Source organism: Lytechinus variegatus, chromosome 5 (assembly GCF_018143015.1).
Source record: "Lytechinus variegatus isolate NC3 chromosome 5, Lvar_3.0, whole genome shotgun sequence".
NCBI classification, from domain to species: domain Eukaryota; kingdom Metazoa; phylum Echinodermata; class Echinoidea; order Temnopleuroida; family Toxopneustidae; genus Lytechinus; species Lytechinus variegatus.
In genome coordinates this window covers 1,132,309-1,410,121 of record NC_054744.1, presented here as the reverse complement: position 1 = coordinate 1,410,121, position 277,813 = coordinate 1,132,309, and the positions used below count along the sequence as shown (strand labels likewise).

The 277,813-nt window shown below is 35.6% G+C and overlaps 4 protein-coding genes and 1 long non-coding RNA gene across 11 annotated transcripts; 3 read left to right on the top strand and 2 right to left on the bottom strand.

Annotated features, from left to right (window-relative positions):
* Positions 1-26,599: 26,599 nt before the first annotated feature.
* On the bottom strand, positions 26,600-42,338 carry LOC121415030 (myogenesis-regulating glycosidase-like). Its single transcript, XM_041608087.1, has 2 exons — positions 42,164-42,338; positions 26,600-29,690 (listed from the first exon to the last, which is right to left on the bottom strand). Exons 1-2 carry the CDS (start codon positions 42,201-42,203, stop codon positions 27,541-27,543), a joined length of 2,190 nt encoding a protein of 729 aa, XP_041464021.1. The 5' UTR covers positions 42,204-42,338; the 3' UTR covers positions 26,600-27,540.
* Positions 42,339-49,342: 7,004 nt separating this feature from the next.
* On the top strand, positions 49,343-50,695 carry LOC121414717. Its single transcript, XR_005969895.1, has 3 exons — positions 49,343-49,377; positions 50,327-50,329; positions 50,492-50,695. It is a non-coding gene; the product is annotated as an uncharacterized LOC121414717 (long non-coding RNA).
* Positions 50,696-54,684: 3,989 nt separating this feature from the next.
* Positions 54,685-80,974, top strand: LOC121415028 (zinc finger RNA-binding protein-like). Of its 2 annotated transcripts, XM_041608085.1 has the most exons (20): positions 54,685-54,802; positions 57,007-57,210; positions 57,448-57,632; positions 58,100-58,291; positions 59,179-59,459; positions 61,108-61,293; positions 62,259-62,448; positions 63,748-63,861; positions 64,214-64,395; positions 65,943-66,088; positions 66,967-67,216; positions 68,434-68,615; positions 70,189-70,369; positions 71,197-71,335; positions 73,369-73,454; positions 74,857-74,952; positions 76,354-76,465; positions 77,694-77,791; positions 79,863-80,010; positions 80,464-80,974. In XM_041608085.1, exons 1-20 carry the CDS (start codon positions 54,753-54,755, stop codon positions 80,544-80,546), a joined length of 3,105 nt encoding a protein of 1,034 aa, XP_041464019.1. In that variant the 5' UTR covers positions 54,685-54,752; the 3' UTR covers positions 80,547-80,974. The 2 variants fall into 2 exon arrangements, with proteins under 2 accessions (XP_041464019.1, XP_041464020.1); XM_041608086.1 differs by lacking the exons at positions 73,369-73,454; positions 76,354-76,465; positions 77,694-77,791; positions 79,863-80,010; positions 80,464-80,974 and having other exon boundaries at positions 74,857-74,934.
* Positions 80,975-105,185: 24,211 nt separating this feature from the next.
* Positions 105,186-169,023, top strand: LOC121415027 (tropomyosin-like). Of its 5 annotated transcripts, XM_041608083.1 has the most exons (10): positions 105,186-105,498; positions 111,405-111,530; positions 137,134-137,267; positions 147,499-147,544; positions 150,335-150,406; positions 151,474-151,544; positions 152,511-152,649; positions 154,100-154,169; positions 161,476-161,598; positions 165,113-165,216. In XM_041608083.1, the coding sequence occupies exons 1-9, from the start codon at positions 105,385-105,387 to the stop codon at positions 161,556-161,558; spliced, it is 855 nt and encodes a 284-aa protein (XP_041464017.1). In that variant the 5' UTR covers positions 105,186-105,384; the 3' UTR covers positions 161,559-161,598; positions 165,113-165,216. The 5 variants fall into 5 exon arrangements, with proteins under 5 accessions (XP_041464017.1, XP_041464015.1, XP_041464016.1 ...); XM_041608081.1 differs by lacking the exons at positions 150,335-150,406; positions 161,476-161,598; positions 165,113-165,216 and adding exons at positions 149,747-149,818; positions 166,430-169,023 and having other exon boundaries at positions 105,191-105,498; XM_041608082.1 differs by lacking the exon at positions 161,476-161,598 and having other exon boundaries at positions 105,192-105,498; positions 165,113-169,023.
* A 10,875-nt stretch (positions 169,024-179,898) lies between these two features.
* LOC121415026 (aryl hydrocarbon receptor nuclear translocator 2-like) lies at positions 179,899-229,661 on the bottom strand. 2 transcript variants are annotated; one of them, XM_041608077.1, is made up of 16 exons: positions 229,265-229,661; positions 226,051-226,110; positions 215,687-215,734; positions 209,900-209,938; positions 208,034-208,191; positions 206,317-206,396; positions 202,611-202,703; positions 201,480-201,597; positions 200,623-200,652; positions 199,349-199,546; positions 197,722-197,914; positions 196,457-196,563; positions 195,847-195,997; positions 185,463-185,991; positions 184,104-184,260; positions 179,899-181,496 (listed from the first exon to the last, which is right to left on the bottom strand). In XM_041608077.1, the coding sequence occupies exons 2-16, from the start codon at positions 226,095-226,097 to the stop codon at positions 181,171-181,173; spliced, it is 2,274 nt and encodes a 757-aa protein (XP_041464011.1). In that variant the 5' UTR covers positions 226,098-226,110; positions 229,265-229,661; the 3' UTR covers positions 179,899-181,170. The 2 variants fall into 2 exon arrangements, with proteins under 2 accessions (XP_041464011.1, XP_041464012.1); XM_041608078.1 differs by lacking the exon at positions 209,900-209,938 and having other exon boundaries at positions 229,265-229,660.
* Between the last annotated feature and the right edge of the window lie 48,152 nt (positions 229,662-277,813).

Here is a 277,813-nt window from a genome sequence, read left to right as displayed (position 1 = left end):
AATTACACACCATCTTACACAGAGATAGATTGTATAACAATGTTAACATCCTTACAGCTTGGTCATGACTCTAAACCAATTCCACACCATCTTACTCAGAGATAGTTTGTATAACAATTTTCATCCAGGTAGTGACTAAGAAATTAACAAGAGTAATTCATTGACCTTGGTCCCATAACATAAAGGATTGTGTGTTTGATTTTCACAAGTGATTGCACATTGTAGTCAATGGAACCAATTGTAGAAAAATGTTCTACGATCATTGCTAAGCTTTGTGTTACGGGCCCCAGAAGAGGTTTCATTATTTTGATAATAGTCTCACAATTTGACAGTTTGTTTTTTCTTGAGTATCACCCAATTATCAATACAGAATGCTATCTCACACATAGTTGTTATATATCACAGTAAAGCCATAAAGATTATATTACAGCACATTGGAATGGCTGTATTTGACGGTCAAATGAACGTTGCTAAAGGCTACAGTAATACATGCTACTCTAAAATCAGCATCTCTCAACCATTCAGTACAATGATATTACTAGCTGTGGTTATTGATATTATACAGGTATTGCCTACCTGGAGTTTGAATATAACATTTTATTTCCCTGATGGAGTTATAGTTCTCCCAAGGGATTATGTGTTACCTGAAACATGCAGTGCTGAGGGAAATTATACTAGCTTGAGAGGGAAGTTAAAATGCATTTTAACAGACCAGTCAATATATGTTATATAGTCTATGTAGATTCACCATCAGAGTCAGAGATGGATTTATGATCAACTTGCCATGCTTGCTTGCAGCTCTGATCTATCTATGTCATAATAGAAAAAAAATTAGGAAAAATACAGAAAGCGCATGGCTTGTGCAGTCGATGCAGTACATAATCGATTATGCAAGTTATAAGCAGTGAGTAAATATACCACTGCTGTTTACAATGCAACACAGTTATTTTCACCAAGGCGACATCAAAACCTAGAATATAACAAATGTGATCCTCGCAGCTATGATCCTGTGATGGCGTATTGACCTATCACTGATTTGAATCTACATAAACTATGTGATGTAATATTTTATCATACAGATGTTAATAATCAGTAACCATCCAGCATGCTACAGTATACAAATATTCAATGTTTACGATTGCTATTGTTCCAAATATTACATGAGCGTGCAAGTTGAAATGAAAAAGTCTATTCAACTCTGCTTCTCGTTGAATAGACTTCAAATTGCACTGAATGTAATATTCAAACGTTTGCATTAATGACATAACATTGAATATTTGTTTTATACAACACATGATATGTAGACATAGTCTAGACTAAATAACGAAAATAAATGGAAAATTAGGCCTAAGAAAGAATACAGCTGATTCCTTTGAATGTCACATGACATGCATTCATCCAATCAGATGTCAAGGTTCTTTGTATGTGTTGTATAATTTGAAGTAATGATTATCAAATAAGGTAGCTGATACAGGTATTTTTAAGTGCACAATTTTCTGATGATGAGTTGTTTACTGGGATTTTAAGAATAAAAGTGCTGTCAATTAATGAATAAATCACCAAAACTTTGAAGAAAGTAATGCAAAGATGTGCACGTGCATCTTGACCAAGCCACAACTGATATGAAAGTGGGGGAGTATAAACAGCAAAGGTCAAGTTCACCCCAGAAAATAGATGATTTAAATAAATAGAGAAAAATCAAACATGAATAACGCTGAAAACTTCATCAAAATTGGATGTAAAATAAGAAAGTTCTGACATTTTAAAGTTTCGCTTATTTTTCACAAAACGGTTCTATGCTTAATTCAGTGATATGCAAATGAGAGAGTCAGTGATGTCACTCCCACACAATTTCTTTTGTTTTTTTATTGTTTGAATTACACAATATTTCAATTTTATGAATTTGACCATTAGGACCCCCTTGCTTGAAGCACAAAATGGAATTCCACGAGTTCAGGGAGGAATGAAACTTTGTTTCAAATGACAATGACAGGAAAATCAAAATATTTCATATTTCACATAATATAATACAAAAGAAATAGTGAGTGGGTAATGTCATCGGTCCCCTCATTTGCGTACCGATCAGGATGTGCATAGAACTGTTTTGACAAATTAAATGAAACTTTAAGATGTTATAACTTTCTTATTTTACATCCGATTTTGATGAAATTTTCAATGTTATGCTTGTTTGATTTACCTCTTTCTATTCAAATCAGCTTTTTGTTGGGTTGGACTTGTCCTTTAAATAGATGGGATATAAAATTGGTTTGGGAAATTCCACCCTCTCATGGTAGATGCAAACTCATTGAAATAAAAATCTTTATTGATGAAGGTAGTATTGTATTTGAGTAATGTCTTAAAATTAATGTTAATGACATTTGTTGAGCGTTCATGTTATATTTCTTTCCTTTACTTTGGTTGCTGAAACATCAGCTTTTGTTTAGTCTGATATCCATTACATATTAAAAGGTAACCTAGATTTGTTGTTACCCTTCAGTTCTTTATAATGGTAAGATCAGAAATAAATCATGGTGTTGAAAATATATTGATGAAAACCTATGAGGAGCCTTGATGATATTTTCAGTTTAAACTGTTGTTTTGATTTTTTTCATTACAAGGTTAATTTGGAAAGATTTATTGTGCTGTAACAATGATGTAGGAGAGTTAATATGAAGGACCATTATCTATGATGTGAATAGTAAGGTGAAATTGATCCCTCACAGTCATGTAGGTAAGAATCCTTTCAGGAACTATGATATCTACCAGAGGTATACAGATATGCCAACTCTTTCCGTTTTGAAGTATTTTTCTTTAAAAACAAAAATCAAAATACCACAAGTTTTATGAAAATACAATTTTTCTTCAAAATTGTGTTATACATATGTCTATTTTAGAAAGTTGGAAATACTCCTTTTTACTCCCCATTTCCTTTCTGTCAAAATACTAGTACCTTAATTCTTTTCATGAGGTTGGCATCCCTGAGTATTACTAGTCCTGTATATATAAGCAAAGAATTCCAAGGTATCAAGTCTTGAATTGGTTGTGATTGTTTATTGGAAGATTCAATGATGAGCAATTTATAATGTGTTATCCCTTACTGCCAAGATTGTTTAGATATTGATGACAGAACTGGGACCCATTGCATAAAACTTTTGCCATTAAAAACTCTGGCAAGAAAATTTATGCTTTTGAAACTGTTACATTTAAAAACTATGGCAAAAAAAACCCCATTCCAGATTCTGTTTTATGGCAAAAGTTTTATGCAACAGGTACTAGAAGTGGCTACCCTGGGTAAATATGACATTATTATTGTTATTTTAGCCTCTCTGTGATGAATATGAATGATACAAAACATTCTTTATGGCTGGATTATTGGTCCAATTGGTAAGATTTTCTTGTACGTTGGTAATATGTCACATGTGGAATAATTCCCTTCAGCTAGAAATTACTCCACATTGTTCTGCTCTCAACCCAGGTGAGGTATATGGGTAACAGGCAGGAATTTATTCCTGGAATACCTCTTTACTGTAAAAGCTTGCCGGTCTAAAGCCAGGGTAATGATATCCTAGTCCCTTTGGGTGTGCAGAACTGGATATTCCTATGGAATTAATATTTCTACAGAAATAATTAATTTACTATGCTGGATATCAATGGCTTTCATGGTCCCTATTTTGTTATATCTAGAGATACATGAGAAGTGAATGGATTCAAGCTGTAGCTTATTGTGATGCTTGTACACCCATTGCCTACTTGAATTGAGTATTCCCTGTACAAAGTCAATGGAAGGTAAGAGAATTCTGCATTGAATGGGTTAAACTTAAATCCCCTGAATTCTTTTTGAAGCTAACTTGGAATCTATCTTTTTATTGATAATTAGCGAGAATAAATGTGTTAAGAAAAAATTTGGTGAGTACACTAGAAGGAAAATTTAGTGGACCATCTAAAGGAAGAATAGCTTAGATATTTAGCAGGTCCTCCTTAAAATACTCTCATTGATTTATGTGTTTTAAAAGTACAGAAACGTATCGTGTCTCCAGGTTTTATAACACACTATCATTTCTAGTATCAAAGCTCTATTCTAATTCATTGCAACCCTCCATTGTTTTTTGTTCTAGATGTTGAGGATGATAATGCCGATGTGTTTCTTAAAAGTTGTTCAAAATTTCAAGTTACTTTATGAAGTCATATGTTTAGATTTGTTAATCTCCTACATTTTAAGATTGGAGAGATCTTACCAACATTGTTTATGAGATAATCTGAGGGTTATTACTAGATCCACACGGTAATTCTTAATAGAGGATTTATTCCCTTCTTTGTTCAATATTTGCCGCATTTACTGTTGAGGTTTACATGTTATTTTATACAGAATTTCGAGTCATTGTCTTCAATACCAATCTCAATGCCTTTTACCTGGGCTTCGTTAGACTTGGATCACCAGCACTCATTAAATGTTTAGCTACAGGTTTCAATGTGTTATGTGAGCCACTAACAGTACTATGAATACCAGAATTGCTCACAATAAGACTGGTGATGAAGCCTAGTTTACTCTTAATGATTTATACCTCACATCAAAGTACTGCTATGTGATTTAAAGTGTGTGGATTACAGATGTACATTTCTCACATGGGGTGGAAACATGGGGCAAACAATGTGTGCATGAAACACACTTAATTCAATGTTATAATCTCCCTTGTTCCTCAATTTCTTATTTGTTCTCACATTTTATGATTTCCTCTAATTTTGGTTATGATTGATAGGATGATAAATAAAGGTGGATGATGAAATGAAGTATATAGCTATTATTGTGGTTGTAGAAAGTATTTTTGGAAGGTCCACCAATGGGATGATCATGATGGTATTACCCCTTTCATGCACAACATTTTTAAATTTATTTATTTTTTAAAGTATTCTTCCTAAATGTATTTTTAAAGTTTTAATACATTTTCTTGAATAAAAAAGCAAACATATTTACTTTTGTAGAGTAATGGTGATATAACACAAGTTTCTGTGTAGAGAAGTTATGAACACTTCTGAGGCAAGTTGTTTATCACTCAAATATTTGACATAATTTTGCCATTGCATGGAAGGGGTTAATTTAGACTGCTTGTATATTGACATTGCACTGTTATCTTTTCTATTGGGTCCATGTTTGTTTGACATGCGACACTCTTTTATTTTTCTTCATAACTGTGGAGTTATTAAGATGTATTAATACCAGATGTATGCAAGACCAATTAAAACCTTAAAAACAAAAACATATTGAAATTTATAATCTCCATGTGTAAATTGTCTCTTATTTCATTGGACAGTTGTCATAAAGGTAATCTCTACTTTTATTTTAGTCTATATTGAATAAGTGGTTTAATGGTAGAGGATGATATATTTTGTTGCACATGATGGAAGAAAAACATTTTTTGTCCCTTCATGAAAAGTAACTACCATTGCTATCTCCCAACAATCTTTTGTATACGGTATGCAAACTAGTATGTTTGTAAATTTCTGTTAATGGCTGGTCAAAGAGCACAGGTGCAGTTTTACTATGAGGAGCTCTAGACCAAAAGATAATATATAGACCTGGGCCTATACTACTTAATCCAGAATTTGAAATATTATGTTAAGTATTCTGCTTACCAGTAAAAAAAATATTTTTTGGGGGGCTCTGTATCCTGCTTAATCTAAGTTGCCCCTACTTGGCTACAGTCTGGCTTGCATGCAGTTTACAAACGTACATACAGTCCTACACAGGTGGATATATATATTGCATATTATTCTGCGTTATTTGGTTTGACTTTATGACATCACAATGGCTATGAAAAATTAATTTGTTTAAATATGGCTTACTGAAGTGCAATACTTAGAAGTGATCTGAATACAGGCAAGCATTTTGATTAGCCAACAAAAAATGATTTGAAGTAATATTAATATAATCAGTAGTCTGGATTGAATACTGGCTCTTTTCTCTAGTGTTTATGATTCATACCAATTTTATATCTATATTTTTCATTCTCTGGAGGGTAATATCACCCAAAAGTAAAGTTGTTTGATATTAGAATATGATAGACATAAAGAAAGTAATTTGTAGAAGTTGTGGATATCTGTAATGTAAAATAAGGCAGGGACAATGACTTCATCAATTCCAAAATACAAAATGACTGTATAATCTTTTCAAAACTTTTACTCAGAAATATGCTATCATTGAGGACATGATTTACATGTACGTGATATATGATGTACCATCTAAATTATATTTGAATCATTTACCTGAAGGAAAATGTTTTAAGGAGGAAAAAACAAAATATTTTAGATTGTTGCTGTCTTCATAATTCACAGTTTTTTTTCAAACAGTAGTCTATTTCTTATTTCTCCAATTCCTTTCAATTTTCACTATTCTGTCTTCCTAATTTCTATCTTTTGATACAAATCATTTAGTTAACAAAGGTGGATTCCCACAAAAAAAAACATTGCTTCTATAGCTTGTAAAGGAAGGAAATTAAAGATTGGTCATCTGACAGAAATGTTTTTCTGAAGTTTGGAATTTGAACCCAAGTAAGGAAGTTATGTGTTGCAATATCGTCCAGTTGGTATTTAATAATATTGTTCTTGTTCGCCAGAAAGATGTGTGGCATTGCAAAGACTTGATGCTTACTGATTTGCTCTACACATAAAGAATGGTACATGTACTTATGACGGTACTTTTGTCTTGTTAGTTTATGCATTCATATCTAGTGTGCAGACTTCTGCAATTCTATTCCTTTTTTAAGATAAAGATAGTGAGGCTTTCCCTGTAAAATCTGTCAGATATATCGCTTTAGATAGGAAATGCCAATGCTTGGAAATCACTATTTGTTGCTTTCCTGAAATGAAATATTAACTATACAGTAGGAATCCCACTCGGCACCTATCCCATCTAATTCTCACATTGTAGCACCGACAGCTCAATTGGGACATTAGAAGGGAAAAACCCTCGGCAGGATTCCTGATGAAAAATGCAGCTCAATTTTAGGAAATTGACTCTTTTCAGACGAGAAGATATTAAAATGGAAGTGAGTACGGAAGAAAATGGCAAGCAAGAAATAGAACAAGAATATATTTGGAGTATATATAGAGAGTGAAACAGAGACAGGGAGTAAGAGGGGGATGAAGAGGAATGGTGGCATGGCTGAAATTGTGTGGGGGTTTTCTTTTCATTAATGGAGGGTGTTATATTCTGTGTTATATAGAGTGATATTTAAGAAAGGAAAATATTAATTTTCATGTATTTTCTCTTTCTTTATATATTTTCCTATCTTTATCTTGCTATTCCCCTGCTAATAAAATCATCCTTTCTAACCCTCTTTATCTGTGTTACTTTCATCTTTCTCTTCCCTCTCATCCTCCCTGTGTGTCTCTCTCTTCCTCCTCTGGCTCTTTGCTTCCTCTCTATTTCTCTCTTTAACTATCCCTCTAGATTTCCTTTTTTATCTGTCTCCTCCCCTCACCTTCTTCTCTCATCATCTATCTCTCCCCTCTCTTAATTCTCCTTTTCTAAACCACTTTTTTTCAGCACTTCCCCCAGTCCCCAACAAAATGTCATTCAAATCTATACATTACATAATACAATACCATCTAGTAAGTAAATTTACTGCTACCAACTGATCAAGGGTAACAATGGTAACTATATCTGACCATGTCAAGCTGGTAATCATTCGCCTTGCCATGACTGCAAACTAAACGCCATTATTCAAACAAACAAATTCTTACAAAAAAAAAACACAATCTGGTTTATTCCACATACATGTTCTGTTTCCACATACAATCTGTATTTAGAATATTTGTACACTTTTATTTTACAAGAAAGGAAATATACAAATTCTATATTCATTTATTACACTTGAGGTAATATGATGCACCATGTCAAAACAGTTTTAATATTAATACAAATCTTATAGATAGAATTTTGTATTTTTTATAATATCTGATTATAATCTATTACACTTTTAACTAATTTCTCAACCAAGTGCATCATGTACAGTGTGTAAATCTTCTATTCATTTGTAATACTTTCTAGTTTATACAAACTGTGTGTATATATTTTCAATTGACTTACAATATAACCTAGAACAAAAGTATTATCTTGTGTAAATCTTCATCTCGCTAATAAAAAAACTACTGCAAAATTTATCTGCATTTCTAGAGGAGTCTAGATTAATACAGACCTTCACAAATATCTTAATGAAATAAAGATTGATTGCAATGGCCATGTCACAAATGAAATGAATATAAGCTTTTGTATATGGCTTACCACATTATATTACAGAACTTGTTACAATGGCAATGTATGATGCGTGTATAGTATTGTCTAACCGGGAGTTTCAATGCCCATGACATGAATATATGAACTGCATCATCAGGATTCAAGATTATATCATTTACAATCCTATTATAAAATTGCAAAAATTGCTAATAATTTCTAATAGAATTTAATTAATCACGGATTCATAATCGGCAGTATCCTGATTTTAACGAGCATGACAGTTTTTGATTTGCCCACATGAACTTACAGACAAAAGTAAACATTGATTGAATATTGTTGGAAATTAAATGATGATTTGCACACAATTCATCTTTGAAGATAAATGTACAAATGCATTGAAGTCTCAAAAATCTGTTAAGCAAATGTATCACAAAAAACAAAATTTCATGAATTTAATATTCTAATGTTTGTTAAGCTGAGTATGTGATTCTAATATCTCTAAGTCTCCCAGAATTGTAAACATAACACTCTATAGGTCATTCTAATAATAATGATAATAATCTGCTTTTATATAGCGCTTAATACATCTGAACATGTCTAAGCGCTTTACAGATATATCATTACCCCGGTCATCGGATTCAATCAGTCATTCCCGCACACAATGTGTGCACATCCTCCACTCCCTGGGGAGTATTCCAGTCAGTCACCAGTAAGGCGCACACATTACTGGACAACAGGCGCGTACGCAAGGGGGGGGTTTCGGGGGTTCAAACCCCCCCCTTTTCGTTTCCTTTTTTTTTTTTTTTTTTTTTTTTTTTTTTGCTTGTCTCCCCAGAGGTCGGTCTGGTCAAGGAGTTATCGGGCAAGCGCCTGATAACTCCTTGGTCTGGTTACGGACAGTTCCCCTACCCAATAATGTATATGACAGCAATAATGAACAGAATCTCATGTTTCCGACGAAAAACACAGAAAAAATTTCCGCTCGCTTCGCTCGCTCCATTTTATTATATCTTTTATTTCCGCATGTCGCCGACATGATCACGGTATCGCCATTAACAAGGCCATACATGATTATCATGATGTATACTTATGAATACAAGTGAACCAAGACAAAGACATACGTTTTCTTACAAAATATGTTTTACCAATATGAAAACCAAAATGACGGAAAACGCTAAAATGTCGGTTAGCTCGCTCCGCTCGCTCGTAATAATTTATGAAATTCCATAAGTATCTAGTCTCCTGTTCAAGGCCGTATTATGAGTGTTACGAATAGGACATGTAGCATCGACTAATACTTGATTTACCAACAAGCTATTGAGAAGAATTGTATGTTTTGACGGAAAAACGCAAACATTTCGGCTCGCTTGCTCCGCTCGCTCGTAATTATTCATGACATTTCTCAAGTTTCTAGTGTTCTGATCAAGGCCATATCCAGGCGCGTAGCCAGGGGGGGGGGCGGTTGCCCCCCCAAAAAACGTCCCCAAAAAGAAAAAAAAAGAAGGGAAAAAAGGGAGGAGAAAAGGAAAAGGGAAGGAAGGAAAGGGAAGAAAGGTAGCTTTGTGTTTTTTCTATTTATTCTTTATTTTTTTCTCAAAAGAGAAACTCCTTCACTCTTCTTGCTTTAAATTCATATATGAATTTTGCTTCCGCGCTGGGCGCGGTTAAATGACAATATTGAAGTTCTCCATTGTTCCCCCACCTTTTCTCTAACCCTGTTTTTCCACCTCAGCTATGTGCTTCTTGCCAGTTAAAGTTAAAATTGTATACATTAGGGCATGAATTTGAGTAAGATTAGGCCGAAGTAAATGTATGAAGTTATCTTTTTTTTCAATTGATCGCGCAACTTCTGGTCTGGTCGGCTCCGAGCGGGTAAAATCTTTATATCAGTTTCTGCCGTCACCTCCATAAAGTCAGCTTCTCCCGCTTTTCAGCTCATTTCTATAAACAACCATAATTTGGGGGCAAACAGGTTCCTACACTGTTAGAAAAAATAAAAGAAGTTCCTGCAGCAGAGTCTCAAGAACACCTGTAATCTTACCGAATTGTGTAATCTTACAGGAAATTGGTATTTGATGTATGGAATCTTACAAATTTCCTCGAATAAAACACCCTTTTCCCCTTTTTAAACAGACCTGTTCTGTTAAGATGCAGAAAAATTCTTGTTTTATGAATTTACAGAATGATTATTACGCAATTCGGTAAGATTACAGGTGTTCTCGAGACTCTGCTGCAGGAACTTCTTTTATTTTTTCTAACAGTGTAATTTAAAAAGAGGAAGGTATGGAATTCGTGTCGTATTAAATAAAAAAGTACAATATTTTTTTATCAAATTGTATTAAACTTCATGTCATTTCCCTGTATACATTCATCTCCTGTCCTGTTTTGCGCCCTCAGTTTGAAATTTTGAATGACACTTAAGTTTCTTTATATTCAAAATGAAGCGCTTCAGGATAAGTCAAAAAAATTAATCATCCTTTATTATATAGATAGATAATTTCAATAAATCACAGAAGTTTCAACTTTATGCGCACTATTTTTCCTTGTAATGAAGTTCAATAATCTTAGAAAATCAATTGAATTAGAGACGATTGGGTATTAGAGATATCTACATTTGATGAAACGTCCGCCCTTTGAAATTTCAGAGTTTCATTGCTCATCGCGGGGAGGAATATCTTCCTCTACCAATCTTCTCCTCCGTTTTGCGAGTTAAAAATATGCACTGATGCTAAATTGTTTGTAATCAAATCTGATCTTTCCAAAGAAAGTTTCAATATATCTTTGAGAATACCCTTTTCACGGGACCCTTTTTATGGCAAGAAAAATTGATAAATCACTATAGCTTCGCGCTTCGCGCGGAGTTATTATCATTTTAATTTCCTCCATTGTATACCTCTTTTGTGCGTTTACAATCACTTTTGAAAACAAGGTTCAAAATCGCAATATAGTCAACCGAATTGGAGGTACTAGAGACAAGAGAAACGGCTCCTTTTCATTTCAATTTATGAAACACTAAAAGCTTCGCGCGGGAGGGGGAAACTCCCCCTCCCTGCACCCACCCCCTAGGGAGCGCGCTTCGCGCGCTCTGTAAGTGTTGGCACGCTTCGCGTGCATTTACCGCCCCCTCCAAAATGAAATCCTGGCTACGCGGTTGGCCATATCATGAGTGCTACGATCCGAAGGACATGTAGCATCGACTATGATTCCAACAAACTATTGACAAAAAGGTTATGTTTTCAACGCAAAAACGAAAACATTTCTGCTCGCTCGCGGGTCTTGGTCGCACTGTTACATACCCCATCCCCACTTAAATGTTATTGTCTTATTTGCAGCGCTGAAAAAAAATCATCACCTCCCCCCCCCCCCTGCTCATCACTTTTTAGAGACTAGGCGGGAGATTTTAAAAAAAATTCAGCTCGAAACCCCCCCCTTTCAAAAATCCTGCGTACGCTCCTGCTGGACAAGCTACAAAAAGGTAATCATAATAACATAATACTAAATAGGTTCATTATTGCGGATTGAAATAATCGCTAGAGGGTATTCATTTGTCTCTCAATCTACTATGGTCAACAAGGAAATTCGTGATCACTCTCGCAAAAAGTGTTCACTAGCTTACAAGTTCACGAACTTTCGAGTGCCACTGCAACTCTAAAAATATATAATATATATATATATATATAATAACATATTTAAAACATCAATTTATGCTCTAAATGTCTATCAATTGAAATCAGCTTAAACATTTTTGTGAAAACTAGAAAATGAGAACATTGCACTACTCACAACCTATCAGAAATTCCTCAAATACATTCTGAGCTTCAAGATGAAACTAACATTAATGAAGATACATCCATGGATGTAGAAAAAAAAACTTTCATTCATTATGTGCTAATACATAGTGAAAAGGGGATGAAGCAAGTGTATTACATTGATCTGACTTTCATACAACTCTTGTTGCATGCTCAAATTAAATTTATGCACAATTAACAAGTAAAAATTATTCCTAGCATGAAAATTTGTGTTCTAAAATAAATGGGTTATTTGATGCTTTTTATATTTGTATGTAATGTCTTGATTATGTTTATATTTGTGGAAATGCATACATCCAATTCAATTCAATGTTCTAAGATGTGTCATTATTCTAAAAAAAAGGGGGACTTTTTAAAAATTATCATTCAGGAGTTTTCCCTTGACTTTTTTTTCTACTGCTGGGAGTGACAAAGTCACAGATTCACATACACAAGCTCTATCCACAGTAGTAATTAATTCAAGGAAGACAAAAACAACAACACTAGGATCAAAATATAGGTGAATATGTAGCATAACATACATATATGAAAACAACAATGCTATAAATATAACAGAACATGTCACCACATTTCACATTTTATATATTGAAATATTTTGTGATGAAACACTCGATTGACAAGTGTAAACATATGTTTTATCTGCTTTATCACATACATTTTTCTCTAGAGCTCAATACATAGAATAATCTAACTTGTATGCCTATTATACACATACTATACATCAGTGATTTAATTTTCTTCAAAGCCTGGAATTTTGAGCAAATATACACGAGTGATTTTATTTTCATAAAAGCCTGGCGAGTTTGGGCAAAAAATGGATCCTTCAAAGTATTTAAGTTTTTTTTATACCCTCGCAAATTTGACCGTCGGATAAACCCAGTTTTCCTAGCGAAATATATACCCTTTTTTTCTTAGTATTTTAGTGTTTTTGACACCCTTATTACATTACATACGTAACATGCCCAATCTTGAAATCTTGAAAACAAGATCTTTTTACGCGTTTCTTTGGCCGCGCCTGGTATCCACTTGTCAATGCTAGTGGTCCCCCCCCCCTTTGAAAACGTGGTGGCATAAAACTTTTTAAAATGAGTAACTATATGAATTGGGTAACTACCAGTATATGAAATTTTGTTTCTACTGTAGGTACATGTAGATATCATAGAGACAGAGAAAATTAAATTGAATGGAATTGAATTGAACTGCACAAAATGACCTCCCCATAAAAACTGGGTTCAGGCCAAACCATCAATTCAGCCAATTCAAATTATGAATGGGAATATTGTCAAAAGATTGAAACAATATCACAATACCATTTCAATTACAAGCATTTATCTTTCCTTATTCCCTTATTATCTCCTCTTTTATAATTAATGTTGCAAATTTCAATTTCATACAAATATTTAAAGACTTGTGAAGTGACAGAAATAAACGGGACCTCATCCTTATCAATTCAACTATAAATATCTAATAACCAAGGAAGGAAATAATTAATATATCAACATCACTCAAGAATCATCAATTATTAATCTGAATTTAATTGGCATTGTTTAATTTACTGAGATAGGTAATATTCTATACATCTGTCTCATTTTTACAAATCTTATTTAAGAATGCTGCTTGACAGGAAATGAAGAAACGTAAATGCTGAATATTTAACAAGAAGCTTGCCAGAAACTCCAACTCATGCATTATGTTTTGATACATGTTTAATGGCAAGAGGGTTACTATATTTATGTACATGTAGCATGTTCAGACTGAAAGCATTCTTATTCAGTTCAGGTAGATGTTACTGTCAACGATCTCGTGACTTAGGTTAATGAATAATGCAGAGTAGGTATTGGTTGTACAAGATGCAGTAAGCATGATAGACTGTAGCGCTATACCCTGATACACATTGTACAAACAACCTTAATTTAAAGGGATGGTTTCATCATATAAGCACAAAATAATTTCAACATCCCCCCTTCCTCGTTACATGAAAGGCAATGTTTAATAATAATCAGAAGAATTTACTAAAACCAGTGTTCTGTCATGTTGTAGTAACACTCAGACTCCAAACAGAAAATGATGTCATAAGATTCACTGTTGTTGGTGTGTCTAAGACATTAGGGCATGGATCATTGTCTTTTCTGCCACTTAAGTCAGTTTACAATTCTTTAATTTTGGATCTAAATATAAGGGTCAAGTCCACCCTTGACATATGTTGATTTGAATCAATAGAGAAAAATCAAACAAGCAAAATGCTGAAAATTTCATCAAAATCGGATGTAAAATAAGAAAGCTACGACATTTTAAAATTTTGCTTATTTTTCACAAACCCTGTATATGCACAACTGTGTGACATGCAAATCTTACAACTATAATGTAACCATATAATAAGTGGAAGTACTATATGTGTGTACCTCCAAATTTTTATTCCTCAGTGAAGTTCTTTTGATACGTACATTTGAATTTCATTCAGGCATATATAGTATTTGGCAGATAGGCAAGACAAACGATCTAGAAATCATCATTTTCCAAGAACATAATCTGTTCATCCTTTAGGATCGTTTACGGTGGGGTAATCAAATAAATCACTATAATAAAGCAGGTTTTGAAAACCATCCTCAAACCTTGTACTTCTCATTTGTCAAAATAATACCCTTTTTATTCATTTCCACATGCTTTTGCTGTAGTATACCCCAACAAAATAATGTAGACCCTATAACACTTACATGTAGTACTTTAAATAAGAAATGTTATAACATACAAATTATCAGACAAATATTTGAAAATAACACACCCTAAACATTAGTGAATAAGCTATATTCATTTTTTTTTGCTAACCTTTATTTTTTCAAAACATTTAATATAGTTTTTGACACCCTGAATGTGCTTGGCATGCTTGGCAGCATTCTCGGAAAAAAAAATTGTATCAAATAAGTGCCCCTCCATGAATGTATCCAAAGTTAAATGAAAATCTCATGTCTTGTGTTGGCTGTATAAGATTATTGTTCTGAAACTTATCAAATATAGTGTCAAAAATAAAATATCTGCCTTGAATATAAAGATATACAGATGGTGTAAGATTATTTTATTCATGATTCATTTAGGAATTTTGCAGGCTGAAACTTTGACCAATGCTATGGCAGTCCAGGGCCAGTTAATTCCCCCAGGGGACAGACAAATATATTGCTGTACACATGCTGACCAAGGAATTTCCAAACACCCCCTAAACAAGTTTTTCTCTGTGTGCAAAATAACCCCCTTAACAAGTTTTTTGCGGGCTTTATTTACACATTTGGCCCCTAAACAAGTTGTCGCTAAAATATGACCTGGGTAAAAGCTTGGGGAAAAAAAACATACCCTAAACAAGTTTGGCTAGTCTTAAAAAAAAGCTTTGGGGAAAAAATATACCCTAAATACCTTTGACCCTGCGATTGACCATTGACCAGTCTTTCAAAACCACCCTTTTTCTTGAAAATCAGCATTTTTGATACCCTTAACGAGTCCACATGCGAACTGTATCCAAAACTGAAAAAACACCCCTTTTAACTCATTTTTTTGGTCACGCGTGTGTATACTGCAATATATTTGACTCCCCCCCTCCCCCGGTTAATTCCCTATTCGTTATATAATATTTGCTAGGCAATGGAAGGGTTGAGGTGAGTATGTGTTTGACAAGGATTCAAATGCCCAAGAACCAGTATATCGTTGACTATATCTTGCCTTTCATTTGATCATTTGAAGTTATCATTCTACATTGGGCTTTAAACTTCATATCTCGGGTTTGCGCATGTCCGACTACATTGAGCATAGGAGCATAGCAATGACTAGGAATCTGTCTCAAATTTAGGTCAAACCTGAGCATTCATTCTCTTTCCCTTTCCCCATTATCGTACCCATACTCTCAACAACACACTATAAGTGCTGGCTGGCTGATAGCTATTAGTGTTGACATGTTGACATGTAGCAGTAATGTGACTTGATAAAAGTCAAGGAGCTCAGTCTGCAAAGGACACTTCCCTACAAGTCAACATATTGATTTCACACCCATCCTGAGATAAAATGCAACACATTCAAACATGAAGAAATTGAAAGAAGAGTCACAATCACTAGATCATCGTGCCCTCACATTATCAACATGTGTAAATGAACAATGATGAAGAATCTGATCATGCACTGGGATATTGATATTTAGCATAGGATAGACTCAGAGAGGAATCTATTTAAGCATCAACAGAACTTAGTATATACATTACTATTAATCTATAACCCATCATTTATCTGGATATTTGTGTGACCTATACTTCCTTAAATATCAGCAGTCCTTCAGATATGGTTATGTTTTCTTGGGGTTACACTTGTTCAGGGGGTACTTTATTTTTTTTAACAAAAGAAGAAAGATTACATATGAAATGTGAATACATTTGATCAATGACAATTTTTCAAGGAGAATTGGTTTTGAAATCTGTGTGCTATGAATGCTTCAGACACAGACTCTGATTCAACCAATACGGTAGTCTTCACACAAGACTAGCACAGACAAAACTTTTTTTTGTCAGGCTTTTAATAAGAACAAGTCATTGACAGGGACCCTGGGGTGCATATATTCAGATCACTTTCCTCAAGTAAATGGTTTCAATTGATATCTCTGAACAGAGACTCAGATTAAAAAAACATCTCAAGAGACTCCAAATAGGCAATAAGTAGACAACATGCATTCAAGACAAATGATCAAGATTGTGTGTTATCACTAGAATTGGAGACAATGTGTCTGTGAAACCCAAGATGCTAATGGTTTATGGATTTTTCAAACATATACAATGAATGTGCGGGGGAAGGGGGGGGGAAGGGCAGTCAAATGTATTGCTGCACACATGCATGACCACCTTATTTCCAAACACCCCCTAAACGAGTTTTTCTCTTTGTGCAAAATAACCCCCTAAACAAGTTTTTTTGCGGGCTTTATTTACACATTTTGGCCCCTAAACAAGTTGTCATCAGAATATGACCCCGGGCTAAAAGCTTGGGGGGGGAACATACCCTATACATGTTTGGCTAGTCTTAAAAAGAAGAGCTTTGGAAAAAAATCATACCCTAAATACGTTTGACCCCACGTTTGGCCATTGACCAGTCTTTCAAAACAACCCTTATTTTTGAAAATCAGTGTTTCTGATATCCTTAACGAGTCCATGTGCGGACCGCGTCCAAAACTGAAAAATACACCCCTTTAAACATTGTTTTTTGGTCACGCATGTGTACAGCAATACATTTGATGCCCCCCCCCCGGCTAATGTGATCACTTTCAATGCTCCATATGATGGGAATACAGTAAATGATCAGTGATATACGGACAGACTGAGGTACTATATATAATGAAAAAATTACATGTAAATCAATTCCAATAAAGCCTTATAAACATTCAAATAAATTAGCTTGCAAGGTTTATTATGAGAAAAGAAGAGTACAACTTATAAATAAAACTCATGTGTATCTCAAATTAATAACAATTTGTTCATTAGGTACTTTTGTTTCTGGTCATCTAGGGGGTATGAGTAATTTCCTAGGTTTCTTATAAATACCATTCTGTTTTCATTAGCATTTTATTAAAGATGCACAAAATCATGAAAGAAAAAGATTGATAAAGAAAAAAAATTGTCAGTATATACACAGGGAAAAGCAATATAAAATAATATAAAATTGAAAGTCATTACCTTGAAAATTACAATCCAATTCACACTAAAGTATTATATCTCTCTGATACAAACTCATATTCAACTTGAAGCATCCAGCTTTCATACAAGCGAACACTTAAGTTCAAACATTTAAGTTTGTGTATATGAACTCTGTTTGAAGTTCTATCTCTCAAGAATTTGGTTAACTTTACAAAGACATTTAATTTAAAATGTAGCTTTCAAGTGATTGTTCATCAGTCATAATAAGAATAACAAATTTTTAAATGCAACAATTAGCACATTGTAGTATGATTATGCAGAACTCATTAGTTCACATCCTTGCTTGAATGCTCCTAAGAGACAGTGTTATAGAGTATCAATGCCTTTTAAACTGGCAAGCGTTCATACCTATCCTTGCTTGAATGCACCCTAATTAAGAGACAGTGTTATAGCGTATCAATGCCTTTTAAACTGGCAAGCGTTCATACCTATCCTTGCTTGAATGCACCCTAATTAAGAGACAGTGTAATAGGGTATCAGTGCCTTTAAAACTGCTGTTTGTTTATACCAATCCTTGCATGAACGTACCCCATGAGACAGCAACATAATGCCTTTAATGGCAAGCTTTCACACCACATTGTGGAGTATTAGGTATCAGTATAGCAGTCGCCATCAACCTACGCACTTCAGCATACAGTGTCTTCTGATGACACGCTTATCATATAACCTCTTTTGCAAAAAATAATTTCACACCATGATGTAGCTCAGTGACATTTTGTTTAGATACAGAGTAGCAGAGTGCATTCCAGAATTAATACAATCAGGGAGCTTTAAGAGCTGTAACTCTTGTAATATGTGCAAAATGCGTTGATGGGTTGTGTAACAATGAGATTCTTTACATTCTGCTTGGCTTTGAGCCTCTATGCAGCACACCATTCTTCTGCTGAGGTGATTTTCAGAACCCCAGTTCCAGTTTTGAATTCATGAAAATATTGGTTATATCAAAATATAAATTGTGAGGCTCATGTATGGTTTGTCTTAGAAATAGTACATCAAACAAATTATAAAATTTAGCACTATATGCTCATCTCCTAATTGTATACCAGAGTCGACAAAAGGAAAATGAGATTCTTTCAAAAATTAAATGCTTGAGTATGTTCGGGTCATTTGCTGACATTTATGTAATAAAATGATTATGTAATAATATACTGTAATGTGCTTTGAGCCATTCTGGGAAAAGTGCTTGATAAAAATTGGCTATTATCATTATCATTATTATCATTATTGCAATGTCCTGTCATTTCATCAATAATTTACAATCTTCGATATTAGGTTCTTTCTCTCTTTTGCAGATGAAAATAATATGAAATTGCAAAACTTAGCATTTGCTTACGACACCTACAGCACATTTTACAATGATTTAAGGGACAGCAAAGAGGTGCCAGGATATGATGTTCTGATGTGGGAGTTTTCAATACTTATTTTGTGTTCTATTACCTACATGTAATCAGCTGGTCAACAGATGGAGATTGGCGCATAACGAATCAGAAATGTAAGCATGGGTAAAGGGAAAGCAACAAGACTCCTATCCTTCCTAACAACTCCCTGATATAATTTTATTCATTTCATTTCTTAAAGGACAAGTCCACCCCGACACAAAGCTGATTCAAATAAAAAGGGAGAGTCAAAAGGGCCTAAGCTTTCGATCCTAGCAGAATCTTCTTCGGAGGCAAAATAAAAAGAGAACATTCCAACAAGAACGATGAAAATTTCATTAAAATCGAATGTGAAATAAGAAAGTTATGACATATTGAAATTTCGCTTAATTTCACAAAACAGTTACATGCACATCCTGTTTGGTATGCAAATGAGGAGACTGATGACATCATCCACTCACTATTTCTTTTGTATTTTATTATAGGAAACATGAAATATTCTAATTTTCTCCTCATTGCTAAGGGAAACATCAATTGATTTATCCCTGAACATGTGGAATTAGCTTTGTTTACCATACTACATGTATACGGTTCAGTCAAGTTGGTGCTAATTGTCAAATGTGTAAAAAATGAAATATTGTATAATTAAAATAATAAAAAAAAACAAAAGAAATAGTGAGTGATGGACATCATCAACTGACTCATTTGAGTTGTGCATATCACTGTTTTGTGAAAATAAGTGAAACTTCATAACACCATAACTTTTTTATTTTACATCAGAATTTGATGAAATTTTCAGCGTTGTTTGTTTGAATTTTTATTATTTATTCTAATCAACATTTTTGTGGGGTGGACTTGACCTTTAAGAGCACATGTACATTACAGTCCCTCAATTGGCAGTGCTTTGAGGGTTTTTTTTTTGGTTTTGTTTTTCTATCATTGCAACTTGTACTAACTCTAATATTTCAAATCCTAATCTTGATGGCATCATACATGTAGCACTTCAGAGAGAAATATAAGTTTAGACCTATAACACACAATACATATAAATCTTGCTGCATTGGATTAGACAGCAGAAGGAAAAAAAAAGGATTGGAACGTGATTGTAAAATATGAAACTAGATTGAGATGATTACTTGATAAACTAGAGATCTAGACTGGATTTCATATCTAATCCTTACCTATAATATCCAAAGAGAATGTGTGAATACAGGGAAGATTTGAGGTGTGATGATGGTGGAATGGAAGAATATTGATTTGTTTAATTTCAAAAGAAATATTTGGTAATGTACATTTTTCTTTGCACATGAAGGGTTGATAAAACAAACAAAAGGAAGGAATGTAGTCATGTGACTTCATACATGACTCAAAACGCAACATCAAAAGAGAGTTTAATACCCACATGTTTTGAGATATTATATTGGACTCTTTGTTCTGACTCACAATGATACTATCCCTTCCTTTTAAGTAACGCAGCATTAAACAGAACACAGTAATGTACAATTGGTATATTTTCTTGATAGGCACATGGTACACATTAAATGAGAAAGAGTGGAATAGTTTCCTAGAAAGAGGCAAACAATTGAGGAAAAGGGTATGAATATAGAGTATTTGTGTTCAGGAAATCTTAGTCTGTATTACTAAGTGCATGTTAAAGTGTATGTCACATCATCAATGCACAAGTGCCATGTTATCCTACATCCAACATGCTGTTACATTCTAATACCCCTTTCATAAACCCAATTATGCGGCTAATAGCATAATTTGGTCATAAAATTGGAGGAGGACCAGAGTTATCCGCATTATTTTGATGCTGCTATTATCCGCATAATAGCAGCATCGGGACAAGATTTTGAGTTTATGAACGCATTTCCAAATAATGCGGATAATTGCCATGGTGCGGTCACAAGGTCACCCTTTTCCAACACAACTGCATCGGAGGGGGCGTGTCCAGTTGTCATGACGATTATCCGCCTTTTTCAGGACTGGCGCTCGTAAAAATAATGCGGCTTATTTTCAGAGTTTGTGAACGCAATTTTTATTGAATTATCCGCAGTACTCTTAGGCGGCTAATTGGAGGATAGGTTTATGAAAGGGGTATAAGTATTCACATTAGTCAATTCACTCTAGACAGATCCCCATATTTCATCTTAAGTACCAATTAACAGTGAAGACTGAAGACAGTACTTTCATGAATAACATATTTTACTGAGAAACAAAGTCCAAAAAATGCAGATAAATTGTAGCTGATTGCATCATAGTCTTAAAAATAAGAATGATATTAACTGAATAATGAAAAGGAGGCAGTATGGGTATATTTTTACCATAAAGAGACTCTGTATGAACACAACGAAATTCATTTTGGTTACACTGGTAAAAATTCACAATTTTGTGAAGAGACACAAAATGTTGCACCTTGATTGAATTTCCATACACTTTACTTAGCCTACATGTTGATCTTCATAGTACATGTAGGTCAGAAAGTGATTTTTCCCCTAATAATTTAATTGCAAAACTGCAAAAAATTCAACACATACATTGTACAGACTATACAATATCTGAATGATTGCAGTATTTCATGTAAGCAATATAAGAGTTGAGAAAAATATCATTTGATGGAAATGAGGGCATAAAAATACATGTGAAATTTCAAAGTTCAGAATTTTTCTCTTTTTTCTTAAAGTACATTTTCTTAAAGTACAACGAAACAAGCATGAGAGTGAAATTCCAAAGAATCATTATTTTTATTAGAGATTTAATTTCCCTGATAGCTTCCTAAAAAGGATATATGCTGCCTATAGTGAAATATATCCAGATCTGCACTCTGTGTTTAAACCTTTTAGTTTATTTCCAGATAGTTGACTTGAATTTAAGTCAAATAATCACAATAAAAGTCAAAGTACATGTAATAGGCAAAAGATGTATTACTTTCCTATAAAAAGAGGCTATTCTGTCATATTGTGAAATATATCTGGATCTGCACTTTGTGTAAACCTTAAGTTACTACAGTAGACCCCACATAAGTCAACCTTGTAACTCGAATATTTTCCTAAGTCAAATCATGTTTTAGTCCACAATAGACAAAAAAATAAAGTAAAATTTCAAAGTCAAACAGATGTTTGTGGTCCTAAATAGACAAACCATGGACATTGGAAGATAGTACATGTACACCCATACATAAATATTAAATTTCAATTCCACACCAGAAAATTGTTGATTTGAATCGATAAAGAAAAATCAAACAAGCATAACACTGAAAATTTCATCAAAATAGGATGAAAAATAATGTTATGACATTTTTAAAGTTTCAATTATTTTTCACAAAACAGTTATATGCACAACTCAGTGATATGCAAATGAGAGAGTCGATGATGTCTCTAACTCACTATTTCTTTTGAATTTTATTGTTTGAATTATACAATATTTTAATTTTTACAGATTTGACAATAAGGACCTACTTGAATTAACCACAAACTGTTAAAATACTGGTAATTCCAATTTTCAAGGAGGAATGAAATTTTGTTTCACATGACAATGATAAAATTATAATTTTTCATACTTCATATAATAATATACAAAAGAACTAGTGAGTGAGTGATGTCAACAGTCTCCTCATTTACATATTGCCCAGGATGTACATATTAATGTTGTGTGAAATTAAGCAAAACTTTAAAATGCAATTTACATCCATTTTGATGAGATTTTCAGTGTTATGCTTGTTGGATTTTTCTCCTTTTTTCAAATCCACTTTTCTGGGATGGACTTGTCCTTTAATTATGCATAAACGTATCTGTTCAGCAATCTTCAATAATATCATAAAATATCGTTAGTACCAGTAAGCTACATTACATGTAGCATGGGTGACAAAAATATTCTGTATTAGGAGGATAAATATTTTTCTTTAATATATCTGCTAAGCTGAGAATGTACATAGTGTGAGGCCAGGTAGTACTGACATTATTAGTCATTTTAATACAGTAATAGAATGCTACAATGTATAAAACTACAATTGGTAACACACATACCTCTTTATGATTTTTTTTGCATGGGACAAAATTTGAAGGATACATGTACACCTACCAGTTCATAGATCTGTGGAACTGATAAATTTACACTTGCTACAGGAGACAGACATCCATTGCATGTCATGCCATGCATATACCTCACACAGTATCAATAATATAAATCACATAATTCCTGACTCACTTTTTGCTGACTTAGACTTATTCATCTGACACTAAAGAGCTTTCAACAATCTTGGGGCCTACTTGGAGTATATTAAGCTGTCAGGCTTTGCACACATTCCTCCTTCATTCTATGTACTCACAGAGCTAATATCAGAGCTGACAAACTCAAAGTTCTACAACATTTCAGTATGTTTAAAATCAGTATTTTCAAAGAAATAACACATGAACCCGAAAGAAGTAGTTTGTATCAAACCATCAGTATTCTCATTTTCAATACTACATACTGAAAATCAGTACTAGTTTTTCAGCTCTAATATAAATTCTTTTATTTATGAGGAAATCATTTTACAATCGCTTACATTATTTGCTTTAAAAAAAGGACATGAAGCTTTTTAATTATTTGAATGTCGGCCTGAATTCATCTCATGATGGATTTGTGATTTGAAAAATATTAGAAACATTTAGTATTCTTTATAGGGTTGCATTTGAATCTTTTTATCACCATGACGCAAGAAAACCCGAGTTTATAATCTATCATATTATGTATCTTGCATAGCAGGATATAGAGAGTAACATAAAGAGTCCTTGCCCAACACCTATCTCACCACTTCTACCACAGGGTTTTATGTTGCATAATATGTAACAAGTAAAGCATGTAGAAATGTGTTATCCTTCTTAACAAGGTTAACTGAAACTGTCATACAAATGTTATACAACCACTGTCATTTCACTCTCCCTGTAAATACAAAGCAATAATCTCTAACATGTTCAATTAATTTCAATACACACACGAACACTCTACATTTACAATCAATTGTATGTCACAGGATCCAAATGTCAGTGAAACTTGTACTGGTGCCATATCTCTCCAACTGAGTAAGACTTTCAACTAAATTAGATATCAAACTTTTTTAAAATAAAAATGTCATCTCCAAGCATAAAAGATCATGACATGTAGTACTGAAACAAAGAATTGTATTACACAGTTATTCAGTATCCAACAAGTGACCCTAAATGACATTTGTGCTTGATCATGTGACCTAAGACTTGTCAGTGGTACTTGATTACTCCTATGCCCACATTTCATAAACTATATCCATAAACATTCAAAGTTGTGATGACGAATCAACAATTACCCCCAACATGGTCAAAGTTCTGTGACCTCGGTCATGTGACCTGAAACTCGCACAGGATGTTCAGTGACACTTGATTAATACTCTTATAAATGTCAAAGTTTTATGAACTACACTACTCAAAAAAAGTTAAGGACCACTTTTTAAAACGTATATAATTTTTTTATACAAGGTGTTTTATTTCTGGAAATACCTCAGTACAACTGTCCTGAATGTCCTTAAACACGCTGTAATCAATTTCACGCATGGGTGGTTTCAGTTGTTGCACACTGTCGCTCTCATCACTGCACATCCTGAAAAGTGGGTTCACAGTGGTATCAACTATCGACATGAAGAGGAAAAAACGAATGTCTGAGTGTCTTTCAGGCAGCCTAGTATCGCGTATGACCTCCTCCTGCAGCAATAACGGCTTCACAGCGCTGTCTCATGGAGCTAATGAGGTGATTAATGTCTCTGACGACCAGTGCATCCCATGCAGCCTCCAGAGCCACACCCAGCTGCTGCAGTCCAAGTGGATGGGCTTCGAGCTGCTGGATACTTCTCCCCATCATATCCCAGACGTGCTCTATCGGGTTCAAGTCCGGGGACCTCGCTGGCCACTCCATACGCTCAATTCCATGGCCCTCAAGGAACTCGGTCACCACCCTAGCTCGGTGGGGACGGGCATTGTCATCCATCAAAATGAAGTTTTCACCCACATTTTCAGCAAATGGCACCACAATAGGTTCGAGGACTTCATCCCTGTACCTCACTCCTGTCATTGCTCTCCCTGGGACCACGTAGACACGAGTACGGTTGTCATAGGTGATGCCTCCCCACACCATGATGCTGCCTCCCCCATAACAGTCATGTTCTGCAATACAGAGGTCAGCAAATCTCTCTCCTGGTCGCCTCCAGACTCTCAAACGTCCATCATTGTGGTCAAGGGAAAATCCGCTCTCATCTGTGAACAGAACTCTACACCATTGCTGTCTGGTCCATCTGACATGCTGCCGAGCCCAGTTGAGACGAATTCTTCTGTGAGCAGGGGTGAGTGGGACACACTGAGCTGGCCGTCTAGCATTCAAATTTGCTCTGTGAAGTCGGTTATGGATTGTTTGAGTGGAAACAATCACTCCAGTTGCTGCAGTGAAGTCATTATTGAGGCGGCGTGCACTGTGAAAGCGGTTGCGGAGACTGAGATTCGTCAAGTAGCGATCATCTCTAGGGGTTGTTGAAACTGGTCGGCCACTACGGGGTCTCTCAGAGTATAGCCCTGTCTCTCGGTGTCTTTCACTTGCTCTACTAATGACACAGTGTGACACGCCCATCACTCTGGCTACTCTTCGCTGACTGAGGCCAGCTTCGAGCATCCCTAGGGCTCTGGCTACATCTGTTTCACTTAGGTGGTGTCTTGGCATTGCTGTTGTAGGCAAGTTGTTGATTTTAAAGACAGTAATTGCTTTGGAAGCCACTTTTATACGGGCCCACTGCAATGATGTGAGAAACATCGTAAAAGAACTGCATGTTTGAAATTGATTTCATTGTGTTTGAGGATATTCAGGACACCTGTATCCTGGCATTACTGTTGTCAGCAATTTGTTGATTGTAAAGACTAAAGACAGAAAATGCTTTTGAATCCACTTTTGTACGACTTCACAATGGGCCCGCTTTTCAGGATATGCAATGATGTGAGAGACATCATGCAACAACTGAAACCAAATTTATTACAGTGTGTTTGATGGCATTCAGGACAGCTGTATCTTGGCATTGCTGTTGTCAGGAAGTTGTTGATTGTAGAAACACTTTGTACAGATGTATATAAAAAAAAATTACATACGTTTTAAAAGTGGTCCTTAACTTTTTTTGAGTACTGTATATGTAGATCCACAAACTTTCAGATCAAGTATGGTAAATTCAATAATACCCCAAAATGGCCAAAGTTCATTGACCTTAAATGACCTTTGACCTTGGTCAGGTGACATGAAACTTGCATGAGATGTTCAGTGATACTTGATTACTCTTATATCCAAGTTTTATGTACTAGATCCATAAATTTTAAGTTATGATGGTAATTTAACAAATACCTCTGACTTGGCCAAAGTTCATTGACCCAAAACGACCTTTGACCTTGGTCAGGTGACCTGAAACTCTGGCAGGATGTTCAGTAATACTGGATTAACCTTATGTCCAAGTTTCATATACTTTCTAAGTTATGATGTCATTTCAAAAACTTGACCTTCAGTTATGAATTGATGTTGATGCCATCGCTGTCAGTAAAGCAGCGCCTACAATCTCGCTCTGCTATGCAAGTGAGACCGTTCTGCTATGCAAGCGAGACAATAAAATGAGGAATCCTGTCATGTCTCATTGATTCTTTAACTTTTGTTTGAATTTGAGAAAATCTTTTGATGAAGAGCTGCAATGAAAAAAAGTTGGTTTTGTGAGGGGTATACTCACTACTGTTGGATACTGTAGATCAACATTCAAGGAATTTTTCAAAAGGAATGTACTGAAATACAATACAGACTACTTGTACATCTTATTCAGCCTACATCTAATCTATCAAAGTTCTAACAATATTTCTTTTCCATAAAGTCTTTGTTAAAATCTTTCATATAAATAAAATTCAATCTTAGGATTGATAAATATAATTTTTAGAGTTGGAAAGTAGATTTGCTTTGTAACAACGATTGCATGATACAGACCTCTTGAATAAAAGATAAATTTCACTAACATGGAGAGACAAATAGCACAGACAAGTAGGATATATTATATGGATGGATAGTACTCAAGTTGGATGACTAACTTCGGTACCAGATATTAACATCCTGCTTTCATTGAACACCTGTATAGAATATCAGACATACAGTATCTGTAGTAAATTGTTTCAGTAAAACCTGTTGAATAACAATAGATACATAAACAATTGATGAACAATGTCAATGCTTTATATTTTCTCAAACCCATGGTTTTCCTGTGATTGCACCAACAAAAACAAGAGAGGAGCTACGTTTTAATTTTCCCCTCTCATTTCTTTCAGTAAATTTACTGACCTTATTTATCTTGATGAACTAAAGAGAACTGTTTGAAGAGTTGTTGTGTATCACAACACTCTCCTGAAATAGGCAACATCCTCTAATAAAACACTGACATCACTCAACCACCGTTCCCCTAATAATTGTTGATTGGACTCGTCTAGCCAAGTTCCAGCAGGAAGATAAACATGTCTCTTGGTAGTGCCTTCATCTAAGATGGGTGCAACAAGAAGATCATCACCAACCAAGAACTCTGAGTTGATTCTTAAAGCGACCGGATCGGCAGGAGCTGACCACCATAGGGGTCTTATAACAGGATCCCCTTTCTGGGAGAATTCTTGAGCAAGGTCCAAGACCCGTTGAGCGATGTTATCCTGATGAAAATCTACCCATTTTTTAATGATTCTCCTGGTGTCTTCATCATATTCTGCTACGATGGTAGGTATTTGCATAGCAGGGAGAAAAGCAGAGAGCTCTATGTACCTTATGAAGAGTTCTTTTGATGGGAGACAGTCTTTAGGGTGGCTACAACCATCCTTCAAATATTTTAATTCTGGCATGAAATATGGGTAGCCTAGGAGACCCATTGTAAGAGCTGTTGGAATGATGGTTTTTAAGCCATTTTCTTCATCCCAAGTAGGGTCTTTTCTAATCAATTCTGCAACTAATGGAATGTTTTGACACTGATACATACACCTAACAAATGGTGATGACACCTCATTGGCAATATTGACATACCTGGTGGCATACTCATCTGCAATCTCAAGGGCATTCTCTACTTGGAAGCCAATGGGTAAATAACTTGCTTGACCATAATCAAAGGTGAAACCATCAACACCGCTTGCTTGAAGGGACTGAAGTTTGTTCTTAAACCATTGGACGGCACTATTGCTGGACACATCAAGGGCAGCTCCTACATTGTCGCCCCATCTAGTAAGCCCGGGAACTAGATCCCTAGGATCGTTTACCCAATACCCATTACTTACACCATCCATGAAGTTTTTTGACTGCGTGCTGATGTATGGCGTAACCTGGACAGCTGTTGTGAATCCAAATCCAGGTTTTGTAATATTTGCCATGATTGCAGAGACATCTGTAAAGCGAGTAGTATCAAATGCAAGATCTCCTTCAATTGCTTGATATGATGTTGGGATTTCAAATACGCCCGAGGTATATCCAAGGTGGTGAAGAGTATTTGCAGTGGTTACCAACAGTGATTCATTCCATGAAGCTTTATCTGCTGGTGTAGCTACGGACCATGTTGGGTATGTAATGACATTACTATCTGGAGCATTCTCTGTTCTTACAGTAAACCTATTGCTCATGTTCCTGTGAATGGCCTTCAGATCTGACGCAAGACACATGGTGTATTGCAGGAGAGCATACTTGCTAGAATTGGAATGGATGGAGATGTCATACTGACCAGACTCCAGACACATCTCTTGCCTCTCACTATCCATGCTCACAGAGATAAATGATGAATCATTGACCCTTAAACCTAATCCGTTGGATGAAAGCCAGTAGCGCTCGACGACTGGCCCAAAAGGTGACGAACCGTCTCCGGATAAGAAAGGCTGAGAAGGCAAATCATCAACCTCGATTGGCCATCGTTGGTTGGCCACGACTGCACCACCATACCAATGTGCATTCTGGAGGGATAAGCAATCTTTATGCATAACTTCATGATGAATAGCTGTCCATGTAAATTCATAGCAGTCCATGTTGTCTAATTCTAACCAATCAATCTCCAGCTGGCCGTACTCTCTCCATTCTAAACAAAGTCTCCTGTCTGTGGTCGTAGCACAGGTTGAAGGAGTAACAAGAGGTAAGTTTAACCCAACAGAGCTGTGAGTGTAGTTACTTCCTCTGTAGCTCACACGTACAGTTTTACTTTCCACATAGAACAATAATCTCCCAACTTTATAATGCAGTGGTGGTTCCGAATAGAAAAGGAGAATACAGGTAGTACCAATGACAATCAATATAAAAAGTATTACAACAAACACCTTGAGCCGGAATTCTCTTGGTATCTTCAAAACTTTAACAGGTTGGCTAACATCCACTATAGCTGGGTCTACACCAGAGTCTGTTGTGTTATGAAGATCTATAGGTGTCATACCATCATCCATTGAAGTCTTGACCTCATCAAAATTCACCAATGAATGGCCATTGCCTTTCTTACTCTCTTGGACTTCATCTACTTGAAATCTGGTCATTCCTGCCATTAGATAAAATAGAAGAAAAATAATGTAGTAAATAACTAAAAATATATTTTGTTTGTAAGTGTGAATGACCTTTAAGTTTTGGTAAATCCTCTTAAACTGTTTGAGTTCACAATTAGGGGAGATTGGGGTTAGTTGGAATGCGGGGTAAGTTGAAACATTGTAATTTTCTTCAACGTCTTTAAATAACTTTATGCCATACTGTCCTCAATCTATTGCCATTATCAACAGCCATCCACCATATTACAGACAACACATGCGCAACAAGCCTGGTGAAGTTACATGTAGAAAAGATTTTTTTTTTACCTTTTGAGTAATTTTTTCTCTTTCAGAATTTTTTTAGTATCTCAGAGAGGTTTCTAGTTCAAGTTGGCCAGTTTGGGGATATAATAGACACTTGTACCAAGCTAAAAAAATAAGGTAATAATTATGCCATGGTGAAGTCCCTTTTGTGTTGTAAGCTTATAAATGTCAAATGGGCCTTTGGGCTTAATTGGAACAAAATTGAAGGGGCTAGTTGGAACATGTTCCAACTTACCCTAAACATAATTATGAATAAAACATTGGATATGAGAAAAAAAATGCATTCAGTATTTCACACTCTTCTGAACATGTATTGTATACCATGATTGTTTTGTTTCTCAGTTAGGTCTGAGTGTGCATTTAAGGCCTATTGTACGCCCCTAATGCAATATTAATCCTTATCAACAAATTTCGTCACTACGCCGTTGCGCAAAATTTTGTTTTGACCGCACCACTTGCTGACTTTTTATTCTCAAGTCTTGCGTATCATTGAGAACAAATTTGCGATGCCTGGGTGCGCGATTTTGAAATTACATGTACGCAACATTTTGTCCATGCCTGTCGGACCCCAAATTGCTCAAAAACGTGATTCACTGTACAAGGTCAATGCAAATTGTTTTCAACCAAAAATGATAAATGTATGATTATTTTTACTTTTGTTGGTTCAAATGAATTTATTTTATGCTATTTATGATCGCAAAAGAGTTCCTGACAAAATTCATCGGAAAAAAAAAACAACTTAGGTTAAAAAAACCCAAAGAAACACAAATTCAAAAAAATAAAAAATACATAAGAAATTATATTTTTTGCAATTTTTTTGTGGATATTTGTTATAAATGTAAAAATTGATACTCTCGCCAAAAATTAGCATTCTACTAGCTCAACAAATTGAGTAAAAGGCAAAAACATACAATAAAAACAATTTTAGGGCAAATGTCATACACTTATTTGCATAATTAATTAAAAAATATAAACCATTGATTTTTGTCATGTAAATTTGATGCAGAAGTATACGAAATTGCTCAATAGTACTTGCATGTAAAATCAAACGCACACAAATACGCGGAATTCTACTACAGTCGGCTTGTGTGGGTGGCTATATAAAAGAAACACAAAGTTCAACAAAAAAAAATAAAGCAAATAGGCTAAGACCATGTAATACATGTACTGCAGTTGTAAGTAGTTTTAGTATAATTCTTATTAATTGACCATGCAGTGTCCCAACTTACCCATACCATGTTCCAAATTACTGTGTATGGGATAAATTGGAACGCTTGCAATGGTCTTGTTCAAGGTGGATTTTTTTCAGTAACCATCATAGAGTTAAAAATTTTATGGGGTACATTTGAAGCCCTTGCTTAAAGCTGATATTGTTTCTCAAATAAAATCTATTTGTATTTTACAGCTATTCCAACTAACCCCCATCTCCCCTACTATGAATCAGTGGCAGCATACGTTCTCTCTACCACGCGTCACTGTTGGCGGGTGCCGACTACCCTGAAAATTTCCAGGGCAATTCCGCCAACCGTGAACTTCCCCAACAACCGTGGACGACAACTTAAACCCTAAATAGACTGGGCTATTTTGATGCCTAAGAAGACGGGGGGGGGGGGCTGATTCAGCCCCCCCTTATGATCTCGGCCGTCGATCGCGACAAAAATTGGCACACACGTTACCCATGGCATTATCTACAAAACTATAACATCAAATTCTGCTAAACCTCATGTCTCATTAATTATGCTAATTTATGCGTAAAATCATAAGTTTGCTCTAATTAATAAAATGCACCTGAAACGCTAATTTTTGTTTCACATACTCTAGATAGGCATCTGATCAAATTTATTTTAAAAAGATTTCAACATCACTTTTATTTTCTTATGTATTCTATTGTTTTCTAAATTTCTTATGTATTTCTTTGTTTTTTATTGTTTTTTCAATGGAAATTGTCGGGGACTTGATTCTGACCATAAAAAAGATATAATTAATTGATTTTAAGCAGTAACAGGAAAAATAATGATACATTTATGAATTTTGGCTAAAAACACTATTTGCATTGGATTTGTACACAAATTCATGTTTTTGAGTAATTTTGGGTCTGCATGCACTTAAGAAATGTTGCGTAATTTCGAAACCGCGTACCCGGGGGTCACAATTTTGGTCTCAAAAGTTGCGCGAGACTTGAAAGTAAAAAGTCAGCAAGCGACGCGGTCAAAAAATTTTGCATGGCGGATTTATCACAAAAAATGTCGAGGGGGGGGGGGCTGAATCAGCCCCCCCAGTCTTTTTAGGGTTTAAACAGGCCTACATGTAGATCTACACAAAAAACTGAATATTTTAAAAATTGCTTTTCGCATCCTAAAATAAACTTGTCGATTATTTTGTCCACGATTTCTTCCTGGGATTTCTTTGACTCACTCAGAGCATGGACCTACATGTAATACGCTACATACGATACGACCTTGACTAGAGGCCCAATCTCTTATGTAAGAAGCGCGAAGATGTTTACCTTGCGTGTACGTATCGCATTGCTCATATTATTTACGTCTTTAAAATGGTAGTAAGTACGCTCAAAAATAAAGTGAAGAGAGAGTGGTACGGTGGGTAACTGGGTTGGGCAATGAAATTTACATGGTACGAATTTCAGTTGATATTGTCACTAATCTTATCATAATTGTGTCAAAAATAATATCAAAATTCGATCGAAATCTAATTTCTTCTAGTCCCAACCTTAGCTACATCTACGGTACATGAATTCTTTAGATCACGTTAATATAAACTTAATAATGACATTTGAAGCCAAAGGAATGGATTGACATAATGTCCAACTCATTAATTACAGTAAAATGATTTATTCACATTTACATTCCGATAAATACTCTATAATTTCTAAAGTCTTGATCTCTACATCGACCTTTTGAAAGTGTTGATTAATTTCGTGACGGTGTGTCTACCCAGTTCTGTGTCACTGCACTCGTGCTAGCCACGGCCACATACAGAATACAAATAGCACATGGCATCAAAATCCTTGATCCGGGGATCAGAGTCTTCCAAAATTAGATGGGATCCAAAACCAATTTAATTTGAATGTGTTTTTTTTAACTTTTAGATTGAGATATTTATTGAATCTGTTATAATTTTCATAAGTAATAATTTTTTAAATATTATTAACACTTTTGATCATATTACAACTCATTTTTAATGTGAGTTATACATGTACGTACAGTGTATTTTCCTTTGTATTGCTCTTTGCCTCCCATGTTCCTGAGGAATGTCATTACAGTGAATACTTAACAAATACGATTTAAAATAAAATATTATTTTTAATTAATTTGTGTAAAGGAAAAAGAGAGAATAATGGGGGGGGGGGTGGACGTATGTGGGCAATGTAAATGTTTGTGACTTTGTGGGGGAGGGGATTGGCAAAAAGAAGTCAATGTTCGGAGCAAATGAAATTAAAATTCATTTATGAAAGTGTCTACTGTGATTGTGGCTGCATAATCATTATGGCAAAATTTTGGAAAATCCACCTTGGATTGAGAGGGGTACGTGATTCAAAAGATTTCGATAGAAGTACACATTCAACAAAGTGCCAATTCATTCACAGAAATTCATTTCAAGTACAAATTTTTTAAGTTGATATGTGTAAATGCTTTAGAGGATATGTACCAGGGTATTTCGTTTGTTCACGCCCACATGAGTTGCTAGTATAATTTAAATATTGTTGGATGAATTTTTCAATTTCACTTATGTCTTTTATATGTTTTATATCGGAATTAGATCTGTTGCTTTGACCTGGTTTAAGTCATATCGAAGTGGTTGGTCCCCTCAAGTTGAAATATCGGGTGAATTATCCGAACCCCAAATGTCTAACTTTGGACTACCACAAGGCTCGGTTATTAGTCCTGTAGGTTATTCAGTATATACCGGTACACTTCCGGTGGGAGACATAGCAAGACATCATGCTATTAATTATCATCTCTACGCAGATGATACTCAGTTATACATATCTTTTGACCCTAAACCTTCAGGAGATCTCCAAAATGCCCTTGATAAACTGCAGAGATGCATACTTGACATCAAACAGTGGATGACTGTACAAACAAATTAAAGCTGAATGACACAAAATCTGAATTTTTCATAGCTACCTGCCTACCTCCCCACACAATTTGAAGAAATTGCCTGATATTCAACTTGAAATTGGTGATCTTCGCATTACTCCTTCAGAAAAAAAATCAAGAACCTAGGAGTATATTTTGATAAACATATGACTTACATGTACATGTAGAGCTGCCAACCTGAAAAGAAACATTTCAGTATTTTTGAAGCTGAAAATCAGTATTTCGGAGAGGAAATCAGTATTTCAAAAAAATACCATAGGACCAAACATACAAATGAAACTTTAGAAATCAGTATTTTACATGAAACTATCCATATTCTTCTCACTTTTCAGTACTAAATACTGAAAATCAGTACTACTTGGCAGCTCTGATGACTATGAATGACAATATTTCCACTGTTTGTTGTATATCATTGTACAACGCCTACTTAGCTTGTTGCACACAAGCAAATGGGAGGCTGGATGTCAAACATTCGTACCGTTGCACAAAAGACGTACCATCCAAAATGTACCATTGCACGGCTTTAGGAGATGACGTCACAATACAATTTAATTAATTGCGCTCAGTAAAAATGAAGGTGCAATACGCGTACATGTATAAGCCTGCTGGCTAAATGCGCAATGCTACCCAAGGTCACGTGCGGGATTTTCCTTTTTGCATTCAATATTTCTGCTCCCTTTTCATAGATTACTGCAGGGAAAACTCTTGTTTTTTTATATTTTGAAATTCCGAGGCATTGTACAACACAAACAGCGAATATTCTTATTCGTGTAATGGTGTGAGATTTCGCATTCGGTGAAAGAAAGAAATACTCTATTCAACTCATAGAGCATCTTCTTTCACCTCACGCGAAATCTCGCACCATTGACTGATGCCTATTCGCTATTTGTATACTGTCACATATCATTTGAGCCCTGAACATGACTAGAATTTGTAGGTTTATTGATCAGTCAACTGCTAACCATGCTATACGCTCCCTTATCCTTTCTCGTCTTGATTTCTGTAATGGTCTTCTTTCTTCAATACCATTGGCTCACATCAATCGTCTCCAGCAGATCCAGAATTGGGCTGCCCGTCTTATTTTTGAAGTACGCCCTGACACACCTCCTGAACCCCTGTTATATAATTTACACTGGCTCCCGATTAGACAACGGATTATTTTTAAGTTACTTCTACTTGTATACAAATCACTCTATAACCTAGCCCCAAAATTGATTGTTTAGAAATTTATGTCTCAGGTAGAAGCACTAGATCCTCTGAAGACCCACTTAAATTAACATATCCAACAAAAAGAAAACAGACTGGAGATAGAACATTCACCGTTGCATCCTCAATGGAATGGAACAAACTCCCTCTCACAATAAGACAATCCCCAACAATCAAGTCCTTTAAGAAGTCCCTTAAAACTCTTTTGTTCTAGGCAACCGCCTTCATGTCATTCTGATTTTTTGTTTGTATAAATATGTTAACTGAAATTGTGAGCGCTTTGGGCCATTTGGGAAAAGCGTATTATTAATATCGAGTATTATTATTAATTGTGCTTTTTCAAGAGTTATCTTTACAACGTCGTTAGCCTAATTACTGTGAGTGGATGATATTTATGAAATGAGTTGGAATGTGAACGCGACGCCCCAATGCCGATGGCACTTGATCGAAATAGTATTCACTTTCTGGGTTGAGCCAATCATTGTGCTTGTAAACGGGTTTCCATGAATTCCCGCCCTTGGAATGTGTGCCACATGCGTGACCAGTTAACCTGTTGATATTTGAGTGCGCATCAGCTGAATCATGTACCTCGATCTTCCCACTCATGGTGCAAGAAACCATTAAAAAAAATTTAAATCGCCAAAATATACATGTAAAGAAGATTATTCAGCCAGTAGTAGTAGTATAGACACGTCTATAAATATGCATTCGCTTCGAATATTGACTTCACCAATCCAACACACACGATCTCAACATCCCCTTGTCATTGTCCATGCCACGACCACTCCCCTATCACTCTCTCCCTTTGACCATCCTACAACCCCCTCCTTTCTCTTTCACACACGTGTAAATTGTAGGCCTACCATAGTCATGTGAAAATAGAAATCTGCTTTCCTGTCAATTACATGTAAGCTATAATTTCAAAACATTTTAAATCGCGTTTAATTATAATAAGAACAACAAAATCGTAATATTAAAGTATTATGAATGACTAAAGATATTCCTCACGCTTGTGATGAGCACATTCATTATTTTATAGATGAGTAAAGAACAATGCAAATGAACATAGCAATAATTGATAAGGATAAAGTAATCTTGATTGGATATTATTAGTATAAACATCATCAACAGAAAATTGTGTCACCATGTTTTATATTTGTTTGTTTACAAAGGGCTCCAACGAAAGCCAGCTTGTTGCTGATTGGGCTACCCTTCTTTTAAATATCTGAAATAAATAAATAAATTATGAGAGTTATAGTTTCAGTGAGTATCTGAAAAAAAAAACACGCAAATACTATAAGTTGGGGACCCCATCTCATGAATACCAATGCCCTTTAATTATTTTGGAAGCTTCAGAAAAAACTTCTGAGGACTTCCAAATCAAGTCGGAACAATCTTTGGATTTAGTAGGGCATGGCGCAGCGCATAAGCTCAAAGGGCAACGCATGCGGTCCGTAGATGTAGTCGGTCAAAGCATCATGCATTCACAAAACTAATCGCACTTTCTAAGGATGTAGCGATCTAGACATTGAAAAGTATGGAGCAAATTTATTGATGTCATCAATAAGAATAAATATACATAAACTGTAAGTATAAAATAAGATTTTCCTTTCCTTTGACCTTTTTGAAATTGAAGTTATCAGTAATAGCCTTTCTGCTTCAATCCCAATTCGCACAACAGTTGCGGCTGTGTGGCCTGGAGAAGCATTAAATACACATAAAATGTGGTGCATTTAGCAGCAATCTAAGCTCTTCGATATTGAAATTTTTGATAGCTACCGCGCTTCACAAACACTGAGGCTGCTGCGCGGCTTGCGTCGCTTCACGCCGCCAAGCGTCAGAATAAACCTGGCAAGAACATTTTGTACATTTATGTACAGTGATTTCATTCTAGAATCTGAATTTATTTATTTTTCTTAAAAAAAGATCTCAAACAGGGCCTTTGCGATACAATGTATGTACAGCTGTATACAAATCTAAGAAATGCATTGAAAACTGATAAAATATATAAAAGGTTAATTTTTATCCTTCTTGGTAGATACTTGTAATAAATTGCATACAGATTTTACACTCAGCTGCTCATTCACCAGGGCTAAAAAAATTTTAATCAAATGCCCATTGTCTCTAAAATCGAAAGCTACATAAGTACATGTATGTATAACAGATTGTTGTAACAATAGAATACATAACTTCATAAGGAATTGGTGAAACAATTAAATACATCAGAAAATAGCACATTTGTATTTTTATTTGGTCATACAAAGTACAAAAGGAATGATAATTTTCATATGTAAAAAATACCAACTTTATTGATATTCCATGATTTTCATTTGTTTTGTCACATACCAGTACCTGCTATGTTTTGGAGTGGCTTTCTTTGTTCTTCTGCTCAATAAGATAAAAATGCTATGCCTTGGAATGGAAATTTGAGTGTAAAAATAGGGGTCCCTTCCACAGCACATACCCACCATGCATTATACACGTTTTTTTATTGCCCCCCCCCCCCCGAGATTGACCTTATGTAGTATAGTTAGACCAGTCAGACCACCACATATCGACCACCTCTTTTGAAACCGTCCACCTTGCGCGCATGAAATTATTGCGTATCACAAACGATGCGCACAGGAGACTAGGTGCAGAGTCCATAGGAACGGTAAAAATCTATTTTACAAGAGAAGGGGAAAAGGGTAAAAATTTAGTAGAATTTATCAAAATTGTTTTGACTAGACCCGAACCCTGCCCCATTTCTGATAGGAAACGGCTTTAGAACAAATATCCATCGTCCCCAAAACCTGAAACAAGATGGCGGCGTAAACATCGGGCAAGTCTCTTCCATCTTATCACAATACTTTTCTAATTTTTTTAATGAATTTTTGTTTAAAAATAACGAGATAGAAATGAGAGGTCAGGAATGAAGTTTTATCCCATGTAGAGTTAGATCAATCTCTGCCTACATGATTTAGGGCTAGAAAGTAGAAATCTTGGGCCTGGGGGCGAAAGTTTCAGGTTTTGGCGGCCTACACGCACGTGAATATATAAGAATACCTGGCTTCATTGAGAGTAACCTTACGTCAGTAAATAATTTTTACTCTATAGTAGCGATGCCACATCATTTTTAAATATCTACTGTATACATATGTTGTGACCATTCATTTTGAAGCTTGTGACCTGCTCTTCACAATAAGACTACGGTTTTTTCTTAATATATGCAAATATCTAATTAAATATGCACGCATATCATTAAAAATGTCTGCCGCTCATGCGGAATGTGTATTTGCCTTTGTAGTTTCACCCATGCTAATGATTTTGAGATAATTAACCACCAAAATATGTCAATTGGCCCATTCTTTGATTAAACCAATATATAATATTAAAAAAAGAGTGTTTCATATAATTAAATATGCAAATTTAAAATACCATATATCTTTATGTAAATGAGGTTATGATGCAAAGCCAATGATACGCATATTGTAAACATGTATGTTAAAAATATTTTTTTTCAAACTACATGTATGAGGAAATTAACCACCAACAATATGTCAAGTGGCCTATTCCTTGATTAAACTATTATAATATATTAAAATTCAAACAGAATACATGTATTTAAATATGCATATGCAAATGAGATTATGATGCAATATAGTACAATATATGTTACAATGATGTTTGTTCTTGTGTATGGCCTTTCATTACAAATAAATTGGATAATAGTATCATCATCAGTGATATGATGTTCAATTGCAAAAGAACAAATTCATAGAATATTATCTTCTACATGTACAAAAAGTGGTAAATATGCAAATGAGACGATTATGTAATGAACAATTCAAGTGCAGAAGTACTTGTCCAGCTGCATTCATTACCAAATTTATGCTTCTTCATGCTTTGTATACTGTATATTTGTATAATACAACTTGATATTATTTTTTTTAAGTACTAAAATGCAGTTTACATTTTCTTTTGTTTACATGTAAAAGCTCTGTACAATTCAGTTTATGCTTCTAACATTCTTGAAATGAAATACCATTATATTGATTATTATCATTATGCAAGAAACTTGCCTGATCCCTGATCAATGAATTGGTCAGTGGTAAAGTATTCCACACACGTATCATCTGCATTTCAAAGATGATCGAATGTTCACTTGTGAAAAGATGCATTCTGTTATACTATTTTTCCCCAAAACAAGTATATTCAACATCGAGAATATTACAAGATCGCCTTTCTGGCCTTCCAAAGTGATTTGGTAAGGTTGGACAAGTAGAGAAGGCTAAAAAAAAAAAAAAATTGGGTCGGGGGCCACGGGCCGGAATGGGGGGAGGGGGGCCAGGGGCCGGTAAGGTTGGACAAGTTAAAGAAAGCTCTCCAAAAAAAAATTGGGTCAGGGGCCATGGACCGGTATGGGGGCCAGGGACCAGTAAGGTTGGACAAGTTAAAGAAAGCTAAAAAAAAAAATTAGGTCGGGCCACTGGCCGGGATGGGGGAGGGGGGCCAGGGACCAGTAAGGTTGGACAAGTTAAAGAAAAATAAATAAAAAAAAATAAAAAAATTGGGTCAGGGGCCACGGGCCGTGATGGGGGGAGGGGGACCAGGGGCCAGTAAGATTGGACAAGTTAAAGAAAGCTAAAAAAAAAAAAAAAAAAAAAAATGGGTCAGGGGCCATGGGCCGGGATGGGGCCAGGGACCAGTAAGGTTGGACAAGTTCAAGAAAACTAAAAAAAAAAAAAAAAAAAAATATTTGGTCAGGGGCCACGGGCCGTGATGGGGGAGGGGGGCCAGGGGCCGGACATATTAAAGAAAGCTAAAAATAAAAAATTGGGTCGGGGCCAAGGGGCCGGGATGGGGTGCCAGGGGCCGGTAAGGTTGGACAAGTTAAAGAAAGCTAAAAAAAAATTGGGCTGGTGGGGGGGGGCAGGGGCCGGGATGGGGGGAGGGGCGGGGCCGGGGCGGGGGCCAGTAACATTTGACGGCTTAAAGGTAGCTAAAAAAATGGGTCGGGATAGGTAGGGGCCGCCGGGCCGGTGACGTTGGACAAGTACCGATAATGGGTAGCCCTCCCCCCCAAAAAAATGGGGTCAGGGGGCAAGGGCCAATAAAGTTTGGGGTCCGTGTTACAGGCCCCCCCCCAAAAAAAAAAAGAAATAGGGTTGGGACGAGTAATAATGGCAATTATGGGTGAGGGGCGGGTTGCATACATATAGGCCACGCAGGGGCCTGGGGCAAATTATGGAAGGGGTAAACATAGATCTAGACATAATAAATCAGGCAAAAAAAAAAAAATGGGGCCTTGGACCATAATCAGGGTTTAAAAGGGCAAGAAAGGTACATCACCATCTGTTACATAATCACCAAAAACCAAACAACCCTACTCAACAGACTATACAGTCTCTGTATTGACCCTGAATTTTCCAGATTGGGGACAGTGCAAGCCCTTATCTTTCCCGCTGGCGGTAATTCGCGGTTTGCTAATTGGTAACAAGTTTGGTATCATTACAAAGCTTAGAATTCAAAGAATCTCATGATGCTGGGAGTTTTTTGGTTTTTTTATGTGTAGGGGTACGATAAAGGGGTCAAATCATTCATGTCATCATCAAATCACCATATCAACAAAATCTCAACAAATCATGATATCAAAATGCAAAAAAAATCGGATTTTTTAGACATAATTTCAGAGCAAAAGTACTAAACTAACGATTCAAATTGCCACAAACACTGGTGGAAGTCAAAATCTTGTGTGTCACATGATTATGACATGAGCAGTACTTTCCACTTTTGGCTTCTGAGATTCAAAATGGCCGCGCGCATCGTACGATCAGGCAGGTTTCAAGACACATTTCAAGTGCAAAATATCTGGCGATTCTAACCTCAAATCAGAATGTAAAGTGAAAATTTCCTATTTTAATTTAATAATCTTCGGATTTTTGTGGGTCAGAGTGTTACTGAATTAATATTTAAAGACTGGAAAAGAGTTTTCTGAGACCATGTTTTACACAGGGGCAGAGCATACCGATGCGAACGCGCGGCTGGTTTGGCATCGCTATCTATAGAAGTCGCCTTACTAGATGAGACGGCGATCGACCGGATGCCGGCCAGACGCTCGCTTGATCGACAGGCCAGTAGTACCGTAGCAGCATAACGGTACGGTACTGTAGTTTCCGCCGGCGTAGCCATAACCCAGGGAACTCCCGCCCGCTATGCGGGCACCCAGGAGCTTTCTGTGTAATTGACCATACTCACGGGACTAGTGTGAAGTAGGCCTATGGTCAAAATAATTCTCTGAATATTTAATAGTTAAAACAGAAATTAAGCACTTACCACGATTATCTGGATGAAGCCTTTTTTGAAGGTCTAAGACTCTAACGAGTGGTTGTTTCCCAACATCGAGGCACAGACTGGAACCTCAAAAAAATGAAAAGTTCTCTCCTTCTACCCTAGTCTCGTTCGGCCATTTTGTTACGATTCATAACAAAAATGGCCGATCGAGACGTGGCCTGGGTAGATCATAGGAGAGAACTTTTCGGGTTTTTTAGGTTCCAGTTTGTGCCCAGATGTCAGGAAACTGCCACTCGTTAGACCTTCATCCATATAATTGTGGTAAGTGCATAATTTCTATTTTCACAATTCATTTGGAGAATTATTTTGACCATACTTCACGCTAGTCCCGTGCCCGTGAGTATGGTCAATTACATGGTAAGCTCCAGTGCAGTCCTGGGCTCCCGCCAGCTACGCGGGCGAGAGTTCCCTGGGTTAGCGTAGCCGTTGGCGTTAGCGCCGCGGCTTCTTTTCACACAGTCTCTTTCCGTATTTATCCTAATTCTAATTACCAAAAATTACAATCTTACCACGTCTTTTAGCACTTGGAATTCCTGATTGTGAATCCATGATCTCGGAAGTAGCGGTGACGTTCTAACGTATGAAAAAAGAAAATATCACTTTAGCTGTCACGTCGCTAAAGTTAAGCCTGTAAAGAATCCTCCCCCATATAACCCGATCATCAATCGCCCATATTGATACTGGCCATTTAACTAAATCAACGAACGTAGAGGGCAGCAACACAATTACGCGGAGACTTTCTTTCACCGAATCAAAGAAAAACTAAGACTGGCGTATACCCGGCCAAATATGTATATATATATATATATATATATATCTATTCATGGAGAGGGGGGGGGGGGGCTTAGAAAATTAGGTGGTCGATAAGGGGTAGTTTCAACCATAAATGAATTAATTTTTCAATTTTTGCTTGTCATTTTTATTTTCTGGTACGAACTCCTTTATTTGTGGTCGAAGACTTTTTTTTTGCTTGGCAAATTTTTAGCGGACGATTTACTCCCCCCCCCCCCGTGGAAAATCTATAGGTACGCCACTGGGGCGGGGTGTATCCACTGATCTCTCCCCTACCTGGATATGCGGTGAGGGTCCTTTGTTTGAAGCCCGCGAGTTCTATTGTCCGCCATACCAGTTCCCCCAAAAGGAACGCGATCGCCCCATTAGCATGTGCATTGTGAGCGATATGCTAGCTGTCTGCACACTGAAGCACTCATTGCTTTTTATACAAAATTCATATATTTAAGGTGCCAGAATTCGCAATTTTCTTGAAACCATGGTACTTTCCCAGTATACAATTCGGAAACATAATTTTGAAGGGGTTGGTGTTTTTCTCACCTACGGAAGAATGGATGAAATCCTTGACTTAATTGTCTAGGGGTATTTTGGAGGTTTTCCAAATAACCATCTTAGGATCGATATGGCGAGGACTTTCTAGGTTATGAAGGCTTATAACACTGGGCTTGAACCCCCCTTTAATTTAAGTCTACCCCACCCCCAAAAAAAATCAAACAAGTGTAACACCGAAAAATTCATCGCTTAAGTGAAACTTTAAAAATATAACTTTCATATTTTATTTCTGATTTTGATTAAATTTTGAGCATTATTGTGTGTTTTTCTCTCTATTCAAATAATCATTTCATGAGGTGGACTCGCCCTTTAAAGAACAAGTCCACCCAACAAAATCTTGATTTGAATAAAAAGAAAAAAAATTCAACAAGCATAACCCTGAAAATTTCATCAAAATCGGATGTAATATGAAAGTTATGGCATTTTAAAGTTTCGCTTCATTTCACAAAACAGTTATATGCACATCTCGGTTGGTATTCCATTATTTTATGCTTTTTGTCCGGCAAGGAGGTCCAAAACGTCAAATTCGTAAAAATTGAAATATTGTATAATTCAAACTATAAAACACAAAAGAAATAGTGAGTAAAATCATTGACTCTCTCATTTGGCTCGTTCATATCACTATTTTTTTTTAATAAGCGAAACTTTGAAATGTCATAACTTTTTATTTTACATCCGATTTTGATGAAATTTTCAGCATTGTGCTTGTCTGATTTTTCTCTATTGATTCAAATCAACATTTTTCTGAGGTGGACTTGACCTTCTCTCTCTCTCTTTCCTTCTGTCACATCGATCGACCCTCTTCAATTATCCTCTACCCAGTTTGTTCATATACACTGTAGGCAGCGGAAGCGAGGGGGGGGTCCTGGTCCCCTAAAATTTTAGGTGGGGGACAGACCCCCAAAATTTATGTTGACAACTTTTTTTGGTTCTTTTTGCTTGTCAATTTTTTTCCTGCATCCCCCCTAAATTCAGGTGGACCCCCATAAAATCGTTGTGGTCCGCCCTGAAATTCTGGTTGATAATCCTTTTTTGATACTTGTCAGATTATTTCTTTTGTTTTGCATCCCTTCCTAAATTTTGGGTTGATAACCTTTTTTTGCTTGTCAGATTATTTTCATTGCGTCACCCCCTAAATTTCTGGTTGATAACCCCCCCCCCCTCATCCACCGAGACATTTTTTCTTTGAAGACATTCGGCATCTCACAATAAGTTCTGTGAAATTTCTGAAGTCTGTAAATCGTCTCTGTAGCTTAATGTCTTTTTTACGTACTTAAAAAAAAGAGTTCTTGGAAAAAATTATTTGATCTATTAATTGTTGACAGAGAAATATCACAAATTCACATGCCACAAGTTACATAAGCCCCCTAAAGTCCTAGTCCTATACCGTACATGTACCTATAGCTTCATTGTCCTTTCACAAATAAAAGATAAATAATTTTCAGAATACCTTGTAGATCCAGTCCTTGTCCCCAAAATCAGTCTATTTCGGTCAGGATCTATGCTTTGCAAAAAATATTTTTGTTTAACTCCTCCGAAATGGCAGATTTTCAGTCTTAACTTAAGTTTCACAATACATGCTATACACGGTCAGTAGTTTTCGTGTCTCAGTCGTGATATTCTTCTGTCCAAACATGATTGATAAACTCATAAAACTTGGTGACATTTGTGAATATTAATAAACTGAATATTTATTTGAATCATGGTTTGAATTCATCACGCTTCCAGAGAAATCACAACAATCGATAACCCCCCCCCCGGAGTTTTAGAGTTTTGGAAACTTGCTCTGGTAATTTAGAATTACCACACATGTATTTGAGCACATGGGACTACATAAAGTCTACAACTATGCAGTTCACCAGCTTGTCTTATCTGTGAAAAGTAATCCCATTTTCTCTGTTTCCACGGTCGTCACAATAAGTGCAATTATACGTGGCACAGGACGACATCTTAAACTTTGTATCAGGTATAGATTCACATTGAAAAGTGCTGTTATAAGAGTTGATTTGGTAAGTATAATTAAGAATTGACACTATTGCCGCGTACCAGACTCTACTCCGATTTTGGGGGAACTCGGCGTGCGGAGGTACCCACTTCCGGTGCTTCAACACGGAATAGGCCAATCAGCGTTATTGTTCCCATCCAGGTAGGGGAGAGATCAGTGGGTGTATCAAGTTGAAAAAAAACACATGCCAAAGATTCATATTATTATACTACGATCTAGCTTAGGGATTTCTGAAAATTCTCGAAGGCAATATAGGCCTACCGGTAAGGGCGAATGGCAAATCCAAGCAAAAGCGGACATAACTCTTTTTCAAATCTGGATCAAAATTTTCATGGAAGATCATAAATACAAAGGGTGATCATAATAAGCCTAAATAAAAACAATCTTATGCATCTCCTTATGGGAGAATCCGAACCATACAAAAATCATATACATGGGACCAGGGGCGGCGGGGCGAAGTGGAAAGTAGGGGCACAATGAAATGTCATCTTTTCTTTCGAAAAGGGTTACAATGCATGCAAGGGACGTACCACTGCCCCCTGAGTCACAACTGATCCCTGACGAGCCACAAGTGGTCCCCTCTTTGGAACTTGAAGACCCTTTTTTTGGTGCGAAACAGTGGCGTACTTTGGATTTTCTAAAGGGGGGGGGGGACAAATTCGTCCACCAAAAAAAATTGACAAGCAAAAAAAAAAAGACGAAGAAAAAAAAAGTTATTCAAGTTTAAAGGAGGGGGCACTTGTGGCTCGTCAGGGGGGGGCAGTCTGTCCCCTGTCCCCCCCTTATGTACGCTAGTGGTGCAAAATGTCCAGCTTGCGATTGAAGAACTTTTTTTTTGCTTGTCAAATTTTGTGGCGGACAAATTTGCCCACCCCCCTTTGGAAAATCCTGGGTACGCCACTGCTTAAAACAAAGGAAAATTACTCATCTACAGTGGCGTAATGGGCCAAAATTTTGAGGAGGCTACATTATATTGTATCATATAAATTTATAAGAAGTTGCGAGCAAACAAAAATTTTGTCATTTTTGTAATGAAAATCCAATTTTGTGACCATTAATATTCAGAAAATAATATTTCACCCTTCTCTCTTTCATTTTTTCTTTTTTTTTTTCTTGGTCGTGAAATTTTTTTTGCGCCTCTGCTTATCGACCCCACTCACATGACTCATGAAGCATCCTTACGGGTTTTGTATTAACATATAAAAATGAGAATATTGTTTTCTTGTGTCAAAGTAGCACTCGCTAGTTAACACGACTGGGTCCTTCTCACGTGAAAGGGTTCGTGAGGGTCACTTTTCTTGGGTAAAAAGGGGGACTGATACGAGATAGGGCACTTACAAGAAGGCAAGGGGGCACTTGCTCACACATTAAACGGGTCCTTCTAAGGGGCACAGAACACGTTCGTGAGGGGGCATTTTCGGTAAAAATTGGCAATGATACAAGAAATGACACTTGCTAACACATAAATCGGGTACGTCCTTCTTAGGTGAAAGGGGCACCGTATACGTTCGAGGCTGAGGGGACATTTTTGCTTTCAAAAATTGGCACTTATTATACGAGAAAGGACACTTGGTAACACATAAAACAGGTCCTCCTCGGGTGAAAGGGGCACAGTACACGTTCGTGCTAGTTGACACGTACCTGAAAAGGGATATTTAAAAAAAAATGGAGTACATGAAGAGGATAAGTACTTGACAAATGAAATAATTCGAGCGCGCAGCACGAGCTGAAAATGTTGATATTCAGACCATAAAACAAATATTTACAAAGCACTTTTTCAAATTTGTAATCAAACAAGATGAAAGATCGATTTGAAATTTGTTTTGTATTTTGACTTCAAAACTTGATATTTTAAGCTCTATATTAGCCTATTGAGCAAGATCATCGAAAAGGCAATGCTAGCGCAAAGCGCAAGCGAAAATGTTACATTGTCACATAATTTTTTTTCCAAGTGTTCCTCTCATCTTATTTCATTCAAATTCAAATATATTTATTTCACATCCATCAAACAAAAACAAATTGTATACTATAATTAAACATAAATATTTGTATCCATTGCAAAGAAAAAAATAATACATATGTTGTGGAAAAAAGAACACCTTGGAGGTTTTAAATAAATATACTATTTTTTAATAGAAATTAACTTAAGATGGAAATGGAGGGACCCACTAAAAAGCAATGCTTGTACAAATGTGGGCCCCTCAAAAAAATAGATCCCGAATTCTTCACACTATTCTGGCCCAAGCCTCTTTTTTAATCCCAGACAAAAACATTCCGTGTTCGCTCAAGCATGAACGAAACTAATTTTTTTTAATGGCATTTGAAGGATAAGACCTCAGAGCACCTATTGGCACCAAAATATAGAGATCATAATTTGAAACAAACATTTTATAGACTTTTCATATCTGTCCGGTTTTTTATACACACTTTATAAGATACAATTAAGATATGAAAATTGAAATTTAAAAGTGGTTGTGAGCAGGAAAAAAACATGAAAATGACAAGAGTCCTAAAAATGACTCATTTTTAGGTCAGCATTTGAAATTTTCAACTTGCGCTTTGTGCTCTCCAACCGCGTAGCCAGGATTTCATTTTTGAGGGGGCGGTAAATGTGCCAACCAAAGGTGCCAACACCATAGAGATGTATATATATCTCATAGAGATATATACTTAATACATCTCTATGATATATCTCTATGGCCAACACTTACAGAGCGCACAAAGCGCGCTCCCTAGGGTCACGTGCAAGGAGGGGAGTCACCCTCCCGCGCGAAGCTTTCGGTGTTTCATAAATTAAAATGAAAAGGAGCCGTCTCTCCTGTCTCTATAGACTATAGTACATATATCAGCTCCAATTCAGTTGACTATATCATTGTATATTGTGATTGTGAACCTTGTTTTCAAAAGTGATCGTGAACGCACAAAAAGGGATTAAATGGAGGAAATTAAAATAATAATTACCCCGCGGAAGCTAAAGCGCTCTATCAAGTTTTTTTCCAAAGAAAAGGGTCCCGAGATAAGTGTTCTCTAAGTTAAAATGAATGCGTCCCTTGGTAAGATCAGATATTGATTACAAACATTACATCTTTAACTCGCAAAACAAAGGAGAAGTAGGGAATATGCCGGGAGGAAGATATTCCTCCCTGCCCTGAGCAATGAAACTCTGAAATTTCAAAGGGCGGACGTTTCATCAAATGCAGATCTCTCTAATACCCCATCGGCTCTTATTCAGTTGATTTTCTAAGATTATTGTACTTCATTACAAGGAAAATAGTGCGCAAAAAGTTGAAACTTATAAAAAAGGATGATTTCTTTGACTATTATCCTGAAGTGCTTGATGATAAAGAAATTTAAGTGTCATTCAAAATTTCCAACTAAGGGTGCAAAACAGGACTAGACAGGAGATGAATCTGCAGGGAAATGAAGTTTAACAGTTTAATAGAATTAAAAAAATGTCAAGCCAAATTCTTGTTTTGCTGGCCTTTGACTATGTAGAGAGATTCCATAAGTATTATGGGCATTTAAGCCACCATTTCTCAGCAAAAATTCGTGAAATCAGCATTAATCTAACCAAAAGAGATTGATCTGACCAACCACAACTATGGAAAGCCAGCAACGCCAACATCTATAATGCAAGGTTGTTCCAACATTTTTTTTCTTCCAATATGATATCTAGCATACTCATACATTTATTCTTGTGACAATTTAGTGTACTTCATTTTTTTTTCTTACAAAGGACATTGTGCAAATGTCAAGTACGAAAAATTAGGACGATGATGGATTTCCATTTAATTGAGGTTGATTGGATCAATCCTAACTCTTTGTAAGACGGACCCTGATATCCGCTCATTCTCTATCCCCATTTCACTATAGATGGCGATTCCGCTGCGATCGTCAAAAATCGACAAAGCGTGTATATCGTTCGTAGCTTGAACGTGGCTTGATCTTTTCAATCTTCTCCGTCGTACCTTCATCTTTTCTGAAGCGGCAAGGATCGCCACCATCTTCCTGGTCGCCACAAAATTTTGAACATGTTCAAAACTTACGTAGCGAGATCAAGGAGGTGCTATAAAAAAGCGCATCATAATCGAGTCAAGAGCGTATTACAAACGACATAATCATAGCTGTAACGGAGCTCCAACGCATAAAGCGTAGTAGAAGCGCATTAAAAGCGTTCCAAAGACAATAATTCTGCTATACGCTGCTTCCGTTTACAAGGAGACTAGCTGCCTTGCGCTCGACACGCTTCACACCGTTTCCACCGCGACGCTTTCCCTTTGGATGGCATGTGGCACACGTTCTCAGCCCGCGGCAGGCATTCGCGTTGCGCTTTTGCTGCGCCGCTAAAGACTGGGCAGCGATTGAGCAGCGACCGTCCGCGCTGCTATTATAAAACGCCGTCCCGATGGTGGCGGATAATCACATTTTCAACAGATTACGAGGTGACACCACGACGTTTTCAAATATACCTCCCAGAAAAGGACCCAAAAGGGGAAGCTGCCCAAGCTGTTATGCCGGCGGTCCAAGAGGAAGAACAAGAGGTTATGGTGGTGGTAGATGAGGAGGAGGAAAAGGAGGGGGAACAGGAGGAGGATGAAAATCTAACTACCGAGCCAGCTTGAAAGAGAGAGAAAAAAAAAGACACTCACATGTCTTGATGACGAAAAAATATATAAATTGACTTTTTTTTAAAAATAGAATGAATTCTAACTACAGTGACAGTATATAGACAATATTAGAATTTTGTTAATGATTCGATCACTGATGTATTGATTGGGAAAGCACACTTTATGGGGATTCTGGCATTGTGCACCCCCCTTAGGCTATGAGTGCTCTCATCAGTAGACTACTTCTTGCAAGCAAATTTGAAAGGAATTTACTTAACAATTTTTTGTGACAAACTTTTGTGGAAAAAAAATCATCTTTTATTTTTTATTTTTATGCTCTTTATGAAATTCTGGATGCATCCCTCATAGCTATTAGGCCCATCGACATCTTTTGAATGAAATTTTAATAGATATTGTATATTATGACTTAAGTGACAGCCAGGGTCGGACCCAGTATCTTTTTGGCCTCCTCCTTCTCCTGTCCTCGTATATTCAACTTCTAACTGATGTTGTTGTAGAATGCTAAGATGTATCCAACAAAAATTCTGGACATCCATCTTGGTCGAAGGTTGGCAATCGACTGAAAAATGTCTCATGTGCCGCGATTAATATACCGATTGCTTGAAATCTTTTCAAGAGCCCATCATGAACGTAACGCAATCGCTCCATTCGTAGCACCACCGTACCTCATTGGCGGTGGAAGTCAATAAATTTAGGGGGTGTCCACCTGAAAATTTGGGATGGACACATGTAAAAAATAGGACAAGCGCCCCAAAAATTTTGTGTCAAGCAAAAAAAAAAAAAAAAAAAAAGGTCATCAACCTAAATTTTAGGGGGGGCCGTCCCCGTCCCCCCGCTTCCGCCGCCTATGCCATACCTAGGTCCTAATTAGCGTATGAGCCTCGTTGTACGGTCGCTTTGATCGCAGAAGCAGCGCATCACATCTGTCTCAAATCGTGGCAAGGGAGTGGCAGCGTCGTACTATCAGCGTATTACCATCGCCTTCAGCGCAGGTCCGTCGCAGTGAAGTTGCAGTGCAATCGCCTCGGAGGCTAAAAATAGAATTCGAGGACGATTCTGCTACGCTTTGACAGATCGCCATGGTCGCCATGATCGCCATCCTAGTGAGATGGGGGCTTTACATAGTTGCCCCGCTTCCCCATTTCTGTTAAAATGACGATGTCATGAACTGTACATGTGTATGTTCGTATTGCGTTGAAATGTTTCTTAATTCATAATATCTTGCTGTGAGAATTAGGTGAATAATTAAGCAAGCAAGCAAGCAGAGGACATTATTGAAGGGGAGATCCAGGCTGAAAATATTTATATCTAATAAAAATAAATAATAAATGCACTTAATCAGTTGTCAATTCAACTTTTATAGCTGATATTAATAGAATTTTTTGAATAAACCTAATTTCATAAAATAAAATACAAAAGAACAAATGGGGATATGACAGCATCATCCCATCTAATGAATAATCATGGAGACATGCCCAGAACTGTTTCACCGGAATAATGCAAATCTTTAAAATTAAATTACTCCGTTATTTGTTTTCCGATTTTGATCAAATTTTCAGCATTTTGCTTTGTGAATTTTACTCTATTTATTGCGATATAAAATATCGGACCATCCCTTTAATGAATGTCATTGATGTGGCAATATGACAATGTGCCAAACTATTTGACAGAACTCAGAGTGAAACAACTTGTGAGTGAATATTATGTGAAAAAAGGAGAAGTATATATAACAATTTGATGTATTTGCCTAATATAACGATTTATGGTGCACAAATTTTTGAATTTCTTTCAAGAAAGAACACCTTGCATACGTTGATGAATCACTTATATGTGTCAAATGAATGATTTGCAAATCGAATTTGGTTAATGGAAAATAAAATGCTTATGTATTTAAAAGCTTAAAAAAAATTAAAAAAAATATTGTCTTTTTTATTTAATACGACAGGAATTGTATACCTTCCTCTTTTAAATTAGGAACCTTTTTGCCCCCAAATTATGGTTGTTTAGTAATGAGCAGAAAAGCGGGAGAAGTTGCCTATATGGAGGTGATGGCAGAAATTGATATCAAGATTTTACCCGCCCGGATTCGACCCGACCAGAAGTTGCGCGATCAATTTGAAAAAAAAAATAACTTCATATACTTCGGACTAACCTTACTCGAATTCTATGGAGCTATAAAACATGTCTAATTCAAGCCCTAATTAATGTATACATTTGAACTTTAACTGTATGGCAAGAAACAAATATAGCTGAGGTGGAAAAACAGGGTTAGAGAAAGAGTGAGGGATACAAAGGAGAACTGCAAATGACAGTCATTTAAACGCGCGCAGCGCGGAAGCAAAATTCATATACATATAAATTTAGAGCAAAATAAAGAATAAAAAGAAAAACCCACAAAGCTACCTTTCTTCCCTTTTCTCCTCTCTTTTTTCCTTTTTTTCCTTTGGGGGACTTTTTTTTGGGGGGGTGGGGGCGGTCGCCCCAACCCCCCCCTGGCTACGCACCTGCCTGTCCAAGGGCATGCCAGGATTAGATGTCCGTGATAATAATAATTCTTGCAATCACCTAGAACATTGTAGAAAAAATGTATTAAATGTACAAAGGTAACTTTGATATAGTAATGTCTAAATCTATAACGAAATTATTTTTGTTTTAGATGTACAATAATATTAAGGGTCAAAATTTTCAGTTTCATACATTTTGCCCAGATTTGTCATGTCTGCCGCCAAAAAAGGCATCATTGTTGGCTCGTTGTTCCAAAAATGCCTTGGCCTTGGCGTTTTCAGGCCTTTATTGCCATGCTTGGCCTTGGGTTTCTATATGCCTCGGCCTTGGCCTTGGGTATTGAAACCTTGGCCTTGGGTTAAAGCTTGGCCTTGGATGTTTGAGCCTTGACTAGAATATACTGTTAAAGGGGAATCCAACCCAAATAAAAACTTGTTCTTAGGGGGAATAAGAAAAATCAGACAAGTTTATAGGTGAAAGTTTGAACACTATCTGACAAATAATAAGAAAGTTATGATTTTTTAAAGTTGTGAATATTGGTAATCCCTAGATCCATGGAGACTGCAAATTGGCCACATATGTGATGTCATAGTGATGTAAGGCAAGGACTACACTTCCATGTACTCCAATAAATGGCTAATATGTAATTTTTTCAAATGTTTTACTTCAAATTTTGTTTTTCTTTCATGAGGACATAAAACAATATACTATATACTAGGGTTATATTTAGATTACTGCCCCAGGGGAATGGGCAGTTAGGAGAAAACCACAAATCCCTGATAATTAAGTACATGGCCTATGGGAAAGTTGTCCTTGCCTCTTGTCATAATATTACTTACCCAGTTGTCAATTTGAAATCTTCATAATCATAGGGATTTCAATTTTAAAGCGTCCATAACTTTCTTATTGCTGGTCCGATTTCTTTCAAACTTTCACCATTCTGTTTTATCTATTTTTCCCCTTTCCAACACTACATTTTATGACCAAGGCTGGATTCCCCTTTAACAACCTTTCCTTCACTTATCCTATCCAAATCTACTATATATAGGGATACTAGCCCGTCGACTCCGTATATACGCAATTTACGGGGCAAATTGTCTCTATCCTTATCTAGCTTCTGTCTGGCACTGTGATACCGGGCACCACAGTGAGTCGTGGGTGATGATACTCTGAATAACTCAAATGAATAAAACAAATAAAATAATCTTTTACTTGAAACTGTTTCATCTTTCGAAGGAAAAACAATCTTTGGTTGTGAGTGTGGTATATAGGTTCCCAGGGGCCACTTCCATTCACGAGCGGATACCATATGCGCGACCATGGGGTCTCGAAAAGCACCCTAAACACGTATTTTCCATATGTAAAACCCCACCCTTAACAAGTATTGGAAACAAAACGATACTCTTGGCAAGTATATTCCCTGAAATGAACCCGTAAAAAAGTACAGCTATATTTTATTGTTATGTCACGGGTCCTTCGGTCGTCGGTTTTACCTTTACACATCATTTTGATTTCATTATAATTTCTTCTTTTCCAAGGGGGATCCACAATTTTACAAGCTTTGCTTTTTAGTGGATCCCCCTCATTTCCATATCCATTTATGCTCTATATTATACTGTTTTTTTTACGAAGTAAGAATGCCCTTCTGTAAAATTGTATTTGATTTTTATTGTTTTATATTACTTTGTATTATGTTTTGAATGGAAATGAAATAAAAGAATTGAATTGAATTGAATTTAGTACGAACCCAACTTCCACACCTCGCGCAAATCGGACTCTAAACACGTAATGTTGGGGCAAAAAGGACACCCTTATTTTTTCATTATTTTTGTGTTTTTGACACCCTTATCATGTTATGTACGTAATGTGCCCTATCTTGAAAAAGACATCCTTTTTACGTGTTTTTTTTTGGTCGCGCATGGTACCAACTCGTCAATGTAAGTCCCCCCCCGGCTATGAGTTTTTAATCTGCTCATGCAGACCAATCAAGTTTTTCGCCGCCGGTTTGTCGTCAACAATAATTATTTGACAATCCATTTCACCTCGATTCCCCTCTTTCGAGTGTTATTATTCATTTATTCATTGCTGGGGGTGGGGGAGGCCCCTTCGCCTATCTATCCGCCCCTGCTTTGACTCGCAAAAAAATCACCGCCTTTGGCTTTGGAAATTTCCTTTACACGCGTAGTCTATAGATACAGACACGAAATAGTACTTTGGTATTGCGAGGAATCGTACTCGATGATTATTACGATTGAAAACAAAAACAAAACAAACATACTCTTTTCAAGGTATTCTGCAGTTGGAAGGCATCAACTTTGGTACGAAAGTCTCACACTAAAACCCCCTAATCAGATCCTTATGTCTAAAAATATCGACAGGTAAAACATTTGCGACCGTAAAGTAGCCTTTCCTTGTAAAAGACCTTTAATAAAAGATCACGTGATCAATGACCACATGGCGAGGCGCTATAGCGTGCATATCATGTCATGAGGCGACACCGTGCCACTGAACTAGCTTTAACGTTACGTTACCCCGCGTGCATTTGGGTGTGTATGCGTGTGTACGTGTACGTGTGTACTGCATGAATATACATTAGTGTAATCTTTCACTGGAAAAATGGCGTCCGGAAATTATTTTGGTTTTACCCATGGTGGAACGCAGTATAGGTGAGATTTGGAATTCATCTTGATATTGTAGAATAAGTAATCATAAATGCTGATTAATTAAGTGTATAATAAATGAAAAATAAAGCAAACTGGGAATGGCAAAGATGTCTGAATCAATCATGTAGGGCCTACGCTCTGTAGACTGTAGTGACTTTTCTTTAGTGTGGTACCGGTACTGTCATGTAGATTTCTACATGACATAGCCTAGGCCTACTCATAGTCATAGTCATAGGCATAGTCATAACTGACTCTGTCTGAGACTGACTTACAGAGATGCCAAGTTCAAAGACCAGCTATGCGTGAGATTTTCTGTGAATCTGAGTGAGATCATAGACATTGTGTACAATGTATATGGGAATAGACTGTGATAGTTGCGTGAGACAGAGATTTGAGGGGATGAACAAGAGTCCAAAATGCTCGAGTCTCTCGCATAATGCGTGAGACTTGGTACTAGTGGTAGCTCTGCGGGTCAGTATTTTTTTTAAGAAAGTCTGCCCAGTTCAGTTGTGTATACATTGTAGTCCTACGGACACATTTTAGAAAGTCATTTGGAAAAGACTAAAACAAGCAAAGTTTCATAAATTCTTAGTATAAAATGTTAGGAAGTATTATAGGCTTAGAGAACAAAATAGAAGACGATCATTATAACTAGGCCTAGATCCTATTGATAGGGTGTCTGGAGAAAAAATTATTTTTCTTATTTCAAGAAAATATCACATTTTCTTAGTGATTTTGAAGAAAAATGACCTTCAGACTGACAGAAATGTAAATTTTATGAAAAAAATCCAATTATTGGCTGCAAAAAAGAAGAATGAAATGAGGTCAGTTTTCAGCATTTCTCTACCAAGGCTGTAGATCTAGGCCCTAGTTAAGAAATGGACACACACAAATCCAAATTTTTAGCTTCCGAGAGCTGTTATAAATTTATTATTAATGCCAAAAACTTGTCCATAAAGAGTCAAATAGGATTTTTTATGCTCTTTCTGATGGTATGATTTTTATAAAGATTTGGAAACCAGATCACAATGAAAAATTGCAACAAAGTGAAAATATTGTGCAAAACAGAAATTTCATTTTCCCATAGAAAACGCATGGGGGAATGGCAATCTCAACACACACAAAAATAAGGGTTTGCAATTTATCTCTAAATCCTTATTTAAAATGATCATATAAACTTGTCCTTACTGTCAAAAGAAGCCCCTGAATTTTCTCTTTCCATACATGCCAAACACAAGTTAATAATCAATTCAGATCACATTTTTCTAGTAGCCTGAACTTCCTGAAAAAATGGGCCATATTTTCCCCTAAATCAGCCTGTTTTATGCTGACACTTTTTAGTGTGGCTTCAGACACCCTACTATTGAATTTTTTTTTTAGTGTAGAGTCTAATCCAAAGACAAAAAAGAAGGCTTCAAAAAAATATAAAGTGTCCGGATCATAGATGCCTGACCTAGCCATGTGGCTTCTTGAGAGTAAAAATCATTTACTCACGTAGGCTTACTCTCAAGGAAGCCAGGTATTCCTATCCATATATGTGCATGTAGATGTACCTGCCGCCAAAACCTGAAACTTTCGCCCCCGAGATTAGCCAGGAGGCTTCTAGAGAGTAAAAATCATTTACTAACGTAAGGTTACTCTCATACGAAGCCAGGGCTTCTTTTCTATACATGTGTGTGTACCACCAAAAAACCTGAAACTTTCGCCCCTAGATTTCTACTTTGTCTCTAAAAGATCTTGCCCTAAATCATGTATACAACTTCATTTCCGACATTTCTATGCTATAGATTTTATTTTTAGACAAGAATTCATTAAAAAAATGAGAAAAATATCATGAAAACAAGGAAGAGACTTGCCCGATGTTTACGCCGCCATCTTGTTTTCTATTATTCTTCACCCACGATGCTTGCGTCGCGTAACGATTTAAACGCGCTCTAGACCCCAAAACAATTGCTTAATTGTTGATAGAATAATTTATTTTAGCTGCGCAAATGCTGATTTTAATTAGGAACTATTACTATTATCAATAATTATATCACAAAGTCAACAGTCTTGATCTACCATGCAGGCAAGACTGGCAAAAGCATTCTACTTGTTTGATTTTATGCTATTTCATTTTATAATAGGATATAGACGACAGTGTATGGAATTCTTCTTAGTTGTGCATTTGTGGTCTTTATTTCTTGCCTATTTTTTTTATTCTACAGCCAACCCCAGGCTACAACGTATACTGCTCAGCATGCTACAGCTGCAGCTGCGGCCCAGGGAACTGCACAGCTGTTTCCTGCCCAGGCTACCCACCCAACGGCTGCTGCTGTCTATGCATCTACAGCAACACCTCGACAGACGCAAACAGCCTCTTATGACACCACTTATGCTACAACTCAACAAGCTGGTGGTTATGGATACAGGTACATAGCTATTTCAGAAGTTTTTGATGCTAACAATTATATTTCATAATTTTCTGTCAGGGGTGGCGGTGCTCGCTTTTTTCAATATCATGTGTCATGTGAAACCATACATAATGGAGTGACAAGACTAGATAATCTTTAAGTGATGCCCTTTATTTTGATTAATCTTGACCTGTTTAATTTTTATAAGAAGCAACAAAGTTTTTCATAATTGATCATCTTCCTTACCTCATTTAGCACTCCCCAGCGTCAGGACCCAACCCCTGCTCGTCAAACCACGCAGACGTATCAGGATAGCACTGGATATGCAGGTTTTGAACAAACGCAAAGTACAGGAGCATTCCAAAAGCAGACCTACTACCAAGCCCAAACTCAGCAACACACCAACGAATCCTACTTTTCTCAAAGAGGAAAAATGGCTGGTAAAATATACCCTAGACTTACATATACGTGGCATGGAAATAAAGCTAACAGGACAACTTTTTGGAGGAGTACCCTGGATGTATGATAACTTACCATGGACACTGCTCATTCAGAAAGGTCTTATTCTTGGGGACGCCTTTTATGAAAGACAACTGCCATCCTAGAGCTGTTTATGGTTATGCATCTCAAGTATATTCTGCTCCACCTGTTCCTTTAGTTTAAAAGTTGAAGAAGTTTACATTGGTCTGAAAATGGCAGCTGTAACATAGGATGTTGTTTGGGGAGGTGGTCATCAAATGGCCTAAGAATCACAGCTAAAACATATGATGGGGGAAGGTCATCAATAAAAAAAGAAAAAAAATTAAATTGAAGTGAAAAGTAGTAGGGTATTACACACAAAAAGACGAAATATACAATCATGAAAATTAAGAATGGTACTTAATGATTTGTCTTTATTTTTCTTAAGGAGGGAAGACAGGTTCTGTGTACACATCTGGAGGTGGGTCAGGGTATGGTGGAGGACATCAATCAATGACTCAGAAACAAACCCAACCAAAGGTTGCACCTGTTGTAACTTATGCCTATGCCGCTCAGACTACAGCCCCAACCTATGCTACAACCTCTTCATCATCCTACTCTGGCCAATCCAAGTATAGCGGTGAGTCTAGCAATATGAAAGGGGGACAGTGAAAGAGTAGATCAATATTGATTGAAGGTCTATTGCACGGTTGACTCTTGCATGCACTGTGGTGCCCACATTGCCCTGCATTTATTCGTGCCGGTGCGGGACACTTTATAGCACGACTTGGCTATTTCAGTTCACACATTGTCCCGACACGTTTATGACATGTTTGCGCATAGTTCACGCAGTGTTCGGGCACCGTCCTGACGTGCTTTCAGCAACACCCTATTCTGTGACGCATCTAGTGCCAATTTAAATATTCCAACGCTCTAGTGTTGACACCCTCTATGTCGTTTATTAGGACGACTTACACTGAACATGTGGTCTTCACTCACGATTTTGCGCATATCTTTCACGAACTATGCGCTAAGTATGCGCAACCCTGCCATGAACTGCACGCCACTACCCGGGGGTGTGCCTTCTATCTTTTGCCCCATGAAATTTCCATTTCGATGCCACGTAGTGGCACGACTACGTTGTACATAGTTCACGAATATGTAATGTGTGCCACGCACCTATCCGCAAGCTGGCATGTATATTTCGGGCATTGGCCCGCAATAGTGCGTGCCCATGCGCAAACTATGAGTGAACCACAATGCGTGCAAGTCAATCGAGCTTCAGGAACACATAGACTTTCTTCCATGAGAACACTGTCTTCATTCGTAGTATGACTTGCTATTGTAGAGTTTCATCTTTTTAAGAATGCTGTAACGTCCAAACATTTAAACATAATGTTACACAGATTCTTGCTTCATAATAGGAAAGAAGTTGGGAAGAATCAGTTTGAATGATGTCACCATTTTTACTGTATTTGATAGAAAAGATAAAGAATAATGTACAACAATTGTTTTTTCTTCTTACAGGAGGTGGTGGTGGCAACAGCAGTGGAGGCGGCGGCGGTGGTGGTGGTAACAACCAATATTCTAGCTATGATGCTGCTATTTACTCTGCAGCTACCAACTACTACCAGCAGCAACAGTCTGTCAAGATGGGTAACCAGTGGGGTGGTGGTGGATATAAGGGTATGAAGAAAGGATTTCAACATGGTAACAAAGGACCTGGTATGAAGGAGACCAAAGCACCACCTCAGCCTACCCAGATTCATTATTGTGATGTCTGCAAGATCAGTTGTGCTGGCCCTCGGGTAAGTCATGCATATTACAATCATGTTACTTTAAAGCTCATACACAGTATCTCTCAAAAAAATGTTAACGACAATCTAGAAAGGTGTAAAATTAAAATTCTATCAAATTGTTTATCTTTACACCTTTAGACTACAATAGATTCTCTTCTACTGGATGAAATTTGGTTCAGAAATTGCGCAACATTATGTAAGTGCATGTCAGACCAAAAATCGCTCAAAAACGTGATTTCATGTACAAAGTCAATGCAAATTGTGCTTTTCAACCAAAATTCATAAATACATGATTATTTTTAGTTTTGCTGGTCTAAATGTATTTATTTTATGCTTTTTATGATGAGTCCCCAACAAATTCCATTGAAAAAACAAAAGTAAAAAAACAAAGAAATACATAAGAAATTGCAAAAAACAATATAATACATAGGAAAATGATTTGATATCGCAATTTTTTTCATGTACACTTGCTGAGAACACCACAAAGAGTTTCTAAACAAAAAATTAGTACATTTGGAGCTTTATTTTAGGAATTAGGGAAAAAGTATGATTTCTCATACTAATTACGCATAAATTAGCATAATCACTTAATAGAAATTTGCATGAAATAAATTACTATACAATCTTGTAGATTATGTCCCAGGCAACCCGCGTGCCAATTTTCGGCGCGATCGCACGGTCAACGGCCGAGATCTTAAGGGGGGGCCTGGGAGGCCCCCCCCCGGCCATATGAACTCCCAAAATACCCCGGCCTAGATAGGGTTAAGGCTGTTCAGCTGATTTAGTATAGAAAAAGAATCTTTCAATACAAAATGTGTAATTTCCCCAGTCATGGAAAAAAATTGCCAACAATGATCACAAAAATTAAACAAAGATTGCATAGATAAAGCATTTTGGTTTGTTTTTTACATCTTCCTTTTTTACACATTATTTTTGCTTATAAAAAATATAAATGTAAATAATGTGAAAACAGATTATAGAATAAAAATTACATTTCCTTTGAAGATAGATCATGGATTAAAAAAACCTTTACTACATTTCCTTATACTTAGTATAATTTTCATTTTGATTTAAGATATGTGTTTGAATAAAGTATCATGCCTATTTTCTTAAAACCTATATTTGAAAAAAAAATATCAAAGTTTGGGCCTGCAGGTATTGGGCCTAAGATTCAAATTAAAAAGGGGAAAAAATAAAGAGTGAATGAAGACATTAGACTATGTACTTTATTTAATGTAATAACATAAGTTGGATTGAAAGGTTTTCTGGTGAGTGCTGATAGAAGGCTCATATCTCTGTGTTCAATAGACCATATCACATAAAATTTAAGCCAGTTGTATAGACTACTAAATACTAGTAGTATTTTATACAATATGATTTGGTTATTTTCACATTGTACTCATTTAAAGTGCTTTTAAAGGACAAGTCCACCCCAACAAAAATGTGATTTGAATAAAAAAAGAAAAATCCAACAAGCATAACATCGAAAATTTCATCAAAACCGGATGTAAAATTCCAAAAAATTCCCAAAAAATTGTACTTGAAAATAATTACAGCACCGAAATTGATTTCACTTGGTGTGAATCATCCAATCACACCCTATATCATGACACATCGGTGGGTAGTATTTAACACAATTCACATGTTTCTCCTCCAGACCTACAAGGAGCATTTAGAAGGTCAGAAGCACAAGAAGAAAGAATTGGCAAGCAAGACTGGGACCATTGTCAACCTGCCTAGCAGCAGGTCTGGGGTTCAAGCCTACCGTTGTGAACTCTGTGATGTCTCCTGCACTGGGTTAGATGCATACAATGCACATATCAGAGGATCTAAGCATCAGAAGGTATATATTCTCTGTATTTTTATGGTGATCGTAGAGGTGTTCTTTGAGTTGTCTGTCCCTCAAACCTCGCTCTCTCACTCTCTAATAGCACAATGAATTCTTAATGTTCATTCAAACTATCAATGTCTTTCAACTTGTACGTGGAAAGGGTTTCATGCAAGATATGAAATTTAGTGGTGGGATTCATTGCAAACTTGCTCCAAGACTGATGCATCTATCATCAAACCTTGGCTTCCCGTTTGCAGATATTAAGATATCCCCAATGCCTCTAGAGCCATTCTTACATGTATGTCAGTTACGTGATGAGAAGGTACTGGAGGTACACATGTACATCAAAATCAATAACTGTGACTTTTATTATAATTGTGATGGCAGTATAACCCATGATAACTTATTGATAATTACAAGCATCAAGATTTGCTGAAACAATTTATTTGTTAGTTGTAATCTTTTTTGCTGAGAGCCAATACTCAGTGATATCAAGGGAGCAATACATTTTCAATGCATACTGTTGGGAATCCATCTTTCACAAAAAATTCCTTCCAAGTACTGGTACTCGGGCCTTGTTAAGGGTACTTGTGGTGTGAACAGCTGATCATTGTTTCATAGTGTAATGAACACAAACTTTTCGATACCCTATTTCAATTGCTGGAATTGATCCATGATTGTGCAAACAATAAAAAAAAATCATTAGAGCGAGAGAATTCATTTTTCAGCAGAGCTATCCCACTGTCAATGATAGTGTTTGATAATCTGATATATAAAGTTCTACTGGAAGTGCATGTCCTAGTAAAGTTACCTGGGATATTGGTATCGATACTTGATATCGCAGAGTATCGGCTATATTCGATAAGGAGAGATGTACAGAGATTCTGTACATGTAGCTCCATTGATCATGGTTTCAGTATAACACAGATTTCCCATAGACTGGCTCTCTATTATTAACTCTCCATCTCTTCTACCAGGTACACAAGCTACACACCAAACTAGGAAAACCTATCCCATCATCAGAACCAGTCAAGATAGGAAACCAGGCCACTGCTGGTACCAATAGCACCGCTGGAACCGGAAAGACCCAGACCACTCCTTCTAAGGCTGCTGCTAAACCAGCTCAACCTGTCAAGAAGATGGTCACACCAAAGATCACCTTTGTTGGTAAGAAGATATCGCTGCTTCTGTCGGTAGATGTATATATATACATTTGTTCAGGGAAAATATGGTGGCTCGAGTGATTCTTTAGGTTAGGTTGTAAGTTCTGCACAGCTGCTGACTCTTTCTTTGGTATTGAACTAGATTCTCAATTATTTTGATCCCCATCAGCTGCATTTTAACACTAACATTGTGGGGGGGTTGAATCAACCCCCTCCCCCCAGACATCTTCCATGACCGTTCCGCTGAGCGAAACTTTTCTTTGACCGCGCCACTCGTTGACTTTTTACTTTGAAGTCTTACGCATCTTTTGAGACCAAATTTATGATGCCCGGGTATGTATGCGGTTAAAAAATTACACAACATTGCTGAAGAGCATGTCGGACCCAATATTGCTCCAAAAGGTGATTTGTGTACAAAGTAAATGTAGATTGAGTTTTCTCATCTTATTCATAAAAATATTATTTTTACTTTCATGCAATAAAATTAATTGATTTAGCATAATTATGCTTCAAAAAGTTTCTGCTTTAAATTTGGCGAAAAAACAAAAGGTCGAAAAACATGAATACTAAAATTCATAGAACAATATTAAATAGATAAGAAATTTATTATCAAGCCATAATTTTTGTCTCACCTTTATAGGCGCCGCTTTTCCGACGGCGACGTCAAAATTAAAATCTTAACCAAGGATAAGTTTTTGAAATGTCATCATAACTTAGAAAATATATGGACCTAGTTCATGAAACTTGGACATAAGGTTAATCAAGTATTACTGAACATCTTGCTTGAGTTTCACGTCACATGACCAAGGTCAAAGGTCATTTTGGGTGAATGGACTTATTTTATTATCATATTAGTGTTTTCTTCTGTGCATAATTATTCATTAGCTGTTTTCAAAGGCAGCACTGCTGCTATATCAAATTGCGTAATGCAGCCGAGACTGCCAGAGGCGTTCCACTTGTTTTCATTTGTGATTGTTAGCAATGGTATAAAGAATATTAACACAAAAAATAGCATTCTAGGAGCTTTTTTTTAGTGAATTAGAGCAATAATTATGATTTACTTATAAATTATTATACTTAATTCATATAAAAAAAATCTTACAGCCCTTTAGATCACATCCCACACTATTATCATGCCAATTTTCACAGCATTTGCACGATCGGCGAGCGAGATGGGTCGATTCAACCCCCCCCCCTGGCATCTCGTATATCACAGCAAAGGGTTTCAAAAAGTGTGTTAATTGCTTATGAAAAGAACCCAGTCTAAACTGATCTAATCTATTGAGCCTTTTTTTATGTTCAGGTGGCTCTAAGTTGGCTACTACTGGTGATGGTGAAAAGAAGAATGAACAGAAACCTGCTGCTGCTACTCCAGCTTCTAAGGCCACTACACCTACTACTGGATCTAATACTGAGGGTGAGCATTAATGTCGTAGATTTAAAAAGAAAGATGCCCTTTTCTATCAGGTGTAGCTGAGTTGAATAGAGTATTTTTCCCACTGTATACAATATCCCATACCATTCAATAATGTGGTAGACAACACCTCATGATATTGTAATGAAATATGAAGAACAGTCCTCCCAAAGAAATAAAAGAATTAATAAAGTAGAAAGCAAACCCCTGAACACAGATTTGGAGCGCATGCAGTTTAGAATCCATATAGTTTAAGTCTGATTTTTATGAAATTTTCTATGATTTATCTGATATTTTCTCTTTCAATTCAACTATTGAGTGTGTCATGTCTGACATTGATTGTGTGTTGCTACAGAGAAGGAAGATGTTGACATGGAGAAGGATATCTTACCAGTCGGTGAGGACTACATTGAGGAATTAAAGAATGAGGAAGGCAAACTGGTGAGCTTCAACTGTAAGCTATGTGAATGTCAGTTTAACGATCCTAATGCCAAAGAGATGCACATGAAAGGACGTAGACATCGTCTTCAGTACAAGGTTAGTATGAGTTTATCTTTCAGAACTACCAACTATTAAGAAAAAGTTATTACGATTTTCATATCAAATTGTGCCATTGCGCTTTTGACTTTAATTATTACCATTCTGAGGGCAAATTAGTATGTTAACATTTAATATTATATATTGATACATTGGGCAGTGGCGAATCCATCTGAAGGTGGCCAATTATGCTCATTATTTACATGGTTGTGTATCTTTGTTTATATCACTCTGAATGTTATCATCACATACTTCAAATCTGCTGATACAGAAAGATGTCTTTGCTTTAATTATACTTATGTATCTTAATTTTTTCCTCTTGGATTTATCATGGATTAAAAGAGAGAGTACCAGAGGCGATTCTGAATCAGAGCATTAAAAAAAGAGGATTCATTTCTTTTTAATTAAGGAATCTTTTTTCATATGTGTCCTCTTCAAAGAAATTTTATAATAGCGTGTGAATCATATGAAATTATGACTTTTATATAAAAAATATTACTACTTTTTAGATCTTAAGATTGGTTTTCTCATGTGAAGGTCATCATTATCATGTACATGGAATTTTTTTTTTCACATGTGGAGGTTATGTACATGGAATTGATTTTCTTATGTGAAGGTTATCATGTACGTGGGATTGATTTTCACATGTGAATGTTATCGTGTAATAGGATTGGTTTCAAATGTGAATGTTATTGTGTAATGGGATTGGTTTCATATGCCAGAGATTTTTCAGAATGAGATTGAATTTTGTGCAAACTTGCTCCAAGACTGGTAACCCTAATACCTCACCTTGGCTTCCCGTTTGCAAACATCAAGATATCCCCAATGCCTTTGAAGTCTTTCTACCATACATTTCAATTGTTTGGAAGAAACTGATGAAGGTACACACTAAACATGAATTTATTGCTGAAGTTGATGAATGTAACACCAGCTTAAGACATTTGTTATGCTGATATAGAAAGATGCATTGGCTTCAATTATACATGTGTATCTGATTATCTATGGATGTAAAAAAAGGGGGACACATACCTATCTTGGAGTCATATTAAACTGTAGGGAGTCAAATTTGCTAGGGAGGCCAATTATCAACTGCCATCCAGTGTAGTCTAATTATTCACAGATAGTGTAAGATAGTGTAGTAGGTTTCATGGTACACCATGTATCTTTTTGGGCAATTATTAGTCCTTAATAGGACCACCCAAACTCAATGTTAAATGTGTTCTTGTCGTCTTCAGGAGAGGGACAAGTCTGCAATCATCGATCATGCTCATATGCACGATCACGGGATCCTCTGAGATGAGAGTAGACTGTTCACCCGTATCTTGTCGAAACGTCGAGTTTGGATGGTCCTTTTCAGGACCAACAATTGCCCAAGAAAGATGCATGGTATACCTTGAAATCTACTACACTAATTTTTTCACCATGGAAACCTTCAGAAGTTATGTCATTCATAGATATCTAAAGGAAAATGATTTTCATCTATAGTGAGACTATACTCTAGTCTTTATTTAAACTGAATTTCTCTTTCCACTTTCTGGACTGTGCAGAAGAAAGTTGATCCCAGTTATCCAGTCGATATCAAGCCTTCTGCGCGATCCCGCAAACTCCAGGAAGAGAAATTGAGACGCCAGATGGCTAAGGAGGAGTTCATGAGACAAAGACAAGAGGAATTCCAATGGAGGGAGGAGATGAGGTAATGTTAGCTTTATACATACTCCAATATCTCTATAGCTGAACACAGACCTGCCAACCAGTACGTTTTTGGCGTACTTAGTACGTTTTTGCAACCAAAATAGGCAGTACGGTTTTTCTTTGAAAAATATGTTTTTGTAAAAAAAAATAAATAAATAATTTTTTTTTAAATTATAATTTATGGAGGAAAATCATCTCTGTATGTCTCTATTTCATAAAACTTTCACAAATATGGTTATTAGATCAATGTGATTTCAGGTAACTTTTTTTTCAATCACTTTGTTAAAACCAGGGTGAGATATATACATGTTAAAATTTTTTTTTTCATCTGCAAGAGCAGTGTGTATTTTAGCTTGCATGCAGCTTGAGCGCCGCGATGAGCTGCATTAGCATTTTATTATGAAACATACTTTTTTGGAGAAAAATACACTTTTTATCACAGAATACACTTTTTCATTCCCAGATGTTGGCAGGTCTGTGAACATAGTAGAATTGTACATTTGTGAATTTTGAATTCATGTTTTTCACTGTAAAAAAAAAACAACACCCAAGTGTAATTTGTGATTGTGTCAATCAGTGTGATGCAAGCCCAAGTATCATGTACTTACAAACCATTTTCAACTTGTTTAAATTTTTGAATTTTGCTTCATTCATCTATATTTTTGTAAGTGACTGTGAGTATAGGGATGCTAAATCAAACCCACCACCCCCCCAAAAAAGGTAAGATACACCCTTGACCTTTTTTGTTTTTGTTGATGTTTTGACAAAATGCGATGTGAGAATCCAAAATAACAAATTTACCTCATGGATTAAATCTTTTGAATGATGGAGATTGATTTACATTTCTGGATTTTGTTTCTGATTTTGGTTTACTGACAGGCGTTATGAAGAGGATATGTATTGGAGACGTATGGAAGAGGAGCGTTACTGGGAGGAACGCAGACGCTTTGAACAGGAGATGGAGTACTTTGAATGGCAGCGTCGTCGTGGTGTCCATCTGCCCCGCCCCCTGCCACCCAAACCACCTGTGCCAGCAGATGGTCCGGTCATGCAGGTCAAGCGTTCTGAGACTGAGATTGACCGTCATGTCATGTCCAAGCATGGCTCTATCTATCCCACTGAACAGGAGGTAAACACACTGGCAGTTCCAATACATTTCTTCTCAGTTTTCATCAAGTGTTATTTATGTACATGTTTTTTCCTTTTGCAATAAGTATTAACACAGTATGGTCAGGTGTTGTAGAATTTGCATCACATACTTTCGACGTTTTTTGGGTATCATTACAAAGATTATATACTGATTACTATACTTGTAAATGTCTAAGTATCGCCCCAATTGCATACACATTCATTTTTAAATTTACTGATGTAAACATTGAAAACAAGAAATAGTTCTGTCAGTATGAAAACTATCATGCAAGTAATATAGATGCTAGATACCACCATCTACTAAGAGAGAATAGTCAAAATGTGTCCATGTCTTGTGAAATTTGCATTTTAAATTCTATCCGGATTTAAATAAATGAATTCATGGGATGCCTTTTTCTATCCTTCCAACAATTTTCAGAAACAGGTGCAAACTTGCTCCAAGACTGATGCATCTATCATCAAAGCTTGGCTTCCCGTTTGCAGATATTAAGATATCCCCAATGCCTCTAGAGCCATTCTTACACATATATCAGTTATGTGATGAGAAGGCGCTAGAAGTACATCATCATTTACTTCTGTTATATTTTAATGACAATAACTTCTCGAAATTTACAAGCATCAAAATTTGCTGAAAATTATTTGTTGGCATTTACAAATTCTTTACATTCTCAACCACTCATACATAAGAACTTGATCTAAAGTCCACATTTTTCATGTACTTTTGATGAGAACACCTCAAGAGTTTCTACACCAAAAAATAGAAAATTTTTAGCTGTATTTTGGAGTTAGAGGAAAAGTTCAATTTTGTATGTTAATTGTGAAGGAATTAGCATAATGAATTAATAGGTATTTGTATGAAATAGAATTCTTTACAATTTTGTAGATTAAATCCTAGACAACATGTGTGCCAATTTTTGGCGCTGTTGAGATTTCAAAGGGGGCTGCAAAGCACCTCCATGATCTCCCAAAATACCCTGGCTTAGATATTGTTGATAGTGGTCACATGTCTATAGTGATAACTGTCTTTAGTGACAACCAGAATTGTCATCCATTTGTAAGGAATATCTTTGGTAGAACCTGTTGATAAAGGAGATCTGTCTAGGGTACCACTTTTCATGTTTTTCTTTGGGAGCCTTGATACATAGACTGAGGTTTGTTTGGTAGTCTTCAATCTCAACTTGTTTGTTTTCTATATAGCTTCAGCTTGTACAAAACATGGTATCCCAGATGGAGAAGGCATTGAAAGGAGTATCTGATCACATTGCTGAAGAGGATAATCCTACACCACCTACTGCAGCAGAAGAAACCAAAGTAACTGTCAAGACTGAACCAGCAATTAAAGATGGTACAGCTCCTACTACTCCTGACAAGAAAGAAGAGTAAGTATACTTTAAGAATCCTTTACCACTCTACATCTAGGGACAGTTATTTTCTGCGATTGCTAAAAACGGACGGAATTCATGGAATCAGCCTTTTGAAATGGAAAGTGGCTTTTCAAATGGAAAATCACGGAAAACATATTTTCTTGAAATGCACAGAATAGCAACAGAAATTACTCACAAATTTTCAACGAAATATGAATATCAGCTGGCCAATCTCACTTCGCTACAACAATCCACACATCGTGACTGCACTCCATCACAGATCGTATTGAATTACATTCATATCCACATAGCGACCGAATGTAGAATAAAGGCAGAAACACCACCGTGTGTTGCTGCCCTCTGCTTTCGGTCATAATATCATGATTGCGGTACTTCTGAAATCCAACATGTCGGATAGGGGATAGTCGTTGACTGCTTAAAATGATGTAACAAAAAAGTACCAAATTATGGATAAAATGTTCAACCCTAAAATAATGCTAAAAATGTGAAAGGTGAGGACGTATTCATGTTAATGTTTCTTTGTATAGTTTTTGTACTCGTATCTCTTCGATTACGATAGATTTTAAAGCGTTGTTAGTACAGTGGCAGATACATGACCAGCGGAGCATTTTGACATCGCTCATGCATTGCGTATTGATTTTCTATGTCAACGGAATTGTCACTTTTTCATGTACACAAAGTCTATGGGAAACAGAATTTCTGTTTTCAGACATGCTGAAACGGAATTTTAGATTTTCTTAAACAGAAAAGGCAATTTTTGGAAACAGAAAATCACTGTCCCTAAACATCAGAACCAAGGCAATAGTTGAATCCTTTCAAAAGGCATTTAAATGTCATCTTTTCACCCTGATATAAACATTTAGTGAACAGTTCATATTGAATACTTATTTTGTTTGTATTATGTAGCAACATTGAAATTTCAAAGCAAAATTAAGTTCTATGAAATGTGATGAATTAAAAAAATATAGATCTATTTCATGAAAGCTGGACATAAAGGTAATCAAGTAGCAACGATCATCAGGCATGAGTTTTGGGTCACATGATGACTGCGATCAATGGTCATTTAGGGTCAATAAACTTTTTACTCTTAATAATAATAATAATAATAATAGGCATTTATATAGCGCCATCTATCTAGAAATATATTCCGAGGCGCGTTGTTATTATTATTACCCCGGCTTTAGCTCGAGCTGCCTCTCAGCGCTCATGCATTCAAGGAATCAATCCTGCCGGGTACCCATTCACCTCACCTGGGTCGTGTGCAGCACAATGTGGATAAATTTCTTGCTGAAGGAAATTACACCATGGCTGGGATTCGAACCCACGACCCTCTGTTTCAAAGTCAGAAGACTTATCCACTGGGCCACAACGCTCTTCTGTGGTATCAACATTGAAATCCTAACTAAGGTGACGTTTTTGAAATGTAACTTGGAAAGCAAGTGGATCTTTTGCACGAAACCTGGTTTAACCCTAAATAGACTGGGCTATTTCGATGCAGGAAGGACTGCTAGGGGCATTTTGCTTGTTTTGTTTTTGATAATTTAGATAATTTGTATTTGCCCTTCAGATCAGACAAGGATCCAGTGATGCCACCCCGTGTATTGAAGGGAGTGATGCGTGTTGGAGTTCTAGCTAAAGGCTTGTTGCTCAGAGGTGCTCTTAACATGGGACTAGTTGTACTGTGTTCTGAGAAACCAACTCGTACTCTACTTGAACGCATCGCCAACCTCATTCCAAAGCATCTACAGGTTAGAAATTCTTGTATTGCCATCTTGGGTATCCTGTGTTATAACACAGTACAATTTTCCAATTAATTCAAGTTCAGGTGGTCTTTTTTCTCATATTATCAAAACACAAGAATATTAATTGTAGAAAAAAAAAGACTAAAGAAAAGGAATGGATAGGAGGTATATGATTGGGTAGAGAGTGTTATTCCATGTATCAAGAGTGAATAGCAATTTTAAGAAAGTAAGACTGTAACTCTTCAATGTTTTGTCTATAAACATACTATTCATATTAGATGGAGTCATGTAACATAAAACAAAGTACAGATACAGATTTAGACATGGCAATAGAGGAGTGTGAATAAATCAAAAGGTTGGATATAACTTCTTAAGAGTAGCACATTTACAATAGAAGATTGTTGCAAACTTGCTCCAAGACTGATGTATCTATCATCAAAGCTTGGCTTCCCGTTTGCAGATATTAAGATATCCCCAATGCCTCTAGAGCTATTCTTACATGTATGTAAATTACATGAAAAGAAGGTTTTGGAAGTACATAAGTGTACATATCTATGTATTTGTATTTTTTCAATTTAACTTCAGTGAATACTTGTATGTTTAGACAAGGCCTGATGGCTAAAAGTCAGGAACTTTACCCAAACTCTTCATCAGCACATGAAATGAGGATTACAGGACCATATCCAGTGTTATCTTTCTATGGATGTCAGTTTAGTTATTCCTAAATCTGATATGTCGATTGATAAAAATCATCAGTCAAAGAAATTTTGATTAGTGAGGAAGAACAGGTTTTTCAGTGCATCCAGAAATGTTTGATTTATACTTCTCTGTAGGATATCACTGAAGAGAAATATGAGATCAGATTGTGTGTGGAGGAAGCAGGGTTGATTGTGACCAAGGAACCAGCTATGACCATGAAGATATCACTGACCTCTCCAGCCTTCAGAGATCAACCATCACCGGATGCAGCAGGTACGTTAACCCTCCTCCTCTCCATATCTTTACATCATCAACCAACCACCACCACCACCTCCTCCTCCTTCATGAGAGGCCTGTATCCTGTAGCGATCACTCAACCAGCAGTGATCCATTACCTTGCGTTCACTCTAGAGGATGATTCAAATCTTTAGATGAGCTCTAGGTCTTGGGTGTTCATGCTGGCTAGGTGTCGTCCAGGGTATGGGCCTCTTATCATAAAGACTGCACCTCTCACAGCCCCTATCACATTAACCAGTTAAGGACCTAAGCTTTGTCATTTCCATTGGATTTGTGCAAGGACCAACTGGATCCAAAAATCAGTTCATAGAAAAGGATCAATGTATATTTATGAAGATGATTTGAAATACATGGAAGAAGTTATTTGACCATGATCAAGAAGAGAAAAGGTTTTGAAATTTTAAAATATGACAGTACAGATTGAATTATGAGTCATATAGATTGAATTATTTCACTGTTAAAGTTTGCATAACTATTCATCCTTATTTCTTCAGTAGCACACTATTTAGTGCTCTATTCACTTCCATGTATATTGTACATTTTACTGTGGAGCAAAAATTTCATTTCTTTTAGGATTTTAAACAATTGGAACATTGGAAGTTGTATGAAATGTAATCTTAATGACTTTTCACTGTCTAATATTCTTTTCTTACAGGTGAGTATCTTTTTATAATACCTCTATCAAATGATATCATTAAGGTGATAGTGGCTATATTTGGTGCAGTGAATGATAGTAAACAAAGTCCACCTATCCAATTTTTGCTTGATGCTATCAAATTTTAAGGTTTTATTCTATTTTCAATGATGTATGATTCATTCTGATTTATAATTTATGACAAAATAAAGGGACTTGGTTATAAGGTTCAGTCTTAAAAAGCATCACTTAAAATCAATTTTATGTGGACTTTGTATCCTTAGTTTTAAGATAACATCATTTACATATTTGAAGGCTCAAAGCTAATGTTTGCACGGAGAAATTGTGAAATGAAACAGATATAGGCTTCTGCCAAAAATGAAGAAAAAACTGGTTGATAACCTAATCTGCTCAATCAGACCGTGGTTATTTATCAAATAGAATGGGTATAATTCAAATCCTTTTATTCTTTGCCTGAATTTGTTTTGTGTTCCAAGTTGTTTTCTCTGTGCAAAGCCTTCTATTCCACAGAGCATATTGAAAGCATTATCTACAGGGCATCCTTGTGGAGGATTTTTGATCATCCCTGGGTCTAACGATAAGTACAGGGTTTGAGTCGGACGATAGGATGGCCCCAAAAAGCTAGACAATATGTGCTTTCTTTCAAAACTTTCACACATTTAAACTTTTAATAGTAGCTGACTGGAAACATTTAGCCAAATGCTATAGGTCCTCTTGCATTATTCTTCAAGCTTAATTAATAAGAAGATATATGTGTAGCAATTGACACAAATATTTTGTGTTTATTTTCTGTAAATGGTCTTTTTAAAGTTTTTATTTGTTTATTTTCAATATTTTAAGTTTTTGAATAATGTTAAATGCATAAATTAGTTATGAACTTGCAGAAAAATCTTCTCATACAGCAAATATTTATCAAGAGGAACTATAGATATTGTTTTAATGACAGATTATGACTTGCTGTCATATCATCCGATGTCTAGAAGAAATAAGTGTTTTATTTGTTTTCATTTTTCAGAGTTGATGAAAAATTATTAGACAAAATATTGAATGAAATATCAAATAAGATTTTAAAGTCTTACCTCATTTCTTTTCTTTTTATTATTTTTTTTCTAATTGAGAACAAATATCTAATTGTAACTGAATTATTATAATGGTCAAAATATTAAAATTGAAATGAGTGTTGCACTTAGTTCTTGCTGGGGAGCCTTGTCCGCCAGACCGACTTCCCTCCGACCCCTGATAGCCCTAGATCTGCGTTGGAGGTCGCAAGGTCAAAGGGTGAAGGGGTCAGCTTATTATGACCTAGGGTCACTGTAAATGATCAAACACCCATCCTTGCCATGTTATGACTTAGATTCATCTCGAGACCCTCCGGACGTCCTGTGCAGGCAAAAATGCCTAGAGGCTCTGGCCGCTTTACGACATGCTAAATGGTTCCAGGTTCGATATCATTCTCAAATTGATTTTGGTCTGTCTTTCCATTCATTGTGTGTGTGTGAATGATGATGTGATCCTATTAAGATCAGCATTTTTTCAAATGACATGTAATGTTCGAACAGGTGCTGATGATATTAAAATGTTTATATAAATCCCCTAGTCTTTGGTTTATATCAAGATCTATTTAGTGTCCAACTTTCCAGTTGTGTTTGCTGTATGTGATAGATGAGTAAAACACCCACCCTCAATATTTCTTTAAATTCTTGTGTGGAAGATGAATTGTGAGGCAGTTGATGTATGTCAAATTGAATTTCTCAAATGTAATGTAGGTAGTCCATCATATGCTTTGTTTTGCCATGATGTCCAATTTTCTCATTTTTGTTAACGTGTTATAGAAAAAATGTCTCATACAGTCACTGTTTTTAACTGTAACCCCCCCCCCTCCAAAAAAAAAGAAAACCTGTGTACATGTATATTCCAGAAAAAAAAGAGAAAAGTTTCTATCAAATATGTATTGGATTTCCCTCATCTTCATAAAATTGTATTCCCAATTGGCAATAATATTCTAGTATTCCTTACCTGCAAAATATATTGATATGTTTGTATCAGTTTGAATTACGATGACAACATTGTAAGTGCACTGTGTTTATTTCATTATAGAATTTTAGATGTCAACAAAACACTAATAATTGTCATTTAAAGTTAAGAACTGAAATGTTAAAGTTAAGAACTGAAATTTTAAAGTTAAGAACTGAAATTCTATTCAGTGGAGTTTGCTTTTGTAATAAATGAAATTACTCCACCCCTAATCAGAGGACTAACACTTCTGCCCTAATATGAATCATTACATTATTCAATACTTTTCAGCAAAACTTGAATGTGATTTTGATAGTGGGAAACTACTCACCAATAGTATGTTATGTATTTTTCCTCATCCATTTAAAATGAATAGCTGCAATTCATTGAGCAGGCGTGGATGAAAGCTACTTCTGTCATGTTATATCATTTATCAGTAAAACATTGCAAAGAAAGAATTGAAAACTAGCAAACTATTCATTGGAACTTTCTATTATATGAATACATTCCATCTGCCAAATAAATTCACCTACCCCCCTTAATATAAAACGAAAACAAATGTAAAATTTTCTATTTTTTTTAAATTTATGTATGTAATTATTTATTATTTTTTGGTTTGGAGGGAAACTTCTTTGCACAGTGTTTCTTTTTTTTAGACTCAAAAGAATAATGCATGTGCATAGATATCACAATGTTTCTGATCAACTTGAAAGTTCCAGTCATTGTTTATAAAAGCTGGACAGGAATTCATGATGTACCATGGTAGACTGTTTCTGATTGGTCAGTTTGTTTCTTTGTCCTCCCCCTCCTCCTCCTCTAATGGTCTTAGGCTAGAGCTGGTGGTCTTCAGTCCTGTGTTGTTATCATCCGAGTTCTACGGGATCTCTGTGAGCGTGTACCTACCTGGGCACCCCTACGAGGATGGGTAAATTATATTCATCATAGACTTTTGATTATGTCTGTATGAAAATATACCACTCATCAGCTGATTTGTGCTTTTTATTGTCTCACCTGCATAGCAGAGTGAGACTATAGGCGCCACTTTTCCGACGGCGGCGGCATCAACATCAAATCTTAACCTTTTTGACATGACATCATAACTTAGAAATATGGACCTAGTTCATGAAACTTGGCCATAAGGTTAATCAAGTATTACTGAACATCCTATTAGAGTTTCATGTCACATGACCAAGTTCAAAGGTCATTTAGGGTCAATGAACTTAGACCATGTTGGGGGAATCAACATCAAAATCTTAACCTGAGGTTAAGTTTTTTGAAATGTCATCATAACTTAGAAAATATATGGACCTAGTTCATTAAACTTGGACATAAGGTTAATCAAGTATCACCAAACATCCTGCATGAGATTCACGTCAGGTCAAAGGTCATTTAGGGTCAATGAACTTTGGCCGAATTGGGGGTATTTGTTGAATTACAATCATAACTTTGAAAGTATGTTGGTCTAGTTCGTAAAACTTGGACATATGAGTAATCAAGTATCACTGAACATTCTGTGCGCATTTTAGGTCACATGACCAGGGTCAAAGGTCAATGAACTTTGGCCATAATGGGGGTATCTGTTGAATTACCATCATAACTTTGCAAGTTTATTGATCTGACTTTTGAAACTTGGACATAAGAGTAATCAAGTATCACTGAATATCCTGTGCAAGTTTCAGGTCACATGATCAAGGTCAAAGGTCATGTGAGGTCAATGAACTTTGGCCACATTGGGGGCATTTGTTGAATTACCATCCTATTTCTGTAAGTGTATTGGTCTAGTTCATAAAACGTGGAAATAAGAGTAACCAAGTATCACTGAACATCTTGTGCGAGTTATAGTAGTTTTCAAAGTCAGCACTGCTGCTATGTTGAATCGCGTGATGCAGGTGAGACGGCCAGAGGCATTTCACTTGTTGATGAAAGGCAGGAAGTACCATAACATTTTTTTTAAAGTATAAAAGTGATTATCATCATTGTCATTGTCATAATCATCATCATTATCATTATTGGGAGGGGGGGGTGAGATCATCCATGTCATTCACTTTAATTCTGATCCTATTCATATTCAAGGGCTTTGCATCTGAAGTGTAGTACTCTTATGACTGTGCCCTGTCATTTAGTTTTATTTTCATTATAATTTTTACATAGTCCAGTAATAAAGTATGAATTGTATATTAATAATTATTCTACAGTCAACACTGCTGCTATATTAGATCGAGTAGTGTAGGCGAGACTGCCAATGGCCCTCCACTTGTTGTTTATATGCAACTAAAAGGTAATAAAAAGACAATGGCTAAACCTGTTGAATGTATTTTTCCTTTAGCCCCTAGAGTTGTTGTGTGAGAGGGTGATTGCTAGTGCTGGTCAGCCCCTCAGTCCTGGGGATGCTCTTAGACGAGTCTTTGAAGCTGTTGCTGGAGGATTGCTCCTACCAGGTATGTTCTAGTTACCCTCATTATGATTTCTTGTATTCTTCTCTTTATATTTTCCCTCTTATTTAGTTAAGTGTTCAAGAAAATGAAAACTTGCTCTAAATTGAAGTGAAGTTTGGCTTCCCATAACTGAGAAACGGGTGCAAACTTGCTCCAAGACTGATGCATCTATCATCAAAGCTTGGCTTCCCGTTTGCAGATATTAAGATATCCCCAATGCCTCTAGAGCCATTCTTACATGTATATCAGTTATGTGATGAGAAGGCACTGGAAGTACATCAAATAAACTTCTTTTATATGCAATCATGAGTGATGAAATAGATCTACAAGGTTGTATAGTTAATTTTTCCAAAATAATTATGTTTTTTGTTAAACGAGTTAATCTGAATTAATCTAATTAATTTATGCATAAATCATACTTTTTGCTCTAATTCGCTAAAAAATAGCTCCTTGAGTACTAATCTTTTGTGTAAATATTCTTCTTACCATTGCTAACAATTACAAATGAAAAAAAAATGTTTTATGAATTGCAGATGTATTTCTTGTTTTTCAACCTTTAGTTTTTCTTTGTTTTTTCGCCAAATTTATAGCAGAACCTTTTTAAGCATAATTATGCTAAAATCAATTGATTTTAGCTTATGAATGTAAAAATAATCATATCTTAATGAATAAGATGGGAAAACTCAGTTAACATTAACTTTGCACACAATCATGTTTTGGACAATTTTGGGTCTGACATGCACTTACATAATGTTGCATAATTTTTCGACTGTAACCCGGGTATGGTAAAAGATACTCAAGACTAAAAAGTAAAAAGTCAGAGTGCGGCTTGGTCACAAAATTTCGTGCAGCATAATGGTCGCAGAAAATGTTTGGGGGGAGGTTGAAGGGTAAACTTGGGTGAACCTGTGGGGGGGTCCATAGGCAGCACCCCCAGGTATTCTGGAGATGTGTAAAAATGTAGCCAATGATCTCCATTGTAGTGATAACTTTTTTTTTTGCTTTTCAAATTTCTTGGGACCAATTTGACTTCCATTTTTTTTAATTTGCATCAGCACCCCCGCTTGAAAACCTGTTCTCAGGGCCCTGTAAAAACCTGGTCTGAAACAACCCATTTAAGATATTGTTGAAGGTTTTAATTCAATTAATTCAAAATGAATATATGAATGAAAAAAAAGATAATGAAAGTTATGGACACTGTATTTTTATTTGGTATTGATTTGATTAATAGGAGGACCAGGATTGTTTGATCCATGTGAGAAGGATGAAGCTGATGCATTAGCTCACCTAGCTCCTCAAGAATGTGAAGATATTACAGCTAGTGCACAGGTGAGTAAACAAAGTCAATGCTGGGCTTAAAGTAAACTTTAGTTCTCATGAATATGGAAGATATCTTCATTCTTATTTGCAAATGATGCTTCTTATTATTTAGGTAAGAGAAGAGAAATTTGTATTATTAATTGTATCACCTTTTCACTTTAAAGGGATGGTCCGGGCTGAAAGTATTTATAGCTTAATAAATATAGTACAATTCACTGAGCAAAATGCCAAAAATTTCATCAAAATCGGATAACAAATAACGAAGTTATTGAATTTTAAAGTTTAGCAATATTTTGTTGAAATAGTTGTCATGAATATTCATTAGGTGGACTGATGATGTCACATCCCCACATGTTCTTTTGTATTTAATTATATGAAATGAGGTTTATTCAATTTTTTTCCTCCAAGAACTAGAAAAATTGGATTGACAACTGATTTAGTGTATTAGATATTTATTGTTGCAACTTATTTCATTATAAGGGAGACATATTCACACAAGTATGAAATAATGAAAAAAATATGATTTTATGTAATAACATAAGAAAACGGAAAGTGGGGGTGTGACATCATCAGCCCAGCTATTGAATATTTATGAGGAATGTTTTCAGAAAATATTGCTAAACTTTAAACTTCAATAACTTTATTATTTGTTATCCGATTTTGATGAAATTTTCGGCATTTTACTCAGTGAATTCTGCTCTATGTATTAACCCTAAATCTCCGGGGTATTTTGATTCTTGTCATTCCGGGGGGGGGGGCCATTATGCCCCCCCCCCCTTAAGATCTCGGCCGCCGATCGCACGAGCGACTCAAAAATTTGCACGCTGGTAGTGTGCGATGTAATCTACAAGGCTGTATGGTAAAATTTTTCAAAATAATGAGATTTTATGTTATATGGATTATGCTAATTTATGCATAAATCATACGTTTTGCTCTAATTCACTAAATAAAGCTCCTAGAATGCTAATTTTTGGTAAAAATTTTCTTTGTAGCATTCTTAACAATCGTAATTCAAAAAAAATTTGGTTTGGAAATAAATTTCTTATGTATTTTATTGTTTTATGAATTTCTTATGTATTTCTTTGTTTTTTTACTTTTTGTTTTTTATTGTTTTTTCAATGGAAATTGTTCCAGACAATTCTGATCATAAACAAGGCAAAATTAATTAAGTTTAATCAGTAAAAGTAGAAATAATGATACATTTATGAATTTTGGCTAAATACGCAATTTGCATTGGATTTGTACATGAAATCACGTTTATGAGCAAGTTTGGGTCTGACATGCACTTGCATAATGTTGCGTAATGTCGTAACCGCGTACCCGGGCGTCACAACTTTGGTCTCAAAATTTGCGCGAGACTTGAATGTAAAAAGTCAGTGAGCTGCAAGGTGAAAAAATTTCGCGCAGCAGATATATCGCGAAAATTGTTGAGGGGGGGGCCATTATGCCCCCCCCCCCCCCCCGGAGAATTAGGGTTAAGATATAGATGTTTTCAGCCTGAACCATCCCTTTAGTCTTTGATGCATTTATTCTTTTCATGTATTTTTAGGTTCAGTGCCCTTGACTCTTGATAGACTGAGTCAACTTCGTATCACTTGAGGCAAATGCCTCCATTATCTCAAAACTAGAACTGAATATCTTAATAAAGTTGTACTTCTGTAATTTTGATTACCTTGAAAAACTTTGAAAGTAACTTGATGTATTGAATCCAAGTAATTCTTACAGACCTGTGAGATCATTCCTCTATTACATCTGAAAAATCGTGTCAGTAAAACTAGTATCATTTATGTGTACAAGTCAGAGATCATTGTCACATGGTATACGTTGATGAATATGATCACTGTTTTGGTTAACTTTTGAGGCTTCCAAACTGAAAAAAAAAAAAACGTACATTGGAGTACGATAGTAAGTTTGGAGCGTTAGTATATCTGGCCATGCATTCAGTTTGAACAATCAAGTCTTGAAGTCTTCTATCAAAAATAAGCATAAAGCAGCATCCAAACTAAATCTGTCTTTTTGACTGGCCTTGTGATGACCTTTTCACTGATGTAGTTTGTGTTGCATAACTTTCCATTCCCAGCATGCTCTGCGTCTGATCGTTTTCCGTCAAGTCCATAAGGTGCTTGCTATGGAACCCATGTACTCCCAGAACAGAAACTTCAACCGTAACCGACGTGGCAACCGCAAGCGTCGTCGTGAGGATACAGAAGGCACTGAGAATGGAGATGGTGGGTTTTGTTGTTATGGAAAATGATGAATGGGTTTTACTGATAGACATGATTGCATTTGATGGCAGAGTTGTTATGGGTAGACCTTTTCTGTCAGTAGGGTGGAATATACTATTAATCATTGAAATCAAAGAAACTAATTCAATATCACTCATGATATTGTATATCAAATCATAGTGTTCGAAGTAATGTGGGAATGTTAATATATTTTGAGCACTCATAATTGGCTGTCAGTTGGAGAAAAAAAGGTAAGTCTTGAGAGAATTTCAAACAATTTATTTAGATATATATATTTTTTTTTCAGTGTAATTTCAACCTATTTTAGCTTACTTTTGCTTTTTTCAATTGGTATGAAAGCTTTTTCATTTTTTCAACACTCTTCTGCTTGTTTCAGCTGATCAATCACACCCATGGGTTTTAGACTTATTTATCTGTTTTTTGTTGTTGTTACAGCGGAGGGTAAGAAGGATAAGAAAGAAGGAGATACTACTACCAGCATGGAGACAGGTGTGCCAGAGGGAACTGGTACAGAATAGGATCAATATTGAGGGGTAATACTTTGCACCCCTACCACACCCTTCTCACATTGAAGGATGATTCATCAAGGAAAGGATTCCATCTGTTCTGCTAGATTACTGATATATTTCCTACTATTGCCACTTCAAAAGCTTTTATTCATGTGAAGTTCCTGTGTAGATATTTGATTTTCTTCATTTGTTGTGGAAAAGCTACTTCAACACACTTGTAGGTTTATTTCTCATTATGAATGTTAATGTTAAAAAGTTGTGTAGTTGTACAATTTTATCAGCTGGTTTTTAGAGAATGTTAATGTGTTATGAAAAGGACAAGCATCTTAGTTATATCACTAAAACTGTAATGTAACACCTCCACATATTTCAAACTGTACATAGCATCACTGTAACCTTGCACAGAATCACTGATCTTTGAAATTCGTAAGTATGATGTGACAGAAAGGAGTTCATTTCCATGGAAACTGATTTTAATAATGCTAAGATTTAAGAGTGGTTTGTGATAATGCCAACATCATGTCTCTTTTGTATTGATTTGTTTCTAGTTCAGTGGTTCCTTAAAGAAATCATATTTTAGAAAACTTGCTGTGCTGTAAAAACTGGGACATTGTTACTTTGCCAGATTAACACAATGATTGTTTTGTATATATGCTGTATAATAAGTTTCATTGATTCGTTAATTCTGTGAAGATAAACATTTTGTAATTAATTGTAAAGTAGATCACACCTTTTATTGTTACAGACCTGCCAACCAGTATGTTTTTGGCGTAGTTATGTGTTTGCAACCAAAATATGGCAGTACGTTATTTCTTTAAAAAATATGTTTTTCAAAAAAAAAAATACAAAATCGTAATTTATTGAGAAAAATCATCTCTATATGTCTCTATTTCGTAAACTGACACAAATATGGTTATTAGGTCAATGTAATTTCAGGTAACCAGGGTGAGATATACACTTTTTTTTTCATCTGCAAGAGCAGTGCGCATTTTAGCTTGCATGCAGCGTGAGCACAGCGATGAGCGAGTGCGCCACTCATTTTATTATGAAATTCACTTTTTTTTAATCACAGAATACAATTTTTCATTCCCAGAGGTTGGCAGGTCTAGTGATTTAAGGGTTTACAGGATTTAGAGTATGATTTTATGTGTTCCTTGTCTAGGTAATGGATTTTAAACTATATTATGTCGGTTATGATTGGGGAAAGAAAGACAAAAATATAACTATAAAAAAAAAAGGAAAAAACTATTGATTATCTGTCTTATGATTCTGTATAGATGTAGCCTTTAATTTAAATTTTCTTTGCACTTTTAATTATGAGTTACTAGGAGTCTTGAATTTTGGAATAAGTATATTGTTAGATGTTTTGTCAGGATATATTTTGCTACTTGTTTTTGTTACTCTACTTTGCATTAATATTCAAATTTGGTGAATGTCTCAAAAATGATAAATTCATCTAATCAGTATTTACATGTGTGATCACTTGTACTTGGAGCTTTTACTCACACACTGATTTCAGGATCATAGAAGTATTAATTGGAAGCTGAAAAAAATTACTAAGTGTTATGTCCCATAGCTTGGAGTAGGATTTGTTGCCAATCCATGAAAATGATAGATTTCAAATAAATATACCTTCCTGGTGAACAAAATATTACGCCGTTTGTTTTCTGTATGGATTAAGAAATACAAAGAATCTACTAAATTGATTGTATCTCTTAATGGTAGAATCATTGATTAGCATTGACTGTGATGTGTGAAAGTTGATTTTCATTCATTAATTGTAATATAGATTAAACCTTGCATAAGTCTAGTGTAACATGAAATAGGTTTTACTTTGACAAGTTCAGTGAATTTTGGATTATTTATGACTAAACAGGCAGTAAACTCATTATCATCTTGACTTATGCAAGGTTCAATTGTTATCAAGTGGAGCTCATATAAAAATCTTTGTAGATATTAAACTTTTGGTTTGCATCAATTGTTGATCTTGCTTATAATAAACCTTCCTGCTATTGAATACCATTGAATCTTATGTGTGGGTTTTTTTGTTTGTGTGAAGGATGGATGGGTGGAGTGGTGGTGGATGGATGGATGGATGGAAGGATGGGTGGAGTGGTGGTGGATGGATGGATGGGTGGATGGATGGGTGGAAGGATGGGTGGATGGATGGATGGAGTGATGGTGGATGGAAGGATGGATGGAAGGTTGGGTGGATGGATGGATGGAGTGGTGGTGGATGGAAGGATGGGTGGGTGGAGTGGTGGTGGGTGGATGGATGGGTTGGTGGATGCCGGATGGATGGGTGGAGTGGTGGATGGATGGGTGGAAGGATGGATGGAGTGGTGGTGGATGGAAGGATGGATGGGTGGAAGGAAAGGTGGATAGAAGGATGGAGTGGTGGTGGATGGATGAATGGGTGGATGAATGGGTGGATGGATGGGTGGAAGGAAAGATGGATGGGTGGAAGGAAGGATGGATGGGTGGAGTGGTGGTGGATGGAAGGATGGGTGGAGTGGTGGTGGGTGGATGGATGGGTTGGTGGATGGATGGATGGGTTGGTGAATGCCGGATGGATGGATGGGTGGTGGATGGATGGGTGGAGTGGTGGTGGATGGATATAGTGAGACTTTCGGCGGTGGCATAAGATGGAAGCAGGGACGGTGCCTGGGTATTTTTATAGCCGGGGGGTGGGGGGTGGCTCGGTGTAAAAACGGCAGAGGTAAAAATGGCAGAGGTAAAAAAGGCAGCGGTAATAATGAGGTAGTAATGGCAGAGGTGAAAAATGGCTGAGGTAAAACTGACAGAGGTATATGGTCAGTCTTAAACCCTCGTGCCTAAAGCCCCTCCATGTACAGTAGATTAAATAAGAAAGGTTTTGAGAAGAAAATTGGAATTATAGTGTTGGACTAATGGAAAGGGAAACATTTTTAAATGATACTATAGAACTTCTGCACCAAAGTGATAACACTTGAATTGGTATTTCGTTTTCCCCCCTGGACTTTCATGCACGGCCGTCTCATGTCAAATCGCTCTTCTAATATCACACTGATATAAAGATTTAAAAAGCTATTAGAATTTTACATATTAACGGTGACATCATTTGCGAGCAGTTTTTCCCACATGTGGTGTAATAAAAATAATCAATGAAATGTCATTTTCTAAAAAAAAAATGTAAACGATTTTTATTGTATCTTAAATATATCAACATGCAAATCATCTCACATCCGCTCCTGAAAGATTAGTATACATTTTGATGCATAAAATACGGGGCAGCTGCTAGTATATCAGGGGCTGTGGAAGTGCGGGGGGGGGGGGCTTGATCCCCTCACTTTTTTCCAAAACCGTGTACAAAAACGTAAGAATTACCATATGATTGTGATTTTTTGCATGGTCAGCCCCCACTTTGAAAACCGTTCCGCGGCCCCTGTATATGACGTAACAGATCAAATACTCAAACTTCTAATAACTTTCTTAATCTTTGATGGGCTTTCCGCAAATCTTCACCAATATATTTTTCTGCTAATTTTACAGTAAACTATTTGTCAGGGTGAATTTCCCCTTCAAAACAGGTCGATAGAATGGTACCTAAGAAACACCTATAAATTTAAATCCCTTATTCGCTACACATTTCAAAATTCATGTGGTGACCGTTACCATAGAAACTAGGAACCAGATAAACGGTTACACTTCGTAATTCCGAAGGTTCGTAATTCCGAAACACGTAAATTGCCTATATACCTCGATGTTCGTTAATCCGAACATTTGTGGCGTTATTCCGAGGGTTCGATAATCCGAAAACGAACAAACGAACCTCATTTCGTTTTCGGAAATACGAACCTTCGGAATAACGAAGCTTCGGAATTACGACTGTATGCGCAGATAAACTTGGACTAGCTGCAATGAGGTATTGCTCGGAAAAACTGGACACTAGTTGCTATTATTATATCATTTACATTAAACTATATACGTATCAATATCTATTCGGATCCATTATGATGTTGAAATATGAAATATTACTTTTATTACAGAACGTTTTGTTATTTTTCTGTTATCCAAGTTATGCAAGTGGTTCAGAGAAATCCCGAACTTGTATATTTCAGTGTGTTAATGGTAGCGCACATTGGTGTTTACATTAAAATTTGTGGGGTATGTATGGGATGAAGTGCTGTTCTACTATACGAACTGGCCAAGATATATCATTTCATCAATCACTTATTGAAATCATTATGACATGAAAATGTTTGAGTTTAATGATATCAACGATAAAAAAAGTATATACCTAAAATGATGGGAAAAATCTATATGATATCTAATCAGTTCATAATACTCATTTCGTCGAGAGGAGTCCATTCAAGTTGAAAAATTATGACTGATATTAACCGGAAGCATGTCATGATCTTTACCTCTGCCACTTTTACCTCTGCCATTTTTACCTCTGCCATTTTTACCTATGCCATTTTTCCTCTGCCATTTTTACCTCTGCCATTATTATCTTTGTCATTTTTATCTCTGCCATTTTTACCTCTGCCGTTATTACCTCTGCCATTTTTACCTCTGTCCTTTTTACCTATGCCATTTTTACCTATGCCATTTTTTCGTCTGTCATTTTTACCTCCGCATGCCATTTCTACCTCTGCCATTTTTACCCCACGGGGGGGGGCAATACTGTCACATGACGTCATTTTCTCGCTTGAATAAAAGGCCTTTCTTTTTTTACATTCTCTCTTATTTGTTCGACCCCCTTTTTTGTCTCGCCCACCAGAAGTGAAGGCGATACTTAGGAATCCAAATGTCGTCCGTCTGTCGTTCGTCCGTCGTCCGTCTGTCACAAACCTTATGACTCATAACTCCACAACCATAAGTCACTTTTCAACCAAACTTGGATGGTAGATGGACTTAACCTGCATATATGCTGCAGTCGGAGGTCACATGATAAGGTCAAATGTCATTTTCAGGTCAACATTAAAGTTTACATGCAAGACTTTCTTATGACACCTAACTCCGCTTCAATACAATTCTGTTGCGTTCCCTCGCAAATCACGATATTTCTGGTTATTTTCATAAGCATGATAAGTGGGCGAGACACAAAATCGCCTCCGCCTTCAAATGTACTTAAAAACTAATAGGGGCGACTGCCCCTTGCTGCCCATCCCATTACACTGTCCCCGGATGGGAGAATGGAATGGAGCTTAGGATTAGGTTAATATTGGAGGAAAAACCCAATAACATCATTTTATCAGCGAACACGTCCCCTATTTTGTCAAAGACTAGTTAATAAAAAAAAAGTTTTAATCTTACCATTATTTACCAGTCCTGATTTCCATAATACAGCGAAATTGCAAATGGAAAGTGTACACTTAACTGAGGGGTAATCTGGGCTGTTTAATATTAATATCTAAATAAATAGGGTAAATTCACAAAGCAAAATGATGAAAATTTCATCAAAGTCGAATAACAAATAATAAAGTTATTGGATTCAAAATGTAGCAATATTTTGTGAAAATAATTATATGCACATCATCATGAATATTCATTCCATGCGCTGATGATGTCACATCCCCACTTTCCCTTTATGTAATCATAATTATTTCATTTTTTCATACACGTGTGAATAATGTGTCTCCTTTATAATGAAATCAGCAATGCACATACAATGCACTAAATCAGTTGTCAATCCAATCCAATCCGATCCAACTTTTACGGATCTTTATTTAAAGGACAACTCCACCCCATCGAAAGTTTATTTGAATCAAAATCGGACGTTAAATAAGAAAGTTATGACATTTTAAGTTTCGCTTGATTTCACAAAACAGTTATATGCACATCCTGGCAAAAGAGGACTGATGACATCACTCTCTCACTCACTATATCTTTTGTATTTTATTATATGAAATATGAATTATTCTAATTTTCTCCTCATTGTCCTGTGAGACAAAGATTTATTCCCCTCTGAACAAAGTGGTATTACCATTGTTATAACAACTTATGGTTCAGTCAAGTTGGTCCTTAATGTCAAATTGGTAAAAATTGAGATATTGTATAATTCAAACAATAAAAAACAAAATAGTGAGTGAGGGACATCACCGTCTCTCTCATTTGCATGTCACTGAGTTGTGCATATAACTGTTTTGTGAAAAATATATAAGCAAAACTTTAAAATGTCATAACTTTCTTATTTTACATTCGATTTCGATGAAGTTTTCAGCATTATGCTTGTTAGGTTTTTCACTATTGATTCAAATCAACATTTTTCTGGGGTGGACTTGACCTTCAATAAAGTATAATAAAATACATGAAAAAACAAGTGGGAATATGACATCATCAAATTGCTTATTGAATATTCATGAAGACAAGGCTAGAATTGTTTCACAGGAATAATGGAAATCTTTAAAATGTCATAACTTTCTTATTCTTTGTCTGATTTTGATCAAATATCCAGTGAATTTGTTTGCCTGATTTTCTTTATCTGTTTAAATCATATTATTTTCAGCCCGGAGCATCCCTTTAAACATTTCAATTATTAAGGGTCTCATAAGGAAACAAATTAATTTCAACACACAATATTTATTGCTCTGTCTAGGGAAGTAAGGGCCCAGCCATTCATTCAATATTATCTGTATCAGAGAATAAAATACCGTCACGTTCTTTCCGTCTTCTGAAGATGTGAATATAGCTTGATGAACCCTTCTCCGGGGAGTGATCAATCATGAGATAAAATTCAGGCTGCGAGGGTGATTTTTGGCGGGCTAGAATGTACACCCGGTCACATTCCGGGCATACCTTGTATCAGAAACGCTTTTAATTGATATTACAGATATCATTATACATTGAAACACATACCTCCGCTGATACATGCGGGCAGATGCTTTATCACCGCGAATGATAACAGTCAAAACAAAAAGAATTCCGTCTAATAATTAGTGGAATACTTTAAATGAAGAGAGAGAGGGGGGGGGGGGTCTCTGAAAGATAAGAAAAAGAAAAATTAACCCTCTGAGAACAAATTGATTAAAGAGCATTCCAGCTAAGAATGAAAAAAAAGGTAACATGCTACATGTTCATAAAAGTCAAAATGAGTTTTAAGCCTGGTAAGCAAAGAGCATGGTCACAATAATGATATCGGATATGTCTAGACTTTCATGTATAAATCTTCATGGTTTCGGAAAACTAACAACTAACAATTACATCATGATATGAAGTATTAATATCTTTATTGATTCATTGATATCCGTTTCACATCTATATAATATATAATAAACATGAAATACCAAAGTAAAAATAGGCACAGATCTCACTTTGTTGAAAAACTAAAGCGTTTCCTCCGATTTTTTTTCGCATGCTCCTCTCGCTCGTAATATATTTTATAATATATTATCTAAGATATTTCAAGACTATTTTGGGCTAGTAAACAGAGAAATGGATTCACATTTAAAACTCTTTATGTGGTATATACACCTTCGGCTCTCGCCGACTGAGATCCCAAAATCTCGGAATCCCCTATCACCCCCGCAAAAATGAATACAAAATAGTGGTCTAGAACAGCATAGAACCGCGAATGGTGCTATCATGGTTCTCATGGCGTCAGGAAAACGATTCCCAAATTCCCACCATTAAATCTAAAAACATAATGGGTAAAAGTGCTCCATGAGGGAAATTATGTATTCAACCAACATTGGGCATTTCTTTTGAGCATTTTTATCTATCCAGTATGATGAAAATTTTGCCCATTCTAAAAGTAATTGCTGCTTATTTTATAACACTTACTGGACAATATGCTTCCCGCATTGGGTAAAATACTGCCCAAAATAGGTTGGAAACATGATTACCCTCGTGGTGGTAAAAATTTTACCCAATATTTTTTATACTGTTAACACATGGACCCTATTTCACAAATACCTGGGCACCGTCTATACAAAGAGTTACGATTGATCCAATCAATTGTAACTCTATGGAAACCCATCAATGTCATTATTTTTTATACAGGAAATTTGAAAAATATCCTTTTTAACAAAGGAGAACACACCAAATTGTCATGAAATCAATTAATTTCTGGTAATACATTCATAAATCTAGAAAAGTTTTTGAGCAAACATGCATTCTCTATGTTGACTTTGCTAGCTTTCCATACCTGCGATTGATCCGATCAATCGCAACTCTTATAAATCCCAGCTCATACTATAAGATTCTTTGCGACGCGATTTTTCAAGAAAGTGCCAAGAAGTAGAATTATTTTATTTAAAGTTTTGCATAATGTTAGGAATACTAAAATCATATATTTTTACTTTGCATCAAGCCCTATGGTCGGAGTAAAGTCCAAATTGGCTTCAAGTCGCAGCCGATTATGACGTCATTACGATTTGGATTTGAATCTGTTTTTATTCATTCAGGGAGGCTCGAACTGGACTGAATTTCGATTTCTGTAGTTCTACCACGATTCTGATCCGTAATACTTTATTAGTTGGGATGTTCCTATAATGTTATTACAATTTCTTTGAAATTTAGATCGCAACGAATCGCACGGGCTTATATAACTGGCACCTGGTATAATGATAAGTTAACTATCAGCCAGTCAAATTTAATAATTTCAGTATTTCAATCTGTTATTGCAAACTAGTTATTAACACAATTTTAATGAATGGGGCCACTGGTAAATTGCGCCATACTTCCAATCATAAAAATACTTAAAACAAGAGAACCCCATATAAGGAACAAAGATAACACGGTATTTTATGAACTTTTAAATTAAAAAACTCTTAAGAACACTCTTTCAATGAACTTGTAAGTGATCGAAATACAGTAAGATGTTGTTATATCGCTATCACTTTCGGAAACAAGTTTATGATAAAATACGGTGAAATAGAGATGGGGAGGATGAAAATCGGTAGTGATGTAATGAGCCCCGCCCCCCCCCAAAAAAAAAAATGATGGAGCAATCTTTTTTTATATATTACAAGCGAGCGTAAATTTTGGTCGTTTTATAAAATGTATAACGAAAGAAAATGAAAGGAAAATCATTTTCTGAATATAATTTTGAAATATACAACAAAAATCAAAAGGTAACAAGTTTCACCCGCTCGCCATACAAGCTTGCAAATTCCCCAATATGCAGTGTTTGGCACTTTTTTTGCTCGTTTGCTTCCTTTGCAGATCCGCGAGCTGAGATTGCTCTTACGGAAACTTTGCCTCAGTCAAAGGGAGATGTCAATAATCTATCTCTTCAGGTTTTATGTTTACAAATCAAATGAAATTACTGGGATGTTTTAATATACCCCCCATGTATTCTCTATCCTCATAGTCCCTTCGATGTATCATTTTTATCATGACCATGTTGTCCTATTAGGGAGTTAATTCTAATATAGTATTTGGACTCGAATTGCATGATCACAATTCATTTCCTGGAGGAAATATTTCCAAGAGAATTTTCCTTCCAGTGTGATGTAACTATTTCAATTTCTGATACTGAATTATCATAAGTAGTAACTGATATTGTATGTTCGAAATGACTGACATCTGAATAAACTAATTGTTAAGGGATCATGACTAAAAAAAAAAAAAATCACCTGGCTAATCTACATCCAGATCAATTCATATTAGATCCCCTCCCCTCCGCCATATCTTATACACCAAGAGATTGCACATAATAATTATTGGTAACCCCTATCTGTTCACAACCCTCCTCTCCGGCGTGGAGATAAAACCCGCTGGTGCACTCCAAATAAGCCCATCGGACATTCCTAGCATTCCATCGGGATACTCTCCCCATCACAAACCTATCTCCCCGTCCGTCTCAATAAACATGCCAGGCCAATACTACTGTCGCAAATAATGCATGCCCTGTGGTGGTACATAGCCCATTTATGATCTTCTTTGCTGGGACTATGTGTAACATGTTTGTGATTATGTTAGAATAAGGTTATTTCAATGACATCATTATTTTTATACGATGCCATGTAACCCAACAGACTAAATTTGATTAGGTTTTAATCCCCATAGGCCTATTACTATGTCTTGTAGTTCAACACGGTGCTTCAGAGTTTTCTAATAAAATTGAATCATTGTGATCCTTTCTGTTGCTTACTAGTAATTAGGAATAAAGGAAAGAATATATAACAACACGTTTGTTGTTTCAAAGACACCACCACAAGATCTAATAAATTTATTGAATAATTATGGGAAACATCAATATTGCTTGTTATCTCAAAACCAAGGTTTTGATTAATAAATCTGTTACTTTAAACAAGCTACGGACATGATTAGGCTATTATCATTATTATAGTAACTTCATATCATATGGGTGCATGACCATTTTTATCTATTATGATGACTGAATAAATGGGGGTTAGACTATTTTCGAATATCAGAAAATATAAAAATCAAGTGAACTATATCGCATACACAGTCATGTTGGCTTTTGAAAAAATATATAGTGTATAAGAGACTCTAGACTATTGGCACAAAGACTCACTTTTTTCATTTCCGATAAAATTTTATTTCTTCTTTTTTTATTTTTTACTATACTGTCTTGTTCTTTGCAATCGTAAGCATTTTCTTTTACATAGCTCTTAATTATGATACGCCTTCTATTCCCCCCTCGTCTGTTATTTACCTATCGTATCAAGCTATATCATCCATAACAGACCAACGCATATATAACTTGACTCATTCATAAAGATGTCAATGGGCTAATTTTCATTTGACTTCCGACTTGTTAGCTGGAAAAAGCTTCCCTCGATGCTTTTCCAAGAAAATTTAAACGTAACGCCAGTCTTCCGATTTGGAGCGATTTCTTAGAAAAACGTCTTTCGGCAGGGGTAAAAGAGAGTGCAGAGTGAGAGCCACGCCCCTCTACCATTGATCAGCGGTAGATATGAATAGATGGTATGAGGGGACGAGTATAGAGAGGCAATTGCGATTGAGAGTTTGGTTTCTCGTTCTATTTCTCGCTCCATCTCTTTATAAACATTATGTATAAACAATTTGAAAGAATTTTGGCAGATTACAACACGGCATTGAGAAAAACATGATCAGGATATATTATAAAGACAGAAATTATTCACTGAAATGCTTGTCTGCTGTATATAAGGCCGCGGGGCTAAATCAGGGGGAAATACTACCCAAGTCTGTCAGAAGCGAAACGTTATATCAAATTCTTTCCAAGAACTTTGTAGGTCTGTAATAGTAGTAATAATATATTAATCATGCTAAGGATAATAATAATAACAATAACAATAATAATTGTAACAAAAAATTTTTTTTTTTTCATTTGCTCATTACTTAATTTTGTAATTATACAGTCTCCTGAGAATTTTTTATGGAATATATTATTTTTCTATAAATATATACTTCTTCATATTTTGTAAAAATGATTCTGCGTAAGTTTTTTTATAAATTCTGTGAACATTATATTTTCTTTAATGACCAGTATCATGGGTTTATCAAGAAATTTACTATTACATAAATCTGAGGTCGAGTAGGCATTCAATAATTATCAGGCTTTTGGGGTCATGTTCCTCAACCTTATAATGGAGATGATATGAATGGTTAAGGCTGAAATGGATAATAATTATGTGACGCAAAACTAAGGTATGATATGAGTTAGCCCATCAAGTTTGTTGTAATTTAAGCAATGTCAACGGGTAGCAAGCATCCCAGGTCCTGTGTAATAATGGAACGAACAGCGGTGCAAAGCCTCCCATTGGAGACCCTAACTAACAGTCAGGGACGGGGGATGATAGGACTAGATAGTTGGCATACCAATGGTGCCATGGTTGCGGGTCGTTTCAATGCTTTTTTGACCTGTTATAGCCGTCTTTGGCCATCATGGCGAGGGTAGCATGCATGTTAGACACTATGGCCAATGCGAGCACGTTCTATGGTGAACGGGCTTCGTTATGGCGTTAGGGAAAATTCCGAGCCCATGACGAGGTAGGGGAGCTTATGGCACATCGCCATCATCATCCCCCGTATTTGTGGAAATGAATGAAATACCAGACAATTCATTTCTTCACAGCAAAAACTGTGGTGTTAACCGGTGTACATAGAGGACCACACCAATTATTTTACACCGGTGTTAAATTGGTGGTGCTAGTTTTACACCTATAGGTGTTATTACAACACCTTTGGTTGTTACATTTACACTCTTTGGTGTTATGTTTAATCTCTAGGGTATAATTTTAACACCTCGGTGTGTGGTCCTCTATTAACACCAATTGGTGTCAGTTTTAACACCACAGATTTTACAGTGTTACATTAAATACCTGTAATACTTCGTTGTTGTGCTGATGGGGAGGGTTTGAGGTTGTATCAAGGTAAATTATAGAGAGAAATAGAAATAAAGGGAGATATTTCATGGTAAGATAAATTCTTTAATGTGTTTTTCTTTCTCATCCATATCACACTAACCCCTATTAATCAATTTACATTCATCACCCTTAATTTATCAAATTTTGCATTCCTAATCGAGTTTAACCTGTAATTCAGAATAGCTAATGTTGACTTGAATGGTAAGTTTTATTGTTAAAACATCTTTATTGTAAAGCGCATTAAAATATTAATTTAATGCTTTATATTTATAACAAAATGTAGCTTTAATATTGCTATAACGAGTAAATGCTGAGTAATGAATTGTTATCTACAAATAAATGAGCTGAATTGGTATATTCTTATATATTATAAAGATTAAGTAAGGTGTTGAATGGACAGAGGTGAAAGCATTTCAAGGATCATAGGTTCAAATGAAGAAGTTATCCAGCAGGGGTGATTATAATGAAAGATAGAATGGTCCAGATGATTTAAGTGATTATTATTGGCATAAGCAACTGCTTGCATACTTCACCAGTGTTGGTGTGACATGGACAAGTGACGTATAGCTACAAATACAAGACTGTGCAATATAGAGACAATATCCCACGAATTAAAAAAGGGAGAAAAGACAAATAATCTGAAGAAAATAGTTTGAGATTAAAAATCAATGGAGCCATTTCGGTAGCAACTCACGAATTCCAAACTTTCAAGATTTGTCAAATAAAATCTTTGTACAAAAAAGTTTAAAATTTTTGATCGGTCGCTTTACTCGCTCACAACGTTTTTTTTTCTTCAATTTTTTGCCACATATGCTAGATCTGGTCCCTCAAAATATTTGGATCATAACTCCACTATCAATGATCACAAAAACATGAGGCGAAAAAAAATGATATGTGAAATCATCTCGATTAAGTCTTGTGAAACTAATAAAATCACACTATAAAACTGACACCAATTGGTGTTAATAGAGGACCACACCCTGAGGTGTTAAAATTACACCCTAGAGATTGAACATATCACCAAGGAGTGTAAATGTAACAACCAAAGGTGTTGTAATAACACCTATTGTTGTAAAACTAACACCACCAATTTAACACCGGTGTAAAATAACTGGTGTGGTCCTCTATATACACCGGTTAACACCACAGTTTTTGCTGTGCAACACTTTAGTGTATGCATGAATAAACATTGAAACGTAACAATGCATAACATAAAAAGCAAGTTCTGTTGAATTAAAATGGTGCAACTATCTAACAACAAAAGAAAAATCATCAAAAGAACTTGGTAGAAGGTACTTATACTTATTGTCGAAGTTTTATGATGAAATTAATCTTTCAAGTCAACCATAGACGTGCACTCCGACATCAAATGCAAAGTTGTCTCTTTCCAAATTTCAGACGAGACGTTTTTATACCATGATAAGAGTCAATTTCAGCATTTCTACTATTTCTGTGTACTTACTCAATTATGATATCAAAATTACGCTTTAAAAGGCATTATATTTATTAAAGTTTCAACACATTTTGTTTGCGAAATCTGTTATTTTTGCAACTAAACTGAATGGGTTGGGATTTACCAAATTTAGGAGAGCTGAACAAAGAATATTTTTCATTAAAATCTGTTCATTGAGGAGTGCAATCACTATGAGGGTGTATTCTCACAAACATGGTTTGGTTTAAGTTAACTTAACACCAGAATTTTATGAATGTCAGTTGTCAACACTATGTAAAAAAAATATTCTGATCTTTCGGCAAAAAGCTGTCCAAATCAATTATTGTGATTGTATGAAAATACAGTTACCCTTGACAAATTTTTGTTATCTAGTCTTCATCGTGAATATTAAAGAAGATGAAATCTAGCATTCAATGGCATTAAGTGTAGACTAAATTTGTTGTTTAAGGGTTAAACCTATAAAGGTTGAACTATCAGAATATCACTCCATATATCAGGAAATGTCAAGTGGACTTAGTCATGAATAAGAAAATACTACATCACCTCAATATTAAACCAGAATTTGAAAAAAAAATTAAATTCTGATATTTTTTTGTAATGACCTAGTGCATCATTGTTTTACAGAGATAATAGTCAATTACAGTAATAGTATTATGACCAAGAAATTAATGTTAAAACCCTTGTAGTTAATTTTACGCTATTTTGAATTTAGGAGAATGTATTTATTTTGTTATTTTTGTAAATTACATGAATTTCTACTGCATTTTAGAATATATATTTCTTGAAGAAATTATTTTTGTCTCTCCCTTAAATTCTGTTTAAACCCATCATTATAATCCAGAAATGAATTTATCTTCAGTTTAATTGATTTCCTTAACGCAATATAAAAAAAAATATGATTTTAGAGCCGTTGATAGCTTCAAGGTTATGGTGATGATTCACCCTTTTTCCTAGCAAGAAACAGAGGGTCGAGAACATTTCTTGATTTTTTTAACCACTGTGTTAAGAAACACGAATTGTTGTTACAAAATATGAATTACTTACGTATTCGAAAGCAAAGTTAAGTAAGGGTTTGTTTTAATTGATATGCTGTTAAAGTGGAACTCCTATCTTGACCACTAAGTGATTCAAAGAGGATTGCATCGAAGAGGATTTTCTAATGTAAGCCAACCTATCTTAAGTGACTACTCCAATGAGTAATATGTATACATGTAGTCTACCAAAACAACCTCTTAAGTGTGAAGTACAGCACCATTACCAGACACAACAAAGTACAAGATGGAGCTCCTTGCAAACATGAAGAGGCGCCACAGATAGTCTTGACTTCAGGCGTTCCTACAAGTTTACTTTACTCAAAGTACTATTTTAACCACTATTTGTGCCTCTGTAAAATGCCTTAATTTCTTGTGAGAATACTAAAGTTCATGTGATAATGGCGTCCATTATTTACTACGTTGTATCGTTGGCCACGTCTATGCGATCAACTCCCGACGATGTCGAAATAGCACTATGTATACGCAAGGTAGGTTATGTTCGTCGTCTATGCGGTTGTAATGGAATAAAACTTTGTCAGAATAATATCATGACGTTTCATCGGGTCCAGATTTAATCTTTATGTGGTTTTTATAATGCATGTTTACTTTGAATATTAAAGGTATAACATTTGCGAATCATAGAAAATATTCTTAACTCTCACACTTTCGGGTTTTATAAAGATGTGCACGAGTTCCTTCTATATTATATTGATAAAATGCTTCCCAAAGCAATGGTAAAAATACAGATTTTCGTTTGATTTGAGGTTGTGAATGAATCAAATTCGTCTTTACTTCTTATGAACTGCATGACACCAATACCAATGCCTATGATGACGAATCTAAAATATTAATTAATTGTAATTACATCAAAATTAAAATTGTCAGAATAATAGTAAAGTAAATTTTGCTCAAATGTTTTACGAGAAAATATTGTATTACATTATGCATCGCTGCGAGCGACGGTGCTTAGATTGCAGTGTGTTGATTACTCCACTACCTATAAATCTATTTATATGTACGTACATATTATATACATTGAGCTATAAAATAGATCCATACATGTTCCCACTGTACAACTGATTGTGTACTATCAGTTCACCATCATTGTGATATTAAGTTGACATTTACTGACCTGATCTGCTATTCCATGCCAGGGGCCCATGACCTGGAGCTCAAATTTATTAAAGCTAAAGAAGAAGTACTGCTCTACAGAATATGTTCTTATGAAGAACGTGTGAAGATGATATACACCTTCATAGTCTTTCAAAATTCCTTTAGATATATCATCCCAAGCCCCTCAACTTTGATAGTGAATTGAAATCACTTGCACAATATTACAATAATAAACATTATAATAAACATTAATTTGTATAGCGCAGCTTTTTATATGAATATATTCAGCTGCGCTTGTTCAGAACTCGTTTTACTTACATCTACACAGCACACTTTCTTAACTGAAGAGATATGTTTTTAATTTTGATTTGAAGAGAGTCAATGATGGAGAACTTCTTATGTCAATTTGCAGGCTATTCCATAGTTTGGGGGCAGCAACTGCAAATGCACGATCACCAAGTGTAATTTTTGTTTTGTGAAAGGGGATCTGTAACAATAATTTATCTTTGAAATTTCGACTATAACTTCGACTAGCAGGCTTCGACTATGTGATTGGGTTTTAAGTTTAAGTAATTCTGTAATATAATGTGGGGCTTGACCGATTAATGATTTACATACAATTAACAGAAATTTGAATGAAATTCATTGACGCATATAGCTATTATGATTGCTATGATAGCTATGATAACATTAGCAGCATTTAGTACTTCCTCCATATTTCATTATATAATACAGCGTTTACAATTGATATCCATCAAAGTATGCAATAATTTCAATCAAATATTATGTAAAAGAAATGAAGAAAAATCAGAAAAGAAGTATATTTTAAGGGGTTTCTAAAATAGGTAATTATGTATATTTAATGGCTTAACAAAATAAGGGATATTGTTCCATTCTTTAGATGCAGTTACTGTAAATGCCGGTTTAGTACAGTGGGAGCGTAGATCTACGGGGGAAGGGATGTTAGGGGATTTAACTTCCCACTTGGGCTACCAAGTAGATAAAAAACTAATGAACTGCATTGAGGAGCCAACTCCAAATTACTTTCGTTTTATTGTGATCACTTTTTTTTTGCTTGTGAAAAATTCTCTGTACCAAAATGACCTTCATTTGGTATTGCTTGTCCAATTTCTCGATACCAAAATAACCTTCATTTTTTTAGCTGATCAAATTTCTCGGTCAAACCCCCTCCTTGAAAAAAACACTTCGTAATTCCGAAACACGTAAGTTGCCTATACCTTGATGTTCGTTAATCCGAACATTTGTGGCGTTATTCCGAGGGTTCGTTATTCCGAATATTCGACAATCCAAAAACGAAATAGGGTTCGATATTCCGAAGGTTCGTTAATCCGAAAACGAAATAAGGTTCGTTGTTCCGAAGGTTCGTTAATCCGAAAACGAAATAAGGTTCGTTAATCATTACGTTTTCGGACTAACGAATCTTCGAAATTACGAACCTCACTTTGTTTTCGGACTAACGAACCTTCGGAATTACGAACCTCATTTCGTTTTCGGTCTTACGCGCCTTCGGAATTACGAACCTTCGCAAATACGAACTTTCGGAATAACGAACCTTGACAAATACGAACCTTCGGAATAACGAACCTTCGCTAATACGAACCTTCACAAATACGAACCTTCGGAATTACGAACCTTCGGAATATCGGAACCTTCGGAATAACGAACCTTCGGAATAACGAACCTTCGCAAATACGAACCTTCGCAAATACGAACCTTCGCAAACACGAACCTTCGCTAATACGAACCTTCGCAAATACGAACCTTCGGAATTACGAACCTTCGTAATGTCCGAACCTTCGCTAATACGAACCTTCGGAATAACGAACCTTCGCTCATACGAACCTTCGGAATTACGAACCTTCGGAAATACGAACCTTCGGAATATCCGAACCTTCGGAATAACGAAGCTTCGGAATTACGAATGTATGCGGAAAAACGATAGATCCGCCACTTTAGTACAATGATATTGTCAAGTATAATGATTTATCATTTTCTATCTTTATATTGATGTGGCTTGATTGTATATCCTTAGATGAATACCTATTTAAGTAAACTTGTAAAAATAACTAAACAAAAGAAGAAGTTTCTCCGAATTTAGAGTTAATACAGTTAAATGAAATTTGTTTCTAATAATTCCTTTTTTTCTTACAGACTGACTATCAGCATGATCAGTGTACATATCACTTTTCCAATGTTCAATATCAGACATAATTCAATTCAAATTCAAATTTATTTATTTCACTTCCATCAAACAAAGACAAATTGTATATCATATTATATAAACATGAATATTTGTATCCGTTGCAAAAATAAAATTAATAATACACATGTTGTGAAAAAAAAAACATTTAGACAATTTGGGCAACACATTGTAAGTTTTAAATATGTATACTATTTTTCAATAGAAATTAAATTAAGATGGAAATAAAGGGACCCACTAAAAAGCAATGCTTGTACAATGTGGGCCCCTCAAAAAATTGATAACACAACAAATAACAAAATAACAAAGTACAAATACAGATATATGTAATCAAAATTAATGAGAAAAGAAAAATAAAATAAATGAGAGAGAAATAATACAAAATAAATACGAAGTTATCAAAAAATATAGTTTGATATAGGACAAAACTTTATATTACTGTTGAGTTCTTATACTAATAATATACATAATGAAATTCCGAATGATATAAGAATAATAACGTTAATGTAATGTGGTGGGAAGGTATTTTTTGTTATGAACAAGTAAACATGATTTAGATATTTCTCTTCGATGAGGCTTCATGTATGTGAGAACGAAATAAGGGGACATATTGAAACAATTTGTAAAGGTTATTTAATATAATTTGGACAATGTTATATTGGAAAGTAACAATCCTAAATGTTTAACACCCTATAAGATACATCCCTCCTATTATGGTCCGGGTACGAGGTGTTTTCCTTATACTGATATAACTTGGAATGATAACAAATCCCATGGTTATCTAATGATTTAAAGAACTCTGAAAATTGTATTTTGCAGTTAATAACTAATAACCAAAGTCAAAGTTTGTATGGTATAGTTACACTGATAATGATTATTTATTAAACAGTTTTTTTAATTAAACAAGGGGTCTAGAGCAGTGATTAAAACCATTAAATCATTCGATGTGTTTCTGCCTCTCTTCTTCCGTCTCTCTTCATCTCCTTATACAACCTACCTTAAAAGAAAAATGGCAAAAGGAAGCTGCTGAAAACTGCTTATCTAAAAAAAGAGCCAATGGAGTAAATTAGAGAGTCAAAAGGGGCCTAAGCTTTCGATCCTAGCAGAATCTTCGTCGGAGGCAAAATGACAAACATATAAAGTGGAACAACCATGATATAGACCACAAACATCCAACAGCAACACTAGAAACAAGGAGACAAAAGGGGCATTAGTGAGAAGAGATGACCAATCAGGTTAATGAAGGGGAAGAAAGAAAAGGAGTAGGCAGACACAAAGGGAAGTAGGTGTGAGTAAGGCCAAAGAAAGACCTCAAGCCAAGAGGGATTAAGATGTGGGGCAGGCAACATCAAACAGGATCTGGAACAAAACAGTGATAAAGGGTATGAGGAAGAGATGAATAACAAGAGAATTAGTGAGAGGTGGGTCAAACAGGTAACAAAGAAAGGAAAAGACAAATGAAAAGAAAAATGACAGCCTCTACTGATTAGTACAAACTGAGAAAAAAGAAGAGCTAAAGAACCTTATCCCCGGCCTTCTCCTATCCCCTCTTCGCATCCCCTCTTCCCATCACCCTCTTGACACTATGTATGACCCGCTCTCTGTGTCTCATCCATCACAATCATCTAAACTTGGTAACTCAAAATTATAACTGTCACCATGAAACTGTTGAACATTTGTTGATGCAACTGTTCTTATCAGGGAAGGACAAGATCGAGAGCATAGCATTTCTCTCTGCATTACCCCCTATGGATTCTTCGGTATACATAGAACATGAGTTAAAGAAAATACCATCTACTATAGTTTTGCATTTTCATTACGTTAACATTTACTTGACGTTTTCAATTAATACGATGGAGTAGGTTAGTGTTTACTTTTGTCGGTTTAGTTAATTTTGTCAATATGTTTTAATTATTTTAAATGATAATGCATATAGTACATCGTAATTTCGAAAACATAATTATTATTGTTATTTTTATTTTATTTTATCTTTTTTTATTGGGGGGGGGTTCAAAGCCAAGTAGTGATTTTGCAATTTACTATTCAACTGCTAGCTGTATCAAACAGAATTTAGCGCGCATATGAATTGTGTTCGAGATTAGACCATAGGGAAGGGGAAAGGTGGAGGAATATCACACGGAGAGAATAAGAGAACATGTGTGGGTTTGTGGGAGGGGGGGGGGTTGCCTGTATTGGATAGAGTGTGTTGGCCGATGTGAGAGGCAGTGTGTCTGTGTTATGGGCGGGGTGTGTGTGTTTGAGAGATATTGTGTTCGTGCGTAGTGTGCGTTAGAGATAGTGCGAGAAGATGTGTGTGTGTGTGAGAGAGAAAGGGAGAGAGATAATGTGTGTGTGTGTATGTATTAGATGAAGAGGGTCTTCTATTTTCATCACTCATGTTGGTGTATATATGACTATAGGATTTATATAGAAAGTTTGTTAGTCAGATTTTCTATATCTGTTATAGATACAGAACGTGGCTTCATCCGTATGACGTCACATTGTTTGGGTGTTTGGTAATGATGTTACCCCATACCCCTCCTGACATATCTGCTTCTGAACGCCGACATACAACCGACATTCTTCCTTATACTGGTCAAGATATACCGTGTTGCCCTGAAGATGCTCCTTGAGTCACATCAACACAACACATGACCGCTGACTGACGCCATCTTGTTTTAAAAGGCCCTTCAATCGTGATGACATAATATTTATGAGCCATTATTAATACAAGACTAGGTAATATATATGTAACATCAATACTGTAATCCCCTATTATTATCAATAACCCCAGCTTATCATCAGTTTGCCAGGATCATCATGTATAATAGTTCTTGAATTGATCTTGTAATCATGGATAAATATCTTTGAATAGATAAATCAAGAATACAATATCTCGTAGTGGAATTATTGTATTCGAGTGCCTTATGTAATTATAATATAGAGAAGTCCTATATAGACGCAATATGAACCCATTAATATAATCGGCTTCTTGAGTTTTGTTTCACTTCTTAGTCGATGTATTTACTTAAAGGGGACAGTTTAGTAAGAGGTGAAATTTGTTGTTGAAAAAGAGAAAAAATCAAATATACACATGAATGAATGTTCGACCAATAGATAATGTGTAATCACCTTTTTTCATAGTTATTCCATGTATTTTATGTTCACACACACACACGCACACCTCACTAATAAGGTATTTTTCTTATAAGAGTGTCAATCTTTGAAGAAGCAAATAAATATACAAAAGTGAAGTTCAAGGACAGCATGGTCAACAAGTACACCACAAATACAAAGACTTAAAACGTCACTCTTAATCACTCATCTTAACTCACTCGATTTTAAATGTTGACACTTAAAGATTAACATTGGCTCTTGTATCAATATTTTTACATTAAGTTATAGACTTATGATAATGTTTATTACACTTTGAACCCCCCTCCTCTCCCAGCGAAACACTTTACTTGAGAGAGGGGTTGTGGGTCTGTGTGTGTGGGTGGGTATTTGTGCTTGAACAATCGAAGAATCGCAGGTCTATATGGTGTGTGCGGGTGTGAAGATTTCAGGGTGGATGTACAAGAGAAAGAGAGAGGGTATGTATAAGGATGTGTGTGTGTGTCAGACAGAATGTATACACACATAAACATGTAAAGAGAGAGAATTAGAGAGAGGGAAAGGGGTGGGGGGGGGGGTTAAGAGCAATAAAAAGGAATGAACCTGGAAATACTGTAACCCTTAAAACATTAAAAAAGTATCAAATATTGAAGAATTGAATTGATTTCTCCCAGATCAGAATATGCGTTTGCCTGATGACTGTCAATGTTCCCCATTAAAACTTCCATTTCACGAAATTATAGATTGTAGAAGAGAGACTATTCGATCAAAGATATGAGTGATGATACATGCATGGTTTAACTATAGGACTACCTGATGGCGTCATACTATTTACTGTAACATATCAATGATAGTCATGTTCGTTTGGGATGCAGTCCAAAAAGCCCACTTAACCGATTCTTACCCATAAATGGATGAGGGCTCCAATCCTAATTGAGTAATCAAATGCTGGCAGACATTAGTTCATTAACTCCATCCACCGTCCTTATAATATAGGTACTTGAATTTAGTGGGTTAAATTTTAACTATATCATGTAGCAGAAATAAAAAAAAACTTAAGGATTATCAGGAAGAAACACTATTGAACTCATCACTAAACTTTTCTTTTTTCCCTTCAATTACAAAATGAATATTTATTCAATAAAGTTACACGGGAAATATGACTGTTGGTAAAGGTGTAATATGCTCTTCGTGTTTGGATGGGTCATGCAGAAGTAAATATTTACTTTGATCTTGATCTCATCGGGACATTTCCAATAAAAAAATATTTCATGACAGGTATGTTCCTAAGAGATATAAATCATTAAATTGTTAAAAGTTATCTAAGATGGATATAAACATATTTGCTATGGGATTAAAGGAACCAAACAATCGGATATGAAACAAACGACTCTCATAATGATTGACACCCTCTTTTCAAACAAACTCATATTTAAGGACTAATAGTAACATGGCAAAGACATTTTATTTGATAAATAGTCTGACAACATTTTTTGATAAATTATCAGTGTTTTGATGATCATTTTATTCACCCCTGTTTTGGTTTGACTTGTGTTCGCAATAACTGCCAAACTAAGCATACCTGTGAAGATCTTTACAAGTATTCATGTATACATTACACCCGTTGGCCCTAAGCCTCATTTTAGTGCTAGAAAATAAATGATACCAAACATTGATAATGCATTCGCAATTTATTAACATAAGAAATGAAGTAATATTAACCATTTTATCATTTGAGATTATAATGAATATAAAACTTCGCGCCTTAACATACAATAATTGCACAACTCTTACAATTGGTTTAAAAGGGAATTATAACAATAACATCAAGAGCAATGATAATAGCAACAAAGATAATGACAATTATAACTATAACAAGAAGAAAAAATAACAAACAAAAAGAGAGTATAATAATAAATGACAAGATAAACTCAAGTACCTGAAAGACATTAATGTGATGGACTCTATTTGGCGTTAGGGATAGTACAACTATTCAAGACAACTTTTTCATTTACTTCTTAACATCGATGAGTAATTCTATATATCATCCGATAGAATTTTTTCTTTTATATATTCATTCCACAAGTTAGTAAATAAGATTATAATGAAAAATAACAGAAAACAGAAGTGCCATGATACCTATAACTTCAGCTTATTAAATTCAATATTTAATAGATCGTTCAAAGAAACAAAATGATAAATAAATAATGATATAGGATTTGTATAGCGCACGTATCCACTTTATTAGGTGCTCAAGGCGCTCCTATATCACCCCGGCTAATCTAGTCTACTGATTCCGGTGCTCACAGCTTTTTGAGGAATTACTTCCTGCTGGTATCCATTTACCTAACCTGGGTCGAGTGCAGCACAGTGTTGGTAAATTTCTTGCTGAATTAGGAAAACACGCCATGGCTAAGATTCGAACCCATGACTCTCTGTTTGAACCACTAGACCACGACGATAAATGAACATATTCCTAAATAAATTAATGGATGGAAGAACATAAGAAAAGAACTGACTAAGGCTGCCTTTTAATTTCCTGATATTTTTTTATCGTCGGGGGGGGGGGGGGGTGGTTAAAGGTGACGATCATTTCGATTTTTCAGGTTTTCATTTTTTAATAGTTATTTGATGATTTCACATCAAACAGAACATTGAATGTAATCTTAATTAAGCTCTGTTTAGCCTGGATAATTCTTACTCACCGTGATGTAGAAAAGAAAAAAAAATGCACATTAAAAAAGTTGTTGATAAAAGCCCTTCAAGCATAATGTGCGCCTATCAATAATCATATCTCATTGTCACCAGCTATTCCATCTTACCCTAAGCATCGTTCATCAATACAACATATGCTTCAGCGAGATGCTGATTTTTCTTCTTCAATCAATCGCATCCAATAATTCGATATCATTTTCCCTTTCCTTTACCCTACACTCCAACATAGTTATTTATATCACATCTTCTTTGTGATACATTTTTAATAAATTTACTAGTGTAATTATTGTAATTGTTTTGTCTTGTTGAGAGTACCCAAAGTAAAGCTTCAGACACTGGGTTGTCTATTCCATATTAGGTTGGTCCGGAGCCAAGTACTGTTGTATCGTACTGTCTATCACCACAGCACTGTCACTCATCTGATTTACACACTCAAAACCGCTCTTCTACACCCCACTCTCTATAATACACACACATATACACTTTCACACACCACACTCGCGCGACACCAATACGTCATCTTCCGAATACCACATCTAGAATTCCTCTCGGTAATCAAAACGTGCGATTGGTCGAGAGTATATCACGTGGTAAACAAGGCCTCCTGATAAGGTCTTTAACTTTGACTATATACTTTTAACGTGCGCGCGCTCTGTCGCCGTCCCCCTATTGCCACCTCTTGGCCTGTTGCGCTCTATGGGAAATCCATGATCAAGCACGCTTTGGGATATTGTAGAGCAGTCTCTAACCAAAAATTTGTCACTTGGCCGGTTAGCCCTCTCCACATTCCCACCGTCTTGGACTAAGTTCTGAAGTCTTGTTCACTTCAGTTGGAAGTTACGACTTCTTGTTGTTTTTCTCGTGTAAACTTGGAAAAGCCCCAAAGTAAATCGCCATGGAGACCATCAAGAAGAAGATGTTGTCCCTGAAGACGGAGAAGGAGGTGGCTATAGATGCCAAGGAGGCGGCTGAAGCTGATTTGAGGTCGAGCAAAGAGCGTGAGGAGCAGGTATGTGCTGAAAAAAAAATAAAATGCATGAAGAAAAGGAGAAATATGATTATAACCATCAAAAAATTACATGAATGTATATATTAGAATGGAAAATCTCATCAATCATAACTTTATACGCTTTTTCTTAGAAAGGTCATGAAGGCGGACGCCATTCGTGCGATTTTGATAAAGCGCATGCGCGATATTTTTCTTTGAATATTATATTCTATTCATTTTGTAAAACATAATTACCCCATCATTTATAATGCTTATCCATGTCGATTTAAAAAAAAAACAATAATTCTCTATTCGTATATGTAAAGAAAACTTTAAAAAGTGAAATAAAATTTCGATTAATGAAAAAGAAGAGTCCATAATGGAGTAGAATGATAATTCTCATTTTTGTTTCAATGTCTCCAGAGATTCAAATCTTATGTTGATTTCATTATATTTAAAAATATTGAAAATGTGATTGGGTTTGGATCTTAAATTGAAAAAAAAATACATTCTTCCTTTTCGTTGATGTTTTATGAGTCAATCTCCAAGAACTGAATATTATGCCATTTTCAAGATTTTGCAAATTATTGCATGTTGCGTATTGCATGGAAGAAGTGAAGAGGATGATTGGACTGTCAGGCAATGAGGATTTATCAAAGATATCGCTTTGATTTATCAAAAGGATTATCACCGAGAACTTTGTTGAAAACTGATGAAACGTCAAGAAACAGATGGAAATAAAGGCAACTTGTTTTGATCTAATGCAGCTTATGGTGTCTTCAGTATTAGCACCCGGAGAACAAAATAATGGACATTATCACTATGATGGATGGTGTTTCAAAAACAAAATGGCGGCTACCATTGATTGAGGCGCCCTTGAATTCTACATGTGGACTCGGTGCTATCGCATGGAGATGTTGATATAGAGTCTTTGGCGTCTTATCTTGTGAATACGATGGATTCAAAATCAAACCTCTTACTTTCTTCTTTCAATTCGAAATATCATCTTCTCTTCCCCTTTTTACTAAGTTATTATTATTTTTTTTAATTTTGTGTGTCGTGCTAAATCATGTTGAAATCAACATTATATCCATATCTCCGAAAAGAATGAATGAGAAACTGAATGAATGGGCCTGTCTGTTTTATATTAACATGAAAGTGATATGCAGTAATTCAACACGTCTGTTGTATAGGCCAGTGCTCCCCTACTGGGGTGCCATACTTTTTCTCGTCGGACCGTACCGCGAAGGTTCTTCGTTGCGCATGCTCAGTTGATACGTCGCATTCCGTGCATGCATTTTACATTCCTTGCCCATATAATACCATTGCCCTACAATGGTTTGATGTATGATAGCATAATCATACTATGTCCTATGGCTTCGATGTATAGTGTTTTAGGATCTCACCTAGCTCCTAAGTGCATCAATGTTAGTTCAATCTTAGAAAATAACTATAGTGATAAATCACCAACAGGGGATATTTGTACGATACTTTGATCCCGATTAGCAGTACTGAATTTACTCTTAGAACCCGATGCGAAAATCACCCTCCATAATAAATAATAATAGACAGTGCTTAATGATATCATGATTCTAAGCTCTGTTCTATTAACCCGGCTATAATTAACAAGGCTAATCTGATCGGGCGCTCGAGCATTGAACTTTCAAGGAATATTTTATATCGGAAGAGATAATTCACTTAGACACACCCACCCACTCACCCACCATCTCATACACCCTCTAACACACAACCACCCTTACATACATCTCCTACACATGAATAAACATTACTTCAAATTCGAGCATCCATACTTTGAATTTCGTTCTTTTGTCATTCAAACTTATGCTAGACTGACCCGCTAGAGACAACCTAATTCAAATAGACAGTAATCTACAGTATACAGTATAATGGAATCAAATAAACTTTACAATAATCGTCATGATAAGAAAAATTTAATTCGTCGTTGTAAAAAACAATGTCTTCAAAATTAGGAAACAATGGAACATTTAAATACTGACACTTATTAATACCCCAAAACATACATGTGTAAATGTATGTTTTTCAACGTGCCTCTATGATTAGAAATTATTTTCGATAATAATGAACCTTTATAACCATTTATTTTTGGGTAGCAAATTTTATTATTAAATGGATAGCCCCTGCGTATATTAAAAAAAGCAAGCATAAAGGAACTCCATGTCTGACTAGGACATCACCTATATACCATGTCAACTTTGATTGTGATTGGCTGTTGAGTCAGGTGTTACCATGGTAGTTGCTATGGTGACAAAATTAACAGAGTTGATAATACTTTCAACATGCCACAGCTGGTCATCTAATCCGTGCCAATTAAGAATAGATATATATTCTTTTAAAAATTAAGAATTAACATAAAAATCTACATTGCAGCTATTGAGATAAAATGTGACACATTATAGGAATGGAGCACCAAAATGATTCCATATCTTAGGGGCCTTACAGAGCCCTTAAAGCCCTTTCTTTCGATACTCTCCTTTCCCTAATTTTTCCTCAATCTTTTCCGCTTTCCCTTTTTAAATGTTGTTTAGATTTTTTTAGGTGACTATGAAATAATGGGGGGGGGGGGGGCGGGCGGTCGCACCCCATGCCCCTTCCTTGTGCAGTTGATGTAACGCTGAACCTATTCAATTCAATGTCTTTAATTACTTTGGAGCTTGTCAGTTTTGTCCATTGGATTATTTCAAATGTGAGCAAAATTCCCGGCAAAATTCTTCTCAGAAAGATTTTATTCTGTTACGACGTGTCATCATACCTCACATCTTTTGCGTAGACCCTTTAAACTATGCCATGCGATACATATATATGTACATCAACAACCGTAGACAGGTCAAATATTTCACATCTCTCCTGTAACGGTGAGCCTATTTCCCAATCTATCCGTGAATTGACAGCGGTTTCAATGTCTTCCTCCAATTCCCAAACCGACTTGTTCTATTCTCAACCGATGATATATTTTTGGGCCAAATATTTCATGCCGGAATCGAAATATTTTCACAGGTCGATTGCCAGAAGTGGTGTTATGATCTTGGTTTTATTCATTGGCATGACGGGGTTAGATGGGGGACTGAGAAAGGAGGAGAATGGGGGGGGGGGGGTCAATAGGAGTCTCTCTTCAAGTCGACACATCATCACGTTGAGTATGAAAGATGTTTTGGGTGATAGTTTGAGTCACTTTGAATATGAAGGATTACAATACTGTCTCAGATGTGAAAAATAGTCAAGGTATCGCATACTATACATGTACGACATAATGAAACATACTCCAGAATGGTACTTTAGACATGATTAAGGTAATTGATCAAAACCAGTTTTATTGTCTCACAATATAAACATAGCATGAATAATTCAGGTGTCAGTGACTTGAGATAAATGAAATTCATGATATTTATGAATATCATTTTTTTATATTGCATTGTAATTGAAAAATATCAATAAAGAAAAAAATGCCGCAAGGTTTATACAAGCCAGTGCATATTCTGTTTCATTACCTTGTTATCAAATTTTGTGTAAACTATAAAATCGAACATACCATTGTCACAGGGTCTGTATGAAAAATTAAATAAATATTAAAATTATTTTCATTCGGCTCTTCTCTCCACCCTGTTTAATAAAGATAAAAAAAATGTTATTTATTGTTGCCACAAAATCTATAAAGGGGAAGGGGATGGGTCCTCAAAGTTGTTTTTTTTTTCATTTTTTTTTCACTGAAGTTTTGTTTGCCGTCAGTCAACAATGTAATACATTTTTGAGACCTGTCACTTCCATTATATTGTAATGTTGTTCTTCCAGTGGGCACTGTACTTCATAATCAATCAGACAATACAATATGCAGATAGAATTACAATGCATTACACAGTCACTGGATGTGTTGTCTTTAATTCGGAGAAGATAAATAGATAAAATGAAATGTTCCCTGTCTAAAAACACATTTAATTGACGACGATACTCTAATTAATTTTAATCTCATCATCGAGGTAGATGATGGCAAATATTCCAGATAAATCCCCTCGGCAAAGACAGATCCAGGAGTTCAAGACAGATGGGGAAAAGATATTCTGGCATCGAAGAAAAAAAATAAAATGAAATGAAAGAATTAAAGAATAAGATAATGAAAGATACTGAAATTCAAACCAAAAGTGGGTTTGATTGGGGTATTAAGAGGGACTGAGTAAATGCATGGTCCTGGGAGGTGGAGGTGCTGAAGCACCCTAATATTTTCCTGGGGGTGTTCCGTGTAATAGTTTCCACAGGTTTCACCCCCCCCCCCGGAATCCGGTGAACAAGGTGAAGGTAATGTAACGGAAATGACTTTTTTTTTTGCATTTCAATTTTCTCATGAGCCGATTGGCCTCCATCTTGTAGTGAAAACCCTTTTTTTCCTTTTCAATTTTACATCAGCGTCCCCAGTTAGAAAAATCATTTCCATGGCCCTGAGTAAATGCCCACTGTAACCATGGTAACCCAATAGATCTGCCATTGCCACATTACCACACACTTATACAGGTTTGCACATCAATCAAACTTAAACTCCATTATCGACTACCTGCACAGTCACACAGGCAAACTAGATACTAGACCGATCAAAACTATTACTGTATTTCCAATGACTTTCAATCGGCCTGTTTGTTTCCTGTGTGACTCACCCCATAACCAAGTGTTACAAGACCATTTGGTCCAAAAGATCCGGATAGAAAAATTCCATCACGTAAGTCATCTCGTTTGACATTGGAGAGTTCATAAGATGTTAGTAGCACCATTCTTGTGTGTGCGTCTATATATTTCGCTATATAGGAAAGCTACGTGTTTAAGGTCAAGTTTGCGGGGATGATAAAATAAAATTAAAATGTTTTATAAAGGATGTCCCTTTTGCCCCAACACTACGTGTTTAGAGTCTGATTTGTGAGAGGTGTGGAAGGTGGGGCCGTACTTAACCAAATAGTGTGTAAAGGTAAAACCGACGACGACGGACCCGTGACATTAAAATATCGCTGTACTTGTTTAGGGGTTCATTTCAGGGAATACTTGCCAAGAGTATCGTTTTGTTTCCAATACTTGTTAAGGGTAGAGTTTCACACGCCAATACTTGTTAAAGGGTGCATTTTCAGAATCTGGAAAATACGTGTTTAGGGTGCTTTTCGAGACCCCATGGTCGCGCATGGTATCCACTCCTCAATGGAAGTGGCCTCCGGGTATTGGTATTAGACAAGATGCAGTGACTCTCTGGATACAAAGCAACGGCTTCGATGATTTCATCTATTTAAAATGTTAATTCTGTTGTTTTTGTGTACAATTCCCTTCCATTCAATGCTATATAATTTATGTAGGACAATGAAGATTACACTGACAAAAGGCTACTTTTATGACAGAAACTGTTAAGCAGTGGTTCTTTTAAAACATAGCTTGCCACATCGTTTCAAGTTTCTTCTCGAATTGCACTGGATTAGATAATCGTAATAACTGCAATCATCATCATCATCATCATCAAGAAACATCCCAAAGTGGCTCTCCATTTTCATCCTTTTCTGTCATGCAACCTCGTCCTAACATGTCTAAAATACAAGTCCGTTTATTGATATCATCAAGTCAAGAGATGCACTGTCTACCATTCCCTCTTTATCTTCGACCATTCCTTCATCAAAGAAACTTGTTAAAAATGTTCTTGTAATAATCCTTTACATCACTTACGGATTACATAGGCCTAAGGCAAAAGTGAAAGGTCGAGTTTAGAGCGTGAACTTTCCTCCCCAAAAAGTTTTAACGTTGTAGTTTTTGCCACAAAGAATTGTAACATCCCTATACCTGATTATTGTTTGCCTTAATGTTTGTCTTGTCGGCTATTCTAACCCTAAGTCTTATTTTCCTGTTCATTTTTTTTTGTATTCCTGCAGTTGAACGACACCATAAAAGAACGCGACGACCGTATCAAGCAGCTCGAGAGCGAACTCGACTCAGCCACCGACAAGCTCAACGAGACACAAGGTGCTCTGGATGAAGCAACCAAGGCACAGGGAATTGTAAGTATCTCGACAGGATTTCTAATCAGTGTTGTGTCAGTGATAACAGTACAGCACATGTTTTTTTTTTTGCACATGGCTGTCTCATAAAGCAAACATCCTCCCTAGGGTAAAAAAAAACTCGAACAAAGATGACAAAAACCCCTGTCACCAATAACCTGCTCTGCAACCTCTATCGCACCCTATACGTTCAGAATACTGTAATGTATGATGATAGTAACCATTATATCCTACATGAATTAAATCTTGTATGCTGATTGGTTTAAATGACATCATGTGACCAAACATATTCTCACTATTTTGCGATGATGTCGAAAATAAAACGCCCACCGAGGAAAATGTGCTATTCTGTGACGTCAATGATAGAATAGTCGACTATTCCATCATTGACGTCACAGATCATGCAATCTCTCGGGCGCACCGGTCAGCGAGTTGAATCTACCGGGCAAGTCCCGTGAAGGGACGGCGCAGGCACAAATCTACGTTCCGCTGAGCGCGTGGTTTCGGGAAAAGTAGATCGGTCTGCGCAGCGCGTTAAGAAAAGATGATCTACGTGTACAAGAGTAGATAGACTTTTGTTTTATATGACTTATTAAATGTAGGATATAAAGCAAATATACCAGGCCTTCATTTCGAAAGTATAGAGGGAATTATTTATACTCGGTTGTATGATGGGGTGTCCAAACTTCGCGCACTTTTCAAAAATATTCATCAGGCTTAATTTTGTCCACAAATTATTCATAATTTATACAAAACCAATTCAAGAAATAGTTACCACATTGACGGCAAGATCGTAAACTATAAAATCATGGACGAAAATGTAAAGTAGGTCACGGGGTTTCGCCAGTATCGCGATCTCAAAATTCTATTCCGATCGGCGAATGCGGGCTGTGCTTGAAAACCGTTCAGAAAAAGTGTGACCTAACTTCGCGCACCAAAGCTTTTGTGGAGATTTAAACAAAAACTCAAGCTCAAAAAGTGAAATATTTATATCAGATTGATGGCAAAATGCTATGGAATCGCTTAGTACCAAATTTAACTCACATTTTTTATGATTTCTGCTTGTAAAATGGTGATATCGTGATGCTTGTTGCTTTCTTCAAAACGGGCGCTAACGGTGACAAATTTGCCGATCTTTTGCCTATATTTTCATGAATACTGGACTAATCCTAAAGAAACTTTCAGCGAAGGGTAATTGTAGGTCGCTTTTCACATTGATGATGTCAGATTTTAAGGATATTGGCTAGTTTTTGAGATAATGACCGTCCGCGAAGTTTGGACACGCGCGAAGTTTGGACTCACTGCCATGCTGGCAAAATTACTATTTTTCCCTCGGGGCTTCGCCCCTCGGGAAAAATAGTAATGCCAGTCCAACCTCTGAAAATAATTCCCGCTATACTTACTCAAAGCCTGGTATATTTGTATACTAACCACTTGGACAAGGACAGTGAAAAACAAAAATTCAATTACGCGAGCTGATGTTAGAGGACCACTTGAGGGTCGAGCATTGGTGAATTTTTTTCTAGTTGAGGTTTAAGTCTACAACATTAAAAATAAAGGCCCTCACGTTGTTAACTTGCACGATGGAATATAAAAAATTGGGCACCAATAGTCAAGTTTGAGCGTGCTCCGTGTGCGTCTCACATTGCTTCACTTGATCGAATTTCTATAAGAATATGCTATTATGACGTACTTAAGCCACTTCCACTAGTGTACATGCAAATTGAAAAGTCCCTGTAGACCTTATTAATAATTGACGTCATCTCGACGCCATCTTAAGGCTATTGTCTTGCTTGCGCTGCAGCTGGCGCATCAGTTCTGACAACTCAGTTTACGCGTATCCCTTTATCCTCTGAGGGAGGGCGCTATGAGATCATGACGTCAAATGCATAAGGACTATTCATAGTGACCCATTAACCTTGCGTCTTTCTGATCAAATGAAGTATGTGTAAGCATTTTATACCGTTGCAACAACACAAAATAAATGTATAAATATCACACGTGACAATCGTTTGCAAACTATCTCACTCTTTAAACACTAAGAATTTTTTTTTTTTACTGTACCTTCAAGATGCACTACTGGGAGTGTAATTTGCACATTTTCATAAAAGTGAATTTAATTTGCATTTGAGTAAAGTATACAATTATGCTTATGAATGCAACCGACAACCAAAATGAGTAAACCACCACCACCACTACCAACAACAACAACAACGACAACAACTTCTACTACTACTACTACTACTACTACTACTACTACTACTACTACTACTACTACTACTACTACTACTACTACTACTACTACTACTACTACTACTACTACCACTACCACTACCACCACCACCACTACTACTACTACTACTACTACTACTACTACTACTACTACTACTACCACCACCACCACCACTACTACTACTACTACTACTACTACTACTACTACTACTACTACTACTACTACTACTACTACTACTACTACTACTACTACTACATCTAACTACTTCTTCTACTTCTATACTACTACTACTACTACTACTACTACTACTACTACTACTACTACTATACTACTACAGTACTACTACTACTACTACCTCTACTACCACTACTACCACTGCTACAACAACAACAACTCTACTACTACTACTACTACTGCTACTACTACTACTACTACCACTACTACTACTACTACTACACCTAACTACTTCTTCTACTTCTACTACTACTACTACTACTATACCACTACTACTACTACTACTACTAAGACATAGTTACTAAGGAACAGAAATGAATGCTATATGCTTTATTTTTCGGCCTAAACATTGCCTCATTTTGCGTTAAAAAATACATAAAAACATGATCATTAATGCAGGACCTATTTCATATTGATTCTCTTTTTCTTTGTCATCTACACACTGTATTTCTACGTCATGCCAATGTCAGTTTAAATCGAGTAAATAAAAAAAACTCCAAAGTAATGTAAAGAAAGAAAACAAAATTGATAAATACAAATTACATAAAATAAATAAACAAATACAGATATACAAACTTCCTTTTCTTTTCTTTCCTTATTTTGAATATAATTTTTTTTTCTTTGTATCATGTGCTGAAATTTTCCCCTGCTATTTAAAGCTTGGCATGGTGGGGTTTTGATAAATAGCTCAATTTTTTAACTGCTCCTCGAATAGCTTAGTATAGCTGAAGATCAAAAAGGTGCTTTTATCGGCAATTTTCTTCGAGCCAACTACATTACTAATCATCAGCCGTGAATGAGACTTTCTCCAACCGTCATGACCGTTGACCAATATTGAAACTCTTTGATTTCGATTATTCTCTTTTAAAGGACAATTTAAGTTCAATTGAATAAAAAGAGAAAAATACGACCATTATAGCACTGATTTTTTTTTTTAGCAAAATGGAAATGTAAAATTAGAAATGCATAACATTATATTATTTCACTTAATTTTCCCAATCAGTTACATGCACATCTTGGTCGGTATGCAAGAAAGAGAACCGATGACCACACCCACTCACTATTTAATTTGTATTTTATTTAAACGATTATGACATCTTTCAATTTTCATTCATTATGATATTACCATGAATCAGTAAAGAGGTTTCCAAATCGGCACAGATTTAAATATTACATATTTATAATTCAAACAATAAAATACAAATGAAGTGATTATGTGACATCGTCGTCTGTCTCAAGTGTGCATACTGTTTTGTGGAATATAAGCGAAATTTCAAAATGCGTAATCAGGCATGACCATACTTTTCTGATTTAACATTTTTACGATATTGGCAGTGTTGTTTTTGTTTGATTTTATTTTGTTATACAGACCAACTTTTGTTTGGGTGGACTAATGACTTGACCCTTAAGATTACATTTCTTATTTTAAAATTGAGACGTACAACAAGGATAGCTGAGTCATAAATGTATAATTTAAGAACAGAATAGATAACTCCTTCTCCCCACCACATCCGTTCACGCCATACAGATCAATATTAGGTATATATGTATATATATATATATATATATATATATATATATATATAACTAAGATTTTATGTGTGAAATGTATACCTAAGTCATTTTGACAGAGAGAGTTAATGACGCCGATCGATACAGTCCGGAATCCGTGAATAAAAATATCGTATTGATTCCGAGGAGGTTTCATGGTCGATTTCAGACCGTGAAAACAATGAGGACACATGATTCTGATAAAAGACGACATTTTTGCAATGTCTTACAGTAGGCCTAATGACAATAAATATTCATTTAATTCGCAGAACAAGTAGCCTGTAAGTTGATTGCTAACCTGAGGTTCTGTATATAAGCTATATTATGTTGCCTGAACTGTGTCTGATATTGATATGCATAAATTATTGCTAGTAACCTATATATATATATATCCAGGATATAGCTAGCCATTGTAAGTGAAGATACGATGGTGTATGATATCATACATTTTATTTTTGGGTGTAATGAATGTAAGCAAAAGGCTATATCATCTCCCAGTGAACTAACGTGTAGACTAATTATTATGAATGAAAGGTCTCCCCTCTTTTTAAGCCTGAAGGGCCAATAGGCCTCTGTGATTGTGATAATGAAAGGCTCTACTGGTGGTGTTGGACTGTTGGTGATGATGATGATAATGATGATGAAGATGAGGATGATGATAATGATAAATTTATGATTCGCAAAGTTTGATAGCATTTGGAGTGATGTTCAAATGATCAAGTTGACTTAAAAAACTCCCGGGCGAAACCCCATACCCCGAATTTTGAATCATTTTGGTGACCTCTGTGATCCTTCTCCGCTTTCATCTACCGATATCGTCAAACGATACTGTGCTGTCTGATCGAGAAGGCACACCCTGATACTACGTCATCCCTCCGAATATGGAATGACATGTCTGGAATGTCTGGCTGTGCGCCGAGCTGAGTTTACTCCCTCTACCAGACCGAGGCATCTCTCATTGATCAATTCATCTTCAGCTTGCTGTGTTATCCACGTTTAGCACATTCGCACTGGTCTTGATTGTGACTCTTGGATCTTGGATTATTACAGCCAAGCATCAGCTTTTCTGGATTTCACCTTTCACTTTTGGATCTCAAACATCAATCAGCCACATCAACCAACATGAGTCGCTTGAAGTTTCTCGGTAACCACTCAAATCTCGTGCGCGCGCGAATTTTAGGCTCGCACGCACGAGCATTTAACATGCGGATCGTTTTCTCATCTCTCTCTCTCTCTTTCATGTCATATTATATTATGTCATGCACAGCCGATAGATGAATATCTATAAATATACCCCGCTGATAATCATTTGGAACACGCAGTTTGACGGGACGGTCCCTGATACAGACGCGATGTACAGGATATGTTACCGTTACCGTATTGGCCCACTCTCCGGCCCCACTCTGTCGGTTTTATAGTTAATTACTTTTCTTTTATAGATAATCATTTCCTTTTTCATTTTTGGTTCAGTTCACTTTTCTGTTACTAATTGTAAATGGTCTTGCTCGAATTTCCTCGTGTGTTATTGTCAGGCAGACTTGGGGCCCTATTAGCTACGCAACTTCCATCGTTGAACTGATTGCATCAAGCGTACATGACTTGTAATAATAACAAGTATACTTGCTTATATAGCGCTTGATACTTACTCTGTCAGAAGCCTACTAAGGGCATCTACAGCATAATTACCCTGGCTTTATAGCAGTGCAGCTGTTTTACGCGCGCTGCGTTTCAAGGAATAAATTCCTGCCAGGTACCCATACCTCACCTGGGTTGAGTCATTGAGTGCAGCACATTGTGGATCATTAAGAAGTATGCATAGATGGACGATTGCTCGCTGTCTACCTTTGTAATTATGAACCATGAGCTCATTAATTGGTAAATACTGCATGTATTTTCAGCTTTTGACGCAAAGTTAGCGACATCTTTAGTCGACATGTTGCTTACATTGTTGCTTTTCATGCACGGGTTATCAGGGTCATTATACAGAATCTTTTAAAAAAATAAAAGAGAATGATCTAGTTTCACTCATCATGACCCGTGCATGAAAGGTAATTACGTCGACTATAGAGATGTCGGTAACTTAGCGTTAAAAAACAAAAACAAAACTAAAAATACGTGTAGTATTTACCAATTTATGAGCTCAGTGTATGGTTTGTGAGCCTATTGATAGTAATACAGTTTTGTATGCATTATCTGGAACAATAACGTGTATAGGGCCTAATCACTGAAAAGAAATGGCTAATAGTATTTTACTTATGATTTTGTTGCAGCTTAATTTTGATGTTGTCAGGGAGTCGTATTAGAAAACTAATAATCGCAGGGGACGGGGGGCAAGTACATGTAAGAGAATAGGAGACAGACAGAAAAAAACTTCAAGGAAAGTAAAAAAAAAATTAAAGAAAAAGAAATAATGATGTTTTATTTACACAGGGTATTTTTCTTCATTTAAATTACTCTATCAGCAGGTAATGCGCAACTTGTTACCATTATCCAGTCTAGATCTCGCACGTCTAGCAAGAAAGCAAAGTTCCATTTTTGTAAGTCTTGTATGACTCGACCGGGGATCGAACCCTCGAGTCCATGCACTAAGCCACTATGACCGGTAGGCCCATATACATGTATCCAGAGAAAGAATGAGGATGTGCATAGGCCTATAATGTGTGCGAGACAACTGATTTGAATCCAATGAACGCGGTAATTGTTTAAAGCGGATTATTATTATTATCATTATTATTAATACATCAAAGCGGCTTTTAATGTAGGGGGGCGGGACTTGCATGGTCCCTTCGCATGATTCTGCTCAGGCGCATACTTTCGCGTCCCTTATTTAATACACTCTCGTCTTTCTGGGTCCAGGTCGAGTTTGCAACAGTTTTAATTTTACTGAACTAAATTTATATACCACCATGTAGTGGTATATAGTTCATCGGTTAATCTAAACATATTTGCAAAGAGTTCTCATATGAAGACAGCAATTTGAGGAAGCGCATGCAGAAAATGGGGGTAAATAGGTGACTGGGAGGGGGGGGGCGGGGGTAAAAAATCACTGATTAATCAAGACTTGTCATCTCAATCTTAGTATCTTACTGGATCATATTGGTTTAATACACTGGAATTGTCATACTTATGGCGGCCATACTGTTAGCAAGATCCAGGGCCGATGTATACAGATCCAAGCCAGCATATAAATCAAGTTCAAAATGAGACAAGAGGTTGAGAGCAGTGGTTTGAAAAGACTTTTAACAGCAGTCAGGGAGTAATAATTTCATATTGCGCACATTACCGGTAGGTGCTCAAGGCGCTCCTATATTACCCGGCTATTTATAAGCTAGGCGTTCATAGCGCACACAATGATACCAATAGATGATGATGATGATGCACGTACATCATAATAACGCCATAATCTGTCAAAGACATTCAAAGGCGCATTTTGGGAGGCCGAGCCAGCCAATCTTGGTCACCAAGAAGGGCGCGCACACAGAACTGTGACCCGCTGTCTCCTCCCGATAAAACTGGTTGGTGGAATGCAGGTGGACCACTACACCGGGGTTTCCCCATACCCTTATCCGAATAGTGCAGTGGGTTCTTAACGTGCAAAGGTGGTGACTCTCCTATACAAGGGGCCTCCATTTAACATCCTATCCGAGGGGCGGAGTGTTTTCCACTGTAACATAGCCTGCATCTATGAAACAAGGGAGATGAGACGTTTACACAAAACGCACTGGCACTATCCGCCCGGGGTGGACTCGAACCCACGAACTTTGGTTCGACGGGCAGACACTTTACCGACTGACCCAACTCCGCTCTCCAATAGTGAAATTCTTCGATGGTCGTGGGTTCAAATCTTACCTGTAGTATTAACTGAACAAGAAATATTGTCATGCATTCAACCCAGATGAAGGAACCTATATTGGACCTATTATACCATTCAATAAAGCTGTTTGTAGGCCAAAATAACCCATGGCTGATCGGTGCTAATCTCAGATCCGCAATCATTTTGATTCACATCACATCAGCTATATCTAGCAATTTCTGGAAAACCGTCAATTAATTATCTATATTGGTATCTCTTTCTTGATATCTCCTTCATTTTTAACCGATTTTCATTCCGGCTTTCATTCTTTTTGTCTTCGTGACAGTTGAAACCTCTCTGGAACATGCTGGCATAACCATGCGTGGTAAAATGCATTCCAATAATACGTTTTAAAAATGTAGGCATATATCATGGAGGTAGAAAGAAACTCATGCACAGTATTATAGTTAGGTCCTTGGAGTCCCCTAAAACTATATGCTAGAAAGCTATACATCAAGGACAGTGAATAAGCATTAATTCATACAATACTCATTTGGGATTGTTTTGAATGATGGAAGGGAATTGGATTACGATCATTATCCCTTAGAAATATAAAACTATAAAAGCTTATCGTTTGTAGTCCATCGATTTTAAACGTAGTTTATAGGGAGTGTAAATCATAGAAGTAATAGCCAATAGTTTGAACAGTTCTGATCACGTGATCCTTCTCACAAAGCAATTAAGATGATTTGGGGCATGTTTCGGGTAAAAATGTGTCAGTATCTTTTAAAAAGAAGATAAAATGATAGCACAGCAATGAATTTGTGAATGAATTCAAACACAACCCGTTTATAAACACTAAATTTCGTTTATATAACAAAAAGAAAACGTGAAAGTTGACGCGATACCCCTGCACAATCGATACCTCATTGTTCGATATTCATTTGAGTTTTGCCGGTCCGATATGATGCTTAGCTAGCTAGCTCTCTCGATCTCGCGCTTGAACTTAAGTTCGACGACAAGTGGTTGCCGAGTATCTGAAAGCCTCATTTGGTGATATATTTTTCAGGAGAAGGAAAGGAAGCTTTACAAATCGAAATGGAGGCGATTAGGAAAAAGATGAATGGGTTGAAAGCGAGACTCGAAGAGGTAGAGGAAAAGTGTAAAGACTTAGAAAAGCAGAAACAAGAGATGGAGGAACGTGCAGACTCGGTAAGGAATGGCCGTAACAATTTGCTGTGTGGCTGTATGTAGGCTGTGTGGTGGGATGGGCCATGGACCATGGTCACTGAATTGAGTGAGTGACTTGATTGAACAGTGAATGCCCATGTGTGATACGGTATGTGTTGTAGCAGCAGTAAGTTATTGGGGAGGTTTTATGTTGATCCTGGGTTTTAGAGACTAAATTACTTACACACAATTTACAATCATATCATTAGGGGGTTAACAATGCAAAATCCCCCCGTACCGTATGAAGGTACGATAATACGCCAGTGGCGGACTGTACCACTACCAGTACCACTAACCAGACTGGAAGAAGAAGAACAAGAAGATGGGGTGTCCAAACTTCGCGCACTTTTCAAAAATAAATATCAGGCTTGCATTTGTTCACAAAATATTCATAATTTATACAAAACCAATTCATGAAATAGTTACCACATTGACGGCAAGATCGTAAACTATAAAATCATTGACGAAAATGTAAAGTAGGTCAAGGGGTTTCGCCGGTATCGCGACCTGTGTTGTAGCAGCAGTAAGTTATTGGGGAGGTTTTATGTTGATCCTGGGTTTTAGAGACTACATCACTGACACACAAATTACAATCATATATTAGGGGTTAACAATGCAAAATCCCCCCGTACCGTATGAAGGTACGATAATACGCCAGTGGCGGACTGTACCAGACTGGAAGAAGAAGAACAAGAAGATGGGGTGTCCAAACTTCGCGCACTTTTCAAAAATAAATATCAGGCTTGCATTTGTTCACAAATTATTCATAATTTATACAAAACCAATTCATGAAATAGTTACCACATTGACGGCAAGATCGTAAACTATAAAATCATTGACGAAAATGTAAAGTAGGTCAAGGGGTTTCGCCGGTATCGCGACCTCAAAATTCCATTCTGATCGGCGAATGCGCGCTGTGCTGGAAAACCGTTCAGAAAAAGTGTGACCTAACTTCGCGGACCAAAGTTTTTGTGGAGATTTAAACAAAAACTCAAGCTCAAAAAGTAAAATATTTATATCAGATTGATGGCAAAATGCTATAGAATCGGTTAGTACCACATTTAACTCACATTTTTGATGATTTCTGCTTGCAAAATGGTGATATCGTGATGCTGTTTGAGAATATCACTATAGGCCTTCGCTAACGGTGACAAATTTGCCTATCTTTTGTCAATATTTTCATGAATATTGAAATCATCCTGAATAAACTTACACCAAAGGGTAATTTTTGGTTGCTTTTCACATTGGTGATGTCAGATTTTAAGGATATTGGCTAGCTTTTTAGATAATGACCGTCCGTGAAGTATGGATACGCGCAAAGTTTGGAATCACTGCCATACATCTTCCGATCGCGCGATTCACGAAAAATTTCTGTATGGCAAGTTCCCCCAACTTGCCCAAGTCTGCGCAGTCACCCTTGTCTGTGCACACGCGTATCTGCGCGATTCTAGTATAAGAAGATACGCAACGAACACCAATTTCACACATGCTATAATAGACAGATATTCATTAAAAATCCCGACTCAAAATGGTGGAAAAATAATTAATTTTGGGCATTCCATGTGACGGCCTCAAAATGCATCCTTTCTCATCAAAATCCCGAATCGTGTGTAAAGTGAATGGGTGCGCAGACATGGGGTACCATTTTTTTTTTCAATATGAAAACGAGTGCCCGAGGTTTTTCCAAGAAAATCCTATATTTCTTTAAAATTTTTTGAGATATATATATTATTTGGTAAACTTGGTACTCATAATAATATAAGGAACATTATTAATATTATCTGAAAGATTTTGTGAAATAAAAAGAAATTCATGTTAAATCAAGATTTAACTCAAATTGTTAGGTGCGCAGACTTGGGGACCAACATCATACGTGGAAATAACAGCAGCTTGTATAAATGTTAGGCATGGGAGAGTAAGGGTGTGTTTATGCTACCATGGCGAGGACAGAATCAGCGTTTTCAAACGTTGATTCCAAACGCCGATCGTAAACGCGGTTCTGGGAGTGCTGTTTATGCATAACTTTTCAGAAGCAAAATCACGATTTCCAGCTGGCTTCGCATCATGATTTTCGTTGAGCAGGAAAGCTTTCTGAGTGTTGTTATGGGGAAGGTACGTCGACTGTTATATAAACATCGAACAATGCATGGAGCTTCTTGATATAGCCATATAATTTTCACCATGGTGAGGATGATAGTAAGAAAAAAAAGAATATTAAGTATACAAAATAATAAAATATCTATTTGTTTATGCTACCAGAAGGGGCTTCTGGCGATGTCTCCTCATTATAACTCATGTTCCATTTTTTTTGGGTGTAAATCCCTCAACGTTCATCGTGATGACAAATTGGAAGAGTAATACTCACACATGCAAAACAATTAGGGAGATGAGAGGTAATTCCATGGAGGTAACATGCGACCATAGATCCATGATCAGTGCGACTATTTGCCCGCGGATTTTCATCTCACCGGAAGCATGTACCAAATGACGTCATTTAAACACGTTTACGATCGTAGTTCTGTTTATACTTCCCCAGAAAGCCTGATTCTGGTCAAACAACGTTTACAAACGCACCTTTTTGTGAGTTTACGATCGGCGTTTTGAAATGGCGTTTAAATGAAAGTAACCATGGATGCAACCATGTTTTGGACTAATCACGTTCGGAAACGCTGATTTTGGCCTGAAAAGGGGAAGCATAAACATGGCCTAAGTGTAGTGTCCAGGGGAACAACAAGAATTGATAATACAAGAATAGGAAATTTATAGAATTATGACTTAAATTTGTTGACTGCACATGCACGCATTTCCAGTTTAGCTAGAAGAATCAGCTTCTTTGAGGTTCAAAACTTCACTAGAACCCCACTTGTTCTTAGACAGCTAAAATCTGTAATTCGGAGGAGTTTTTTAACCATTTTTTTATGTTGGGGTGACTATAATTTACACACATTTCAAAAGTTAATTTGAAGTAGATTTTCAATAGAAAATTTCTCACTTCCACAGCTCATACAAAATAAATTAAAATCACAAACCAAACAGAAGGCAAGATCATGAAGTTCATATGGATTATAAAGTAGGTCAAGGGTTTTGCTGGTATTGAAATCTCAAAATTCTGTGGCGATAGACTAGTGCGCGGTCAGCTGAAAAGGTGTCATCAAAAGTGATATAGTTTTGCAAAGCTTTAGAAAAGAAAAGCAGACAGAAGTAAGAATATTATTCAGATGGAGGTTGAAATGCCATTAAATCAGATGTAAACATTTTGCATTACATTTAACTTAATTGTTTCAATTTTAGGTTGTTTTTTCTGTTCTTGTTATCAAAACCTTAAGATATTAATTACTTTTTGAGATAGGCATCTGTGCAAAAAATGTGATGATGCGCGAATTATTGTCACACCACTTTCTCCAGCATGCAAATTTTGCGCATGCAGTGTAAGGGACATACATGTAGGATGCATTGTGTTGCAAACATGAGGGGGGGGGGGTGGCATGGGGGTGATAGTGTACATGTAAATCTTGAGAACAACAACATTTTTACAGGTCCCTTGGTATGACAAAAATTTCATTTGAAGTAGCATCCATTCATTTCAATAGTCTTTTCATGAATGAATTGACCCGTACATGTATATGATGTACACTATGTATGTATAGCCACCAAACCCTTTGATTGTTGATTCTGACAAATGTAATAGTCAAAGGTGAGCTATGCCAGGAAACAAGTGTTTGATCGATAATGGCTTTGGTGTGCTTTAATATAACCTTTGCACTCTGTTTTCTATAGAGATGACACTTTTTGAGGTTTGATTTTATTTTTTGGGGGGAGGGGGGGGGGGGGTCACATCTCAAATATTGATTGAATGTAATCTATTTGAATGAAACAAATCTTGTGTAACAAGGGTTATTATTTTCATGTACGGATTAAAAAATGTAAGTACTCACAATTAGTAATCAATGACATTGGTATGTTCAGTACCAAGTTTTACTATTGATTAGAAGGGTTTTGCAATACATGTAACCTACATGTAGATAAAAAAAGTTAAGCATGATGTCAAGTAGTCAACTTGATGTTTATTCCTATTTGAATAGGAAGTTTTTCATTGTTCATTTTCATATTGAATGCTATTTTTTCCTGACTTTTTATGGTTAAAGTTGATATATGAATACTGTGGTAACTAGATAACATGTGAAATTTGCACTTGGCCTTCTGAAGCTGTTTGGTTGAAATAAATTGGTCCCATATGGTTATTTTCAGAAATGGTATACAACCACAGCTATCTGATGTGTGAAGTAATTTAAAATGTGTTCCTGACTTCAAGCCTCATACTAGTAGTAGTATGATTGCTTGACAGGTTTTCCTATTATCACAGTATATATTTAAAATTTGATTTATTAAACTGCATGTTATTTACACTGTTTAGTCCTTCATGTGAAATATGAATATCAGAATAAAGGGATCAAATTTCAAAATATTATGTTCACTGTATTTTATAACTGGATCAGGGTGGGTACAATAAAAAAAAAAAATAAAAACCCCAAAATATTTGTACACATTTTAAATCACATAATTAGTAAAATTTTCATAGTTCTGTGAGCATTTTGTATATATATCATACTATATATATTGTATATAATGTATATTGTATGATTTATACAGCTTTGCTAATTTTTTTTTTTGAAGACCCAGAGGAGATCATAAAGTGAAATTGACAAATGGGATTGGAAGATATACATGTATTACATAGCACAACAATGCAAGTTTTATGTATATATTTACCACTTGACATTTGGGTATTTTGCTTTTAATAAGAAATACTAAAATCAACAGGTTTTGACAATAGGATTTACACTTATTAAGCTTCTTAACGGGATGAATTACATGACATCACATTGTGTCAGGAGGGTTGTGATTCCATAGATTTCCAGATTATGAATAAATTGATTTTTTTTCAAATTTGGCTTTTGCAGAGGAAAATGGCACTGACAAATTATTCAGTGCTCAAATGGTTGGAAACAACAAATCTTCGTTATACTTTACTGTTAAGCTGTGAAAATGCATATATCAAAACTACATGCACATGTTTATAGGACATTATGTAACAAACACACTTTTAGGTTCATCTTTAATAATGTACAGTATTGCTCGGAATAAAGTTGACACATTACCGCGCTGTACCGCGTAAGTCGACGGGAGATCGGGTACCGCGCGATTACCACCAGCAAATTCCCATCGGCGGGAGTCTCCTGCCAAGAGAAATTACGGCGGTAATTACCACGAGATTTTTTTAATAAAAATCTCGTGTATTCCCGCGGTAATACCGCAGAAGGAGGGACGATCTTATGTTGATAATAAAATGTCACAATTTAGACAACTCACATGGTTCAAATTAGCCCTCCTGACTTGCCGCGATGTCTCTCTCGAAATTACAATACAGCAACTTATTGCCGTAAGATGCCGTCTCGATCTCCTCGAAACCCAAACAAAAATGTCATGGCTTGATGTTTAGCTTTGCGCCAGTGCACAATTTTAATGCACGCTCGTGTCATCGCCCTCAAATTGTCATCTTTCTGAACTTCTTTGAACGAAAGTCGGGTCGAGATGAGATCATGTACTTTCTGGGATAAGTTGTAAATAGTTACAAGAAAAAGGGAGCACCCAATAACGGAGGGACAGAGTCGAGCAAGAGGAGAGAGCGACAGATACGAGAGACGGGGAATGATCAAGAGAGAGGGAGAGAGCATTAGATAATGGATAGGGCGTGGGGGCGGGGTGGTTAGATTGAGCAAGAGACACCGAGGCTGGAAAAAACAGACCTATCGTCTATTTCCTTTAATTTCTTACATTCCTTTATCGTCATTCTCTCACTTGTTCGCAACTATAATTATTTAATTTTAATATTTTCAGTGCATTATTGCCCAACAATCCTCCTGCCGTTATTATGATATAAGGAATGATAAACTACTTTGTTTCTCCCACCACTCGATCAAGTCACAAAAACACAGCACGTACAAGGCATATTAAATGATTGCACCACGAATTGATTACTCATGCTTAATTATAATCAGTGTTGTTTTTCCCTTGTTTCCTCATATTCTATTTTTATCGTTTTTTATGTTGATATATTTCCATTTGACCCATGTCTCACTCATTAAATTTTTACTGAATCAATATCTCAGGTCACTTCTCCCTCGATCCCTATCTTTTTTTCCTCCATTCTTTAATCCTTTTGACTTTTTTGGTGTAATATTGCAAAGCTCTATATTCAATATTATCCGACGTTCAAGCTGGTGTTAATGGATGAACAAAGATAAAATATTTTTAAGTGTCAATTTATTGTCACCGGATCGTCATAATATGCATATATCTTCTTAAAGTTTAATTAATCTTTCATTGTTTGAATGATAGTTTTCAGAATTGTTTTTATATTCTCTCCTCTCACTGATTCACGTCACCTCTGTCATTGTCTGCTGTCATCTCTCTTGCTCGCAGTGGCGTACCTCAGATTTTCCAGCAAGGGGGAGGGCAAATTCGTCCGCCAAAAAAAATTGACAAGCAACCCCAAAAAAAGTCTACAAGAACAAATGAAGGATTTCGTACCAGGAAAAATTTCGGCCAGCCAAAAAGTCTTCAACCACAAATACAGGATTTCGTATCAGAAAAAAAATTTACAAGCAAAAAAAAATAAAATTCAAGACCAAAGTAGCAGGCCATCTGTGTGTCGCTCGTCAGGGGGGGGGCACTCTCTCCCATCTGACCCCCCCCCGCCGTAGGTACGCCAATGCTTGCTTATACCATGGTCACATTTGTTCCACGGCGGCCGTACGGCGAGTCGAAAACAGCCGTTTTATCCATTTTGATTCAAACCACCAATATGTAGTTGGACAAAAAAATGTTAAAACGGCTGTTTTCGACTCGCCGTACGGCCGCCGTGGAACAAATGTGACCATGGCATAATGGCTCGTGAGGTGCTGGTTTGCACAGCAAACCAGCCTGAAAGGTCGAGCGAAGCTTCTGCAGCCTCCGTAGACATAGTCTGCTATGCAGACTCGTTGAATCAGCTGAGGTACACACACTGCTGATGTGGGTCTACATTTTAGACTAATGTTTGCTCGACTCACTTTTCCCTTACCTTATCGTTCCTTAGATACATGTATTTAATTTGATATACAGATATTAGTTTGATTCGTATAATCACAATATTTATCTACCGTCTGTTACCAAGTATTGTTATCTTTGTCTTTTTTTGACTTAGATTTTGACTACATTTTCATGTATTATATGATGATTTATAGTTTTTATGTTTTCCTTTGGTCATTGATGAAAAACAATTTTATGCTGATCTTTTGTACCTGAATGTTCTAATAAACAAATAAAGGTGTATATTTGTCAATAAGTAAATATTTGGTCTTAACTAAGACCCAACGGTGGATCATATTATCCTGAAGGCACAAAGATGAACCACTGAAGTCAGACAATGAATTAAATTGTCCTGATTAACATCATGACAATTAACTGTAAGTATGAATGTCTTCAGTTATGTTTTAGTGCCGGAATAAACATTTGCTTGTGCTTTGTGAAGGCTTGTTTGTGCTTATCCCTCACTCGGCGATATCTGCATTGCGACAACGACAGAGTAAGCCCGAGAGTAAGCATATATGGGTATACGATCAACGTTAGGCCTAATTTAGTAAAGTCTTTTGAAGAAGTGTACAAGGCTAGTACTAAGTAACTACATGTAGCTAGCTACAATCACTGTCAGTGTCACTACGTCAAACCACTAGTACGAGTTTAGTTAGCTGCTACTACTATACGGTACCGGTTACCGTACATTGTGAGCAGAGGCCGAGAAGACAGTGACAGTGCATAATATTCCGATTTTGTCTCTAAAATGGACGTCCATCATTAAAAAATACAATACCTGTATCATTTAACTGAAGAAAATGAGTTTAGGTTCAGTAACAATCACTGGGATAGCACAAAAGCACGAAATACTTTCTATTTGGTGATTTTGTTGTAACTTAGTTCGAGCAATCTGATTTTCTTTCGAGCTCGCTGGTATGGTACGGTATCTGCAAAAGCGCTAACGAGTACTCGCACGAGATGGGTTTTTCTCTTAATTATGGTATGATTTAGGAGTAGACTGAATAGATTATGCCTAATATCACTGAGAAATACGACCAAAAAAAGTTCTAAGAGGCATAGCGAGAGCTTTTAATATAAAGGATGGGAACAATTACTAAGGAAAATGTTTCTGAAATTGAAAATCCCATTTGAAATCGAAACGAACTTCGAGATAAAAAAAAAGTGAATTTGAGCTGTAGAGGAACGGGGGGGGGGGGGGGGGGGTAGCACCCTCCCCCTCTCCATCGAGAACCATTAAAACATTTATTGTGGTAAAATAACGGACATACGTAAGTGACCTGACCCTTGGTTATATGCAGAATTTTTTTCGGGGGGGGGGGGGAGATGCATAAAATAAAAAAAAATTGAAGTGAGAAAAGCGACCGAGCTTGTCATTGCGTGTTTCCGTTCTGTTAAGAATGTTCAGACTTTTCGTGGCATATATTACCTTCATTTGGGAGTGAAACACATTTTTTTTTCAACTTGTAAGATTTTACTGAATAAGCATACCCCCCCCCCCGTTGAAAAAGTTGGATCCACCCCTAAACTTCAATAGTGATGCTGTGATTAAAATGATTGACGGAGCGAATGAGGGAAAACCAAGCAATAAAACAATGGAAACGAGTCAGGAAGTGGCAGTATACATAAATTAAATAAAGAAATATATCCAATGAAGTGACATTAAATTTCGCAGTACGTTTTTCATGAATGTGTAAGAATGAAAAAAATAATTAAAATAAATCAATCAGCTAGAAATGTGGAAAGATAAACTTACCTTATTAATCTAATGCACAACATAGTTATAGTTTGAACATCGGGTATAGTCGAGGACGACCTGGCATCATCATGGGTGAGGGGTAGTTTGCAGGCACAGACCCTCATTGGAACAAGTGTGCCTCCACGCAAAGACTAGCACATACAAAACTTGCTGTTCCAATCCTGAGCGGGAGAGCCTTCAGTACACAAGGCATGAGTAGGCTGCACATTCAGACCCTTATTTCGAGTGAAGGGTTTGCCCAGCAGACTAGGTGAGGGGTGGGTTATTTCTTCAATCATCAGTTCTTCTAATTTATCCATCATTTGATTTCATCAGTCAGTCAGTATCAACCTCTCTTGTAACCACACGTACACATACGCCTGCTATCTATATCTTAATTTCTCTTAATCTCTATTAAGACGATCCCTTTATTTTATTCCTCAATATCAATAGTTCCTGTCCTCTTCTATCGCTCTTAATTTTTGTTGAATATCTTGTCTATCCCCTATTTTATTCACTATCAATTATGATACTTCCAAAAGAACGGCACGATACCAAATTGAAGACAAAAATAAAGAATAGAACATAACATTTTAATAAACGAACATGTTCCGAGGTGTCGCACCTCATCCTCAGCCTGGAAATTATTAACAGAGTCATTGCTATTTATACTGTTAGGATGTCAATTATAAATTTCAAGAATGTAGTTACACAGGATTATAAGGTGTGAATTCAATTGTTCAATGGAATGCAGTAAAAAAAAGTCTATGGATTCATCAGATAGGGGTGGGTTAAATTAAATGGATAACATTATTTGGAAATTGCACACCTGTTGGTTTAGTTGAGGTTGTTTCCATTTGATGAAAAGCCCTTCTTTTCTTTTTAGTTGAAAATCTGTTTGAGCAGGATCGAGAATTTTGAAACAATGGGTATTTCATTCTAACTAGACATGGTAGACAGTGACTGTGTGTAACTACATGTACATTCTTGAAATTTATACTTGACATCCTAACTGTATAAATACCTATGACTCTGTTAATAATTTTCAGGCTGAGGATGAGGTGCGACACCTCGAAACATGTATGTCCTATTCTTTATTTGTGTCTTCACTATCAATTGTTATTGTCTTTGTATTCGTCTACCTTTCTTGTTCAATCTCTTTCAAGCATATAGGCCTATACCCTTAAGTATTTTATTTATTCAGATCATTCTTTCCTCTCTGATCTCGCCTTTTCTTCTCTTTAACTTCAATCGTTTCCATCAGTCACACATATATAATATGACGGTACAAGACTCTTACATTGTTTTGTTTCTTCAGCATCAATAAGATCAGGAATGATGTCCTCGTACATGTATATTAATTCCTCTTGAAACGTGGTTAAATTGAACAACCCTAGCTGTATGTGAACTTAACTGGGGTCAATTAATTACACCGTCTCGCGCATTTTGTGGACAATGAATAGAGGTGTGAAGATTATAGAACAGCTAACAATGAGAAGGCTGTAAGTTACACAATGATCTTTTGTGTAACTGTTTGAATAGAACATGTATTAAGCCAATTAAGTCAATCCCGTTATTTTATTCCTCTATATCAATAGGTCCTGTCCTCTTCTATCGCTCTTAATTTTTGTTGAATATCTTGTCTATGTCTATCCCCTATTTTATTCACTATCAATTATGATACTTCCAAAAGAACGGCACAATACCAAATTGAAGACAAAAATAAAGAATAGAACATAACATTTTAAGAAACGGAACATAGTCATTGCTATTTATACAGTTAGGATGTCAAGTATGTAGTTACACAGGATTACAAGGTGTGAATTCAATTGTTAAATGGAATGCAGTAAAAAATACAAATTCTATGGATTCATCAGATAGGGGTGGGTTAAATTAAATGGATAACATTATTTGGAAATTGCACACCTGTTTGTTTAGTTGAGGTTGTTTCCATTTGATGAAAAGTCCTTCTTTTATTGTTAGTTGAAAATCTGTTTGAGCAGTATCGAGAATTTTGAAACAATGGGTATTGCATTCTAACTAGCATTGGGGTGACGATTGCAAGTGTCTCCAGACATGGTAGACAGTGACTGTGTGTAACTACATGTACATTCTTGAAATTTATACTTGACATCCTAACTGTATAAATACCAATGACTGTTAATAATTTTCAGGCTGAGGACGAGGTGCGACACCTCGAAACATGTATGTTCTATTCTTTATTTTTGTCTTCACTATCAATTGTTATTGTCTTTGTATTCGTCTACCGTTCTTGTTCAATCTCTTTCAAGCCTATAGGCTTGTACCTTTAAATTTAAGTATTTTATTTATTCAGATCATTCTTTCCTTTCTGATCTCGCCTTTTCTTCTGTTTAACTTCAATCGTTTCCATCAGACACACATATAAACCCCTCAAAAAAAGTTTTGCAACTCGTTTTGGGGGTGATATCTTTTTGGTTAATGAAGTATAAAAGATGAAACTGGTATCTTTGGAAAGCTGAATTATTCTTCTTTACAATGACATGCCATTTGCTGTGATTATGTAATCATGGAATATGCAGTCACCCTGAACATCGAGAAAAGTCAGAAGTGAAATGTTGCAAAATGCATTCCAACAAGAGTCTCAATTTCTATAGAATTTCCACCATGCAGGTGACAGTGAATGCACTCGGTCCATCCTCGAAACAATTGGAAATTCGCTATTGCAAACGACGCATTTTGCAACATTTCATGTCTAACATTGCTGCGTATTATCATGTCTGTGTATTTCATGATAACACTAGCATGACAAATGACACATGATTGTAAAGAAGAATAATCATGCTTTCTAAAGATATCACTTTTACACATGATGATGGCACATTAAGAAATTTATTAGCACTAAAACTTGCAGTATGAGTTGCAGAACTCAAACATGACATGGCAACGAATTTTGCAACATTTCATTTTTTACATTGCTGCATATTAATATCATGTCTGTGTATTTCATGATAACTCTGGTATTACAAATGACACATGATCGTAAAGAGGAATAATCATACTTTCCAATGATACCACTTTTACATATGATGATGGCACACTAAGAAATTTATTAGCACTCAAACTTGAGCTGCGGAACTTTTTTGAGGGGTTTATAATATGACGGTACAAGACTCTTACATTGTTTTATTTCTTCAGTATCAATCTTCCCTATCGAATTAACGTGTACATTATTTATATACACAGATAGATAAGATCAGGAATGATGTCCTCGTACATGTATATTAATTACTCTTGAAACGTGGTTGAATTGAACAACCCTAGCTGTATGTGAACTTAACTGGGGTCAATTAATTACACCGTCTCGCGCTTTTTGTGGACAATGAATAGAGGTGTGAAGATTATAGAACAGCAAACAATGAGAAGGCTGTAAGTTACACATCTGATCTTTTGTGTAACTGTTTGAAAAGAACATGTATTAAGACAGTCCATGAATACCCACCCCCAAATTGTCCAATATAGTTGGCATTTTGGGGCCCGGAGTGTTGATGAGGGTGACGATGATGGTCATGAGGATGATATTGAAAATCTATCATATATTTTGGATAAAAATCACCTGTTGTCGATAAAAAGAGAAACAATTGCAATAATTCCTGGTTGTCTGTTCTATATAGACGAACAATACACAGGGCAACATTAAAATGAATATACATAAACATATTAGCAAGAGATAATTGATATGCACATGGATTAAAACGAGTCAATTCATAAAAAGATACCATTGCAACATTTTATTAATATTACTGAAATACATTTATAGGGAATTATGTTTTAAATGTTTTTTTACGTTACAGCTATAACGTAAGTGAAATGTTTTATAGTAATGAGAAAACCAGTTTTATATGATTTTAACATTTCCCATAAACATTTTTATGATATTTTGTCAATGTTTTGTGCCACGGAAAATGGAGTATATTGGTAAAGCAAGAAAACTGGAAGGTAGTGACTTAATTGACCTCAAAAGGAATAGAATTCCCGGATCATATACACACCAATAATATGAGCCTCGGGTAAGTTGAACTGGAGTTATCATGTTGAGAAGGAAAAGTTAACGAATGGACGGACAGACGGACACCGAGTGTGTCCTTCATACGGGCGGGCGTAAAAAGACGATATAGCCTACAGGGGCAGGCTGTTGCTGGAATGATGAACGGGGAGAAAGGGAACAGAGTAACACTAACAGGCATATAAAATATTTAAGGAAGATGCAAGGGGGGGGGGACTGAATAAGATTTTTCAGAAAGTGCTGATGCTAGGCATTTAAAGCAGGGCCACTTGCGGGTTTTCTTTTTCCGGGAAGGGGGGTTCAAGATGGCCGATCGAAGAGAAAAGAGGGAGAAGTAGGAGGAAGAAGACGACGGCGAGGAGAAGGAATGAAGGATAAAGAAGATAAGGATACAAGAGAAGCAACGGATGATATGTTGAATGAACGAATGAAGGTGATAAAGGTAAAGAAAGAAGAAGAACAGGAAGAAAACAAAGTGAAAGACATAAGAATTGAATGAGAATAAATAATATACGAATGATGATATTGAAAAGTAATCTTTTTTGGGTATAAAATCATGTGTTATCGATAGCGATAAAATGAAATATGATGGGAAGTGAATCATCTTTGAATAAAAGACGTAACCGATAAACGTACAGAATTTACAGAAAATGATGGAAATCAAATTTACTAGTTCTTCGAATAAACAACTAATTAAAACACAGAACTGATGAACAGGAAAATGGAAAGCAAATATACTCGTCCTCTGAACGTCGGAATGATGGAAAGTGAATCTACTTGTTCTTGGAATGAACGATGTAACAGATAAAATAAAAATACAGAATCGTTGAATAGAAAAATGAGGGAAAGCGTTTTTTTTTTCTTTAAATAAAAGACGTAACTGATGAAACAATGAAAAGAATTGATGGAACTAAAAAATGATATGAAGGTAATCAACTCGTTCTTGCAGTGAACGATGCAATTAAACTATACAGAATTGAACAGAAAAATGATTGAAAGCGAATGTTCTTTGAATAAAAGACGCAAGTGATTGAATGAAAAAAAAAGACAGAATAAATGAACAGAAAATGATTGAAATCGAATCTTCTTTGAATAAAAGTCGTCAGTAATGGAAAAACACAAAAATATTGATGAACAGAAAATGATAGTTAGCAAATCTAGTAATCTCTGTTCCATTCTGAGTAGATCTCGTATCTCATAGGTTGTTTTGTTTATTTAAATGTATGATTATTCTGACTTAATTCTAAATCTCTATTTCATAACTTCATAATAAAACTCAAATCTGAATTAAACTCGTCCTTTGAATTGACTTCGTAACGATTACATGAAAAAAAGTCAATCAATGAACAGAAAAATAATGGTAATCTAATCGTCCTTTAAATGAACGACGTAACAGAAAAATACAAATACAGAATTCATGAACAGAAAAATGATGGAAAGCGAATCTACTTTGAATAAAAACGTAAGTGATGAAATTAAAAACAAAAAACACAGAATTGATAAACAGAATATGATGGTTAGCAAATCTACTCGTCCTTTAAATAAACGACGTATTACTGATTAAAAAAAAAAAAAAAAACAATGAACAGAAAACGATGAGCATAGGCGGCGGGGGGGGGGACAGATCCCCCTAAATTTGAGGTGGGAGGATGGTTCCCCTCTAAAATTTTAGTTGATAACCTTTTTTTTTTCTTGTCAAATTTTTTAACTGCGTCCATCACAAGATTTCAGGTGGACCCCTCCTATTTTTGTTGGCTTCCGCCGCCTATGATGGGAAGCGAATCTTCTTCTTTGAATGATGAATAGAAAAATGATGAAAATATTCGTTCTTTGAATGAAATACGTACCTGATTAAAATTACAGAATTGAAGAACAGGAGATAAAAATAAAAGACATAAATTATTATCTACTCCTTTTAAACGGAAGACGTCATTGATAACATATACACTGAAAAATAAACCTTTAGCTAGCTTCATAAATAAACAGTGGAAAGGGAATCTACTCGTCCTTTAAGCCAAAGATGTCACAATAACTGGGTCACTCGGTCAGGAACTGGGCACATGGATTTTTAGCGGGAATTTTTCTGATGCGCGCGCTCGAGGCAGTTTTTCAACCTACTGTCTATCGGGTTGATATTTTGAAGTGCAAATGACTGGATGGTAGATTAAAAGAGAATTGAACAAAGTGGGTTTAGCCATAATGTTGTTAGCCCATCTGATAAATAGACCAAGTGACAATAGAACATCCGTCAGTAAACTGACGGGATCGCTTGAGATTGCGTCTTGTTTTTACCAAAAAGTGTCTAGTGTTGAGGCGAAAAGTACATGGACAAATGATGATCAGATCTGACTAAAATCTCGTGTTTGACGTGATAATTGGGCCTCTCTTCAGCCAGCGGCCTGCGGGAATTACCGCGGGAATTTCACACGTGAAATTGGCTGGCGGTAATTTTTTGGTTCACGCCTGTCTCGCGGTAGGTGCGTGACCCCTCGGGAGGGTGTCAACTTTATTCCGAGCAATACTGTAAATTGGGTTTAATAGGGGACTACATACTACAAGTTTACAACAAGCATTTAGATATATCCACATTTTCTTACAATAAGACAATGACTTTCAAGTAAACTGTTTAATAGACAAAGTATAAGATACAACAGGATTGAGATACATTGGCGGTTTAAAAGATGAAGTTTATGATGAGAACAATACGTCCTACACTCAGGTCAGTAAGGGTGCAAATCATTGTTGGCTCAGCCTGAAGCTTGTTTTATCTTTTGATGGTATTTCAAATATTCCATATCCCTATCAGCATGGCAAAGTAATGAACAATCATTTGACCTATGCCTGTAAGGGCCTGTGAACAGTTCTCTTGACAAACCAAAAGATTGTTGCATATTTCAAAGATATGTCATTATCAATATAGTTTCTATCCTGTAATTTTAGCACAAGGAATAACAAAAGGATGTTGTTCTGGAATCTGAATTGCAGTGAATATTTTGATATTTATGAAGACAGATTGACCCCCAATATCATCAGTGATTTTAAGAACTGGCTCAAATCTAATTTTCTGTCAAATTTTCAAAATTTATTCTCTTGCATATTCTGAAAAATAATTATAATGATGATGATTACATTTGCTTACATTTACATTTAGAATACAATGCAATACTAAAGAGGGCGCTGCAATGCCTACATTGTACATGTGCATACATGCATATATGATTTTGTGTCGTTCTAACTACATTTAGTATTATTAGTCAACAATTGTCTAATTATAGATTACTAATTACAATTATCATTATTATAAGCATCTAATTAAGCATGAAAGTGCACTATATAAATTTCTGTGTTATAAATATTCTCATTCTAATACAGTGGAAATCAAGTTGCGCTCATGCGTTGCATTTAAAATACTCCATACATATAACATGAACAACAAAAATAATGATAATAAATCATGATGATGATGATGGTGATGATGGTAATAACTGTGAACTGCTCTGCTAAAGTTTTGTTACAACTGCTGCACACTTTGAAATTTACATGTATTTGGAATTCAAATTTTACTATTCTGTAATTATTGTATTCTTGTCCGTACTAGATCTTTAATTTGAAACTTTGATTTTTTGTATGTGTGTTAATTAATAGGCAGAGGCAGAGGTGAAGAATCTTAACAGTAAACTTATCCTTCTTGAAGAAGACAATGGCAAACAAGAAGAGGCATTAGGAGATACAAGGAGAAGGCTAGAAACAGTTGAAGTAGAAGCAGACGAAAACTTAAGGTAAGAATCAAATGCCATTTTAATGACTTTTTTTCAGTGAAGTTAGGAAGGTGAGGAGATAGGTTATTGACTACATGTATGGGGAAAGTCTTGACACAAGTGTGTACTACATGTACGACAGGTCAAGGGAATTTGTCAAGTTTATTTGATATGTAGGCCCGAGATATAGATCTCATAACATGTGTTTTACATTTGTATAACAATACATGTAATGATTATGCAACATTTTGTAGAAAGCACCTAATATAATATGTTTCTAAATCTATTACCCTGCCTGTTGCACCACTACTTCATCAGTCATTTGATCATTCAAGGAATTTCTTCCTACGGGAACCCATTTGTCACTCCTGGGTGGAGAGGGCAAAAGTACATTAATTAAGATAAATTGCCTTACCAAAGGACATGAGTACTTTGATGGGATTTGAACCCTGGACCTTGTGAGTCTGGTCTTCTCTCAGTTCCAAAATGTGAAACAAAGTGGGGATAGGGCTTATGTTTATGCAGGGCTTTTGCTATGGAATTCCCTTCCACAATATACTGTATATCTGTGATAGCCAGCCTGTTGTAATGAAACTGTTTTAGATGCAACTAAAAACTTACCTATACAATTATTTTTATCAACGATTTGAGTATAATTTTTCTATGTTCCTTTGTCAACTCTGCACCTTGAGCATCTCTACATGTATGAGTTAAATTTTAAGTTCAGAGATTTATCCACTGAGCCACAACATAAGCTGTACACATCTTCTCTATGAAAAACCTACAATACATGTCTGATGGTTTCTTTAAAAAAGGTCAAGGTACATGTACATGTAGGCCTATTTGTCTATCCATATCGTAAATGATGTGATTTGATTTTACTGCTAAATATATAATGTAGTAATGTACCCTTTATATACTTCAAATTCATAAAAATTCACTGCTACACAGTTGCGCTCAGACGCTCAGGATTGTTGACTGATTTGATAGTATCTGACCCTACCAGCAATATTGACACACAAGTTATCTTAAGCTGATGTAATATTGAATGTAAATACAAAGTCACAGTCATGGTGAGAATTAGTGATTTAAAAGAATGCACATACTACATTACAACCAATTTACCCCAGTGACATTATCATTTGCCTTGTATGTTTGAGAGTACTGTACCTTTTCAAAGTACAATGTAGGTCCTACATTAATTATCCTACATGTACATGTTGATAAAGTTGGAACTTGCAATTCCACCACACTGTAGCAAAAGTGTGTTTATATTTTATTTGCTATCTGACTAGATATTCATTGCAGTTGGAGATTAATTATGTACCAGGACCCTGTTACATAAAAATAATTCTTATGGAAACTTTGCCATCCAATGGTAACTTCATGTACCATGGTATGATCAAAGGCCAATCAAAACCACTTGAGGAGTCCATTGAAAACCACTTGAGGAGTCCATTGAAGGTACATGTACCATTGAATGGCAAAGTTACCATGATAGTAACTTTTATTATTAACAGGGCCCAGATCTCCAAATATTGTACTGTATAAACTGTTTTTTCGCAGGGGTTATATTTTGTAATCAGTGCCCCTAAATCTCAATGTCCCCAATAGCAAAGCTTTACTATTGCAAAATTATGCAAACATCCTGTGTGGTGAAGAAATTGATAAATGCACCTATGTATTTAAGTACAAAAAACAAGGTTGAGAAAGTATAAATACTATATGTACATGTACATGAAGTAATTCAAGAAGTTAGCTAAAATTTCACTTTTTAATTTCTCAAACAAAATCAGAGCCTACATTATTTCCTAACATATTTTTATCAATATTTATTCACTCACTGTAATATTACAATGTATTTTCCATGAAATTACTGATTTTATTGTCATCTGATTAACTACATGTATACACTGGTGCATTGGCAGCTATTGGCATAATTATTAATATTTGCAAGTCACATGACCAGAGGCATAAGATTCTGTTCACAAAATTTAACATTTCTGTACTCAAACCAACTTTAAAAAATGAATCTAACAAAACACAACTTCCAAAGATTGTTTTTATAGATCAAACTATGACACGATGAATTTTCAGATCTAAAGATTAAAAAAAAAGGTGAAATTTAAGCCACTTTATGTACAAAAGACACATCAGCATCTTGAGGAGCATATTTTTACACATGTTTTACAATGTTTTTGCTCCTCTGAAATGCTGTGGAAGTGTTTGGTACATCTTACGATCGTGAATTCAACAACTGTAAAAATATCGGAACCCCGCCATTCGCGAAAAAATTATCTACACGGAAATAACAGCTTATTTAGTATTTTAGGTGAGGGTGCATTTCTACTCTCAATACTAAAGATAGTATTGTATCTTGGAATAGTACTGTACTAGGGAACACATCAATGGATAGAAATGTGAAGCATGTACATATTTTCTTTGAATGAGTCAGTAAGGCACTGTCACAAACACAGGGATACCTTCAATACCACACACGTTTCACAGATAACAGGAGAGAAGCCTTTGAAAGAGGGGAGTGGTTTTATCAATACAGCGGCCCAATGTATGCTGATTCATGTGTGCATTGACCATGCATGCCAAAGAGGCTCTATTTAGTAAGCAGTTTACAGTTGGTCTGTCTGTCTAATCCCTATGGCAAAGCGTTGAATATATCGAATTGAAATCCACCTGCTCTTTCTTTCTCTCTTCTCTCCCATCTCGTGTGCTTTCTTATGATCAGTATTAAACCATGGACCTACAATGTAGCCTACATGTACTGTACAAATTTTATGTAGGTCTATGATTTAATTATAATTAATACAGGATTATAAATCTGACAACCTTCATAAAATTTTCTGAAATCTTTTTTTTAATAGTATGTAGTACTTTTCATGGTTATATGAAATTATTATATTTTACACGATTTTCTGAATATTGTTTTATTTTAACTAAATTTATGTCACAAATTTTAAGGCTAAATTCTTCATATTTCAGAACCTTATGTTGGCATACTGGTGAAAAGGCGTACATGTACATGTAGGCCTATGTCTAGTACAATATATTGAGGATAAGACTAGGAGGATTTTCACAATTTCATTTCAGGTACATACACAATTGAATAAGGCCATGTATTTTGCAAAATGTAGGATTCATGAACATTGTCAGTCTGAATATTTTTCTTCCTTATTTGAGTTATTTCTCCTATTGATATTAAAGGGTAACTTCCCAGTATTCATATCCTGCATTGAAGTAATAGGCTGACACAGTATGTGGGTATTATCTTCACATTCATGGTGAGGGCAGGTAGCCTACAGTATGCATTATATTAATGGATGTTTATAGTCATTGGAACCTGTGAATTTCACAGGTATTCACAGGTACAAAGAAGTAGATCATATTTCAAGTACATTCTGTTCATACAGTACATACTGTACATTTACACTAATGTACATGTACGTACCCTCCTGTTCATGCTATACTGTACTGCTGGCTGTACATTTGTATTATGTAGGCCTGCATGTACATATACATGTACACTGTTGGCCTACTTTGTATGAAATTCTTTGCATCAGTGCACTTAACCCTTGACAATGATTTCCAAAAGCCATAAAGATCTCTGTCATCAAAATCATCATGGTAAAGGTACATTGTTGCACCAATTTCACAGAGAGTTTACATTTGGCCTAGAATAACTGCATGTAAATTATTAATTTTCAGGCCCCAAAATACATGATAATTCCTTTTACTGCATTCTCACCTTTCTGAACTTCTTGAACTACATGTACATATTAGCCAGCATAAAGACTTGTATTCATATGATAAAAAGATAAGTGTTTTTTTTTCTTTGTATGTGCCTACATACATCAAAATCTGTTATGATTTTTGTCACACACACTGCATTAATTGTGTTATCTTGGAAGAATCTCTGCTGAGTAATTTTTGAAAAGTAACCATACTCTATTTTTTATAGTATGTAATTCTGGGTATACATGTAACTTTTAGGTATATTCGTTTGATATTTTAAAGTAGGCCTACATGTACTGTACCATTATGTGATTTGTATGTTCTCTATTCTTTATGAGGGGGGGGTAATTATAATTTTATTTAGGAAACTCCTGCGTACATGTACATGTGCATGTATAGTACACATAGTGTTTGGAAGCCTATTGATGCAGATAATGTAGGGCAACATTGCCTGGAAACCATGAACTAATGGTTAATCAAACACAGCCATTCAGGTGTGAACTTTGAGATTGCAACTGGGAATTACATGAAGTTGCTATTTTTTATGGACACTGTAGGCGTACAATGTAGGATTGATTCAGTATTATTAAGTATAGGCCTATGCCGCCTATTAAACTAATAAAATGTATACCACTTTTTATGTGATATGAACACAGGACCAGAATACCATAATAGTGTTGTGCATCTAAGAATGTCCGTACACGTGTACATGTACATGTAGCAGGGCTCGAATTAATCCAAGGCCATCCAAGGCCATGGCCTTAGATGCCCTCAGAAATGGCCTTGATGCCCTTTCAAATATTTGTAGACTTAAGGCCAAAATAACTGCCCTTTTTTGCTGTGGCCTTGGTGCCCTGCGGTAATCCAGTGCATGTGCCCCATTGAAAAGTGCATTTATTATTGATGCCCTTTTTTTGGTGGCCTTGGATGTCCCATAAAGTGAAAACTGCCTGTCATTTCCCTTAAGTGCCCTTTTAAAAAATGGCCTTGCCCCTTTAAATTCTTAATTCGAGCCCTGATGTAGGCCTGTTTTATATGCAAGAGTACTTGTATGACTTATCAAAGATGTGATCTGTAACTACCAAGTTCAATGACCAGCTTTAAGCTTGAGATTTTCTGTTAGATCATAGACATTGCGTAGATGGGGATAAGCTTTGATACAGGCGTGAGATAGAGATTTTGGGAGATGAATAATAGTCCCGAAGGTAGGAGTCTCATGCCCAAAGCATGGACTTGTAAGGTCTGAAACACAATTTTGACGTAAGTCTACATATGTACAAATTATGCATTATTTGATGCAATATCAGAGGCCGCAGAATAGGGGGGGCTAAAAACTGCAAAAATCACAATCAGATGGTCATTTTTATGTTTTTGTACATGGGGGAGCTTCAGCCCCCCCCCATCCGGTTCGGGGGAAGGGGGGGGGGGCTGAATATCAAATAGTTGAAAATGAGATACGATGACACATAATCGTTATTACTGACGAAAAAGCACAATGGAAAGAATGGCATTCATATGATTAGCCACTGTTGGCTTGTATCATTTGTGTGTAAATGTGTGTGTGCAATGTTCTGAGGGCATGGCCTGGAGAGCAGTGTGATATTAGCCAGGATCATATCATTATGGAACTGTTATAGCACAGAGGAGGTGAACATGCAGGATATGCCAGCCAACCAGTTTATTGCTTCTGAATATTTTTCATTAAAATATCAAGGGAGGTAGGGATGGGTGGTGATATAATCCAGCTTACCCTTTATTAGCTGATATTGCTGTGGAGAAGAAAATTTTAATAGAATAAGGTCCAAAATAGTACGACATGTACATGTACATGTAGTCCAGCATGCCAATATTTCTAGATATTACTTTTCAAGGTAACATCTACACTGATAGATTATGTACATATACATGTAGGCATATGCATTTTAAGTGTGGATTTAATTTTACCAAAGCTTGGAGATTACAGATCACAGATCACATGAATTTGAGAAGATTTTGTAAGTGATCAGCAATACAGAGGGAACTGCAGCTAAATGTACATGTACATGTATATTCTATATTTTAATACTATTGTTATTTCCGTAATCATAACAATCTTGAATCTTTGTAATTGTATGTACAGGCCTACACATGTACATGTATATTAAGTGTGTTATAGAAATTGCGAATAGACACAAGTGTGATTGTCTGAGATTTCACATTGAAAGAAAGTTGCTCTATTCAAGGAGGCATAGCCGAGTTGAATAGTGTCCCTTTAATACTGTATGAGATAGGCCTACATGTACATGTATGTTGCACCATTACAAGAATAAGAATATTTGCTATTTGTGTTGTACAACGCCTTGGAAGTTAAAGGGGAATGAAACCTTTGGAACAAATGGTCTTGTGTAGAAACAGAAAAATCAAAAGAATAAGAATAAAGAAAGTTTGAGAAAAATCGGACAAATAATGAGAAAGTTATGAGCATTTGAATATTGCAATCGCTAATGCTATGGAGATCCTCCCATTGGCAATACGACAAGGATGTGTGATGTCACTGATGAACAACTTTCCCTTTGGTGGACTATAAAATACCCTCAAAATGTCTCTTTTTGCTTTTTCTTATGATGATACAAACTCTCTATCCATGATGTATTCTAAAAAAATATGTATTACATGCCCTCATGTAGAAAGAACACATGATCTATGGATAGATGTGATAAAAGAGGCAATTCAAGTGAAATATATACTAAAGTAATGAGGAGAGTTGTTCACAAGTGACATCACACATCCTTGTCGCATTGCCAATGGGAGGATCTCCATAGCATCAGTGATTGCAATATTCAAATGCTCATAACTTTCTCATTATTTGTCCGATTTTTCTCAAACTTTCTTTATTCTTATTCTTTGATTATTCTGCTTCTACACAAGCCTATTTGTTCCAAAGGTTTCAAACAGTGATTTATTGTCCCTATATTTTTCTATGAAAATGAGAAAGAAAATTATTTGAAAGCAAAAACAGAAATCCCTCTAATTTGCTTCTGATCTGCTGCAGCAATATGCATTTTTTTAGCCAGTAATCCCTATGCGTATTGCACTTGCATTTATTTACTGAGCGCAATGAATTGATTTGTATTATGAGGTCAAGATAATGTAATTTTGGATGGTACAAATGTTTGATAATACTCTGACTCCTATTCGCTTTCATACAACAAGCTATATAGGCATTATAATTAGTTTTTGATAGTCAAAGCTGTTTATAAGAAAATAACAATGAAATTGGATATTACATCAGGAAGTCTACTGGCATAAAGCGCATTCATTACGAATATATTCTAGTACACAGTTTTTCAATCTGTGCATCAGGTACCGGTAGTTCCCTTAACATCCATTTGTACATGTAATGTACATGTAGGCTGTTTTGCTGTTTTATATGAAATACATGGTATGTATTCATACTTTGTTAAGAGGTGCAAGTACTGTAATATATGAAGTGAACTTTGATAGTAAGCACTTATCTGATTCAGGTCATTCATTGGAAAATACAGAGATCAAAGGTTTTTTCATTGAGGATTACGAGGTCTTTTTACAGCATTGGGTACATTGCCAGGTCTCTTTATGTACGACCTTATGTCCACATGTCTGGTGTGACTCATTCAATAGTAATTTTGATATGCTACAAATTTGGATGTAATGTTTGACTGATCTTTTGAATTCCACAAATGTATGCTAATGTGTTACTGCATTTCTTATTTTGTTTTCTTTAAAATATGGCACACTAAAGGCCTTCGTGTAGTAGGACTGACTCATCATAAAGCCTTGCTCACACGCTAGGTTTTTGGGATTGCGGATGTTCAGCTGCGGATTGCATGAACGCAGTAAAACGCAGTAAAACAAAATGAAACAAGCTGATGGACTGGTCAATTCTACATGTACATGTAGCTCAGTAGCTTGATTTTTTTTTCAATCATCTTTGTAATTAGTATAGTATGCTGTGTTACAAAGGTGTTAGCCAGGCTTAAGAGATGTGAATGTACAATGAACCTCATGATTAATACTTTAAACATAATAATTACATGTATCAAAGACCTTATTAGGGCTGACATTCTCAAGTAGAAGTGAACCAAGAATTAATGGCATTTATTTTTTCTGTACAAGGTCTCTTGAAATTTTATTGAGGAAGTGCAATGGCATACATGTAGATTGCCAAAGGTGGTGTTCACTCAACCTGAAATGGAATATGTCTAGAGGCATGAGGTACATTATCTTCACACCTGCCCAAATAAAAAAAATCTGGAAATTACAATAACATTTGGATAAGTCCACCCCCCAAAAAATTTGATTTGATTTAAAAAAAAGAAAAAAATCCAACATTAATTGAAAAGCACAGCATGTACTAAATGTTGTTATATCAAAATTTTAGTTTACATTCACATGTACATGTACATTGTAGGTCTGTGAAATATCTATATGCTCCTGCTGCAGTCATGTACCTTGTCTGAAACAACACAAACCACCCTGTATGAGGACCCCACCAGGCTGAGATGCATCCCAGCATATTATGTTCAGTCAAGCCTGTGTACTCAGCATGCTAATATTTGCACCAGCTATATTTAGACTCTGATTTGAAAAATAATACAAAGATGGAAGGGATGAGCTATTATATATCTTCAAAGCTCAGATGATTTTGAAGGAAGACATGTCAAGTCAAACTTTGCAACCAGCGTGAATTATAGATTTGTAGGCCTACATGTACATGTGTGTTTGCTTCCTTTTAGCAGAACATAGCCAACATTTGCTCCGGAAACAATTGCTTCGGGTTTTATTTTGTCTAAGATATAGGGTTAGGGTTGTATAGGGTTTTATGTTAGGTTTAGGGTTACATGGTACATGTAGGTTTAGGATAGGGTATAGTTTTGGTTATTCCTTTTGCGTGTGGAACTTTGATATAGCAGAGCAATTGTCACCAGAGCAAATGTCATGGAACCATACACGTGTATGTTGAGAAGGTAGTTTAATAGCTGTAAGCTAGATGTTTGACTTCAAATAAAATAAACTTCACATTTTTGGTTTATTGTATGAAGAAAAGGTAGGGAATGAAACTAACTTGTACTTCAAGTTCAAAACTTAATGTACATGTACATGTAGGAAATGGTATCCATGGATGGGCACTTACACTGACGAGTGGATACATGTACCTTGCGCGACCAAAAAACACGTAAAAAGGATGTCTTTTTCAAGATAGGGCACGTTACGTACGTAACGTGATGAGGGTGTCAAAGACACAAAAATATTGAAAAAAGGGTATCTATTTTGCTCGGAAAATATACGTGTTTGGGTCAAATATATGCGGGGATGATAAAACAAAATCAAAATGGTTTATAAAGGATGTCCTTTTTGCCCCAACACTACGTGTTTAGAGTCCGATTTGCGTGAGGTGTGGAAGGTGGGGCAGTACTAAACCAAAATAATTGTCTAAAGGTAAAACCGACGACCTGTGACATAACAATAAAATATCTCTGTACCTGTTTAGGGGTTCATTTCAGGGAATACTTGCTAAGAGTATCGTTTTGTTTCCATGAAATGGGTGCATTTTCAGAATATGGAAAATGCATCGCTGTACTTGTTTAGGGGCTCAGTTCTGGGAATACTTGCCAATAGTATTTGTTTCCAATACTTGTTAAGGGTAGGGTTTCACATGCCAATTGTGCATTTTCAGAATATGGAAAATACGTGTTTGGGGAATTTTAGGGTGCTTTTCAAGACCCCGTGGTCGCGCATGGTATCCACTCGTCAATGGAAGTGCCCCCCCCCCCCCCCGGGCATCTGGCAGGAAGCCCTAGACTATAAATCCAGTAATCATCATCGTAAACATCATCATCATCATTATGATTGTGCGTGCAAGCATTTTTCTTTAAATAGTCAATTGCCAGATTGGGCAAGTGGTTGTTTTGAAAATTAGAAAAAATAAAATTTGACAGTAAATTTCATTTCTCTTGACCTTTAGATTTATATGTAATACTGTCATAAAAGAATAAAAAGAGAAAAGAATTGGGCAAGCAGTTTTTTTATCAGGCAAGCAAATTTTTTCATCACTTGCCTAACAGTGCAAGTGATAAAAAAAAATCATGTAGAGGCCTGTTTAAATTGTCATTATTATTAAATTATTATTATCATCATCATCATCATCATCATCATCATTGTTATTATTACAATTGTTATTGTTCTTCCTAGTATTACTATTATTGATTCTGCCATGCAATTTTGAAATTTTTTGTGGTCTTACATCTATCAGACACAAATGAGAAATGTTAGAGCTTAGAATGTTTTCATAAAATGCTACTTTCTTATGTTGTATATTATTATTATCATCACCCTGGACAGCTGATGAAAGAACTTTGTGTTTTATAACTTCAAGATTTAAGATCATTATGGTTAACAGTCAATTTCATTAAACCCTTTGAAATTTTGAAAATATAATACACTTTACTTTATGATCATGGTTTACTTCATTTTCTTATTTTTACAGAGCAAGGAAAGTACTGGAGACACGCAGTGCCTCTGATGACGACAAAGTGAGTATTACATATCATCATCATAAACAAAAAAACAAGTGAATTTTGTTAAATTCTTTTGGTTGAAAAAGTTTTTATTGCAAAATTTATTAAGTTTACAGAGAGGAGTGTATTACAAAAAACACGAAATTACAATTTGACTATTTTCATTCCCTAAATCAGATTTTGTTGATGATGTATATATGAATAAAAAATTTACTTGTATATTTGGATGTAGATTTAATAAATTCTGTTAAATGAGAATTATAATTGGTTATTCATAGCATGCAATTTGTATTCTAATATAACATTAATAATTTCATGTTTTCATAAGTGCAGTCAGAGTGATTCTTGAAAGAAAAGGCATGATTATCCATTTCATTGATGAATTCCTAACCGAGTGTACGTAGCATGGGGTTTTATTGACTGAAAAGAATCTCTTTTGAAAGAGCAAATGCGCAGATCCCATAGGAAACTTGTCCTGAAACAAAGCAAACAACACCTGCGCACATTTTAATAATATGCAAATGCGCGGTCAGTCAAACCGTTGTATCGACAATGCATTGACTTTGTGATACATTTTGACTGACCGCGTGCATTGAAGTCGTGGTCGGGGTTGTTGTATCGGCTATGGTGTTTTTATACAGGGAAAATTGAAATTCTTTAAACCAAAATTTACAAGCATGTAGCTTTTTTGCGATATTTTCTCTGATCCTTGGTTTTGTGTAAAAATAAAGATACCAATATCAAGCTAAATATGGTCTTGGTCTTTCCAACCATGTAGTCTTCTATCAATGAATGTGTTGGAAGGCTGGGGAACTAAGTGAAAATTATAGTCAACTTTGAAGTCGATTTTCTCTGAAATGGGTTTAGCACCGTCGTATGTGTGATATTACTTTTGAGATGACCGCTGACGAAATGTACACCTATAATTATGTTGTTTTATAATGATATGTATGCGATGACCAATTTGCTGTGATCTGTGGCATGCCTCTGAGGTTTCTAGCAATGTGTGTTCCTGCAACCCTCTGTCCTTTTCCTCCCATCTTGACCAATCAATTTATTGGCATCTTTCATTTTAGTGAAATTATATTCATTGAATTGTTTTCTCAATCATTTCATGTCTTTTCTAATTATTGCTCCATCTTCTTCCTCGTTTTGTCTGTATATATGATTTGTCTTTTTCTACCGCATCTTTACTAATTAACACAACTAACTTTTATTAATTATGCTTTAAAAAAACACTCACAAGTTACTGCATCTTTACTAATAAACACAACTAACTTTCATTTTACATAGATATTAACTATGATTTTAAAAAAACACTCACAAGTTACTGCATCTTTACTAATAAACACAACTAACTTTCATTTTACATGAATATTAAGTATGATTTTAAAAATCACAAGTATTTGCCATTGTACTTTGAAACATATAGTGAATAAAAAAAAAATGTGTGTACCTGTCTGTACTTGTAATGCAATAAAACATATGAAATGAATAAAACTTCACATTGTCGCCCCAACGACCTGATATTTCATGATTACAAACTGCTGAATTGGATGATACCTATGTATATATATTTTTTTCTTTAATTCACAGAATTTGCATTTGTGTTTATAATTTTTAGTTTGATACTAATAATACACGTTTGAACTATTTATTCTAACAAGCTTGTTCTTTAATAACTCATAAAATCCATATTTATGAATAAATGTAAAATGAAATTTGTTCATTATTTTATAGAAGGTGGTGATGAATAAGAACAATAGCAATTTATTGACCCAATAATCTCTTATTCTGATTTCATACATGCCTGGAGGCTGACAGGTACATACATGTATATTGACACAAGTATTTTGACACAAGACAACATGTAGTTTTCTAGATTCTTGATAACTCTTTCACATCCTTTCACAGAATATTTCCTTTTTGTTTTCTTTTTTCTCCATCTTCTCTGTTTTTCCCAAATCTTACATGTTGTGTTTCCTGTTGCCTTATTGCCATGTATCCACATTTGCCTCAATTTCCGTTTCACTGACCCCTTCTCTGTACACGTCTATTGTTTGTTTCAACCCATTACTCTGTATTATCATTTGTGTACCATAATGTGTACCCCGTCACACTGTTACCCCACCACTGACACCCAATGCTGACCCCATCCTCACACCTCACTGGCACCTTTAATCCGATGGTGTAAACCCCTTGGTGGACATGCTACAGATCACAGACCTTGAGAGCCAGCTCTCATCATCCAAAACTCTTCAGGAGGAGGCAGATCACAAATACGATGAGGTATTATTTAATGTAACATGGGAGAGCTTTTCATGAAGCAAATATTAGTTTTTCACTGATTAATACACTTTGAGCCAATCAGATCCAAGGATTTCCAGTGGCTTATAAAATTCAGTGAGAATTACAGAGTATTTGTTTCATGAAATAGGTCATCAAGGGAATAGCATTGATCTCTAAAGGAAAGATCTCTGAACACCATCCATCTTGATTTCTCTAGTCACACTTTAATAATGCTCCTCAAAGTATCCTTGAGCAGAATAATTTAGCAAACCATCTGAGAGTTTGATAAGGTCCTGCTTCTTTCTTGAAACCAAGAATTTCCATAAATTTCATCCTTTTCTTTAGAGACGGTGATAGGAGATGGATCTGAGAGATCTTGCCAATTAAGATCAGTGCTAATCAATTGTTGACTTTAAAAAAATTGTTCTAATCATTCCATTTTTCTCCTTGATTGTTTCTGACTCCAAAATCTTTTCTCACAATGATGTGCATGGCTGTGGTTTTCCTCTCTCAAAGATATGTGAATTAGAGCTTCGAAATAAAGACCTTTTACTAAGAAATGAACAACTCGACCAGCTGCAATCAGAGGTATTTTTTTTATCTCTTTGGATTATTTACAAGAACTTATTATTTTTTTGTTGAATCTTATTCATTGTATTCAATTTCAATGCTTTATTACTTTATAAACAATAAAATCAAATATTGCAGTCAGATTCATCGACAAAGTACATATTTTTCAAAAGTTTTATCTCAGAATCAATATTTATCTTTTATTCAAGAAAACAAATGAAATTGATGTCCATTATATCAATGAAATTTGAATTTATTCATTTTACAGAGGTAGTTCTAGGCCCTGTCTTACAAAGAGTTTAATAGATCTGATCAATTACATTTATGGAAAGCGAGTGATACAAATAGCTCAAATGCATATGTTGGTTCAAACAGTATGACTCACACTTTTTACATGCAATTTTTTCTTTGTGCTGTGGTATTTCTATTTAATTCGTAGAAGATGTGTACAATCCTTTCTAAAAATGTTGATGGACCTTTATGATAAATGTCAATTAAAATATATTCTAAGACGGGGTCCCCAGATTGATATACATGTAATACAGGTATGGCAGTTCAAGATTACTTTTTATCTGAGGCCTGCATTTGCCTTGGTAGAACTTTTTTTTTATCTTTTAATGTTTATTGTTATAAATCAAGAAAATAATTACAGATACAAAATTACAAATCATGGAAAAAAGGGTGGAAAAAACAGATCTCAAAGACAATTGTATGCACTAAGCAACCAGGAGTGAAACATTAAAAGAATTAGGTACTCAAAGCAAATCTCCATTTTTGGAAATGGAGAGCAAGTTTATCTCTTTTCTTGGCAAGATAATATTCTATGTCCATGTTACATTTCAATAGAGTGTTGAAATCATCCACACTCAAGGGTTTATTTCAAAATTTACAAATATTTTAACAGGGGAAATATATTCGTTTAAAATGTATCCCTGTACCAAACATTTTCTGAAAAGTGGAAGGTGCAATATTGGTGATTTCTTTTTGATTAATGAATTTATTTCATCCCAAATTAGTTCGCTTCAGGGCATAATGGTCAGGCAAGTATTGAAATTGTAACCTGTTCTTTGAATTTTCTCCACTAGTCCCAGCGTAAGCTTCAGATGACAGAGCAACAGCTCGAGGTTGCTGAAGCCAAAAACACAGAATTGGAAAGGTAGGAAGCTATTGTTAAAAACAAGTTTTATTCGCAAATCTGCAATTGGCATTATAGCAAATTTGTATATTTTGCTCTTGCAAGGCAGCAAGGAGCTAATTATGGAGTCATTAATTGCAAGACTAAGATTGATTTTTTTATCAACTTGTGATAAATTGTAAGTTTCTTGCTATGTTAAGTATTCTGTGAGAAAATTTTATCTTGCCAGTCTTCAGGAAATCATATTCCTACCTGTGATATTGAAATTTACAGTTGAACTTGCCAAGCCTATTTGTGGGAAATTAGAGTAAAAAGCATCATGAATATATCATCATTGCCCAATTATGTTGATTCAGAATCAGAGGTATGAAACATATCTGGTTTAAAACACAGTTACTTTTCTAAAATCCATAAAATTGGTCACAAACTTTAAAAACTTTAAAAATGCATTTCAGATAATAATAATGATAATACATGGTTCATGTATAGCACATAATTCTCATTTTTATTCCATTTCCTGATGTGTTTCCAAAGGGCTTAGATGTTCAGTTTGAATTATGGTTATCTGGGCATGGCTAGAACAAGCTTCTGTGCAAAATCCTAATCTTGTGTCAGATTTAGTGCTGTTTTACAGTCCATTTTGCTGTGAAACCATGTTCATGTATGTGGGGATGTCATGGTCTGGTGATTATCACTAGTGGTTTGTGAATCAGTGGCACCTGGGTTTGAATCCTAGCCATGATGTGTTTTCCTTCAGCAAGAAATTAACTCACATTTTTCTGTACTCAACCCAGGTGAGGTGAACAGGTACCCGGCACGATTAATTCTTTGAGTGCACTGAGTACTAGGAGGCAGTTTGAGCTATTAGTGCACCTTGGAATAGATGATTTCTAGATAGATGGTGCTATATAAATGCATACAAGCATTATCATCAGTTATTTTTATTGTGATATCATGATTTTTGTCTGATTATTTCTCTACAAACAGCAAAGTATCAGGGCTTACTGATGAGATCACCACCTTGAGGAATAACTGCAAATCACTGGAAGCCCAGGATCGTGAATCAACAGAGCGGGAGGAGAAATATGAATGTCAAATCAAGTCATTGAGGGACAGTTTGGATGAGGTTTGATTTCCTTTTATTGTAAGGGGGTAATCCAGGCTGAAAAATAAAGTAATTCATGAATTAAATGGAAAACCAGACTAAGAAAACACTGAAAATTTCATCAAAATCAGACAAAGAATAACAAAGTTATGATATGAAGTTTTTTATAATTATTTTGGTCAAATAGTTTTCTACATATAGATCTTCATGAATAATGCAATGAGCAAGCTGATGTCATACATGTATCTTTACTTAATAATATTTTGTACTTATTATTTGTGGAGCGTTGTGGCCCAGTGGATTAGTCTTTGGACTTTGAAACAGAGGGTCGTGGGTTCGAATCCCATCCATGGCGTAATTTCCTTCAGCAAGAAACTGATCCACAATGTGCTGCACTCAACCCAGGTGAGGTAATTGGGTACCGGTAGGAAGTAATTCCTTAAAAAGCATTAGACATCCAAATGATTCTGCTGAGGTAATGAATTTTCATTGTTGAATGGCGGCAAAAAAAAAATCAAATTACTTAGCGATACTTAAAAAGAATGAAGCACAATATGATCTGCCCAAAATTGGGCAGAAAATCTCATGACATAGTCGCATCATAACGATATCATAAGATGAATATTTTTTTATACTTCATGCATCACCCTGCATGGTTACTAAATCAGGGTCAGTTGAATGTTCTCATTGTGTTTTGACATAGTGAGGAATGTTTTTGAGCTTTGTCCCATAATGCTCTTTTTATATTGTCCATAATAATGTCAAAATGATGAATACATTTTCTTTTGTAATTACAGTTATGATGACTTTTGACATACTGTATCATGTGATGATGTCATGTTGAATTTATTTGTTCCTTGGTGCATTGTTTTGTAGGGAGCATTTAATTGAGCTGCTGAACTAAGCTACGAACCCTCTCTAGAAAAATACCAATTGTCTTTGATAGGCGGTGCTGCACCATCCCAAGTTTGCTCAATCTCGAGATTTGAGCCTGTTCGGCCCACTTCGCGATTAATCTTGAGATTCAAGAAACCCAATCTCCACCGTCGCAAAAAGAACGATTCCTGCTCGAGCGAGGCATCGATGCATTATGGTCTGACGCTGTGAATAAATAATCCCGAGTGCGTCTGCACCTGGGAATTAGCATGATAATTTGTAAAATAGCGCTCTATTTTGCAAATAATCCCAAGTTGACTTAAGATTGCAGTCTTGAGATTAATCCTATGAACTAGCACGATAAATGCGTCTCCATTAAAAATCGGAGAAAAGATTAAAAAAATAATTAAAAAGATCGGAATAATTTGCCGGATCAGAAATAGCGCGCTAATTTGAAAACTTGGGATGGTGCAGACGGACCTATTGAAATTAAGGTACCAGTTCTAATTCAAGCTTGCTATCGTTAATGATGTATGCATTGCCCAAACACCAACACAAATTTTCAAAAACAAAAATATATTGTGTCTGATTACAGACCTCCAACCGTGCTGAGGGAGCTGAAGGCCAAGTCAAGTCTCTACAACATCAAGTAGATAGTCTTGAAGGTAAGACAGGTCTCTCTCTCCTAATCCCACATGAAAACCAATCATAAGGCCCTGTCACATTTTCCTGTGCAAGCCTTGCAGATGAGTTAACCCACAAGTCACACGCAAGGCTTGCATGCAACGATGTGACAGTACTTTTGTATTATCATTACTGTTAATTTTTCTTCTAGACAGCACTATTCTATACATACCACATGTGGTATTTCTCTATTTTTCCCCAGATTTTGTGTCAGTACCTATGTTTCTCTTTAATGGTAATAGAAGCTGCCATAATGATTCGTGAGCGGTTAAATAAAAGCTGCCATCTCTATTGCAGTCAGACTATTCATTAAGTAGAGATCACAGTCCGTTCTTATAAATCCTTTATTATGGCATCCTCACTTTAAAGGGAAATATTGCACACAAGGAAATGTGTGGCAACGGAAACTAGAGAATACTGCATACATTATTTATTCCTATTTCACTTTCATTGACATAGGTTTCCAATTGTATGAAAGCTGTATGATTAACATTAAGAAATTCATTTGAAATTTTTAGCTCTTTGTCTTCTGACACTTTGATTGACATTTCTTATCTGAGAAGAGAAATAATTGGGATGACTGGAGTCAGTTCTGTCAAAACCCTTTTAAAATGATAAAAATGAATTTTTGAATGTCCAATAAATATGCATTGGGATAGATGTTCAAATCACTATAGGGAATAGTGCTGTCTATTTCATTTACCAGCATTGGTAATCTAAGGGAATAAGTGAACCCTTTATAATAGACTTAAAAAATTGATTAATTTTATTTCATTCTCAGCATATAAACCTGTTGGCCATTGTAGGAAGGCACAAATTAAAGCTCAAATGATATCAGTATAAAGCAGGATATTATTGATGTGAGAATGCATTAGAACAAGATTGAAGGAACTGTAATGCAATCTTTGTTGTACATGTAGGTCAAATTATGTGGAAGCTTAGAAGACATATGCACAAAAACCAGATACCACAGAGATTTGAGTGAATTTAATTGGTATTTACATGCAAATTACAAACCTTCTCTCCCCAATTAATGATCAAGACAATTAGTGAATTCAAGCATCTCATTCTAATACATATTTTAACCATGAGATACTGAGTGGAAGTAGCATGTTCTGTTCCTTCAATTTGCACTAACATGCATGAAAGTTAAAGGTGAAAGAAACTACCAATAAAATTTAGACTTTAATCTCACATTATTCTCTCATTTTCAAATGCCTTGTATTTCTGAATATATAATGGTGATTCCGAGTCAAAGTGGTTATTTTCCAACATCTTATATTGGCTTTGTTGCAAATTTGGATCAAGTTTTTTTAATTAAAACTCATGTGCATTTTATAAATACAAATGGGGATCAAATTAGCCAATTAAATCTGTCTTACGCATCTCCTAATAGGAGAATCTGAACCACACAAAAAATGTATGTATGGGACTACACACGCACACACACACACACATATATATATATATTTCAAAACTTAATTTCAACTAAACAGACAACTATTGCTTGCTTTCTAAAACTTGTAGTTGGATAATATGAGGGTCATCATTTCACATCATATGAAAAGAAAATATGCAAATAGAAGTTGTGGGAAGGGTTAAAAAAATATCAAATTTGTAGTGCTGGACAAAGTGTTAAAATGCAACTGACCAGAGTTTATCTACAAAAGAAACTCAAAGATGCTTACCATATTAATGTTTTATTTGAGACTTCCATATGTAAGTAATGTTCTACAAGTAATGATATTGGTAAAAGCATTTTTATTTGAAAGAACTATTAAAAAGTAATCGGTCACTTTTCTCCATGTCATTTTTGCGTAATGCGATGGACTGAGTTTTAGGATGTCATTGCATTCGCATTATACGGCCTACAACCTTTTTGTAGGTACTTTTCAAAAGCCTTGGTTGTCAAGTTAAATTCACAGTATAAACTTGACAGAAAGACTCACCCCTGTAAAATTGACACCACAAAGTAATATAAAAAAGTTTAATGCGACTGACCGCTGAATCGCCTATAAAAATTAAACACACTTAACAAATTTTCCAAAATCGAAACTATTTCATTATTTAGCTCTTGAGTTATCTAATGAAAAAATGTTGTTTGATGGTCTGATTTTGATAAGTTTGTTAATAAAAGTTATGACAACAGAGAACTAGCAAATATAATAGTATTAAAACAATTATGAATTTACTTACTACACTATTAAATGGGATTGGATAAAAAATTGGTGAGGTTCTTTCATTTTACCACTTACATAGACTATTGAAAAAAGTATGTCCACAAGTGTTGTAAATGATAAACTATACTGTCTCTACATGTGGTCTTGTGACACAATTGTACACGTATGTGACATAAAGACGGTATTCTATCTCTCAAAAGCTGTGACAAAGTAAACTGCATCACTCAACAAAATCTATTTTTAATAGCCTATACTTGCACATGTCATTGGGACAGAGAGAGAAACAAAGAGGCACCTCCTTCAATCTGTCCATAATAGCACTTGAAATCAAATTTCTCATAATCTGATCATGTGATTGAAATGAAAACAAACCAGTCTACCATCTTGTTAGAATCAGAAGGGAATTGGCTGGATATTAAAACTGCTATTAGCTTTGTGTCCTTCTTGCTTATTATTTTGAAGTAAAATTAATTGAAGTATCGGTCTGGATCTTAAGTGATTAGAATAATTGTCATTCACTCATTTGCTGAGATATGATTACATATTCAGAATCCAATTTTGCTTATTGAATACATTGTTTCTTATAAACTGTACATTCAGTACAAGTTAAGCTAGTTTTCACTTGGATTTAGGTTTTTCCAGTCTGTCAGATCAATCACATACATATATTGAAAACGTATTGTAAACCAAATTATAAAAAGTAAAAAAAATTATGTTAAACATAATGTAAAAATGTAATAATGTAAACATTTTTTGGTATTGTTCATTACTAATAACTAATACCAGAGTGTGTATGTCTTTGTCTTTGTAAAATGTGTACCTCACTCATGATGAAAAATATATTCATTTCATACCTACTTGTAATGTTTGGAAATAAAACACAAAGGCCCGAATTCACAAAGGTGGATTTGAAAACCCACTGTTGAATCCATGGTTTATGCAGATTCCCTGTGTAAGTTATGCTTAATTTAGCGCGTATCAGGCACGTGTATGAAAAATGTCCAATGCTTATACGCGCTTTTGTCACAGTGCACCAAATTGACGCCTGTTACCATGGTTAGATACGCTATTTTACTGATGAGTCCACCGTTTGAAGAGTGGACTCATGAATAAAAACGGAGGTTAATGTTGTTTTTTTTTCAAACAGAATGCATCCTCTTTCAAATAAATGTGTTTGGAATGATGATTTAAAAAATGATCATGTTTCAAAGCACATTGCTATAGGCAGATATTTTTCTGAACTATTTAAAAAACAAAGTCAAAAGGGGCCTAAGCTTTCGATCCTAGCAGAATCTTTGTAGGAGGGAAAAAAAGTTACCCACAATATTCTCGGTTTTTTAATTTTGTTATTGAGAGCATACAATGATGACAAATATCGGAATAAAGAACCTATACTAGAGCTGACTGAAATAAGTCCGGTTTAAATGAATTCATCTTTAGACACATTTAGAGTTGCACTCCTCCATGTTTCATTGTTTATGGAATAGTTATGTGTTGCATGCAACCAATTTGCTGTTGTATGTACGTTTCCTTGTTTTTTGAAGGTTGCCCCCTTTTTGTTAAATAAATTTTGATGACATGATTCTGTCTTCTCAAGTTGATAGTGGACTATCTTGCCTTTCACTATGCTGTTGGAAAAAGAATTGTCTTGCTGACCATTAATAGTAGATTTAGCCGTGTTTTTTGTGGCATGAAGTTGGTTACATGCACGAGATCCTGTCTATCACACCTCCACTTGCTATACCTCAGTTCTCATTGTGGATCATTACCACCAAGCTAGTGTCCCATTCCTTAGACATGTTTAGCCATGGTTATTGTGGCATTCTAAGTGTTGACACAACAGGGACTATTCTGCAAGCATCAAAGAGATCTTTTTATCACTGCGGAGGGCAGACCATTGAACTGGTAAGGATTGTTGCTGCATGTCTTCTCCACTTAACCGGTTTGTGGATGCATTGAATGAATAGTGTTCAAATATTCATAGAAAACATGGAAGGATATGTAGTAATTCACAGGCCACATTAATGAAGAAATTTAATCTAGTTTGCATGTTGACAATGAAGACTTAACCAGGCTTTTCTGTTTTTTTTTGTGGTAACACCATTTGATATTTCTCCAAGAATAATTTTACTGAACAGTGACTGTTCATGTCTGTAGATAGGTATACATGTAGACTACAGTACATTTTTGCAGGTGTGGTACAAAAACATGTTTTTATAATGCATTTTAAATTGATTTTGCATATTTTTATACATATTTTTAAAATAAAACCCCCTTTTATCACAACCCTAAGAGCAACAATCAAGTTTGCATTAAGTTTAGATGTATAATCTGTACTCTGGCTGACATACTTCCTTTCTATAGCTTAGAATTAACTCTATATTTTCTCGGAATTGAAGATGAACAATGTAATCATATAAAATATTGTAAATTTATAATGCTATCTGTGATTCTTGATAATCTATGGAGAAAGAATCACTCAGATTTTAATAGATAGGCACAAAATCTATATTCTTTCAATGAAATGAGCTTATTCAAACCCTTTGTAATCTGTTTGCTGTTTGGGATTGCTAAATTCTGACATTCTATCCTTGTTTTGCTTTGTTATTGTTTGACAGTGTTGGGTTTTCTGATGTAAAGCCACTCTTATTTCAAAACCTGTTGGTAAAACTGTTTATTTTTGTGATTGTTTGCATGGACATGTATTTGTGGTGATCCTGCTTGCAATATAAACAGACTTCATACTAGTATAAAGGATACTGCTTTGTGAAGACATTAGTCATCTATGTACAGAAAGTCTTAGAATCTTCCACCAGTTGCTCTTCCTGACTCTGTTACATATTAAAGAAATTACTATCATGATAACTTTGGTATTAGTGATAACATCTATGGAATCCTTGATTCTGATTGGCTATTTAGCATTGTTACCATCGATGACAAGGTGATCATTTTCTTTGTATGCTACTTGATCATTAAATTCTTCTAGGACATGTAACTACATGTACATGAAATGACCTTGAGCTGAACAACATCATTCTTAATTTTATCCATCATTTTCCTCTGTCTGAATTGGACTATTTCACCACTACCTATCTTTTTGTTTTATGCAGTTCTTTTTTCTTTAGAACCTGTAGGCAAAAATTAATTTGAGAATCCTTTCTGGTGCTACTTTTATTGAGCTCACTAGCTTAAATTGACAATATTGCATATTACAGTTTACACTGGACTTAATGGGAATTTCAGGGGCAAATTAATTAGCCCAAGCCCACATTTTATTTTTTCTTTGTTTAAAGATATCAAACTGAATGTATCCCCTTCAGAGATGTCATTCATAATCATGTTAACAAGTTATTCTCCCAAATATATTTCACTCAAAAGTATACCATATCCTGCAAATACTCAATGCTTTTACTCTCTCAAAATTTTGAGAATGACATTTATCCTTTTTATTAGTCGTGTATGATGGTATACTGTTGCTTTAATACTGTTTCTGATTTGATAGGATGTATACAGGACGGCTGGAGGTCATTTAGAAACTGACTCAGGGATTGGTATTGGGAATGGGGGGGGGGGGGTGGGTTTCAACAACGCAGGAAATGTATCCTACAATCACTAGGTTCCTGTGATACAAATTTTATCGCAATTGATTTTAAGTCCGTTTTTTATTTGAGTGATTGTTTTGAATATAATGATATTTTGCATTTACCACATGATTGCTGGGTGCGAAAAAATAGCCCCCCAGCAATCGCCCCAATGAAGAAAAAAAGAAGCCCCCAAATTTAAAATTCTTTCCTACCCTGACTGGAGGTAAAATGAAAGGAAAATAAAAAGGGAATGGAAGGAATGGGGGAAAAGAGATACAGAGACAGAATAATTTTGCTTTACAAATTTGAATATAATTTTTTGGTCAGAAGAGAAAAGCTCTCAACTGAGTAATGTACAGTCAGGACTATGCAAAAATATGCTATACAAAAGACTTTATAATGCATAGCAGTCTTTCAAAAATGTGGAGCAAATTGCGATGTGATACCAGGAAAATTATTCCCTGGGAGAGATGAAAACAGTTTTGAAGTAGGATACAATTTTTAAGATATGGACAACATCATTTTGTGAATTGAAATAATAACCAGTGTTATCATAGCTTCTTTGACATGTTAATTGTATGTTTAGAGGCTGGGATTATGTTTATCTATATTGTAATTCATACGATTCACGTAGCTATCTGGCAGTTAAAGATTTTAATCAGGAATGCTAGTGATTAGAAAAGATCTAGGAGATAACAATTAAGTAGGACCCTGGTAACTAATGGATTTCATAATAGTTGCTGAAATGTTGGCATCATTCAAGTATGAACTTCTAACATTTTACCATAGAGGGCGAGCATAGTAAATTGTGTGGTACTGTCTAGCTCTGTTGAAAAGCAGGATGGGCTTGGTTTTTCCAATGCTAACTGGGCAATTGTGGAGCGAATAGTTTCAGTGTGAAAATAAACTTGATTAAGAACTAGCCAATCCTAGACAAACTTGTTAAATATTCATGAGCTGCTATGTGATACTGTAAAAGTGGAAATTTTCGTGGATTTTGCTGCCAGATCGGTAAGCGCGAATTCAAAAACGCGAATTTTTATGCATAGTGTGAATATTCTTGAATTTCCTCACCCCCTTTGGATAAAAATGTAGTGTAGGCTTAAGAAAGACGGTCTGAAACCAAAATAAGATACTGGCATTTTAAATAGGCCTGGGTTAAAAAAACTGAAGTCTCCAAAGCATATTTATGATTGTAGGCAACAAGGAATAAATTTATATACCACACATTTTCATGGTTATTAAATCTCTATCAAAAGAATCTGTTATCCTTAAATAAAGATGAAAATACATATACACCTGTTATAGCCAATGTCAATTTGTTTAATAGTTGACAATTGCAAACCAAAGATATATTTATTTTCTACTGTGCTAGTCTCTCTGTCTTATTTCCCACCTGCAAAACAGGTGTGTCTTTCTGTCATCTTTTGATGTACGTTTCAGGCCCTTGATGAAGTGATATGTACTGTGTAGAGTGTGTATGTAAAAGCTGTACTAATACAAATGTTTTGTGATCTCTTTAGAATTACTGTGTAAAATGAGAGTCGAACGTAACAAAGCATTGGACAAACAGGAACGTCTTGAGACAGAACTCATGGCCATTTAGGCTAGATCTCCTCTTCCTCCTCTAATCCTGATGGAGATGGGTAATTTATGGCACGTGTTACCTGTCGCAGACCTTTCTTTAGTTCTAGTTGTGAAAAAAAAATCATTGTGCTTTGTCATATTTCAATTATGATTTTGATTTTATTTGCTTACTTGTATCTTTTCCAGTTTCTCATTGCCAAATTGAGTTATTCCCTAGTCAATATGAGATATATTTTTTCGCGGTATTTTAAGTTTGATTATTCTCTGCCGTTATATCCAAACACCATTGTTTATATTCATGTAGCAAAGCTGTGTCTTAGTATGAGTTTTGTAATACTACATGTATTTTCTCCTCTGTTGGATGTTAATGAAATAAAAATAGATGTTTAATTGAGTTTCATTGACACATATTTCTAGCCCTGTTGCAGATGGGATTTCATCCCAATAAATTTTCTGATCCACACTTGCACCTTTTTAGTTTGTCATCTCTATTTGTCTCACCTGTTAAATAATGCCTATGTTGTCATCTAATTGTCTACTGTTGTCTTTGTCCTCCTGGATAGTGCATTCAGATTTTGTCATCATTGTCTTGACATTGCAATTTGCAAAGAGAATTCACTTAAATCAGGCTATGATTGTGAAATTACAATTTTGCAAGACTCAAAATGCTCTCAAGATCTTTCATTTAACATATATTTTCTGTTATTATGATATTACACATTCAATGAACAGATTAAGAAAATGTCAAAGTAGCATAGTCATTTACTGTTCACTCTAGAACTGTCCTTCAGGTACAGTTGAAGCCAGAAGTTTACATACACCCAGGAAATTCAAAGAAAAGCTGACATTTGTCAAACGTCATAGAATTTACTGTATCTTATAAAATATTTGTGCTCTTATGACAAATTTGATATCAAATTAATGAGTATGTCATGCCCCTTCATCACATTGCTTTGTCACCAGGAGCTGAAAAATATTTAGGTGAAATTTTTTCCCCAAAAATCTTCATATTTCAGACGAATTGAAAATAAAAACTTGACAAAAACATTTCATATTTGTGCTAGTTACTTCTCATACCAAACATTTCAGATTACACATTTTTGTTCAGTGGTGACATATCATGATAGAATATGTTATAAAAATCATAGATTTGACATTTATGTATTTTTATGAAACGATGTTTGAAAATATTAAAAACTAACAATAGAATACAATGGCATTAATATTACTTTTATTCTTCAAAGAAAATTCCACCTGAAATATACTTTGATCTCAACGGTATTCCAATCATGTGGAAGAGCTTTATATGCTCTTTCATTTGATACCAAATTCTTCATGGTAGTATTTATATTTCTGAAGATATAGTAAATTTGACGATGATTGGCAAGTGAACAAATTTCACTGAATTCCATGGGTGTATGTAAACTTTCGGCCTCAACTGTATGTGCATCACCTGCTTATATTCCAAGAGGAGAAGGGGAGGGTGGGGGGTCACTCACATACTGAATTAAAGGCTCTCAGCACTTTAATCCCTGTGTAATCGTTGGTGTATAATTCTCCCCCTAAATGGCATTAAGTTTACATGAAATGTACCCTTAAATTTTTTTATCGGCTTCAACGCTGCCATTGATCTGAAGTCAGCCGTTATTTGACGCTTTCTTTGCCATTCATGGATACCACATCAATCCATGATTGACCTCCACCCCGCCCTTGAGCTTACATTTATCGTAATAACGCCATTGCTTCAACAAAACTGACTCCATATGAGTAGAAGGTACAGCACAATAGTTTGGATTCATCTGGAATCGGTTCCATGGGTGTTAATATTAAGGAGCCATTGAAATGATTCTCAGTTTACATTCTAGGTACATGTATGTAGTCAAGTCAAAGCAAATGACTGATTAACCTAGACGTAAAACGTTTCATAGGTAATTGGTTATATGCCAGCTTGGCGTTTACCAGCAAAAAATGCTGTCCTGCCGAGTTCCTACGGGAGTTACCACAAACAGAAACAGAAATGAATATTGTGAGGGCTTGAGTACTGAAGAACCCGCAAGAGTAGTGTCTATCACAGCAAACAAATAATAGAATACTGTTCATGACCAGTGAATGATATATTATTCATTGTAATAGTTTGTGATGTACAAGAAATTAGATGTTCCAGCTTGATTTCAAAATATCTCACATGTACAGCTTAAATATTTCAAAGTAAATAACATAACTGATTCAAAACATTACTTTCAGAAATTCTTTTTATAAATAAAATAACAATGCTTGAAAAAAACTAGCATAGTAAAATTTGGAATGAATAAAAAGGATATGTAGTGTAAGGGAGAACTTGTAAGTACTAATAGCATTTAGACTGCCGTTATAGCCATCAACATTTGTTATCATGTGTCATCAAAAGCAAATAAATCATTTGATCAATAATTTAAATCTCACATGCTTGATGCTAGTTTGTATTGACTCCATGCATATATTTATTAGAATATGAGATTAGCAATGTTAAATGTATGCATTATAGGACATATGGCAAAAAACTTTACTTTTGCTCTATCTCAAATTAGGGTTAGAAGTTTTGGGTTAAAATTCATATAGCAGTTGTAAATACAGAGGGGTCTCCTACATACCAGACAAGATTTTGCTGGAAAGGTCTCTCTAATTGAGAATCTGTACCATTGAAAAACAAGAGATGTGTTTACCATGCATCAAATACTACTACTATTGTTTGTGTTTTCTCTAATCATTATTTGTATTCTGTTTTGTGGCATGCAAGTGTGGTGTTTCGTGATAAGAATTGCATATGTTATGAAGTTTGATTCAACATATTGATATTTATATAATTTTGACAGGGATTGTCATTAAGCTGTGCATCAGAAATATTGACTATAGCTAAGATCATTATTGCTCAAGTCAAAGACGAACATAAGTTAGTCTTAGCATGGTCAATGATATTAAATGTGCACTGATCAGTAAGAGTGGAATACATAATATTCATTTTCTAATTGAGTAGTACATGTAAATGCCGGGAAATCAACAAAAGCAGGCAGTACATCCATATGCCAGTGCTTTGCCTGCCCGGTTTTTGCATACATTTGTAAAAGCATGCAAAATACGAATTTTTACTTCTTACTTTAGCTATAATGCCTTGTTTTGGTATTCATTGTTGATACTTTGTTCAAAATATCTACCCCACCCCCCAAAAAATCAGTTCAAGGAATGGAATGAAAGATGAAAAATATTGTGATGTTTATTATGATATATAATGGAATGCAACAGGTTAAACCATTCTCTGAGAAATGTCATTTGATTTATGTCACATGGCATATGGGATAGTTGCTTGCATATGGCATCATACAGTGAAAACCTTAAAATTTCATAAATCTCTTTAAAGTACTGTTACATGGGTTTGTGCCAAACTTTCACTTTTATGTTTCTTTTATATTTCTACATTTATCAAGACCAACATGAGGTTGAACTTTACCTTTAAAGGTTCTCTGAATACAGTATTGATTTATTCTCTTTCATATGATACTTAATTAATGTTCTATTTCTTTTCTTTTTGTCTTTCAGTTGACTTATGTGCTGAGAAAGAGAAATTGCACAGTGTTCAACTAGAATTAGAGGGATGCATGAAGGAGCTTGAAGATTTGTAGAAGACCTCGTTTTTTTTCATCTCGTGTTTTGTTGAAGAAAAATGCAAACTGTTTTTTTATGAGTCCTCGATCATTAACTATTGGTTGGTTGGATGTACATGTGTACTTAGTACTTCGCTGGAGATTAAGATTTGGAATCTATCTTCATTTCTCATTGTTGCACTCTAGTCTTCTCACATATGAAGCATCTAGCATATCACTGTTCTTGAAGTGTTTGATTTTATTGAAGATTAAAATAATGCAAATTAATTCATTGTATCAATGGGAGCGAGCATTGGCAAAACATTGGACCAATTGAATAACACATTCCAATTTTTTTGGGTACTTCGAAAATTCCATGGTTGATAAGAAAAAAAAATGTCCAGTGATTTTTATTCTAGTTTATCTGTTTACTTATCAATACTTGATATGATACCTATAATTTCATATTCCAAACCAATGTCAAGGCTTCTTGCAGTTGTCATTGTATCTATGTGACACTGATTGTGGAATATATGGTTTGAAGTCTTGTCATGAAAATACATATTTAATGTTAATGATCTTGCTGCAAATTTGACAGGTTTTAATTAAAAAGAAACAAAAAACCCCTCAACAAATGAGCGATTGAATCTGTTAAGCACGATGTATCCCTAATCATGTATTACAGTGTAATGGAGATGTGTGTTGCTATCTTAACATTGCATGTAATAATTTATTGTGATACATAGTGAAATATACATTGCTATTCTTTCCTCTCAAGTCAAAATAAATGTAAAACTGTGTGAACCTGTACATATGCTCTTTTGGTAAGTATACTGTAGACATGAGTAGGCAAGTCTGTAGGTATCTGGTTTTTACTGTGCATTCACTAGCAGAGTGACATACAGTGCTGTATGTACTACTGAGAATAATCTTTGTGATGTCATGATATTATGGTGCATTATGTAATCATTCAGGGCGCTGTCAGTTGTGCCCTACATATAAAACATGTATAAGTATAAATAAGTGTTTATATGTGCTTCTCTTTACTCTATGAACATTCAAAAATTAAAGTAGGGCATCTAGTTCATTGATTTTCAATTTACCTTTCCCGTTTTTTTTAAAATTATTTCTGCCTGGGTTTTTGTTGAACTATAATTTTGCCTATTTGCTTTCTTTTCTTTCTTTTATCCTCTTGTTCCTTCCTGATGTGTTGTCCCATATAATGTTTCTCCTTGTCTGTTGTTCCTACGTAATGTTTTGGTTACCTGTACAGAGGAATTGGTTAGTGAGAAGGAAAAGTGCAGACAGATGAACGAGGAGATGGAGCGCTGCTTGCAAGAACTCAACATGGAGGTCTAGACACAGTAGACCTCTTGCTTGCCTATACGTATCCATAGCAACCTTCCTTTATTTTCACTTGTAACCAGTTTTGTCCTCAAAGCCTACTCCTGGCTGAGCCCACACACCATCAAATCTGGACACTATTTATGTTCCTTTATTTTATGTTTCTATGTTTCAAAACTTTGGACAGAGAGAGAGAGGGAGGGAGAGAAATCTTCTCTTCAAATGAGAGAAAGCGGAAGAAATTGTACAAAGTGATTTTTTTCAGTTGTTCGTCTTAGTATAGGAGGCAAGGAAAGTATTGTTCTTTTTAAGATATTTTATTGCAAAAGTTATTTATAGAAGAATTTGTAACTTTTTTATGGCAGGATTGGTTTGGTAATGAATGATGAAAGGAATTGGTTTGATGTTGACTGTTAGGCGCTCTAGACTGTGACAAGGTTGTCAGATCAGTCGCTTCTACATCGGACAAGGATTGATATCATGTGTATATTATTACCCTCCCCCTCCCTTAACCATAACTTACGTATTATTGTTGCTTCTTTCATCAGATTGTTCAATTAATATTTTTTTCTATCAAGAGAAAATTCAGTTTTGATTGTTTCCATGTCATTTCTCTTGATGAAAACTTGTCAGATTGAGCATGAGAAACTGAAAATTTGATTTCTATTTTATTTGCTTCAATGTTTTCTGATCAATATCTTTTCTTCCATGACTGACCTAGTCACTAGCTAAGCATGGTTGTATACTCATATCATCAAAACTCACTGCTTAGTTATGTACATGTATCAATAGTTAAAATGACTACACTATCATTCTCTGTAGGATTACTTAGTCTATGACATATTAAAGCATTAGTAGAAAAGGGAAGATATTTAATAGCTGATATATGTTTGTCTAGTGTATATGATCTGATAACAAGATATTCTTGACAGTTATAAAAGAAATAAAATCATGTATAAAGTATTACTAATTTAATATCTAATTATATATATTATCATTATAGCTGCAGAATACATTAGATCATATGGAATTCTTAGACGAAACAATTGACTTCAAAACTTGATATGTTTTATACACCTATCATTTCTGATTACGCAAGTGTAATTATTAGTGGTTTAGTATTGTCAAATTATGCACTAGAAAATTAAAATGTTTGATTTACAGAACTACAGATGACAAGTCTTTGTATTGTAAATGTTTATATTATTTGCTTATCATCTAGACTGTAATATAGTGAATGATTTTAAGTGTGAGTATTGCATTAATTTCTTGTTACGGATGAATGAACTGGTACTGTATTATGTATATCATCTACTTCTATACCCATTATACTCATACAAGTGCTAACGTAAATTGATTAGCTTTTCTGACAACTAGAAACAAAACACTACATGTTACATTGATTGGTAATTGTCCTGAATATGTAATATTTTGCATGATTTTCTTTTGAAACATTGTCATTGTCAGGTTATAAAATCACCATTGAAAATCATACGCAAACAAACCCAATTGGAACTATGTAGAGGGTTGCATGGTGCATTAAAACACAGCGCTTCATACTCACAAAAAGATTGCCTTTTATTTCATTTTATTTCATTTTACTCTCACTGACTCTCTTCTGTTTTTTTTTTTAACAAAAGCAATCTTATCTTTCATTTCTGATGCTATCGTCTGATTGGCGATTCAGAGTTTGAAATGATTTACCTTGGTCTGATTTTAGCCTCCTTTTGTTTTCATTCTTGTTTTATTCTCTTTCAAAGTAAAGCTTTGAGGTGTGTCATGATTCAGATAAACTGTCCCAAATTCTTGTAAATTATTTTCTGAATTTTGATTCACTTCAAAGAAACTAAAAGAAGAGTTGGATTAAGGGAGTTGAGATGGTAGGAAATGGCTTAGATTCAAGGAATTATGCAAATGGAACTCTCTACATGTGTGGAAGATAATGTATTTGTTCTTAGATTGAGAATACTCCATTGAGAGTTGGGGAACGGCAGGGTCATCCCAACTAGAACCAGTGAAGCAGAATCGCATAGAATGAATAGAAGAAACTTCTAGCAATTCTATCAATCTATAGCACCATTTCAGCTCTTTTAATCTTCACTTCATTTCTCTTGGTCCTTTCCATTTTTTGTAAGCATGGGAAATCCTATATTTTTGCAACTCTCACTGTTTATACATATTAAAGCACATTAAAATGTGGCTTGTTCAAAATTTGAGAGGTTGCCCATATCAAAACTAAACAATGTGATCACATAAAATAAACAATTATTGTTCTTGAACAACTGGAATGTTTTTTGAAAACAGGTTGCCTACTAGAAAGGAATGGGGGGCTAGATCGTGCATGGCATAGGGAAGATCAATTTTTGAAAGAGTAAAAAGATTTTTTTTTAAATGGATGAAAAATTAATTGGTACTTGAGTACTTGACAGAGTCCAAGGAATAAGAGTGTGTAATTTTAGAAGCAGTGCAGTATGCATTGTACCCCTCATCATAGATGAATAAAACACATTTATCTGACGGCAATCATATTGACCATGACAAGTTATTTGAAATATCAGGTAAATATACTAGGTAGATGATTATGGTAGAGGCATGGTATGTAGCTTTATAATCAATAGTGCTACAATGATATTAAGATGAATGTTGGTTGACATGTGTCAGAATGAAAGAATGAGGTAGAGCGCGAGAGAGAGACTGATTTAGGTGAGAGTGGGAGAGAGATGGAAAGATGTTGAGAGAGATATGCTTTTTCAGACTGTAGTAAATTCACGGATCTAAGCTTAGCCGAGCTTAGCCCACTTTGGTTTCACAGACTTCACTTTGAATAACCAAAGTGGACTATCATGGTAAATGGTGTGGTGCTATCCTTCAAAAAAGCAGGATTAGTTTGCTTACTTTGGTGTTAGCTGGGCTGAAGAAATGCGGGGCTATGTGTTCAATGTCAGTTTCCAACTTTAAACGGCAACATGAATCATTGAGTAAATGAGTTAACAAAACACTGATATAATGAGAAACAAAGGGTGTGTTCAATATACTCCATTCCTGGTCGTAAAAGTAAACATCTTTTTCGGAGGAAAATTTAAATGTCGAATAAGATGTGTTTGTAAACGCGATCTGCTCATGTTTTATGACCTTCAGCATCACTGATGCGACATTGAACATGATTGAGTTTTGAAACGTCTTTAAATTTGTTCTCACACTGGAAGCCAACACCAGCAGGTGTCAAATCGACCTTTCTTGTGATGGGTCAAACTGCTGCTCTAAAGAAAGTGGGAAATTTAAAGACGGTCAACAAACAATCAGCTAATCAGTGCACCACTGATCGTGTTTGTGTCCAGGTTTTGTAATTTAGTTTCAATTATGATTCACGTTGCTGTTTGAATTTAAAAATCGACATTGAACACAGACGTTCACCAATAATGTGATGGTGACAAAATCATGAATACTCATGAGCTGTGCAAATCAAGTTAAATTTCTTAACCCCAGCTAAGCAAATTGTATGGGGTTAAGAAGATAGTATAGGTTTAAGGATAGCTCGGGTTCAGAAACTATGCTGAAAAAGTATACTAGAGAACGAGTTTGTCCAGCGAGATTCATCTAGTTTGTTGATTTGATTGTAAGAGATGCATTGTGGGCATAACTTAACTGTAGAGGACATTTGGCATATCAATGGTTGCAATTGAAATGCTAGAAAATTCAAATGAACAATAATTTGGTGAGCATATGCTTTGCAAATATCATAATATGGGATACCGCTTCAATTGACACAGAAAAAAACAGAACAAGATGTAATTTTTGGTTTGTGTTTATTTGGAATGGAAATATCCTCTCCAGTTAAGATATGGCTAGATTGACATTGAGTAAAGCTAAGTGGTCATGTAAAGACAGTGTATCCACAATGTTGGAAATATTGTGATAATTGTGTTTTAAAAAGCAAATGTGTTGAGCACAATCTGCTTGCAGAAATTAAAAAAACAAACTTGTATATCTATATGGACTACATTATAGCTGTTATTATTCAGCATTCCATTCAAGGAGTATGAAGATTTACATGTTATTTTTAAATAGTTGACATATCAACTTGATTAAGACAAGATGTTTTATTCTCCTCATCAAATATAATGAACATCATTTTGCTTGGGCATTAGAATAACTGCCCACACTTGAAACAGTCTAAATGCCTAAAACTATAAGACATTATAGAATTCCATAGTGAGATAACAATAAGCTGTCTACATACAATGACTTACAACAGGAATGATGCAGAAAACAGTGGCATGTGAGAAAGAATAAATCATTCCAAAATATTAATGAATGAGGGACGAAAGGGAAATTGATTATTATGTAAAAATGGAATGAGAAAGGACAGCTGGAGTTTAAGAAAAGAGGAAAAAAAAAGAATCAGGGAATAAAGGTAAAATGGTATAGCTTAAAGGCTAGGGGAAAACTGAATTGGAAAAAAAAGAAAAAAAAGGGGAAGTTAAGAACGCAGCCGACCTGCCCAGGAATAACATTAAAGATTGGGATAGTGTGTTTTGTATATACATAAAGGCTTGCTAAATTTCATGCAATTACCGTCGCAATCATGACCAAAAAAACTACTGCACTTTGAAAGATTGTCCTTCATCTTCATTCTTCTCTTACTTTTCCTCTTCTCATTTTCTTTAGTCCTCATCCTTCTCTCCAATCTTTTCTTCATTATTCTTTTTCTTCTTTCTCCTTGTTCTTCTTCATCTTCTCCATCTCTTTTATCTCATTTCATTCTTTTCTTTTTCCATTTGTTATCACATTCCTTCTCTTTCTTCCCTTCACCCTTCACTCCCCCCTTGGATTTCCACCCATGATTAGAGATCAGCATTCATCCTGCATTTAGTTTTTTTAACAGAGGAAGTTTGACATAACATTGTCTACACTGTCTTATATCATTTCCCTTTTCAATAAACTATACTGCTTTTCACTTCTAGTTAGATGGTGCATTTAATAGAGTTTCAACATGTTTAATTAAGAATTGGCTTTAAGATATATTCAGTTGATACAGGAAGAAGCAACTTTCTCATAATGATCATTAATTAACATACATTACAGAAAACGTGGCTCTGACCTACTTTTTTTTTCAACTTCTTTTCGTCTTCAGGTTAAATTTCATGTCATTTCTAAGCAAACAAGCATACAAGACAAATGAATAACTTAATGATGTTGGATGTCTTATGAAATAAATCAATTTCTATGTCACAAGACGATATCTAAATTAGGATTCTTTTTACAATGTAATAGAAATCTCAAATTGGCCTCTTTATGTTCTGATCCTAGTAGCTAAAGCATTTTATCCATCAACTTTTTCACTGATTCATTTTACATTATTCACATTTTGTTTATATATAAATTACTTTCATTTTGCATTCGAAAACATTATACATCTTTAACATGATGGCCAATGCTTTCCTGATTCAACTGAATCTGCAGAGGATAATTTCACTCCCGGATTTCACAACTCAACGTATGTAGTTCAAATTACAAACATTTGAATCACATCATTCATCATTGTAGTGTCTTAATATTTCAGAAGGCTGAGTTTTGCACCCATGCTCCGCGGTTTATCATTTACCCATCTTCATTATTTTTAAAGGGGTACTCCATGCTAAATATCTAAATAAATAGAGTAAAAATCACAAAGAAAATGCTGAAAATTTCATCGAAATCTGATAACAAATAAGAATGTTATTGAATTTTTAAAGTTTAGCAATATTTTGTGAAAACAGTTACAAGTATATGCACATCATCATGATTATTCATTACACGTAGGTGGACTGATGTCACGTCCCTACTTTCCTTTTTCTTATGTTATAATATGAAATCATAATTGTTTCATTATTTCATACATGTGTGAATGATATGTCTCCCTCAATCCAACTATTTCAGTTCTTGGAGGAAGAAAAATGAATAAACTTAATTTCATATGCATCATCAAATTGCTCATTGAATATTCATGAAAACAAGCCTAGAACTATTTCAATGGAATAATGCAAAATTTTAAAATACCATAACTTTGTTATTCCTTGTCCATTTTTAAAAATCTTGTTTGATTTTTATTTATTTGTGCTAATCATATTATCTTCAGCCTGGTGTACCCCTTTAATAATAATAATGATAATAGTCAGTTCTTGTATAGCGCATAACACATGAATAATGTCTCTATGCGCGGCTTCCAATTAAAGGACTTGGATATTATTATCCCGGCTGTAGCTCAAGCAGCCTTCAAGCAGGAATTCCTGCCAGGTACCCATTCACTTCACCTGGGTTGAGTGCAGCACAATGTGGATAAATTTTTTGCTGAAGGAAACTACGCCATGGTTGGGATTTGAACCCACGACCCTCTGTTTCAAAGTCTGGACTAATCCACTGGGCCACTCAACATAACCATCGTACTAATTCTTTTCCAAATAAAATTGCTCTGCCCTTCTCGGGCATTCACAACTAACACCATTGACGTGAAAGATAAAATCTAATCCAATCTTATCCTATGGAGCATGTATGATAGAGTTTATGACAAAAGAGGTTGATTTGAAAGTAATTGATGTTTAAAAAAGCTTGTTGAGTTATTTAATTAATCACAAACAGACTTCGAGAAAGCACTCCATTCCTTTCGGTCTGGAGAAAATTTGTTCAATGGTCCCGGTCAATGCTATTCTCTTCTGTATTGATTGACTGATTGATTTTATTGGTCAAGAATGTCACAGGATGTAATGAAATCACAGTGGACGATTGCTCGATAGATAAAAATAGAGCATATGAAACGCTAATGTAAAGAGTACACAACAGATACATAAACGTTTTCCAACGGATGGCTAGATTCTTTTCTGTTTTACATCCTCTCTACATCCGTAAGTGCAGTGGGACCAAGCTTTTAGATAAAATAAGTGATGTCAAATAATGGATCTTGTCTTTTAGCTATCTATCTGTCCTTTATCTATCTATCTATCTATCTCTCTATCCTTTATCTATCTATTTTTTTTATCTATCTATCTTTTATCTATCTATCTGTCCTTTAACTATCTATCTATCTAATCTATCTATCCTTCTATCTATCCTTTATCTATTTATCTATCTATTCTTTATCTATCTATCTATCTTTTATCTATCTATCTGTCCTTTATCTATCTATCTATCTATCTATCTATCTCTCTATCCTTTATCTATCTATTTTTTATCTATCTATCTATCTTATCTATCTATCTATCTATTTATCCTTTATCTATCTATCTATCTATATATATATCTATCTATTTTTTTTATCTGTCTATCTATCTATCTATCTATCTAATCTATCTATCTATCTATCTATCCATCTATCTATCCTTTATCTATCTATCCTTTATCTATCTATCTATCCTTTATCTATTTATTTATCTATCTTTTATCTATCTATCTCTCCGTCTATCTATCTTATCTATCTATCCTTTATCTATCTATCCTTTATCTATCTATCTATCCTTTATCTATTTATTTATCTATCTATCTTTCCTTCTATCTATCTATCTATCTACATATTCTTCTTTACTTTTTTGGTCTCCTCTTTTAGTCTCTCTGTCCTATTCATCTTGTTCTTGTCAAAATTCTCCTTATCCTCTTATCACTCCTTTTCCTCTTCCTTTATTTTCTTAATCACTTAGAAGAGAGCTGAAATAAGACCAACATTTGGCCAAAAATGAACATTACCATGCCTATGAAAAACAAAACAAGATTTGGTTTAAATCTGGCATGAAGTTTGTTAGTAGGGGAGCTGTGCTAATCACATGGGTTTTTATATGCCAATTTGTCCAATTGTCTATCATTTGGTTTACCATTAGTTCGTCCACTATCCACATGGTCTAATTGCCAATTTGTCCACTCACCATTTTGTTTAATAACCAGTTGGTCCAATAGCCATTTAGTACATATACCATTAGGTCTAATTGGACTAAGTGTTAATTGGGCAAAATGAATAAAAATGAAATAGATATTAGACCAAGTGGTTATGAGAGAAAATGGTCGTAGACAAAATGGTGATTAGACTAAGTGATGATTTGACCAAATGCTTATTGGACCAAATAGTTGTTAGACGAAATGTTGATGGACAGAAAGGCATAAGACTAAATGAAGATAGGCCATGTGGTGAGTGGACGGAGTTGGCAGTAGACAAATTGGCACTTCTCCATCACATGTGTTACTCTCTTAGCAGTGTATTCCTTCTACTTTTGCTCATGTCATGATATAATTATGCGCCCGCTTAGCATATTTCTTTTTGTCTTTGACTGTTCATCCTATATAAACACTTCTTCGCTTGGACTATTTTATTTTTCTTGCTTTACATCTCAACATCCAATGAAGGAGCTTCATTTAATTTTGTATGGAGTTTGAGGGTTACATGCACCATGGACGATGCAATCCCTTTGTCAATGAATGATAATGATGAAGATGTATAATGTTCTTAGATGCGAAGTAAAAGTAATTTATAAATAAACAAAATGTCTGTTGATAATATCCCAGAATGAATCAGTGGATGGACAGAAAGCTTTAGATACCAGGGTCAGTGCATAAAGGGGAGGTGGTCGATTTGAGATTTCTATTATGTTATAAAAGAATCATAATTTAGATATTGTGTTGCGACAGAAAACCTGATTTAATTCAAAAGACATCCAATATCATTCAGTGGTAAGAAAACTTAAATATATATATATATATATGTATGGATTAGGGTCAGTTGGGATAGAGCAAACAATTTTTTTTAAATACGTTACTCATTGAGCTCTATGCCTGGGCTGGGATCTATAGAACATATTGATGACACTGAAATTAGAATTTCTGTCTTGCTACTCTTCAAATGGACGTAATATAGCTTTTAAAAATGGTTCATGAATTTTGCAGTCAATATCACGTATGGGTGTTTCACAAAGATGTAACTTACAGACTTGGAAATCCTGGTGCAAATGGAGTGTACGATTCATGTGTACACTTCGTAATACCATTAAGGTGCTCATGGGCTCTCGCTAGCATGCACGGTCTGCAAAGTTAGCTCTTATGAGAGAGTCTAGGTGCATGCGGTATATCATGTATCACTGCACCGATCTGACCATGCGTATCCATCAATCACATTACAAATAACATGTGCATTTGAATTTCAGTAGGATTCTAAGTCAAACTTAACTCTTAATAAAACCATCTCCAGGGGGAGGTGGTTTTACAAAGATTTCACAAAGATTTTTAAGGAGGACTTAGAGTCGCACTTAAATGTCTAAATGCGCGCAGCAGAAAAGGCATGAAAGCATAGGTCAGATCATGCTAAGATGCATATTGATCAATAAGATTGCGTGTTACATATCATGTACTCATCGGCATTTAAGTGACCCTTCTCAGTCAATCAATCACAACTCACTACATTCTCACAATGAATGAGGAATAACATGTGAATCAATGCCATAATAAGAACACAATCAGACAAAAATACATGACTATAAAATTTCCAACAGCACCATTTAATTGCTCTTTACATATTGAGCACTGGGCTCAATACACTTGCTACTATCATCATTCTCCATATTTCATATTTTTCATAGAAGAACATCAAATTCCTCTCTACACACAGGACTAAAATTGGCTAATCGATCATAATTCTAAAATCCTTTTGGTAAAAATGACATACACACATACATAAATCTATATCATAACTATACTAAAAACAAATTTACAATATCACAAGTGTCACAAAAGTCAAATCACGGAACTTCATTTCAAAACATTAAAAACAAAGAGCAATTACAGTATACTATAAATACCATTTACATCTAAAATGAGATTAAGTTTCGATTGATTTTAATCTCCAGCATCAATTTGTATCATCTTTGATTCAATATAAATCATGGTTAAAAAGTGATTTTAAGAAAAAAAAAATCTACACAAATTTTTCAATTCCACACACAGCCACGGAAAAAGTAAGGTTTGATCTTAATCCAAAAGCTGAATTGGATACATATCAACAAGACCACAGACTTTAGATTACTCATGTTTTTTTGTTGTAAATTCCTTTCCAAATTAGAAAGCATTCCTTTCAAACAAATATGTTTGTTTTGAAGAGGTTCACAACCTACCAGTAAAAAAAAATACTGATTATGTCCACACAAAGATACATGATGAAGTGCCACCTTAGGGTTACATACCGGTAACTATTTGATGGCGATGAGATTATTGCCTCAAGTTGTTAAAAAATATAATTTGATGGTGCTTTTGGAGCGAGGGTAAATTACAACAATTGGCATCCCATGACTGCATTTCTGATTGCAATTTAAGACAAATAAACTTTGCGGAAAGTATAAAAAATATAATCTAAGCAAATAATTGGCTTATGTGTCACCTCACATAGAATTGAACTAATGATTAATTAATGAAACAAGAGAGAAATAGTGTTTGACCCCGTTCTCATACTTTCTAAAACTAGTTTACTGGAAACCAGTTTGCTTTGCTAGCATTCCCATTTGATCACTTGAAAGTGGTTTTCAAAACCGCTTCACATGAAGTGTGCAGTTGTCTTGTTGCTACGGGAACGCTCTCAGTGGGTGACATGTTTTGCATCAAAGACATTCTACACACAGTGTGTGGAGAAGTGCACTCAAAACATGCGAGAATCGCTTCCAGTGTCCTCACGCTTAAACCAGTGTAACAAGGCAAAGTGATCTTAAAACTGGTTTTCTGAACCAGTTTGGAAGATTGCTACAGTGACCGCTTCATTACACGTTATACTAGTTTCCACTAAACTAATTTCCAGTAAACTTGTTTTAAGACGGTAATGAAAATGGGATCTATTATATAGAATTAAAAAGAAAATTGCAAAGCATCTGTTATCTTATTCCAAAATATTGTAATAAGGGATGTAAGGAAATGAAGTAACATACAAATTTTACCGAACAAAAAATTCTTAATAATTATAACAGCAACATGAAAGAGAAAAAAATGTGTGTGAAATAAGGTTATTTATGGCATTGTGAATTTTGGCTCTGTTTCATATGACACTAATATGAACATCTCCAAAGTCCTTGATGCAAGTGAAGGAGCTGATGGATGTCATACACTCAATGTATTTATACTACTAATAGTTGCTTTGATTCCTTATAAACAGTCATGATTATTCATTTATTATTCATTTAAATATTTTTTCAATTCTCATTCTTGACCCATAAGGAAAAGTAGAACTATAATGAACGTAACTGGTGCATTTACATGTATTGTCAAATGCTCAAATTGTTCTCACATCTCAATGTATGGAATTTTTTTGTTCTTTATGATGATAGTTAATTATGGTCAGAAATGGTTTCAAAAGACTGCTGTTTGACAGTAGCACAGGTTGTATCTAATATCACTGCTCAATTAATAAACATCAGTTCCTTCCCCAAATCACTTTTGAGACTTCTTATAAAGTAAGTTGACCACTATATAAAACAAGTAGAATTATTATTGTTATTACAAGTTTGTCATCATGTTGATAGCAACTATCAACCAAAACACATACTAATCCGGAGTTACAAGAAAAATATGATCAATTACAAATCCATTTGGGTGCCCAAATCAATCATATGTCTTAATAGCAAAATTGCAATTAATTGCTTCTTGCAACAATGAATGCAAACTGATTTGATACAGCCAAAATGAATTTTAAAACTTGCAACTGAAATTTGCAACTGACTACAAATATCTTCATGCATTATGCAATAAGAATATCAGTTTGCAAGCAAGTAAGACTATCTACACTCTAACATTTGTTACACTTAAAATAACATATACATAACATTCATTTGTTTGCTCAAACATACAAAACACAACAAAACAATAGACAATGGAATAATAAATATGTACAACGTTAAGGAAAACATGAAGCAATGAAATCAAATTTGATGGATTTTTAGCTTTAAAATATTTTTGATCTTTAAATTGTTGATGTACACATAGCTCAAACACTATTACATGAAACAGATTGAAATAAATGCCACACAATTGAGGACTTAAGAAGAATAATTGAAAGTATCATTCAGTACTACATAGTCATTAAGTCATTTTGGACATTCACATAACATGGCAAGATAGAGGAAAAACAAAATCAAATACAAAGAGAGGGAGAAAAAAAAATCAAAATATACATAAATTAATTACAAATGAAACACATGCCTTTTTCAAGGAGTAACTGTATATATACATTTCAAAGTATAATTGATTGTAAAAAATTAATGAATAAAAATACAATTTGCAAGAGAAGAGGAATAATTACTCTCTATATATGGTTTAATTTTTGAAACTTGAATTGTATTATTTCTGTATTTTTCAACCACATATATTTGACTATTTGCATACTCATTAATCTACAAATAAAATCATAGAATATATAAAGAATGGAGTGATAGAACACTAAAAGTATCAATTATCATAAAGTAATCTCATATGATAAATCATTTTCACAATTACCAGTAAACAAAACTAAATGAGTAGCAATGAAATCCCAAACATTTCATTAATTAAATTCATCTATCAAAAGTGAAAGAGAACATGTAGAAAATTGAATGTTTTTATTTAGGAAATAAATCAAAATTTTGGCAGTAATAGGCAGCTTCAGATTTGTAATGTGGATTCAGTGACATGATTCTTCGGCTGAAACATATTATGAGCTTACACAGAACACTGTCATGCATAACATTACTTTGGCCAGATAAACATGTTGTATTACAAAACTTGAGCAAAACTTGAGCAGCCTCCATTAAACAAGTGGCAATGCAGGTATTAATAATCATGAGCAGATCCATCCGCATTCGAAACAATAGTTTTGGGTCGGGCAGGTCACGCCAAGTGAACAATTTTTTTTTTTTTGGGGGGCCTTATATCAATAGTCAATCCATTTTTTATTCATTCATGGTGGACAAAATTTGTATGAACATGATTTTATATAATTTTTCTTTATTGGTTACTGAAAACTAATTCAAAGGTACATATCGTTGCAGGAACTTCCTTAGCATCATACTTTCGCGCATTGCATGGGTGCAGAAACACTCTTAGTTTAGAAAGTGGTGTGTAATCTTATCATATTTTGCAGCAATAAGATATTCAGATTTATACTTCACCTTTATGAAAGTTAGACTTTTCATTTCTAAATGTATATTAATAATTACATCAGCCTGCTCATTGCACATTAATGAAGACATGCATTGGTATATTTCACCAAAATAATGCATAACTTTAAAACGTTGATACTTATTGTCCAATTTGATGAAATCTTGATGAAATGAGTCTAATTGTGTTCCTGGAAATGATATAAAATAAAATAAATTATCAAGAGTTTTGTTTTTCTGAATGTACTTTAATGTCATCTTGGAGCGTAATCACTAGATGAAATCTGCATAAAACTTTGTCTCAGATCATGGAATCAAACCATATTGGTGAATCAAGGAGATTAGTTTGAAAGTGTATTAGAAAGCTCTTCTTTGCTGAGCACTATCAATGCAAAGATTTACTCTCTGCCGTTAGTCTCAAATTGTCAACTCATTCTATGGTATCACTGCTCAATAAACAATTAAAATCAAGGTTTCAATGTCAATTTTAATAATGACAGAAGGTACCTTCAATTGTGAATTACAATGAAACTAATCATTTTCTAAAGGAGATGGGAATCAAAATGAACCCCTTCTCTTTCCCACCCCAAACTCCTATATCAACATAAAATGAAAGAAACAAATATTTGGGGAAGAGTAAAAAAAAAAAGGAATGTCAAATAACTCTAGCATTGACCAATGAGGGATAGTATGCAATAGAGAATAATTGCAGTAATCAGCCATGCATCACTCAGGAAACATAAACAATTTATCAATCATTTCATACTATTAACAATCTGATTTTAGCAAAAAAAGGATCAACAGTCACGGATACAATACACAATAAAGAAAATTAGGATAATTGCCTAATTAGCCAAGTCACAGGTACACAAACAGCTTGCTGAAACGGTTCTAGGATTGATCTGAAGGCTAGAAGGCTGCATGTGTTTATAAGCACGATTCCTGATTAGGTTTTTTTAATTTATCTATTAAGCATTGAGCCAAGTGGTAGAATCTTAAGAGTGGTATTCTGAGGTCATTTTTATTTCTTAAATATTTTATTTTATCTCATAATGTTGAATAAATATTCTGAGATGACATTTCTGATAAATTTTATCTTTCGTTTCTAAAGATGATACGCTGTGCCTGCATAGACATACCCATCATGTATCTAACCACTGAAGCGCGGATGATGTGCTTGTGCCTAAGTTACTTTGAAGAAAAATTAGAATAACCTTAAAATAGGGTGGGGGCTATTTCATCTTCAAAACATTCATTTCAGTAATTAATAATTAGCTCCAAATGTTGAAATGAAAATGAAAATGAAGACCCTTCTGAAAGTGTCAACTTTCAACAAGAGCAATCCCCCAAATAATCAAGCATTATATACACTAGTCCAGCCCCCTCCATTCCTATTACATTTCTGAACAAAGCCATGATAATGTAAGAAAGTAACAACCTTTCATAGAAAGAAAAAAGAGAGAAAAGCCTTCAGGAAGGCCCAAACTATAAGGGTGGTTAGATGTACATATGCAAGTTCTCCTCATCTAACCTGGATGAAATATTTTCACTCTGAGAAGGCAGGAAACATAGAGATATCTTGGAATTCTTCCACCTGTTGATTGACAGGATAGCCAGTGGTAGTAGGTTGACTCTCTAGCATCCGATAGATGTCTGCTGTAAACTCTTCCTGGACCGGCGGGGCCTGCCCACCTCCGCTGGGGTTCTCAGCTGTAGGAGGGGCAGTGCTGGTTGCTTGTTGCCACTGTTGCTGCTGTGGTGGTTGTTGTGGCTGCTGTTGCTGTTGTTGTTGCTGCCACATGCCATGGTCTCTCCGTCCCATTGAGGAGTCATCACTACGTCCACTGTAAGCCATCTGACCAGCTTGGGAACCTAGTATGAGAAGAATGATTAATCTTAAAACCATTGGTAAGCATTACAAGGGTCTTGTTCATAAACACCTGAACTTTGATGTGTATTGAATTTATGTGTCCATATGGATATAAACACCTACATAGAAAAAATAAGAAGAATTGTGAAAACACTTTCAAGATATCTATAAATGAAAAATCAATTAGATTCTAAATGCATTACATGTCATACAATGAATAGAATTGGGATGGTAATTCCCTTTTTAAAGCAATTATCAATGATTTTCAGGGGCAATTTGCTTGGGGCATAATTTTTACAACATATCACAGACAAAGGATACAAAAAGGACCTTACAACCAATATTAAATAGAAAAAAATGTTATATTTAAAGGGGTGCTACTTGCTTAAAAAGATTATATCTACAAATGTGTTTTGCTTGTTAAAATTCACCAAGCAAAGCACTTGAAACTCCATCAAAATCTTATTACAAATAACGCAATGTCAGAATTTCAAAGTTTATCAATAATTTTTGAAAACAAGACATAAGCACAATGTCATGGATAAGCATAAGATGGGCTGATTATGTCATATCCCAACTTTCCTTTTTCTTCTCTCATATTTTCATACATGCGAGTTTCTTGTATTGCAACAAAATAAGTGGCAGCAATGATTACTTCACACTTAAAATCATTTGTGAATCCAACTACTTTCATTCTGAGTGAACAACATTTTACAAATACACTTTTATATAATAAAACAGAAAAACTAAGTGAGGATTTGACATTATCAGCTTGTTCATTGCATATTAATGAAGACATTGCACAAAACTTTATTTCATAACTATGTTATTTCTTGTATCCCTTTAAATGAGGAAAGCCAAATATGACAAAAACGTCAAACCGAAGATATCAAATTCATCAGCATATATTTAGCACTCATCAATTACATCATTAAGCATATACTGGTAATATTGTTTTTCTCCAGTCTGCTAGTATGGGGAAAAGAGCCAAATAACTTCACAAAAATACAGAGTAAACAGAGATTTTGACATGTTTGGCTTTCCATAATTTCCATGACCACAACCATAGAAATCAATAATGAAAGTTTAACCAGCTCTAGTACACATCAATCATTCAGTCATCTATTATATTAAATTCAGTTGCATCTACTTCCTCATGTATTAAATTGAGAGAAATCTGTAAGACCACAAACCTACATGTACATCTATGAGACTGATTTCTGTATCTTTTAGAAAAAAAAAAATTTAACATACAAAGTAAGATTGATTTTAAGTTCAAAATTATGAATGATGTGAATAATGTTTATCTCTTTCAAAAGATACGATCCCCTATAGTCAGATTAGGAAGGTCAGCACATAAGCATTCAGAAGCATCAACTCTCAATATTTAACCGATTTTTGTATATACCAGAATATGATTTTTTTGTGGTGAAGTATAACCCTGGGAAAAGTATCGATAATTGTTTTATGGGAGATGATCCTACTGCAGCTTCTTCTGATTCCTCAATACAACAAAGTTCCCTCGCAAAGTTCAAACAGAACGTCCATAGAAAATTGCCCAGAGAATAATTGTTCTTGAATTACCCCCAATTGAAGCTCTGTACAACGAGAGATTACTAGCTAAAGTTCAGGCTATCTTAAAAGATCCATCTCACCCTCTACATTGCTATTACAACTTCAATAGGTCCGGTGTTCTCCTCTGTGTCTCCCGTACTAACAGAGTACGTTTTAGGCAGTCATTCGTCCCCATTTCTCAACATGTGTTAAATAGTAGTTATCAGATAGAATGGGGAATGCACTTAGCTTACTATGAAAAGGTAATAACCCTTCCCCTTTCTAATACTCCTTCACCCTTAATTTACCTTCCTCACACTCATTCTACCCCCCCTCTGCCTGCCTGCCTAAGTATTCGGGTTGAAGATGGAATCACAAACCAATTAATACTTGAATAATTAATTAATTTATTCATCTGCAAATGTACTTATTCTATTATATTTTAAATAACATATACAGCGTTTTGTTTTGTGTATGTAATCCCACGGTATTGTAAGTCTATTCATTCTGTGTATGTGCATATGTATTTGTAAGCCCCATGTGAAAGTAATTTCCTACACAGGACACTAAATACATTCAATTCAATTCAATACATATTGAATGCAATAAGCAATTGGGCATTCATCATAAGGTAAATGATCACCTCACTTGAAAATTAGAGCAATAGTCCTAAGTCCCCAAATTCTTGGAGTAAAAACAGCTTATACATACAGCCAGCGGGGCCATTATTATCACCATAATTAAAATGCAAATTTGATTTTATAATAGGATATTCTTATTCTATGAAAAATACCATCAAAATTTTCTGTTAATTAGGTTAAATAAAATAAGAACCCTATATAGTGTTTTTAGAGAGTTGGTGAAATGAAAGAATTTTTTTCTTCAGAGAATCGAATGGCTACAAGAAAGGCAAAGTACAGATGATGGAATGCTGATAAAATAGATTACAGAATTATACTGTTAATGTGGGATTGCCTAATTGCATCTGTTGAGAACTTATTTTGATACTTTAGAAGAATGTAGAATGTATAAATGCCATTGTTCAGGGTAATTACCTTGCAATGTTTTATCTTGTTGGTATCCATAGCCCCGGCCTCCTCCAGACTGTAGTTGGGTGTATGAAGGTGTCGGTGATGATGTCATTGCTCCGCTAGCCCTGGTTGTAAAGGGTACCCCTGACTGACTGCTCACTGGCAAAGCACTCTGGGTATTCTGTTTAGTATGATAAAAAAAGGAAAATGACATGGTAGATATATTAATATAATAGAGAATTTAAAAAATCAAAGTTTTAAAGCAAGTCAAAGATTTGGTTAAGGGTTAGTAATGTTAGTATCATTGAGAACTAAGATATTACAAAAGCATATCTTACCAACCAGAATTTAAATATGGCATTTTCCCTGCCATTAGAAATTCAATTAAATCTAGTGCCCTTTCTCGGTAATGTTTATATTTTTTTATACACAACAGTAATTAAAGCACTTAAAGACGTTCCATAGTTTGTGCGCATCATGATCTGCACGTATTTTACGATATGTGCTTTGACGTCACAAATGATGAATATGTGATTAATCAGCTATAGGTACAAGCGAATTTTTCCCTTTATCTGCATTGTAATGAAATATAAGATGTGTTATTTTATGATGCTAATTAGCTGAACTATCCATCAAACCATTTCTTGAATACCTCTACAATATCAGAATACTTTACTCTTCATTAATGCAAAGTATGACGAATATGACTTTTGAATAAAAGGTAGAGCAGTTTTAGATACTTCCTCACATACATACAAAGAATTTGGGGCAAATTTTGTGTTTTAAAAAGCTCATTCCCTCCAACAAAAGTGCTGATAGTTTAAAAACAAGCATATGAACCCCTACTATTCAATGTTGATACCTCTTATATATACCTTCCACTACAACTTTGCAAATTTTGGCTTTGAAAAAAGTGCAGCATTTATTGTACTTCACAAATTTGTTGCAGAAATTTCAAATTTTTAAGAAAGGTTTTTGTGTTCTATTTGCAACATTCTAACTGAAGGTGTTGCTAGCCATAAACAGCAATCAAATAGCAATATGAATCTTAATTATTAAGTTCTGAATTATAATGTGAAATTTGATGAAATTACATGAAGATTATGACTGAGTAATAGATGTTTAAACTCAATGTAGTAGTGTTTTTCAAGAACTTCAAAGCTCGATAGCAAAAATCAAGCCAATGAACCCATGTTATTTTTTGCATATTTGGAATATTGACGGTGATGAAGTAACTTTGTGCAAAATTTGGTGAAAATGACATGGATTTCATTTCAACTGCAGAATGTCCTTAATAGACAGACTAGTAGAATACAGCTTAGCATCAAATTACAATTTTTTTTTCAAATGACTTAATAAATATTAGAAGGTACCAATACTTACTTTGATCTGAGAGGAATATTGTGATGCTGACCAGCTTGTCTGTCCTGAGCCATAACCCTTTGCAGAGTCTTCCATTACTCCACTGCTACTAGCTCCTCCTAGTGAACTCTTAGTATTACTACTCTCTTCTCCTGCTCCACTACGACCATACAGCTGTGGACCCCTCTGGTGATAGCCAGAAGAGAATCCTGATGCTCCTGCCACATGGCTACTCCGCCCTGCCTTATCACTGCCCATGATATTCTGCTGAGGAGCTTGTTGGGCAGTAAGGAGTCCTCCACCCCCTGCAAACATTCCTCCAGCAGTCGAAGGTTCCTGGTTCATCCGCATACCTGTCATAGATGTATCAGCTTTGGTGCTAGTACTAGCCTTGTCAGGTAGACGGTCTGTCAAGGTATCTGTTGGAGCGGTTGCAGTGGTTGGGTAAGCATCATATGCTGTCATGGTTGCTACAGGTTCACCGGGTGCCTTCAGTTTGGTACTCACTGCCCCATCCATCTCTTGACCAGCATGGGGTTGTTGGATATTTCTAAGTGAAAAAAATAAATTCATTTACATCACATGTTTGCAAAGATCACTGAAATATTACTTAATCAACCATGAAAATTTTATGAATTGACATAAGTCATGAAAATACATGATTTTCTTATTTATGAGATGATCTGATGTATCCATCTACTTATGCGTCTTTAGGCACAAGAGATTTAATATCACCTACGTTCGCGCGCGTTCGGAATGCGCTCTGAACGGGGATTAAAAAAGTAGACAATAGACCCCGTTCGTTCAAGTTCACTCACGTTCAGAATTCTACTGAAGGAGTGAGCCGAGAAGAGTATTGATTTTCATTGTCTTCTCGCACAAAAGGGGGTGTCACTGAACGGCAAAGCGAACGGTCGGATTATTAATGAATGAATACATGCGAACGTGGTGATTAATTCAAGCCTTGATAGAGATTTCTTACTACAACGCTGAGCATTTCCCGAATAAAAAGGGATGATCAAACTTTGAGCACTTCTTAAGTTGGACGAATAAACACGCATCCTTGTATTTATTCATTCATATTGAAAGTTTATTATCAACCTTCCCCTTTTTAATTTCGACGGGCGTATTTGTTCATTGATAACAATTTTGACATTCAGTACAGATCGTTTGTCGAGAATTTTAAGACATTTCCCGTGTATAAAGGAGTGTCCAAACTTTGCGCTTTTTTATTTTGACGGACTATATTTTTTTCATTTATATTTAAAGTCAATAAATCATACATTCCTTACAAATCGTCTAACAATGATTTTAAGACATTTCTCGAGTTAGAAGGGATGTCCAAACTTTGCGCTTTTTAATTTTGACGAACGTATTTCATTTTATTAAAAGTTGATAGTCAGACAACTTAACGATGTCGGCGCTATCTCTGCGACACCAGGTCCGACGAGAAAGTCGGCCGCTAGTTCATCCTTGACATTTTTCTTCCCATGGGTATCATTTATTTCATACCCTGTCATCGTTTACGTGATCATAAAATAGGTTCGGACGTCACACAACTTAACGATGTCGGCGCTATCTCTCCGCCATTAGATCAGGCTCGGAGGTCGTCCGCTAGTTTATTCTTGATATTTTTCTTCCCGTGGGTATCATTTATTTCATACCCTGACATCGTTTACATGATCATAAAATAGGTTCTGGCGTCAGACAACTTAACGATGTCGGCGCTATCTCTCCGCCATTAGATCAGGCGCGGAGGTCGTTCGCTAGTTTTTCCTTGATATTTTTCTTCCCGTGGGTATCATTTATTTCATACTCTGACATCGTTTACGTGATCATAAAATAGGTTCTGACGTCAGACAACTTAACGATGTCAACGCTATCTCTCCGACATTAGATCAGGCTCGGAGGTCGTCCGCTAGTTCTTGATATTTTTCTTCCCGGGGGTACCATTTATTTCATACCCTTACATCGTTTACGTGATCATAAAATAGGTTCTGACGTCAGACAACTTAACGATGTCGGCGCTCTCTCCGACATTAGATCAGGCGCGGAGGTCGTCCGCTAGTTTTTCGTTGATATTTTTATTCCCGTGGGTATCATTTATTTCATACTCTGACATCGTTTACGTGATTATAAAATAGGTTCTGACGTCAGACAAAACGATGTCGGCGCTATCTCTCCGACATTAGATCAGGCTCGGAGGTCGTCCGCTAGTTTATTCTTGATATTTTTCTTCCCGTGGGTACCATTTATTTCATACCCTGACATCGTTTACGTGATCATAAAATAGGTTCTGACGTCAGACAACTTAACGATGTCGGCGCTCTCTCCGATATTAGATCAGGCGCGGAGGTCGTCCGCTAGTTTTTCCTTGATATTTTTATTCCCGAGGGTATCATTTATTTCATACTCTGACATCGTTTACGTGATCATAAAATAGGTTCTGACGTCAGACAACTTAACGATGTCAACGCTATCTCTCCGACATTAGATCAGGCTCGGAGGTCGTCCGCTAGTTTATTCTTGATATTTTTCTTCCGGGGGTACCATTTATTTCATACCCTGACATCGTTTACGTGATCATAAAATAGGTTCTGACGTCAGACAACTTAACGATGTCGGCGCTCTCTCCGACATTAGATCAGGCGCGGAGGTCGTCCGCTAGTTTTTCCTTGATATTTTTATTCCCGTGGGTATCATTTATTTCATACTCTGACATCGTTTACGTGATCATAAAATAGGTTCTGACGTCAGACAACTTAACGATGTCAACGCTATCTCTCCGACATTAGATCAGGCTCGGAGGTCGTCCGCTAGTTTATTCTTGATATTTTTCTTCCCGGGGGTACCATTTATTTCATACCCTGACATCGTTTACGTGATCATAAAATAGGTTCTGACGTCAGACAACTTAACGATGTCGGCGCTCTCTCCGATATTAGATCAGGCGCGGAGGTCGTCCGCTAGTTTTTCCTTGATATTTTTATTCCCGTGGGTATCATTTATTTCATACTCTGACATCGTTTACGTGATTATAAAATAGGTTCTGACGTCAGACAAAACGATGTCGGCGCTATCTCTCCGACATTAGATCAGGAGAACAATATCATACTGCTAAAGGCGACCTCCCCCTTTAACAATTAAGTGCCCAAATCTAGTTACCAAGAATGTGTATAGCTTTTTCATTTATTTGAATGCAGGATAAAAGAACACTGCGGATTAAATGCCTTGCTCACGAACATAGGTGCCGCGGCCGGGGATTTGTAGTGATTCTTAAGGTATAAATGAAATCAAAGTGTATGTTATTGTGAGCGAACATATGAATCTCCTTTGACGCGGATTCGGGTCATAATTGTTTGGGTTTTAACAGAACTTCTAATCCAGTGGGTAGAAGGGGGGGGGGGGGTCGAATATATTTGAGCAGGATAAATCCCACTAATAAGTATACAGAGAAAAGCGAGGGAGTAGGAGATAATGATCACTCATTTATACATAGGCATATCATTGTGACCAATGTTTTTTTCTTGGGATTTTCATAACCATGATCGTTGTTGAATGAAACCATTTCCCCCCAAAACCCTAAAATTCGACATTGCTGTTTTGATAAATTCTTACTCCGACATCGGAGGATATTTTAACGACATGTAATTTGCATTGGGAAATCATAGTCATCTTCCATCCAAATATGAGTCTCGCTTTTTCTCGATCCGACACGGCATGAAAAATGAAGGTTTAACAGTATAGGATATTAAATTCAAAGATGATTGTCTGTGCATAGCGTAATTCTGAATAATGAAATGAGGAAATTATAATTTTGACATAATTGTGTGATTTACTATCTATCCTCCCACAATATACACATATCTCTTCTTCTTGATGCTTCTCGATTAAAAGTTTTAAAACTTAAGTGTAGAATATCGGCCTCACCCCCCCTCCCCGAAATCGTCAAGCTCTCTGACGTCAGAACCTATTTTATGATCACGTACACGATGTCAGGGTGTGAAATAAATGATTACCACGGGAAGAAAAATATCAAGGATAAAGTAGCGGACGACTTACGCGCCTGATCCGATGTCGTAGAGACAGCGCTAATATCGTTAAGTTCTCTGACGTCATAACGATCATGTAAATAATGTCAGAGTATGAAATAAATGATGACCACAGAAAAAAATGAAAAGGATAAAATAGCGGACGACCTCCGCGCCTGATCCGATGTCGTAGAGATAGCGCCAACATCGTGAAATTCTCTGACGTCAAAACCTATTTTATGATCACGTAAACGATGTCAGGGTATGAAATAAAGGATACCCACGGGAAGAAAAATGTCAAGGATAAACTAGCGGACGACCTCCGTGCCTGATCCGATGTCGTAGAGATAGCGCCAACATCGTGAAATTCTCTGACGTCAAAACCTATTTTATGATCACGTAAACGATGTCAGGGTATGAAATAAAGGATACCCACGGGAAGAAAAATGTCAAGGATAAACTAGCGGACGACCTCCGTGCCTGATCCGATGTCGTAGAGATAGCGCCTACATCATTAAGTTGTCTGACGTTAGAACCTATTTTATGATTACGTAAACGTGTCAAAGTATGAAATAAATGATACCCACGGGAAGAAAAATATCAAGGATAAACTAGCGGACGACCTCCGCGTCTGATCCGATGTCGTAGAGAGAGCGCCGACATCGTTAAGTTGTCTGACGTCAAAACCTATTTTATGATCACGTAAACGATGTCAGGGTATGAAATAAAGGATACCACGGGAAGAAAAATGTCAAGGATAAACTAGCGGACGACCTCCGTGCCTGATCCGATGTCGTAGAGATAGCGCCTACATCATTAAGTTGTCTGACGTCAAAACCTATTTTATGATCACGTAAACGATGTTAGGGTGTGAAATAAATGATTACCACGGGAAGAAAAATATCATGGATAAAGTAGCGGACGACCTCCGCGTCTTATCCGATGTCGTAGAGAGAGCGCTAATATCGTTAAGTTATCTGACGTCATAACGATCATGTAAATATTGTCAGAGTATGAAATAAATGATGACCACAGAAAAAAAAATGAAAAGGATGAAATAGCGGACGACCTCCGCGCCTGATCCGATGTCGTAGAGATAGCGCCAACATCGTGAAATTCTCTGACGTCAAAACCTATTTTATGATCACGTAAACGATGTCAGGGTATGAAATAAAGGATACCCACGGGAAGAAAAATGTCAAGGATAAACTAGCGGACGACCTCCGTGCCTGATCCGATGTCGTAGAGATAGCGCCTACATCATTAAGTTGTCTGACGTTAGAACCTATTTTATGATTACGTAAACGTGTCAAAGTATGAAATAAATGATACCCACGGGAAGAAAAATATCAAGGATAAACGAGCGGACGACCTCCGCGTCTGATCCGATGTCGTAGAGAGAGCGCCGACATCGTTAAGTTGTCTGACGTCAAAACCTATTTTATGATCACGTAAACGATGTCAGGGTATGAAATAAAGGATACCCACGGGAAGAAAAATGTCAAGGATAAACTAGCGGACGACCTCCGTGCCTGATCCGATGTCGTAGAGATAGCGCCTACATCATTAAGTTGTCTGACGTCAAAACCTATTTTATGATCACGTAAACGATGTCAGGGTATGAAATAAAGGATACCCACGGGAAGAAAAATGTCAAGGATAAACTAGCGGACGACCTCCGTGCCTGATCCGATGTCGTAGAGATAGCGCCTACATCATTAAGTTGTCTGACGTCAAAACCTATTTTATGATCACGTAAACGATGTTAGGGTGTGAAATAAATGATTACCACGGGAAGAAAAATATCATGGATAAAGTAGCGGACGACCTCCGCGTCTTATCCGATGTCGTAGAGAGAGCGCTAATATCGTTAAGTTATCTGACGTCATAACGATCATGTAAATATTGTCAGAGTATGAAATAAATGATGACCACAAAAAAAAAAAGGATGAAATAGCGGACGACCTCCGCGCCTGATCCGATGTCGTAGAGATAGCGCCAACATCGTGAAATTCTCTGACGTCAAAACCTATTTTATGATCACGTAAACGATGTCAGGGTATGAAATAAAGGATACCCACGGGAAGAAAAATGTCAAGGATAAACTAGCGGACTACCTCCGTGCCTGATCCGATGTCGTAGAGATAGCGCCTACATCATTAAGTTGTCTGACGTTAGAACCTATTTTATGATTACGTAAACGTGTCAAAGTATGAAATAAATGATACCCACGGGAAGAAAAATATCAAGGATAAACGAGCGGACGACCTCCGTGCCTCATCTAATGTCGGAGAGATAGCGCCGACATCGTTTTGTCTGACGTCAGAACCTATTTTATGATCACGAAAACGATGTCAGAGTATGAAATAAATGATACCCACGGGAAGAAAAATGTCAAGGATAAACTAGCGGACGACCTCCTCGCCTTGTCTGATTTCGTAGAGATTTAGCCGACACCGTTAGTTTTCTGACGTCAGAACATATTTAACAATCATGTAAACGATGTCGTGGTATGAAATAAAGGATGACTTAAGGAAGAAAAATGTAAAGGATATTACTAGCGGACGACTTCCACGCTTGATCCGATGTCGAAGAGATAACGCAGACATCGTTAAGTTCTCTGACGATTAACTTTTAATTAAATGAAATACGTTCGTCAAAATTAAAAAGCGCAATGTTTGAACATCCCTTCTGACTCGAGAAATGTTTTAAAATTATTGTTAGACGATTTGTAACGAATGTCTAATTTATTGACTTTCAATATAAATTACAAAAATGTATATATATATCGTCCGTAAAAATTAAAAAGCGCAACGTTTGGACATCCCTTCACACACGGGAAATTTCTTATCATGAACTCAAAACATCTGTAATTGATCACCTTTTAATAAAAATGAAGAAATACGTCCGTCAGAATTAAAATGCGGGAAGTTTTGACTCAGGATATTTCTCAAAATGATCACCAACGATCTGGGGAAAATCCCCCTGGACCCGGCTGTATCTGTTTCTAGCTGAGCAGAACCATTCTCCGTTCTGAACGGAGTACTTAAGCGCTTTCTATTGACTCCTTTGTTATTAGTAATCCTTGCGTTCGTGGGTAACGTGAACGGAGTACTTCAGCGCTTTCTATTGACTTCTTTGTTTACAGTAATCCTTGCGTTCAGGTGTATGCAGGGGGCACTACGAATGCGTTCGTTATGGGGATTAGCAAGACAATAGAGCATTCCGAACGCGCGCGAACTTAGGTGATATTAAATCTCTTGTGCCTTATAATACATGAACTGGCCTTCAAATATAGGTACACAAATTTATTTAACTTCCGGTGAACCATATCCAGGCAGTTCCTAATGCACCAACCCCATGCTAACAAGAGCATCAATGATCCTCTTTATGAGTCCTCACAGCAGTGACATGTTGCCATACAAGGCAAGGGAATGGGAGGAGGGATAGCAGATGGATAGGTCAGATTATCTCATAAATAAGAAAATCAGGTATATTCACGATAAAACACTTCAATGTATCCATCTACTAATGCTAGATCAACCCAGATTAATCCAAAGCACAGAAGAGGCAGAATTACACCTAAGAACAATCAAAGCCTCCAAAGAAAGAGGCCAAACCAAGCTGAAAATCTATAAAAGGTAGCCGAGGAAAAATAATTCATGTCCGGCTGTAATCCTGTAAGGAAAAGCTGAGGAAGGAATTCAGGTTTCGAATGAATTAAAATAAGAGCGATGTCCGAAGCTCCAGCTGTGGAAAAAAAAATATTTAAGTTAATACAAAAGACGAGACAAAATCTAGTGAGGGCATCAAACAATAGCGCTACAGAGATGCCAACTTTTGGAAATCAGAATTAGGGAGGATTTGCAACCGACATCAAATTATGTGCGCATAGCGCACATCTCGAGCGCAGAGCGCTCGACCCTTGCAGCCGGGGTCCAGGGCCCGCCTTAGGGCCCTGGAAGCTCTGGGTTTCTAGATGCTCTCTGGTGCAATCTGACCCTTATTTTGGAGCATTTCACATGTTTTTAAAAAATCATTGTTCCCAATTTTTTAACATAAAAAATATCAAATATGCATTTTTACCTGTAAAAAAATGAGGGGACAATAGAAGAAAAGCACCCATTCAACAATAATAATAAGGAGGAATTATCAGATATACATGTAGGCAGGTTATGTTCCACAATAAATCCAGTAAAGAAAAGCTCAGCGCGGGTAACGTCTACCTGTAAAGATCTTGTCTTCGCAATGTCCGTATGCCGTTTGCTCACAAAGTGCTTCCGAATAGCATCACGACCTCCGTGCTCAACTGAAATGTCCACGCTGCAAATTGTGCAAAATGCATGGTAAATTCCTCTTTCCAACTTCCGAATACACGGGTACTAGAGACTGTATTCAGTCTTATACTTCTGAGACAATTTCTTGGTCTTCTTTTGTTGATTTTCCGCCATTTCGTGTCAATATCAACCCATCAACACGCCGAAATCACACGCTGATATTCCACCGCACGACTCGACAAATCCAGCGGCCGCGAGCGCACACGGCTCACGAAGCTAGCCGGGCCTACCGGCCTGGTGCACAGTGGATTCCCGTTGGGCATATCACATGCACCAGCTTTTCGCTGCTCCTTATTTGTCTGCCTTTCACACAGAATTTAGTAGCAGCGAACGTAATGGAGTTAATACATGCTAAAGTTAGCAGACGATACATGTACTTCCAATCCAATTTGATCAATGCAAAAAAATCGTAATTTCGGGAGGATAAGGATGGTAATCGTAAGGGCGGGAGTTGGGATGAATTTTCGGGAGCCTCCCGATGAAATCGGGAGGGTTGGCATCTCTGGCGCTATCAGGCAAGAGAGAGCACAGAAATACATGTATGGGAGGACTATAAGACCTCTCATAGGCAACATGTACAAAATGAACACAGGATCTGCAATAAAGCAATTTAGAAAATCACTTAAAATACATTTACATTAACATAACTTTGTGAAATCATGAAATTCAACTGAAGCTGAAAAACAATCACAATGAAAATTGCCAATGCAGATATTCACATGTGGGACTTGGTTTTGATATTGCTTGGAAAAAGACCCAAGATATGGTTAGAATACCATCCTAAATTTGCTCTTTTTTGTATTTTATTCAAGCACCATTTATCACACATTTATAACTAGCATTTCACAAGCAGCCAGGTCAGTACCATACTGTCAGGACTTGAGTGTCAGGTTTAATTAGAGGGGTCACTGCCATTGGAGAGTATCATCCTGAAAAATAAACCTACACTGGGATTCAAGGAGTTCTGTGCAAATGCCAGATTTGAAAAATACTCACAATAATGCAGTGTATTCCATTGTAATTCAGAGGGCTTTTTTCCCTAATTTTTTTGGCAAGAAAAAAACCCTCTTCTGTTTTTTTCCCCTCACAGATGCTGTCCGATGGCAATGAGCCCCCCCCTCCCCCCTGCGTAGTGAATTAGGCCTATGCAGATAAAAAAGCTCATGTTCTTTAACCCTAAATCTCCCGGGGTATTTTGATTCTTGTCATTCCCGGGGGGGGGGGCCCATTATGGCCCCCCCTTAAGATCTCGGCCGCCGATCGTGCGAGCGACGCAAAAATTTGCACGCTGGTAGTGTGCGATGTAATCTACAAGGCTGTATGGTAAAATTTTCCAAAATAATGAGATTTTATTTTATATGAATTAATTATGCTAATTTATGCATAAATCATACTTTTTGCTCTAATTCACTAAATAAAGCTCCTAGAATGCTAATTTTTGGTAAAAATTTTCTTTGTAGCATTCTTAACAATCGTAATTCAAAAAAACTTTGGTTTGGAAATAAATTTCTTATGTATTTTATTGGTTTATGAATTTCTTTGTTTTTTTTACTTTTTGTTTTTTATTGTTTTTTCAATGGAAATTGTTCCAGACATAATTCTGATCATAAACAAGGCAAAATTAATGATTAATAAAATGATCTTTTGAATGACATCAAATATGCATTGTGTAAAATTGAGAATTGGGAGAAATTAATGGCCAAACTCAAAATCCCAAACTTTTTTTGCTCGTTTTGCAGCTTTTCAATTCAGACCTCATCCAACACTTTTGAATCCTGCTGATTTTGTGATAGCATGATCATAACAAGCATAATATCATTTTAAAGAGAATTGAATATCTTTTGAATGATTTCAAATATGCATTGTGTAAAATTGGGAATTGGGAGAAATTAATGGCCAAACTCAGATTTCCAAAATTTTTTTTGAGGGGTTTATATATGTATATATCCTCCCTCCTAAGAAGTACCATATTGCACTCCCCAAGACTTGGAGCTAAATAGACTACTTTGGGAAATATATGTTTTGCAAGGTTCTTACTTGATAGCTGTATTGGTGCACACAATGTACTCCACCTCATCAGTGTATGGATTCTGAAAACTGAAACAGCTAGTACGAAGCCAGACCCAGTCACGACTCTTAGACTGGAATCGATACATCAGAGATAACATCTGACCTTTCAACTTTACAGCTGTAAACACAACAACATATTATCATTACTGGTATATTTGTGTTCAGTGATATCAGTCCTGCAAATTTAATGTCAGGAGCTACTCCTGATTGAAGAGTGTTGGATGAAAATATGATTGAGTAAATCTACCTGGGTTTACATCATAGGATAGTTTGCTTTATAAAAAAAGACAATATCTGATAAAATGTGACAATGCAAGTCTACATCATGAGATAGAAGGTAAAGAAAGGAAAATATGGGGTTTTTTTTAATCATTTTTTTTTTTTTTGGGGGGGGGAATTTTCACAATGTACTTCTTAAATCTGAAAAATTGGAAATGATTTAACATTGCAAAGAATGGGTATTTTTCATGGCTAATTTTAATTTTCAATGGCTTTTCTGATCATTTCAAGGGCAAAATTGCCCAAGCTAATGTGTGATATTTTCCTACATTCACCAAACAGAATTCCAATGATTTACCTTGTTCAAAACTGTCTTTGAGATGACTTTGATCTTCATGGTGGTAGAACTCAAAACTAGATTTACCAAGAAGCTCTTGAGGTTGATAACCAAGTACTCCAGTAACTCTAAAAAAAAAAATTAAAGTAAAATATTTCTTTCATGTATGTTTTAAAATATACAGGTGAATTTCATTCCAAGATAATTCAAGACATTGCTTAGTATATCCAAAGCAGAAGCACAGAATGCCAAAAAATCTCAATTCACAGTTAACTGTAGCCAACCAACTATCTAGGCACACAATCTCCTCTGAAAGCAATGAATAGTCCTACCAGGTACCCATTTACTACACCCTGGTCAAGTGCAGCACAATGTGGATACATTTCTTGCTGAAGGCATTAAAGGGGTACTCCAGGCTGAAAACATCTATATCGAAATAAATGGAGCAAAATTCACAGAGCAAAATGCTGACATTTCATCAAAATCGGATAACAAATAATGAAGTTATTGAATTTCAAGGTTAATCATTATTATGTGAAAATAGTTATATGCACGTCATCATGAATATTCATGAGGTGGGCTGATGTCACATCCCCACTTTCCCTTTTCTTATGTTATTACATGAAATCATAATTGTTTCGTTTTTTCATTCATGTGTGAATAATGTGTCTCTCTTTATATGAAATAAGTTGCAGCAAAGGAATATCTAATGCACTAAATCAGTTGTCAATCCAATTTTTTCAGTTCTTAGTAGAAAAAATTTGAATAAACCTAATTTCATATAAAAAAATACAAAAGAACAAGTGGGGATATGACATCATCAATTTGCTCATTAAATATTCATGAAGACATGCCTAGGACTGTTGCACCGGAATAATGCATATATTTAAAATGCCATAGATTTGTTATTCGTTGTCGGATTTGGATAAAATTGTCTGTGTTTTGTTTGTCTGAGTTTTCTTTATCTGTTTAAATCATTTTTCAGGCCAGATCATCCCTTTAACGATATAGTTGGGATTTGAACCCCAAATTCTGTGATTAAAGCTCTAGTGGAATCATCATGGTGTATAGTGTTCTGACTATCAATCAGAGTGTTTGTTGGTCTACACCAGGACTTCATTTCCTTCAGTAAAAAAAAATATCTTTTGGCTACACTTGACTCGGTGAAGTAATTGGGTACCTTGTAGGATCTATTTCTTGAATGCTATATCACCTATATGGTGGTACAGCTACAGCTGGAGTATACAATAGTAGCTGAGCTATATTAATGGACTATAATGACTCACCTCTGATCCACAAAGGTAAACTTTCCATCTATACTATGTCTTGAGATGAATTCATTAGGAGTACCGGCTCCACCAAGGTCAGCACAATTAGGTGTACTAGTCACTTGAAGACGACCAATCGCTACAAGACAGTAGTGATTGCTACTCTGTGCCTCACCTTCTCCTTCTTGTTGTTCCATCACTGGCACCATACCTACAACATCATTACAATATCAAGGCTACCTTTAAAATACATCATTACTTAAATATCAAGGCTACCTTTAAAAATACATCATTACTTAAATATCAAGGCTACCTTTAAAAATACATCATTACTTAAATATCAAGGCTACCTTTAAAAATACATCATTACTTAAATATCAAGGCTACCTTTAAAATACATCATTATAATATCAAGGCTACCTTTAAAAATACATCATTATTTAAATTTCAAGGCTACCTTTAAAAATACATCATTACTTAATAGCATACCAGAGTGTTGAACCCACACTCTACATTCTGAACATGAAAAGATTGCATTCCTGGGGCGGTATTCTGAACATTGTCTTTTCTCCATATTTTTATCTTTTCTCAGAGCTATGACAAAATCAGTATTCTGGTGGATGTCTTGTCATGAATTTGTCTCTTCTCTTTAGCGCGAACCAAAAATATGCGGCTTTAAATGCGCGTAATCCTTTTAAACAAGCAAAAGATATGACAAAAGTTATGCCGATTGCCTGCCGACTGAAGGTCAAGCATATAACGTTATTTAGAATAGATGGTGGTATTAGTTTAACTCATCATCCATGACAATTTTCAAAATTATTTTTTCATGATGTAATTAGTTAGGCCCTACATATAAATTTCTCCTTTTTTACTGTTTTTCCTTGTTTTTCTATTTCTCTTCTAAATCCTTCATAGCTTCCTGTCTATCTTTGTAATTAAGCGCATCAATGTACACGTTGTTGCGCGATGCCAGCAACTTTATTGGGGATACGCCCTGCCTGTCACGGGGACTTCCTATTGGCTAGAAGGGCTCTCAATGGGATCTAACGATGATTTTGATTGGTTTGCTTCCGAAAAGATGGGCGGGAACTTAGGGAGATATGACAGGGAAAAGACAATGTTCAGAATACCGATTGGTGACAATCATAGCGGTGTCACATCTCGGAGAGAAATGACAAAATTTATGACAAAAGTTATGACAGTGTCCCAGAATACCACCCCTGAATTCAATCATCATTCTTAATCTTGAGAGCCTTGTTGAACTAATTTGTACAGTGCACAACTGCAAACTCCAAATTTTAGAGCACAAATGACAAAGTGGCATTCCTGTGTCTTAATTATATGACTGGTAGTGTTTTAGTATTCTTACTACATATTGACTTTGACTATGATTGCTGTATTCAACTTGGCACATCTTATGATGTTCCAACAGTCTATACCTCGTAATATATCATGAATGCATTCCTGTGCATTCTAAATACACTTCATCCTGATTGCAGACCGATATACTGGTTTCAAATCTGATCTGAACAGTGAACCACACCATACTGCTCTAAAAGTATATATTCTATATTCTTTCAAACCTCACATGAAATATATTTCTGAGTTGTAAATACATTCTAAATCTATGATGGTGTCATACCTGCCGATGGTGGCCAATTCTTGATATAACCAGTACAGTGGACCACAGCATACTGTTCTGTATCTTTGGGTGATCCTAGACTGCTTCTATTCCTCAGATGGCAGAAGCGGCTCATAGTCATAGGATCTACCTGGGCATTACCATACTTCATACGACAGATGAACCCACGCCGTGATCCCATGCAGAACCTCATTGAAGCTGCACAAACAATCATTTAGTCCATATTATACACTAAGAATAATTTAGTACATAAACATAAAAATATACATTAAAAATTGCTTGATATGCACTTTGAGCAGTTTATTAAAGCCAGTTTGGCACTTTTATAAGTCATAATATCATAACTTCATTCCATTCTAATACAAAAAAGAGCAAAAACACAACACTCCCTGCCACCAAATAAACAAGTGGAGCACCTCTGGCAGTCTCACCTGCATCACATGATTCAAGTTGACTTTGATCATACGACCTAAGACTTGCCAGTGATACTTGATTACCCCTATATCCACATTTTATAAACTACATGTATATCTATAAACTTAGAAAGTTATGAAGGCAATCTAATCATAACCTCCAAAATGGACAAAGTTCATTGACCTTAAATGACCTTTGACTTTGGTCATATGACCTGAAACTCACATGAGATATTCAGTGATACTTGACTACTCTTATGTCCAAGTTTTATGAAATAGATCCAACCATTTTTGGAGTTATGATGGTTATTAAACAATTCCCCTCCCCAACATGGCCAAAGTTCATTGACCTTTGACCTTGGTCATGTGACCTAAAGCTTGCACAGGATGCTCAGTGATACTTGATTAATCTTATTTCCAAGTTTTATGAACTAGACCAATACACTTACTTACTTACTTGATGGTAATTCAACAAATACCCCCAACTTGGCCAAAGTTAAATGACCTTAAATGACCTTTGACCTTGATCATGTGATCTGAAACTCACACAGGATATTCAGTGATACTTGATTACTCTTATGTCCAAGTTTCATGAATCAGATTTATGAACTTTTGAAGTTATGCTGTTATTTCAAAATGTTGATGCTGCCGCCGCCATCGGAAAAGCAGCGCCTTTAGTCTCACTCTGCTATGGAGGTGAGACAAAAACCATTTGCTGTTGTTGTTGTAACAAATGAAAGGAATTTGCATTTTTGATTGGTAATACCAAATACAGGATGCATAAAGTACTGTATAAGAAAATCAGAGCCACTTATAACATTAAGCAACAGAAACAGAATTCATGATGTAAACAATACTCACATTGATGGCCTTCTTTCTTCACTGTCCCAGCTGGGAAGACAAAGAAAAAACAATTACTTGTGGTTACACATGATATGCCTGGCACAAAGATTTTTAAAGTCGCCACAAACTTATGAACAGACATCAAACATACAATGATAATAATTTTGTTTCTATAATTTGTTAGTATAAACAAATAAACCTGTCTAAATTGGTCTATTTGCTACAAAGCCTCCCAAACATACTCCAAGGCAATGTTTCAATGTCACAGGGATGAAAAAACAAACACATTTTCAGATATTGAGGGAGATTATCGTTCAAAAGAAACCACTCAGAGATTTTTCTAAAAATAGAACGAGAAACTGTCAGCTTGACAGTCTGTGTGTAGCCCCATACATTAATTTCTGAATTCAGTGCAGGTGACTTTCCAGCATTATGTCAAGATATCATTCTCATGATTTCAATAGACAATAGTTTAGGGCAAATATCATCTTGGATGAAATATAAATCCCCTTTCTGAATCACTCTGAATGATTCTTTCATTAATAATATTAACTAGAGCTATCACTAAAGGTGATTAATACCCGTTACCATGGAAAAAGTTTCAAACACATGCAAAAATATGTCTTGCTCATGTTTACCCAAGACCTATGTGTGAGAAGAATATCATGAGAATAGGTTAAAAACTGAGGAAGTAGTTCAATGCGCAAGATTTGCAACGGACCGACTGACCGCCCGACCGTACGCTGATTCCTATATAAAAGCCTGAACTCAATTTCACCTATAACACATTTGCACCAAATTTTATTTGTAAAAAAAACACCCTGAAAAATAAATGGAATATAAAGATAGGTGATTGGTTGACCAATCATACTCACTCTTGAGGTCTAAGATACGCCCACTGTTATGTGGTTCGGAGGTTGATAGCTGCTCACGAACTTTGTCAGCATCATCAGTATGAACAAGATCATAGATAGATCCACCTATCCAATCATTCTATATCAAGATCAAAATATAAAGAGGGAATGAACAAGGTTTTTGATTCAAGGGTAACATGACTTGATTAATTTGATTGGATTAATATCTTCTCAAAAGAGGTAATCTCTCTTTTTTTAAATTCCTTCTCAAAAATTACAAAGAGGAGGTTGCACCCCTAGCACTGACTCTTTATATGCAAATAATTCTTAATATCATTGTGAAGGGACAAAAATCAGACCATTATCAGGTGACCTCTGAGACATTTAACACTGACTCAATCTACATTTTCATGACTACACACAATGCCTCCTCCATTGCCAGATCAAAAAGGTATATACAACTCATTTCCTTAAATTACTAAATAATAATCTTTGTGATATTGGACAATGCTATCCAAAACAGAATCCAAACTCACATATGCATACAAACATGAGCCAAGAATGTAACTGATCCCTTATTGGATGTAAATGTATATAATTACAACAGTGACCTTTGACCTCATGACTTCCAATATAATCTGATCATCATCCCTCCAATATGCACACATGAGCTAAGGTTGAAGTTATCCCTTTCAATGGTTCTTTAGAATGACCATTATATCCCTAAACAGGTTCTCCAGTTATCATGAGATTAATTTTTTTTATGAATTTGACCTAATGATCATAAGAATCTAATCAGATCATCTTCACTCTCATATGCATACGGTACATGAACCAAGTTTGAAGTTCAATCAACAATGGTTCCTTAAATATTGCAAGAACAAAGTGTTTTTCTGGTAAATGACCAGTTACTTCTGACCTCTGACCTTGTTACCCTCTTCCAAACCAAGATCACCATCCTTCCTATATGCATACTTGCACCAAGTTGGTCCATTAAAATTGGTTCTTGAGTTACTACAAAAAAGAAGGGATGGCCAAAAAGCGTAATACTTCTGGCAACCACCCATAGCTTGTGGAGGAGACCTTAAAAATAATCAGATCTCCAATATGCATGCTGAATCAATTTTGAAGATTTGAAGATCAATATTTTACCTGAGGTTGGTTGAGGACTGGAGTAACAGAATCAGAGACGTAAATAATCCTTCCACTCTCACATGAAGTTACAAAGAGGAATCCATCAGCAGCCTACATACAGACAAAGATGAGAAACAGTTATCAAATTAAGTCTTTCCATCATAATATCATGGAAAATCTTGAAAAAATATGGGCACAGTGGTGGAAAAAATGCAAATTGTTGTGCAGAGAATTCAGAATAATTACTTTCACCAATATTTTACAGAGAATATGAAAAAAAATGCACTGCAAAGTTTTGCCCTTCAAATGCCCTAATGTTCATAACAACACAAAATATAGCTGAAAGTGAGTGTGTAGTCCCACCCATGCATTCCTATGTGCAGTGCATGCAAATCTGAGTAGAATCAAGGCATAAGTAATTTTATCATCAGTTTCAAGTCTTCATTCCCTTCTAGGTACATGGAAGTTCATCTCAACTAAAAGTTAGGCTTAATGAAAATAATGAAAAATAAAACATTTATAACACTGAAGATTTCATTAATCAGATGTAAAATAACAAAGTTATGACATTTTTTTAATTTTTGATTATGTATGCACAATAGTGCTATGTTCAATGAGGAGGAATCCAATAATATCATCCAAAGTTAATGCATATTATTATTTGAAATATATCAAAACAAAAGCTTTCATTTTAAGTCCTTATGTAGCATATACAAGTGGAATGCCTCTGGCAATCTTGTCTGCATTATGCAAATGGGCAATTCCACAGGTTGGTGGACATGAGCTTAAAAATTCAAATTCAATATTTTCTTGAATTTTTTAATACTTTAAGTCCTTCATACATGATAGTTTCAGGAACAAGAAATAAAAAGTTTATTTTCATATGTATACTTTGGAAAAAAATGGTCAAAAGTTGTGCTTCCATTGTGTACCAAAATACAAGAAAAATAGTGAAAAATGAAATATGCCTTATTACCATTTTGTTGTTGCAACAACATACCAATTTATATATTTATGAAGTTTAGAAGAGTCAAATTACTTAAAATACACAACCGCTTTTCAAGTAAATTTGTAGTACTCATTCAAAAATAAATATTGCAACTTGTTCAGGTGATGTAACGTGAGTAACCGAAAAAACTGACTTTGTTTTCTGAGAGAAAAATTCTTCACAGTTAATTGGTGGGATTTTAAATTCTCTTCCTTCAAACAATCTTGGACACAGTGATGACTATCAAAATCATTAAAAAGTACAATTTTTTTATAAAATTGATGAAGAAAAACTGTAACATGAGTAACTTTGTAACGTGAGTAACCATCTTGTAATGTGAGTAACCAGTAAAAATTATTCAGTTCGGTAACATTTTCTGTGGGATGTCAAGTTTTAAGTCTCATGGTTAGTTGTGAAGTTTTTTTAGATTAATTAAAAGCAAAATGAGGGTACATCTCTTTGATGCGATTCTTCGTTCATCAAAATATCAGTGGTCATACAATCACACAAAAAAATTGAATATTAGTAGAAGTATTCACAATGCGAGAGTGCATTAGTAAGACTTGGTTTTGATTAACCAAACTTTAAAGAGTGTTTGAACAACACATTGAATGCCCTTACCTGTAACCCTATCTAGGCCGGGGTATTTTGGGAGTTGATATGGCCCGGGGGTGGGGGGAGGGGGGGGGGGACTCCCAGGCCCCCCTTGAGATCTCGGCCATTGGCCGCACGTTGTCTTGGACATAATCTACAATACTATACAGTAATTTATTTCATGCAAATTGGTATTAAGCGATTATGCTAATTTATGCATAATTAGTAAGCGAAATCATACTTTTCCCTCCTACTCCCTAATAAAGCTCCAATTGTTCAAATTTTTGGTATAAAATCTCTTTTAGATGTTCCTAGCAATGAATTTTACACAAATTATTGAATTTTTAATGACACGTGTGTTGTTAACCATACATGGACAAAATGTAACGTGAGTAACCGTAACGTGAGTAACCATATTATCTGCACCCCAAGTAAAAACCATGTGTTCTTTATTTTTTTAATTATATACAAAGTTTGTGTCCCTAATATACTTCTTTGAAATGGATATAATCAACTTTCATAAAAGCCTTGTATGAGGAGACTTTTCACTTATGTTGACTTTTCATTTTATGCATGTCCAAATCATGTAACATGAGTAACCGACACATTCCAAAGATTTGCCAGGAGCATAATAGAATTTCCCAAGTTTTGTTTTTATACGAAGGACAGTCAGACTGTGTACTTTGTTGTGATAAGGAGATGTTTAGTTCCTATCAATAATAATGGAGTTACAGCTCCAAGTATGAGTCAAGGTGTCTCCAAATGTAACGTGAGTAACCGTGGAATAGCCCAATTTAATATAGCCGTATGACCTTGAAAACAACTCCATCACTTATATTAGTTTCAGGACGTTCCCCATGCGCTTTGACGTCACAATTAATGAATAGGTGAGTAATCAGTTACAGGTATCAGCTGATATTTTTCTAGTTATCTGCACTCTAACAGCATATCTTGATGTCTCAATTTTACGAAGCTCTGAGCTGAAAATAATCTAAACGGCTCTATCTTGCAGTACTGCTACATGTACATGTAAATATGATAAATATGACCTCAAGTTCCATTAAATGATACAATTGTGTAGAATTTTTTTTATTTAGGTACAAGCCCTTTGACAATTTTTGTGTTTTTTTAAAGCACATTTGCACCAAGAAAAGTGCTGATAGTTTGAAAACAAGCACATGAAACCCAAATTTTTATTGTTCACACACCTCATTAGTATACCTTTCTCTACAACCATGCAAGATTTGGTGAAAATGAAATGGGTTTTGAATAAAGTGCAGCATACTTTACATAAAGGACCCCATGGAAGTACAGTGGTATTTTGTTAATACTGCTGAAATGGGCCATCTTCCATATTTCATATGATGTATACATTAAATTTGAACATGTATATATTTCATTATTTCTATATGGAAATAAATACAAACAAACAAAACAATAAATAAATTTGATTTTTTAAGATATGTTTTTGTCCTCTTAAACACCCTATTTTCAAAATTGACGGTGCTGCTACTGGTTTGAGGTATTTTTAAAATCTAATTCCCTGATTTTTCCCTGATTGGAAAAAAAAGTATAACAACCTGATTTCCCTAATGAGTGATCAAGGGGTCATTTTTGTAAGAATAATAAAAAACATTACCAATAGAGAGAGAGAGATAGAGAGAAGAAAAAAGAGCACTAAAGATATACTGAAATGGCTCTAGATATGATAATGCCTCTATAGTTATTGGCAATGAATAGGCCAAACTAATTGGAAGGTTCTTCACTCAAAAGGTTCCTTATTCCAAAACATATACATTACATATACCAAACGTTTATTAGTCTGAACAAGTAAAAGGGTTGGTTGATCTGAAAATTTGTGGCACTATTCTGAAGATTCGTTATTCCAAAGGTATTTTAATCCAATTGAAAATAGAGTTTGTTATTTTGAAGGCCTGAAAAGAAATGTGGTTCATTATTTGATAGTCTGAAATGAAGTTTGTTAGAACCCTAATGAACAGTATGAATTTTATTTTATTTTTCAGCCTGCCAAATCAGGATTTAAAAAAAAAAACTGTTGAAACATAACAAACCTTCATACTACCAACCTAACCTTTAGAATAACAAACTATAATTGGATGAAAAGATGACAAGAATACTAACCTCTAGAATAAGATGCTTTAGTTCTTGATCTGTTAAAAATGATGGTTTATATGTTCCCTCTGTGCTTGTATTCCCTGTGCCTAAAAGAAAGAAAGAAATTATCACCTATAATGTATCAGGTCAAACAGAAAAATCATCTGGCATATTTATCAATTTGTGTTATTTTAGCAGGCCACCTTAATTGTTTCCAAGCTACATCAGACCAATGTTTCACATATGCTTTTCTGTGTTAGTGATCTTCAGACTGGACAGTATTTAGATAAGATTCATTATTTTCCAAATGTAAGTTGATGTCAATCTTTCAGATCTAGATCTATGATAATATGGTGACAATTAACCTTGATTTTACAGACTTTTCATGAAATAATTGCTTGTTAAGAATCTAATCTTTTAGTTTAAGTAAAAATTTGCAAATAAATGAGGAAAAAAAAATTAAAAAACACATAGCAGTAAGGCTAACTCATTAAGATTATTCCATTTAATAGAGTAAATGAATGATCTGACTGCATTTCTTAAAACTAATAAAGATATCTTACTCCTATTTTATGCAGAAGGAAATGTACATTTGAAGTGTATTGAAATGATACCTGTACAGTAATATGTACCTATGATATTCAGTAACGTTTCCCAAATTACATTAAGTTAACAATTGGTCTTTCCATGGAGGTAAAATAATTCCATAGTTTTCATTCTGTCTGGTTTAAAGCCCCTGTAAAAAAGATGTTTGTTGACCCTATATTATCTGAGCAATAATTTATGACTTTTATTTACACTTTTTATAGTGAGGAATTCATTTAAAATGGAGATTTATTTGAAAAACAGAAAAAAATAAGAGACAAAAATACATGTAAATCTGAACAAAATAAGATAATAATAAAGATTAAAATGTTGGATCACTAATGGATTTCAAATCGTTGACATACATGAGGGTCATGTTAATGGGAAAGAGAAAATAAACTCATCCATGATGCCAATGCTAAAACACAGTTTGATTATGACCATGAAGAGATAAGATGCTTAAAAAATGCAAATTAAAAATTTGTTTTAGTGATCTCACTTTCAACAGTCAACGTTTACTCCTATCATACAAATCATTTAGTTCCAAGGCTAGATACATATATGAGCAAAATTGCAGAAAGTTCCCCTAAATTTTAATATTGTTTGAACTACTGTAATCATTTCAATGAAACCAGGTTGTTTGAAGTTACATACACATTTCTGAGATTAACATTTCTGTCATCTCAAACAAGAATGACATCCGACCACAGAGCAGAATTCCCCTCATACAATGTGCTTACATGAGGGTCAAATGTCATTACCAGATATAGGTAGACGATGCTCTACTATGTGTTCTCCGGGGAGACAATGGTTGCATGTTTTTAGTTGCTTGCTCAAAGATTATAACTTGTTTTAGCGCCAAGAGCCAAGAGGCTTAATTTTAATCTGCATAATATAAAAATTGAGTATTACATTTTTCAAAAATTAAATTCAAAAACAGAAAGAAAGAGAAACAGAAGAATAGATTTTGCAAATGAGATTTATGGAGGCATGGAAAAAGATACTGAATAAAGAACTGCAAAAAAATAACAAGTTCGAGAACTATACCCTAGAACAATGCATTTAATTTACTTTTTTTCATAGATTAGGGGAACAGTTATTTTTATATTAATACAGACTACACTGATTTTTTTCGGGGGGGGGGGGCTGTTAATAATACCTCTGAGAGACTTCATGTGTGAAACAGCCATACGTAGAATTGTAAGTTTATCTGGTTTACGAGCAAGGGCACTACATGAAGGTACCATGTCAGACAGCTCCGTGATGTAAGCCGTCATCTTATTCCTTCTTCTTCTTTCAATCTCACTATGATTCTCTCTGTCAGGATGAGAACAAATTTTGAAATAAACATCTATTTAATTTGATTTATCATTGAGCTTCATAAAAAACATGTAAACAAAACATATTCACTTGGCAAAATGACTGGTGATACTGATGTGACACTGTCCAAAATTCACCATAAATTCAAATCAATTAAATTCAATTCAATACTAATTCCAATCAATTTATGTTCTAATTTCCAATTCAAATTCAAATTCAAATTCAGATTCAGATTCAAATTCACATTCACATTCAAATAAATTAAATTCAATTTTAGGGCTAAACTTCTTTCATGCATGTTCATAGAGAAAAAATCTGGTAAAAACTGGCAGTGGAAAGTTTTCTTCAAGAAGTCATAACAGTCATAAAATCAGTACAAATTTTCTTGAAAGCAAATGAGAACCAGCAGTCTTTTATACCCTAAATTCTTCAACTACTTAAATCTGGTAAAATTGATAATTCATAATGCAACATTTTGAGCTATGTCTTCTTGTAATATACCTGTAAGCCCATTTCAATAATTATACAATACTTCACTACACATAACATCTATACTGCAAATAACATGTAGCTAACCAAGTAGCTAAACAAGCACTTTCCCCTCTAAAAACATTTTTGTTTCTCAATATTTATTACTAATTTTTTTTCTCTGAACTACTAATTGCTATCTTGGAAAGTATATAAGACTAGCTATTTATAACACACAGTCAATGAGAGACCACACACTGTCATTATTTGCTTCCCCTTTTAAAGAATGAGCAACACTAAATATTTTTAAATAGAATATATTTTTGCTTTACCGGTACAATGCAAACTTATTATCATCAAAGTTATCGGGATTCTGGCGTGGCCACACACAATAATAATTCATGTATAGTAATACATGAATTCATGTATAGCGTATAACACATTATAAATAACGTCTCTATGCGCTTCCAAAGGACTTGGATATTATTACCCTGGCTTTAGCCCCGCAGCCTTTTTTTTAGTGCTGGGGCATTTCAAGGAATACATTCCTGCCAGGTACCCATTCACCTCACCTGGGTTGAGTGCAGCACAATGTGGATAAATTTCTTGCTGAAGGAAACTACGCCATGGCTGGGATTTGAACCCACGACCCTCTGTTTCAAAGTCCGGAGACTAATCCACTGGGCCACAACGCTCCAATGTATGCACTTTCTCCACTCTCTGGAAAGCATTCCAACAAGAGTTCCAAGACTCAATTGCTAGGCATATTATATAAGCTTTCACATCCTACTGGGTACCAATTTAACACCTGGGTGGAGAGTGGCAAAGTATTGACTGATGCCTTGCCAAAGGACGTGAGGCCGTAGTGGGATTTGATTACAAGGCAAGAGTCCCAAAGGCTACACCACGACGCTTCCACATAATCGCTTTAATCTAATCAAACCACTGAAAGATTCTGATTCTTTTAATGGTATTATAATCAACACTGTACTACAAAAATAATCAACTTGAGAAAAAATTATGTCACACTGCATACAAATATTCTTCTTATGTGATGCAAATTGTGATTTTTATTTCAAAAATAGTTTCAATGTGAAGACTGCCGGAAAAATTTCTACTCCTACTGAAAGTTCCCGCGTGAATTATTAAAATTTTCTTATGAAAGGTAAGCTCAGATCTAGATAAAGAGTTTGAAAATTTGGTATTGAAATCAAGCCAAATCTATTTTCACTCTTACCGAGCAAATCGTTCCTTGTCAGGCTTGTCATCTTCCGTCCTAACAATAAAAAGTAAAAATAATAAATATAGTCACTGAAGATTTTGAATTCAATGATCCTAGTATCTATATTGCACCTTAGAAACAATCCGCCCTTTCACACTGTAAAAAAAAAATCATAACTTGAATAATGACAATTTTTTAGTACGTGTGAAACCAAACTACAATGTAGAACATTATTAGAATCACAAACGCTATAGATCACAATCACGAATGCAAATTCTACTCCAGAGGTGATTTCCATGAATAAGTTTCACTCAAATTACGGTATGAATTTTGCATGTGAAAGGCTTGACCTCCAAAACATCTTTTTTTGGGGGCGGAGCTTATGTGACCTTTTAAGCACTTCCGTATAAAATTGTATTAAACTCATTGTAACACTCTTAAGATGTAGCGTGGTAATATGGATGAGTGTTAGCTAGTAGAACAAATGATGAAGCACAGTCATAATACATGTAGTTGGTATTCTGGAACATTTATTATAACAAAGTCATGAAAGTCGGATAAACCCAATATTGACCTCTAACCACATGAGTGGTGGTCTGGGTTTTAGAGGCAGGTCTACACCTGATGAAGGTGGGAAGCAAGATTGATCTTTCCTTGCTTTTCCTGTATGATTTTTATGTAAGTCTCTGTTTATCCAGTTACTATATCTACAGACAGGCTAATTAGCCAGCTGTACCAGTATACATGTATGTTAAGTGTGAATAATATAAAACTTTTATAAAAGAACAGCTTTACTTTATGAGTTGATCTAAAGCTTAATCCTAGTATTATAGCTTTTATCCCCTGAGTATTCAGTGTGGTGTTACTCATTAGTAGTTGATCATTATGTACCACTGAACTCTAACAATATAGTTCACTGGTTTATACTGTACACAGTGTTTACAGGTTGTTCTTAACTTAAAGTGAAATGAATGAATATCTTACTCTTACATTAGATACACCTTCCGAAAAGAAACGTCCTCGTTTCATGATAGAATGTATGAAATTAAACTGATAACAAACTTATATAATAAGATATTGAATATCAGAGCAGTAAAGCAGTATCAATATAAACTTAACCACTAGGCTCTTCCTAAAGGAAATCATAAATCAAAACATATATAAAATTAAACTGAGGGGCCAGGGAGTAACAATGAAATGAAGATTAATATCAGAAAGGTATCCAAAGATATTTCAAGGAGAAAAAAAAATTGAGAATTGTCAAGTTCAGATTTATAATTGGAAATTAAACGTTCGCTGCATCTCTACCAAATAGGAGTCATCGTGAAACAAAACATGATTATTTAAGTCAGTGCTTAAAATGTACTTGATTACCAATGGATTATAATTTTGAACATGAAATGCAAAGTGAATTGTAATGATATCTGTAAGAATTGAGAACCATCTATAATAAAGACAGTATAAAGGTTAATCCACAACATCTCAACACTGAAAGAATTCAATACTGATTTGAGTGATGTAAGTCTGGATGAAAAAGATGCATGACTACAACAGAAGCTGACAACTCCATTATTTGGAGAAAAAAAGTTAAGAAAAGGAGCATGAAACACCTCTTATTTGAAAACTTAATAAATGTCACAATCAAGCAACGACATGCAACTAAATGAAATGATTCCTTAACAAAATACATTACAGTCACTTCAAATGAACACAAATACATTTAGAACTTATAACTTGGTGATTAAACTAACATTACCTACATCTATCAAAATATCATGAATATTAAAAAAAAATAACACATGCATAATATCTCCATGGGTGTTGTGACTATTGTCCTAATAACTTTTTTTTTCGATCAGTGCTGTTTAGGTCAACCTACCAAATAGTAAGCAGGGGACCACACTGTATGAAACAACTTATCAAAATATGAATTGTAGTAAAGTATAAGCCAGGGAGGGGAATTCTTGTACGAAATTGTTTACAAATCTACCAATTCTACTTGCACAGTAAGTGTATAGTCAAATGTACCAGGTTTCTCATCAAAAGGAACTACAGAGCTTAACGATTCAGAAAACTTTTACAAAAAAATCTTTAAAGTTCTCGTGAGCACAAATACAGCAAAGTATCTTAAAACATAGTAAACAAATGTGGAAAATGAAATTAAAAAAAATAAATAATAATGTCTAAGAGATAAGAACACTTTCAAACGTATAAAGAGAAATTAAAGGAAATTCAGATGATACATCTTCATTACAAAGGGGGGGGGATGACTGGAATGGAGACAGGAGCAAACAATTAAGTAGGTGAAAGAAGATGTTCTGGTGGACTTTTAGGAGGATGGTAACCGCCTCCATCATGAGATGGTGTCATGTTTAGGGCCATGTGCGTGCTATGCATCGTTGAAGGAGTTACTAGGACAGGGGATGAAAGAAGTCTGTGAGAAGGCGGAGAACTTGGAGAATGACGTGATATGGAAGAGTGGTCAAGTCCTCTGTGACAAGTTAAGCCCTGATTGAAGAATGGAGGATAAGGAAGATGAGGAATAAGACTGAGAGGAGGAGAGGAAGGAAGTGATGAGTGGTCAGAATGGCTGTCACTTTCATCGTCAGAATCGGCAGACAGACTTTTGAAGATATGAAGTTCATGTGATTGAACAGTCGAGTTAGTTGGTAGGCTAGGGTCAGCACACGTTAGTTTGATTGGTGAAGGAGATGGAGGGGGACTGGGTAGATCATGTACACATTGTGAGATAAGTTCAGAAGGTATTTCCAGGGATGGATTCAGAGTGGTGAGTAGTGTAGATGCACTGGTAGGACATGTAGATTTGGGAGCATCTCGGCACAAATCAGGGATGGGAGGTGTAGGAAGGGAGGATGGATGAGAGATCACGTCACATTTGTGTGGCAAAGAAGATGAAGGGAAAAGGGATGTGCAGTAGGAGTTGCACTCCTGACAGTGAGAGCAGAGGACAGCGATGTCCTTACGCATCCCATGCCAGTAGCACAGCTCATCAAAGAGCTGGGTTGTCTTGGATTTCCCAAAGTGTTGTGCAGATGGAGATGAGTGGAGAATAGAGAGGACAGTGGGTATGAGGGAATGAGGGATGACGAGTTGATATATGATAGTGCCAGAAGGATGCCTCTTTCGGCGGCATAGCAAGCCATCCCTGATCACTAAACGATCAAACTGAGTTCGATACTTGAAGAGACACTCTTCATATCGGGGAATAGTGGATTTTGGGGGCACATGACCAGTACGGACCCATGTAGTCACCTGACGGAGGATAGGGTTTAGATGTTGGGCCTGATGGAGTCGAATGCCTCTATCCATCAATGCACCACACAAGGCGGAAACAGATGTAGGTGGAGCATTCTGAGGTGCAGTAGGCAATGGTGATGATGGTGGAGAGGGATTTTGTCCTCTTTCTACTGTAAACGATGGTGTGGTAGAAAGATCAGAAGAGTTAGAAGAAAAGGGAGGATAAGAGCGAGAGTTCTTCTGCAGGCAAGATTTCTTAGGCACAGAAGAAGGTGGTGGAGGTGAAAAGAGTTTCCTGCTAGGACGAGGAGACTGGTGGTCACGCTCATCGTATCTAGGAGAAATAGGACGAAAATGATAGCTGTGAGAAGAAGACGGAAAATGAGAGCGAGAGGAGCGCCTGTCAAATGAAGGAGAGATAGGAGGGGAGTGATATGGGTGTGAATTATATTCTATGCTGGGAGAATGGGGACGAGGTCGATGTGGCTCGTAATTGTTAGATGAATGGTTGTAGAATGAACGAGAAGTATAAGAGGAATGAGCATGAGAAGAAGAATTATAATAGTGGTGATTGGGGGAAGGGGAGAAAGATCCGTGATAACCAGACTGAGAAGGAGAATAGTCATGAGAAGATGAATACATGGCGAAATAATTCAATAAAGAAAATCAAAAGCTGTACAAACTCAAACAAAAGAATAAAGGAATAAATCCAGTATAATATATGCAAAATACAGGAATAAAGGAAGATATAGTAACTAGTGAAAACAATAGAAAAAACCTCAAATCAAAAAGGAATAAACTTACTTAAGTTGTCGAGAAATTAAATCAAAATAATAAACAATTCAGCAGAAAGTACGAAATGTTCCAAAACGGATCTAAAGGAGAGTGTATCAAGTTCAGTTTGTCAGCATGCAGGCACATCCACGACGAAAAAGAGTATCCAGGAACACAGATCTGTTCACAGTTCAGCCTCCAAATGATAATAGAGATGAAAACAAGGATGAAAATGCTGATGACTCTGAAGATCTTGTCGAGAAAACTGGAAACTGGAATTCCCGGACAACCTAGGGAACGTCGCTATATCAGGATGTGGAGGTCCAGGATAGAAGTAATAAAATGCAGACCACATACACGAGTTCAGTTGAAATTGGTTTGTTGGTAATCCAGGTATGATGAAACAACTCATCCGGCTCCAAACAGCAGGCAAAGTTAAAACAGTTCCATATCGAAATAGTTCAATCCCGAATGACAAAGATTTCCAAAAGAAGTGTCTGGAATATCCAAGATATGTATATATCAGAATATAAAAAGTTGAAGAGTAAGTTATAAATTCTAGCAGTGATGTGGTTGTCCAACGATGAAAAACTTCCAAAATAATATTCAAACTCGATATAAAATGTAAAAAAACAGCAAAATGTCACGATCAGTCGATCAATAAAAACAATATTGATGAATGTTCGAGCGGGATGGCGTACTCCACTTTACGCTGCCACCAATGTAACACTCTTAAGATGTAGCGTGGTAATATGGATGAGTGTTAGCTAGTAGAACAAATGATGAAGCACAGTCATAATACATGTAGTTGGTATTCTGGAACATTTATTATAACAAAGTCATGAAAGTCGGATAAACCCAATATTGACCTCTAACCACATGAGTGGTGGTCTGGGTTTTAGAGGCAGGTCTACACCTGATGAAGGTGGGAAGCAAGATTGATTTTTCCTTGCTTTTCCTGTGTGATTTTATGTAAGTCTCTGTTTATCCAGTTACTATATCTACAGACAGGCTAATTAGCCAGCTGTACCAGTATACATGTATGTTAAGTGTGAATAATATAAAACTTTTATAAAAGAACAGCTTTACTTTATGAGTTGATCTAAAGCTTAATCCTAGTATTATAGCTTTTATCCCCTGAGTATTCAGTGCGGTGTTACTCATTAGTAGTTGATCATTATGTACCACTGAACTCTAACAATATAGTTCACTGGTTTATACTGTACACAGTGTTTACAGGTTGTTCTTAACTTAAAGTGAAATGAATGAATATCTTACTCTTACACTCATCATAGCTCGCTGTGCTTTGATTGACAAGTCACAACGGACACATACTGCCTTCGCTCGGGAATTCAAATTCAGATCACATTTTTCGAGTGAGCATGTGAAAGGTCCAATGATGCTAGATGAATTGCAATCATCACTACAATGATGATTCAAGATTCATATGTGAAAAGGCCCAATATTACTCAGAAACCTTTCTAACAAATATATACATTGCATCATGAACATCAAGGATGACCAATATTGAATAAATTATATGACAGAATCAAACATTATCTTCATGATTTATATCAAATTATATGTGTTTATCATATCATGTAAAATTGATGGGTTGCCAGTTCCTACCAGACTTTATAACTCATAAAAAGGGAGTATTTTTTAAAAACATCAAAGAGTGCACAAACACTGTTTCACTCCATTTGCTTTAATATAGCATTGAATAAAAGATATGGAACACCTTACATTCACACAGCATTCCTCACTAACCTTGATAGCTTAGCTGATGTAGAATCATCATCTTCTCCATCATCACTCCTGGGTAGAGAGAGGCAAACAATAAGAAACAAATTGCATTTTCTTCAAATTGAATGTACTTGTAATGTAATGTAAAATATCTAATGTAAAATATGGAATGGGAATCAGAGACATTAAATTATTAAAAGAAAAAAAACCCACATTGCTAGATGATTAAGATGATACAAGGGGAAGTACCAAAAAGGAACTAAAGTTTTATGTTTTCTGAATTGCCCTTTCTTTGCCGCTACATGTAGACAGTCACCCTAGGTTTCAAATTTCAAGTTTAACCAATCAATAATGAATATCTTTTGGTCTAGGAACATGTTAAAAAGATGTAAATTTGATTTTCACTGCCTTTTGCAAACCTTCAAATGACTGAGTGACAGAGATGTCAAACTTACGTGAAAAAGTATGCTTACAGTTACATGTACACTTAAAAAAACATGTCTTGTTTGTAAATAATTATAATGGATTTTTTTAATCCTATCTAAGCCATGTTAACATGTTAACATACATGTATATCACTCTGGTCTTGGCGGGGGGAGGGGGGGGGGGCTAGTCAAATATATTGCTGTACACACACTTGACCAAAAACAAACACGTTTAAAGGTTTTTTTTCAGTTTTGGATGCGGGCCGAGCGTGCACTCATTAAGGATATAAAAAACACAGATTTTCAAAAAAAGGGAGCAGTTTTGAAAAACTGGTCAATGGTCAATCGCAGGGTCAAACGTATTCAGGGTATTTTTTAAACACTAGCCAAACGTGTTTAGGGTATGCTTTTTTCCCCGGGGTCATATTCTGGCGACAGCTTGTTAAGGGGCCAAAATGTGTAAATAAAGCCAGTAAAAAACATGTTTAGGGGATTATTTTGTACACAGAGAAAAACTCGTTTACGGGGTTTATGGAAATAATTTGGCCACGCGTGCGTAAAGCAATCTATTTGACTGACCCACCAGGGGTCTTGGCACTTTCTTAATCAAGCTTGACATTATCTTATATTGAAAAACGCCCTCAAAATGTGTCATGCAAGTCACAAAAATACATCTACTACTTAAAAAGGCCCTCTACATACCAGTATATCAGATGTAAACCCCTCCATTATGAACACACACCAACAAGTTCATAAACCAAGAAAAACTTTGGGAAAAGGATAATGATTGGAATTTTTTTGGTAAAACTCTTTAGACCCAAGTCATTAGGGGAGACTGGCGTTAGTTGGAACATTTTTGACAAAAATGGCTGTAAAATCCAAATAGATTTTATTCGAGAAACAATCAATATATCAGCTTGAAACATATATCTACGGGCTTCAAATGTTCCCCATAAAATTTTGTTATGGTTACTGAAAAAATCCAACTTGAACAGGACCATTACAAACGTTCCAACTTACCCCAATACGGGGTAAGTTGGAACATGGTATGGGTAAGTTGGAACACTGCATGGTCAATTAAGAATTATACTAAAACTACTTTAAACTGTAATATGGTTTTAGCCTATTTGCTTTATTTTATTCAAGTTCAAAATATTTAAGTGTGGATTCACTGAACTTTATGTTTTCTATTATACAGCCACTCACACAAGCACACTGTGTAGTAGAATTCCGCATATTTGGGTGCATTTGATTTTACATGCAATTTAGTGTAGGCCTACATTATAATTAGAATAAAGTTTTTATGCAGATAACTTGGCAAACACTAGCTACATGTACATGTCAACACTGATTACATGTAGATGGATCCATCTAGATTTTTCACTTTATAATTTACATGAATATGGACATTTTGAAAAATTTACTTTGATTTATATATTGTATTCTTCTTATTTCAATTCAGGGGCCATGATTTTTCCAAATCCTACATGTAAATTCATATCACAGAAACCTGGGAGTCCAAACTCCCAGTAACCTTTATGTCAAACCTATACATGTGTAACCCACAATAAATCTGCAATGTCAAGATTGCCTGCCATGTTTCAGGACAATTTTGTCAAGATTTGAGACAAAATTTCCCAAGAACAGTGTCCAACATATAGGCATATACATGTACATGTACAGTTAAAGCTAAATGCTAACACAAATCCCAGTCAATATTGAAAACCTTCACATCTATATTTTAGCCCTCATATTTCAATGATTCATCTCTGAATTTCATATTGAATTTAGTCAGCCCTTTTCACTATTTGGCTGTACATTTACTCTCTTTATAAGTGTCAAACTCCATGTACAACAATAATACAGGTCTTAACTTTTAAAAATCTTCATAAATTCAAAGCACATGAATTTAGGATTGAGATGTACAGTGAACATGTGTGAGAGATACCAATTGGATCACATGTATACAGTTTTTACCAACAAACAAAAAAATACACAAGGGTCCTAGGTGATTTCGCCCCTGAAATGCTCAAAAGAACCCCTGAAAATGTCAAAACTTAATCAATATTGCAGATTTATGCAGTAGGTTATGAAAAGCACCCCTCTCCCATAAAGAAATAAATGTACTGTACTTGGGCCTAAGCATGTACTGTACAGTACATGTACATGTACATGACAGAGTGTTTGATTTTTTACATGTATTTTTGCATGAAATCCATTATTTTCAAGACCCAGTATATGCATGTATTTACATGTAGATTACATGTATATTCTTGTAGACTGTCTCATATAATATGTACAATCAAATGATTAGCATCCACAGTTGATTGTGGACCTTCCTTTACACCATTACTACAGTTGATATTTGATTTCAATCATCTAATCCACCATCAAAACGAAAATAATACAAACCAAAGAACTATTTTGAAAAAGACTCTAAAAGTGATACACATTTGAATGTGTTCTAAATATATGTGTAACAAAGCATATGAATAGATGACCTTTGAGGTAGATTAGCTCTTTAATGTTGATTTCTATTCATGTGTTGAGTGGTAGCTCAGCTAGTGAGCCGAGCACAGCTCTGAGCTCACAGATACGTGCCTGCGCATAAAAACCAGCACGGTCTTTCTTTGTTTGCCCTGACGGCAACGCTGCCTTGCTGGGGGAGCTTCCTATTATTATTTAATGGATGTAAGGAAGGCAAGCAAAAAAAAAAATGAGAGACAGAGAGCGACAGTATACAAGGACTGTATGTACTATAATACATGTAATAATCATAAAAATTGTGTCCCTTCTTATTAATACTTGGTCATTTTTTATTAGGCCTTTTTATCTCATAACAAATGCTTTATAGAACCTGGAAAAAACTACAATTGGGAGAAGAATAGAATAAAATGGTTTGAAAGATGATGGTATCACTAACAGGTGTTGAAATCAATATAGTCTTGAAGAGCTGAATGCTCATTATGCCATTATACCTCGGAGGGGGGGGGGGGCACTAAACTACATGTATATTCACACATTGACTAAAGGGGGAGTTCATCCTGACAAAAAGTTCATTGTAAAAATAGCAGAAAAGACAATACAAAATATTGCCAAAGGTTTGAGAAAAATCCATCAAAGAATAAAAAGATATTAGAATTCTAAAATTGATTGTGATGTCATAATAATGCAAGCAGCTCTCCTACATATCGCCTGGTGAAAAAAAATCAATGAAATGTCATTTTCTCTGAAAATTGAAAATAGTTTTCACTGCACCTTTTAGTGTATATCAATAGACAAAATCATTTCACACCTGTTCCTAAAAAGAAAAACAAATTATTCATGAATCTTTAAAAAATTGAAATTTATGCATTTTATATTACATGACAATTTGGGGCAGATGCTCGTTTATGATGTCACAAATCAAAAACTATACAGTCTAACAACTTTCTTAAAATCTTGAATGGATTTTCCTCAAACTTTCAATACTTTTTATTTTTTCTGCAACTTTTCTTCAGGGTGAACTTCCCCTTTAATATATCATAGGTGTTGTCCAATATGAAGCAAATTTATGGGTTTAAACAAGGGAATTTATTTTTAATGGAACATGATGAATAAATATATAGATGCAGGTATAAATGAAAGGTTTGATGATATATCCATCGCACAAATTAAGAACATGTTCAATTTTTAAAGGACAAGTCCACCCCAACAAAAAGTTGATTTGAATAAAAAGAGAAAAATCCAACAAGCATTTAAACACTGAAAATTTCATCTACCGTAAATCGGATGTAAAATAAGAAAGTTATGACATTTTAAAGCTTCACTTAATTTCACAAAACAGTTATATTCATATCCTTGTGACCTTGTTGGTATGCAAATGAGGAGACTAATGACATCACTCACTGACACTTTTTTTGGTATTTCTTTATGTGAAATATGAAATATTCCAATTTTCTTTCTTTTGTCGTGTGAAACAACAATTAATTCTTCCCTGAACATTTGCAAAAGGACAAGTCCACCCAAACAAAATATTGATTTGAATAAAAAGAGAAAACTAAAACAAGCATAACACTGAAAACTTCACATACAAATTGCGAATAGGCATGAGTGCGATGGTGCAAGATTTCACGAGGTGAAAGAAAAATGCTCTATTCAACGAGGCATTAGCTGAGTTGAATAGAGTGTCCCTTTCTTTCACTGAATGCAAACTCTCGTAACATTGCACAAAATAAGATTGTACAACGCCTACTTTGCTAGTTGTTCGTGAACAAATGAGAGGCTGAATGTCAAACATTCCTACCGTCTGACATTCTTTTGTATATCTTCTAATTTTCTCCTCATTGACAAGTGAAACAATGATTAATTCCTCCCTGAACATGTGGAAATAGCAATTTAAAAATCCTCCTTCTTAACTTCTTCTTCCTCTTCTTCTTCTAATTCATGAAATACATGTACATAGATCTAAATGCCAGCTCATTTCAATAATGATGCGATTCACTCATTTTACCAAAATTGACTTATAAAACCATTCGGATGACCACCGACGTATGTGTATATACATGTACATGTAAATACCAATAAACAAATTTGACCCCACTGAGACCAATGATGTAGCAACAAGAACTTTCTTTGTAAAACATGAGATTGTGATGAGAACACTCATGATGCAAATCTATAAAATCATTTAATAACAGCTATTTGAGCATCTGGGGATGATACCCCCCACGAGTTCCTGTGTCATTTCCCCCATGAATAATAAATACATGTATGCATAATTTGAACACAAACGTACATATGAGCCTAAACAATGAAACATCTTGTAATATTAACTTGATTTAAAAAAATATTCATAAATAAATGCAGAAGAATAAAATCAGAGAAACTGCTTTTATATTCCATTAGAACACACAGAAGGAAATACACTGTAGGCCTACATCAGGGAATAAATAATGCAGTGTATCTCTGGAACAAAGAGTGTGATAAATGCACTGTAACTGATTGGACAATTTAGATTTATGATAATGAATAAAGTGATATGAAATGTATGAATAAAGAAAGCTTGAGAGGTCATAATGGGAGAAAAGCAGACATCTGGTAGGGATAGATGATGATGGAAGTCAACAGGGGATAAAGAAAGGCACACAATACAGCAATCTGCCAGAAATTGAGATAGTCATAATTGAAATATGCATGCATTTCTAATAATAATGCCTGTGGTCTCTCTCTCTCTCTAGGGCCGTCAGCACCATCCCGAGTTTTCAAATTAGCACGCTATTTTTGATCCGGCAAATTATCCCGATCTGAATAATCTCGAGATTATTTGCAGTGGAGACGCAATTATCGTGCTAGCTCGTAGGATTAATCTTGAGATTCAATCTCAAGTCAACTTGGGATTATTTGCACAATAGCGTGCTATTTTACGAATATATCGCGCTAATTCGTTGGTGCAGACGCACTCGGGTTTATTTATTCACGGCGTCAGACCATAATGCATCGATGCCTCGCTTGAGCAGGAATTGCTCTTCTTGCGATGGTGGAGACGGGTTTCTTGAATCCTAAGATTAATCGCGAAGAGGGCCGATCGGGCTAAAATCTCGAGATTGAGCAAACTCGGGATGGTGCAGCACCGCCTTCTCTCCCTCTCTCTCTCTCTCCCTTCAATCTCCTACATGTATCTCCTTCTAACTCACTGTCTTTACATGATAACATATCATTACATTTCCATACTTTGTCTATTACTTCTTTTTTCATTGAGGGGGGGGGGGTAGTAATGAACAATGACCATTCTCCATAAATCTCTTTTGTTCTCTGTTAAAAGTAACAAGTGAACCAGGGAAGCCAGACAAACTTCTCCTAAGGTATACACTACAGTACATTGTACATGTATGTACATGTACATACTTTTTAAGGTTCATTTTATGTAGCTTCCTTCTTTTCCTGATTGTCTGTTATGAATTACACTATAGATCTACATGTATGTATGTCATATTTCTTTTTATATAAATGTCAATATATTTGGGGGGGATTTTTCTTTTAGTCATCCTCAGGCACTAGTCGGTGGTAATTTCTTCCTCTTGTACATATTCTTTATGTCTTTTGCCTGGAAATAAATTAAAAGTTACCGGCAAAAACTTAAAATTTTAACCCATTTTTTTTAAGATAGCTCCGTAAACTATGAGATTGAATGACTTATTTCCAAAGTTCATTATCAAAAAGCTTTTTAGTTTTGACATTGTAGCGAGATTTTCAAAATACCGTCCTGTTGCACTACTGAGAGCACTTTTCCGCATTCAAAAATTATTATCTCAGTATCAGATACATGTACGATTTAGTGGAGTGCTACTGGCAGTCTTGCTTGCAGACTTTGAAAACAATGAAATAATTATTAAAAAAAATAATATATTCATGTACATGTAATGATAAAAATACTGCATTCAATGACCCTAAATGACATATGACCTTGATCATTTGACCTACATGTACAGGCTTGTGCAAGATGTTCAGTGATATTTGATTACTCCTATGTCCACATTTCAAGAACTATCCAAAAAATTTCAAAGATATGATGGCAAATCAACAATTATCCCCAACTTGGACAAAGTTTATCGACATTAAATGACATTTGACCTTGGTCATGTGACCTGAAACTTGCATGGGATGTTAAGTGATACTTGCTTTACTCTTTACACATGTATGTCCCAGTTTTATGAACTACATGTAGATGGCAATTCAACAAATACCCCAAACATGGCCAAAGTTCACTGACCCTAAATGAACTTTCACCTTGTCACAAGACATGAAAATTGGGCAGAATGTTACTTCATTACCCTTGTGTCTAAGTTTCATGAACTATACTTTCCAAGTTATGATGACATTTCAAAAACTTAACCTTCGGTTAAGATTTCAATGTTGACGCCGCAGCCGCCGTTTCCATAGGAAAGCAGCGCCTATGTTTGTATATTTCCATATAAAAAGATAAAATATATACATGATCAATTTAACATAACATACAGATGGAGGATGGCCCATTTCAGCGGTATCAATAAGATACTCCTGGATGGGGCCCTTAAAGTATCCTTATAGTCTCGCTCTGCTATGCAGGGGAGACAAAGGTGGATATACATTGTATTTTCATAAACTAGAAATTCTGAGCTTTCAGATCATATGGAAAACTCGCAACTAAATTCAATTAAAAGAAATCAGGTTTCAGTTCCATACTTTTGGCTCAAACCCATTGCTTACGTTAAGGCAGAGCTCTATTACTTTTTCTTTTAGTTTAAGGGCTACTTTTTTATCAATTATTCTGACAGAATGATCAATGAGGAATTATTCTGCAGTCTAGATGTACATGTAAACATTTTTTTTCTAAACTTCCTTGAATATTGTTTGTTATTTTTCTAATTTTACCCCAAACATTCCATTTGGCAATTCTAGGGGAGATTTGGGCTTTCTTAAGGGAAAAATCACCTGTAGCATATATGTACCTGAATGTCCTACATGTAAGCTGCTGTGATACATGGAAACTTCAAACAGAGCTGCCAACCTTTAACAGTAAAAGGTAGCTCAAAAGTCATAATTTTGAGATAAGTCAGAATTTCATATGCACCACACAGTATCATAAATTTGTTTTAAAAAAGTATAAAAAATATAAAGAACAGATTCCTTAAAAAGAAATCTCGGGTACTCTCTCATCTGCATAAATCTATAATAAATAAGTGAAACACCTCTGGCAGTCTCGCCTGCATTACGCTAATCAATATACATGTAGCAGCAATACTGACTTTGAAAACAGCTAATAAAATACTATGTCCATTGACCCGAATGATGACCTTTGACCATGATTACCCTTATGTCTACATGCATGTTTCATGAACTAGATCCAAGAACTTCGATAAGTTATTATGCCAATAATTATACACCCCCTCCCCCGACATGACCAAAGTTCATGGACTCTAGTCTAAATGACCATTGACCTTGGTCATGTGACCTAAAACTTGCACTGGATGTTAAGAGAAACTGTATTACTTTTATGTCTAAATTTTATAAACTACCTGTAGCTCCATAAATGTTGCGATGAAAATTCAACAAATACCCATACATGTAACATGCCCGAAGTTCATTGACCCTAACTGACCTTCGTCGACTGACCTGAAGCTCGAGCAGGATGTTCAGTAACACTTCATTACCCTTTATAAGTGTAAGTTTCATGAACTAGGTTCATATACATGTAACATACATGTAAACTTAGGTCAAGATTTCGATATTGATTCCCCCAACATGGTCGAAATTCATTGACCCCTAATGACCTTTGACCTTGGTCATGTGACCTGAAACCAAGGCAGAATATTCAGTAATACTTGATTATTCTTATGTCCAAGTTTCTTTAACTAGGTCCATATATGATGCCATCTCAAAATCTTAACCTTAGGTTAAGATTTGATGTTGATGAAGCAAGAGTGATGATAACATTCAAAGGTATGTTAACAAAGATACACGACTATGTGAATAATAATTGGCCGCCTTCAGATGAGTTCACCTCTGCCTAAATACTATAAAGTATTAAATGATAAAAACATACTTATTTGCCCTCAAAAGAGTAATAATTTAGCTCAAAAGCATAATGGCATAATATGACATGGAAACATTATATTGGACGGCTCAGAATGGAGTACAAGAAATATTCCATGAAATAACGCCATCCAATATAAGCATTATCATCTATCCCCTCCCCCAAAAAGGAGGGAGAAATTAAATCAACAAGTCATATCACTTATCACATTATGCCATTATCACTTCATAGGATGAATTTTGGTCGTTGACGACTTGTATGTAGGTTATTATGTCATCGAGCGTAGTTGTGCTCTATGCTGCGCATCACATTGCTTTCATTGTTGTACGCATCGTATATTTCTCATACATGTACCGGTATTCAATAGCAAATTTTGTACAGGAGCCTATGGGATATTCGTCAGATTTCAGTCCTTTTTAGGGATACGCTCTGTAGTAGTACTGCACAGGCAATTGATGCAAACTAAAATACGCTTTTTTAATGTATCACTAGAACACTCTATATAGATGATAATGACTTTTTCTTAATAGTTCGCAGCTCTGTCAAATGAAAGAATACTACTACTACTAATACAACTTGCAACTAAAACTACTACAAGTATTATGCACTGGTCATTGATGCGCATAAAATTTTCTTATAATTTTAAAACACTGACACTCATCCTTGAAGACACATCAAACGTCTTTGTTTACACCTGCTTGCTGTTAAGCTTAGACAGGGATTATTGAGTCATAATGCTCCGCACGCTCCCATTAATTGCCTTAATACACTCAATAAAGTCAATCAAAGGGAAAACATAGAGGGAAAGAAATGGTCTGCTGTCTGCACAGCCACAAGATTATTTGCAGGCACAAAGGGTTTGTATAGTGCAGAGTCTGATTGTAGAAACTAGAGACTCATGTACTCTGGCAACTCTTTGATACTAGCAGTTGGTTTGGAGTCTAGTCTTTAACCCTGTACAATCATTTCTTTCAGTGTCAATTCTGGGTCTGTGTTGTTATAGTGTCAAATTTGAGTCTGTACTGTTGAAGAGTCAAATTTGAGTCTTTGAGTCACGTACCATCACATGAGGTAGATTTCAGTAAAATCTTGCCAATGAATATTTGTCTCTTATATTTTCCTGCTAAAGAACACATCATGAGGGTGAACTTCCCCTTTAATTTCTTTATTTAGCTTTGCCCAACCCGATTCATAATGTTACACGACATATACATGTACTGAAACTGATATTGTGCTTATTACCTGAATACATGCATGCATCCTCTATTTTGAGTATGAAAGCTTTATTCTGACTAGTGTCTGTCTACAAGTAATTGTCAAAGGGCACATTGCTGAATTTATAAAGCAGTCTCATTCAAATGTTATCATAGAACATCTGAATGATTAAGTGGAATTGTGAAGTAACTTACCCAGCCTTCCTTTTTCTCTGCTGAGGAGGAGGGGGTGGTTGCTGCATCTTATTATAGGAACTGTAAAACAACAACAACAAAAAGATAAATGGAATTTCTTGCAAAGGGAAATCACCCCTGGTTGCTGCATGCCTGCATCCTCATTCAAATTTGATTTTATTCCAAAACAAAATACAAATCTATTCTAATCACCATCAGTGGTTTTAAAAACCAGCTCAAACCTATTTTTTGGGTCAAATTTTCTTAATTTATCATTTTGCACATTCTGAATGCCTGTGATTCACTCTAATGATTTGCCAAATTTCAGATTAAACTTTGTATTATTTAGAGAATAAGAGCATATTTGAATTTCTTACGAATCGGCTCAAACCCTTACTTTGATTTTACGAACTGGCTCAAACCATTCCTTGTGTACTATTAAGTCTCTGGAATGGCGCGCACAGGTCAAAGGCCCGACCTAGATGCTGCGTGTATGAGGTTTGTGCCTCTAAAGAAACATGCGCATTGGATGGCTCAAACCCCCTGTTTTGTCGAAATTAGCAGATTCTAAATTGCATACATATGCGCTTTATTTTAAATATGGAAAGAAAAAATACGAATCGCAGAAATTCGGTATGTAATGTAAAGAATAGAATGCATGCTTTAAATTGGTATGAATAATTGATCTGGTTTCTTTCAAAAAGAGGGAAGTTATGAGCATCTGAAGAAGAACCAAACTTTCAACGCGATTATCTCGAAATCACGTTTTGAAGACCAGCCGAGGTTTGAGCCAGTTCATAAAATCAATGATGATACAATCAACGATATAAAATGATAATTATGATAAAACATGAACATTTTTGTACAATGAGTATATGTGGAAATGGAGTGATTTACTCAACAGAGTAGCTTGTATAATGTGACCCCCCTCCCTAAAAATGAGAGAGAGAGAGAGAGAGGGGGGGGGGGTCCCATTAAAACCACAAAAGATAAATGAATTTTATTGCAAGTGAAATGCATGAGCCAATAGGCCTAAACTTCTCAGCATGCAGGAATAGACTAACAAAAAAATCAGGGAAGGAGGTAATGGGTGGGTGGAGGGAGAGGAAAGGGGGGGGGGGTACAGTCTGCATTTTTTTTGTCAAATACTAACTTGTAATTCAAAAGTACAATTAGTCAGGCAGCATATGTCATGATTTACTGGCTACTTCGACAAATATGCTTAGTCTGATTTTTACATTTTTATGTGATTGATGACATCACAAGGAACAAGCTTCAACTTGGTGACAAATTTCCAATGGTCATCTTGACCATGTTAGGGGTCAAAATGGGGTCAATTTTTTAAATTGCCCCAATTCTGTCGAATGACACATCAAATTGTTTGTCTTGTTATACTGAACAAGAAACTGTACACAAATACTCATGACCTTCTGTTAAAAAGCTATAACCGGAAATGTCAAAAGGTCAACAAACTTTCATTAAATGGCAAATTAGACTGAAGGCCTTAAGAAAGCTAATTTTTTCGGGTTATATTTTCTTTTTTTTGCAAGTGTGTACTTTTTATTTTCGATTTTGATAAGTGTATCTTCAGAAGTCCTTATCCAGAAGATCTAAAGGGTCAAGACAAGGTCAAAATGTTGACAAACTTTCATTGGTAGCCAATATACACTAAAAGTGGTTATAATTTTAGAAGTCTTATTTTTCATGGGTTCTTTATTCTGAAAGACATTATAAAGGGGTCAAATGTGCTCATTTAGGAAAAAAATACATTCAGTGTGGTATCATGGTATTGCAGGAATACCAACGACTTGACAAACCCATATGCTCTTATTCTTATCACCCTGAAAGTTTTGAACAGTGCCCCAGGGGGGGGGGATACTCGACCCAAAAAGTGGTAGGGGTGTGCCGCGGGTGAGACAAAAACGGGGGCTCTGGAGCGGGCTTATTATAAAATGGAGGGTCCTCAGAACAGGCTTCGGAACTACAAATGTTTGTGAAAACGGGGGTCCTTGGAACGGATTGCCTGCGTGTGAGTGCGTATGCATCCCTATGGAACGGGAATATGTGCATGCAGCTAGCCCGGCGGCAAGGGTGCCAGGTACGCTCGCACAGAAGCGATGGTCGAACAGCGCTCTGCGGACACTTTTCACCAAAATTGCAGCTCATTGTAGCTGAACTATGCGACCGGAACGGCGTAACGAAAAATATGCGAAGCTTTGGAGCAGACTCCTTTCTTCTTTTTTCACAATGAGAAGAAAATGCCATGCTTTGGAGTGGCTTTCTTTGTAACGTTGGCGAAGAACAATAGGAAACAAGATGGCGGCATAAACATCGGGCAAGTCTCTTCCGTCTTGTCATGATATTTTCTCATTTTTTTTATGAATTCTTGTTTGAAAATAAAATAGATGGAGAAGAAATGTCAGGAATGAAGTTTTATTCCATGTAAATTAGGGCTAGATCTAGGCCTAGATCTTTTAGAAGGAAAGTAGAATTCTCGGGAGCGAAAGTTTCAGGTTTTGGCAGCCTACACTACAGGCACATAAATAGGCCTATATACAGTAGAGGCGCTGGTCAGAAAATTGGGATCGTCCCAGTTTACAGGGACTGTCTCAGTTTATAAGGATTTCTTCACACAAGAAATCTAGGAATGTTCATTCACCTGTCAAGTGCCGACACCAATCAAGTGTGCTAGTCAATGTAAACATATCAGGTTTCATAACAAGACTATTGGAAGACGGTAAGTCATGAAAAATAGACGGTGAACTGGGGGGAATTGAGGTCACTGAATCTATTTTTAGCACTCTCAATTTCCGTAATTGCTGTCTTTGTCCCATAGGGGGAAGTGAAAAAAAAAACGTCCCCATAAACAAGGACAGTCTCAATTTATCAAGACATGATTTGTCTTGGTTTATGAGGATATCCTTGTTTTCTGGGACAATCCCAATTTTTGGACCAGCGCCTCTACTGATATAATTATAAGAATACCTGGCTTCATTGAGAGCAACCTTACGTCAGTAGGCCTAGGCCTAAATGATTTTTACTCTCTACAAGCCGCCTGGCTATTTGTTATTGTACACAAGTGCGCATACAGTATACAAATCGACGAGTGGTTCCCAAAACCACGATTTGGCCAAAGCATTATTTGATATGATTGAATTCATGAAAAGTGTTCAGTAGGCTAATACTAGGCCTAGTATTAATACGATCAACTAGGCCTACCATCATTTTACTGTACCTTATCTAATTCTAAATAGAGGGTCCAACGTAAGTTGTGTATGCGTCCAAACGACTCTTTAACGAGCAGAGCTCAGCTCAGTCAGAGTATCATCAAGACGAACTTCAATCAGAGTTCAGTCTCTGTTGTTGAGTTGACGTGTTGTTCCGCTGAACTGCGTTGGCTCCACTCAAAAAATGTCAGAAATTAATGTTAAATAAATCCCCAGAAACGGCGGTTGTTCCTGTCTAAGCTTAGAGAGACCTGTGCACTCTTACTTAGTCTTAGGCCTATTACTATTCCGTTCCGTTCTCGAATTTCTCGCGAGTCTCGAAGGTGTACTTGAGAATTAGAACACAAAAGATAAGTAAGAAATCTACTCCTGAACCTATTGCTGTATGCAGTGCTAGAGAAGAATAATTTAAAGTGCTATGTTCAGCTGAAAATACGCTGAGGCGTGGTGTGTTCATCATTGAAATCAGCAACTAATCTACAATCTATGGTAGCTTCTAACACACAAAAGCAAATGACAAAATAGTATGTGTGTGGGCGTGGTGGTGGCTCTCGGGTGGTGGGAGACTGCAGGGGCCGCAATGGGGGGGGGGGGGGAAGTAAAAAGGATTTCTATTTCAAGATAGGGCATGTTACATACGTAACGTACTAAGGGTGTCAAAAAAATGAAAAAAAATCATGTTATGAAAAAAGGGTAAGCCCATGCAAAAGGCCTAGATATTTCGCTAGGAAAATTATCTGTTTACAGTCCAATATGCAAGGGGTTTTAAAAGACTAGAATATATTTTTGCCCCAACACTACGTGTTTAGGGTCCAATTTGAGCGAGGTGTGTGGGGTGATACTAAACTCAGGGGTGGTGGAACGTATTTTCGTTTTTTTTTCTTGGGGCCGGGAGGGGGCATGAAAGCCAAAAAAGGCACCCATGCCAAAAAGAGTATTTGGTTCAAACAGCCTATATTTACACCTAAGATTATCAAGTTGTGTGTTTTGTAGTAATTAAGTTGAGCAAAGATTTTTTTGAAGTGATTTCTGCTCGTACATGTAGGCCTATATATATTTGGAAAAAAATTTCAAATCTGAAGTTGTAAAACTCGCTCTTTGGTAAATTATGGAACTAACTACTGTTAAAAGGGCATTCTTGCGAGATGTTGATGTGAGCGCGAATCACGAGCTCAAACTTTAGAAAATTTCTTGAATTAAGACATGGAAAGTAAACTTTCCGAGCAGTTTTTGTAATTGTGAAAAAAAAAATGTGAATCCAAAAAAAAAATTAACGCGAGCGCAAAGCGCGAGCCAAAATGTTCAATATTCTGATCAAAAAAGAAACCTTTTGAACTTTTGAATTTAGTGACTCATGAATAGGTATGGGCTAAATATCTCACCAATCGAAAAATGCGAGCGCGAAGTGCGAGCTGAAACTTTGTGATATTCTAACCAGAAAACTTGAGATTCTAAGCATTTTATTTAACCAGGAACAGAATGACTACCTTGATAAACAATTATTAGTGCGAGCGCAAAACACGAGCCAAAAAATGTATGATATTCCGAACTGAAAACTGGACATTCTATAAAGCATTTGTGTATGAACATTATGAGTATCTCATATTACTTGCTAGCATGGGCGGAAATCCCAGGGGGACGTGCCCCCCCTACTAAAAATAGTAGGGGGACACAATATCAAATGTCCCCCCTACTATTTTGGGCCTTTGGTGATGCTAAGAAATATGTCACTAAAAATTGGAATAAAACGTGCGTTTTGGGGCGAGATGACCATAAGTTTTAGGTAATAGCCCCTTTTTTTTTGGCTTGTCAAATTTTCCAGACCCTTGTCCCCCCTACCTTTTGGGAGAGATTTCCACCCCTGTTTGCTAGTGAAATATTAGGAACTTTAGTTAGACATTCCAATGATATTATTGGTTTTCATGCAGAAGGAAAATATAATAAACTACAACAATATGCTGACGACACAATTTTACACTTATCGGTTAAAAAAAAGATTTGCAATGGTAATATTAGGTTATTTTGAAAAAAAATGTCGGGCCTCAAGTTCAATATATAAAAATCTAATAGGGAAAAATATATTTTGTGAAAATCAACTTCTTCCTGTGCATAATTTAAATTGGGTATAAGAGGGCTACTTCAGGTACTTGGGTATAGATATTTCTGTTTATCTAGTATGAATGATTGAGCATAACTCTCGGCCCTACTAAAAAAAATAAAGAAATAAAACGTCACAAATTGTCTCTTAATTTGGTCTAAAAGAACTTTAACCGTTCTGGGAAGAATTACTGTAGTAAAATCTTTGTTGGTACCAAAATTAAATTATTTATTGGTTTCATTTCCAGAACCAAGTAAGGCAAAAATGAAAGATATCGTTCATTTTATGCATTTTTGGGGGAAATAAACCTGATATGTGTCAACTGTATAAAGGCAGGGTTAAAATGATAGATATTGTCATACATGCTTAATCTCTGAAGAAGACGATTTTTAAATGATTCTCAAAACACTTTTACCTTTCATAATTGTTCAATGTTTTCTTAAATCAAACACACAACCTTTACTTGTACATGGGCTCACATTTTTACAGAAGATTTGCAGACACGAATTACAATCTATTTTGGAAAGAAGTTTTACTTGCTTTGTCAGACTTGCTTGAATTGTTAATTGATGACATAGCCTGTCAACCTCTCTGGATTGACCCTTGAATAAACATAAAATAACAACCAATCTATTTCAGGTCTTGGGATTTATGAGGAATACATTTTGTTAGTGACATGTTTAGAACAGATGGTACCTTCTTTTCATACTTTGAATTTCAACGTGCTTTTGGTATACAAAGCAATTTTCTACAGTATATACGGTCTTTGTGACGCAATTAGGTCTGGTTTTCCCACAGATTCACATATAATTAAATCTATTGAACCCATCATTCTTTGCACCTTGTTAAGAAAACACGTGTAGGTTGCTCAAATATCGCTCTTTTTTAAAACTTTAAAGTAGAAGAATGAACATGATGAAAGGCTCTTGTTAGCTGGAAAAAGGTCTGTTAGGTTTTCGAGATGACGTTTGGGTTGCTTTTTGTTTGATTCCTAAGTTCATGCAACAATGGCTATAAACATAAAGCAGGGGCGGATCCAGCCATCGCCAATGAGGGGGGGGGTCCGGATTTTTTTTCAGTCATAATTATTATTTGCCCCGATCGGCCGCTCGAAGATGATTTTTTGTTTCTTTGAAGGGGTAGTTATAATAGTCATCTTTTAGCTTTATTATTTTTATTAACATAATTTTCGGAAAATTTTGAGATTTAGACCTTCTATTCATATTTTGTAAATCATGAAAAGGATGAGTAATTGGGACTCTTTCTTACATTAATAATACGAGCGGCGCAAAGCGCGAGCAGAAATTTTTCATATGCGTTTTGAACAGATCGAAAAGGTACCTGTTATAGGACTGTCACTTAGCCATGAAGACGTTACACATTTCAACAATCAAATAATGCGAGCGCGAAGCGTGAGATGAAAAAAATTAATTTCTACATTATAGAATGGAAATTTTTGATCAATTTTTATGATCGTGAACAAGATAGCTGTATAACTAAACAATTGATGCGAGTGCGAAGCGCGAGCAGAAAAAATAGAGAACTAGACCTAAAAACGGGACACTCTACTCATGTTTTGTAAATCATGAAAAGAATGAGTAACAGGGGATCTTTCTACATTTATAATGCGAGCACAAAGCGCGAGCAGAAAATATTTGATATTGTGATCTGAAACGGGATAATGATTTAAATAGAGAACAAGTTAAGTATCGAATAAACATGCGCGCGCGTGTCTCATTATTTAGATCTAGAATATTGGCATTCTAAATAATCTTTTATCGTGAAAATCAAAGCGAGCGCGAAGGGCGAGCTGAAACTATTTTATATTACAATCTGAAAAAAGGAGTCAATTTCAGCTCTATATTTCAAACAATTTGTCGGAAACTTGTGAGGTGGATATGGATCGCATTTGATAAAGAGCTGATATTTTTCACTGTTATTACTTTTATTCACTGTTATTTCCTTTTGACATAGGACCGGCATATCCTTAGGACATGTCATATGAAAATGAAGACTGTCCTCCTATACCTCTTGCTAGGCGCGAGATGAAACAAAAGGGACAATGCAGTTATTAAATTAATATCTTATTCATTAATGCCTAATGAGGGGGCGAAATCTGATGATATGATGGCCTGAAAACTGGACATTTCAAGCACTTTTTTAATTATAACTAGGATGCATCAGTTAATATATAATTAACCGCTAATGCGCAAATTGCGAGCCTAGATGTTTTATACACTGTCATGAAAAGGGGATTTTAAGTAGTTTGTTGTATAATCAATATCGAGACATACATAACTCGCCAATCAAAATGCGAGCGTGCAGCGCTAGCTGATACGTTTTGACAATCAGACCTGAAAATTGATATTTTGAAGACTTTATGGAATACACGAAAATAATTGGTACCTGATAAATAAAATTTGCGAGCGCGTAGCGCGAGCAGAAAATGTCAATATTCAGACCATAAAACTGACATTTTTACAGAGCACTTTTTAAAAATCAATTTGTAAATCACACAAAATAATGAGAGTTCGATTTCCGAAATGAAATATGTTTTTTGTATATTGACTTCCAAACTTGATCTTTAAACTCCATATTGAACAAGATATGTAAATCAACTAAAAGGCAATGCGAGCGTGAAACGCGAGCGAAAAATTTATAGAGACATGGCAGATTTTTCTTAATTATTTTCCAAGTCTTCCCCTCATCTTATTTTATTCACTCATCTTCTTCCTATTATGGTTCCCCTTCTTTTTTCTCCTCTCTCTTCCCATCTTTTTTTTCTTTTTCTTTTTTTGCTCCGCCAATAGGGGGGGGGGGAGGCCCGGGCCCTCGGATCCCCCCTGGATCCGCCTATATGTAAGGTGGTTTCAAATTAAAATTGTAAACAAAATATTGTATATGAATGATTCTCTGTTGAATTTTGTTATAGAAGCAAATGTGAAATGTACTTTTTGTATTGATAATGATGAAACAATTATGAATATATTTTGCCGTTGTACTCATTCTAATGTAATATGGTCGTGAATAAAATCATGGATATTTCAAAATACTCGAGAGGTGATCGTATTAACGAATGAAAACAAATTGTTTGTATTATGATGATCGTAAGAAAAGAGATATATTTAGCAAAATTGAAATATTAGTTACCTTCATTTACCACAATTATGCTCGCTTTAAAACTATATTATGAAATGGAAATATATATATATATAAAGGGTAGATAGCTCTGGGGAACCTTGATTTAAGCTACGCCTACCATTGTTCACTTCATCAATTTCTTTACAATATTTAAATAAAAGAGTTGCCAAAGCTGTTGTACATGTGTAACTTTAGACATTTCATTTTATATAATAAATGTGAAAAATGTCTCTGTCGGGAATCTGCCGATTGCTCTGGGGAACCTTGATTTAAGCTACTCCTTTCCATTGTTCTCTTCATCCATTTCTTTCACAAAATATCTTAATAAAAGAGCTGCCAAAGCTGTTGTACATGCATGATTTCACAATTATATATACATATTTATATATGAGAAATAATACATGTAAAATAACAGCTTTGGCGACTCTAGTTCCTGACGGTCGATCGGATCGAGGTCTCCCCACTAACCCGCCTCTGTGGTCTAGTGGTTAATGCACCGGTGTTCTTAGCTGGGGTTCTGGGTTCGATCCCCGGCAGAGACATTTCTTTGTCCTCACCAACGTTTTTAAAGAGTAGGTAGCTCTGGGGACCCTTCATTTAAGCTACTCCCACAATTGTTCTCTAATTTCATTTTTCAACATCATATTGTCACAAAATGGGTTTTATTTCGTGTTTAGAAAATGATTTTTGGTTGATTTATAATGTTTTTGTCGTAGCTGGCGATATTCCATGCGTGCTTCTACACTTCTCATGACGTAGAAAGGAATATGAAGGTTATGCATGTTTTGTACAGTTTTTGTGAAATGATTATTTCCGAGAGAATCATGTATCTGATTTATCTGGAGCAAAATAAATGCTTTAATTTGATTGATAATCTTGTAGAAATAAGTACCTTGCCTTAAAATTTCATTCTTCTGAAATATTTTTCAGCTATATATAATTTCTACCCCCACACTGAAATAGTCATTGTAAAACCTTTGAAAAAAGCAATGCCAAATGTCACCTTCTTCAGGGAAGATCCGTGAATTCACGAATCTTCCCTATAGAAGGTAGATGTCTACCGAAAATTTGGAGAGTGAATAAAAGAACTTAATTGTTGGCATTGCAAAAACTGCATTACTCGTGAATTTGTTTCGCATTTCTGATATATAAAAGGATGCTATAAATACATCAAGAAACATGGAGATGTAGCCTGGTCTGTGTTTCATCAGATTTAATTACGAGCTTTCGACCATTAAGCCTTCATCAGGTATCTACATGACAAGAGAAACAAGTGGAACGCCTCTGGTAGTCTCGCCGCCTGCATCATGGTTTCCATATAGCAGCATGCTATAGTGCCGACTTTGAAAACAGCTATTGAATAATTATTCACTAAAGAAAACACGCATATGATAATAAAATACTATGTCCATTGACCCAACATGACTTTTGACCATGATCAAATGACCTAAGCCGTGTGCAAAACTTTATTACCCTTATGTCTAGATGTTTCATGAACTAGATCCATAAACTTTATAACTTTATAAGTGATGATGCCAATTCAACAAAGTCCCTGAACACGGCTAAAGTTCATTGACCTTAAATGACCTTTGATCTTGGTCATGTGACCTGAAACGCACACAGGAAATTCGGAGATACATGGTTACTCTTATGTCCAAGTTTCATGAACTAGATCCATCAAGTTTTAAAGTTATGGCAATTTCACAAATACCCTCAATATGGTCAAAGTTTGTTGACCTAAGTGACCTTTTACCAAGGTCATGTGACCTGAAACTCAGGCAGGATCTTTAATGGTATACTATTACCCCAATGTCTAACTTTCATGAACTAGATCCTTAAAACTTTAAAGTTATGATGACATTTCAAAAACTGAATAGGCCGCGGCGGTGGCAGCGTCGTCAACGTTGAAATCTTAACTATTAAATTTTAATCTTAACTATTAAGTTTTTAATCTTAACTATTAAGTTTTCCGACGGCGCGCCGTCGGAAAAGCGGCGCCTAAAAACTCGTTCAGCTATGCAGACGAGACAACAAATATACATAATGTGCAAACAATTCACCAAAAGAGTATAGATTACTACGTTAGCTAAGTATGTCTAAGGGGGTGTGGTAAGAAAGTATTTGCAATCAATCGCAAATATTATGTTGTAATTTTACGATTGATCAACTATAGCAAATCAGATTACACTCCTTGTATCAAGGAAGAGATTAGCAATCAATCATAAATATACAATTAATTACAAGAGATATGATTGATTTATTGATCGAAAATAGACTTGCAATTGATCGCAAGTTTCTTGCAACGCCCCATATGTCATACATAAGTAAGATTAAATTAAAGTTATTGAAGTCAATTACGTTTTGGCAGGCCCTAGACGTCTTGTGAAAATATATAAACATAAATATGTGGGCAGATTCTACGTGAACGATTATGCTATTGTCAGCATATAAACAGGTTACTACGCCTCTGGCAGTCTCGCCTGCATTACGAGATGCTCCCCAGAGCTGTGCTGACTTTGAAAACGAGTAAAGAATAATTATTCACAAAAACACCATTCATAATGATAATGAAATAGTACTATGTTCATTGACCCTAAATGACATTTGACCTTGATCGTGTGACCGAAGACTTGTGCAAGATGAGCAATGATACTTGATTACCATTAATATATCAACATATCATTATTAAGCTAGATCCATAAACTTTCAAAATTATGGCGATGGCAATCCGAAAAATACCTCCAACACGTCCAAAGTTCATTAACCTGTTAATATCCAAATGGTCTAATGCCAATTCGTCCAACTGCCAACTCGTCGACTAATTTAGTCTACCATCAGTTCATCCAATATTCACATGGTCTAATTGCAATTTCGTCTAGTCACCATTTCGTCTAATAACCAGTTGGTCCAATACCAATTTAGTCCATTTTGGTCTAATTTGACAAGTGTTGAGTTGGCGAAATGAATGAAAGGAAAATGGGTATTAGACCAACTGGTTGATAGAAGAAATGGTCATAGACGAACTGGTGATTAGACGAAGTGATTATTGGACGAATTGGTTATCGGACCAAATGGTTGTTAGACGAAATGCTGATGAACGGATTGGCATTAGACAAAATAAAGCTAGCCAAAGTGATGAGCGGACGAATTGGCAATAGACGAATCGGCATTTTACCCATTAACCTTGGTCATGTGACCTAAAACTCACGCAAAATGTTCACTTAATAACTCTTATATGTCTAAGTTTCATTAACCAGATCTATATTCTTTTGAAAATATTTAAAAAAAACGTAATCTTGGTTGAGATTTCGTTTTGATCGATGCCCAACATAATATAAGTTAATTGACCCTAAATTACCTTTGACCTTGCATAGGCGGATCCAGCTTTTGGCGAAAGGGGGGGGGGGGGGGGGCGCACTGCCGAGCGGCGCTCATATTTTTGCACTTCACCGGCGCCATATGTTGAAAAGGGGGTAAAGTCTGACCCTGTCAAATGCTCTTTTCAAAATGTAGGATTTCCAGTCATGCCATTTTGCATGACCTCACGCAGATAATATTTCTGGGAGGGGACGAGACTCGAACAAATTTTCGGAAAAAAAAACGATAGAGTAAACGGACCGAGCTGCTCAATTGGGCGATTATTTTTTTAACAAGTGTAATAAAAGTATTTGATGCACATCTCACATTTGCACATTTTTCATAGTTTTCATGAAATGTTAAGGAAAAAAATGTTTTTACAACAGCTGATCGCGAATTTGCCCCCCTTCCCCCTTGCTGCGTACGATCATTCCCTGAAGTCCAAATAAAAGAAAAAAAAACATCAATTTAAACATAATAATCTTTTTAAAAGATATATAGAGAGAAATTTAAAAACTTATTAAAGGAAGAAACAAGTAGAAAGTTACACAAATTATGCATGTTATGTGCGATTTATCTATATGACTCATGAGATAGAGATACATATCTCACCAACAAATTAATGCAAGCGCGAGCTGAAATTTTTTAGTATACTGACCTGAAAGCAGGAAAAAGGTGGCTGTTTAGGAATGTTTGTAGTAACTCATGAGGAGGATACATATCTCACTACACAGATAATGCGAGTGCCGAGGGCGAGCTGAAATTTTTTATAGTCTGACCAGAAAGCTTGTTATTCTAAGCATTTTTGGTACCAATGACTAAGATGGGTATCTAAAAAAAATTAACATGCGAGCGCGAAGCGCGAGCTTAAAATTTTGATATTTCAATCTGAAAAAAATGACAGTTTAATGGACGTTTTTAATGAAGAACAAGATTATGTCCAACAAAAGATTATTGCAAATCGAAGCGGGAGTTCTTTTAAGGTTTAGAATTGAAAACGGGACATTCTATTCACCTATTTAATCATTAAAAGTATGGGGTTTTGCTACAGAAATGATGCGAGCGCGAAGAGTTAAAACAAAGGTATTGACAAACTGTATTTATACATTGAAAATGATATTTAGTGGTTTAAGGTCTAATTAATGTACGTCTGATTTCGTAATTATACACTCCCGGTATTAGCAACGGGTTTTAGCAAAGTTTTGGACTAGAATATCGAATCATCTTCATGAAACACTACTGTAGCTGTCTTACACTTAAGGCCATGGAGGTGGCACAGTGTGGAATGTGTAAAGAAGAAAAGTGACTGACCTTTTTTTATCAAATCATTGGAAAATAAGATCAAAATTAAAGCATTTACTCTATACGCTTTCGTATGATTCTGGGATTTTTAAGATAAATTAAAGATTTCATGACATCTGTGGGCAACTGCCCCGCCCCAGTCCACTCTGTAAGGGCATGCGATAAGCTGTGTTATGACTATTCAACAAAAAAATGTATAGCCAGGTGCCGCTGATCATTCTTGACCTGTGCCGATCTATATTTGGTTGGCCATGTTGGCAGCGTCGATTTTTCTTTACCGGCGCCGATTTATAAACAGATGGTGCCGATTATTCTTGTCTGGTGCCGATTTAGATTTAGGTGGCGCAGATTATCCTTGATCGGCGCCGGTTAAGATTCTGGCAGTGCCGATTTTTCTTGACTGGCGCCGATTTAGATTAAGGTGGCGCTGATTATTCTTGATTGGCGCCAGTTATATGCAGGCAGCGCACTGCTGATTATTTTTAACTGGCGAAGTTGTTGGGAAAAAGGTAGTTATAAAAGAGAAGATAAGGAAAATGATGTGAATGTGCTTCGCTTGAGGATAGTCTTTCCTTTACTGGTGCTAATATTATATCAGTGTATAATTTTTTTAAGCGGCGCCTTTTCTTTTCTTCCCTTTATTTTTATTTTCGGCGCCGCTCAAATATTAGGGGGGGGGGGCGCCCTTTGCGCCACCCCCTGGATCCGCCACTGACTTGGTCATGTGACCTGAAACTCACAAAGAATGTTCAGTGATATTTGATAACTCTTATATTCAAGTTTAAAGAATCAGAAATCAACAAATACCCCCAACGTGACCAAAGTTCATTGACCCTAAATTAACTTTTACCTTAATCATGTGACCTAAAACTCGGGCAGGATGTTCATTAATACTTGATTCTTTTATGTCGAAGTTCCATGAGCTAGGTCCAATTGCTTTTTAAGTTATGATGACATTTCAAAAACTTAACTTCGTTTGAGATTGTGATATTGATGCCCGCAACATGGTCTAAGTTCATTGACACTAATCCCTAAATGACATATAACCTTGCTCATGTGACATTAACTCAGGCAGGATGTTTTACTTGATAACCATTATTTCCAAGTTTCATGAAATATGTTTATACACTTTCTAAATTATGATGACATTTCAAAAACTTAAAAGCTTCTGTAATGTTAGCCAGGAGCTTGGCCAAGAAGTGATTTTGTCTACAAAGATCTTGAATGCTATTCTCTGCCGTATTGGTATAAGGTAGGTGTTTCATTTTTGGTGTCATACGTGTATATTTTGCACAACCAAATAGAAGCCTTACACAGGTACTTTAAACCCTGTGGAGTTTCAATAATCGAGAGTCAGGGATCCCATACAGTAGACTATTACAGTAATCAAGCTTGTATGTGATGCATGATCTCTTTTGTAACATCAATATTTAAATATTTTCGAATACGTCGAATGATATAGACCATGTGATATGCCGATTACAAACAGTAGCTATAGGTGATATATGTTCTCTCATTTTCAACTGTGCGTCAAACTGTACACCGAGATTGTATCAGAGATCGAGTCTCCAACTGAAACACCATTTAAGTTAATTTCATATGTTTGCTTAGATGTGCCAACTATCATCAACTATCATCATTGACACAAATTAGAGAACAGGTATTGTCAAATGGCCTTGTCAAACAACCAAGAAGTCTTTGTCGAAATTGATTAATCAAAACAGCAGTCCTGTCCCGGACTCTCGGGACAAACGACATAATTCCATTGTCATTTGACAGGCATTCACTTCTTGAATATCCGCCGTGTTTGTGAAAAACTACCTTATAAACCGAAAAGAGCGCATGGCTCTTCAGGTCAACTGGCTTTATTCGATTAGTGTTGTGCTTCACAAATACATTCTAGACGTTGATAAACTTATACTGCCATTTTGTCTCATTTTGTTCAATCTTTCTGGATGGATAGGTGCCATAAGACTATTAGATTGTTGTTACTTCATGTATTGACAGGATACAGACGGCTTCGCTTGCAGGATGATACCCTTGTTAATATGGCACGGAACTCCTCTAAACGAACCCAATAAATGAGCACATCGGATATCCAACTAAAGAGGAAAAACAGCTCGCTGACCAGGTAGAGAAACGCCAAAAGAACATCGTCCTTGAGGAATACTCTTAGAGCAACAATAGAACCACCTATCCATCCAGCAGTGGTCGTTATGTAGATGATCAGGAATGTCTTCAGTACTTTCTTGTTCTCCTTCAAACGTTGAGCCATGTCAATCCCGTCACTGCGGAGCGTACTTAAAGTTGAGATGCCGCGGTACACAAGAAGATTTAATATCCCCGCCAGGATCGCGAAGAGAAGAAAAAAAGAGGAGACCATGATAACGAAACTGGCTTCGGTCAAGAAGGGTGATGATACTGCGACGACTCCGATAGTAACGACCCACGATCCAACACCAACCACGGCACATCGTGCAGTGGTGACGAGTTGACGATTGCCGAAAGGATCGAGTACGATATTGAAGTAACGATAGAGAGCCACCAGTACGATGCTTTCGTAGGAGACCAACATGTAGGTACATTGCAAAGCATATGCCAAGACGGACTGTATAAACAGAAAAAAAAAGATAAAAGAGAAAACTCTTAATAGAAAAATTGTATTGTAATTATTAAAAATCAACATGATTGTTATAAGAAAATGTCGGCTTGCATCAGGTAATGGCCATGATCAATATCATCGCAGAATGAACCGAGAAAATGGTGAGTTCACCTAAGAAGGAAGGAGAAAATCTTAAACGTATACAGCCAAGGCAGTGGGTGTCGGAGGGGGTGCAAAAAAATAATCTACCCGCGAAGTGCAAACTGAAAACTTTTGATATGAATACTGAAAATAAAAATGAGAGTAACTTTTAATCTGTTTCTCATAATTAAGGGTAGGACATTTTTTTGAATTTCAAATTAAATGCGAGCGCGCAGTGCTAGCTGATACGTTTTGACCATAGAGTTATATAAACCTAACTCTATGGTTTTGACAATATAAACCTAACTCTATGGTTTTGACAATCAGACCTGAAAAGGGATATTTTTTTAGAACTTTATTGAATAATAGAGGGCGCTTTGTACGGACAAGACGTAAATTTCAGAGTTATCAGAAATAGGAGTAAAAATCTTCGAAAATCACCGTTTTTGATAGACATCGCCTGATTAGGATAGCTCATTTTGGTTTATATTACCAATTTCTCTATATCTGTGACATTTTTGTGGAGTGAATTTATTTCATACAAGTTTTTTGAGGATTGATCTTATATACGTTTTCGACAACTATATGTTCTACACTCTAAATTACAGGGATTTAAAATAAGTCCAGCTGGACTGTAGTTAGGGACCAGTCGATTTCTGGATTTAGTTTTAGTCCTAAAGACTTGAATTTAAATCTCAAATGATTTAAATTTAAAACTTTCGAGATCTAAAAATGAATCTTATGGATTCAAACTAAATCCGGAATTCGATTGGTCCCTAACTACAGTCCATGTGGACTTAATTTCAATCCCTGTAATTTAGAGTGTATATACATGTATCCATGCATGTATACTGCTATGGAAGAACGAATGCACATTGTGGATACTTGCTATTTCGTCTGAACGTATAATTTTTCTTCAGGTTTGTACTTTCTACAACTTTATCTGCGTTCCTTGTAAGTTTATCTGCTATTTGTCGATGTTACGTGATTTTGGATCATTCTTTTATATCTAATTCTCTTCTACGGAAAGACAACATGTCTCCTAAATCAAAATCACTTCGAACTGATAGATATAAAGGCGTTCCGGGAATGACAGGATTTAAATTTAAACTAGCTAAATGCATCACAACGGACAGTCTCTCATTTATTGTTAAAATATTACAAATTGCAAATTCATCAAATGATCAATCTGAAAATGACATAAATTCTACTGTTCATAGTGTACTGAAAGTATACCCCGACATAAACTCCGAGATTGCCCGCCATTTTGTGCTTAAAGGTGATTCAACTTCGATTACTACAAAAGACAACAGTCATGTCGAGGATAATGGTACCATCGAAGGTATAAACGAGTCGCACAATGGATCATTACATTCAAACCAATCGATGATTTCTGAAGTCTCTATCCCTATTGTTGATGATAATCCGAGTAGTTCGGACAATAGATGCATTATCTGTGATTTGAAGAGTCAAGATCGCATCTGTATGAAATGTAAATGTATGTCAATGTAGTGATATGAATAACAGGTGCAGGCATAACTCTTGGAAATAGAGCCTGAAGTGAATGATGGAAAGTTACAGGTCAGCCTGTATTGTATGCCTGCACCTGTATGCCTGCACCTTGTAGGCAAGGTGCTTAGAATGAATAGAAACAATTTTTGGTTTGGTTGCTAGGGTGTGTCCTGCATGAACAGGACCATTGATGCATGTATTATTGAGAGAGGAGACAACATTTTTACCATGCTAAGAAACCTGGCAGTTGACTCTTCATGCTCTTCAACCTTGTACATGTACATGTAGTTTGTCTGAGAGCTGAGTATTTGTGAATTCTGAAGATCATTTAAAAGTTAAAAGCTGAATAAAGTGAATATCCAAATGATTTTCTGCTTTCTACACCTGCATCATTATTTTGTACCCTGTATGTTTCATCAATACGAATTGATCAAATTGCCTTAGATGTTAAAAGAATAAAAAAAAGATCGTCGATTCTATTCAGAATTCTTCGGCAAAAAAATCCGAATCTTCGGATCCACTTATGTCAATTAATGAAGAACAGCGTCCAAACAATAGACTACCAGCTCGAGATAATCCCCCTCGTCAGTCGAAGAGTTCCGACACGGCGCAAAATCAGCTTAATACAGGTCAAGCTAATCGCGTACCGAGATACGGGAAAGACGCTTCTCGTTCCGGTTATCCAACACGCGGATATCCGTCACAGCAGTACCCGCCTCCGCCGTGGTACTTATACCCGACTGAGCGTCCCACTTCATATCGGCAGTGGATTAAAAGACTTATAATGGGAGAGCCAAAAAAGAAATGGAAACAATAATTCAGATACTTAGCACACCAGTGGCGTACCGTGGGTCACGGCATTGGGGGGGGGGGGCACCAGCAAAAATTTCGGGTCACTTAGGGAGCGCGCGAAGCGCGCTCAGTTGTCAGGTATACTGACCTAATAGAGATATTTTAAGGACATGTAGTGCCATCAAACGAATATGTATTAAATATGATTAAATAATGCGAGCGCGAAGCGCGAGCTGAAAATTTTTGATATTGAGGGCTAAAAATTGACATTATAAGCAAATTGTTTTGTGATCATGATACTTAAATGTCTCGTTAAACAAACAATGCGAGCGCGAAGCGCGAGCTAAAACTTTTGTATATACTGACCCTAAACAAGGAAATTTTAAGGATTATATTTTAGAATCCATTAAGAGTATAAATATCTCACCATAGTCATCAAATGCTAGTGCCATCCTTTGCTGATTTTGTTAGAATTACATCTAAACACAGTCATGAAGCACCTTTTGTAGTCATGTAATCATGATTATCATACGTATCTTACTAATCAAATACTGCAAGCGCGAAAACGCGAGCTGAAAATTTAGGAAATATAGACCTGAAGAGGGGCATTGTAAGAGTTGTTTGTAGGAATTCTCTAAGACCCTACGTATTTGACTAACCAAATGATGCGAGCGCGAAGCGCGAGCTGAAATTTTTGTATATATTGACCCCAAACATGGATATTTTAAGGACTATAGTTACAAATCCATTAAGTCAGAGTATACATATCTCACCATAGTAATCTAATGCGAGTGCCAAGCGCTTGCTGATTTTGTTAGAATTACATCTAAACACATGGAACACTTTTTGAAGTCATTTTCACGATTATCATACGCATCTCACTAATGAAACACTGCGAGCGCGAAGCGCGAGCTAAAATTTTTTGATATTCAGATCAGAAAAATTGACATTTTAAGGACTGATTTCAGGAGTTCATGAAGAGCAGAAATCTCACCAATCCACTAGTAATGCGAACGTTAGCACGGACAGGAAATGTTTCATATCAAGACCTTAAAATAGGGCAATAACTTTCAGTAGTCATGAAAAAGAAGAATGTATCACTACTTAAAACAATAATGACTCTAATTACGAGGAAATATATTATTTCGTTGTATATTGATTTGAAAACCGGATGCTTTAGTACAGCAGTTTTATATATCTCGTTAAAAAGTCTATGTGAGCACCAGGAACAATGAAGACACAATTAAGCAAATAAAGTTGTGAAAAAATGCTTCTTATGTTATATAACATAATATAACACTTTGATAAGTAACAATTTCTTCTTTCCCCCACTATACGTTTCTTTTCCTTTTTCCCTCTTTTTCTCCTTTTCCTCGTTTTTTTTTTGGCAGCCGATTGGGGGGGGGGGGGGGGGCACGTGCCCCCCATGCCCCCCGTAGTTACGCCACTTAGCACACGATATGGGAGGATTGCTAATTTTTTTTAGTAACCTCACAATGAATTTGATAGGATTTGAACTGCCAGAATTTTATACAGAAATGTTAGATGTATGGTTCAATAAGAAATTGTTTTTACTTAAAGAAGAGAAGAATAAAAGAAATGAGATCATTTAGATTAAGTCTATCTCGACCTTTCAAAAAATGGGTTTGGATCGTTTTGAAATAGAAAAGATACTCGAAATTTTTAATAACATTCCATACTTTTGGAAGGACTCGCTGAAAAAAGGGGGTCAAAGTTCCATAGATAGTGAGTTAATTTTGGATTTTCAATTAAAAGGCAGGACTTTTGACTTGCAAGACATCACATCAAAAAGAATATATGATATTCTTGTAAGTATGAAATCGGATATACCCCAAGCATTTAAAAAACTTGAGGAAAAATATAATATAACAAACAAAAATATCTGATATTTTTCTAAGACCACGAAAATCGACTCTGATGAACAGCAGACTCAGAGAATTTCAATTTAAAATATTACACAATAATACTATACACAAAAAATATTTATGTTTATTTAAAATGACAACAGATGATTTATGTTCATTCTGCAGTAAAGAAGAAGAAACATATGATCATATATTTTTTTCATGTGATAAAATAAAAACTATATGGATAGAATGTGGGAACATGCTTCAACTCCCTATATCATTACAAATATAGATAAAAAAGGTGTACACGTAGGCGTGGAAGGGTCAACTAAGGGAGAGGCTCAATTATTAAATCACATAATAATCCTCATAAAGTATATGATTTAAAAAAAAAAGTAGAAACACAAAAGATCCACCGACCCTTAACCATATTAAGGAAAAAATACAAGAAGATAGACTTGAAGAAAGAAAACTAGCTGAACAGAGAGGTCTATTAACAAACCATTTCAGAAAATGGGACAAGTTTATTTTCTAGGGATGCTGAGGCTAAGAAAGTTCAACCATACAGTTAGACTGAAATGGAGGGTAGGGTTGAGGGGAGGGAAGCAGGTCGCGCTTCCTGGGCTTGGATGGGATGTGGGGGGGGGGGGGCAGTTGGGATGGGAGGGCTTTACTTTGTTTACTCATTCAGTTCAATTGCGTCACTATAAATTATTTTGTTATAACTATTTTGTTCCTGATGACTCGAATGTTATATTCTGTATTTTTTTTTACAATTCTTTTTTGTATTATGAATAATTGTTTATTTGACTTTGTGAACAATGTTTTGTTAATTTACAATTGTATGTGTAATTTTGAACTGAATGTTTAAATAAATACTACTTCAAAAAAAAACCATGTATGACCATAGACCGGGTCCATGGCACGATGGACGTCAGATGCCCCCTCCTCCCCTTCCCCAATGGCCGCCATCGTCATTTCGCTCCTATGCCTCAGTGACAAGAACCAATGCACCCTCTGGTCCAAACTGTTCTTTTTGTTGTGAACCTAATCACGGGTCCCATCGGTGCCTGCAGACATGGATTCGAACTTAAATGTCACCACTGTGGTCAACTAGGACACAAATTTTGAAATCGTGTCCTCTCTATTAGGCCAAGAAGATAGTGCCACTTGTGAAAGAAATGATAGAAATGTAAAAGAGCTGTCTCATGAATCCGTCTTAGATTTCCCTATTCCCCCAGCCGCGTTTCCCCTGTTGATGCGAGATCGGTGGAAAATGATCAGAATATATCAAGAGTAAAATAATTTCCTTGCAGCATGGATTAATCCCAAACTTTGACAAAGGCATTCCACTGTGTTTTTTAAACGTTAGAGGTCTTGTAAATAAATTTGATGATTTTGAATATGTTTTTTCAAGGGCACTGTCTGATGTTGGAATAATTGGACTTAATATATACATGTATATATATATATATATATATATATATATAAATATATATATCTAATGACAATATTTCCTTAAAGGATTTTCAAATCTTTCGCAAGGATCGCAACAGTCGAGGCGGTGGTGTATTAGTTTACGTGTCAGCCGCGCTATCGGTATCTCGTAAAGTTGATCTTGAATGTGAAGACTTAGAAATTATTTACCTTGAAGTCCGACCAAAATTTTATTCACCTTTTATGTATATTTGTTTATATCGACCGCCAAATGCTACGAGGGACTTTTTCCACAAACTTGACAATGTTCTTAATAAAATGCCAGACAATATTGAGGTAGTTCTTATGGGTGATTTAAATTGCAATTTTGATAAAGATATCCAGAAACACGCGCTCTGGAAGCACTGAATGAAACTCATCAATTTGTTTAAATGACTGACACTCCTACAAGGGTGACGCAATCAACAAGTAGTATTATTAATGTACTACAGTGTACGAAACCAGAATTATTTACGGAATATAAGTGGTGTGATAACCTCATCTATCAGTGATCATTTTATGATTTTTGGAATTTTGTGTGGTAAAAAGATTAAGAAAGAATCCAAATGTATCACTTATAGATCATTTAAAAAGATAAATGAGAATAGTTTTAAGCATGATTTATGCAATGTAGATTGGAGTTTTTTAAATAGTGACGAAGGTATTGATTTTTTATGGCAAAAATGGAAGCAATCTTTATTGAATGTCGTAAATGCTCATTTGCCTATTAAGTCACGGAGAGTTAAAAGAAAAACATACACCATGGATAAAACGTGATATACGAGATGTTATGATGCAACGATATAAAAATTAAAGAAATTTATGAAATCAAAATCAGAAGAACACTGGGTCATGAATTGTATAAACAAAGTAGAAATACAATTAATATTATGGTCAAATCTAATAAAAAGAAATATTTTCATGAGAAAATTTTTTGTTGTAAAAATAACAGCAGCGAATTATGGAAATATATTAAAGAATTATTACCTTCAAAACATAAATCTTTCTTGAATAAGATTGTTTTTGATGGAAATGAATATGATGATCCACTGAATATTGCCAACCATTTTAATGATTATTTTGTGTCTGTTACCAAAGACTTGATTGAAGATTTTAGTGATGTCACTGATATTAATTCTTCACCACATGAAACTTATCATCCAAACTCATCCCAAGAAGATTTTCTTTTTAACTTTCCGATAGTAAATTCCGATCAAGTCATAAAGGCTATTAAAACTTTAAATACAATTCGTCTTGTGGCCTTGATGGAATAAGTTGTAAAATAATTAAATTATGTGGTCACGTTTTGATTCCTTCTTTAGTATCTTTGATAAACAATTCTTTTTCATCCTGCTCTTTTCCAAAGGAATGGAAGGAAGCTAAATATTTTCCCCTTCATAAAAAGGGTAGTACTGAAGAAATTAGTAATTATAGGCCGATTTCAGTGTTAAGTATTGTTTCCAAGATTGTAGAAAAGATTATCAATACAGAACTAGATTCATTTCTGAATGTTTCTGGATTATTATGTGAAAGCCAATTCGGGTTTAGAAACTGCATTAGTATATATGGTTAATGATTGGTATACAAGTATTAATAATGGGACAATGGTCGGTGTAATTTTCATTGATTTGAAAAGGCCTTCGATTTAGTAGATTTGGATTTGTTGTTATTAAAATTGAAAAAAATATGGTTTCTCATCAGACTCAATCAAATGGTTTAATTCTTAACTATTTAATATATCACAACATGTTAATGTGAATGGAGTACTTTCTGAAACTTAAGAGATGCGGAGAGGAGTACCGCAGGGATCCATATTGGGCCCAAAATTATTTTCCATATTCATAAATGATATGCCTAATGTATTGAAACACTCCAAAATAGCTATGTACGCAGACGATACATCTATTTATGCCGAAGGTGATAGTTTAGCTGAAATACAAAATAAATCACAATTGGACTGAGAAAATGTAGCCTGCTGGTTAGAAGATAACCGTGTGATGATGAATTATGAAAAAACAAAATGTATGATTATTGGTACACGTGTTCGACTTGCAAACTCTATTCATTCCAATGAATCTCAGTTAAAAATAATTTGTAATGGTCACCAGATTATACAAGTCCAATCCTTTTAATGTTTAGGTATACTTATTGATAATGAATTATCATGGAAAGAACATGTATCTAAACTAGCCAATAACGTTAGCAGGAAGTTGGGTTATCCTACGAAGGTTGTGTCAATGAAAATACTTATATACTCACTTTATATAATGCTATGGTTTTGCCAATTCTAGATTATTGTTGTATTGTCTGGGGGATAAATTCAAAGAAGATACCGAAAGATTGAATAAGTTACACAAAAGAGCTGCAAGGATTATTTTAAATGCCCATTTTTTGACCCCTTCGGAAAATCTATTTGCCCTCTAAGACTGGAAAAGATTTGAAGATAGAGTTCGTATTTTTGGATTTATTTTAATGGTCAAATGTATGAAAAGTATTGCTCCCACATGTCTGTCCAAAATATTTACTTTAAGGAAAGAAATTTATTCACACTGTACAAGAAGTTCCTCACAAAATAAGTTACACTTCCCAAAATGTCATATTGAATCATTCAAACACCCATTTCATTATCAAGCCGTCTCATTATGAAATAGTCTTCAACCTGAATCTCAAAACATAAATTCCCTCTCAATTTTTAAGAAATATTTAAAAGATAACCTTTAAATCCAGTTGCAGTTTTTTTCCAATAGTAGATAATATATCCGCGTCAATTTCGATTATATGTTCTATGTACATTCCCTTCTTTCAAATGATGTGCGTAGTTAATAGTTATTTATTTCCACAAACTGGCAATGTTCTTAATAAAATGCCAGACAATATTGAGGTAGTTCTATATGGGTGATTTAAATTGCAATTTTGATAAAGATATCCAGAAACACGCGCTCTGGAAGCACTGAATGAAACTCATCAATTTGTTTAAATGATTGACACTCCTACAAGGGTGACGCAATCAACAAGTAGTATTATTAATGTACTACAGTGTACGAAACCAGAATTATTTACGGAATATGGTGTGATAACCTCATCTATCAGTGATCATTTTATGATCTTTGGAATTTTGTGTGGTAAAAAGATTAAGAAAGAATCCAAATGTATCACTTATAGATCATTTAAAAAGTTAAATGAGAATAGTTTTAAGCATGATTTATGCAATGTAGATTGGAGTTTTTTAAATAGTAACGAAGGTATTGATTTTTATGGCAAAAATGGAAGCAATCTTTATTGAATGTCGTAAATGCTCATTTGCCTATTAAGTCACGGAGAGTTAAAGAAAAACACACACCATGGATAACAAGCGATATACGAGATGTTATGATACAACGAGATAAAAAATTATAGAAATTTATGACATCAAAATCAGAAGAACACTGGGTCATGTAAAAACGTACTTTAGATGATTTCATTATCCTATAACAACCATCGTTCTATAATATCTAATAAAATTGCAAAAAATACTGGTATTCTTTTTAAACTTAGTAGCTTCTTGCCACAGAAAGAGTTGTTTATGATTTATAATAGTCTTACCTTACCTTATCTTTAATATTGCAATAATTTTTGGGCAAATACTGGAACAAAATTGGAACCCTTTCATAAATTGCAAGAATATGTACGAATTACCCTTTTAAATCTCATTCACGCCCTTAATTTTCCGTCTTAAAACTTTAAATATATATGACATTCATAAATTTCAGATTGCATCTGTGATGTTCCGAACAGTTAGTAACATATATAATCCCTTCTAACATCTCCCCAATGTTTATCATAAATTGTTCAGTTCATTCTCATAATACTCGGTCAAACAATAACTTTCATTATCCCCAAGTTAGATCCCAAATTCTACTTAATTCATTAAGGCATCGTGGCCCTCGTATATGGAACAAGCTTTCTGATAATATTAAGTGTTCAACTACATTAACTTCATTTAAAGCCAAGTTAAAAAACGTGTATATAAGTGAATATTCAAAATAATTTCTTTCTTCTACCTAATTCTACACTTTATACCCCGGTTGTCCCCATCCCCCCTGTATGTATGCTGGTGATTGCTGATGCTGTGTGTATATTTTTCATTTGATTTTCATGTATTTTACCTTGTTTTGCTGGGAACTACAACTCACAAGTTCTTATGAACTTTTCAGTATTTTCCGTTTTTCTCTGATGTAATTTTCATTCTTGTACATATTGTACATTGTTTTTTATATTGTTGAGAAAATAATTTGAACTTGAACTTGTATAAACAAAGTAGAAATACAGTTAATATTATGGTCAAATCTAATAAAAAGAAATATTTTCATAAGAATTTTTTTTATTGTAAAAATAACAGCAGCGAATTATGGAAATGTATTAAAGAATTATTACCTTCAAAACATAAATCTTTCTTGAATAAGATTGTCTTTGATGGAAATGAATATGATGATCCACTGAATATTGCCAACCATTTTAATGATTATTTTGTGTCTGTTACAAAAGACTTGATTGAAGATTTTAGTGATGTCACTGATATTAATTCTTCACCACATGAAACTTATCATCCAAACTCATCCCAAGAAGATTTTCTTTTTAACTTACCGATAGTAAATTCCGATCAAGTCATAAAGGCTATTAAAACTTTAAATACAATTCGTCTTGTGGCCTTGATGGAATAAGTTGTAAAATAATTAAATTATGTGGTCACGTTTTGATTCCTTCTTTAGTATCTTTGATAAACAATTCTTTTTCATCCTGCTCTTTTCCAAAGGAATGGAAGGAAGCTAAATATTTTCCCCTTCATAAAAAGGGTAGTACTGAAGAAATTAGTAATTATAGGCCGATTTCAGTGTTAAGTATTGTTTCCAAGATTGTAGAAAAGATTATCAATACAGAACTAGATTCATTTCTGAATGTTTCTGGATTATTATGTGAAAGCCAATTCGGGTTTAGAAACTGCATTAGTATATATGGTTAATGATTGGTATACAAGTATTAATAATGGGACAATGGTCGGTGTAATTTTCATTGATTTGAAAAGGCCTTCGATTTAGTAGATTTGGATTTGTTGCTATTAAAATTGAAAAAAATATGGTTTCTCATCAGACTCAATCAAATGGTTTAATTCTTAACTATTTAATAGATCACAACGTGTTAATATAAATGGGGTACTTTCTGAAACTAAAGAGATGCGGAAAGGAGTACCGCAGGGATCCATATTGGGCCCAAAATTATTTTCCATATTTATAAATGATATGCCTAATGTATTGAAACACTCCAAAATAGCTATGTACGCAGACGATACATCTATTTATGCCGAAGGTGATAGTTTAGCTGAAATACAAAATAAATCACAATTGGATTGAGAAATATAGCCTGCTGGTTAGAAGATAACCGTGTGATGATGAATTATGAAAAAACAAAATGTATGATTATTGGTACACGTGTTCGACTTGCAAACTCTATTCATTCCAATGAATCTCAGTTAAAAATAATTTGTAATGGTCACCAGATTATACAAGTCCAATCCTTTTAATGTTTAGGTATACTTATTGATAATGAATTATCATGGAAAGAACATGTATCTAAACTAGCCAATAACGTTAGCAGGAAGTTGGGTTATCCTACGAAGGTTGTGTCAATGAAAATACTTTACTCACTTTATATAATGCTATGGTTTTGCCAATTCTAGATTATTGTTGTATTGTCTGGGGGATAAATTCAAAGAAGATACCGAAAGATTGAATAAGTTACACAAAAGAGCTGCAAGGATTATTTTAAATGCCCATTTTTTGACCCCTTCGGAAAATCTATTTGCCCTCTAAGACTGGAAAAGATTTGAAGATAGAGTTCGTATTTTTGGATTTATTTTAATGGTCAAATGTATGAAAAGTATTGCTCCCACATGTCTGTCCAAAATATTTACTTTAAAGGGGAATGAAACCTTTGGAACAAATAGGCTTGTGTAGAAACAGAAAAATCAAAGAATAAGAATAAAGAAAGTTTGAGAAAAATCGGACAATAAATGAGAAAGTTATGAGCATTTAAATATTGCAATCACTAATGCTATGGAGATCCTCCCATTGGCAATGCGACAAGGATGTGTGATGTCACTGATGAACAATTTTCCTTTTGGTGGACTATAAAATACCCTCAAAATGTCTCTTTTTGCTTTTTCTTATGATGATACAAACTCTTTATCCATGATGTATTTTAAAAAAATATGTATTACATGCCCTCATGTAGAAAGAACACATGATCTATGGATAGATGTGATAAAAGAGGCAATTCAAGTGAAATATATACTAAAGTAATGGGGAGAGTTGTTCATCAGTGACATCACACATCCTTGTCGCATTGCCAATGGGAGGATCTCCATAGCATTAGTGATTGCAATATTTAAATGCTCATAACTTTCTCATTTATTGTCCGATTTTTCTCAAACTTTTGTTGATCTGTTTCTTTGATTTTTCTGTTTTCACACAAGCTATCTTGTTCCAATGGTTTCATTCTCCTTCACCGCACTACTTAGGAAAGAAATTTACTCACACTGTACATGCTGTACAAGAAGTTCCTCACAAAATAAGTTACACTTCCCAAAATGTCATATTGAATCATTCAAACACCCATTTCATTATCAAGCCGTCTCATTATGAAATAGTCTTCAACCTGAATCTCAAAACATAAATTCCCTCTCAATTTTTAAGAAATATTTAAAAGATAACCTTTAAATCCAGTTTCAGCTTTTTTTTCCAATAGTAGATATATCCGCGTCAATTTCGATTATTATGTTCTATGTACATTGCCTTCTTTCAAATGATGTGCGTAGTTAATATAGTTATTTATAGTTTCGTTTATATCTGACTTCAACTATTATGTTCTATCATAATGTATGTACATTTTCTCATGTTAATTTTACTGTGTATAACAAGATATATTGTGATTGTTTTTAAATATGCAGGACCCCAAGGGAGAGCAATTTTTATATTGATTGGGTATCCTGTTAAAATATTGTTCATAAATGAATAAATAAATAAATACATGATGAGAATAGGTACTTGACAAATCAAATAATGCGAACGCGCAGCGCTAGTTGAAAATGATGATATTCAGACAATGAAACGCAAATTTTACAAAGCACCTTTTTTCAAATTGATTTGTAAATAATGAAAGCTCGATATCCGAGATGAAATATGTTTTGTATAATGACTTCAAACTTGATATTTGAAGCTGTATATCAGCCTATTAAGTAAGATATGTATCATATCAGTCAGACGATTCAATATTTCAAAGTCTTCCCCTCATCTTATCTTATTCAATCGATCTTCCTTCCCTTATTTTCCTTTCCCTTTTCTCCTCTTTTTTTCCTTCATTTTTTTTCTCTCTATTTTCTTCCCCTTTTTTCTTTTCGTGCTCCGCCAGTAGTGGCGGGGGGGGGCCCTGGATCCGCTTATGGTAATGTGTTTACACAGTGACTCGGCCCGGGGTTCGACAGGCGAGCCGTGATCAACACGGCAATTTTATGCTGTGTAAACGCTATCCGTGTGATCCGCGAGCCGTGTCGAACACTGTTTTTTCGTGTGTAAACTGAAAGTCGTTTCGTATGACCCGTATGACCTAGACGCGTCCGGGACTAGGTCAAATGTATTTGTGACGTCTATTTTACTTCCGTTCGTGATCCGCGTGCCATGTCGAAGACGAACTCGCCCATTTTGTATCAGTCTAATCGCGATCACATGCACTTGCCCTCTTCACAGCGTTCGACTCTGCTTGAGGATCGATTCAACACTCAAGCCGAATCGTGTGTAAACACGGTATTTAAATATTTCAATGTAGATACTCATATAAAGTCTTGGTTCTTATAACATTCTCCATAGGCGGATCCAGGGGCCCCCATTGGCTTAGCAACAAAAAAGAAGAAAAAAGGCGAAAGAAAGAAAAAAAGGAGGGAACAGGGAGAAAATAAGATGAGGGGACGACTTGGAAAATAAAAAACAATCTTTCACCAGTGGCATAGCTACGGGGGTGGGGCCTGGGGGGCACGTGCCCCCCCCCCCATTTGCCCCCTAAAAAAATTGGTGGAGCAAAAAAAGGGAGAAAGAAGAAAAGAGAAAAAAAGGGGAAAGACACAAGGAAAAAAAGATCAGAAAAATAAGAATGGGAATCCGAGTGAATATAATAATGTTGGGGGAATACTCGCAAAAAAATCTTTCATGTTACTAAATAGAATTTTCGCTCGAGCTTCGCGTTTGAATTGTCTGTTCAATGAGATTCATATCTTGATCAATAGGCTGATATGGAGCTTAAAATATGTTTTGAAGTCAATATACAAAACATATTTCAGATCGGACATCGAGCTTTCATTATTTTTTTTTAATTTACAAATTTAAGTGCTATGTAAAATGTCCGTTAATATGGTCTATAAACATTTTAAGCTCATGCTGCGTGGTCGCATTATTTGATTTGCCAAGTTCCTATTGTCTTCGTGTATTCCATAAAGTTCTCAAAATATCAATTTTCAGATGTGACTGTCAAAATCCAGGCCTATAGTTAAAAGTTAGCGCTGCACGCTCGCATTTTGATTTGTAAGTACTCTATATCAATTCTATACAGTGCGTATCAAAAAAAGTTTACACTTAAAAAAATCCTGTAAAATTATACATTTTGTGATATCCTAAATACTTTTCCACATTTTAACATTGGTACACATCCATTTAAGCAAATGACGATATAACTGTCGAAAAATATTTCCGCTTGAGTGAGCACCACTTTTGACAAGTTAGTGGAAAATGATTTGCGCAGAACCTTGAAATAGTTATGCGAATAAAAGTTGACCTTAATCATGAAGAACACAAGGAATTTAGCTAGTAAAATTGATTGAAGATATCTTTTACCTTTTAAAACTTGTTTCCTTGCCCAAAACACTTCGAAGAGTGCATTGCACCCCACCCACTCCTCCACACACACTGTGAAAAAATTGGGCAATATTTTACCCAATATTTTGCCCAACGTTGGGCCGATAGTCAACCCTACCAACTACTGGGCAATATTTTACCCAACGTTGTTGGGGCATTAATGTGCCCAACTGTTGGGTAATATTTTGAACTACATTTTGGGGGACATTAATTTGCCCAACTTTTTAATAAAGTTATTAACCCAACATCTGGGCAAGGCCTTTAATAATCACCAAGAAAAATGGCATAATTTTACTAAGTTGTTGAGTTATTATGATCCCTCCCTGCAATCAATGATACTATTTGTTGGGCATTTTTCATTTGCTTTACACAACAAATGGTCATTACTTGACTGGGGTTTTGATGTCGATCCGGAGACCTTATCCGAAAGTGCTTTGCATGCACAATAACGCTGCATACAAGTGCAAGTGCATATCTCAAGTGAGTGAAGCAAAAACAAAACAGCGTCAGATATATGTCATGTGTGTAGGCCTATTCTGACAAATTCCTTACAAATTATGCTTAACGTAAAGTCCAAAATAAAAAAATTAAAAAAACGTTTAAGCAACTCATCTATGAAAGATTCAGCGAGGCTCCCCAGCCCCCAGTCATCTAGAAGCTCCTCCATATCTTATCGACCGTGTGTAGCATGCTGCAAGCGCAACTCGTGATCGTAAAGTTTCGCAACATTTACCACTCAGCAGGGCAATTACTAGCCCAACAATTGGACATCTGTATTTTGGCAGCGGCAGAGTAAAAATTTGCCTAAGTATTGGGCACATAATGCCCAACAAAACAATAACCAACGTATATATTACCCAACAAAAAAATGACCAACGTAAATTTACTCTTTTTTTTCACAGTGCACCGAGGCCATTGTGACGATATTTAATTGCTTTACACTGAGCTGTGATTTACAAATGTCTTGATTTTCATTTTGTTAATCACTGTCAAGCTTTGAAAAAGTGTGGAGAAACAAGTATTGAATAAAAAATGAAATGTAAATTCACTTTTAATGATAAAAACTTAGTGAAAAAAAAAATGCTGAAGATGTCTGATATAAACTTTTCTTCAGTTTCAGTTGGCACAAAAAGGGTAAAGGATGTGCTACTAAGTGTTGAAATTTCAATTTGGGTGGCAAAATTGTTACAGAATGCTTGAATGTATCCGTTTTATTTCAACTGACTACAAGTGCAAGGAAAATGTATGAAAAATATTTCGGAGAGTAAGTTTGATTTCACCCTTTCCCTTGACACAGGGTGAAAACGAGCATTTCTGCGCAAACAGATATCTGCGAGTTTTACAAAAATGGACAGTGCTCACTCAAGTGTAACATTCTGTCAAAACTTTTGCTTTCATTGGATAAATGAGACCCAAACCAAGAGTATAAGTGAAAAAATCACCCATGCCCAGGGCATTTTCAAAGTGTAAACTTTTTTTTGATACGCACTGTATAGGCAAACAAAAACCCAAAGCCTTTTCATTACATTTTATTATAAAAATTCAGCTCGATTTGCGCTCGCATTATTGTTAAAAATGTATTAACCACTGTAATGCGTATTCATAATTACAAAATGCTTAAAATTTCTAGTTTTCAAGCCTTAAAAACAACAACTTCCACGCTCTCATTACGCATATTAGATTAACAAATAAGAAAATAACTTTTACATGAATTCCTAATATAACTAAATAGGGTCTTTTCAGAATGGAATTTCGACAAGCTTAGGAATATTAGAAAGATAACTGTTAACATGAATTCCTAATATAACTAAATAGGGTCTTTTCAGAATGGAATTTCGACAAGCTTAGGAATAATAGAAAGATAATCATCATTTTCATATGACGACAAAATGTCATTAAAATGTCCCGGTCTTTTAATGAAATAATAACAATAAATATCATCTCGTATACACATCTTGTTCATGCAGGATCACAAACATTGACCAGAATGTTCACATTTTAGGACAAACTACATAAAATGGAAAAAATAGCCCTCGCTTCGCACTCGCGCTATTTAAATAAGGATTGTGAGATTATTGTATATTTATGTTGATTTATAAGAATAACCCTAAGAAGTGACTAATATAGGACAAAAAAAAATCAACTTCGAGCGGCCGATCGGGGAAAATATGGCTGAAAATTTTCTGCCCCCTCCCCCCATTGGCAAAGGCAGGATCTGCCCCTGCTCTGGTAGTACTCGAGGATCACCTTTAGTTACTGGAATATTTTTGTTTTACTTGTCGAAAACCTGTCAAAATGATCTCTGATTGTCCCATACGACACGTATGGAATCACCCTTTACTAGTTTGCTGATTTTGATATCTTTGTTTCTTTCAATCTAGTTGATTGCAAGATTTTCTGCAATTAATGTTAATCATGGAGTAGCTCAGATTGGCCTGTTGGCTTTTTGCAACTCCCTCACATCCCATTCGCTGCCTTATAATAATTAACATTTACAAAACCATTGCACATTTCATCTGGCAAACAACCCAAGCAGCTCCTCCATTAAAGGGGCATAAAGCTCTGCTGTATATGTTGGAGAATGGCCGCAGTTTTTAGCATGCCCTGGAAGATACTTTCATATTTCTCTTTGATGTTGGCTATGCCACTGCGTTAAGTTGATTTAGAGCCAGCAAGACTAATCTCTTGGTCGACTTTTCACTAAGTAACAGTTTAAATTTAGAAATATATTATTTCTTTGTTGAATATTCATGATCAAAACGGAATATTATGTAGTTTACTTTGAAGCCGGAAATTATGAATTAACTTTGGTGAAGTAATTGGGGGCTAGCTGTTTTCCAGATTAGTTTCTAAGTTCTTGCAAAGTGCAAAAAAGATTTAATCTTATTTAAGTCAAGCATTTCTTATCAATATGTAGTTGCTCAATTTTGCTTTTTAAAATACGAATTATGATATCATTAGACACATAAATGTATTTACAACGGTACTTTTTTATTATTAATTAGCGGAAATCACATTTCGTTAATCTTTGAAAACATAATTTCCTTTTCAAATCAATACATAGTTATAACAAGTGGAATGCCTCTGGCCGTCTCACCTGCATCACGCGGTTCAATATAGCAGCAGTGCTGACTTTGCATACTACTCTAACTCGCACAAGATGTTCAGTGATACATGGTTACTCTTATGTCCTCTTTTTATGAACTAGACCAATAAACTTACAGAGATATGATGGTTATTCAACAAAAAACCCCAACATGGCCAAAGTTCATTGACCTTACATGACCTTTGACCTTGATCATGTGACCTGAAACTGGAACAGGATGTTCAGTGATACTTGATTACTCTTATGTACAAGTTTCATGAATCAGATCCATAAACTTTCAAAGTTATGATGGTAATTCAACAGATACACCCAATTCGGCTAAAGTTCATTGACCTTTGACCTTGGACATGTGACCTGAAACACGCACAGGATGTTCAGTGATACTTGGTTACTCTAATGTCCAAGTTTAACGAACTAGACCAATAAACTTTCAAAGTTATGATGGTAATTCAACAGATACCCCCGATTCGGCCAAAGTTCATTGACCCTAAATGACCTTTGACCTTAATCATGAGACCTGAAACTTGCACAAAATGTTCAGTGATGCTTGATTACTATTATGTCCAAGTTTCATGAATCAGATCCATAAACTTTCAAAGTTATGATGGGAATTCAACAGATATCCCCAATTCGGCCACAGTTCATTGACCCTAAATGACCTTTGACCTTGATCATGTGACCTGAAACTTGCACAAAATGTTCAGTGATGCTTGATTACTATTATGTCCAAGTTTCATGAATCAGATCCATAAACTTTCAAAGTTATGATGGGAATTCAACAGATATCCCCAATTCGTCCAAAGTTCATTGACCCTAAATGACCTTTGACCTTGATCATGTGACCTGAAACTTGCACAAAATGTTCAGTGATGCTTGATTACTATTATGTCCAAGTTTCATGAATCAGATCCATAAACTTTCAAAGTTATGATGGGAATTCAACAGATATCCCCAATTCGTCCAAAGTTCATTGACCCTAAATGACCTTTGACCTTGGTCATGTGACGTGAAACTCATGCAGGATGTTCATTGATACTTGATTAACCGTATGTCCAAGTTTCATGAACTAGGTCCATATATTTTCTAAGTTATGATGACATTTCAAAAACTTAACCTCAGGTTAAGATTTCGATGTTGATTCCTCCAACATGGTCTAAGTTCATTGACCCTAAATGACCTTTGACCTTGGTCATGTGACATGAAACTCTAATAGGATGTTCAGTAATACTTGATTAACCTTATGGCCAAGTTTTATTAACTAGGTCCATATACTTTCTAAGTTATGATGTCATTTCAAAAACTTAACCTCAGGTTAAGATTTGATGTTGACGCCGCCGCCGCCGCCGCCGCCGTCGCCGTCGCCGTCGCCGTCGGAAAAGCGGCGCCTATAGTCTCACTTTGCTTCGCAGGTGAGACAAAAACCTTACCCAATATTGGATAAAATGGGAACATGTATGTTGGTTGGGTAAACAGATATCAAATATTTTGTATATTTTACACCATCTTTGCATTGAAATTTACCATTTAAAAATGCATTTTGCCCAATATGCATGGGGCAACCCTCCCCCAGCAAAAAAATACATGTTGTCTTTTTAACCAATATTGGGTAAAATTTTACCCAGTGTTTTTAGAGTGTTACACGACTTATGAATACAATAACTAAAGACAAAACCTACCCTGTGGTATATGGCTCCATCGACGAGCAGGGCATAGTTTAAGATGGCCATCATATCGGCCAGAGCGATGTTGAAAGGGAAAATGTTATGTTGCTGTCTGAGTTTCTTGTTGAAAATAAAGACAAAAACGGTGATAAAAGATATCACAAGAGCGGGAGCGGTGATCACCCATTTCACTCGAGTTAAAATCGAATCAATATAAGCTGCAAGAATTTCATGATCAGACAGTACTGTGCCAATCAAAGAAGACTCGGTAGAATTAGAAACATCCATCATTTCAAAATCGAACCCCTCGAAATCATCTAGAATTAGTCAGACGTCCGTTTTGTTGACGCAAATGTTCTGAGCTTAAAATCAATTGATTTATTTTTCGTTGAAATGAAAGTAACTTATGCGTGTGAACAATCGACAGCAACAGCAAATGGGAAAGATGTCGAAAGAAGAGACAGCTACTATACAGATAATTAATATTAAATCTAGTCGGAAAACACCTAGATGAAACTTTCTCATATTGATGAAGTGCGCATACAGGAATTGAGATTTCAAAGTAACCTGCCCATATATAAGGAGACTGGAATTCAATTGCGCATGCGCGATCAGAAAATAAGCTCTTAGCCTCTGTCAAATTCTTTCTACGATTTCCTGTTAAGCTTCGATCTGATTGATTTTCTTCTCTTTTTCTTGTGAAATAGAGTTTTATTCCTCCCTGAACATCTGGAATTACTATTGTTTTAACATTTCCTGGTTCAATAAAGTTGATAATCAATGTCAAATCTGTAAAATATTGTGTCATTCAAACAATAAAACAAGGCAAAAGCAAATTTGTGTCTCACCCATGTATCGAAACTTCATTGTGAAATGACTGGGATGGAACAACACTTGTCACAAGAGCCTTGCATGTAAACTTTAATGTTGACCTTAAAATAACCTTTGACCTTACCATGTGACCTCCGACTGCAGCCTAACATGCAGGTCCCCCAAGTCCATCCACCATCCAAGTTTGGTTGAAAAGCGACTTACGGTTGCGGAGTTAGGTGTCATAAGCGAGTCTTGAATGTAAACTTTAACGTTGACCTGAAAATGTAATTTCAGTGTCTGATGGCTTGCTCTGGTTGCTATTTTTCATATGCCACAGGAGAAGGGTATTGACTTACCTCAAAATGTTGGCCTAGTTGTTTTTTTTCTATACACAATATAATTAATTTTAATTTTGCTACTTGACTTAACAAAAAACTAAAGGAATAAAAAAAGCTGCTGCCTGACGGTAAATACACACCTCCCTTAAACGGAAGGGTAAATGCAAGTTAATGGCACTATTAATATCACAAACGAGACGTTTCTTTTATATCTGTAGAGCTTTCAATAATCATTATTCACGTCAACAAAACTGTTCAATGCGAATTTTATTGCTGTGGAACCGAAGCATATGGATAATTTGAAATTTATCATATTCCAAAGTATAAATACGTGTTTTTAGTAAAGCCAGATATCCCATCCAAATTATCACAGCTGATTGATTTGCTTAACACGTTCTATCATGAGAAAAAAGATCTTATTACGTTTTTCATTGGTCGTATTACGGAATCTCTAAGGACACACAATAGCTTTCAGAAAGATACTTTAAATTGATATGGTGATAAAAAACCTGGGTGAAAACGATTTTCATTTCAAGAAAACATCTATTCATTATTATCCCCGTGATGCAGATTTAGATTCATGTCATTTACTCATTCATTTTGTTATATACATTCATCCAGTTATGTTTTCATTGAACAATACTTTATAAAATCACATACCAGTTCATTAATTCTTAATTAATTTATCTTTCCATGCATTATTTTTATTCATCAACGTATATTCACTTATTCATTAATTCAATTAAGTATCATAGTTAATCTTTATGCTTCATAGGCTAGTAAAGATTAATTGAAATGACTACAGACCCCAATATAATATGGAACAGACAGATGATAAGACATTACAATATATTCTAAAACAAGCCAAAATTAAGAAATAAAGTATATGACAAAAAGAGACTGTAAATGATATAACATTACTACGGATATGTAGAGCATATAAAATATATGTATAAAAACAAACATACCAAAATATGTATCATTTCATGCCATTGGTGATAAATTAATTATTATAATATATGACCATATAACTCTCGGGATTTCTCTTTATAATTCATTTATAGTTGTGTATGAACTCATCGCAGAGTAATGACAAAAAGGGGGCGCTTAGAAAGCATATAGCAAAGATGGACCAGTGTAACGATGATATCCAGACATGCCAGATAATTGACAAAATTTTTGAAAGCACACAAACTATCATTTTGATATACTGAGGTAGAGCTCTATGTCCCTTCTTAAAAATAGTTGCAAGTGATTCGATCATCCTCAACTATATGAATATCAGTAGCAAGGGCGCCGGAAGCGGGGGGGGGGGGCAGGGGGGCAAGTAAATTTTTTGGGGGCAAAACGAGATTTTGCCCCCCCCCCCAATGTGCCCCCCTAAAAGTAGAAAAATTATATTATTTAAAGACAAAAGTAAACGATGAAGGCACTTTTCTGCCTAAGAATTGTCATTTCTTTTGTCAAAAATGAAAAAAAAAATTCGCCCCTGACGGGGCAATTACACATCATAGTAAGCCTTGCGTCTTTTGACGAACATGTCCCTCTGTGAAACATACCTTTGATAAGCCCCTTTTCCATCTTATTACAGTGTGATAAACCCCCATTCCACAGAGAACAAGACCGCTGAAAGACCTTTGAAAGACCATGAATTTGGTTGATCTTTCAGAGGTCTCTCAATGAACCTACAATGGTCTTTGAGGTCTTACACGAGTCCTGACCAATCTTTCAGTGGTCTTCGTGGTCTTCATGGGCTCCAAAACTTTTTGAAACGGTTCAAAACAGTCTTACAACGGTCTTACAGGAAAATTGTCTTTCAGTGGTCTTTCAGCAGTCTTTCAGCGGTCTTTCGATGAACTTTCAAAGGTCTTCATAGTCTTTCATTGATCTTTCAGCAGTCTCTCAAGATTTTTGCGGAGATCACTGTAAGACTCATGAGAGATCATTGAAAGATCATTGAAAGACCATTGAAAGACCAGGCAAAGTCCATGGAAAGAATTCTGAAAGATCACTTATTGCATAAAAGATCTCTGAAAGACCATTGAAAGATCTCGAGAGGACTAGTCTAGACCAGTACGACAAGAAATATCCAACAGTCTTTCAGAGTTCTTTGAGGGGTCTTTCTGAGCCATTCCACAGAGACGACAAATTTCATTGATCTTGAAGACCGCTGTAAGACCTCACCAATTTTAAGTCTTTCAGTGGTCTTTCAATGGTCTCCGTTCTGTGGAATGGGGGCCTATTAGTATTAATGAATACATTTCAGACTAAAACCGAATGGCAAATTTGCATGCTGGCTGTGTCGGCTAACAAACGCGCGGTCGCCCAGAAACGCTCAGACCGGGGTGGTGTTTCATCAATATTTTCGTCCGACAAGTTGTAAGATCTGACAACTTTCCTGTATTCTGATTGGTTGAGAAGCATTGTTACCATAGTAACTGTCGGATAAAACGTCCTACAAGTCCTTTCATGAAACGCTCCCCGGACCTGGGGAGTGTTTCATCAACATTTTCATCCGACAAGTTGTCAGATCTGACATCTTTCTCAGATGTTGATTGGCTGAGAGGTACTGTTACTATGGTAACTGTCGGATGAAATGGGACTTTTCGGATAAAACGTCCGACAAGTCCTTTCATGAACCCCCCCCCCGATATCACCAACGCGCGTGAACGCTAGTAACCCGAGCAACATATGGAATCTGAAAATAGCTGTAAAACCGAAAAGTTTAAAGAGTTATAGAGGATTGAGTATAAATGGGAAGATGCTAGCTTGATTCGGCGAATGGAGTGCAGAGCAGGAGTACTCATCTATCAACTAATCAAGCCTCTTCTTCAACCTTTTCTGGTTTACTGTCTTTATCAGGACTACGCTCATTTGAACAAAACATTACTCGACTATCAACTGTCTACTTCCTGCTATCAATTTCACTTCTTCCTCTATCCACTTTTTTTTTTCGAAAACTCCACATGGTGTACCCTAAACCACATCCGCTGTTGGAATGTAATTGTTTCTTCTAAATAATGTTACATAATGTACATTATGAACTGCCGTAGTTTGTTAGTTCATGATTATTTACAAATGAATATTTCCAGGAATTTGATATTCATCATTTCCTAGTTATGGTCACATTTTCCCCAGAAAGTATGTAAAGAAAAAAGAAGATTTTGAAGGGGTCATCCAAAAGTGCTTCCCAGCCATACAAAACATGCCAAAGGAAACACATAAATCGAGTAATGTTTTAAATTTTCAGAAAAGTTTTAAATTGTTAGACAATAATTAAGCAGGTCATATTTCTTTTTCCTCCAGTTACAAAATATGAAACATTTTGCCTATGTATGGATAATCAGGGACTCTCTCCAATGCTGAGGTCAGAAATGATTTAAATAGAATGGGTATTTAAGCGCTTATCGTCGTCTGCCACGTCAGAACAGCATGACATTTTGAATTTAAAGATATTCATTATGTATTTTGTTTCTGTTGTTACGCTTCTTCTGCTTAATACACTCCTTGAAACTTATGATAATTGTGCTCTCTCGCGTCGTCCGTGTATGTAAATGTACATAAATAAATATTTCTGAAAGGATATTGCATGAAAAATGTAATTTCTGGTATTTTGAGTCAATTTAAGCGAATTACGTTATTTAATTGATTATACACGAAAACCACATTCCGAATTAAGCGATCGTTTTGCGCGTAGATTTCATAGGTTCTCATAGTGAATTCTATGTTTAATTCTCAAGAAATTTATTTTTGAATTCTCTTAGAAACGTAACTTTTAAACTCCATTTTTACACAAAGTCCTTACCGTGGGGGGGGGGGGGTCCCACGCCCTCTCCCGCTCGATCGCTTCGGTATCTCACGCTGTCAAAAATATTGTGCCCCCTTCGGGATTTTGCCCCCCCCCCAAAAAAAAAAAAAAATGAAAGTGTTCCGGCGCGCCTGATCAGTAGATGTCATAATTTTTCCTGTAGAAAAATTGCATAATGTCCCTTGTAAACAAAAAAGGACTGTATTATCTTTTAATTACAGATTCTAACTCAGTCTTTACAATTGAAAAGGATGACTGCATCCCATTCACGCTAAATAAATTCCTCGCGATAGATGACATAAAGATTAGACAAGAAGGTGTTCTGATCGAAGCTTCTCAAAAACTTAGACACTAGTAAAGCTGCTGGTCCTGACGAGATCACTGTCAGGATTCTAAAAGAATCAGCAGAGGAATTAGCTCCCGTTCTGACATAACTGTTCTAAAACTCCCTGGACACAGGGATTCTCCCAGACGACTGGCTCTTGGCAAACATAACATCAATCTTCAAGAAAGGTTCTAGATAATTATCCTGAAAACTACCGTCCTGTCTCCCTCACATCAATTATCCTTTACTCCCAGATTAGCAAACACCTTGATAAGCATACAACACTTTGCAACTTGGTTTCCGAAAGGGACAGTTTATACAAGTTGTCAGTGACTGGACGGAAGGAATCAACAACTCACAACAAATCGATGCTGCAATTTTGGATTTCGCCAAAGCCATCTACTGCTTACACCATGATGGCATTAGAAATAAAGTTCGAGAATATAGACAAATAATAATACTGTCCTAAAAGTCTTCACGGGCCAGGAGTGAGATCCCTCATACCCGGCCATCATAGTTTGTGGATTTTTTTTTCGCTTTCCAGATAACAAATTTGGCAATGTTTGGAAATGCTTTATTTTTTTGCTCGAATCATAATGGACACGGCTCTATTTGTCCATGCAAAAACGGCAAAGTTTCTAAATAACGATCAGGGGCGTAACAGAGGTTGGTGGTTGGCGAGGGGGGGGGGGGGGGGCAAGAGCGAAAAATATCACGGTCGAAAGGTATGAACATGATTTTGTAATCATTGTGTGCGAGCATTAGAGCAAAGCTTTATGCGGCACTATCGTGATGAGAAGAATAAAAAAAGGGGTACAGCATAGCGCGTGTGGCACAAAGTTGCTTGATATATGTTCCAACAAAATTACCTTATCATGAGATTCTAGCTTTGAGGTAGATTTAGACACGATATTCAGAGAATAACATCATATCTTACACTTTCCATTTCCTTTTCTTTCCTTCCTCCTTTTCTTTTTGGTTCTTGATTGTCGAACTTTTGGGGGGCCATGGCCCATACCCTTCCATTTGTACGCCAGTGCTATACGGGTGGGGTCCGGTAGCCCCCGGAACCTCTTCATTTTAATTATTTCAAACCTTACAGATGGCCGCTATTTTTAATCAAATCCCGTGTATTATCTTTTACATAACACATTACTTCAACTCAGACCATGTGTAATAAACCAAATATTTTGAGGGGGCACAACATAGCAAATGTAGGGATATTTGTATTTTGTTGTAAGAAAGAAATGGCCTTTGAAATAAAATTCTTATTATTACTTGTGATAGATTTTAACATCATATTCAGCAAGTAACACTTAATTGTTTCATTTTTTAGATTCATTTCCTGTCGTTGTCATCTTCAGCCCCCCCCCCCCTACACGCTCGCGCTAAACCTAAAGCTTAATACAGGAAGGGTCCATACATACAGGCGCCCCGTTATAACGTTATATATACTGCATAGGGCCTAAGGCAAAGCCTCCGATAGGGGATACGGTAAAAGGTATTTAAGGACTGCTCCCACTGACGCATTCATAAAGGACACAGCGGACGAGAAACTTTCGGGGTGGCTCTATCCATTTTCATCCGCTACAGAAATGGACAAAATTAGCACAATTTTGCGAAAACATGACGTAAAACAATGGACGTGGGCAGGGGCCTCGTTCCATTTTTCAGATGGGAGGGGGGGATCATGAATCAACGTTCCAAAGGCGCTCCACAATAAGAACTCACACACGCACACACTCTCACACACACACACATTTTCCCTAAAACTTGAACATTTCTACATAAAGAATGGAAAATTCTAATCAATTTTTTAATTATGAACATGATAGCTATAACTAAACAATTGATGCGAGCGCGAAGCGCGAGCGGAAAAAGTCTAGTTTTAGACCTAGAATGGGACACTCTATTCATGTTTTGTAAATCAGGAAAAAGGATGAGTAAGATGGGATCTTCCTACATTAATAACGCGAGCGCAAAGAGCGAGCAGAAAATGTTTGTACACGTTTTAAAATGATCGAAAGGTGCCTTTTAATGACTACTCACACTTAGCCATGAAGACGTTACATATTTCAACAATCAAATAATGCGAGCGCGAAGCTCGAGCTGAAATTTTTTTACATCTCTACATAAAGAATGGAAAACTTCAATAAATTTTTGTAATCATGAACAGGATAGCTATATAACTAAACAATTGATGCGAGCGCGAAGCGCGAGCGGAAAAAATCTAGTTTTAGACCTAGAACTGGACACTCAATGTTTTGTAAATCATGAACGGGAAGAGAAAAGGGGGTCTTCCTACAGTACTAATTCAAGCAAAAAGGGCGAGCAGAAAATTTTTGATATTGTGATCTGAAACTGGATAACTGAATGCACATGCGCGAGCGTGTTTCAGATTTAGACCTACAATTTAGGCATTCTATAAATACATCTTTTATCATGAAAATAAAAGCGAGCGCGAAGCGCGAGCTTAAAATATTTGATATTCCGATCTGAAAAAGGGGGTTAATTTCAGCTTTATATTTCAAGCACTTAGTAGGAAAATTGTAAGGTGCAATCGCATTTGATAAAGAGCTGATATTTTTCATTATTACTTTGAGTTTGAGACATAGGACCGTGACATCCTTATGACATGTTATCGTATGAATATTATGACTATATATCTTCGTATCTATCTTGCTAAGCGCGAGATTAAACAAAGGGTCAATTTATTTATTAAATTGATATCTTCTTTATTAATGCATAATGAGGGCGCGGAATCTGATGATAACATGGCATGAACATTGCACATTTTAAGCACTTTTTTTATTATGAATAGGATGCATCAGTTAATATATTTTTAACCATCAATGCGGGCGCAAATCGCGAGCAAATTTTTGATAAACTGTCATGAAAAGGGGATTTAAACTAGTTTGTTATATAATCAATATTGAGACATACATAACCCGCCATTCAAAATGCAAGCATTGCAGCGCTAGCTGATACGTTTTTGCAATCAGACCAGAAAAGGGATATTTTGAAAAGTTTATGGAATACATGAAAATAATAGGTACCTGATGAATGAAAATATTCACACCATAAAACGGAATTTTTACAGAGCACTTTTTAAAAATCAATTTGTAAATCACACAAATTAATGAAAGTTCGGATTTCCGAGGAGAAATATGTTTTGTATATTGACTTCCAAACTTGATATTTACGCTCCATGTTGAACAAGGTATGTGAATCACTTAACGGGCAATGCGAACGCGAAGCGCGAGCGAAATTTTTATATAGTGACATGAAATGTTTTTTTCCAAGTCTTCCCCTCATCTTATTCACTCGTCTTCCTCCTCTTCTTTTTTCTCTTTTCTTTTCCTTCCTTTTTTCGTTTTTTGCTCCGCTTTGCTCCGCCAATAGGGGGGGGGGGGCGGCCCCCACCTGGATCGGCCTATGCAAATGACCTACCATTGTAAAGCTTATAATCTCCTCTTTCATCTGAAATTACTTATTTCTCATTCACGCATGAGTCAGCAAAAGCAATTATTTTAAGAGGGGATACCAATAAGTCATTTGGCGGGCTGTATCTGGGTTTCAAAAAGAAAACCACATTTTAAAAAAGTTCAATATCTGCTCTTTAATTTGATACCACAATAACAGAAAATGGTCAAGAAATAACAAAGTTCTGGTTATTTAAAATAAGGCTTGAATTTCAATAATTTCATAAAATTAAGAGGTTTTACAGGCTAGTATTCAAACTTGACACTCCGTTTTGTTGACGATCAGCCATATATTTATTTATTGATTCATATTTCACCAGGGTAACTCATTCAACAAAAGTTGATCTTCCATGAGGCCCTGGATAACTACTGTATACATGGGCGGAAATCTGTCCCGAAAGGTAGGGGGACAACAGGGGCTGATCCAGCCTTCGGTAATGGAGGGGGGGGGGGGGGTGAAACCATTTTCAGCCATATGTTAATCCCCGATATCGGCCGCTCGAAGGTAATAATTTGTCTGTTTCATTGAAGAAGTAGTCCTCATGGTCACTTCTTGAATATCATTGTCCATATTTATATAATGCGAGCGCGAAGCGCGAGCAAATTTTTTTTGGAAAATCTATGTATTTTTTTCATAAAATGTGAACATTCTGGGCAATGTTTGTTATCCTGAAAGATGTATGTACAACTAAATATTTACTACGACCGCAAAGTGCGAGCAGAGGTTAACTGATGGAAAAGGTACCTGTTAGAGACTGCTTGTAATTAGCCATGAAGACGTTACATATTCCAACAATCAAATAATGCGAGCGCGAAGAGCGAGCTGAAATTTTTACCTAAAGACAGGAAATTCTAAGCACTTTTTGTAACTCAAACATTTGGTATTTTTTTTTCAATACAATTCATCTTTATTTCAGGTATATAATTAAATAATTGATGCGAACGCGAAGCGCGAGCGAAAAGTTTTGAGATTTAGACCTGACAACGAGACACTCTTTTTCATGTTTTGTAAATCATGAAAAGGATGAGTAATTGGGGGTCTTTCTTACACCCGGTCCTTACAAAATGTTTATATACGTTTAATTTGAATTGATCGAAAGGTACTTGTTAAGGACTGCTTGCACTTAGCCATGAAGACGTTACATATTTCATCAATGCTATAGCGCGAATCGCGAGCTGAAAATTTTTGACATTAAAAAAAAAGAATCGAAAATTTTAATCAATTTTTGTAATCGTGAATGCAGGGTAGCTATATAACTAAACAATTGATGCAAGCGTAGCATGAGCAGAAAAATTCGAGATTTAGACCTAAAAACGGGACACTCTACTCATGATTTGTAAATCATAAAAAGGATGAGCAATAGGGGATCTTCTACATTAATAATGCGAGCACAAAGCGTGAGCAGAAAATTCTTGATATTGTGATCTGAAACTAGATAATGATTTAAATAGAGAACAAATTGAATATCTGAATAAACATGAGAGTGTTTCAGATTACGACCTAGAATCTCGGCATTTTACACATCTACCAGCGAGCGCGAGCTGAAACTATTTGATTTTCCGACCTGAAAACAAGAGTCAATTTCAACTATAAATTTCAAGCACTTTGTAGGAAAATTGTGAGGTGGATATGGATCACACTTAATAAAGAGCTGATATTTTTCATTACTATTTGAGTTTTGACATAGGATAAGGACATCCTTAGGACTATATGAAAATGATGACTATCTTCCTATTCCTCTCGCTAAGCGCGAGATGAAACAAAAGGGACAATTTAATCATTAAAAATTGATATATTATTTTTGCAGGAGTTTCTGCATTTATTGTAAAGTCAAAATAAATTTTACAGTACATAAAACATAATCGTAATATGACATGAAAGTACATTGTAATGTGACAGATTTATAGTAGTATCATAATAAAATTTAGACATGAATACAATTAAAGGATAAGACAAAGTAATTAAAAAAAATAAATGCAGTGGCAAACTATATAATGCTAAGTTCACACCAACGGCGAATGCCACGCTTTAGATCGGCGATCAATTCGGCGTCATTTTTTTTTTACTTTAAAAAAAATCTCACGATCTCATCAGATATGTTATGCTCTGATAAGCTCTGATACGCTCTGATACGAAGTTCGTTCCCGCTTTGTGCGACATATTATATCCCGAATCGCTACGGCTTCTCACGCTATGATGCCGATTGATCAGGATCTATACGCTTTAAATCACGCTTTGATATGCTTTATTACTCTTTGATAAGCTTTGATAAGCTTATCAGGCTTTAAATGACGCTTTGATACGATTATCAAGATCTCTTGTGCATTGATATGGTATGTCAAGCTCTGTTACGCAATGACAAAATTCGAGATTCTGATTGCATCCCGCCTCTGATCCAGAGTATATAAAGATGCAGCAGATCGATACTCGAAATCATTATACATCTTTGGCAGAAAAACAAGATATGGAAGTTCAATATGAACCAGACTATGAACCATCTTATGATGTAGACATGACCTTTGTCTCCCTGCTATATAACTAAATCATAGCCCTCGGAGCAGAGGAGAGAGAAAGAACAGCAAAGACAAGAGGAGATTGAACTACCAGCAGGAGGGAGAAGACCATTCATCAGGTGCTGCTGGACCAGGCCATGGCTCACCGAAGAAAGACAGCAGTATGGCCAGTACAATATTCTCTTAGACACACAACCACGGTTAGAGGACCCTGTTGCCTTCACAATGTTCACCAGAGTAACCTCTGAGGTGTTCGATGAGATCCCTGCGAGAGCTGCACCAGTCATCCAGAAGCAAGAGACTAACTACAGGCACCCTTTGTCCGCTGGCCTGGCAATCACCTTGAGACATCTGGCGACTGGGGACAAATACAGATCACTGGCATATGGTTTCAGATGTGGTATCTCAACCATATCAGAGTTGATTCCAGGAGTGTGCAGGGCCATTGTAGAGGCGTACAAAGATGAGGTCTCCAACATACCTACCACCCCTGAAGCATGGAGCACCCTTGCCCAGCAGTTTGAACAGAGATGGAATATCCCCCATGCAATAATAATTATTGGTACCTTGGATGGAAAGCGAACAGTCATTAAGAAGCCAGCAATCACAGACAGTCTCTACTACAACTATAACAACTATAAGGGCTTCTTCTCTATACCTCTGCTGGCATTGGTAGATGCAGAGTACAAGTTCATCTGGATTGAGCTGGGAGGTAAATGACACATGTCTGACTCTGAGCTTTTCGAATGCCTAGAAGATGGGTCCATAGGGCTGCCCCCATCATGCCCCCTCCCTGGAGAAAATCATCTTGATATTCCTTACTTCATCCTGGGTGACGATGCTTTTGCCCCGAAGAGCTACATGATGAAGCCATACAGCAGAAGAGGGGTGACAGATGAACAGAGGATCTGCAACTACAGGATCTCAATGGCGAAAAGAGTGGTGGAGAATGCCTTTGGCATCATGACCAACAGGTTCAGGTGCCTGTTGGGAATACTGGAACAGAAGGTAGATAACGTCACAGAGTTGGTGGAGACTGCTGTGGTGCTCCACAACCTGCTGAGGAAGAGGGTGGCGCTGGCAGTCAATGCGGTGGACCACGAAGATGAAGAGCACAGCTTCGCACTAGGGGCCAGGAGAGGTGGACCTCACTGGGAAGACGTTCCGCAACCACCTGCGAGGGGAAACCTCGCCAATGTGGATGCCAGACATCAGAGAGATAATCTCAGAGAATACTCTCAAGTGGGTGCTGTTGACTGGCAACAAGTGAATGGCTGGCGTGGTACTTCCTGATTGAGTCAAGAAAGGAGTGGCTCAGATATCGTTAGAAGCAATTGATGAAGATAAAGACTTTCGTGTCTGGAAATAAGAACATAATCCCATATGCAAACTTCGTTTATTTTTAATACAAGTTTCAAATAATTTTGTATTGTGCGTACTTGTGAAGATGCAATTATAATTATTGATGTTATTGTTGTCATGTATTTCATCTGCTTGTAAAAATATGAATACAGACTTTATTGATTTCTTACCCATGAAAAATCAGATAATACTACTATTGTAAATCAGGAGTGAAAATTCAAAGGAATCAAGTTGCAGAATTCGAAATTTAGATATGTGCGATTAAAAATTTTTAAATTACGCATTTTTTTTTAATTATTATAAATTTAATTTCTTACTAATTAAAAAATAAGTAAGAAAATCAATTTTACATGTGAGATAAATAACCCTTATTGTAAAAGAGAAAATAAAACAAAGGAAATAAAATATAAAACATTATAGAATTAAAAAATGAAATATACATGTAATTAAAAAAATAGAAAAAAAACTTTGTGGAAAACTTGGAGTTTTAAACAGAGTTTTTCTATTTATTCATTTTTTTATTCTATTGCCTTTTCTATTTTATTATGTTGTGTCCCATTAAAAAATGCCCGGAACACTTCTGGTCGTTTTTTTTTTATTTTTTGTTTCATTGAAAAGACCAACTCTTCATTTAGTAACTGATCCACAAATACCAAAATCACAGTCAGTGGTTTTTGTGTTAAAGTACTTCTTGCAAAGGTCTGTAAGCGGTAAAAATCGGGCTGAACGAATCCTTAACTGTAGGGCCTATGGGCAAAGTATCAAAAGTGGGGTCACCGCTTTGAACCAAGCTCTCTTAAACTCTGTTAAGCTTTCCTACGACTTTGTTAAGCTTTGATAAGCTTTAATACGCTCTCCCCGCTTTTCTCAATCCGTGACAGATCGCCTCAAATTTTTAAACAGTTTAAAAAATTTTGGCGCTCTTGCCGAATGTCCCGAATTGCTCAAAGCTTTCTCATGCTCTATTACGGTCTTTACGCTTTAATGAAGCTTTGTTACGCTTTGCCGCCGCTTTGCACGCCGCTTTAAAGCGCCATCAAAGCGGCGTTGGTGTGAACCTAGCATAAGCAAAAAAAAAAATGTTTGAGCAATAGCAGCCAAAGGGGGAAAGCGCTACACGGAAACCTATGATTTTATAGGTCCGGGTCTGGAAGAAAATGATATCTTACTTATTAATGCATAATGCGGGCGGGAAATCTAATGATATTATGGCCTGAAACCTGGACATTTCAAGCATTTTTGTAATTAGGAATAGAATGCATCAGTTAAACTATTTTTAACCATCAATGCGAGCGCAAATCGCGAGCCAAAATCTTTGATAAACTGTCATGGAAATCAATATTGAGACATACATAAATCGCCAATCAAAATGCGAGTAGCACTATCTGCTACGTTTTGACAACCAGACTTGAAAAGGGATATTTTCAAACTAAATAATAGATACTGAATAAATCGAATTTTGCAAGCGCTCAGTGCAAATAGAAAATGTCAATATTCAGACCATAAAGCTGTAACTTTTACAGATCACTTTTTTTTTGTAAATCACACAAAATAATGAAAGTTCTATTTCTGAGGTGAAATGTATAATGTATATTGACTTTTAAGCTCAATATAGAAAAATCACAGGTAATGCGAGCGCGAAGCGCGAGCGAAATTTTTTTATAGTGACATGAAAGATTCTTTTTATTTTCCAAGTTTTCCCCTCATGTTATTTTATTCACTCTGGAAAATTTGACAAGCAAAAAAACAAGACAAAGGTTTTTACCCAAAATGTAAGGTCATTTAGTCCAAAATACATGTATTATTTCGAATGTGAATGTTGCATTTTTCTCCATCATAGACCAAAAATAGTAGGGGGACATTTGATATTGTGTCCCCCCTACTATTTTTGGTAGGGGGGGCACGTCCCCCCTGGGATTTCCGCCCATGACTGTATATACAATTAAGAACAGTCAATGGTGATAATATACAATTATCAGTTCGTATGATATTGTTAAACTACAAACATATAAAGTGATAATGTTCAGTATTATATAAAGTAATACATCAAAAAAGAGACAATAGTTAAAAGCATCAGCCCTGAAAGGGGAATGGTATTGCATCCCAGTTGATCGACCTCGGTAAGAATGAGGAAATGTCTTGTAACAGAGATTTTGAAATTGAGTGTTTTAACATTTTTAACACTTTGGGGGAGACTATTCCATAGAACCCAGCCATCATAATATACAGTGCGTCCCACAAAAAAATGAAACCGAGATTTATCGATGATTTATCATAACTTAATCATAAATACAATAGACAAATGACCTACCAATGGAAAGCTTAGAATCTCCTCTTCCATCTGAAATTACTTAGATTATTTCTCATTCACGCATGAGTGAGCAAAAACAATTTGAAAGGAGATACCAAAAAGTCACTTGGCGGGCCGTATCTGGGTTTTAAAAAGAAAACATTTTCAAACAGTTCAATATCTGGTCTTTAATTTGATACCTCAATTACAGAGAATGGTCAAGAAATAACAAAGTTCTGGTTATTTGAAATAAGGCTTGAATTTCAATAATTTCATAAAATGAAGAGGTTTTACAGGCTAGAGTTTAAACTCACTCGACACTCCGTTTTGTTGACGATCGGCCATGCATTAAGTCTTTTGTTACCGTGCGATAGCTCCTGTGGGAAACCGGTGAAAACACGTTCGTTTAATGAAATTATGGAAATACAAGCATTGTTTCGAGGGATCATAACTTTTTTACTTCTTGATCATTTTCTGTGATTAAGGTATCAAAGAAAAGAGCAGATATTGAACGTTTTAGTTATGTGATTTTCTTTTTGAAATTCAGATAGTTCCCGCCAACTGAGTTTTTGACATCCCTTCTTCGAATTGTTTTTGCTCACTCATGTGTGAATGAGGAATAATTTAAGTAATACCAGATGAAAGAGGAGATTCTAAGCTTTACATTGGTAGGTCATTTGTCATTTGTCTATTTTATTTATGATTAAGTTATGATAAATCATCGCTAATTCTCGCTTTCTTTTTTTTTGGGACGCACTGTTTAATATAAAGCAGTTTTATAATAATCTGTACGGCATTTACCTATAGTAGAGCGGATAAGCCGAACAATATTATGCAAATTATGACTAAAGCATGTAACTTTCACAAGCATTAGTATATGCTGGAAGATTTATTTTAGGGAAGATGGGAGGTAAACTTATAAATGCCATTTTTAGCCGTTGCCATGGCAACAGATTAATTTCTCCAAAATAACATACATTCCCATGTACATGATAAATAAACATGATATAGATGACCAAAATGACAATTTTCAGGCTCCCAATTGAATACATATGAGATTTAGAAATGTTCAAGATCACCAAGATAGTTCCAATTGGTCTGTTGCCATGGAAACAGTTTGTTTTTCCCCAGAAAAATAAAAAAATTGATTAAAAAAACTTTGTAGAATATGATTTATTTTCCCTAAAGCATTTAACCACCCATGCATGACTGTTCACATGAAAATTTCATGTCATACTGGAAGAGAAATATTGTCTGGTCATGTTGACATACAATAATTTGCCTTTTATCAAATATCTATATGGAATTCTTTAAACTTTTATAAGTGTCCAAGAACTTTTTTTGCTGAGTGTATATGATTGCTGTTAATATATAGATAACATCTTCAGCCATTGCCATGGCAGCCAATTAAGATATAATTTTTAAAACAAAAAAAATAATACGGTTGAAATTATAATTGATAGGTGGAATGTTAAATAAAATATTACTTAATCTACACAAGTAAGTTTTGAACAAATATCGTGTTCTGCATGAGTTTATTAGCATGATAAAAACTGATGTTGCCTTGGTAATGCTTGAATTTAATGATATCAATGTTTGCAAATGTGTGTTCCGTTGCCATGCTAATGGAACA

Bases quoted from the DNA above. Each gene is read 5' to 3' on its own strand.
- LOC121415030 (XM_041608087.1), bottom strand. From the start codon at position 42,203: ATGGATTCACAATCAGGAATTCCAAGTGCTAAAAGACGTG. The intron at 29,691-42,163 runs GTAAGATTGTAA...ATCTAATGGCAG, and splicing joins TCCAAGTGCTAAAAGACGTG to GAATGACCAGATTTCAAGTA.
- LOC121415028 (XM_041608085.1), top strand. From the start codon at position 54,753: ATGGCGTCCGGAAATTATTTTGGTTTTACCCATGGTGGAACGCAGTAT. The intron at 54,803-57,006 runs GTGAGATTTGGA...TTTATTCTACAG, and splicing joins CATGGTGGAACGCAGTATAG to CCAACCCCAGGCTACAACGT. The intron at 57,633-58,099 runs GTAAAATATACC...ATTTTTCTTAAG, and splicing joins TCAAAGAGGAAAAATGGCTG to GAGGGAAGACAGGTTCTGTG.
- LOC121415027 (XM_041608081.1), top strand. From the start codon at position 105,385: ATGGAGACCATCAAGAAGAAGATGTTGTCCCTGAAGACGGAGAAGGAG. The intron at 111,531-137,133 runs GTAAGTATCTCG...GTTAATTAATAG, and splicing joins CAACCAAGGCACAGGGAATT to GCAGAGGCAGAGGTGAAGAA. The intron at 152,650-154,099 runs GTTTGATTTCCT...GTCTGATTACAG, and splicing joins TGAGGGACAGTTTGGATGAG to ACCTCCAACCGTGCTGAGGG.
- LOC121415026 (XM_041608077.1), bottom strand. From the start codon at position 226,097: ATGCAGCAACCACCCCCTCCTCCTCAGCAGAGAAAAAGGAAGGCTGG. The intron at 206,397-208,033 runs GTATTATTAACA...TCTTTCTTTTAG, and splicing joins ACACATGAAGTCTCTCAGAG to GCACAGGGAATACAAGCACA. The intron at 201,598-202,610 runs GTAAAATATTGA...ATCTTGATATAG, and splicing joins CAGTCCTCAACCAACCTCAG to AATGATTGGATAGGTGGATC.